Consider the following 288,358-nt stretch of genomic DNA (forward strand, 5'->3'; position numbering starts at 1 on the left):
TCACTGGGCATCCAGCACCCCTAGCTACCCCCTGGATTTCCTCTGAACCGCTTCCACATTCCACGTCTTGGATGAGCTGCTGGCCTTTGAGCTGGCAGTGCTCTCCCAGTACCAGACTCCTTAAACATACATGTGATGGAAGGCTCCCCACAGCTGTGCCCAGTGTTTCCAGCCATGGACCAGCGGTGCTGCTGCCAGACACCACCTGTCCAGGTGCTGGGGCCATGTGCCCATGGGTCCCAGCTCTGCCCCAGCACCAAGGCCTCCGTACTTAGTGCTACAGAGAGCTCTGCCCAGCTCCTGCCTCACCCACAGCCCCGCAGCACCTGTCCCGCCACATGCCCTCAACAGCACAGCCAGGCTGCTGCCTTCCTCTGCGGAGCGGCCAGTGCTTCCAGCGGTTGCGCTGGGTCAGGAAGGCACGGAGCTGCCGTCCCGCCTCCGACCTCCAGGCACCTGGCCAGCTCGGGGGTGCACAGACCCCGGCCCGCAGGCCCCCAGAAGGGCTGGGCGGTGGTGTGGGGAGTACCTGCGGAGCGGGAAGGGTTCTGCGGAGGGCAAGGTGCCCCCGGGCAGCGGGCACAGGCCCAGCCGGGGTCAGGAGCGGGGAGGCTGGTGCGGCGGGTGACCACGGCCAGGGCATGCCCCGGGAGGGGAGCCCGCCGGGCCCGGTCACGGAGCCGAACCTCAGCCGGGGCCGGTGTTCTGTCTCCCGCGCGCGGCCCCGGCCCCCTCCGAGGGCAGCGGGTGCACGAAGGGCCGGACCGAGGTCCGCCCTGGGCTCTCGCAGGGCCCGCCAGCCCCGCCACAGCCTGGGCCCCGCCGGGGCCGCCGCAGACCCTCCCGCGGCGCAGCGCAGCGCCCGGCCCCGCCGCCGCCCGGCCCCTCCTTCCCCCCTCCCTCCGTCGGAAAGAAACCACATCAGGAAAGTATTCGGGGTATTTTTAGCCGCTTTTAATGCAATTCCGCAGCTGGAAACGGGAGGGGCGTCCCCGCGCCGCCCGCCAGCGCGCGGCGGACCACCGCGAGCGCCCGGCCGCCGCCGCCGCCCCGCGCCCGCCGCTGCCCGAGCGGCGCCAGCAGGGGGCGCCCGCGCGCCGCGCCGGTGCGGCGGCCACGTCGGAGGGCGCGCGGGGTCGCCCCGCCGCGGAGCGCGAGGGGCCCGGGGCGCGAGGGGCCCGGCGCCGCCGGCCGCGCGGGGGGCGGCGGCGGGGCCCGGCTGGGGGGGCGGCGACTGCGCGGCTGCCGAAGCCATTAGCGCGGTAGTGCGGGCGAAGGCCGGGCTTGGAGCTCCCTCCCTCCCCCGCCCGAGCCCCGTCCCGGGGACGTCATGGGAGGGAGGTATAAAATTTCAGCGGCGGGGCCGAGGGAGCGGCAGTGTGCGCGGGAGGGGCGGCGCGGAGCGGTGCGGTGCCGGGCCGAGCGGTGCGCGGCCTGGGCACGGCGGTTAGCGGAGCCCGCGGGGGCAGCGGACGGCCCGGCGGCGCTGCTCCCAGCTGTGCGGGGAGCGCCGCGGTGCCGCGCTCCCGGGGGTCGGGCACCGGGCGATGTAGGGCGCGGGTCCCGGCGGGGGCATGAATGGTGCAGCGAGAGGGGCGGGCACCGCGCTCCCCCCGCAGCGGCGGGGCGGCGCGGGCCGCTGACACGTGCGGCGGCGCGGCGCGGCGGGGCGCCCCCGGCTCCGCGGGACGCGGGGCGGCGCATGGGGAAGGAGCCCGGCGCGGCGAGGCACGGCGCCTGCCGCTTCTCCTTGCGGAGCGCTGCCAGCTCTTCCTGGAAGTCCTGAGTCGCGCACGGCGCAGTGAGTTCATGCACCTCCTCGCCAACCCTCAGCCTGCGGGATCTGGGGAGGCTGCCGCCAGCACACCGCCTCGGCCCCCGCGCCCGCTCGCCGCCGCCCGGTGGTCTCTCTCGGAGGCCCCGTTCGCCGCCCCCTCGCACATGAAGATGTACGTGCAAAGGGCTCTGGTGCTGCTCTCCCTGCTGAGCTTCGCCACCGTGAGCCTCTCGCTGTCCTCCTGCACTACCTTGGACTTGGACCACATCAAGAAGAAGAGGGTGGAAGCCATCCGGGGGCAGATCCTGAGCAAGCTGCGGCTCACCAGCCCCCCCGAGACCGTGGGGCCGGCCCATGTGCCCTACCAGATCCTGGCCCTCTATAACAGCACCCGGGAGCTGCTGGAGGAGATGGAGGAGGAGAAGGAGGAGAGCTGCTCTCAGGACAACACCGAGTCCGAATACTATGCCAAAGAGATCCATAAATTTGACATGATCCAGGGCCTCCCCGAGCACAGTAAGTGCTGGGCTCCCCCCGCGCCGGCCGCGGTGCCGCGCCCGCGGGGCAGGCTGCCCGGGACCCCGGGCGCGGAGGAGGGTCGGCCAGCCGGGCCGAGGGGTGTCGGGCCCCGCGGAGGGGGGCGGGAGCGCGGAGGCACGAGGGGGCCGCTGCGGCGGGGGCTCGTCTCCGCCTGCCTGCGCGCTCGGGTGCGGGGAGCGCGGCGGTGGGGAGCGCGCCCCGCTGTGCCGGGACCGGGGCGGGGGAGACACGGAGTGGCGAGCGCTCGGAGCACCGACAGGACGGCGCGGGGCTTGGCGGGGAGCGGCCCCGCCGCAGGTGGAGGAGGTGGGCGCTGGCAGCGGCGGGTTGCGGGGTCCACGAGCAGCGACCCAAGCCCTGTCTAGAGCTCTGACATCTGGGGGAAGGCGGGGAGGGGAGGAGAAGAGGGAAAATGTGAGGGAGGAAGGCAGCAGGGGACCAGGCAGTTTGGGTATTGAGGCTAATGCTGCGCACCGGGCTAGGAGAAGGCACAGGTCTGGTGTTTGGATGAGAGCAGGTAGCTGGACTCCTCCCTGCTGAAGTGCCGCAGAGAGACAGGCAATCTGTTTTGTCTGTGCAGCACCTGCACTGGCTGTGCAGAAGGTGGAGAGGTGCTTGCTGGGGAGACTGGTGCCTGGAGGACACTGTCGAGGGTGTTACTTGGATAGTGTGAGGGTTCAGAGAGTGAGTACATGGTTACAGAGATGCTGAGCAGGTGCAAAGCAGACGGTGATGCAAAGGAGACCCCCAAGTGAACAGAGGCATTGAGAAAACATGACAGATGTTGAGCAGGTGTGGAGCAGATGATGAGCAGGCCCAGATGTGGACAATAAATGGATTCAGGTGCAGGAGCTGAGCAGATGCAGATGCAAAGACAGAGGCTGAGCAGATGAACCCCAAGCAGATTGCAGATGCTGAGCATATGTAGACACAAGCAATCCTTTCGGTCTGTGCTTAGGATGCCTTAGGACTGGAAGATGTTGGTGGACATGTAGTCATACCATTATCCAGGACGTCCTCCTGTGATGTAGTGCTGTCGTGGGGTTGCAATTTGAACACCAGCAGTTCTGGGGAGGAGCTGTGACTTGGTGCAGGCAGCCTCAGAATGCAGTTACTCTTCCAGGTTTATGTTAATCTTGACATATGATGAGCTGGAGTAAGAGCTACAATGTGGTAATGCAACAAATTTCACTTAATCTCTAGCAGACGGCACTCCATATGGCTATGTGATTAGCTCTTAGCTCCGGAGACACCAAGACTCGAGGAAAAGAAAGTGCACACGGTTTAGCAGCTTACCCATATTTCAACATTTTTGACCTACTGAAGTGTTGTTTACGAAATTATAAAAATACACGGGGAAACCAAGTGTCTGTGCAAAATTGTAGAGCCGTACTATGAACCAGTGTGTTTTGGGGAAGGAAACTGGGAAAGCCCAACAGGGAGAAATGAAGTCAGAGGAGTAGATTTGGATGAAGTAGAGGGGAAAGAGGAATGAAGATGTGGTGCACAAGAAGGAGCAGTGAGGAGGGACCGTGGTTGGGAACAATTCCTGTGGAAATGAATGAATGTGTCCCATGTCCCCATAGGACACTGGGGCAAGGTGCTGAGGTTTAAAAAAACAAGTGGTGGTGAGATTAAGTTCCTGGGAACGTGCGCTGTAGGTGCCACCACCCAGAGAAAGAGGGAACTTTGGAACTGGGTCACACAGGGGGAGACTAGCTCCAGACAGGCCATGGTGTCAAGAGATGCACTCCGTTTGAAACCGAGGGAGATTCATCACTTAGACCATGGCTGAATTTGGCCCCGTGTCTTCAGAAGTGGCTGATGTTCAACTTTCCCATGACTCTGTCACTGTGCCAGGTGGTGATCTCAGAACATGCTCTGAGCCAAAGCCAGTCTCCTCTAGGGGGGAAGGGGAGGACTGCTCCATTGGGGGAACTGCGAGGATGATACAGACAAGTCTGAAATGTGTGCATGCGCACACTCACATGCACATAAACTATTCTAGCCCCAAACTATTAGTCAAGCGGCTTGTTGGCTCAGAGAATTCATCCTTCTCAAAGACTTAAGGCCCAAAAGTGAGAAGAGCTGAGAAGCAAAAATAGCAGTGGGGAGAGCCCCATCCTTCTAGGAAGGAGGGATATTCAGGACCAGTTCCCCATCCTGACTCTGAGCTGTTCTTTCTGCTGTGCCTCTCAGGCACATTGCCTGAATTATAAGGGACTTTCTTTCAATGAATAACTTGCTCTTGACCAGCCTCTCACTTCAGGGATCTCCTAAAATACATAGGGGTTCATATGCTCTTAAGCACTGACTTGGTTAGACTCAACCTTAGAGCATCTGCAAAGGTCCTGCAAATTGCTTTGTTTACCTTCCTGAGGAAGAACATGCCATTTTCCAAGCCAGCTTGAGAGGCAAGGCAATTAAAGCCATGCATTGCTGGGGCCAAGTATGTCTTCCCTCCAAACCTGCTGCCTGCAGAGTTCCAGAAGGATTAATTTTTTCTCCAAAGTTATGCAGCTTTGGCATGAAACACCTTGAAGTATCAGTGGTATAATACGGAGTGAGGCAGTAGCTGCTCACAGCCAGCCTGCCCTTCCTTGACACCAAACATCACAGCCATCAGCCTTTTTGGGGCTTGACAGAAATAGCAGCTGTGTAGGGTCAGCAGCACATGGAGAACCTACACCTTGCTGAGAGCAGTGGTAGGAAGAGGGAAGCTCCCAAAAGAACTTGGTCCCCATATCACATTGTCCACACTAAGAGGCTGCTGGTCTCATCATTTGTACAGTCAACAGCTCAGGATCGCCTGGGCTCCGCAGTAACAGCAGGGGCCAATCATGAGGATCTGGCCTTTGGTGTCAGACGTAGCCTGGCATGGGTGTTCAGGGTGTCACAGGTTCCCTGTATTCAGGCTTGGTTACAGCCACTGAGTCTTGTAGACTGGAAGAGCTTGCAGGAATGTTGCCTCCAGGCTTTGTTCTGTGCTGGTAGATGGATGTGTCAAGATCCCAGTGTGATTAACACAGCTGAGCTGGGACTGGACCAAGTTGCCCAAAAAATCACCTTGCCTCCTTTGCCTATGACCTCTCGCAAAATGTGCTTTGCCCCAAAGCAGTCAGCATCCTGGGAGTGAGCTGTATCCTGGGCACCCTATGATAGGAAGCAGACTTTGGCCTCACAGGGAAACACAGCACACAGCTCCATCTCCCCATCACAGAGGGCTTGTTCCCAGGCTATGAAGGGGACATGAAACTTGTTCTCAGGGAAGGGAGCTATTACTATTTCTACCAGGAAGGTCCCCAACACACCAGCACCTTGCTAGTGAAGTAAGTAGGTAGAAGGCAATGTGTGGAGAGCAGGCAAAATACAATATGTATAGTCGTCTCTTACCACAATGGCTGCCTAAATTAGCCAAAAATCTTAAGGAGATGCTATACAATAAATTATTTTGTCTCTCCAGTGTGCTGTAGGACCAGATCTGCAGACTCAGATTGTCAGATAAAGCACTATGTTGGAAATAGATACTGGGCTAGGCTGCCTACTGGTCTGATCCAGAAGGGCATTTCTGATGACTACTGGGCCACCCCATGTGGACAGGCATTCGGGTTTGAAATGGAAGGGCAGGCTGTTAACAGTGCTATTAATAGGGCTAGGAGTGCAAAACAGCTTAAGGGGCTATTTAAACACAGTATCTGCGGAGGTCTAGGATGCAGAACAGTTATCAGCCTTAGACTTCTGCTAGGAGGATGCCTTCGGGCATTTAATGAGATCAGAGCTTGTTTTTTTCTGCTGTGCTTTTCTGTGGTTTAAAACCTAGAACTGGTCACAGTGGTGGAGTGCCCACAGTGGGTATCCTTGTGTGGCTTAGTGTACTCTTTGCAATGCAGGGTTGTTGGGCTGAGCGTATGAACTCATGGCTGCAACTGGGTCTTGTCTGCTGTGATCACTGAACATGCATCACTTCAATGGCAGACAGAGACTTTCCTGTATGGGAACGCTGTTCCATTCAGTGGTACAAATGAAAACAAACAAACAAACAAGAAAAGCCACCACCTCCAATTAAAAGCCCAATGTGATCATCTAGTCATTAGCTTATTGAGTAGAATGTTGGCACCCTAAGAACACATCCTTGTAAACTGCTAGGCTCCTGCTTGCTGAATCAGTGTAGCGCAAGAAGACCTTCATCTTCATGGAGATGACTCTGGAAGTGCATCAGTGTTGCTCAAAGCAGAATTTGTTATGGGAGGTGAACCTCTGCACTTGTGCTGTTTCACACTAGCCCATCTTCAGAAGCTGTTTCCCTGGGGAGATGGTGGTGTTGTGAAGAGAGGGTCTGGCTCCAGGAATCTAACTTGAAGGTTCCTTCAACTAGGGCTTCTAGCCTATTTAACACAGGCTGGAACTGTGGGTAGGAGCAGGTGATAGTTTTTCTTTCTGTTTTGTTTGTTTGGTTGGTTTCTTTTGTTTTTTAAAGCAACTTAAATATCAGGTGACATCAGAGTGCCTGTTGTTACAGTCAGAGGTCACGTGAGGGGCTCTGTAGGGCTCCAAACAAACCTGCATGTGGCTGTAGAGCAGGAGCTGCTGTGCCTTGTCCTAATGATGCTACCAGAGGTCAATAGGAGAGGAACATGAGTGACGACAAAGACTTTCCGTGGGACCAAAATGGTCCCAATGAAGAGAGGCTTGTTTTCTCTTGAGGACTTTGTTTTGGACCTCTTAGCTTTTACCTGCTCTCTTTTGGATCATCTTTGAAATGGATTTTTATGTTCAGCAAGCACACATCAAGGCAGAGAATTGCTGTGCTATTTCCTACACGTATGTCTGATCTCTGCAGACCTCTCAGTATTTCTGCTTTGTCTTTGAACTCTGTATTTAGAACTCTTCATGAATTCCTTCTCCACGTCATGAGTGAGAACTGATCTTAAAACCCATTTCTTTCAGTACACACTGAATAGTCACTGCCCCCAAAAGTCTTCACACCTCATGCTTCGTGGACACTTGGCTGGCTTTCATTTTAGGAGACAATGATGTCAAAGTTTGTAAAACTAAGTTTCAGCGGCAATGGGATCAGGTTCTTTGTGGCTTCATGTCTCCAGTGTAAGCAGAGTCACACCATCATCACTACTGGGAATAGGCCCCACTAGCTGCAAATGAGGTTGTCCTGTTGCCTTGGCTGGGGCTGTCATTTTGGATGCAGCAGATTCATGAGCGTTAGCAACATGTGATGAGCAGAATTAGAAGAGATAATATTAAAAATACTGTGGTTGATCTCTACTGATTCTCTGGCTTGTAGCGTTGAAATAATGGTAACAGTAGTGGGAAGATTTTGTAAAATGTTAGAATGTAGATCAAATTGGAGTGAATTAATCCTGTATTATATTTAGCTAAATAGCGATGCTTTACAGGTGGCAAGACGTTTGAATGACGGTCTTCTGCTGGAAAGCTCTTTTTCAAACAATTTTTATTTGAGATCCTGCCCCTCTGACCTGTGGTTCTCAGTCTTTCAATTTTTCTCCTAGATGAGTTGGGCACTTGTCCAAAAGGTGTCACCTCCAATGTGTTCCGCTTCAATGTGTCCTCAGCAGAGAAGAACAGCACCAACTTGTTCCGTGCCGAGTTTCGGGTGCTGCGTGTGCCCAACCCAAGCTCCAAACGCAGTGAGCAGCGCATTGAGCTCTTCCAGGTGAGTGTTCTTCTCACCTTCCCCTATGCCTGAGCCCAGAATAGCTTGGCTCTGTAATGGTTGTCTCAATTAATACATGCAAGGCCACAGAAGAGAGAGAGAAGAAATCCCATGCTGTACCCCAGGCTTCTTCCAGCATATGCAGTGACGCCATCACCTTTCCTTTTATAATGTGATGCTGTCCTTTCCCTCCTCACATAGGCTGGCTGCTCTGGCCACCGTGGCGTGGTGTCCACTGCAGTAATTTGCTGCACTGAGAAGGGAGCCCCTCCCCAGCGGAGCAGCCCTGACCCTTCTGTCACATCTGCGTGTCCACATTACTTGGCAGTTTTGTTCCTTTGACTGTCACAGTACAGTTGGTGCCAATCCAATGGGTGGAGCTCTCTGTCTTGTCACTGATTTACTGGAAAAATAATGCTTGCTTTCAATGTTGCCTTCAGCAGCAGCTCTTCAGGGGCACAATTCCTGGCACCATTAATTCAGTTACTTACCTGGAGTTTGGTTTGAACTCATGAACTCCTCTGTCAAGAATAATGTCTAGGTCAGGTTTGGAAGTGGTCTTAGGCTGGGCTGGACCATCCAGCTAATGGTGCAGTTTAGTATCCAGGGGGCACATTCCCACAGGCTGGTGTGTCTCCACTTTGCAGTAGAAGTGCATTTAAAATTGCCCTGTGGCTGGTAGCTCTTCAGGGCTTCCTGGAATTCAGCTTCAAAGGTCAGAGCAGCTCTCCAGATGACACAACTGACAAGGAAGCAATCTCAGAGCTTCTCCATAGGATCAGTGCTCTGTGGAGTGAACCTGGGGTCCTGCAAGAAGGAGACACCTTGCATAGGCTGTAGTTGTTTGTCTGGAAGGAGGAAGAGATGTCAGAGCAGGGGGAGAGGTCTCAAAACCTGATCAGCCCTGCTGTGTTTTGATAGAAGTTGAAGAGTGTAGGACACATGAAAACCCCACAGTCTAGGACTCAGTAGGCTTGCTGGGCACGGGACCTGTAGCAAGATGCTTTATTGCCCAGTGCTGGTTCTACTCTGAAATCCAGACCTACATCACACAGGTATATAAAGAAACAAAACCACCTATTAGATCAGTTGCTGTGTGCTGCTGCCTCTGGATATGTTCCTGAAATAAGGATGAATCGAGAGGTGTAGGCTGCTTAGGACAGAGAGATAAGCATTATGTAGAACTCTGGAGTTCAGGTTGGTTGTGAACATGTCCTTTTCACCTGTGACAGGGTAATCCTGGTGTCTCACTTGCCAGGACCAACCTTCTGAATTAGTTTTTGGCAAGCTGTGGAAGAAAAAGGAGGCAAGGCTATCCTTTCCTTATGCACAGCACTGGCTGATTCTCTCTACCTCTCCTTCTGACACAGATCCTTCGGCCGGATGAGCACATAGCAAAGCAGCGCTACCTCAGCGGCAGGAATGTGCAGACACGGGGCTCCCCTGAGTGGCTGTCCTTCGATGTCACTGAGACTGTGCGTGAGTGGCTCCTGCACAGAGGTAGGGATCTTAGCTGGACTGGGTATCAAGGCATCCACAGAAATGTGGATCACAGAATCACAGAATGTTAGGGATTAGAAGGGACCTCAAAAGATCATCTAGTCCAATCCCCCTGCTGGAGTAGGAACACTTAGATAAGGTTACACAGGAATGTGTCCAGGTGATTTTGAATGTCTCCAGAGTAGAAGACTCCAGAACCCCCCTGGGCAACCTGTTCCAGCGTTCTGTTACCCTTACTGAGAAGAAGTTTCTTCTCAAATTTAAGTGGAACCTCTTGTGTTCCAATTTGAATCCATTACCCCTTGTCCTACCATTGGTTGTCACCAAGAAGAGCCTGACTCCATCCTTGTGACACTCACCCTTTATGTATTTTAAACATTAATGAGGTCACCTCTCAGTCTCCTCCAAGCTAAAGAGACCCAGCTCCCTCAGCCTGTCATCAGTGTTGACAGGAGTATCTCTCTGCTCCCCTTTTTGCAGGAGCTTGGCTCACATAGAGGACAGCTTCCTTCAGTCTGAGAACAAGCCTTCCCCAAGAGAGCTACCTCAGTGCGTGGTGGTTGCTAGATTCCTGGCTCTGTCCTGGAGTCCCCACTGTGTGGCCCCATGGGCTGGGTCAGAATGAGGGTTCATCCTCTGGAGAAGGAAGTTGTTTTCACTGAGAGATGTTGGAACTTCTTTTAGTTCTTCAATTCTAAGCCCAGAGGGGACCCCTCTGCTTGTCTAAACTATAATTGGTAATACACAGAAAATGAGGATTGGTCTGGTTTAATTTTCATGTGGATTAGAGCAAATCTAGTAGGGAAAAAAACAGCAAGGATCCTGGTTTCTTCAGCTGTTTACAGCTTGGCAGGTATAAAGGTGAGGAAATACCAGAGGCTGACACACCTAGACAGATGGAGGCTTTAGCACTGCAGAGAACATACCTCTGCCACCACTGGGCAGCCCAACAGATAGTTATGGGGCAGCTCCCAGCAAGAACACTGACCCCATTCACAGCTGGAGCATAGGCACCGTGACTCACAGCTGGATTGGCCTCAGCGATACAAGTTAGGTGCCACTGAAAACTGGAATGCAGGTTCTGGCAAGCAGCCGCTCCCTGGAAGGGTAAGCTGTGCGCTTATAGGCTTCCTCCTTTTTCAGGCAATCTAAGCCGTGTCCTGATGGCTGGAGTTCAGGGCTGGAACTGCAGCAAGCTATGGGCAGGCACTCCAGCTGACAAGACATCACAGAGTACACAGTGCTTAGGAAAAAAGGTGCTAGGCACCTTGTCAATGCCCTGGGGAGCCAGATGTTTTAATTCATGACACAACATAAAAAAGGAACTTTCATAAGAGTCTTATGTTCCTCAGTCAGGCCCACACAGCATGACTGGTCCAGGAAGTTATTATGAAAATAGACTTGCCTCTGGAAAGTCTGTGTGACTTAGACTGCTAGCAGTTCAACAAAACAGGAGGTTGCAGCTGCTGAGAAAAATGCTTCCAGTGAAATTACTTGTCCATATCCAACTAGCTCATTTTCAGATCTCTCCTTCAGACACTAACCAGAAGCCAGATGGTAGACAGGTACTGAGGATGGCAAAACTGATTTAACACAGGCACCGCAAGATAGCTTTTCAAAATACTTGTTTTCCAGTGGAGGTCCTTGAAGCTTACAAATACTTCTAGATGCTGAATAGCCTAAAAAACACAACGGGGAGCACCCTTCTTACTTGCTGAGGAAGCTCCTTTTAGCAAGAGCAGGGCTTTTGGTATGGGTGAAGCTGCAATGTTCTGCAGCTCATTTTTGTTTCCAAGGCAGCTTCTGTTCCCCAGCTCTGATAGCATCCCTGACTCTTGAGACCAACCCACAGTATAGGAGTTATCAAGTCCATGTCCTCAGTGAAACTTCCCTGTGCTAGGAGCTGCCCCAGATGACGAAGACTGTTTCTCACAGAGTTGTCTTCTTTGCAGAGTCCAACCTTGGCCTGGAAATTAGCATACACTGTCCTTGCCATACCTTTCAGCCCAACGGAGACATCTTGGAGAATTTGCACGAGGTCTTGGAGATCAAGTTCAAAGGTGATAAGGAGCTGGGTTAGGGGAGGCTGTTAGGGAAGGGAAAGTTTGGACTATCTAAAAAAACCCGAGGTCTTGCTTTGCATATTTGAACATTTTACGTTGTGTAACATTTGTGTTAAGGCATACACATCTGGGTTTGCATGTTGATTATTTGGGCATGTCCACTTTGTACATACGTTTGAAATGGAAGAAAGTAAGTACAGGCTGGGTGGGTTTGTACAAGTGTCTGCAGAGAGGAATATTTTTGCATTTCAGTGTCTCTCTGGGAAGTTCAGCTTGATGCCTTCTCAGATTTCTGCAGAGGCTCTGCTTTCCAGTTAGGGTGACTGAAACACAAGGAAGTCAGGCATCCTGTGTGAGGTGGCCCAGAGAGTCAGTGGCTTGGCTGGCCTAAGAACTAGGAACCTCCTGGCTTGCAGCCCTGGGCTGCAGCCACTGGCCCCCACAGGCTCCATTTCTGAGGCTGTTCTGCAGAGTGCCAATGATCTGACATCTTCTTCAAACCATTCATCTTCCTGCTTGTCCTGGGACTGAAGCCAGTAGTGAGCGGGATGGATTAATGGCCCCACCAGCAGTTTGCAAATGGTAAAACAGGTGGCCCATAAGCCTCTATTTCAGGCCTGCTGCAGTCAGATTCACCAGGACTAAAGGAGTCCCTGTGAGGGAGGAAGTCCAAGAGTAAGTGGACACGGTGCCTGAATCCTTTTCACCCTGGTTCGAGGGCAGTCATGAGAGCGTTAAATGCACTGAAAAGTCTTGTTGCGTACTCCACTTCCATGCTCATTTGTGGATCCTGTTTTTCTCTGAAGGCATTGACAGTGAGGATGAGTATGGCCGTGGAGACTTGGGGCGCCTGAAGAAGCAGAAAGACTTGCATAATCCCCACCTCATCTTGATGATGTTACCCCCACATCGGCTGGACAGCCCAACACTGGGAGGCCAGAGAAAGAAACGGGCCCTGGATACCAACTACTGTTTCCGGTGAGAATCCTGCCTGGAGTGACCAGAGAAATAGCAAGGGGAGAAGACAGACTAAGGAGCAGGCAGACCATTGCTGAAGCAAGAAAAGCCAGAGGAAAATGCTGTGCTGCTGCCCACAGAAAAGGCAGCATGCCTGAGGTGGGCGAGCCTGGTGAGACTCCATGCCACCGGGACAGGCAGAGCCCTCAAAGTGGGTAGTGGGTCACCATGGTGCCACAACGGCCACATGATGAGCACGGCTCAGCCAGCTGCTCCTCGTGGTGTCCAAGACGGGGATGCTGGCCAGCTCAGCAGAGTCACTGTGTGCTTCTGGTTGAGCCACTGGCTAGAGGGAGAACTGTGGCAGCCCCCTGTGAACTCCAGGTGCCGGAGAGCACCAGGTGCTGCTGTGGGCAAGCAGGGTGCTGCCTCCCTGGGCCAGTGGCCAAGCTGTGGGCTGGCAGGCACCAGCAGCGCCAGGCTGTGGCCTGTGCTGGCCTGTGCTGCTCCTCTGCACTTGGCGCAGGCAAACACCACGTCCCGCTGGGCACTGCTGGTATTAGTCCTTCTGCTCAGGAAGCTGTATCACACCATCGCATATAAGGCCTCTCTTTAGACTGACTGTGTTTTGATACTCGTGTTTCAGGAACCTCGAGGAGAACTGCTGTGTCCGTCCTCTGTACATCGACTTCCGACAGGACCTTGGCTGGAAATGGGTCCACGAGCCCAAGGGCTACTTTGCTAACTTTTGTTCGGGCCCGTGTCCATACCTCCGCAGCGCAGACACCACTCACAGCACGGTACATCTAATAGATTATCCTGTCTGGGCTTGTGTCTGTGACTTCCCCTTCCTTCCTAAGTCTGATCATATCTAGTCTCTTCAGAGCAGCAAAAGCAGTTCAGATCAATCCTTGTAAAAAAACTATCCAAGGAAACCGCAGAAAAGGTGTTTCAGTAGAGAAGAAACACTTCCTTTGGAGTCAATACTGAATCCATGTTTCTAGCCAAATGGTGAGGAGCAGGACGCTGTATCTTGGGTAAGATGTGAAAAGCAGGACTGATGGCTTTAGGATACTTATTTGGTAATGGCCAGAGTATTAACTGAATTGTTCACATAAAACATCAACTTGGGTAATTATCTTCTGCCTAAATTTCTTGTGCAGTTTGCACTAGACAGATGATTTGCATCTGCCTTGTGCCCAGTTGTCACAAAAAACTTTTAGGCCATGGCACACAGCTGCCATCTGCCATCACAGGGGCAGCTGTAGTCTGAAAGCGAAGGGAAATCCACGTCCATCAGCGGACACAGCCATGCAGTAAGCTGTCCTTCCTGCACAGGCGTCCTTTCCACCTGACCTATTGCAGGGAGGAGCCTACTAGACACTGAGATTCATGAGTAAAAGCTGGCAGAAAGCAAATGTCTTCTGATAACTTAGACGTAACCTCTGTTTAATGTGAGTACACTAGGCAGTCTTTGGGAAGAACACCACCTGAGCAGTGGAAGAAAATAAAAACAACAGGAAAGCACAGACATGGGAGAAATAGCAAGGGGAGAAGACAGACTAAGGAGCAGGCAGACCATTGCTGAAGCAAGAAAAGCCAGAGGAAAATGCTGTGCTGCTGCCCACAGAAAAGGCAGCAAACTAGACAATGCAACAGCTCTCTAGCTAGTTACCAGAAAAAGCAGATTCAGCTGAAGAATAGATAATTAGGTAAAGATGATACTGCAGAAAAGAGCCTAATATTTTCTTTACAGCTTGAGAGTCTGCACAGCAGCAAGGCTCGCTGAAGCTCAAGAACTAATATCAGTGGGAATAGTCAATCTATGGGAATGAAGAAGTGAACAGATGCTAGACATTATGCACAAGAAAAAGCAAAGGGATGAACAGCTTTGAAAGGGTAATGGGTATGTAGCTTTACCATCTGGTTGTCCTGAGAAGCTCTCTAGTAGATACCTGGACTGAATCAGTGTGAGAGAAAAGAGATTTTTAGATTGGTTCCTAGTGTTCTTTTCTTGAGCAAGAAAGGAAACAATCAAGCATTAAGGTCAGCTGAGTGATCCAAGAAACCTTTAGAACAATATAGCTGCTGACAGCTTGCCAGCACCACCTAGGAAAAACATGGTGAAGGTTTCTCACCAGTCCATTTCACCTCCCAGATCACATGGTACCCTCACAGTATAGGCTGGTGAACTTTGCTCAGTATGCCAGAGAACTTCTACCAGAACAACTGTGATTACATGCATCTAGGTAATAAAACAGGATGTTTCCTTAGCACCTCGCATCCCCAAAGACTGTAAAGTAGTTAAAAGACAATGTGCCAGACCCTGTCATTCATACCAGATAAGCACTGAGACCATAGTAGTGCAGGTGAGATCATGTTTTGGCCCCACAACTCAAGAAGGAAGTTGCTTACCGCTGAGAAGTGGCCACCTCTGGCAAGAAACGTGGCAACTGTTCTGTAGCAGTTACATGGCTGAAGTGTATTGTCATTTGTGGGCTGGGGCCAGCTGGGAGGAGGAATCCAGTGGAGTCCCCACAGGACACTCTCCTGGCTCCAGCATTTTGATGTAATGACTTGCAGGATGGAGTGCAGGGAGAAAGCATCAGACACTTCAAAGCTGGGAGGGAATTGTGGATACTTGAGAGGATTGGCATCCATCCAGTGCTATCTAGAGATGTTGGTTGAAATAAGCAGCACTGATGTTCTTTCTTCTGATTTCTTTAAGGGAACCCAAGACAACATGGTGCCAGGCTGGTTACACCCAGCCTTGTTAAAAACAAAAATTTTGACACTATTCACCATACCAAATTAGAGATGAAAGGAGACAACTACTTGCACTTCTTCAGGCCTTAGGCATCAGCTGCAGAGTAAGGCTACTACAATTAAAAATTAAGAGTCAGGCCAGGGCAGGTGAGACCCCTTAGAAGCAGGCTATGGCCAGGAGGTGACGGGGGAGTATTACTTGCCTGAGGGAAATACCCTCTGATGAGCATAGTCCAAATGCTTAGAGTCCTGTTTGTTTTCCAGTCCCTTCCTGTCCTCAACTAACTTAAACATATTCCTGACTTTGTCACCACATTTACTTTGTTCCTGCAGGTGCTGGGCTTATACAACACGCTGAATCCTGAGGCATCTGCTTCGCCTTGCTGTGTCCCCCAGGACCTGGAGCCGCTCACTATCTTGTACTATGTCGGGAGGACCCCCAAAGTGGAGCAGCTCTCCAACATGGTGGTGAAATCCTGCAAGTGCAGCTGAAAGGCACCCTGGCCCACCCAAAGCCAAGAGAGAAACTGTCAGCACCCACTCTCCTGATCCCAGGCCAACACAAGAGGAACTGGGGGTCAGAGACTACACATGCCGAGGGCTGAGTGCCAAACCCTGTGGCTTAGGATCTGGCAGCCCTTGGGGATTTCTTCTGGAACATTTCTTGGTCTTGTTGGCAGTGTCATGTTCCTTCTGGGAGTTACTTTGGTGATGCGAAGACCACACTCTCCAAAATGGCTGGGCAGTTGGTACGGAAGATAAGGATAGGGTGGAGAAACTGTTGTGCATTTGAATGCTGGGTAGTTGAGCTGGGGAAAGCAAGGGAATGAGAAAGAGCAGGTGAAAGGGGGAATGGAAATGGAGAGATGTTTTTTCTATTCTAGCTTTAGCTGTCTTAGGACCTCAGCCCTCCCCACTGGCTTGAAGGTTTCCTCTGTAGGAAGAAACCCTGAAAGTTTCTTTGGAGAAAGAAAATGCACCAAGAAGGGAAGCTGCTGAGAGAAGAAATGCTCAGATACAGACTTTTGTTCCTCAGAGCTGCGATCCAGGAGTCCTACAACTAAAACTCTGTATCTGCCAAACCTGTAAGTTCAGTTGGCAGATCCTGGCTATTGGTTTCTAAATGCAAACTGCAAGGCTCCCAGCCAGCCTGCTACGGGTGGGCAAATACAAGGAAAGAGGGTGCTGAGTCCATTTTCAGAAGGACTGATGTCTCCATTCAGCTCTTTTCCCTTCCTGGAGTTTCTTGGAGATGGTTTCTGGGTCAGGGCAGGAGCAATATCTGTGGTACCTAAGTACTGGGCCCATTCATTTGTGATCTGATATACCCTGAGGACCTCTTGTCTGTTGTGGTTTGTGAGGTGCTTTGGGGTGTTCTGCACCTGTCCTGCACAACGGCCCAGGCCTCAACTGCCAAGACTTAAAAAATATTAATCTCAAAAACATCGTAAAAAAATAAATATTTGGGGGGGAGATGTTCTTTTTTTTCAGAAGCAAGTTGTTTGTTGGAGGGTTAGATGGTTTGCTGTTTTCAAATCCTACTGCTGTGGCATATTCAGTCAGTCTAAAATTTTTCCTCTTTCAAAAATGTCTCGTCAAAGGAACAAAGAGAACTTAGATGAGCCAGAGCTCCCCAGAATAGAAATTCCTTGGTACCCTCAAACTGTGCCTGGCGTATGTGTGCCCTGTCCCACCCTAGTCCTTCAGATGCACATCACCTCTGGCATATGCTTTTGATAGATTCATATAAAGCTCCCCTCAAATGTAAAACACTTAGAACAATACTGTTTAAATAATCAGGGCAGTGCCGTTGCCACAGCTGACAGAAGTCCTATGTCCATTTTAATATATATGGTCTGCCAATAGACACTTGTATACACAGGTAAATAACACATCGCTCCTCCCAATTTAGCATGAACATTGCTCATAAAAAATTCGTAGATGTTGCCCAGGCAAGAAATCAGTGTACTCTTTTAAAAGTATGGGCTTTTTCAGCCATAGATACTCCCAAAGGTAAAAATCTCTGGTACTTCCATGTCACACGAGATGTGGTGGCTGCCTTTCTGACTCTCCAAATCACAGCTACTTAGAAGTCATGTTCCAGAGACCACAGAGGTTCCTCCCTGTCCCCTCTCAGTTCCTGGTCCCTGACAACGAAGTGCAAAATGACACCTAGCTGGTTAATCGCTTGTGGCCAGGGCTCTCCGTGGTCAGCTCAGAATTCAGCTCCTCCATCAGGCCCTTCACAATTGTGGCTGCTTCCGTATACCTCACATGAGGCTGCCGTAACATGTAATCTCAAACATCTAAATAAACTGTAAACAACCCTTCCTGCACCATCACCAGCTGGCAAGAGGTTAGCAAGGGTGGGTCAGTGGAGGGAGCCTGCCAAGCGGTGTGACACCATGCTGGGGCACATGAGCTCTAGCAGAGGCATTCCCAGACACTTCAGCTTTATGCCTTTCATCTCTCTGGGGCTGCTTGACGTGTCATTGGTGTGATGATGGAAGATGCAGCTCCCATCAGTCCTGCAACACTACCCTACGACTGTGCCCTGTACAGCTGTCCATGCCCATGCTTCCCCCTAACCTGCCCAAGGAGCAAATAAATGCCTTACAACTACACTCCCATGCTGATAGGCCAGAAATTTAGTGGCTGTAATGTGGGGCTTGGGGGAAAATACAGATGCCAACTGGCATAGGAATTCTCTCTCATCTTTTAGCAGCAGCCCCTGGGGAGGTTTTGGTTTACAAAATGCAGTCTGGTCTTTGGTCATCATTCCTCCTGAGCTGTGGGCTGGCTTTGCTGCCCATCCAATTGAAGGGCTTCCTTGCTAGTAAAGGGGGGAAAAAAAAAATAACAAACCAAACCAACCAAGAAGAGAGAGCTGCAAAGAGCTGAGCTAGAACACTTACACAGCTCACAGTCCTACGTGGCACTTGGAGCACGTCAGAGCCACCCACAGATTAACCCTGGCAAGTCCCTTGAGGTGTGTCTGTTTTACTAGTCCTTGTTCACTGCTGCTCCTCAGTGGCAGCGAGGGGTGGCAGAAGGACTGAGCCTTTTGTCTCCTTGGAAAGCAAAATGGCAATAGAAAATCAGGGGAGAAGAGCCTTAGGGTGTCCAACCAGTAAGAACACAGGGAATCTCTGGGTACAGTAATCCTTGAAGTCAAACAGACATATTTCAATTACTGTTTCTCTCTCCAGCTTTCTGTTTCCCTAGCAACATTTGAGAATTAGATTTATAAAACAGGATCTGAATTAATTTTCTTGCTATTAAAATAGCTTTTCTAGGGGTGTTTTAGCTATAATTCAGCAACAAATTACACTGTCTCCATGGGGTTAATAACAGATTAAATAGATTCCTGGGCACAGACTTACAAACGCTTTTCAGAACACTTGCATGAGAAAGCAGAGGGCATTTCTCTATATGCTCTGTTACTAGCTGGCAAATTGAGGACAATGGGAAAGAGAAAGTGGGATCGTCACTGCCAGCACTGGATACAGCTCCCAACAGTTCCCTTTTGTTGTTTGCAGGAACAAACAAAAGCTGATTAAAACAATCCCAGCACACTTGCTGTCTCTCTAACAAAGATCAATAGTTAGAAAGAGTGAAAAACCCTATTCTGCACTACCATCAGGCAGATCCTGCACAGATGATGAAATGACCATCTGTGTAGTACCTGCTTCTCTGTGGCATATTCCAACAGAGCATGCAAGAGGCCTAGACCTGAACTTGAACACCTTGGTTTTCAGGCTGTAGTGCATTTTTGAGCTCTGCAAGGAACACTGTTTTCAGTAAGTAAAGGAACATACACTGTTATTTCAGCAAAGAATAGTCTTTGTGGACTAAATGAGTCTTTGTTCCCTGGTCTTTGGGTTAGATAGTCTCTAGCTATCTCACTGGACTCAAAAAGCAGTCGCACATCCCCGTTACCACTGGGTGAACTGGGATATACTGCTTTGTGTTTTACCCTTCCATAACCAACGGACATCAATACAGTAAACAAGATGGACCATGTCCAAAAGTAATAAAAGATACAAAGCACAAATATACCTATCCATTCCTCTGGCACCATCAGAGCTCTGTTCTGCTCTGTCCTGTGATGTCACACGCCTGTCACTGTAGCTACCAAATTTCCATTCTTTCAGTTCCCAGATCCTTTTCTTTCTACACTGTTCTGACGTTTTCCTTACCTATGACTAGAGTGTCCTCAGCAGACCAGAAATACAGGAGGTCTCCAGGCTCAGACAACTTTGGAAATGAAATCACCACAGTCATTCCATGGCAGAAGAGGATCCATTGCAATGTCTTATGCATTCTTATGATGTCTTCAGTATGGGCTGGGATTCAATGCAGGGCAAGTTCAGTACCACAAGGTGAGCAGGATGCAGCTCTAGGGACAGCGCCATTGTGCAGAAAAAGTTTCTTACCCACTGCAAGTGTTTCTAGTGGCATGCAAAACACCAACTCTGTAGTACTGGGTTGTCTTCTCTTAATAGGTGATTGAAAGGCAATGAAATCAATCAAGAAAATAGAGTTTTCAATATATATGGAGCCAACAGTGTGGTATCTACACACTTGCAAAACTACACTGATTTGTTGTATAGGCTGCCTATATCCTGCATTAATTGTGGTTTAGAGTAACAGCAGCAATTTGGATACAATGCAAAGAGGAAAACATGCCTTCTAATTCTCTAAAAATAACACCTTTTATCTTTTTTTTACATTCAAAGTCATTAGAATATATTGGTCAAAAGCTGTATAAAATTAATAACTAACATGCGTACTATGATGTTTAGTAAAACAACACCTGGACTTTCAGGTCTCTGCTTTACCAATATTTTCTTTTGTGGACAGGAAAGTCATTTAAGCCCTGGTTCATTTTTGATGCAGCTCAGGAAGTGACAAACAGAAGCAACTAAGCTCAGTGTCTTTTGTCATCTCTTAAAGAGAGGCTTCAGATGCTGTGTACAAATGCAAGATCCTTTATCATGCAACAAGTCAACACAGAAGAGATTAGACTGTTTTACACACTTGGAAATAGATTGTCTTAGAAATTGATTCAAATATATCAACAAGAAATAGAGCAAATGAAAACTGCTGATTAATGGTTGCCATTCTCTGAAAGTAATGCATTTGAGATGCCACTTATGTCCAAAATTTCAGAAAGAATATGGTGCAGTACTTTGAAATTAGTCTTTCCTGGAAACACACTGTGACATCCAAAGATTACAGACCTCAATTCCTCGCCTGCTTTTAGAACATCCTTATCTAGGGTTAAGTTGCATAGGGAAGGTGGCAGAGATGGTCTGAAGGCATTGAACCAAGCAGCTGGGCCTTTTCCAGTACTGGGCTGTGATTTCATGGAAAATACACTTAGGGATAAGGACCTTTACATCTACTACAGAAATAGGTTTCTCTACAGCTGTGGTTTGCAGCAAAAAACCAAAAAACCTGCACACATTATTGGTTTCCCACGTCCTGCAGATTTAGTGAACAGCTTTCAGGCAGAAACTCTGTCCCCTGTGGTATATGCTGGCACTGTTGAATTATACCAAGGAATTTCAAGCAGAATTATACCAGTCTTTCAATTGGTATCTTCTGAAGACAAAGATTTATTTCTCCCTCTTTCAGGATGGTGGTGATCTTTGTGCAGGGTGATATTCTTCATCTCTCATTCCATTTAGTTGGCTAGGAAAGATGATACCTCATTGCTGTCCACAGAGACCGATGCAAGAAATAATTACATGTAGGGGTTATGCATATTGCAGAAAGCAAAGGTGACTTCCTTTCTGGTCTGCCAACATTCAAAGCGTTTCTCACTAGCTCTTTACGGATATTCATTCATCACATAGAGAAATCAGCATGGGGCGTTATAATAATATATCATGGCCTGTGCATATACATCACTTCATGAAATAAGCCAATCGGGTCAGAACATACAAGAGATTTCCTGACATTCTTCAGGAAGGATTTTTTTTTTTTCTCCTGTAGTGATTATCCTTTTCAGGAAGCAGATAAGGCAATCCTGCATAGTAATTACTGGAAACAGTGGGGGAAATCCCTTGTCATTTTTCTTCCCCAATTTCAGAAAAAAAACCCCAAGAAATTTTATAGTAGAATTGAGGGAGTGATGACAGTCAAACATTGGGACTTGCCAGCAGCGGAACTTTTCAAAGATCCTTTCCTGACTATTGACATGATATTATTCAAGACACGGCAATTAGATCAGTAACCCCAAGTATTTTTTTGTGGAGATTTTATGAGTTTTGAACATAACTACACTGAGTACAGTAACTTGTCTCCTCTTAGTGTGAGGGAAGGAGGCTACACTTTACCGTTGCCGTAACTATGGTGAAATGAGATTTTCTGAAATATCCTTGTAGAGACACCAAATTAAACTGATGTTCTGGGGTTGTCTTCTGCTGCACATCCAAAACACCAATAGGCAAAAGACCAAATGCTGAAATAACAAATGCTGAGATAACAGCACATCTGAAATATGAAGACCAGATGCTGAAATAACCAAATGCTGAGATAACAGCACATCTTCTACCTACCCCAAACAAATGACAGAGACTCTGGTAATAAAATATACATTTTTAACAGCCCCAAATTCTCAACAATTGCATCAAGTTTGTTTTCTTAAGGCCAACTCACTTTTTTTCGTCTGATAGGTCAGATAGAGAAGCCGTGCCTTTTCAGAGAATATATGATTTCTCAAGTCCATTGTGTGTGCTGTAGGCATGGACTTGTAGAGAAGAGGCCCTGTTAAGTTTACTCTTTGTCCCAGGGAATCACCATGATTCAGTGAATAACACTGGCAAAGGCCTCACACCAGGGTCACCACAGTGATCAGTGTTTCTTTCCTTTAAATCTGAAACAGCAGTGAAAGCTCTTTTTCAATGAGGGCCAGTAAAATCCTTTTTTTTTGGTAAGGCAACAGACAGAGCAGACTCTTCAGGGCAGGTTTGGTGTCTTGTTTGTCACCTTTAGTTCATGGGAGTTTGTCCTCTGTGTTAAAACTGCACCGAGAGGCTGTATCAGAAACTCAGAATACAACAATTTTGGAGAAGATCAGCTTGCGTTTCCCAACTACTCATCTCTAAGGCAGATGGGAAACTTAATCTCATTCATTGGAAAAGGACAGTAGGGTTCTAAAGTGCGAAGAAAGCAGTTACCAGGTACTGTAGTTCTTGAAGATGTGCTGTGGTTGCACATTCACTCTTAAGGTGCTCTGTACTCAAGCACTTTGGAAAACAAAGATGGTGAGAAGTAAACGTGTACGAATAAGATAAGAGCTTCAGTTGGTGGTATTTTCTTTTCCACATTTAAGCAATTAACCCTTAACAAACGTCGTATTATGGATGAGTTCCATACAGCAGCCTACTTTCCCCCCAAATCACAACTGTTTAGATGTGGATCTTGGTGTCCTTTAATGCTCTTGTAAAAGCTTCATCATTCTGAAAGCCTCTGCAATATATAGTGCCCACGCAGGTGAGGGTGTGGACAAACTGCATGTTTTAGTATACTGTACTGCAACTGTCAAAATAAAACACTCATACAAACACCCATACGAAGTCAGACTGCAAGACCATCTAGGCCACTTCTTGTATCTGACAGTGGTCCACAGCATATGCCTGATATACAAGCTGAAAATTGGAAAATCCCATTGTGATACTTCCCTGTAACAGTCACTTGAAAAGTCTTAGAAACTTCCTGTTTGTTGTTGGTTTGTGGTGGGTTTTTTTTAAATTTTTTGTTTGGTTGGGGTTTTTTTGGTTGTTTCTTGGGTTTTTGTGTATTTTTTTGGTTTGTTTGTCTGGTTGGGTTTTTTTAAGATTTAATATGCCCTAACAGATTACTTTTTCATGGATTTGTCTACTTTTTTCAAACCACATACACTTCTTTGTATCCACATCATCTTGTGACAAGGAGTTCCATAGGTCAATTATATACTATGAAGAAAAATCAGTCCATCTTCCCCCTCTCTTTGCTTTGAATCTGATAACTGTTAAGGTTCATTTGATGCTCTTCTTCTAGTGGGAAACATGGTGAACAATTACTGCCTTACACTCCTCCTTGCCCACCTCTTCCAATTAACCACTTTCTGCATGAAGAGAACTACAAATGTTAATTTTTGTGCCCTTGGTATAACCCATCTCAAGGACTTCTTGACCTGATTCTGTAAAAATAAAATAAGGTCCTCCTCATGTTTGGCATAAACAAGGATGTCTTTGCTCTAGAAACATGAGGTTCTAGAAAGAAGCAAAAGAGGTAAAGTCCCAGGTTTAAGTAAAGCTCAGAAGCTTCCTTTGGAAGAAACTCATGACAGATCCATATGAATAATGTGTCCCGAAAGGAAATAGTACAAAGAGGATCAATCAGCCAGTTACTTAGTGCAACCAAAAAAATCCAACTATTTATATGCTAGCAAATAAGCCATCCAGATTCAAACAGGAATATTATGACCAGCAAATGTAGGACTGAGTGAGGAAGAAAAGTCCTTGGCCATTTGATCAAGTAAACCTTAAGAAAAATAAGTCAGGAGCCAGACTACTTCCGTTTCCAACAAATAATCCAAAATGACTGGAACTGTTGTATTAGTACAAGATACAGGCCTGAAAGAATGCAAGCTGAGAATCCAGTCTGTTCTGTAAACTTGTCTATAAGTCAACACTCTCTTTCACAGGCAAAGAGGAGGAATGGTCCAGCACTACCAGCCACTCAACTCCATGCACACAGAGACTATCCATATTCTGGTATGAGGAAGAAGCACAGCATTGAGATTCCTACTAGTAAACAAAGACTTTCTGCCACTTTACCAAAACTTTCTGCCACAGCAGGGAAACCGCTATCAGAGATATGTGTGTCAGCCTTCCAGACATCAAAATGAGAAGCATTTCCAACAAACCATGATTGTCCAAAAGCGCATCTAGTCTCAAGAATGTAAATCCGAGTATGTCTCGTTAGCATCCAAGACTAAGTGGTCTATCTAGTGTCACAACATGATCTCCTGCTGATGGCACTCACACAACTTGTGAGGCTGCTTTAAAGGCCAAGATGAGTGATGTAAAAGTGAATTTAATAACCTGTGTACTGAGTACAACTCAGCTGCTTCTGGAGAGGTGATAAGCTAATATTCCTCTCTGAATTTTTACGTTGTGGTATGTTCATTGTCTAAACAGAACACACAATGCTTGTATGAACTCTGCATAACCTCAGCCTCTAGGACTCTGATGTGTACCTTACTCCTTTCAAGACTAACAAGCCTGATTCTCTGTCATTGGAACAGGCTTCTTTACTTAGAAGTGATGCAAGCATTACAGAATGTGACAGAAGAGGAGGAACCCTTGGTTACATTATCCAGTCTCACCACTGCAGTAGATGCTGAATGATTGTTGGGGCTTTCTATTGGTAATTTTATTTTCTCACAGTAAATAAAGGCACTTCTGATGAAACTCATTGATGAATACAGGGAAGTAAATGTTGTAAGAGCAAAGACAAACTAATCCCCACTTGAGCAGCATATATGTAACAGTACTCCACTCATGCGCAAGTATTATAAATCCAAAATGGTTTGCTATACATCCCTTTCCTCCCTTGTACTAGAAGACACTTCCTGCAAAATGCCTTCTCTGCAAGAGGTGTGGGAAACTGCTCTGTGCCTTCCCACTGAACCTCTTAACTGAAGTGCTCTCTGAAAAGCTTTTGAAAAGGGACACACATGGAAGTAGGAGAGCTGCAAAGAGACAAAATACATATGTTATCCTTAAGTACACAGTATCCACCATGCACAAAGACATACATTGACTCCAGGCTGAGGACTACAGGGAGATGGAAAAAATAAGAGGCTGGATTCACAGGATTTGTTCCTCATTCTCTATTGCACATGCTAACAGGTAACAGCAGTCTTAGACTGCAACGTGCATCTCTCTGAATATATAAAAAATCAGACGATGTCTGATACACTCCTAGTAAGTCATCACAGTTACAGACGGGGTGTTGACTACATCTAACAGGCAATGCAAAGAAGTTCAGAAAATATTCTGGCTATAACTAAGTACAAATCACCCCCCCAAAATGAGTAGGTGGGAGACTGACAAAGTTGACAAAACAATTAATGTATGTTCATAATAAGCCAGTACTAACTGGTGATCTGCCAGACAAAGATGTAGGAATACTGCTTCTGCTGATGATGCTCTGAAGACAATCACCTTTCCTGGGACAACTGTGCATTTAAATCTCTGTTCTCCAAACCTCTCTATAGTTTTCAATGGTGGCTGTGACAACCTGAACAAAGAAACAAGAGAACAAAAACAGAGATGAGGGTTGTACAAGGATATATATCCTAGTGGTACTCTATCCTGCAAATGAAACCCAGTGGAATAAGGATAATTCAGTTCCCCTGGGAGAAAATAAACCTCCAACAGTTCTAGAGAGAAGCTGGAGGCTGTAGCCAATACCACACGTAGCAGAGTAGGTTATGAGAAGACAGGCCCAAGATCTTGAATCCCACAGCTACTGAGAATGTGCAGAAGATTGAAGTAACAACTTCTGCAACTTAATTTTCAGCAAGCATGATCCAACAACTTGATGCTCCAGTAGAAACATCTACCTCAGAGATCCATGGGTGGAATTAAGTGACTAAAGACAGAAGGGACATGATCTGAAAGTAACTTCACAAGATTTTACCAGTCTCTTGTTCACTGATATGTGATGGCGGCACAGGCAGCAGACAAATGCTGTGGAGTTCTTGAAGAACAGAGATGAAGAATACAGAGAAAATGAACAGGATCATGACTGTCTAGGAAATGAAAGATACACCAAGGAACTAAGAAAGGGAACAGCTACATCAGAGCATTTTGGACAAATGAAGTATTCAATGTCTGTTATATCTGTGAGTGGAATAGAAATAGAAAAATGCATGTTCTGTCCTATGAATTCATGCCTTGAACAAGTGATAGTAAAGCTAACGGGGTATGAACATAACTACTTCATCTTCTCACAATTTGTCTGGTCTTGAATGACAGAAAATATGCACAATCCAAGAGTAAACGTGAACACAATCATTTCAAGAGAAAACACATTCCTGCTCTGACACTGTTCCTTTTGTCAGCCATGTGGGTTGATCATTATCTACCTGACAACACATGAGAATGCTGCCTTAACACTGACTGTACAGGCTAGAAATGACAAGGGAGCTGTGCAATAAGATCAAACAGGTTGTTAGAATCCAGTCTCTGAGGGCTCTGATACAAACAACAGGAGATTTTGTACCCTTTGAGAATTACAGTCATACCACTTGCTGCTTGACAAGGCAGAAGTTGCAAAACACTGAGTTAACCTGGCACCAACAAAGAGCCAGAACTGAAGCTGCTTCCTGTGTATTTAAAGGATGGATGGATCATCTCTCCAACACATTTTCCAGCTGCTGATGTTATTTTCTAACACAAGCAAATTAATTTTCATAGCATTAGGCAAATTTTAAATGGAGTGCTTCACCAAGCCACCACTGCAACTGATAAGAGCCACCTGTGCCTTAGGGTTCAAGCCTGGGTCTGAAAACATCAGCCAATTTTAAAAGTTTACAAAGCTTAAACAAACAGAAATCAAAATACAAAAATAAGCCACACAGAACATAAGCATCCAGCAGTGAAACATAAAGACAGATTTTAAATCCTGTCCAATATAATGACAGCAAATATTTTGGTGGTGTGAATAACTGAAATTATAACCAAAACAAACAAATGAAATGACTTTATTCAAACCAATGATTTCTATGGCTCTGTGCCAAAATTCAAGATGGCAACCAACACGGATGTCTCCAGATGCATGTTCTAATGTTTTTCTCTGCTAATGGTTGCCATACGATGACAGCAGAGACTCTTGGCTCTTACCAGACTAGGACAAACTGAAATAGCTGAGCAAATGAGACTTTATGTTCAAGCTTAGACCTTAGGAAGAACAATACAGACAGCTGGAGGACCTCTGTCTTACAGAAAGATTTCACGGTTAGTGATCAAGAAGAGCTGTGAGGAAGAGACCCCAAGACTCAGCAGCAGAAGCTCTCAGAGGCAGCCATTCACCTCAGCTTGCAGGTGTATCACCAGCTTCTACAGATGTTCAAGCACTCTCCTCAGTGGATTCTCCCCTCACCAGGACCTCCTCTTCACTCTTTCCTGGGTGTTATGGGAGTGTGGTGGTATGAAGTCACTGCTGCCTTTGACCCATGCTTGAAGCAACATCCTGGATTCCTCACCTGGTGTTTAGTGTTAGTCCTTCTCTGCAAGCAGAGGCTGGAAAAAACACAAAGCAAAGATTTTGATGAATCATGAGGGACTTTTTTTGTGGAGAAAAACTGCTGCACTGCTCTGCAAATGTCAGCCATCATCAGAAATCTGAGTCTCCCCATCACACAACTTCTCTCTACAGGAACAGATGAGGTCAAAAATCAGTATGACAAAACCTAACTTAATAAGCTACTGTGTGAAAAAGTATTCTTGGTATTCTTCTCAAGCCCCAGAACACCCTCTTCACCTCTGACTCATTTCTTCACATGCTCCTCCAGTAGCTCTGAATTCTTCCCCCATATGCTTTGTCTCTTTCTTCGTGCCTTTTACCCATGGGAGTCTACTTCCCCACTCCAAAAGATGCTGAGAACCTTGATGCAGGGGAGATGGGGTTGTGAAAAGGTTGATCGTTAAAAGAAACAAAATGAGGATAAGGAAAACATTTTCTTCCCATTGTTATAGAGATAGACTTGAATTCTACATACTGAGACATTTTCCTACTTAGCCATGTTATGGGAAAAAGTCAATGTCATCTGTCCTTAGACAGTACTTTAAAAAGAAAAATCCAAAACACTTGGAAATGTACCAGGTTTATTTTGGACAGTTTGCATCTTACAGCTAACAGCTAATCTAGTAGGTAAAGCTTGTCCTATGTATTTAGCACATCAGCTTGCTCCTAAATGCAAGAGACATTTGTTGAGAGATGTTTATTAAAAATACTGCTATATTTTTAAAAATACACTCTCCTTGAAAGCCCAGCATAGAGCCAAACATCACACAGTACAGAGGATCTGGAAAGATGTTTAGAAAGCAGGTTTGCCAGCTGTGTCACTGCACACAAAGTTTGGAACCTGAATTAGGAACCAAACTGTCAACGATGTGTATTAAGATAGGATACCAGTCCAGAAAACCTATCCCTTGGCAATATGCTGAAATTAAGGAAACAAAGTGACAGGAAAGAGGCAGCCAACTTCAACCTCATCTTCCTGTTTTGAAGAGACTTTTGGGCCTTCCTTTTCCTACAGAAATGCACAATATAGTTTGCCTTTTCTCATAAATGGAATTAAAACCAGTTTGTGTGAGTTCCTCTTGTATGGCTACCTTGAGAACTCAACACAGAGAGGGGCATTCCTATGTCTACAAGCAAATATGTAGGTTCCTACCATGAATGCAGCTCATGGCTAATTTATTAACTTCATAAATACTTATGTATATAATTCTATGAAGTCTTATAATTTCAAAGCTACTGGTGAAGCATTCCACCTCCTTCTGGTTGAGTAGGGGAGACAGAAAAAACCCCACATTCCAGATAGCAGCCAACCTTAAGGGTTGATTCTCCCTAGTGATGAGAGTCATTGGAGTGAATCACCACATACAACAGAATGAATCTCCTTTATTCTCTGCCTGCCGGGAGGTGTAAAGTATCTGCCTGTATGTCTGCCTGCATGTTTACATACTACTATGTCATCGATGACTGCACCTCAACACTTTTGTACCTAGAACAGTTAAATAGTGGGAAGAAAAGAATTACATCCATTTAATGGGTATGATTCTGAGTCACAAGGAAATCACAGGAATTGTATAAAGTCATTTACGGGATACCTGCACACTAAAATTCAGTGTCATGTAGACTTTCCCAGCACAGATGTGCACAGCCTGGGTCAGACACCAGCACCTAAACTACTCTGCTTTCAAGCTGCAGAAATGAGACAGAGCAGAGCACTAGGTTAGATGACAGCACTGGGTCAAGGACCCATGCTAACATTTTTTAGAGCTAGTTTGGGCTGTTTCATCAGACCCACAGCAAGTCTGTGGCAGAACTGAGAAGCATGTTGAAGCCTCCCAAATCTAGTGCTGAAAACAGGAACTTCCATTCTCCCTGAGAAGCTCTGATAATCCTAGAAATTCAGATTTTTTTTATCCCAGAGCTGAGGGAATTTCTAATCCTAGAGTGATGCCCAGCATTCTCTTGATAATATATAGTGCAACTAAGAAAGGCACTAAATGGATAGGGTTTATTTATATCCATCTGTGACTGATCCTAGCAAGCCAGGACAGCTGACAACAGAAGGCCAGCGTGCCCTCCCCCATCTTTTGGGCACAATTTCAAGTTGGCTTGCTGGACTGGGCAGGCACGGGAAAGCAGCATGAAAGTTTACTTGAGGAGGGGGTGGTGACACAAACAGCACCCACAACTGTATTTGAGTGAAGTCTCCCCGCCTGATAAAAATGGTGAGCAGCCTCATTAGCAAGTGGAAAAATAGCAGTAGAAGCCAGCATGAGCCCTCCCACTCCCCATGTTGCAGAGAAGACACTGGGTGGGCTCCCCACCCTGACTGCTAATGCCTTTCTGTACTTGACAGCATTCACTCTGATTTCTCTTGCTCAGCTACCTACTCCCTGGTTTGTTGTGGCTCTCTCTTCTCTGGCTCTTGCCCACAATTCATTTCATAACTCCAGACACTCCTTTTACCCTATTCACACACATTTTGGCTTCTATTTTTAGTCTCAATAAAATAATGCCAGATTAAAACAAAATCCAATTTGGATGGGCAAAGTCATCCTCTCTATAGGTAGCTTAATGCCAAAGGGCCAGATGTGAGACAGAAGTAGCCAAGACATTATATAACCTCACCCCAGTCTTTGCACACCTGATCTTGAATGACATTTCCAACACAGCAATGAAATGCAGGCAGTTCGCCATCACCCAACTACTGAGAACAAGCAACACTCAGCCTCCAGGCAGACAAAAATGCCAACTGCCTGAAGTCATTACTTATCCTGCTTCAGAGTTTGCTTTGAGCCTGTCAGAAGTGAAGGCTCCTAAAATTCAAGCTGGGTTCTAGTTCTTAACCAGGGAAGCCAATTTCTAGAGACTGTCCTTTCTTTTATTCTCCTGCTTTCCCAGTGGTCCTGAGACTTGGAATGTCATTTCAGTGGCATGAGACCAGTAGCAACAAGAAAAAGCTCCTTCCTTTCATTATAGAAAGGCAAAAGTTTGACTAGAGGTGTGAGAGGGAGGCTGCTCACACGAGCTAAGGATTAATGTAATTTCTCATCATTAGAAGTGAGCACTGACCCTCAGCTCCAGCTGAGAGGCAATGGCTGAGTTAGACATTATCTTCTTAACATGAACTGAGCAGGGCCTGGAATGCTGCTTTTGGCAGAGCTCTACACTCTGCTGGGATTTAATGAGACTTACAGTTTTCTGGTAACTGGATAAACCTGAACAGAATCATGCCCTGTGGATCATTTGTATCTACTTAAAAGGTATTGGTTAGAGAAATCAATGTTTGCTCATTGCTAGTCATTAGGTAATGGCTCCCTGCTCCTTCAAAGGGCACTAAAAATGGGATAAGAAGGAGGTCTTTTGATGCAGGGCGTTGGGTATCACACTGCAGTTCCATTTCAGTGACCCACCCAGAGCTTCTCAGCCAGACAGGTGGTTCTGGAAGGATTTCTGTGGAAGAGCTCATCATTACTCCATTGCTGGACTAAGATAAGTACTGAGGTGACACCAAAAGTTGCTCTTTTGCATCATAAGATATCTTGTGCATATGTAGCCAAAGTAGTCTGAGGCAGGGGTTACTCGAGGTGCCCATTTGAAGGTCACCTTTCAAAGTCAACACCACTTGTGCAGTCAGTCACAGCAACAAGAGAGAACAGGAGGGTGGCAAATGAAGACTGGAATTAACAGGATTAGTGGGAGGGAAGAGGCGTACCAGCAATGTGCTGTGCAGAAACCTGAGTGACTTCTTTTCCCAGCTGCTCCTGATGAAGGATTTGGACAGTATGGTGAGACCAGCTGAAATCATAGCCAAGGCTCCTCTTGGGAATGTGGTAACAACATAAAAATAAATACACTGGTGTTCAACAATCTACTGCCGTCTGAGGCTGCTGGGGAGCCCGGCAGAAGCTGAAGAAGCCTGGACAAGGCTGGGCAGCTGGGAATTCCATCCTACTGTAGCAAGTGGCTGAGAGTTTGACACAGGCCATGCACAATGGCAACAGTACATATCCCATCCCATTCCACCCCATCCCCACTCTTCGTGCTCCAAGAGAGTTGAGAGACACTGGCTGATAAATCTCAGGCATTTTCTTTGTTTATATTTGGCAAACAATCTAATGTTATTGTATGTGTGTTGTTTAAATGTCTGCTGTGTTTACTTGTATTTTTCTTTTTTTTTCTTTTTTGCTGATGAAGGACAATTTTGAAGCTGTACTTTTGCACACCTGCTAAAAGAATTTCTTCTTTCCTTAAGCTTATATGAAGGAGGCTGCACTCCAGGAATAATGTTAATTCAAGCAGTGGATAGAAAACAGCCAGTCACAGCTTAGCACTTCCGACATTAACTCTAATTTCAGGTCTTCAATAACAAGACATACACGACCTTCTTATGAAGGACCATCCAATAATCTTGGATATAAAAAAACCTTCAGAAATACGCAGTCTACCTGTAGATCTCCTGTAAAATGAAAAAATCTGGAGTGTGCTAGATGCAGAGAAGAGTAAGCGTAAAAGTGCTCTGTACTATCACTAGTTTGCAAGCAAGCTACATTCATTGCTGTGTATCGGACCACATTGCTTGCACATTCACTTTATTTGGATGGTGTTCAGACACTGCTCTCCACCTTACCCTAAAGAAGGAAATCACTAGAAAACTAAGAACAGCAGCCTGCCTCCTACATAGATTAGATCTAAACCAGTTTATTAATCCACATATTCTTCAAGTAGTCTCTCGACAGTTCAGGATCCAGTTTTAAGCCCTTACAGATGATGATACACTTTATTTCAAAGAGTTGGATACCTTCAAGACTTGGCATTCATGCAGATATGGGGGCCAGGTGAATGTCCAAAATAAACAGACAGCTGTGCATCATCCTGCAACTAAGCTCAGATACAGACCTGGAAATCACAGGGAATAAAATCAAGCCTGTACCACCTGGCCCAAGAAATTTCCTCCCTGGCTTCTGAGTTTCAACATTCACCTTTTGTATGAAGTATTCTCAAGAGAACTAGAATACAAATAAATTAGTTCTGGATTCATGCTTTAAACCAGACTAGGTAAAGATCTGCAACTGCGTGAATTAGCAGTCTTTGCTGCTGTCAAACTCAGATAGCACATTACTAACATTTATCTTCCCTAATCAGTAAGTCTACTGCCTTTTCTCTTCTCCCACACACATAGTGGAAAAGCTGTGTGGACACTAGTAATATAAACATTAGCACAATAAAACTGCATCACTGTTAATCAGTCTGAGAATGTGAAAGTCCTGTGAAGTCTGGAGTCAGGCAATGGACTTGCCCAGTTTTAATCATGATTCATATTTATTTGTAATCATATAGGTTATTAGCACATTATATTTGTGCCATAGGAAAACAGAACCCCAGAGACATTCTGTCTTCTGAAGCTTTTAAAATAAAAATCTTACAAGCTCTCAAGAAGTTGGCAGCAAATGAAAGAGAAGCACAAAGACAGAAGACAGATTTCACTCAGTTGCTGTTACCTTTACAAATTAAACTAAATAAAATAAAATCAGCTGGGGTCATCACCTTGTGCATCCACTCCACAACTGCACTTTCAGATTGTTCTTGTCTCCAGGTTCTTGCAGAAAACAGTCCAGTTCAGAAATGTAGAAGCTACTATGCTGTTATATTTTCACAAAGTGCCCTTCATCTTCTGTTGTCCCTAAAACCTACTCTGTGTTAGCGAAAAAGGAAGAATAGTAAATACAGTAAATTTCTAACTATGAGGTCTTCCACTTAGCTACAGAATTTCCTTGATGTCTCTTGCCAGTTGTTCAAAAGCTAAATTCTGGTGGAAATATGACCCTTTTTAGCTAGAACTTCACTTTCTTGAGAAAAAGAATTAATGCACAATTCACCTAATGCCACTAGAGAGGAACAGAAATACCAGCAACATATGGCAAAATGTCACCATACATCTTACATTGTTAATATATACAGTAAAAAAAAAAGACTGGCCTGTAGATTCCTTTCTTCATCATCTGAACTCATCATATCAAACAAAACCTCATATAGACAACCTGGAACTGAACAACCTATCATATTACTTATCTTAGTGGTTACTCAGCAAGCTATATTCTGAAGAAGACTTGGAAAAGAGAATTGATTTCTTAGTTCCCAGTGACCCTATTTCACTAATACTAACTGAATTGCTAAATTCCATGAAGCAATCAGTGTAATGCTGAGGGACCCTCAAAGTAACATAAAATTTAAAAAGCAATTTTTTTCAGAATAACTGACAACCCACTAGCAGCTAGGTGTTCAGTTTCAGTGAAAATCATGTCAGAAGCACATTGAATGTTCCATAAAGGTAGTAATTCTTAGTATCTTCTCAGTGACAACCAACGATAGGACAAGGGACAATGGTTACAAACTGGAACACAGGAGGTTCCACTTAAATATGAGAAGAAACTTCTTCACAGAGCACTGGTGACAGAGCACTGGAACAGGCTGCCCAAGGGGGTTGTGGAGTCTCCTTCTCTGGAGACATTCAAAACCCACCTGGATGCCTTCCTGTGTAACCTCATCCAGGTGTTCCTGCTCTGGCAGGGGGATTGGACTAGATGATCTTTTGAGGTCCCTTCCAATCACTAACATTCAGTAACTCTGTGATTTCTTTAATAGAACAAAATCTGTTAAAACTTCCTGGAACTTTGATAGGAAACTGTCTGTTCAGACACTACAAATAATGCCCAAATGGTAGCTTGCAGATTTAGCTTCCTGTCTGTAAATACTCATGAGAATCTCTGCCTTCTCTCTCATTATGCCAGTGGCACTCAGCTCACACACCACTTCTGCCTCTCCATGAGATAAGGATGTGGTCACAGGGATGAGAGGCTGCCACACTTATTGTAGTGGTGGGTTGTTTCAGAACCCTGAGCTGCTTTGCAGAAATGCTGACTTTTATTCTCCCTTTTATTCCATCCCAAGGGGTCTGTCCTCAAGAGCTTGAACTCACTGCACAACAGTATCTACAACCAGTATTCTACAGTACTACTGGTGAACTGTTTTCTGAACAATCTGGTTAAAAGTTTCCATACTGCCTGACTTGCTCTTTGAGCATCATACCTACTTTTGGTTAGGTCATTTTTGACACATCTATGCTTCTTTTCTGCAGACCCCCATAAGTACCCTGAGGCTGTTAGAGAAGGCCTATTCAATCTTCTCAGACATTTTTCAACATTGGTACATTTATACATAAGTTCTGCCTGGTTCCTTTTTTTATCTCTATAACTTTTCACAGCCTTCTTTATTTAAATGCTAGCAGTTTATTCTGTAATCTGGTTTATGACTTATGTCTCCAACCCCTCTAGTTGGTATCTAGGGTACTAAATACCTGTGAAACAGTAACCACAAATAAGCTGCTGATGAGGGAAATCAGGGCCCTAGTGTAAGCAATCAATGGAGAGAGTGAAGAGGAAAACCAGCTGTTCCTGCAGGAAGGACCAGAGTAATTTCTGAGACACACAGACTGGGCACAGCAGCCTCTGATGCATACCAGTGACTTGGTGCAAAGGTGAAGAAAATATCCTTCCCAAGTTTCCAAGAACAAATGCTTTGCTCTAGTTAGTTGAATCACTGCAATATTTGGCACTGTTCTTGGAGCTATATACCTCTTTGAGCAACAAGGAAGCTTTGAGTGACCCACCCACCAAGGTTCTGCTGGCCTTACCCTAGCCAAACCAGGCTTCTGTCTAAGCCTTCACGCTCTTAGCTAAATGGCACAGTAAACCCTTTGCTTCAGCTTCAGAGAGGATACGTTTAGTACAGTGCTGCTCGCCTTGTCCTACAGAAGGGAACATGAGCTCAGGTTCTCAGTTCTCAGTCCTCCCAGAGAATGTGACTACCCTGAACTTTGTAGCAATTATCTAGCCTATATTCTTCCTGCAGCTCTGTCTGTTGCCTTCCATCATTCCTAGTATCAACAATCCTCGCACGTGGTTTGCATAAATATTCACAGAAACGGGGAAGGATAGAAAAATGCTACCTACAGGTATCACAGACATGTAACAACAAGAGTACCCATAGAAGATAGAGAGAAATCTCTTGCAAAGGTTTAAAATTACAGTGTGGCAACTCAGAGAGTGCTCTTAAAACCCTGAAAAAGGCAAAATTGAGCACACAAACATCTGCATCTAAGTCCACTCAGCAAACCAGTTTGGTCAATATATTGAGAACTCAATTTTTACATTTAATTGTAAATTTATGTGTAACCTTCCTTTATATACTGTACTTACTAAGAACTCAACTTGAACCATACAGTAGACCAGAACTTTTGCCTCAATTATACATATACTACCATGTTGACATAATTTTATTTATTTTGATAGTCCCATTATATTCCATTCCTACACCATCACATTCCAATGTACTGTAGAGTCGTTTTTTTGACTATGGCTATTCACCCTATAAAATTTCTGGTAGGATAACTGGAGTTTTTGGCAGATGGTAAAGCGTGGGAGGCAGTTTGGAACCGTACAATAAGTGCACTAGCTGAATGTTTGTACTAGAGGATCAGCAATAAAATCACTGACATTAATAATGGAAATGTCATCTTTAAGTTTCAGAGCTAAATATCCAAGAGATGAATTAGGTGGTTCACCCTTATGCAAGCTTTTCTTTCAGCCTGTGAAAACACAAAGGTCACTGCATTAGTGATACTGAAGTCATGTTTTCAGGGTTTTCACAGCAAAACAAAAGGTCAGAAACATAGTATTTTAAAGCATTCTAGTCCATAAATTCTATTACAGCACCATCACAAATTATTGTGGGCCATGGGTAATATGGTTTCATCAAGACTACACTCTACCTGCTAATAGTGCATTAATTTTGCATCAGTGCAAAATTAATTGGGTCCTCATTTACTAGGACCTTAACAGCAGATAAACTTGTTTGAATCAATTAACCACTAGGGAATGATGAAGATTTGCTTCTGTAAGTCTCAGTGATTTTCCTTTGGGAACTTTCACCTCTGCTGATTAACTTCACTATGCAGCTGATTCACAAGTCTCAACTATGCCTTTCTGAACTAAGGGGCTTTTCTGTAACACGGAAGAAAAATGTAAAGAATGTCCTGGCCCATTATTACAGGCCAAGCTTAAACAACAGAGCATCTTTGAGCCAAAGCCTAATGCAAAGAGGAGCCATTTTAGCCACGTTTGTTTTTTTTTTCCCCAGCTACATTTTTAGGGATCTTCCTCTTCCAACTCCATGAAATGCAGCCTTTGCTCCCTTCTGTTTAGTCTTTTTAATCCCAGGAGAAATAAATTCCCTGCACAGCTGAACTCAGACTGTTACCTAGAAACCACTACATGCAGTACAGGCAGCTGTGTTTCTTCTGCTTGCTGAGGAAGTATTTTTCCTGCCAGTTCTTGAGAAAGCATCCCAGCATACCCACCACTGCTTTCCTGATCTTCAGCACTAGCACTTACCTGTGGAATTTGTCCCTGGCTCATAGGATGCAGCACCGTGAAGGTTGTTCTGGAATTCGTTCAGCTGCTTTTCAGTGGAGGTCACCCTAACAGGTAAAAGCATCAAATCAGACAGAGATAAAAAGAGATATACTAAGGAAGAATAAAAGTCTTAAAGAAAAAATTGAGAATTCTAGTTTACAAAATCTCACTAGCATTGTATCTATGAAGCTGTGCCTGAACTTGGTACGAAAAAGGCAGAGTAAGACAGGTGAACACTCAAGCCACCAGCAAGACTCCAATGTGCCTAAAACATTTAATTGTCCCATGTCTTGGAAGCTGATTCTGCAGGATAAAGACAACAGTAAGTGGTATTGGACTACCAAAGCACAACTCAACTACTAATGCTGTGGTCACCTTATTCCAGTGATTTGAAGTAAAATGATTAAGTGACCTCAGAACAGAAATGCACATGCTGGCAAAACCATGCCACTTTCAAAAGATAAGTTCTTGCATCTTGTCTCAGCAGAGACAGCTCATTTAGGCAAGATTTCTCACTTGTCTTGGAAACTGAGACCCCCAGAATGCATTTCATCTCCCGCAGTGCAGTGCCAGTCCTCAGGCAGATACTTTATGCAAATCCTCCTGCATTTATCTCAACATTTGAGTTCCAGAAAAACTATATTCTGTGGAGTACAACTTCACTTCCTTTAACACTTATAAACTGACACCATGCTCTCCTACATAAAAAAAAAAATGGGTCTACTCACAAGGCAAAGTCACACTATACAGCTGCAATGATGTATTCTGTCCTTAAAATCTTTACAACTGATCCATCTGTTTCTGTTTTTTTTCTCTCCTCCCTTATCCTTTCTTGCCTTTCTTCCTTCCTGCCCAGCTCTATTCTGATCACTCCAGACTTCTGCATATTCGCTTCTGTCTCTCTGCCAGAGTCCTTCTCCTTCACTCATTCAGCCCTGCAGCGCCACACAGTTACTGTTGAGCTCTCCCCTAGAAAACCACCGTAATCTCCAATCCCCACGTGATGCCCTGATGACTAACAGACCCAGACACACGTGTGCAGTTTCTATAGTTTTGTCTTAAACCTTTTGCTTTCAGATTTCAAAGTTAGCAAGTTGCCAGTAATCCAGGTGCTCCTGGCAGCTAAAAGACCAGTGAGGGACTCCAGTATTTTATCGCAGTTGGATTTTAGTGAAATAAATTGGAGTCCATAGAGAAAAGGAGAGGGATACAGACACACTTGCAAATGCAAGCCCTTACTTCAGTCAGTCATAATCTGAAATGCTATTGTCAAATGAGGTGCCTGTTTCTATGTTTATTGTCTCTTGGAGAGAATTTTGAATCTGTACTTATGGGTTCTTTTGCTGCTGATACTGCATGGTCCTTCTGGGAGCTGAGAATCAAGATGGATCTTTATGCTTCTTGTGTAGAGATTCCATGCTCATAATCAGCCTGTCCACTTTGTTAATGCAGCACAACTGACAGCCAAATTCAGCTCACCCTTCTGTAGGTAGGATGCAAGGCTAGTGCCAGCAAATACAACAACAAAAACCCAAAACAGGGAATAGCCACACTTCTACCTTAAGTGTGGTTTATGTTTAGAAAATATCTTTCTACAGACTCGCCCTTCTCCTTTCCTTCCTACCCACAGTGTACCTTGATTCTTGCTTTTTCAACTGTCACCTCCACTCAGTTCATCCTCAGATCTGCTTCTGGGTCGTGGATCTCCCATCAGACTAAGCTGGCTCTTCAAGTTCTCTCTGCTCTCCTGATGGAAGCTCCAGTGCCAGAACATATTCGCTGCTTAAACTGAGTTAATCCCTTTCCACTTTCTTCCTTGGGCTGGCTGAAACCCTTTCTCAGGTTCCTGCTTTTAATGTCTGTGTTGTTTTTGCTTGTACTTCAGAACTGCAATCCATTATGTCCTCCATTTCTTCTTCTTCAATACTAAAAAGAACCCAAACAACTCTCACTCTGTCCCCTCCACTTAAGAATCTGCCATTGCCCTTTTCCTTCTATTATACAGCTAACCCCTCATTAAAACTGATACTGACTTCCTTCATTTAGGCATTAAACCAGCCCTAAACTGCCCAGCCTTGGACTGCAAAATTGGAGGATGCTCTTGTTCCACAGGTGACAAAGAAATCCTTTCTTGACTAAATTCTTGAACAGATGCTATGAATGCATCTAATGGTCCAGAGGGGGTAGAAATGATGCTAACAAATTCAAATCACAAAAAGCCCAGGTTTGACAAGAGGACAGGAACAGATGTGAAAACCCCAAAGCCAGGGAGGCTTGTTCCTCTTTGTTGCTCTTGGACAGGGTAGCTCCATGTGTGTATCTGCGTGTATGACCTAGGGCTAGCCAAAGGCTAAGAGCTACAGGCCTAGTGAGCCCAGCTGTGTCAGGGTGTTAAATCAAGGCATGTCTCTCAGATGCACTGCTTTTGCTGCCAAAAATGTCTAAGGGTCAGGCAGCTTGATTAACCCAGATGCTCAGGAGCTAAAAAAACAAGCGTGCTGCAGGACAGCAGTAGCAATAAAGTGAAAGGGGTTGCAGTAACTGTTACATGCTTGCTCTCCCGCTGCTCGTCCTCTTTTCAGCGGGCACTCAGTTTGTATGCGTGATGCACTCAGCTCACTTAGGATGCTTCACGCGTGCTTGTGAATAAGCACATATGGGCAAGACAGGATACAAACCAGAATGATAGTGTTTTATAGGGCTTGCTCTGTGAACCATCAATCTACTTTTGGCACATTTGTCAGGCTTGGCCAGCCTGTCCTACAACAGCTGGCTAGTGCCATATCCAACTGTAGTCAGGACTCCACCCCACCGTGGGATGGATTTCCTGAACCCTGGAGAAATGCATCACCTCTACCCTATTTCTGTACTGGTTACAATGAAGCAGAGCTTTGGCTCTTCTGCTGCTGGCACCATGCAACACAAATATACAAAAGAAGAACAAGGTAGAAACATTTTGTGCTGTGGTGCTAGGACTTGAGGGAAATACTTGTTTAAACAGACTTTCCCAAGTAGAGTTGTTGGGAACGACATTTACACATAAGTTCAGTACAAGAAATTATGCCATGTTGATCAACACCCCCAATAGTTTGTTATGTTCTAGTCTATTGCTGGTAAACTCAGTGATCCTCCTGGGTTCTCTCTCTCCCTGGTAACATTTTGAACTATATGCTCCTCTCTACCTGGCATTTCCTCTCTTTATAACCAGTGGTCTATTATTGACAGCTGAATTTTTCTGAGATCTTTTCTTTGACGGATAGTTCTGTTCACAGGCTGTTCAAGGCCTTACTTGATGCTGTCATAGTTAGAGAGCAGGTTTTGGTAAAGTTACTATAGGAATGATAGCGCAGAAATTTGTATTTATTGTGACTTAGTAATTCCTAAAGGCAGAAACATTTTCTGTCTACCACTTGTACCAGTTCACTCTGGGTTCTGACCGTGGAGCTAATGTATTTTTCTACTTTGCATGCTGTCATCTGTAACGTGAAGACTCAATACACCAAAAGCTGCTTCCAGGGACATCTGCTTCATTCCGCGGCTTATCAATACCTTACCAATTGCTCTCAGCTATCAGCAGTTTTGTTCATGGTTCACAGACCTGCCAATAGCAGCAGCAACATAAGCAGTAGCAAGGACCCAGTCTGACTCTCGGAAAGAAAGAGCTTGCTGGGCTACCTGTTCTTTCTACTTGTGATAAGAGCACAGTTACTTAAAAGTAGAGAGGCCCATAAGACCATTTGATGGTCAGTGTAGAGCTGCATATTAAACCATTTATCTCAGTTAGTCTTTTTCCAAACCTTAATATGGGCCCCAGTTTTCCGCTCTGTCAGCTTAAGCAAGGAGTCTGCCTTAGACACAATCCATTATAAAGTCAACCTACCACCTTTTACAAGTTGAGAAACTGAGAAAACAAGAGAGGCCAGGAACTGAAAAGACAAGACTGAATTGTCTGCTGCTCCATTACTTTTTTCCTTTGTGTTTTAACCAGGGAAGTGTCCAAGTTACTAGATAGTTTTTGAATTAGTCAGTACTGTCCATCTTTAGCACCTCATTTCTTTGTAGCTGCGTTTTCTACTTCTTCCTCTTCTGCAAGCCATGTGTGCCAGCTGGGAGAGAATTGATAAGGCATGCAAGGAAGAGACAGGTCAAAGAGACAAAGTTGATTTCAGTTTGTCTTCACAGTCCAATCTCTGGATAAATTCTACAAACAACTTTAAAAAGATGTTCCTTATTAAGATGTGAAACAAAAGCCACGTGGTGCAAGAGCAGACAGAGAAATAAGGTCCAGCTTACTGAAACATATGGAAAAAAAAAAACAACCAACAAAACACAGGAGCTTTAACAACAGAATGGAATTAGTTTCAGTGAGTCTTGAGGAAATAGTATGTAACACTGATATCTTTTTTTTGAGCAAAGAGGTCAGGAAAACAGCCAACAAGTATTAGGGAGTGAGAGTGGGCAGCAAATCAAAAGTGACCTGACTGAGAAATGAAGCGGCCCAAAGGTCAAATTTAGATCAGACATTATGGAGAGGGATATTTACCATGTCCTAACCTAAGGGTATGGTAGTCCCACACTGGAAGAGCACAGTTCTGAGTGCCACAAGGCAAGCACTCTGACAAACTGAAGAAAATACAGTAAATTGAAGACAATTAAGGACTTGGCAGGTGTAACTACTATCTGAGTTTAACAAAGCCTCAACAAGTCTAAGCAACATTAGGAAACCCCAAGAAGTAGAAGGATATTCAAAAGATGGAAAGTATTTGCAAGGAAAAGTGTTCAGGGTGGTTCAGGGAGGAGGAACAAGATACAACAGGATGAAACAAAGGAAAAATTCAGATAAACTTTCTGATAATAAGGTTGTCTAGATTCTTGAATAGTCTTGTATAGCAGTTGGTGGGGTTTCTGCCACTGGAGTTTTTTGAAAGCAGACTACACACAGTGTGAGAGAATACTTTGTACAGAATAACCAGGGACTGTAAAGAGCAGGCTGGAACATGCAAGACATCTTTTTCTTCTCTAATCTATATTCCTTTGACACAGAGGCTTCTCTCCATTCCCTCTCCTCTGTGGATGCATCTCTGGTCTTTTCCTGACAACAATGAATGGATTAAATCAGACTGAAACGCAGCAGTTTTAAAATTATCAGCTCCCAGTATGCTGGAAATATAGCTGGGCACTGCTGTTTTCCATGTAAGTGAAAAAATGTTACTGCAAGATCCCATGAATGGCAAGAATGGGTTTGGAGCCTTGTGCTGGAGACAACCTGGAAAGTATTTCCGGAGGCAACTTGGAGGCAACTGGAGGCAACTTGGAAAGTATTTCCGGAGTGGCTCCTTGCAGCCTTCAATACTTGGATTAGTTTTCTGAAATTCTGAAGGAATCTTTTGCTTTTTTTCCCCCTTCTGTGCATTTTTGGTGCTGAACTTTTTCCGGTTTTCCCACACTCCTGCCTGTCACAGAGCAGAAACCACAAAAATGCAGCAAAGTAAAGTCTGTCCAAGGAGCTGCAATTCCATCTCACAAGGATAAACATTTCCTCTGCCAAGAAGTGAGCACAGCACACCGGCATCTTCAAATACACATCCCTGCTGCCTGGCAGAGAAACCCACTGTCATAGCCTGTCACCTGTACTAACATGAGCTACCCAACATAAAAGAAATCAGACCGCAAACCCACCAGCATATACCTGCCAGACCTGATGCTCACATCTGCTTTTGCCGAGTTGACAAAGTCTACTACATCTTGTTTTCTTTTTAAATAGTTTTGGGAGATTAATTCAGTGTGCTACCTCTTAAGACAGTGAGAGTACAGGCAAGAAATACACAAGTTTCCCCAAAGCAGACCTGTCCAAGCTCCTCAAATAAGCCTTGCAGTTCCAGATTTGATCCACACACATTGACAGTGCCCTGGCATCTTCATAAGGTAATCTTTCATCAGTCATCTTTTACTAAAACTTCTCTCTTTAAACAGGAAGGGAACACAGAATCAGGAAACCTCACAGGAACCTGCTTTGAAAGCTTTACAACTCTTCTGGCTGTAGAGGAAGTATAAGGGAGGAAGTTATAAATGCAATTTTTGCCCTTCAGGGATGAAACAAGTCTGAGGATGTATGAGGAAAAGCCTGATGAAGGATTTAGTCTAAAGCAGTTCTGTTGTTTAAGAGGAGATAAATAGAGAGCTGAGGAAGCTATCAAGAAAGACAGAGGACAAAAAGAAAATCCAGGACTCTTGTTCACATTCTCTCATAACGCACAAAAGAGAAAACACCAAGAAATAGAAAGGAAGGAAATGAACAATCAGTAAGCAAAATCTCATGGTGATTTTTTTGGTAAAGATAACACATGCCAAATCCATATATGTTAGAATGGCAAGCATTATGTAAATAAAAGCTTAGTAAAAGTTAAAAGAAAGATTTATTCAGATAATGAGGAAAGCTATCGCTACATTAGGCACAATATAAACGCTTTAAGTGAAATAAACACTTGTGCTTGAAGGCTTAAGTCAATCATTGTGCGTTAAATTTATGGGAAAACTTGGAAACTTGGCTCAAGGGCAGATTAGCTTGTTAAGCATATTGTTGGGGTTTTTTTTGCTGTTTTGTTTGGTTTTGGCAGCCTCTTCTGACTCACCAGATTCTAGACCCCGTCAAAGTTTAAACACAGAGGGAGTGACTCAGGTGCTTAAGCACAGATGTCTAGTACCATACTTGGTACTCTTGGGTTATCTGAGACATCTGCATAGGACTGGCAGATAAAACACAAGATCTGCAGAAGACTTGTGCTCATCTGGAGCAGCAGCTAGAGGTCAGGTAGAATAGCCCTAGGAATCTAAAATGCCACTAGCAACCTGTATTTAGGTGACTGAATCTCACCCTGGATCAGATACTTCTCTTATTCAATTGAGCATTTCCTATGTCCTTACGTTTGTATGATGTTACAGTATTACCTACCTTACCATTGTGAAACGTGAAAATGCAACATAGCGCACATGTATTGCAGCACACACAGCTCAGGTTATTCTGAGATTTCTCTTGGACAGCAGAGTCAAAAAGATCTATGTCAGGGTCACACATATACAGGTTTTTCTCCAATATTCCCTCTTGGGGAGCCAGTGCCAACTCCCTGTTGTAGACAGGAAGAGATAAAACTTACTTGGAAATCCTCTGGGCTGCAGCCTTGCTGACCACTGTCTGCCTGCGGTTTGCAGGAGGCTTTGGAACCAGCTGAGGAGACATACTCTGGAATGGCATCACTTTGTGCACGCTGGCTCCCTTCTGGATACTAGAAATGGCACTTGATGTCTTGCAGGCATCAGAGCCAGCTGGCACAGATATATGGCTGGTGCTGGACTGTGAGTAGTTGGCAAAGAGAGCCTGGTAAAAACAACAACAAAAAAGAAAAAAATACCATAGTAGTTGCTAATTACCTCTCTGAATATTGCTGATGGAGCTGATGGAGGTAGGTGACATTTTTGTTAGGGATAATATATGCCTGGCTAAAGCAACTACAGGGCTCCAGGGATGGTCCCATGCATAGAAAGAAGTGTTAAGTGGTCAAGTCAATGAAGTAGTTTTTAGAGATTAATTTTATATCCTTGGAAGCTGGGACTAACTTCTAGGAAGGCAGACAAACTCATTACTGCCACAGAATGATACTATTCTGGACTAAAGAACAAGAGATCCTATCCTTAATCTAACCTTGCAGTGGGCTCCCACCCACAAAGAAATATATATTTTATTGCTTTGTCTTTCTGCATTTATCTTGCTAAATTACTCTTTGTGCAGGAGGTGAGATTGAGACAGTTCTAGGAAAGAAAAAGGTTATGGGGAAGATGTTACAATGCCAGTTCTTCAGTCTAACCCTGTAGGTGCTTGGAATAACAGAAAGGCTCTAGGGTACCATCTCTGAAAAAGGGACTTCAGGTCAGCAGCTGACAAAAAGGAAATCCCCAGTCATACCAGGGAACAGAAAATATTTCTATTCCTATAGCTGGTGGGAGAGTAAGTACACTGGAGATTTGTCAAATGGAACAAAATAATCTGCATGTTGTGAGACACTGCAGAACTGAGCTATGGGCTTGCAAAGCAAGAGAGTGGGGAACGGTTCCCTGTGGGAGCTCTGCAAACTGCTCTGCTCTTTCCAGAAAGGAGGGACCTGCTGGGAGTTCCACCTTGTCTTTCCTCAAAGTCAGTCAGATTCCCAGGGCAAAGAGGCAATACTGTAACCGTGTAGTGTGGCAGCTAGAGGTCAGCAATAGGAGATGAGGGGAATAGCTGAGCACTCGCCAGTCACCTCAGCGTGACCCTGGGAGCACTGCCCTTCACTGCGTTTGTCCTCAGTTTCTTCTCTGGTGAGAAGTACACAAAGCCACAGCAAGTGGGCTCTAGGCTCCAGAGAAAACCGCAGTCTGAGGGCTGGCTGTGCCTCAGCGCACCCACAGGAAAAGCCCCTCTCCCCCGCAATTCTCTGGCAAATGGTAGTGCTGTGTGGGAAGGCGCTTCTGAAAGGCAGAGCTCGAGGGAGAAAAGGAAGCACAGGAGCCAAAACAGGCCCATTTCCTAACTGGAGCTCACTGACAAGATGCCCTTGAGCTCCCAATCCTTCTTAACCTCTCCCTTCCCTGAAGCTCTGCCTTCATCACAGCTTTCAGATTTTGTATAAGTAGCTGATACAAGTGCAGAAGTCTTGCAAATAGCAGTCACACTCCACCTTCCCGCACCAAAACAAAATAAAATGGAACTTAGTTTAGTCTCTTGCATCTTAAGAGATTGACTGCACCCCCTTCTTATTCAGGGGTAACATTTCATCGTGCTCGGTTTGATATTCAGTATATTTCCTGTAAGTTCCTTTCCTTCATATTAAAATCACTGAGATCCTGTAGTCCATTAAGTGTACAGTCTCAATCCCTTCCCTGTGTTAACATGGCATTGGAAAGGAGGTCCATGACTCTGAAGAAAAAGCAAAACCTGCTTAAAGAGAGGTCATGGATATTTTTCTTGGGGGGTAATGGACTTCCAAAAAGGCCTTTGTCTCCATGCTGTGCTGATATTCTGGCTGCCTTCCAGGCAAGGATGGGGAGACTGGAAGCTGACATGGACCGTGGCTTCTGGATTCAGCTACAAAGCATACTGCCCTGCTGTGAACTCCATGGGGACAGGACAGGAAACCAGGAGAAGCTACTGTGCAAATAAAGAGGGCAGCTGGGGAGAGCAGAGCCTGACCACACAAAGGAAGAGTTCAGAAGAGATTTCAGCACACCCAAGAAGGAGGAGACAGACCTCATCACTCAGGATTTCGAAGGCTCAGGGTCTAGGGAGAGCAGCAGCCGAGACAAACCCTGATATAGGCAGTCTTGAAGCAGGTAGCAACCTACAACTATTGCTGCTGCACATAAAAAACTTGGAACCACACTTCACAGGATGGCAGGTTTAGCTTAATGTTGAGGAGACATTTGCTTCCCTGGCAAGATCTAAGGGCTACAAATCTGAAAAATACTTAAAACACTATGAGATTTTTTAAGCTAAAAATCATATAAAGCATTAGTGAGTGAATTCTCCTGCATAATTCTCTGGGGAGGTAGGACAACATTAATCCTGTCTTGCACATGAAGAATGTTAGTGCTGACAGAGAAAGTGATTCTCCCTATGCCAGAGGCTGAAGCAATATCAAAAGCCAGGTTGAGAGCTCAGAGAAGATCCTGACTCCCAACCCAATATCTGCCTCATTAGATCATGCCTCTCCTTGGTTCCACATCTACACATGATCAATGTACACAAAGTGTTACCAGTACAAAACCAGAAGTTTTTCATTAGAAAATCTCAAGATGTACAGCTTGTCAATAAGTATGATGCACATCTAAGAGTATCAGCCAGCAGTAGCTGAGCTTGAGGTGCTCATGATTAAAAGCAGGGAGGTATTGTAGTACTTTGAAAAAAAGCAGATACATTAATGATCTTCGAAAACAGAAAGAATGTTCCTGGCACTTACCATCCCTCTATTTAACACCCATCCTAGCACAGTAGCAGAACAAATGTTGCAAGCAAAAACATGTTCATTCTGTGACCAGAGGAGGTAATGAAGCTCATTTCCTGTGAATCTGTCTTGAGGCTGAGTCTTAAAGTATCTAACATAAAGTCTGCCCCAAATAATACCTCCCTCCATGGGTTTGGGGCATTCTTGTGTTGATTTTCTGCTGTCTAATCTGAAGTGGCCTCATGCTGCAGCCTTTGCCTTAATGGGAACAGTTGTTGGATATATACCCCTCTGTTTTCATGAAATATATATGAAACACAGCTTTGAAATTTCTATCTCATAGTCATTCAGTTTAAATTGGATCAGCAGGTCTGAAAACGCTGAAACTCAGCAGCATATGAGAACTGATAGACAGATGCACACACACGTGTACTGCATAAAGATCTGTGCAGCTAGTTCCAAATCACTAGTGCTGGAAACGGAAATGTTTACAAGCAGTAAACAGTTACAAGGATTTAAGTTATTATTTTTTTTTTAAAGGCAAACTCAACAAAGTAGAACCCACCACTTTTAGAAAAGCAACTGCATTTCACATAACACTGCAAAGATACAGAGAATTTTAAAGGGTTGGAAGACCTTTGGAGTCATATAAATTGTTTAGTTGAGATTCTTTTGAACACATATTAATGCATTCACTTAAACCAGTTTGGATGCAACTATCAGTTGAGTTGAAAATTCAAAAAGTGGTGATGAAGAACAGGCTCAAAATGTACTAATAACTGCCATGGAATTAAGCTGCAGTAAGAGGAGAATCTTGGGGTCATCAAGAAATTTAAAGAAGAGGAGCAAATTCATGGCATACACAGACTGTCCTGAAGCGTGTATTCCTTGGTAAATTCTTCAGAACGAGACTAAAATATATTAAAATAAGTTGACTTGGTGCCTTCTCCTTTGTCTCTCTTTTGGTACTGGGAACTCTCTAGGGCATGGATTGTGCCGTATCGTTGTATTGGAAAAATACTTAATATATCTGGGTGTTACCATAATTCTAATAATAGTGACAGGATCAAAAATATGGGGACAAAATCTCAGCTGGTATAAATCAGTGCAGACTCCTGGTTTCAGAACAGTCGTTCTGCTTTACTTAGACTGAGACTTTGACTCATCAGTATCACAAGACTCAAATAGGAAAAACGGCAGTTAGCACATTTAGCGGGAAAACAATCTGAGGGAGAAAGCTGCAAAACAAAACCAAACAAGAGACTTAAGGGGAAGAAAGACTGCAAATCTGACAGCAGATCAATATATAATAGTTTAGAAAACAGCTTAATGATGTTTAAAACTGCATTCTAAGAGGCTCTGTGTCCCGAGGCAGGAATAATGTAGTTCTAGGAATACTAGGAATATTATTCTGAATACCCAACATTCTCAGTCAGATCTAAATAAACTGTAGGGAATTCAGAAGAGAGTCAGAAACATTAAAAGAAAAAAAGTTTGCTGAACTTCATAAAATAAGGAATAGCTCAGAGAACATACCATTTTAAATGACTGAGAGGAGAATTATTTAAGATTAACTTAGCCCAACATTTTATAGCATAAAATCTACTTAAAGTTCTGGTTGAAAACATGATCATAACTGACCACACAACTCATTAATGTGATTTATGCCTTGTTTAACATGAGCTTTTTTGGTATAAGCAGCACTGATGGGGATCATTCCACTGTACAACTATACTTCTCTTGTTTTAAGTCAGCTTTTTCCCATGTGAAATGTTTGGCATAGAATTCCAAACCTAGTAGATGCTAGGCTAAGCAGACAGAACATAACCACACAGAGAAGGAGGAACCTCCCTAACAGCTGATGGCATCTTTCCAGTACAGGAAACAATTAGAGAATAAACAATGATGGTATACTAACTGCCTTGCCAACTGCAGCAGTGATACTAACATCTAGGTCATAAAGTGTCACATGAAAACTCCTTTAAACATTAAAAACACTGCCATAAGCCGGCTTTTCTTGTCTTTTGGTTTGATTTTTTAATTCTTGTTCCCTGGTTTTGTTGGTACCATATTTAAGCGTCTTGTCTCCACTTCCAAACTCTGTCCCTTTGTATTTTTTTTTTTTCTCAGGCTCTCTATTGTCTCTGTTCCTGGGCCCTATCCCTGCATCCATTTGTTTGTTATATTCTCATCCAGTCAGTTTGGTGTTTTTCTTTTGTCCAGGCAATGAAGTGCCTATTCTGGCATCAAAGATCTATTTTGACCATACTACACTGTGTGAACTAACTTCCACATACGAATGAAAAGTGTTGGTTGCAATTCTTCTTCCTCCACCTACACAGTGTTTGCTGCTCTGCAAATTGTTAAATGCCTGGAGGAGAAATCATGAATTATCATTCCTGAGTGTCTGGAAAGGGTTCAATCAAGAGTGGGCGCTGCCACAAGGAAGCGCACAATAAGCCTGCATGGTAAGATACATCCACTCTGTGGCAGATGGGGATTTTCCTATTACACAAATACATGACTAGGAACTTCCACGCTTTCCAACGCATCCATCTCATCTCCAACATGTCGAACTGGCCAATGTGCAGGCAGAAGCATTTGCCCATGTTATTAATCAAGGTGCTTCTGTTACTTGTTCGCATGCTATCCATATACATATGACTAGTCTATTTGTCACAAAGGAAAGACTGGCACCTAGTCACGTTGTACGATCATGCCATACTCAGAGTGTGCCTTGAGATATATCAAGAAATGCACTTCAGCTGGTGACAAATGGCTACCCTGCCTTCCAACCGTAACAAGAACTGGAATAATCAGATGAAACAGGCTTGGAGATATCCTGCATGCATTTCCCAAAGTAGAGAGATCATGACACTCTTTCAAGTGATAGGCCTTCAGCTTGTGGGGATATATTTCTTCTCTTGAGAAAAGGCTGAGGAACAGGACAAAGGATGGAGTAGATCTCAATATGTGGGGAGGAAGAGAAGAGAAAGAGCAGGCAATGGGAGATGGGTGGCTTAGATGACACTGAGTAGGAAATGCGGTAAAGCCATGCAGGTTAGGATAGGCTACATTGACTGTGGGGAAAAAGAGAGAACAAATAATGGCCAGAAGGAAAAGGTGGGATTGAAGTCAAACCAGTGTGAGTGGGAAAGAGATGTAGGGCAGGGATGGTACAAGCAGCAGAAAAGAGAAGGCAGTTCTTGGAAAGGTCAAGTCAAAGGACTGAAGTCTGAGAAGTTAACTAGCAGAAGGAAGAGGTCTGTGACAGGGAACTAGAGAGGGAGCAGGGGATAGACAGAGGAAGATGAGGGTAGTGCAGTGACCCGGAGGGGCACTGGAGGATCCAAGCAACTGTGACTGGAAGGGGAGGTCTGACTGGCTCCATACAATGTCTAGTGGGAGAGGAAGTGTCCAAGAGAAAATCATTTTATTAAGATGTGGTTTTCACTACAGAAAGTCTGAAAGCCCCGAAGTTCAGTAAATACCCTTCTTCATTAATGGCAACTTCAGTGCAGCCTGAGCCCTGCGGCATGGCAATGGCCTCAACACTGCAACTCCAAACTGCTTGGCTCAGAAGAAGGGGAGGGAGAGAAAGGAGGGAGACATTGTGGGGGTGAGAGGAGGTTTAACAAAGAATCACTTTAACAGAAACTCCTGAGTAATGGCTCTGCCTCAGGCCAAGAATAACATCAGCTCAATGTCAGCAATTAGAAGAAGGCTCAGCCAGGCCCCATGGCCAGCTCCAGCCTCCTCACAGGCACAAGTCAGCTTACAGCCCTTTCCTGAGCTCATAAGCAGCCATAGCTGCCCACCCAGAGCCCCTTGGATTGAGATGAACGGAAGATCTCCGGCTCAGAAGGGGAGCAAGAGAACTGTAGGTGAGGGAGTTTGGGAACGGAAACTGCAGAGCTAAGTGAGGGCCCTGAAAAAAGGAACGCAAAGAGCAAAGGCAGAAGGGCTTCCCCTTCAAGATGCTCCCAGAATAGGATGAAGGGAATTTGCCTATAACCTATTCTCAAGGACCCTGACTTGTGACTCATCTGCTTCACAGAAGGGAGAGTGGGTGTTCAGACCTTTGCATGTTAGCTCTGTTCATGGTTTTACTGGAGTTCAGTCCTGCCTGACTGCCCAGCAAACAGCTCCTTCTTAATGGAGACTAATCTCTTTCGAGTGAAGGTTTGTTCACCGGAATACTTCCTTCCTTTTAACAGTGAAGCCTTTTGGACATCAATCAGAAGAAAGAACACACCTCTCTCTCCATAATAACAAAGAAAGGTAACGAATGCATTAATGAACCCATTGTAACCTTGGAAGATTCCCCAGGCAGGATGGAAATGCTGTTCCAGACACAGTTGTCCGCCCTTGGCATCCAGGTGTTATCTAGAACATCAATAACACAAATCCATTTTCATATTTCTTCTAGCTCTTGGACACTTAGCCCATCTTTTCTCCTGTAATTGTAACGAAGGAGTCATGTATCCATCAGACAGTTATGTGCAAACCGGCGAAAGGAGATCTTAAATATAGTAGTAACAAAATGTGCAGTAGGCCTGGAGAAGATTTTCAGGATAGCAGAGAAAACTTGCATCTGGCATCAGGGTCAGTGGCCATGTCTCCTGCACACTGAAGGCTCTTAAAATAAGTTAATGCATTTCTTCAAAAGAATAAAGATTATCTTAAAAAATTTTTGAGTTCCCTTTATGTACTGCTCTTTTGCTAACTGCATCATATGACAAGGTATCCAGGAGGGAGAGAATTTAGTCAAAATGAAGATTTGATGTGGTCTGTTTGCCACAGAAGACACAGTTGCCAACACGATTTCAAGACCCTTTGTTTAGAAACACAGAAATACAACAGTGACCCAGCTTGAAGGTCTACCCAAGAAGCACTCAAGTCAAAGCAGAAACATAACATCAGTGACAAGATTAAATGATAAAGAACTCTGGAGAGTGTAGACAGTTCTAAGGCTGTCCGAGGTGCTATGAGGGGATGCCCTGAACTGGTCCAGAAAAGCAAGCAGCAGCATGCCAGTAGCCAACTCGAGGAGGATGCCAGTGTAGTGGAAGAAGCCACAGGGAACTACAGCATCAAAATGCTATCAAAATCACTGCAGGTAATAACAGCTTTGTTGCAACTCACTTAAAGAGCTATTTCCTTCACAAAATCTGTGCCATATGTACTGGCTCTGGGTTGGTTCTGCACATCCAAGACTCAGTAAGCACTGCTGCATCCCAGGCAGGATTTTTTCTTAGTTACCTGGTGCCGGGCTTGGCTTTGCTCCAACAGCTGTCGTGACTGAAGTTTCTGCTGCTGAAGTTGCTGCACAGCAAAATGGAGCTGATAGCTGGGTTGTGTCAGTGGACTCCGTGTCACCTTGTTGCAGACAGTGTTCTCCATCTCTCCTTCCCATGCGAAACGGTGGTTCTCTGGAGCCCTGAGAAAAGAAGAGCCATCATGCTTTCACCACTCTGTGTATAAGGACTCCTGCTTGTAAGGCAGTGATGCTTCCTAAAAATCCCTTAATACTTAGCCAGCTATGAATTCGCATTAAGTGGCTCCAGCAAGCATAACACCTGCTGGAAGTGCCATGTACCAAGTGCTGTCTTACTAAGGAGTTTCTTGAATTTCAAGCTGGGGCTATGTTACTAGCCATAACACCATGCTTGAGGAGAAGAAAGGAAAATATTAGAAAAACTCTGAACTGGAGCATGTCTGTGGCTGATTAGCATTGAAGAGAGGCAGAGTTGCAGCAGAAAAAGAGCTAAGGATTCCCTTCGCTAATGAGATAATTATTGATTTGGATTTGTAGATATTTTATTAATACACTAACACAAGGCTTAAACCAAGCACGCACATGCTACTGTAGGAGTAGAATAGAAGACAGACATGCAGTACAACATCCACAGAGAGGATAAAGGGCTCGCGGGACAAGGCTGCAACTAGGGCACATATTGACTCCATACAGACAAAATCCAAAAGACCTAAGGGATCTGATCCTAGGCTCATTTCTTCCATCATCAGAGTAATGCAAGCCTTTTCTAGAGGAGAAAAGGCCTCCTGCAAAGAGGCAGGAGCTCTTACCATCTAGGCTTATACAGTGGGAGTTCAGCTGTGGCCTGCAACATGGTAAGTACCAAGACAAGCTCACCGGCTTGCTTTGAAGTGTGTAAGTCTCAGTGAGAAGGCAGCACCAACACATTTCTACACAAGGCTGCGGGGCTTTGCAGGGAGCAGGTGGCAGACTGACAGGACCAGGTGTTCTGAAGGGCTACAGTGACCCAGCACCTCACATGTCCTGTGCTCACAAGACAGGATGCCCTGTGACCCACTGAATCCTGACACCCTGGATAATAAAACCTTCAAGGCTCAATGCCTGAGCTTCCCAAGTTCATGCTTATCTCTGTATGTTTCTCTCAGCCAGTCTTTCCAAATATTTCCTTTGGATTGCCAGGACAGACTTCCCTTGCATTTCCTGCACGTCATAAGTTACTGGGATGTAAAAGATACTTGGTGTCTTTTACATTTCATGCCATGATTTAGAGTCTAGGCCACGGTTTTGGCATGGGAGTTAACTGCAATCACCTTGCTTCAGGCTCCTATCAAAACTTAGAACGTAGGTTCTTCGAACATGTCACAGCTTCCCTTGAATGCGTTGCACCTTCCCCCACAAGCTTCTACATCACAGCAAACTTTTAAAATATTCAGAAAGACATTTCAAACAAGACCAGAAACAATAGCCAGCCCTATGTACATTCCCTCAAAAGTAACTTAATGTGTCCCTTTCAAAGCAAATTGAGGACAAGGACTCTAAACACTCTTCATACTCAGCTCCTCAGCAATAAAGGAGTAAGACAACCCAATGGAAAAGGAGTTCAACTGCCAACATCTCCACCCTGCATCCTCCTCCTGCTTGGAGCCCTGCTACCGCTTTTGCTCTTACAGGCCACTGGTTGTAGGCAGCCTTCTCTAGACTTCTCCGTTAAGGGATCACACTCATGCTTCCTCAGTCCTTTGCTTCCATTGTATCCCAGTGCGACACCAGATAAATGACTCTCATTCCCTGCTCCCTTTTGCTACAAGATTCTCAGCATTTCAGTCATTTTCATTTCACCAGCGCTCAGTGAAGTGACAACTGTAATGCTGCTGACAGCACTCAGGCCCTGAAACCCAAATTGTATGTCTCCAAATCTGGCTTTGTGGTTAATCTCAGGAGAGCTGCTTCCCTCTTCTGAACCTGCCTTCCCCCTTTTGCCCCAGTCTGCTACTGCGGTTGGACCTGCAGTTACTCAGCTCTGGATCCCTGGATGCATGTGTGCTGCTGGCCTCCCAGCACTGTTCCCTAATGGGCACAGTATGCCACAAAAAGCACAACTTCAAAGGAGGATACAACAAGACACAAGGAATCTCTGAAACAATCCCCAGCTGTCTCTTCTCCAATCCCACCAGCTCACCATGCAGGCTATCAGCAGGTTGCTGTCACCCGGACTCAACCCCCATCCCAAGGGTACTATCTGCTCCTCCCACTGCATAGATACAGACTCCACCATCCATTCTTATGTTCAAGCTCATGGGACTTTTCCCCCGTGTGAAGCAGCTGGAGTCCCTGCTACTCCCAGTAAAGTGAGGTCATGCTGACAGCTGATAAATACAAAGGACTGTGCTGGGACTCGGATGCACCCTTTGGGAGATAGCTGGGGGTTATGACAGACCAGCCCTTGAAACAAACATCAACTGCACCAGATACCAAGCTGAAGAGCATTCAGAAGCTACATCAAAGTCATGCTAGTGCTCAGTAAACCGCCTGATTAATCCCTCTTCAGTACTACTGAAAGATTATGATCTTCAATGCCTCTGTTTTGAAATGAACAACTGTATTTGTCCAGTTGCCTAGAGTAACTTTTTCAAAACAGCAATTTCTCACTTGAGAAAATTTGGTACATTCAGTCAAAATGCTCCTAAATAACGTAAGTCAACATATGATAAAGGTGTTACTTCTCATTGATTTCATAGCTAGTTAAACACAATGAACCAGAGCTAGAATATATGGACAGTTTCCACCACGAAAGGAGATTACCACTGGGGTCCCACAAGAATCTGTGCTACACTCTCTGCTGTTCAGAACATTTTTTGGGGGGGAAGTGAAGAGTGAAATAAAATTTAGAACAAACAAACAAACCAACCAACCACAACAAAAACCTTTGCTCCTTTGCTGCTGAAAAACTGAAAGTCACTAAGAAATGGGGGCGGGGGGGGGAAATAAAAGGTAGACAACATTCCTCCCTTCTCAAAAAGCACAGAGCAGAACTGGAAAAAGTACAAAGAAGTGCTGTAGAGATGATCAAAGGTATGAAACAGCTTATATATTGAGGAATAACTAACTAAATAAGAACTCTTCAGCTTGGAAAAAAGACAACTGGAAGGGAATATGAAAATATCTATAAAATCATGAGCTTCAGGGAGAAATAGAATAGGGAACAATTACCTCTCACAATACAAGACACAGGCAAAAACAAATGAAGTTATCAGGTGGGCAAGACAGAACAAACAAAAGGAGGTAGTTTTTCTCCTAACACATAAACTGTGGATGCTTTCTTACTATGGGAAGCTAAGGATGCAAAAAAATTACAGAGGTTCAAAAATGATTAGACAAACTCACAGAAGCAAGAGCCACTAACACTAGTTATACAAAAGATACCATCTCCTGGCTAGAAAATCACTGATTACCAAGTCCCAGAGCATACTGGAGAAGTATCACCATTCCATAACATCACCTAATGCTCTTCCCACAGAATCTTCCATAGGCTGCTGTCTGATCAGGACACTGAACTGGTCAGTCCATCTGGTCTACCAAAATGGAACCAGTATTTTTTATCTACCAGGGGTCTGAAACTAAGCCTGTCTTGGCCAGAAGTTAGAGAATTCAGTCAAGCACTCTTTAAGGTATTCATTCAAGTCCTATGATTAATTATAGGAAGCAATGTCTATTCCAATTTCTCTCACATCTACCTGCAGCTCAGAAACTGCAATGCATAAAATGTATCCTTTGATCTCAAAGAATGCTTGGGAAGTTAAAGATTAAGTGATTTGTTCTAAAACATAAAAGTCAAATTGAAATGGAGGAGGTAAAACTGATGTAAATGAAAACTCCACTAAAGTTGCACCTGCCGATAGCCGAGCTGGCTTTGTGCCTTATAGATGATGTCCAGTGACTGCAGTCTGTAGTGCTGTGAGGGCCACTAACTGAATGGCAAAACTTTAGTATCATTTGCTTGATCCTCATTTCTTTTGTTTGAGATATCTGGCAAAGGATTAACTATTATGGAAATATAAGTACTAAAGACTGATGGTCCGAATTTTAAAAATGCATTAGGATTGCCACCTTGCTCCAACTTTTGTCCACTTCAATGAACTCTCAAATGCTTTCATGTGGTTTCTAACCAGTTTTAATCCACTTTGTCTGTTTTTACCAATATATGATCTACAGCCTAAAATAAATTCTTTAGGCCCAGATAAGCCCAGTTTAAACTATACAGGAAAACACTGCTGAAACCATGTTATTAGATTCTTAGGAAGAACTAAATTTAAAAAACCCAACTAAACAAAAAACAAATGAACAAAAAACCCCACAAACAAATCAAACCAAACAAAAACCAAACTGCCACAAAAACTTTGGCTAACATTTTCTTGCAGCATAGATAGTCTTGTACACAACTCCATGCAGCTCCAATAACTTCCCTCCATACAATGCAGCACAACAGCACTCACTTTTTGAGATACTACATTGAAAATGCTGTTGCTTGCTTGAGTTAGCCTGCAGAATCCTTCTGGATTGAATATGCTTCTGTTAGCTTCCATGGGTGTTGCTTCTTTATAGATGGAAATCAATACAAATTTATTATACATAAATTCAGTCTTTTACAATATAAGCATTAAATACTACACAACAGAAATCCTGTATATTTGTAAGTCTTAGGATCATTTTTGTAGAGAGGTTTCATCTGCAGTTTTGGAAAGCCCCATGTAACATGTTATCAAGTTGCTGATACTCCATCTCAGGCAAAGCTTGCCCTGGTACAAGAGAACAGCGCTCAGGATCTGAGAGACAACCTTCTGAGGCCAGAGACGTGATCCAGCTCTCAGTCTATTTGCCACGTTCATAGGAACTTATCATGATACAGCTCCTGTTCTCAGTCTCTGCCTTTCAGATATTCATTGCAGCAGGACAGCACCTCCGCACCCTTTCTGAAGTTAAATCTTCTGTTAAAGGAATTCTACAACAGGCTCAGCACAGTAATGAAGGCTGGAAAATAGCTGTAAAGGACCTCACACCTGAATAGATACTATAGAGTTCACATGGTAGAGACACTATGTAAACACCCTAAACTGAAAGAAAAGCTTTTTCACAACTCACACTGTTTCAGGCAAGGCCAAAAATAACCAGAAAAACCCCCACACTCTCAATGGAAATGAGGATCATAGAGTCAGTACTCACAGACCTGCTTGTTTTCAATTCAGGATTATTGCTTGAATGCTAACGATTGACTGAATATTCATTTGCTCACAGGTATGGATGACAGATATAGGCATAAATGTACATACACACAAATGGGAAACAGAAATTCCTGCCTGTGCCACCAGAAGAGATTTGGTTTCATCCTGTCAGCCAGGCTGGTTGTGAGCAATCTTCTCACAGCTTGCTCAGGATTATTTATGAGTTGTTTGGTTTAGAGACCTGGCCAGGATTCAGGCCTTCACTGTGTAGATGAAATCTCAGCCTTGGCATTATGGCCCATCCTTTGTAAGCAAGATTCTGTCCTTCCAGCAGCTCTTAGGGCTACTCAGTATTTTTGGCAAGAAACCCACTGTGTTTCTTTCAACTGTAGCTTTCACAAAGCCTGGGCCAGAATTCCCTCTTTCTCTTCACTGACAGCGTAAGACCACTCTGCTGCAGCTTTCTGCATCACAACAGATACAGGTTTGCTTCTGAGACCAGTTTCAACAGATTTCCATGCTATTATGATTACAACCCAGCCTAAAAGTGCTAGAACAGAATGCACTCATCTGCAGGTTTTCTGTTTCAAACTCCCTTTCTGCCTTAGTTCTCTTTTCCAATTCCTCAGCTCTTTTCTGATGTGAGCAACCCTCAGGCAGTCAACTACCTACACCAGTACTAACGTATGCTAATGTTACTGTACTAAAATACTACATACTAATAAAATACTAATACAGTTGTTCATTCACTACAGAAAAAAAAAAAAGTCTCAGTGAAATCTGACCTCCATACAGAAGGGATGTGGTTATCAGCTCTTACAAGAAAGGAGAAGTGGCTTCTGTTCCCCCTTCCAACATATTTGAGGGGAACATTGAAGACTGAAGCTGTACATGAGACCAGGCCACAGAACACCACTCACTGAGAATGTCACTGTTATGAAGAACTATCTCACATACAGCAAGTTCCTACTAAAAGAATGACACTGGTAGCTACTAATGATAGCCCACACTTCCTCTGGCATCTGCCATTTCTAAGTAACTCATTTAAACATTTGACAAAGCAGTGTCTACTACAACACAACCACTGCTAGGATGAGTTATACTGAACGATAAAAGACAACAGCAGAGGATAAGGCAAAGAAAAATCTTTAGTAAAGTGAAACTAAAAGGAAATAATGAGGGGAGGGGTGGGCAATGCAGGAGTAGAAGGGATTCCAAATATAATTTCTTAGTGCACGATCTGGATAGAAATCGGGTTTAAAGTTTCCAGTGTTCAAAAAAAAAACATTGATGGATTTTTAGGTACCATAAATATTACACATAAGGCTTTCATTTATATTTCAGCTGAAGCCTTCCTCCAACAGCAGAGCTGGGCACTTGTTTGACACCGACTCCTGTGTGGTGGGGAACAATACCAATTCATGAGGTATGCTGGTGTTCCCCATTTGTCACTTACCAAGCAGGCACTTTTGAAACACTTGCAAAGTGCCTACATCCCATTGAAAGGCAATGCAAACTAGGCTCAAATTACTTGTGAAAATGAAGCTTCAGCATTCTTGAAGAATATTTCTCTATGTTTAACCCTGCTTAGTTTGTGAGAACTGATAGGATCACAGGAGGAGCCAGTATAGCTGGAGGTCTAACAAACTGAGAAAAGAATTATCCTCCTTTTAAGTGAGGAAACAAGTTAACAATGAAAGTATTTTGCATCCTTTCCTGTAAAGGCTTGAGCTAAGGATGAACAAGGGCAATGGCTGGCAATAAGGGAACCCAGTGCATTTATAAAATCAGTGTTCCCACCTTGCCATGGAATGTAAGACAATCTTGGGCAGCAGTTTCTTTCCCACAGGGCATTCAGGTGGTATGATGAGTCCAGGAAACTCTCAGTACAAAGCCTTGGTGGGCACCAGCTGCTAGAAAGTAGTTGGCCTAGTAACTAATGATTCTGTCTAGCGTGGCAGCTCCCAGCATCCTGCTGACTTATATTCAGGCACTCAGAAAAACACAGAACGTTTTCCTTGGCACACTACTTGCTTCTTCCATCCCTAACAATAGGCCCTAGATTGGAGCTGGCTATGGAGCAATGATAAACATAGTGGGACAAAGCCCAGGACACTGGAGGCCTGGCTGGGACGCAGGACTGTCAGGCCCCTCACAGAGCTGCTTGCCTCAAGGCCTCTCTTTGTCTTTTCTCTCTCTTTCCTTCCCCTCAGCTTCAAAAGCGGTAAATTAAAAATCGAAAAACAGGGCAACAAGTCTCTGAGAACAGTTTGCTCCTGGCTTCTGCTGTTATCAGAAGTGTCTACAAAAGAATGACTTTGGTCCAGTTTAGTCAGCAAGAGTCTGCATTTTAGCATGGTCTGTAGCTCCGATTGCTGGAACATGCAAGCCCCTAAAACACGCAGCAGCAGCTGTGTTGCAAAGGTAAAGAAAGGTAGCTTTCAAAAAACAAAAAAAAAAACAACACAAAAAACAGGTGCAAACAAAGCATTTTTAATATTCCTAAGAGAGGTCTGCCTGGGATGCCTGGGACTTTGCAGATTTTTCTGAGGTGCGGGGAGCTGCCCCAAAACCACCCCAGGGCAGGTACTTGGAGACAGAAAAAGGGCAAGAAGAAGCTGGTCTGTGTAGAAGGAGGATGCCATCACCTGGCCTGCAATCTTCTTTTGGGCTCTGCAAGCTTTTAAAGTTAATGAGCAGTGCGTCAAGACTGCATTGGCACAATATGTGGAACTGCATTTTGGGTTCAAATGCAGTTCAAAGCGACAACTACAATCTCCCATGGTGAAGGTGTTGCCGAGATGCAGGAGAGTTTCTGTCCCAGACCATCAAACTCTACCGTTTTAGCAATGAGAAACAGATGCAGGCATCTTGTAATAGTTTCAGCCTTAGTTTTTCAGCTCTCCACTTTCCCAGCAGCAAAAGCTACTTCTACCTACACAAGAGGCTCTTACCATTAGTATCTTTGTCCTGTGAGGTGACAGAAGATGTACAAGGTCTGGGTGAAAAGCCTTGGGACTGAGTTGGTTTAGGCAAAGAAGAAGAGTTCTGTGGATTTAAGTACCATTTCCAGATCCATTCACAGGTTAACTGTAATAGCTACCAGAGGCACAATTCAAGCATCCCAGGACACTTTAATGTGCATAATTACTAGCAAATGTCAGGAGTCCCCCTCTGCTATTCTCACAATTTGCCCTTTCAAGTGAGAGAGTTCATGTTGTTACAAGAATTTTATTCAAAAACAAAGATGTGAGCAAAAGCATCCAACTCATCTCCTTGTGGCACAGGATTAGCACATTTCAGTGGCTGGAGGAGTGTGTCACACTCTCAGCCGCACAGGCAGGTACACATTCAACGTCAAGAATTTTCCTTGAGATTCCAAAATGTAAGTTTAATACTTACATTCTTCTGTTTTATTGCATGACCTTCCTCTTAATTCAGGTCTAAACCTTCACTACTAGAGCTATGACTCCTTTGAGCTCAGTCAGCCTTGGCACACTTAACTCCCTCCCTCTTTTTCCTCAACTCAGTCCCTTCTGGCCTTTGATTGTATATTGCTTTTCTCTGAACTTTTTCCATTTTATCAGCATTTGGGGCTGGGCAAATGCTCAAAACTAAGCCATTATTCTAGATGTGCATGCATAACAGCTATATGGGGAAAGCCCACTGCCTTCTTGCTCCTTTATTCTACAAGTACTATCGAAGTTCATGGGCTTTCTTCTTTTCTGGTACATGCTGTTGTATAATTTATTTCTTGCTCCCTGGCTTCTGAAAATTATTCCTGCTATTTCCCTGCCATTGAGAAAACTGTTTTGGAGCAAAAAGATTTTCTTATAACAAAGACAATATAGTGTCCATTCAGTTCTGTTGCAGATCAGGAATTAAGTGCTTTTTAGGTCCTGGGTCTCCATACACAGGCAAGGTCATGAGTGTAGCAGATTAGAAGTGAGGTGCATCTAAACAGCCTTATGACAGCCTAGCAGGGCAAGGGCAGGGTGACATTATGGAGCACTGGAAAACCTCTGCAGGCAAGGCCTAATCTACCTCAGCTCTTCCTGAATGTAGCTGGCATTATCAACCTCTTACTTTCAGGAGCACTAAACATGCCAGTCTTAGCAAATGAAATGAAATATTTGCCCTTCAGTGGAGCCAATTTTTGTTTGGCTCCTAGTAGCATCCTTGGCTCCATGCCAGTTACAAAATACTGTCAGTCTCTCTGATCTGGGGAATACTTGGCAAGTAAATAACACTGTATTTTTTTCTTCTCTTTACACACAGTAGCTTTGAAATTCACCAGTAGAAAGGCTAAATCAAGAAGAAAACTAACAGCCAGCTGGCTGCAAAGTTCAATGCCTTCATCCTATTGTGGCTCATTGGGTCCCTGGAGAAGCAAGGAAGGCAACTGAGCTTACCTCCTCCATGTGATCTAACAAAATCACATAGCCTTTCTAACCCTCACTTAGTGTGAACATAGGGTGAGCTTTACTGAGTGGAAGGTGGTTTCTGTCTTCGTGTTTCCTGCACATCCTTCCACACCTGCAAACATAGCCAGAGCCTGCAAAAATATTTTAACAGCAAGACATACATACTGGATGACTAACACAGAAACCTGGTATCATTTTTCTCTTGTAAGGAAGTCTTGGGAAAAATTACTTGCTTAAATCTGACATGCAATTGCTTGAACTGTGTCCCCTCTATGATTTTTAAGTATTAATTCAGAGAGAGCAGGTGGACTCTGAGCAAAGTTACCTCACTGTACTGCCTAGCTCTGCTTTGATTAAAATAAGTTGTTCAGACTTAGACAAAGTGTCAAGTGCCACCTTAAATTTCATCACTTGTCTTAGTCCAGGCAGAGTTTCTGGAGTGAATATACACACTCCATAGATTCAAAGTATCAGAAACTTAGATGCAATGCTGTACCACTCATAGATATGGGAAAGGTATTCCTCACTGCAGAGGTTCCACTGTAAAATCCTAGCATGGATCAAGTGGATCAACATAAAATGTCTGTAATGACTTTTTTCTACTTTTTCTCTATTATTGTAGGCAAGGCTATTGAAAACCAAACCAGAAAAGACTGATGGGCTCTGTATTCCTAGCCATAAGTTACTCTAGTGCTTTATGCAAGCAGATCTTGCATTTTATGAGTGGATAGCAGCAGTAGCATATGAAGTTGAAAACACTAAACGGGCACTGCTATCTGTCTAGAATACGCTTGTGACTGGGCCTGTAATTAGTCACTAATGTCTCCTGGAAGTCCATATTCCCTACCTTTCTCCAGAGAGGCAAGGGTTAAGTCAGGACCAGTAAGTTAGCCCTGCACCCTGTAATGCCTCCTTTGAAAAGCTGGTCCCAGAGTTTACAGGGAAAGAGTGAGAGTGCAGCTGCTGTCCCAGCCAACATTTGGTTCCTATTACAGTGAATAAATCTCCCCCTCCTCCTTTTCTTTTTTTCGCCCTTTTTATATTAAAAGTCCATCAAACACATTTTTTTCTCCTTAATATTTTCCATGAAGTTTCCTCCTGCGTAGGCTTTCCCAGAGTGTGGTGCTCTTTGCTGTATGTGCTCAAGCAGCAGCTGCAAGATCCCACTGAATAAGAGGAATGAAGAAAGCAGCTCAGGCCCCCTGTTCAAGTCTCAAAAGGCAAGTAAAAAGTTACACTTGGGCTAAACTGGTGAAATCTAGAGCACTGGAGAAGAATAAACAAACAAACAAACAAAAGGCTGTTGAGTTTTGTAGGATTAGGATTCATGAGATGGGGAGAACACTCAAAGCACTCTTCCTGCACCCAGAGCTAGATGTCCCTGCCACCACCAGCCTCCACCAGACATAACACAAAACAACAAAACGCTACGGGGCCTTAAGGCTTCCTCCAGGGTTGTGCTGTCCATATGTCATACCCCTTGAGGCCCAAATGACTACTTTTAGTTGTGCCATATGACTATGGAGGAGAGACGCCATCTCCTCCTCACTTCAGGTGTTTTGCTGTCTAAATATTAAATATCAAGCACACAAAAACTCCTAAAGAACATGATGAGCCCCTAGATTCCACGAAATTTGCACTGAAGTTCATGAAAGCAATCAGCTTTGCTCAGTACGGGAAAGACATAGACCTGCTGGAGAGAGGCCAGAGGAGGCCACAAAAATGATCAGAAGAATGGAACACGCCTGCTGTGAGGAAAGGCCAGGAGAGTTTGGGTTGTTCAGCCTGGAGAAAAGAAGGCTCTAGGGAGACCTTATTGTGGCCTTTCAGTACTTAAAAGGAGCCTATAAAAAAGATGGGGACAGACTTTTTAGCAGGGCCTGTTATGATAGGACAAGGGGTAATGGTTTTAAACTAAAAGAGGGGAGATTCAGGCTAGACATGAGAAACAAATGTGTTTGGGATGAGAGTGGTAAAACACTGGAACAGGTTGCGCAGAGAGGTGGCAGATGCCCCATCCCTGAAGACATTCAAGGCCAGGCTGGATGTGGCTCTGAGCAACCTGATCTAGTTGATGTCCCTGTTCATTGCAGGGGGGTTGGACTAAATGACCTCTGAAGGTCCCTTCCAACCCAAACTATTCTATTATTCCATTCTATGGCATCCAGTATACCTATGAGCTTGTCATGTAGTAGATGAAGACCCTCTGGTGAGTGTCTCCTCTTCAGAGAAGACTAGAAGACTTGATAAATCTGACACCTTAGATGGTCTGTCTATGGGGATGATGCATGCTGAAGTATACAGTTCCCTGACATCATGCCTGTAAATTTCAAGGTCAAGAACTATAGCCAGCTATCAGAACTTCACAAAAGCAGCAGCACTTCTACGTTTATAATCTATATACATAAGGGGGAGGCCAGAATCTGTTCTGTTCTGCACTTTCAGAGCAAAGATGTACAAATTGACCTAATCAGGGATTATGGAAAGTGTCACCTAAAAGCTAGCAGGGCCACAGTCATATTAGAAGAAATGCTCCAGGACAAAGAGGCAGAGTAGCAGCATGGACCCAGCAAGATGCATCTGCTGCTACCATTCAGTAAGACAACTAAAGCTCTATAACGTCTAGCTGCTGAAATACAGTAAAATAAGAAAAAAAACCACAAACAAACAAACCCCACAAGAACCAAGGGTCACTTCTCTAGGTCCTTACTGTGAGGCTGTATGTTTGTGGTTAACACTCTCTTGGTTGTAGATAATTCCTCAAGCACCGATACCAGGGCAGAGTAAAGGTCCTCAGGAGACCTTTTCCATTAAACAACCAAAATTTCTCAACCTAGCTCCAGTGCAATGAAGCTAAAGGAGTCTCCCAATAAAATATTAAGATAGACTTATACAGTCCCCTAAGCATGATGGCACGCACATGCTGGCCAAAGAGGCATCTCTAGCATTCTTATCTTCCCCATGTTATAAACTTGATTCCGTATGTAGTTTCTGCTCTCCTTGTCCCTCAAGTGGACTGGCATAAGGTAACAAGGCACGACAAGAAATAGACTGGATTTGAGACTGATCTCCTACCTGTTAAATAGAACATTTTTCCTCCCCAGGTTCCTTTTGCAGTTCTATCATGCTGGAGTTACAGGAGAAAATTTTTTACCTCCACCTACTGTACAAAAATCAGCTCACCTGCTGTGGCTCCCTGAACATTTAACAACAGGTTAGAGAAAGAACAGGAAGAGGTAACTGTGTCAGCACAGACTTTCTGTAGTCTATAACAAAGTGATTACATAAAATAAAAACAGGCAGTGGTGATGGGCTACACTGAGACCCCCAAAAAGAGAATACTAGCATGAGTTATTATCTATTGCAGAAGCTGACCCAGTAACTGTATGTGCTGCATAGATGAGACCATCCTATCACAACCACTACAGAGAGGAAAAAAAAATAAGGCTACAGACACAGAGAGCACAGAGAGATACTACACACGAGCCATAGCATACAGAATTTCAGCCATCCTAGGAGCAGCATGGCACATTGGCACCACAGCAATCCCAGGGTCGTGGTGATAGCTGCTTTACAGCTAGTTTTTTTTGAATCCCTGCAAGCCTCATGGTGGCCACACAACGCTGTATTTGTACTGTAAAGATAAGCGCTATTTTCCCCTCACTCCCCTGGTCACCCAACTTCCTTAGAGATAACAGAAGATGCTTTCTGAAAGTGCTTATTGCAACACGGCAGCACAAATTCCTAGCAATGCTGTTCTCAAGCTAAAACTGACAAAAGTTTTCCAGGTTTGTAGTGTTCCTTCTACTACTTTTCAGAAGAGAATTCTGCCCTAAAAACCCACAAGGTATTTTTCAAACAAATTTGCTATGTTTTGTTGATAGCTAAAATGCAGCCTAAAAAATAACTTCAGAACACATGTTACCAATTGTTAATCTGGAAAGAGAAAATATTTTAGAAAAATCTATAGCCAGCATTGGAACAAAACAAAAAAAAAAAGCACTTCCTTCCCAAAACTTCCTATGCATCCGTCCCCCTCTATCGCCTCCAGAAACTGGTGATGACATACCAGGACTGGATTATAAAGAACTGCAAGGAAAGAGTGAAAAGACTTTTATTTTTGTAAAACCTCACCTGGAAAAGTAAGCTCTTCAAGAACTGCAGAGCAAGAATCTCCCCATTTTTTGGCACTTTGTCCTCCAAAGATTAATACCACAGAAATGTGTTGCCTTTCCAGAAGAGACTATTCCAGTTTATGACAATTTTGGCCTCCTCGTTTGCCTTTTGTTTTAAGCTATACAGAATACAGTTCCCATTCCACTCCTAATGTTTTTCCATAAATTCCTACCTCCTATGGGGATCAATCTACCTCTACGCCTGAAAACAGAGCTCAGCCTGCACCATTTCCAGTAACCCCATGTTTCAACAGGAAAAATCATGGAGTTCACATTATCATAAATAAGTTCCATATTCAGTGGAATAAATGGAGTTACAGCACCTTGTTTCTGGCAGAGAAGAGTTAAGCAAGCAAAGGGGAAGCTCCCAGCTCACTACCTCCAGCAGATACAGCAGTAAGTGGCGTCTGTTCCTGCTTTAACAGAGGCTTTATTTGAAGCCTTGGTTTAACCACCATGTTTCTCTGTCTCTTTCCCTATTGGAAAGATGATCTGGCCTCTCTAGTGTCAGCAAGGAGTTGTGGGGCATCATAGATGTAAATCTCTGCCTATTTTATGTGACCATTGCAGAAAAAAAGATTAAAATTACCGTGACTATTTTGGGAGGGTACATAAAGCGGAAGAGAAGGGAGGAAGCAGTAATTACAAAGGCAAAGAAAACCAAAGTAAAATAAATTTGTTAATCTAATAGGCCCAAGTAAGTGCAAGGTACTTCAATGACACATGGCACAAGGCACTATAACTCAAAGGGTAAAATATAATAAAGCAACACTATTGTTAATGCACACATTCTTGGTTTAATTAATTTTCTTTTATTTCTCTCTCTCCATCCTGGCACTGTAAAGAAGAATGCAAAACATGAAGGCTGGGGGCAGAAGTGCTGCACAGGGCTGAGGCACCATACCTGGCAACTGCTAAAACAGAACTTCAAAGTCTCAGCTCCCTTTGAAAAATCCATCAGGCGAGAACCACTCCTCCCCTTCAGCTTCTTTAGGAGCTGGTACACTTAACCACTTCAGCATGTTTGGCAGTTCTACAGTTACTTCCAAAGCAGGTGGTGGGGTGGAAAATTGTGGGAGATCCCCCGAATCACTCAGTTGTCTCCCTCTCTCCCCAGCAGGCAGTAATGCATGTGCTGACCAATTAAGCATGGAAAATAGGGAATTAGGGATTACACCTCTGAAACTACAGAAAAGGCCCAGGCTTACCTCAGTAAATCGGGTCAATAATACCTTTCTGCAGGAAACTGCTAAATCTGATGACAGACAAAGTCTGTCAGTAGGGGAAGATGAGTAAAAGGATATTCAGGTAATTATATTGCATTCTACAAAGAGCTGGCCCACTCCAAAGGCAGTTCTCAGACTTGTCTAGGATTTGTTGAAAGATCCCTTTCTGTCAGACCCTGTCTGCAAAAGATGCTGAATTGCACAAAACCTACCTAGATCAAGTAGAACTTGGAGTCTTTTACATGAGATTTCTACCTCTGCTTACAACTGCAACCTAGGAGGTAAAGACGGTAAGCCCTGGTTTTGTTTGCAGCACCTAGAAAAATGCTTTTTGATTCTGCTCATTTCAACAGGAACCCATGTTTGTCACATTTCCTCCTTCAGTGTAGACTGAAGAGTCTATTATGCAGTTGTGCCAGCTCTGCTGATCATCCCAAATGCATACTATATCCACCTTTTCCCCTTGGGATTTGAGAAGAAAAGGAATCTAGGGATGTTGCTGTTTCCCCCTCAGGATCATAGAATCACAGAATCATTTTGGTTGGAAGAGACCCTCAAGACCACTAAGTCCAATCATAACCTAGCTCTAGCACTAAAGTCCCTAAGAACCCCATCTAAACAGCTTTTAAACACCTCCAGGGATGGTGACTCCACCACTTCCCTGGCCAGCCTGTTCCAATGCTTCACAACCCTTTCCATGAAGAATTTTTTCCTAATATCCAATCTAAACCTCCCCTGGCAGAACATGGAGCCATTTCTTCTCATCCTATCACTTTCTACTTGGGAGAAGAGACCAACACCCTCCATGCTACAACCTCCTGTCAGGTAGTTGTAGACAGCGATAAGGTCTCCCCTCAGCCTCCTTTTCTCCAGGCTAAACAGCCCCAGTTCCCTCAGCTTCTCCTTATCAGACTTGTGCTCCAGGCCCCCCCACCAGCTTCATCACCCTTCTCTGACCTCTCTCTAGTATCTCAATGCCTTTCTTAAAATGAAGGGCCCATTCCTTGATACCTTAATGACTCTTTTTGGGTAGGCCTTTCAATTGCTACATCTTCTGGACTGTATATGGGTTGTGAATATTTGTAATGACTCTGGAAACCAAAAGCCAAGAGCAGGTATCTTCAGAGGAAGTGCAATAGCTTTCATAGGAATATGTGGTTAAAGATGAAAAAAAGTTATGCAATCCTATATTCCAGTCCAACTCAATCCCTTTTTCTAGAGCCAAAAATGGAATTGTTTCCTACAGTATACAGAGAAAGTTGTATAATTAGTCAGAAGCTCCCAGACTCAGGAACACAGATGGGAACCATGGAATCACTACCTCAGGAATTTCACCAAGTGATTGCATGTAATGCTAAGCATAAGCACATCAAAGATGCAGCTGCAGATACTAAACCCTTACGAGGACAGACTAAAATGTCACAGCCGCTTAGTGTAATGATGTCCTTTCAAGAGTCCCCTCCTAACATAGATAAGGCACATGAAGAGGGGGCAGTAACAACAGCATCCCACGTGTGATCAAGAAATCTGCATTACATGCCACTTCTTTATACTTGATGCCTTTCAAGATACTTCAGCAAATTTTCTAAAGAGTGGACTTTTCTCACATAAGCCTCAACTGGTACATTTCACAGAAAATGAGTCCATAGTAAAGACAAATCAGAGTCCAAACATGGCCTCCAGATGGCTTGAGCAGAACACAGTCACATTTGCAAAGCAGTGAACCTTCATGCTGTGTACTGTCCTGATGGCTCTCTGAAGAAAAACTGGAGTATAGGACAGTAAGCAAGCTCTCACATAAAAGGTGAATAACAGACATGAGGGAAAAAGCTGGAAGTGACAAGAGTAGTTGCTACCTAGTTTTGCTACAATATATACTATAAACACCAGAGTGAGATTTTGATAAACAAGATGCAAGCAACCACACATTCCAGAGCAAGAAGCAGAAAAATTCACAATCTATGAAGTTACATGATATCAGGAATTTAGATCATTTCAGAGCGAGACATGCAAACAACAAAATATCCAGCACCATGGTTCTCTTTGCTTTCTCAGAAAGGCTCCCCAGTAACACAGGGCTAATGTCCACACTCTCATATTCAGGTTCTGCAATGCTTTAGAAGTCACAATATGTTAACAAACAATTTTCTTCTGTTTAGAAAAATACCAATAAAGAAAACCACTGGACTACATGGAATCATATTCTGTTCTCTGTGCAGTTTTGAGGCACAACTTTTATTCTCTTTAGACCGATAGCAGAGGATACCTTAATATTTAAATCTTTTAGGTTAGCATCAGCAGCAGCAAAGTGGAATTTCAGAAACAAAAGAAAACATGTCTCTGACCTTCCAAAAAACCAGAATCAGTTATGCAAACAATGCCTAAATGACTAAAAATGGATTGAATCCACGTTTCCTGAAATATAGCAAAATAAGCCAATTATTAGGACTGGGCTTTCAAAATTATTTTACCGGTACCTATTAAGTGATTTTATTTAATAAATAATTTTAAAATGTATTTTATGCATTTATTTATAGAACTAAAAATATTTAAAATATTTGTGAACTTTAACAGATAACAGAGAAAGTTATTGTTCCTGTGGATTTTTAATGAAATTACTTTGACGTTAAAACACAGCTGCTTCTCAAGGGTTTTCAAATTTGAAGAAAGATTAGCAAGTTCTCAATATTCCAATCCAAACTCTATGAAAGGCAGCTGTTCCAAAAGTCTTAATAGGCAGCCTTTATTGGAACTGTTCATAAGGGATAAGCTCTAAACTTCCTTGATTTATTTATTTATTTTGTAAGACATTTTGAAAAGAGAAGGCTAGGGGATATTGCAGCCAGTAGGAATCAAAATCTCACTCTTTTGGAGAATATTCTGGAGATAGTACATGCCGTTCTTTATTACAAAGCGGTGTGTTTATCAATGCACCTCATCTTAAGAGCAGCAAAGCCTCTGAAGAATCACTTCTGGGGCTTTTTGTGAGATTTACAAAAGCCTGTGCATAGATCTTCCATGTACCCTGTTTTCCTTGCTGACTTCTTCACAAAAGAAGATATTGTGTTCTCTCTGCCGTGTTGACTGCCTGAATTGGCAGTCGGTTTTAACTGCTGTTCAAATTATCATCCACCACAAGACATTTACAGAGAAGCCAAAAATCTTTAGCATCATGAGACTGACAACAAATCTTAGACTCAAGTGTCTTCTAGTAGAGCTGAGATCAGAAATACATTGAACAGAACACACTAACAACCTATTTCAAGTTTTTTCTAACACCACAATTTGAGATATTTTAGGAAACAGTCATGAGAAGCAGAAGTCCCTACACTGTAAGCCAGTATGTTGTCTTTAATAAGTACAGTTCATCAGTGCCATGAAAGACCAACACAGGTATCAAACCTGAGCTTCTGACTACTATAAAGAGTATTATTCCACTTTTTCAGTGGCTTAAATCTCAGAAACAAACCTGAAAGTGCTGTATTAGTTGTAAAAATAGAAGTGGATCTGAAAGTTCAAACAGTTTCTAGGAATGCCAAGCCTCACTGGTATGACTGTTACCTCCTTATAAATCTACACTCAGTCACCAGCAGCAAGAAACAAATTCTTAAACTTACTCAATTTCATGTCTGTAGTTTTTCAAAACGCTAAGTGAAGAGAAGCTGACATCTCTTTACTCATCAGCATTTTTATCCCAATATCAAAAAAGAAACAGATGGTCCAGACTTGAGGTTTCCTCCTCCTCTTCACATAGCCTACCAAACCAGAAGTTTTCTGAGCTGAATTTTGAAGAAAACTCTATTTTCAACACTGAGGACATTCAGAGCCTAACTTGGCTATATTCTTCACAGAGAAGACTAATTTTTTTCCCCAGCAACAAGCAAATAAAGAATTCTTTATGCACACAAAAGGTTAAGACCACATAAGCCACAGCCTTTTTGCTCCAAAGGTTTACTCTTGCCCCGGCTAAGCATCCCTGACAGACAGCTGCCAAGTAGCACGTGCAGCACTGCCAGATAACAATCATCTTAGACTAACTTTTCAGTCAAGTCCCATGTGCCAGACAGCAGAAAGATAGAAAGGGCAGTGGAACACGTTTACTGAGCCAGATGCAATCTGAAATTCAAGCAAAGAAGTCATGCAACATCACCGATACCAGCAGCTGGAACATAAACCATGTCTTTGATAAGGCATTCTCACTTTGAAATTCCTTTTATTAAAGGTTGTTGTCTCAGGGCCAGTTTTCAGTAGATTTGGATCAGCCAGGCTGCCTTGGCCTCTCCCCACCTGGTTTGCTGCGGACAGTAATTGGATGAGAAATGTTAATAAAAGTTCAGTGAGTGCAACAGGAGAGTGGCTAGAAACTGTGGTATCTTTCAGCACTACCCAGCTTTTTTGCCCCCTTCCCCCTCCCCTCTTTTTTTTTTTTTTTTAAAAAAAAGAGGATATCCATATTTCAACTATTGTTACAGAATGAAACCCTAGAAATAACTGCTTGTGATAAAGGTCTCTGGATACATTGGTATTTCCATCCTGATATTGCAGAGCCAACCTTTAACAGTGCACTTAAAAAATCTTTGTAATTGCTACTAGTTCTGGACAATCAGCTTTCCTGAGCTACCAAAAATGCTTTCTTCCTCATTACCAACCAAGTTGGGCCATTTTGGTCAAAATACTTGCTGGCTGAGAGTATACAGTGTGGGGTAAAGACTAAGAAAGTACTACTAACCATGAATGTTACTCTTTTTAATTCACACTATTCCCTAAACAAAAAGCTGGTGTTCCACAGTGGAGTTCTGATTGCCCCATCTTCTTCAGATTACACAATACATGTACACGTCAAAAATATACAAGCTTGTGAACAGGATCACAAGGCAAAGCTGTTACCACATGCATAAGGAAGCTGAAATACTTCCTGACTTATTAATGCTTTTTTCTCCTCCTCCCCCTCCTTCAAAAGAGGTTTTTGTTAAATGCTAGAGCCCCACATGGCTCACAAACAGCTGCTGCTTGATACCTGCAGCCCAGAGAAGCCCTGGAGAATACCAGGCTGTCATGGAGTCAATATATTAATAGCATACAATTCATAAGCTCTTGTGTCAGCTACAAAATTCCCCCAGTCTGAAAGGTGGGGAAAATTAGATGACAAAGCAGGATCTTCAGAGGAAAGGCTGACTAACACTTTCAGGGATAGGAAAGGGGTTTCTCTGTGCTTTTGGCAGGGAATTCCCACTTATATCACAGGGTAAAACACCAAAAAGGGCACCCTGCTTATCCTGAGCAAGCCAAGCTAAAGCATGACCTCAGGCTGGATGGAAAATGTGAATGCATTGGTGGTGGAAACTTCACTGCACAATGAAAGGTAGCCCCAAAACAATCATAGAATCAAAGCCCAGAAGGAAGGAAAACCTTTTGGCTCCTTTTGCTACCTCCTGCTCTGGTGTTTATACTTGGTCACTGAAAGCCTGAACTCACCTGAGCCTGACCCCAGGCTCTCTGGCTGCTGACTTCAGAGAGTCGTCCAGGGACTGCCCCACACGAGGGCTGCCTTCTGGAAAGGCTTTCTACATGGATCTCAGGTCATATCCTGCTCCCAACATCTGACAGGCTTACTGACATAGTCAGATAATCCTAATTCAATTTATCTTTCTCAGCTGTACAACACAGTTGTTCAAGAGCTTTGCTCTCACAAGTAACCAAACTTCCTTTTAACACTACCCTCTATTACACATCCATTTTCTTGAAGTGAAAAGGTATAGAGTAGACCTGGAAATTTCCAAAATATTCACAGTGGGTTCAACTTCAGGACAGCCCTGGAGAGCATGAGGCAAATGAAGGAAAAGTTGCTAACCTATCCTGTCCTTCATAAGCCTGGCTTACAAAGGGGATTTCCATTTTTACAAAGCAGCATTCTGTGGTGTGTCTGGTAGGGAGGATACAGAACATGAAGCTTTGAGATTTCAAAGTGCCTCACTGTGGCCCACACGAATAGCACAGTTCAAAGATGGGCCCACTCAATCCCTGTGTTCTTAGGCCAGACGGACCTGCCCTAAGATCAATGCCAGAAAGGACGCTCTTCTGGGAAACTTCCCAATGCCCTTCTCAGCTGCACAACTGTGAACTAATTCCAACAGCTATGGCATGGTAGCACAACTTTCATTTCTACCTCACTACCTGCAAGACCAATCAATGGACAAAACTTGAGGTTCTTGTGTGGGGAAGAGCCAGGAATGGATAAAAATATTGCTTAAAAAAAAATAGGAAAGGGGAGAAACCAGACATTCGTGGGATTCCCTGACAGCTCTGTGCAGGAGGAAGGGCTGGGCTGGAAAAAACAGGGCCTCAGGTTCCTGCCAAGCTGTCTGAGGCCCGTCCTTTCCAAATAGCTCAAAGAAACAGCCAAGGCTCTCTTGTAACCCTTTCAGAGCTCCCGCTGAGAGAACGGCTGCTGTGGCCAGCGCTGCTCCCACAGACTACTCCGGTCCCTCACTCCCAGAAGGCTGTGAGCGATGCAGCCCATCGCCCCATGAGAGCTATGGCCACATTAACCCTCTGAATACCACTCTGGAAAGCAACTATTTTAATGGTGACTTGGAGGTTTAAATAACTGCAGAGGTAAGGGAGATTTGCTGGTCACTTTGCAAGATGAAATATCTAGAACCTACACAGGATATTTCAAAGAGATCTAATATCAGCCATGGCTGGGGGAAAATTATGAGTCAAGTAGCGCAAGATGCTAAAAGTTTTCAGCTTGTTTGATACTGAATCAGATGCTTGTGCAATTTGTTCTATATTGAATTAGATGCTTATTAGAAGAGAAAACAGCATGTGACTTCCCTACCAGCCAACAAAACCCACTGGTGGCAGCTGAGAGCAGGAAGAGGAGAGCTTAGTGGTGAGGAAGGTGGGGGGAAGCAGAAATAAGAATTGCATCAGCATGAACTGCCTATACCTGTTGCTCAGTTTTACGTTTACTGCAATAATCAAAGAAAAACAACTGCATATTAATAAAGAATCCAGTGTTTAATATGGTCAGAAGCCAGCAAGATATTAGTATATGGAAGTTATGAGTTAGAAAATAAAGATACAATAGTGTTAGTTACATAAAAACCAATGTTTTACTCCTACTTGATGTACTATTTTCATTTCTTGTCATCTCTATAAAGACAGCCAGACAATTATTAGAGGACTGGGAAGATTTCCATTTAGAACTTGAAAAGAATGGGACTGTTTAGTTTAGCACAGACAAATAAGAAAGGAGATGATAGAAACATAGAGAATAAATAGTGCATAAGATAAATCAAGCATTTCTGTTTGCCTTCATGTAACAAGGGTGCAGAGACTTTTGGCAAATTTGGAAAAAAAAAAAAAATAAAAAAAAAATAAAAAGGAAACTTTTAAAATTCACCTGTGGAACTCACTGCTACAGCTCAATGAGACTACACTTTTTCCAGAAAGTAAAAATATGTAATTAACAACAACATCCACACTAGACTTTGTAGAACATAAAGTATTGTGAAAACTACAAGCCAGTTGTTAACAGCCAGAGGATAAAAGCAAGGTTTGCCCCTAGACAGGGAATTTCACTGCTGCCCTTCAGAATGTTCTCTGTGCTTCTACCCAAGATGGTAGTGGTAGTTGCTCCAAAGCACAGGACAGGAGATCTAGACAGACTAGCAGCCCAGTCCGAGATGGCAAATCCCATGTTTTGATTAGGGTAAGGCCAGTCTGTGGAAGCAGCTGAAATGGGAAAACCCAGAACCATGCAGTATTGGTATGGAGGAAGCTATGAAACCCTCATCACTTCCCTCCACCTACCAGCATGGAATAATAGGAAAGGGCCTCAAATCTTCTCTGAAAGGAAGTCATGCAAAGAGAAACCTGCTTCCCTCAAATTACAAGGGCTATTCGCAAAACCCGTAATTGCCCAAGTCCAGCAGGCGTGGGGAGTGCAGGTGTTGTGCCCCCTGTGCTCAGCTAGATCCAGGCTGAGGGAGGCCCAGGCTCTGGCTCAGCCTCCCAGCAGCAGCGGAGTGGGGAGTCCGCCAGAGCCCCACTCTGCCCTGCCGTGAGCCCCAGCTCTCGCCTCCAGCTTGCAGCCCCAGCACTGGCTCCTACAGTCTCCCCGCATGCGGCCCAAACCCTCTTCGCCTCTGGAAATGGTCCTGCGATTAATCTCACTTATTACCTCGGAAAAGTAACAGCGCGGCGGCTGCCAGCCAAGTCCGACTCAACAGCGTCTGGGGAGCCGAGGCTGCGGGGCCAGGCCTCAGACTGTCTGGGCAAGTCACGAGCTTTCCGCCTTTCCTCTCCCGGAGGCTCCAGACAGGCAGAGCCAAGGCCGAGCTGTGGGAAGCAGGGATCCTTCAGGCCTCTGCCAACCTGTGGTGCTCGGGCTCAGGGCGATTTCCGAGCAGGATGGAGAGTAATTGGACCTGCCACCACAAGTTTCTCTAGTGTGACCAAAATATATATAGGAAAAAATACAAGGCAAGCCATGCATTCGTGAAGTTTAAGTCAGCCAATTCACTTCCACAGTTAACAAGTTGTCACCAGTGACCCTGGCAGATGTATAAAAAAAATACTTTTTAAAAATTAATAATTTTTTTAAAAGAAAAGGAAAAAAAAAATATAGGTAAGAGGTTGCAGGGGCAGAGGAAGGCTTGTTACAGGCACAAATATGCACGGGTGGAAGAAGAACGTGCTCAAACTAGAGACAGGATGAGTTGCAAGAAGGTACAGCTTCCCAGGCAGTACTTCAATTTTTCACCCACCCTTCTCAAACCTCCTCTGAGCAGAAGGTAAGAAGAGACCAAACCCCAAATTTGGGGCACTCAGAAATGCTGTTTCTGAAAGACTGCAGGCAGCATGACAGAGCTGCCAAGAAGATGCATGGGAAAACAAACAAACAAAATAAAAATCACTGTACCCACCCTCAATTACTCCTTCACCTCAAAGAAAAAAAATGAATTAATTTAGGCATTAAGGTAAAGAGAAGAGGACAAGCAGTATGAGGAGCAAGGCTATGCTAGCACATGGCTGGACTCTGTGCTGTTGGTCTGCTGCTGCTCTGGCACTTCTGTGCTGCTTAGCTAGGGAGGTGTTAAGGTCAACGCTGTTTGCTTATACCAAACTGAAGGCCTATTGTGTAGCCCTCAGTGCCTGCTGCTTTCTGCCTTCATTTCCTCCAGAGGCATCAGCGCAGCACCATCTCCAAGTTAGTTTGCACCTAGATGCTGTGCAAATATATAGGCTGTGACCACTTGGCAAGTGCGGCACAGGACAGCAGTCAGGCAGTCTCTACCTTGCAAGAGGTTGCAGGGAAGATTTGGAAGAGAATAAAGTTACTATCAACCCTTAAGATGCAAAAACACAAGGCAACACATATGTAACAGTAAAACAGATTTATTCTTATAAAAACTTGGCATTAGCTGCAAAGATCTCTGGGAATTCTCTCCTCTGTATTTCTAGCTGCGAGATCATGTATAGTTAGTTCTTTTCCACAGCCTCTGCTGCAACATCCATGCTGCTTCTACCACGCTAAGCCCACCCTGGCCTGGCTCATGGGTCTTCCAGAAAAGCAAAACTGTCCTGTCAACTGCTCACCCTCTGTCACAGTAGAATCACCTTGCACATTAGCATATCTCTTGGCCACTCCAGTATTGCTCTTCTCACAGCTCTTCAGAGCCTGTCTAGTCAGGGTTCAAGTCTGATTTCTTATTTTACATACTACATCTCCAAAATGTAAAACAAAAACTGAGGAATCAATGAAGCCACTTACACCTTTATGTCAAGTGCAGCAAACTGTCCCTTTGACACAAAGGACCAACACCAGTGAACCACAGTTAGCCTGTGATAGCTGTCTGGGGTCTTTCTGGCAAAACTCAGTTTCAGTGGAAATAGAGAAGCCACTTATACCAGCACAGAACAAACTCTGAAGAGAGACGAGTGTCTCTTCCACATCATCACGAGTCCAAAGGATATATATTTAGTATGTTCAGAGCAGAACATCTGAAACCTGGAACACGCAGTACATGTACCCCCAGCAGTAAATGAAACTGGCACAAAGCAGGCACCAGGCAGTGAAGTATGATATGAAGTACCCACTACCCAGTCAAGGCTCTGGAAAGCCAGTGATTAAAAAGAAGGTCCTGGTTTGGGAGACTGCAAAAGCAGTATAAGATTGTCAGGGCACATGGCACAAGGGTCTTAGTTTCTGATCTGGGGTGTGCAAGAGTGTAAAACCATTTTTCTGTGTAGAATTTTTAGATAAAAAACTCCCACATATTTGCTACTATAACAGGGACAGTAAGCTAATGTTTTAAGTGGTACTGGATTTACTCTACCCATACTGTTCAGCTGATTTGTACGTGAGCAGTAAATATACGGCAACGTGATCCAGAAGCACCTACTGTGTGAATACTCTAACTAGGTTGTGAATGGGCATGAAGTCTGATTCCCTCAAAAAGCTGCAGGCTTACTGCACATCAGATATTTCCACAATTTCCAAACAGGAGGCATACCATTTGGAGTTCCTGAGAGCCTGCGATGCCAAGTGTCTGGGTATCATCTTCTGGTTTCCCACCTCATTTGATACTTCCAGACAAGGAAAAATAAAATGAAAATACACAAAGTAAAGCCTGTTCAGGAACCTGGACATACGGCAGGTATGTGCACACAGTCCACGAAGCCCTGAGCAACTGCTGCTGTTACTACCACCGAGAATGACACCAGAGGAAATTAACCTTAGAAATCCTTAGATCAGAAAATTGAAAAAGAAGTCTGATTTTATACAATTTGACCCAGATTAGACAGCTTGCCAACAAAACATCATTTCTCAATTAATCTGAGCACCTTGGCTGAAATCATGAGCTAAGAAGTATTTCAGTTATGTCAAGCAATGAGAAGTGGAGAATCCCTCATTTCTGACTGCAGTGGCCCTCCCAGGCTGTCTGGTATAATTTATACTGCCATACTACCCCAAGGCTTGCTTGCCTGTCTCTCCTAACCAAGTCACATAATCTGTCAGGAGATCCAAGGAAAAAGATATACTGAGTACTTTAGAAGAGGCTAGGTTGGTCTTGTATTCAAGTTGAAAGAACAAGAAGCTAATGAAACAGAGGTCTGAGAGAACACTGAAAACACTGCAGCAGGCACAGACGGAAGCATAGGAGGTTACACATCCTCTGACCGAACTCTGGAAAAAAGTCTCAAAATGGACAGCTGTGCAGACTTAGGAAATAACATTTTAACATACCCAGAACTGTTCTCTGTGTCTTTATTACAAACTCAAGATACCTTTTGCCTTTTGGCGAGCAGACTACTGATTTCACACCTCATCTTATACAGCCAAAAAAATTCAAGAAAAGAAGGAAGAACTTCTTTTGAGAAACATTTAAATAAGTCAGTGCTGGGAGAACAGGAATTAAGGAGGAGGAAGAACTGTCAGTAAGAATAGCCTGAATCCTATAGATTGCAAGCATCAAAATAAAATTTTCAAACAAACCTCAGCAGCACTAAAATGGCTTAGATTTGCCACAGAATCATATGAAAACTGTAAGAACTGAGTTTCAGAAGCAGATGTTTGAACTGGAGCCAAGTGCAAGCCAGATAAGGGACCCATTTACAAAACATTTCCATCCTTGCTGAATTCTACAACTGATAGACCAGAACCTTAATGGAACAAAACAGGAAGCTTTTCTTCAAACAGTCATCCAGCACTGAGCACAGGCTGACACCCATCAGATGACTCTCTATGAACTGCCTACTCCAATGTAACAGATCAAGTAGCAAAAAAGGCATTTATAATACAAGATAACCATCTCTACATATCATGACTTCGATATTCCTTTCGCAATTCTCTCATTAAATAAAAAGTCACAGCCCAAGTAATCCAGCACTGCCTCAATAATCCCTTTTTTACACTTCCAGATTTACCTAAAACTTTTAACTCCTGGTATTTTGGACATTCAATACAAGCACCCACAAACATAAACTAATTTGATAAATAGTCCTTAAGAAATCTTTCTGTTTATTGCTCTGCGGACAGAAACAGGGAAACTGAAGTACTGAAAGACCAAATGGTTCATAAAAGGTCTGAAGATGGAATCTTATACCACCTGTGGCCAGACAATTCTGAAGTACTTTTGGATTGCTGTACAAAAGAAAACAGAATTTCTAAAGGCATTAAACTATGCATAAAATGCTAGATGAGGCACAACCCTGGAAATCATTCAGAGTGGAGTTCTGGGCATCAAATGATGGGTTCTCAGATCTACAGGCAACATATAACTGAAATGGTTTCAGAGCAATATAATTACAGTGACTTGTGCAGAGTTCTGCAACAGAAGATTCTGACCGTGAGTAATCCTTTTCCAGCTATGTCTGTGAGTCCATGCAGAGGTGCAAGCAGAGTTGAGAAAGGAACAGAAGCTCTAGGACAGCTGGCACACTGCTGCTCTCTCAAGCTATGTAGGAAAGGAAAGCACTTTACACCTGTTGGATAGGTTCTTTATTTGGATTAGGTAATAGCTCGCCTGGCTTGGCTCCAAGAACAGAATCACCTCCTCTCTCAATAACCCTAAACCCCAGAGGCAAACATCATGCTGGAACAGAAACAGGCCAGGAATTCATTTCTCACATTCCTCTTTAGGCAGGATAAAAAGCAGTGATTGATGAAATAAGAACAATTTTACATACTTCAGCTTTCCAAATCCCATTCCAATCTTCTTTTGATGGAACCATTTGGGAAAGGATGCCTTCTGCACTGTGTCTGCTTCTCTCACCTCCATTTTCCAGTAGCATTTAGGCACCAATGACAAGAAACACTATTTTCATGGATACAGTGCTTTCCAATTCTAAACTCGTGTGTTGGAAAAGCTCTGCCTCATTATTATATTTTAAAAGACAGAAATGAGTGCTTAGGCAAAGGAATAAGTAATATTTATTGAAGTGGAAAAGGAAGAACTCAAGTCTCCAGCAGTCCTGGGCCTGTATTTAGCCCACTATACTGCAGCAAGCCCAACTTGTTCCTACCTTCCAAGATCCAGAGTCCTCAGGGTAAATTTTGGTGCACTTTCAATTCCAGGAAGACTTAATTGTTTTACTGCAAAATCACAGTCCTCTGCCCTGAGTCCCATGAGTATATCAGCCATAAATATAAACTCCAATGTCCAAAATTAATAAAAAGCATAAAGAAACCATCTGAGAAAGAAAGTTTTATAAACACTGCAAAATGCTGTTCTACCTTTGAACAATCTGAACTTGATATTCAAGGAAAAAGAATGAGCACAAGGTCTTACTGGAGATTTCTGCAGAATCAGGTATAAGTTTGCATTCTGCATATGTCTCAACACCAGCAAACCTAAACTTACAGATGCAAGGAAGAGAAATGATCAAAGAGAAACAGACATTTCCCTTTCATTCTACATGTTCATCCATGGCCTTATTTCACCATGAACCTGCCAGCTCTGGCAACATGGCTCTTTTATCATAGGCATAGTTTCTACAGTAGTCCTGAGAAGAACCAGTAGTAGGCCCTTAGATGTTATCATCTGAGCAAGAAGCCAAACACAAATTATAAAGGAGCTCTTAAGTGCACTGCACTCTTCTTCAAAAAGCTGGAGCAGCAACTTCAACTTACCTGACTGCTGAAGAGACAGATCTTTTGTCAGCTACATGAGTGTCTGACTGAACAGTCAACAATGACCCTCTTTTGTTGAGCAGTGACTGGTAGCTCTGTGGGGCAGCAGCACTGCCCTTGCTTATAGCTCCACTTGCCAAGTTCAGGTTTGTTAACTAAAGAGGGGAAGAAAATAAAAAAAGACATCAGAAACAATTACAAGCCAAGAAAAACACAAAAGGTGTCACTAAGTAAACTGCATACAGCATGTACTGAGACAAGTAAGAGTGCTGGAGAAGGGAAGTCTTCGTATGCAGAAGAACTGCCAGTTGCATAAAGCAGTGGGAGAGATGACACCAACAGCCACCATGCTTGAGATGAATTCAAGCACCAGCATTAAAACTACAACCCTTCCATTCACAGATGAACAAAGGAGGAAAAGGACAAAGGGCATAAATCCCAAAGTCAGAAAGCAACATCACATTCCTGCCCTGTGAAAAATTAACTCTACATGCACTAATCAAATGCTAGCTCATATTACACTGAGCAGAGATCAGAGTGTCTGCCCAGTCATCACGTGCTGTGTCACTAAGTTAGCCACATGTATCTATCCCCTCTTCATGCATACGTATAGGCACAAGCTAACAGTCTATGTACCTTTAATATAAAATTCAAAAGCAAACTCTACCACACATGACAGAAACTTCTCACCCAGCCACTTCCAAATCATTCACACAAGTAAACACACCAGTAACAGATATACATAACAGGATTTTAGGCTATGTTTGTTATATAAAGCTCTAAAGAAATTATCCATGTGTTTTTAAGCATATAAAATGTGTACCATCGTTTCTTTCTCTGACCATTCTTCTTGCATTGCTTATCTTTTTCAAAGATCAAACTCTGCAAGCAGACTATCTGTTGTTTTATTGAGGAGAGCCTAAATACATAGTGTAATAGCATCTACTAGAGCAGCGTATTAGTTTACATTAAAAAAAACCCAACCAAAACAAAATGAAAACAAACAAAACAACCCACACAACATTGTATGACAGTTATTAATTACTATAAAGGTTGCAAAGCTATCATACCTAGTCAGATATTACCAGAATTAAGTTTATGACTGCCTTTAATTACATGGTCACATGCTGCTTTTTAGGAGCACAGAGCAGACCTGGTTCTGCACCAAGATTAAGGTCATATGGCAAGAAAGACTCATCTGTATTGCCCCCACTCACTTATGTGGCAACGGGAAGGCATATAACCAATGAGACACAGGTCACAGACAGAAAGAAGAGCCTAATAACTAGCCATGCATCTGCTCCAGATCTCAAAGGCAATGCTTATTAACTCACTTAAGTGTGACTTAAGCATAGCTTGTGAATTCCCATCTTTGAGATCTTAATGCTCTTTTACCAGAATTTGTGGTATGTACTTGTTTGAGAAATTGCACACCTACAATAGGCTTGTGCAGGACTGCAGACTTCACATCCTCTGACTGAACTCTGAAACATGAACTTATGTTACAGCTGGAAACACAGTGGGTTGCCACTTGTTCTGTTGCTCAGTAGCACAAGGCATCTAAGCATTTTGTAAATTCAGAAATCTTAACTCCTACTTCAAGTTCCATATAGGATTAAGTTATAGTGGTTATGTACTAGGTTTTTCCAAAAGCAACGGCTTTTGTCTCAGCCCTTCTCAGCTCTATCCCTTCCCATTCTTGCTCCTTGTCTGTGCGTCATTATTCTCACCTAGCCAGTCCCAGCTTTCACATTTCAGGAGTCACTCTCCCTATTCTGCTCAGTCCACTCTCATTCTTACAGACTTCAAGCCCTGGCGTCCCCACTACCTCTGACCCATGAACTACACTATTTCAGGCCTGGAACTTCCCATAAGAGTAGTTATTTGATCTGTCCTCCTGCACTTTCATTCTTAGTTCCTCTTCCAGGTGCTCACATGCCCTATATCCAGGTGACTCTTGTTTTATTCCCCTGCCCAGCCCGCTCTTTTTGCCAGCCTCTTTATTCACCCAGCCCCAGAGTGCAGGCTCCTCACTGGACCACATTTGCCACACTGCAATTCCTTCAATTTCTGTCCTTTCACCCAAATGCTTCTTAGTGTCCTCTCCCAAATTACATCCCAGTCTAAATTTCACAGCCTCCTTGTCCTAGCTGTTCTCCACACCTTGGCAGAATTCCCACTCATTCTGCACTTAAGTCAGACAGGCTACCAACCCATCATGCACAAGGTCACTGAGAACACAGGAGAACGGGGTCTCAAGCCTCAGTATTCCAGAGATGCAAATATGGAGAAATTCAGTTTAGCATCCTCAGTGTGGAGGGAACCTCCAGGAAGCCAAGAAGCTCTGGCAGGTGCTGCTGAGTATATTTCACCCAAAGCTTTTCAGTGTGCAATCAAGCTTGGGGAAAATTTTAAATTCCAAAATGCTATTCCAAATCCAGAGATTTAAAACAAATATTCTGTAGATATTAACATGCACAGATATACATATATATATATATATATATTTTTTTTATTTTTTTTTTTAAATCCAGCCTTGGTTTTGGCTGGAACACTTCACTTTGCCTGAAGTGTTCTGAAAACTGAACATTGAGCACAGAAAACACGAGTCCCACTGGATAAAGTTTCAGAACACTATAAGCAATTTAAAAAAAGATCTTACCGTGGGACACATTGGGCAAGCTTGATAACAGGCAGTGCTACCCATCTGATATGGAAAACAGCATTAGGTATAATTTTGGTGCCTTTACCTCACTCTTAAATGTTGTTGTCTTCTGTAGGATTTAATTAAAATGTAAAGCATTTTCATTGCAGTAACAGAAAGCTTCAAATTAGGTTTAGTTCTGATTGCGCCAGGCACTATACAAATACCTAACAATGACAGTTTCTGGCCACAAAGAGTTTATTGTCTGAAAAGAAGCAAGAATGGCAAATGAGGCAAATACAGATGCCAAGACAATAAATGAAATAGGATATATACAATTCTTAGCTTGTCAGCTTTGCTAACGCATCCAATGTGTGAAATGGAGATTACTTTGTCCAATTTTCCCTCCTCATCATCCTGATAGCAAGAACCATTTAGTCTGATGAATTACCACCTCACCCCTGCTCTATTAAAGTGATATGCTTTCCTCTCTAATACTGTACCATTGTTTATTTGAAAGCTATCTTTCTAAGCAAAGCAGGTGAGCAAATAGCTTAGCATGGGTAGTGAGGACATTTCACACATTCCAGAGAGACAGGTGTTTAAACTACAGCAGGATTAATTGAGTACAGGCAAGGGATTCAGAATGAGGGAGAGAACACCAGCAAAAGCAAAAGGTCGAGCTGCAGCCAGCCCACCCAGCTGGGTGCTCCTGCCTGTTCCTGCACCATGTGCCAAGACCTTTCAGCTGCTCCCCAGGATGTTGCTGTGCTGGGCTGCTGGGACACCCCAAACACATCTGTGCTTAGCAGAGCAGCTTCATTTTCCAGTCACTAGTCCTCCTGGGCACCTGATGAAACTGTATTCTTCCCTTTACAGAGGCAAATACTTAGCAGCAAATCAGTTGTTCCTTTGGCTTAAAAGGAGATAACGTACCTGAACCAAAGCAGATCCCAAAATCTCCACAAAGAATAGCTTGCAGTTTCAGCAACTGTGGGTAGTGGAATACAAAACAAAACAAAAAACACACACAAGAAGCCCTAAACAAACAAACCGTAAGAAAGGCAGGCTCGTGGGGCTCAAGAGGCAAGGTTATTATTGGTGTGGATCTACAATAATAAAGTTAGTTTTCACACTGAGTTGGATCAAGATAGATTAAAACTCTCTTGCTAATTAAGATTCCTGGTTTTTTACCAGCAGTGAGGGGCTTCAGAATATTTTTTCTGATACTGACAATATGCAGGAGACCTGTGTGTGCTGTTCTGCACGCTTCAAGCATCCTTGATTTCAAACATCTCTCTTTACATCAATATATGCTCTGTGGAGTCTGTAAAGGGTGAGATAATACACAGCTAATATCTCTCAGGATAGAATGAATCAAAGTTTTGCCACCATTTTTAAACTGTTCCGGACAGCAAAAAGGTCACAAACTGAAAGGAACTTGCTGAGTGAAGAATGCAATAGGGTAGTAAATCCCAAAAAGCTCTCATAAAAGGAGGAGAGCCCACTCAATGTACTTTTGCTTACTATCTAATATCAAGAAACAGGAGGGAAGAATATGTGGGTTGTCACAGCCATATCAATAAATAGAGCATTGCATTAGAAAACCTAACAGCACACATATGTACTATTATACTTACATCGATACAGTGCTAGTAAGTCAAAAGACAAATTATTGCATAATGCCAAAATACTTCTTTTTGCAAAAAAAAACCTGAAGTGTTACAAGGTAGTTACGACTGCAATACACTTGCTTTCTTGTCAGCAGAGACACAAACTTAAAGAACCAGTCTCCATGGTCTTGCTCTATTCAGAGAAATTTATTTCTGAATAAATTTAAGATTGAAAGCAAGTTCACAATACAGAATGGTACCCTAAAGTGCTGGATATAAGAGCTGAGGGTCTTGTTTGTGTTAATCTGCTTCATGATTTAAATAGGAAATACAAAATCTCCAAATACAGATAGAAACAAAGAAAATTCCAGGACAGAATGTGTTTCTAATGAATAGCATCCTACAGACAAAGACCCATTGTATAGTAGCTTTAAGAAATCACAAGCAAGAGTCAGAAGAGGAGCGTAATATCTTTCACATCTCTGATCTACATTATACTACTCTTTCAATAGTTTCCCATTATCATATTCAGTATTTTTTAATTATATTTCCCATAGCATATTCAGTATTCCATTATCAAATGAAGTATTTTCATCTTGATCTTGACTAATGTTTCAAATAAGCTAAAGCAACAAATGTTAACAGTGGCAAAAGAAAACAAACAAACCAACAAAAAAACCCACAATCACAACCAAACAGTGCTGCAGATCAGCCTCCACAGATTCACAAAAAGCCTCCTAAAAGCCTGAGTGTTTCTCCTGCTGGTTTGCAGGAGTCAAGCAGGGTGAACAGGGACACATCATCACTAGAAGTGGTTACCCTGCCCCTCTTGGCAGAGAGTGGAAAAGTGACTTATATTTTCAGTACCAATATCCTGAGTTTCACTGGTCAATGTGTTACAACACTGAGAAAGCAACACACCACAAAGAAGGGCTACTTCACACTCCCCAGCCAGCAGCTTTAGTATTTTTCTGCCAGAAGCCAGTCATGTCCTGTTGCCTATAAAGTGCTGGGGAATGGAGACTAGAAAGTCTATCGTTCAGTTATCTTACTCGGAGCCACACCTGCAACCTCTCCAGTTCACACATCACTTTTCCATTTGGATCTTTCTGACTGGTAAAGAGGAAAAGGAATTCAGCATTCAAGCCATATCTCAAATATCAAGACTAAGAGATATGCCAAAAGAAGACAGTCATTATAGGTCTACTTCATTTGCTCTTAAAAAAAAAAACAAAACCAACTTCAATATGATTTAAATGTTCACAGTCTGAAACAGGATGAGACCTAATGCCACAAAGTTTTTGGCACAATGTACCCTAACAACAAGTTTCAAAGCTGCATATATGAACATCAACACTTCACTGTGCAACTCTTCCTTTAAAGAAGGATGGGACAGGGATCATGGTAAGACATAGGTAAGATCACTGCTCCTCTACTTCATGACAAGACCAGTAGCTTTAGGTTTTGGTGCCTCAGACAGGACAAGATGACACAGTATCATAAGCTCAAAGGAGGAAGCATTCTACTAGAAAACTGAAAATGTACAAGATGTCTCATCATTTGCAATATCTTCTCCTTTGCCTTTTGATCTATTTTTTGCTGTGTGCTCAGCTTGACTCCTTCAAGACCACTCAGTCAATCCCTAATTTTCCATTTTATTACTTACATTCATCCAGCAATGCCATCTTTATCCAATAGCTTGTAAAAGAAATCTTTCATTTCTTCTGTTACCTGGCTTCTGTAGTCAGTGTATTTTCACCTGCCAAGCCTTCCTCAGATACACATACCCCTGAGGCTTTCAAGATCACTGAAATATTTATATTCCCAGGAACAGAGGGGAAGAGCTAACAACTTGCCATTAAAAAAAAAAACAAAAACCAAAAAACTTGCTGCATTCTTTTAGTTATATTTTTATTCTTTCAGCCTTCAGAGATGAATATGAATAGATGCTACAACAATATAAATATTCACTGTTAATCTGTCCTCTCCCCAGTCACTGTGTTGCAACTTCCTGGCCTCACCACAGAGCTCCCGTGTGCATGTGTGATCTAGCGCAGGCTGGCGTGACTCGGTCTAACAGAGCACCCAGGTCTTCCAGTACTCTTGGAAGCAGTCCGCCTGCCTAATGCATTGAGGTACCGGAATCCAACAAGTCATCTCAGGATGGGAAACCCTAGGGGATCCTAACCTGCCCCTCTTATTAAGAGGCAAAGGATACTCCAAACCACAAATCTCTAACATACACACTTTCACTATCTGAATAGTGGCACAAAATATACCTACTACAGATTCCTTGAAGAAACTCTGTAAACAGATTTTTTTCTAGGCCCAGCTCCTTGTTATCCAGGCCAGTTTGCTGACCACACTCCACACTGAAACACCTTAATTTTATGTACAAATTTGAATTTGCAGGAGCAACCAGCCAGAAGAAGGGAAGAACTGGGGCTAACAGGCTGGAAAGTGTGAAATCTGTGTGTGTACCACAGCTGATCTGGCCAAGGGCCTGTGACATTCCTTCTCTGCTCGTGGAGCTTACCAGCTTACAGGATATACATGTGCATACAGAGCACAAGTGTTCCAGTCTCCAGAAAATGTTCCAGACAAAGACCTGCCAGAGACATTCCTGGGAAACCTGACAAAATTGCAAATTCCTTTGTAGTGTCTCCAGCATATGCATCCATTTAACAAGGGAAAAAAAACCCCAAGTTACTGCTTCTGCTGTGAATGGCTGAACTCCCCTCTTCCTTCTCTTGAAAGTCAGGCTTCCATTTAGACACTCTTTGCCTGAAAACTTCCCAGTGGGAGTGATTTTGACAAGGCACGGTCCTGCCAAACATTTGATGATCAGGGTGTAATCTGTCCCATAACATGAGTTCTAGCTGCTCAGCTTGGCCCATGTGGTGACTCTCTGCAGATGTTGCTGCATCATAACAAAAGCCTCTGCTCCTGATTCCCTGTGGAGCCTCAGAGCAAAAGGGGTTCAGTTCGAGCACTGCAGAAACTATATCGACATTTTTGCATCCTGCAACCTCTACTGAGATCAGTTATTTAACTGCTGATGCTGAATATCAGTAGCATCAAAAGTAATTCCAGCTCCTATGTGAACAGCCTACAGATGAGGAGTAGATGGCAGCCTGTAACGGCACAGAGCTGCATGAAAGAGGAAAGAAAAACAGTCCTCGGACTTCATCTCCTGGCTTCTTGCTCATCTTCCTAGTAACAGTGAGATGCCTTTTTCCTTTATGCTTGCCTTCTTTTCCACCAATGGAAGGGTAAAAACCAACCAAATGATTACATCAGGAAAATAAATCTGAATAAGGCTCAGATAAAGTCAGTTGAGTCAAAGCAAGGGACAAACACTGAAGAAAAACATTTGGTGGAGAAAATAGGCCCACCAAATCATTGGAGAAATCTGCTGCATGTTTCATGGTACCCAGTTTCATGGTATTTTTGTAGTCACCATGTAGCAGTGCTCAGGTCTAGAACTGAAAGAGCTGATGTTCACTGGGACCTGTAGAGTGTGCTTTGGCATCCTGGCAGTTTGCTTTGTGGCACTTTTCCTCTGCTGAGGATAAGGCAGGCCAGGGTACCACACTGTGTAATTGAGACAGGCAACTGAGGACTGGTGTAGATTCAAATACTGTTGCAGCTGATGCTAAGCTGAAGCTTGCAATTTTGCTTGCAATTGAAGCTTGCAATTGCAATTGAAGCTTGCAATTTCCTGTGACATATTAGCCCCACAAGGTCACTCTAGGGCACTGTAAAGTGCCCATTCCAACTCTTCCTCACTCCCTCTCTCCTGCCCTAGGGTTTAATAAACTCATCTGTTTCTTGCTAATTTCCACCTTCTGTTCAAATGAAAAATGTAGAATGAGAAAAGTGCCCCATACTCCTGTGGACCTGTCCGCATGTTTGCAGGAATCCTGGCTGCTGGATCTTGGGCACTGACTGGCTGCACAAGACAGAGGGAGGCAGCTCATTATAGCCCTTGCCTGGGTGGTCTGATGTTATCCCTGTGATTAAGCATCCCGGCTAGAAGAATTGGAGCTATTCCTAATGATAGCTGGGTCCTGAAATCTCACACTCTCCCCCACGGAGAGGGGCAGAGCTCCCACCAGGCTTCCCCTCCTCCTTCTCTTCCTCCTCCTGGTGAAGCTGGCCAATTCAACACATTCTTCAGTTCACTAGCATTAATAACTACAAAGTACTACAGATATCAACTGCAGCCCCCCCCAGCAGTCAGTGATAGGGACCTCACATAGATCCAGCATTGCAGAAGAAAACCTTCTTTTCACCTTACCGCATATTTCAGAGAGAAGTAACACACTATTCACAAAGAAAAAACACATATATCCAAGATTCGGCCATCTGGTTCTGGATCTACATACATGCTGTGCATTTTAATGTCCTCTGCATAGAAAGTCTCACAATACAAGCACATTGAAATATTTTATGCTAAATACACATGAAATAAAGACTTTAGGATCAATGCGCCATAAGGAACACGGCAGAGGGAAAAGTCTGGATTATTTTGGTCACCGCCTTCATCCACCAAGAAAGGCCAATGGCTAACAGTAGCTACAGATGCAAAAACCCTCTTAGTTCAGTGGGACAGAAGCAACACAGTAGCCAGTGAGCTTCCTATATCACAAATCAAGGCAAGCAAGGCAATTAAGTCCCTACACAATGAGAAGGGCTTACTGAACTGTATCTCCAGGCTTCATTCCCCAACTCACCACCAACATATCTTCCTTGATTCTCCAACAGTACTGTTACTATCTTGGGATCATGCTAGGCAATGGGCAAACTGAACAAGAAAATCTCAGGACAAATAAAAAATTGAGTATCGTTAACATACTGACAACACTACACATGCTGACATTGTTACTCTGTAAAAACAACTAGCAATCATTTGCATGCCTTAACTAGGGAAATCACTAATTTCATATAATGATTTCCTAATGAGTGTCTCAGTAACCTGCTTATCATAAAGGAAATATTTAGTTTGATTACAGTAAAGCAATGTAGCAAATAAAAAGTCATAAATATGGAAGCAGCAGTAGCAAAGACAAAAGGTCAGTTCAGAACAATGGCCCAGCACACTCGCTATACTGCCTGGCATATTGTGGAAGATAGAAAAAATTTCCATGCATCTAACTGAAACATCTTATTGATAAGGAAAATTAATTTGTTATTTCTGTATGTTAAAATCTAGGGATCTATAATTTGCAAAATGATCAAAAATTTGCAAAATCTGTCTCAGGTAACTATGGCCTGTTAAGATTTCTGCCTTAATGATATTTTGTTGCAGGAAGTTTCAGAAGGTAAGTATATTCTGTGACAATAACTATTCACTTATTAGTTTTTACTCTGATGTCTTCCTACTAAACTGAATATCCCCTTCTTATTATGAGAAACATGAATAAAATGAACTTTATTTACCTTGGCATTCACTGGTCTGTTTAATTCCTTCATATGTATCTGCTCTCTAAACAAGTAAACTTAATATTTTCACTTTCTTATTAAAAATGCATTTTGCAGATAATTGTTGTAGTCAGTCATCTGCAAATCCCAGGTTTTTTTCCTGAATTCCCTTTAGAAATGGCAACCAGAACTGAAAGCAGTGTTTCAAGGGATGACGTCTAATCAATGCCTACACAATTACGTACTATTTCCTATCGTGTTCCTTAAACATGCTAATAATTTTTGGTTTTGCCTTTACTGCTTGACTTAGAACAGGTATTTCCACTAAACTTTCCAGAAAACATTCATTTTCTGATTAATTCAAAGCTTATTACTTTAAGTGGTGAAAATTACTGCTTGTCATGTAACCAATTATTTGTAAACACTGAACTTCATCTGCCAATGTCTTGCCCAATTAATGCAGTTGTTAAAGTTCTCTTAGCTTTTCTCATAATAATCAAGAGAATACAGATGTACTGACAAATTACCAGGAGACAGGCTCAAGTTTAAGTTTACAGCACACACGTAGCTTCACAGCAATTGAACATCTGGACACTTGTAGCCCACATTATACTGAAGGTAACAAGTTACCTCATGTGGTAAACATGAGCTGCACAAGCACATGTTCTACACGGATGAACACTACAGAGTAGTTAATCTACTGTAAATTCACACCCCCTATTACCTTGCAATAACCTGCTTTTATATCCATTCTTTAGGTAATAATATGCAGTCATTATCACAGAACCATGAACCTCTTCCTTTCGAATCTTTACCTTCACATTCCATCATGTGCATTCTGTATTCTACATTCTCAGTTACACTCTTGCTGTACTGCAACCTGGCTAGTAATTTTTTAATTTAATTTTATTTTTTTTCTCTGTCTGGTTTGTATCTACAACAAAACTTTACTTCTCACCCCGCAGATACCTGCCTTACTTAACAGTCCTTGCTGAAAGCTTGTCAAAAACTTTTTTTTAAGTTTGAACAAGAAGAACTAGTTCCACTCGATGCTATTTTTCTCAGTTCAAATAATTCTAATAGATCAAGACATGGATTGGGTGTTTTGTTTTGTTTTTTTGTCTGAATTATGTTTATCTGGGTGAATCAAAATTCCATTTTGATTTCAACTTAATATATATCTGCCAGTGGATCAAGACTCACTGCTTTAATCTACAGCAGGGGTGTCAAACTCATTTTCACCAGGGGCCACATCAGCCTTGCAGTTGCCTTCAAAGGGCTGAATGTAATTTTAGGACTGTATAAAGGTAGGAACAGGGAACTTTAGGGCCCTTATTACAGATAAGCACATTTGTTGCCTTTCTGTCCTCTATACCAGCTTTACCACTGACCACACCTTTCAGTAGGAACTTTGTCACTTCACTCTTGTGTTTCTGAACTCCTAAATGTATACCATCCAGCCATAGAAGTCTCACAAAACATTTTTTGCCTATTTTTTTCTCCTAGGAGCTCAACTTCATTACCTGGAAAGAAAATGTATCTCCTCTGTATCTACTGTAGTGAAAAATAATGCAAAGGAAAGACTTTATCTCCAATGAATTAATAAATTAATCTCTCAACAACATATTTAAGGAAATCTGATTTCCTGTGGCACCCCTGCATGTCCCTCTGGCCAATAACCACACCATTCACAAGTCTGCTCCCTGTGATATCATCAAGATCTCCCTTCTCTATGTCCCCCCAGCTTACATGCAAGAAGCAGCCCATGTTGCAGCTAGTTCCAGATTAGAAGCCTGTTCACTGCTATTTACTATACGCATTCTGACCAGCGAGGCAGCAGTCCAAACAGAACGGAAACACTGAACTCCACTTAAGCTCTCAACTGAAACAATCTCATGGGCCTTGCACTTCTATGCACTTAACATTTTTCAAGAAACAGATAAGAACCTACTATCTTCAAGACTAATTTAGTTGAAACTTGGGGAATTTGGACAGAGGCTCTCTCGTGTTTTCTTATGACCTTCTGAGCTCAGATACATCCATATTATCCTACTCAGCCATGAACTTATCAGTTTAAAGCTGAATCCTCAAAGGCACACATTTTCCATAGAGATCTCCATGTTGCTTGCTCCCAAACATATTAGGTAGCTAGTGGAACACCTTGTTATTTTTGGATACTGTGGAATATTTTAGTTAGATGGTGACTACTGCAAAAATCAGGCAGCATTTGAGAGAAATGTTATGGAGAGAAGTATTTAACTCTCACTGTTTGTCAAAACCTCAAAATCAGCTTTATTATTAGATTTTATATAATCACAAAAATATTGTAAATCTGTGTTTTTAAGTAAATAAAATGGACTAGAATTCCTGAGAAGGAAAAACTAACATTCATTGTTAACAGGTGTAATAAAAAAATAAAGATTTCTCTCAGCAGCTTCACTGTATTTATTGATGTGTAATGCTGAATATTTATCTTTCATAACCTGAGACTGTCATACTCCAATGTGTCCTTAAGGCAACATCTGTCCTGCACTTATCATTAAAGACAGTTACAGAAGTTATCCAAACAGCTGCTCCTTTTCTAGTCTAAGATAGAACAACGCTGCCCCTCTTTTCTCTCCATTAACCTCTCTCTCATTGCTGCAGCTGGGCAGTAAAGCATCACAGAGTGATGCAGGGGATTAAGTAATGATTCTTATGGGTTCTAGATCAATATTTCTACTGTATAGCCCTGTGAAGGCATCCTTGTTTTCTCCATCTTCCAAGCACGAAGATGCACTGATGAAATTTTATATGATATAGCAAAAAAAATTTTTCAAAAATACAAATTAACAAAAGGCAACATGTTCTCTCACACTTCATGATACAGTGTGTAAGGACTGAAAACTAACTGTACAAGGGAATGAAATCGCACATCAGTAAGGCTTTACATTGCTACCATCTCCACATTCCATATTATAAGAACTGCTCACTTTATGACTATCACTGTGAAGTTCCCATCTGGTGTTTCAGAAGTGAATGGAGAGGATTGGCAAGACAGAAAGCTGATGTAATCACAAAAATCTTGTTTTCTTAAGATGACAGATTTTAAATATCTTGTTCAAAGCTTGCCGTATACTTACACTTAAAATTTTCCCTTTGAACATTGGCATTCAGCAGCCAATTAGCCTTGATAAATCAGGCTGATTTAATACAGAGGGCAGAATACAAGAGTGTAAGGGAGAAAATGTGAAAGAGGTGCTTTGAACATGAGTACAAAACAGTGAAGAACAGCAGGGACTGGAGAGGGACAGAGGTGGACTCCCAACCAGAATGGCAACATCATTCCAAGCACAGCTGTTGAGGCTGCATTCCTGGGAACCCCGGAGACCCACACTAGTACACAGATACCAGAAGCAGTTCTCACAAGAATGGGAATGGAAAATAAGCTTCCCAGCTGCTCTTGGAAGGAGGTAATGTATTCAGAGTACCCCCGCCCTCAAGACACAGCTGGGCACAACACAAGGAAACAAGGCACAGACAAAGACATCCAACTCTCACGCAGAAGCTTGTGCCTTTGGAAAAGAAACACAGTCCACAGCAAGAGCAGTATTTTCTAAAGTCTCTCTTTCACACACCCCCTCCAAATCAGTAGTCCTAATCTTGCCATTAAACTTAATTAAATCCAAATATCAAGTCCCTTTCATAAGAGTCAGGTACTTTCCAACAAGGTAGGCTAACTCAGAGGTTCTGAGGCAGCTTTAAACAATTTTACTATTTGTATTACTTGGGTAAGTCATGTTCTCTTCCAAGGTTGTTTTCATGCAAATTTATTTTAGAATGCTTTTACTTTAAATGGACTTTTATGTTTTAAGTATCTTAAACAGAGGAGTGAAAAGGGGGAAAAGAACAATTCCGTTTCCTGTCTAGAAACGCACAGGAAAATAGTGCCCTGTTTAACTAAATCACACTCATACAAAGCCTTATCTCAAACCGTCTCTCAGTTTCCAGTTACTCACTTCTCCTTCCCAAAGGAGAGTCCCCAAACACTCCCATCTCAAGTCTTTCCTGCTTTCAACCCATATCAATTTTTTTTCACTTCTCACTTCTCTCCAGCTGTTTACTAAATCCTCTCCCACATTTTCATCTACCCTTCTGCACCCATCTTCCCCACTCCTGGCTCAGACCAAATCCTTGTCTGCCCAAATCTATAACCACACAGCACTCCCTAATACCTTCACTGATATCTACCCTTCTGCAAATCACTTTCCAAACTGCCAGCCTACTCCGTAATGCCTGAACTTCTCTTATTCATTACATCCCCCTGCTTCAAATCCACATCAATACCCAGTAGTTCAACAACAGGTGATTCCAGGTCCCTCAAAAATGAGCCCAACCCTTGCTTGGCTCCTCCAGTTTTGCCTACACAGGCACTTGCTGCCAGACTATTACTCCTTTATTCTATGCTGCCTGGTACCTCTTGTTACCCTTCATTGTCACAGCAGTCTTGTCTGCCCACAGAACTAAAATCCTTGATCTGTGTTGCAAGACAGGCTTTAAAAGCCATGGTGGATTAAATAATAATAATAATAATTATTATTATTAGAATTATTCTTAGATGACGGAAGAGCAGAATTTGTCCAAGGAAAAAAAAAAGGCACAAGTAGTAGCAGTATGCTTTAGCCATGTTCTTTTGGGCCTTAAATTTACATCTGAACCTTTCAAAACATCACCGTTTCAGGCATGATTAAAATAATAGTCTCAGCTGAGAAATTACCATATGCCATAAAATCAGTACTGAAGAATCAGATTGCCTTAAAAGAAAAGCTGTCCTCAACTAAACCATCCAAATTTTCATATTAAGCAAGCTTCATATTTCATCTCCAAAGGGATTATTGTAGAAATATGACCTCTAGAATCACAGTAGAGAGCAGATGTCTACAACTGAATGGACACAGGCTCACAAAAGAAATTCATTGTCAGAGCTCCGGTTCTAAACTTTTCATTGACTTGTGAATCCCTTTCCACATGGATCTTTTTCCTAATGACAGAAACCACTAAGACACAACCCAACCCGTGTTTCTATATTTCACTACAGAAGCAAAGCCTGTACATACACTGTGTAGCCGAATACAAAATATATCAAGGTCACTCAAAAAATCTACATTGCATGCCAGGAGCTGAAGTCTTTATTGTTTGCTTGTCAGAAAAAAGGGAATTGGCACCTTCATTCTCCTATACATTTCTCACCTCTTCTGTGGGGAAATATCTTGGGAGAACCCAGATGCAAAAAGCAATGCAGACATTTACCACAACCAGCACATTTCCAGAGTCACCACCGCACTTCATGGGCACTTTCAGACTGCAGCATACTTACACCAACTGACAGACAGGTGGCTAAACAGCTGTCAGACACCACCACACAATCACCAGTGTGCTCCTCTGTCCCCCTGCACAGCCACGCTCAGGAAGCTGCACAGCCCTTCCCATGTAGACCTTTGTGAATTCCCGTCTGCATTCCCTCTTCTGTACTTTCAAATTTAACTAGCAGAAAGTAGCTATGGTTGGAATACATAAGTTTTAAAATCATCTAATAGCTATATAAATGGCACCGAGAGGACAACTTGCATTATCTTGACAGACCTAAGAAACCACAGCAGTTGCAGCTGCGTGGGAAATTAAGTGAATTTAGGGAGAAAGTCTAAGAATTTATTTTTAAAAATTCTTTTCTGAAAAGACTAGAATGAAATAGATGCATTTCAATTTTCCCCCAACAGTTGTTTAGATACTAATTTTTATCCAGGGAGGCAGTTTCCATCCTACATTTAGCTTATAACTAATCAGCATTTCCTGAATGAAGATGTTTCACTAACACATTTTTTTTTTTAACAGTTTTACTGACAAAGTTTAGCTTCAAAAAGCTGAATTCTGATTTCAATAAGAAAACCAGACTGACAGCTCTGAATGTTACTGGACAAGCAAATAAGCTTCTCCTGATGTTCCCCAAACCATTTCAGGCTTTGAAAGATCGAATTATTTAAGTAGGGTCTGGCCTGACACAAGATCAGGCCTCAGCATCACAGGTGTATTCAGTGCTCACATTCTTTGCTGAGTCCATCAACAAGAAGGTGCTTTGTTTTTGTGACTTATCCTTTAAAGTTCATGACCTATCTGCAAAGATCAGAGTGCCTGTGTTAGTTCTGCAACTGCATCAAAACCCTGAACTGAATTTAGAAGGGTCCAAAATTGTATTCAGCTTCCTAGAGTTACAAATGCACCCCATCTTCTGAAAAAGACATATTGCCAATCACCTAACCAGATATTCAAAATCCAGACATAACAATAAAATTGAAAGAAGCAAAAAGAAGCAAATAGCAGCAGTTATTTCACCTATTAAGCATGCCTCAGAAAACTTAACAAAACACCACTTTTAAACCAGTAATTCCAGAATCAAAGTATCAGAGGGAAGATACTCAGACAGTTTGGCCCTAGCAAGGAGGGGAAAAACTAATTTCCAAGGCAAAGTGTCTATCCTGGAGAACCTCCAGTTGGCAGCTTCATTAACTGAGAAGTGTCCAGCTTGAACACCTTTGATGACCACAACTATAGTGTATTATAAAGAAGAAAAATTACTATCTGTGTAAACATTTAGGACATAACTCAAAAAGAAATACGAAACTAAGTGGAATTCCACCAGAAGCCAATGTAAATTTGATCTATACCACCATGTTTAGCAAAAGGATAATCATATCCCATAATAGTAAATACTTCAGTATGTCATTACAATGCTATCAGAATACAGAATTTACATCAGAACCTATTGTGACAACTTCCATTCCCAGCACTGTGATGGCACACTGGAGGAATGAGGAAGCAAGTCTCATGGAAGCACAAATCTGACAAGGCTTGGGTTTTATGTTTAATAAGACCATTTGGTGTTTCATAACATTTTCTAATCCTCTGCCCAGTCTTGCTTTCTTCTATAAAAGCACCTTAGCAATGTTCTTGTAATCTCATAAAAAATAAAAATTCTTGTTGCTGTAAACACTTGAAAACAGCAATATGACAAAAATAAATTTTTATGAGATTTCCAGCACACCTCATACCAGTCCAGTGCTGACACAGAAGCCTGTGACAGACTAATCTCTTGTCACAGGGTCTCTGGCTTTACTGCTTACATACCTGCCGTGTAAGGAGACTGATGTGGCTTGGTGGGGAATACTGACAAGCTGCGTGTTTTTCTGCCAGATGCTGCAGTTCTGCTGCTACCATACTGTGGCTGTAATGTTTGCCCTTGGAAGAAGTATCTTCTGCATCTTTGTGAGTCCTGGCTGAGCCCACACGCTGCCCACTTGGACTGCAGTGGCATGAACCTACCAAACAAACATTTGGATATGCTTAGTGAGCGGTACGCCAGACTCTCTCAGCCCGCTTATCACAGAGATATAAAGCAGGTATTATATTTTATGCAGATTCTAGGGAGAAGACAGCCTTCCGTTCTACATGGGTATTGCCTATGTGAGCTTTTGTCAATGCCAAACTCATATTCTCTTTATCATAATGTATGTAATGGCAAACAATTCTAGAGAATATTGGTTGCTGTTACCTACGTTAAATCTGTAATGTTTTTGCTTAAAAAAAAAAAAATCCCTTTGAATACACTACTCAGTTGGGAAGTCAGATTTCAATGCTAGAAAGGTTGTCTATATATATAAGGCAACTGTAGTATCAATATATATACAGCAACTGTAGTGAACATGTGCTGACCCTGACGTATAACCTAAAGCAAATGTATACCACCATTAACAAAAATATATATTTTATCAGGACCACAGCTCTTAGCCTGTGTGTGGTTCCCAAAACTTTCGTAATAGATTACAGTCTGCATTTATAAATTCCTACATTTTCATCTACCCTTCAGATTCCTTATACTCTGAAGTTGCATTGTTCAACTATGTTCTACTCTAGCATGGTAAATGAGAGGTCTTGTTTTTAAGATAGTCTTGGATATGGCAATGCTGAAAGGTTCTAGAGAACGAGATACAGTAATGATTCACTCAAATCTTTCTTTTTTTGGAGGTCTTAACACACCTTTAAGTATTTAACAAATATGAGGTTCCATTAAAGGAACAGAACAGTACAGAACTGAGAACAGCACACAAACTGAGACAGGTCCTCTGCTAACAAAAACTACTTTAAAAATCACTGAAGATAAACAAGAGATTAGTAATACAATCATATGAAAATATATAATACTTCATTTCCCAGCTCTTTTTGAACAAGTTCAAAGGCTGACTTCAAAGTTTGAGGCTAAGGGAGACCTTCTTGCTGTCTACAACTACCTGAAAGGAGGTTGTAGCATGGAAGGTGTTGGTCTCTTCTCCCAAGTAACAAGCAATAGGACAACAGGAAATGGCCTCAAGTTGCATCAGGAGAGGTTTAGATGGAATATTAGGAAAAATTTCTTCACCAAAAGGGTTGTCAGGCATTGGAGCAGGGTGCCCAGGGAAGTGGTTGAGTCACCATCTCTGGAGGTATTTAAAAGATATGTAGAGACAGTGCTTAGGGACATGGTTTAGTGGTGGACTTGGCAGTGGTTAACGGTTGGACTCAATGCATCTTAATGGTCTTTTCCAACCTAAATGATTCTATGATTCCCTGTTCAATAAAAGGGCATCTTTGTTAAACAAGGGCTGCTTCCTGTACTTATCCTTTCCATGAGAAATATAGCACCATTCAACAAGACTCATAATAACAGAAGTGTAAAATTTGTACCTAGTCCAGACCAGAAATTATACAATTCTATACCGAACTAACAGGTTATTATGCATCCCAGAACACTCACCTACTTTTGCAGAGGATGGTCTGGACAATCTTTGGCTGTAGACCTGAGCAGCTCTCTGAAAAGACGAGAATGGGCCAATGGTGTAGCTACCAGAATGACAACGATGTAACCCCGTAAAGCCAGAAGCCCCACTGGACACTGGGTTTGTGAAGGCCAAAGAGCTGTCAGGAGCTGTACTCTGCAAGGAGGGTGGCAGAGATTGGGACTGAATCAGCCTGGGACCAACTGGAGGAGCTGGCAAGGAATGGTGACCAGGCAACTGCGAATTTTCAGAAGCCGCAGGCTGAGCTGTTATCCAGGAACCGGTACTTCTCTGCAACGTGGCACCAGAAATAGAGGAAGAAGCACCAGGAGGGTCACAACGATGTAATTTCACTTCAGCATTTAAGGAGAAGGTGGGTCCTCCTGAAACTACACAAAGATAACGAGCACACTGAGAAAAAGGTGCTTTCAGGTCCCTCAGAAAATATCAGTACACCAAAGATGTCTCTACTCAGACACACTGAAGTCAAAATGACCTCATCTACCAGCAAAGACAAGAAGAGCCTCTACATGATGAATATCCTCTTTCAAGAGCTTCCCCCACAGAAGAGCAGCTAATTCTTTCATACTGCTCACTCAATAGTATCTTATCTTGGGTTTAAAAGAAAAACCTGTAGAACCTTTCCCAAAATTGGGCATTTGAATCCCTCAATTTGAATTCAAAGGTTACAACCTGTGTATAAACAGTATTAAAAACAGCGTATGCATTCAGTATTTTTTCTTTGTGATGATTTAAGCCAGTTCACTTACAGGTTGGTTTAACTTCTTTGGGTTTATAGCCTTTTAATGCTCCTTCTGCAGGCAGATCCACATCTGAACTTTTGGGCTGATCACCTTTTTTTTTCACCATCTCAAGTTGCTCTATAACCAAATCAAGGAGTTAGAAATTAGATCAATGTAAACTGTGACATCATTAGAACAGGACTGCAACATTTAAACTTTGTTACAATGCACTTTCTTGCTAATATTTACTGTAGACCATGCGACTCTATTGATCACAATTGTGCTGTCATGTACAGTAGCATGGACTACTAGATATGTATGGCTGGCATGGCACTTTCTTCCATGGAACACTTAATTAGGCTCAAGTATATGGAGTCTGCCCTCCAATGGGTATGCTCACTGTAGGCAGCACAATTTAATGGGCCTGGATTTCTCTCATCCCTTACTTTGATTTTGGGATTCTCTGTTCATTTCAAATCTCAGTGCCTTCAGTTTGCACACACTCATCTTTAGTCATGAGACACCTTATCTAGTTCCTTATGAATGCTACTCCAGATTGATACTATTTCACTTCAGGCAAGGGTAGCAGGAGTGCAGTTACACTAGTCTATATAAATATATTTAGTTAAATTTTATATATATATATATATATATATATATATATATATATATATATATATGAAACCTCAAGAAAACTGAATAACATTCTGGATTCTGGAGGGGGTTGTTCTCTTTCCATAGACTGAGGTTAAACTGGATTTGCCCCAGTATCATCATCTCAGAACTGCAACACTTACCCCCTTGAGGCTGTTTCTCTAACTGCTTACTGGTGTTGCTGGGTTTTGTGCTTGTGGAGTTTGTTCCTAGGAAGACACTTGCTGACTTATTTTTGCGTGTGTAACATGTCAGCACTTTCACCAGGTCATTTTCACTACAATAACAAAGAAGAATGGACATAAGTGAGGATTCTAAGCTTTTCTCAGTTCATGTAACAATCAAAGACAAGAAATGATAGAGAGACTGAAGGAAAAAAAGGTGGGGCCAGGCAAGCTAATGTTTTGCTCAGTTCTGTAGGGTAAGAACAGAAGGAAATAAACATGCCTTGGTTAAACCTGAGATTCCCACTGAAATGCCCTTTTTTTATGCAGTAGAAAGTTCAAGGCATTTAGGAGTCTTCCCAGGATAAATAAAGAGCAAGTGAAAAGTCCAAACATATTTCTGAGATCAGCTCAACAGAAGAGATTCAGTTCACAGCTACATTTGTGAATCTTCTCCGGGTATTCTCTAAAACAGGCAGCTATCTTGTTCATCAGAGAACTCAGCTCAGTCTGTGTTTGAGAGTCATCATCAATAGTTTCAATTCAGCAGTGGGAAGAGAAGAGGAAAGAGAAGGGAAGAGCTTGTTAATTAGCCAAAACTGCAGGACAAACAAACAGAACAGTCAATATTTTGTGAATCTCAAAATTTGAATACGTTTCACATTTTCTTTACAATAAGAGAGTTTAATTGCCCCAATGAGGATGTTGTCTACCTTGACTTCAGCAAGGCTTTTGACACCATCTCTCACAACATCCTCATAGGCAAGCTCAGGATGTGCAGGCTGGATAAACGCACAGTGAGATGGATCATGAACTGGCTGGATGGCAGAGCTCAGAAGGTTGTGATCAATAGTGAAGAGTCTGGTTGGAGGCCTGTAGTTAGTGAGGTTCCCCAGGGGTCAGTGTTAGGTGCAGTCTTGTTCAACCTGTTCATCAATGATGGAGCGCACCCACAGATAGTTTGCTGATGGTACCAAACTGGAAGGAAGGGTTGACACAGCAGAAAGCTGTGCTGCTGTTCAGTGAGACCTGGACAGGCTGGAGGACTGGGCAGAGAAGAACCTAATAAAGTTCAACAAGGGTAAGTGTAGGGTCCTGCATCTGGGGAGGAATAACCCAGGCACCAGGACAGGTTAGGAGTGGACCTTCTGGAAAACAGCATGGCAGAGAAGGACTTGGGAGTTCTCGCTGACAATAGGTTGAACATGAGTCCACAATGTGCCCTTGTGATCAAGAAAGGCAACGATATCCTGGGGTGCATTGGGAAAAGTGTGACCAGCAGGCCCAGGGAGGTTCTCCTCCCCCTCTACTCTGCCCTGGTGAGGCCACATCTGGAGTCCTGCATCCAGTTCTGGGCTCCCCAGTTGAAAAAGGACAAGGAATTGCTGGAAGGAGTGCAGCAGAGGACTATGATGGTGATTAGGGGCCTAGAACACCTTTCTTATATGGAGAGACAGAGAGCTGGGTCTGTTCAGCCTGGAGAAGAGAAGGCTGAGAGGGGATCTCATCAATGTTTATAAATATCTTAAGGGTGGGTGTCAAGAGGATGGGACCAGACTGCTTTCAGTGGTGCCAACGATAGGATGACGGGCAACAGGAACAGACTGAAGCATAGGAAGTTTCATCTGAGTATGAGGAGAAACTTCTTTACTTGAGGGTGCCAGAGCACTGGAACAAGCTGCCCAGAGAGGTTGTGGAGTCTCCTCCTCTGGAGACATTCAAGACCTGCCTGGACACATGCCTGTACAATCTAGGTGCACCTGCTTTAGCAGGTGGGTTGGACTAGATTATCTCCAGGGGTCCCTTCCAACCCCAACCATTCTGTGATTCTATGTCCTAATCATCTCATGGTCCCAAAACAGTATCAGTTACTTGGCCATTCATATTAGAGCTTGTGCAAGCTGTAATTCTAATTGTTTTGGTATCTGATAATCCCATATGCTTTCCTTTTGCATTTCAGTGTTGCCTCAGGATCAGTGAGTGGATATATGTCAGAGCAAACACCAAAAGTAAGAAGTATACTGTCAGTAACACTACAAGAAAACCTACTACACGAATATAAATTTGCATAGTCAAAGCAGTTATAGCCCTTCAAAATGTCCTTTACATATCAAACTTGTATTTGTCTTAGTTAGCCTGAGCTTTGGTAAAACCAATGTCTAAAGCTGATCCCATTGGAGCTTGCACCTTCAGGGCATGCTGCAAAGTTCACCTTTTCTCCCAAACCAATGAGAACAGAGGTGTAGAGAATGAAAAATTTTGGGTGAAAAGGTGCTTTAAGTAAATTTACCAGCATAAGTATATACTTTTACATTTCACTGAGGATGTTTAGGAGCAATGGCTGTAGGATGTGTTTAACTAAACACAAAGCCATCCATGCGACATCAGAGTCAATGAGACAATCCCAATTATTAAGTGGCAAAATTTGTTACTCATTTTCTCCAGTGCTGCATTCACTGTACTGCAGAACACACACTCAAAGTGGAAATCTATCTCCTTTGCTTGGCTCCAAATGACTAGCTCACTGATTTAAGCTTTAAGCACAGCACAAAGTAGTGTCAGATATCAGGGGTTTCAAACATAAGTGGTACTTCATAAGAAGCATAAAGATCACTAGAAATTGTCTGATCATTGGCAAACTGGCTTTTGCTGTTCTTTATCACTCCGGCAGGTGATCCAGCAAAAAAATCACCAGCCCCAGCCTAGACTATGCATCAGGCCAGGATGGCATGGTAGCCAATAACATGGAAATAGGAAAGTATGCAGTTCTGCCCCAAACAGACAGCTCTCAGCATTTCCAGCAAAAAGCAAAATGACCTGCCCAAGGAGGCAACAGTCATTTTACAGCCAGAGATGTCAGAGAACCACAAGCATGCTGTGGGCCCACGTAATTTGCATTTCTAGTGACAGCAGTAGATGCTAAGGTATCTGGCAGTCAGACATCTTATCATTCTTCTATAGAACTATCTGAAAAACAGTGAGATTTTTCTTGGAGCCTGTAAATCTGTTCCAGTATTGACTTAATCAATTATATTAGCAAATTGTAAAGGTCATTGTTTTCATGACAATGTAACATCAGAAGAGATTGTAAAGCCTCCTGAACTTAGTTAAGAAGCCTCAGCTATCACCTGCTTCTTGTCAGTCAATAAGAGTGTTATCAAAACAGAGAAAAAGAAAGAACAGTTTTGTAAATGATCATGAAAAATAAGCAGTGACTGTCAACCTTCCCAGAGAAGACAGAAGGGCATTACTAGTGAAGGTGACCTCTACCTGCTGAGTTACTGAAAGGGGTCCTTGCCCATATAGGCATGTCATATATGAGTCAAATATAGGCATCAAAAGGTATTTGGTTTTGTGCTCAAGAATCTAAGACTTTGAGGACAGAATTCCAGTATTCCAGTTCACTGAATAATTTCAGACCTCTCCATAGCCAGACAGCTATAATACCATTGTTTTCCACACAGTGCTACAGGCCATAAACACTACTTACCTATTTTCAAAATACATTTCCTACCAGACCGTTGTAAGTTTAAGGCAGAAAAATTTCAGAGCATGCACAGTTAGAAAATGCTGTCTTTTCATTCTGAAAGTAACTGCTTGCACTGAACTGCCTTAGAAAGCCAAATAAGCAGCTAGGATGAAGACAGGGCGTTAAACTCCCTCCTCATCTCAGGAAGTCCAAACCTGGGGAGTTCCTGAAGAGAGGCAGCAAGCATGAGAGGCAGCAAGCAAGACATTGGTTACTGGAGAGCAGAAACTTGAGAACCAGAGGCAAAACACCTGTTCAACCACAGCAGCTCAAGGCCATCTGAGCAGCAGCTCTAGTTTCATTCTCCTTCCAAAGTACTGCCACCTTGACTCTAGCATCCCAGGAAAGAAGACAATTCGTTCACCAGCACCAGTTTGAAATTTACACAAACCAGGGCAACCACTGCTGTACTTTGGAAACCTACACAATGGTCAGAACACCTACTGTATGTCCTTCTCTATGTGCCAGATGCATATGCTTCCAAGTGTTTGGCTGCTGGAAGGAAGAAATGAGAAAAGACAAGTTCTCTGTCACCCAGCAAGAGCAGCAGCTATGGTCAACAAAGGTATCAAGAGGCCTTTGGATCAATTAGATTATCTTTAGGACAATTCCATCACCTTTAGAGCTGGGAGATCCTTTAACAAAGGAAATAAGATCCATTCCTACCTTGCTCCAGTAATAAATTTCTGGAAACCTTCAGGATTCACTCCTTCCTCCTCCTCTTCCTGTTTCTTCTTTGATTGCTTCTGAACCATCTGCTCTGTTTCCTGTTAATAAGCAATATCAGGAAGTGTCTCTATGTAGTTACTTTCTGTTCCATGGCATAGCTACAACTCAGGGAACACAAAAAACAATTTCATGGGAGCTAAGAAAAAAGAATATCAACTCCAAAGAGTCAAATTGTAGATATTTCACTAAGTGCAATAGAGTGGATAAATATAGAGACCTCCAGAGACAGCATGCTAAGGATACACTGAACTCCTCATTCCTCCACCTGGCATAAAATTACTGTCACTGATTTGCTGAGAGGAGATTTAGTCTTTACAAATATGTGCTGCTCCTCCAAATATACTCTTTGCTGGGACAGAAAGAAGTAGGGAGGGGAGGAAAAAAAGTCTTTACAGATACTACTAGGTCCCATTTCTACTTTTGCTGTTTTTGTCAGAAATAGAGAATTCCTCAAAATAGCTTTTATTTAAGCATCTGTCCCAAAAGTAGCTATTCAGGAAGAAAGGTGGACAAAAATACAAAATTATCTTAAAGAAACTCAATCAACGAGGTCTGCCGAAGGCACCCACATTTCCTACTGTAAACTAGGAGCTCTACTCTTCAATTAATTTCTCTTGTCATGCAGTAAACTGCCAAGAGCTTATCTACATACCAAAATCATACTGCTTTAGCAAAAGCAAAGGAAGTAAAGCAATACAGTCTGTGGCAAATATGCATTTATATACTAAAATATACTGAACAAAAGACTGTAAGTCTTTGTGTGTGAGAATAGGAGCAAGCTCTCAGACATAAATTACTTATTTTGTATCAGTAGAACTTGGGGCTGTATTGATACAAACATTTTTGCTAATTAAAAAAACTCTGTAGGTGTGTCTGAAATACCAATACCAGCATACAAGCTTTACCTGACCAGACTTGACCTCCACTTCATTGCTTCCTACTGGTACTCCAAGCATTCCCATGATGAAAGGTTTAGATACGTCTTTTGAAAGACATTTCAACAGGAGGGAACAGCCACTCTGGAACACGTTTCTACCCTTCACTACTTAAGTAGAAGTCTGGACAACATGCCATATGTTTCACCTAACTTGCTGAAGGCAGTATTTTTTTCTTGTGTGTCATTACAGAAGATGATACATAACAGCTAGCATGAAGCCTCTACTAAATCTGAAGTTAAAAGTCAGTGAAAGAAGTCTGTATGTTGGAATCAGACACCAAAAAAACCTTATAGCCTAAGAGTCTCTCGATGGCTTAAACATGTACATCTTAAAATCTCAAGTGATCTGTTCTCACTTGTTTTAACTGAGAAAATATGTTTATGCACTGATTTATTACCAGTTACACAGCTTTATTTTGTGAATTTACTTGAGAGTTAGCAGAAAATCCTGATGGTTTGAATATAATTTGAGTGGAAATTATATCCAAAGCAGCTGCATTCTTCACTAACCACAGAGCCACCCGAGTGTTTTGTGGTTACTCCTAACACAGTAATTCAGTGAGCATTAGGCGTAGAAGGCACTCCCTGGAACAGATTTGGTTCAATACCAGCCCTCACTTTGACAGATCAAGTTACCAGATGTCAGTGCTGACAAGGTAGCAAAGGAGAACATCCTCTGCTAATGAGTAGGAGCTTGGAGGCCTCTGTGCACAGCCATCTCTGAAAGCAAAATTTAAACTGCTCCAGTTCTAACACTAAAGAAATGCCAGGGGGCAAAGGAAAGTGGAAACTGTTCTTACAAAATAAGCATTAGCATGAAACCACTATGCTAAGAGCAGTATCTTCTGCATCTAAAGAGGTGGAAATTATTTAAATTAGGACCTGCTTTTCCTTATCACTGAGGATGCAGAGTCCTATACTACAGAGAGGTAGCAGTGTCTCCCTGTACCATACAAATAGTAAAATATATATTTCATATGGTTCTATATAAAAAATAATCTCTAGAGAAGTGTCATAAAAATAGGGAGAAATGGGAAGAGGCATTACAAGGCACTAGACTCAAAGACAAGCCAAAGAGGAAGCAAACTGCCACTTAAATCCCACTTCATTTCAACACGTCTTTTAAAGTTAATGCACATGATTACTGGACTTTATGTATATGTAGTAATACTGTTGTCTGACAATTTGAGCAGACAAGCTACAATTACTGGACATGCAATTGTAAACAGACCATGCAAACTACAGAACAGACCCTTTAAAAAAACAGCCAGCAGGAGATACTTTAGAAGAAGCAAACAGAAATGAAAAGAGTTACCAGAAGAAGAACTGAGAAATGATTAGTCACCTTGTTATACCAGATTATGAACTCGCCCAGCTGCTGAGCCAGGATACGACGACGATCATTTAGTCCTAAATGACGGCTGGGGAGCAGCATCCTCAAAGACTGCTGAAAATTGCTAGCAGCTCGCTTCAGAAAGCGTACCACAAGCTCCTGCAAGCAAGAGAGATGGAGTTAACAATGGACCAACCCAACTGCGAGACGTGGGGAGAAGAGAACAGAGGTACTACAGCAGCTAATGGCTGGCAAGAACTAAACAGACTGTCCTGAGAAAACTAACAGATAACTGGCAAACAAAAGCATTCTGCTATGTGCATTTTAAATGTAGCCATACAAATCCAAGTTGGGGGGAGAAGAATGATGGTGAGCCTTTCCTGAGGTGGGTCAGAACTGGGAACACTTGAAGAGTGTTTGTCTGAAAAGCATGGCAGGTGAAGAAAAAAAAAAGGCAGCAAAAAGCAGCAACAACACAGAATAACCTGTCAAGTCCAATACTTTAGGAGAACATTTCCAAAAAACAACCTGTAATGTGTTAAAGAAGGCCTGTGATGAAGCATACTGGTGTAAAGCCTTCTCAACGCTATCACAGGGAAGGTGATCTTGGCCAGATATCTCCACTATGGTGACATAGTCCCATTTCATCACTTTTCATATATGGATAGTGTTGCCACAGCCTCTCCACAGCAACAGATGACTACATCTACAGCCATGTAATTCCAATCCCCCACCATGTCTGTTTGACTTCTGGTGGGGGAAACGTATGGCAAGGCAAATCCTAAGGCGAGCTGAATCCTGTGGGTGTTTTGAACCCTCTTCTGTCTCCCCTCTGATTTGCTTTTGGTTAGGAGCTCTGCTAATGCACAAATGAGCAGCCTCACAGCCAAACTATTGGATTTCACAGCTCGCCTCTCACTGCCATTACTCCAGGCTGGTTTGATCTGTTATTTTAAACATTGTTTTTCACAGTACAGCAGACAAAGTGACTCTCAAAAAGCCAGTTTTAATTTCTACTTGGAAAGAGCAAGGGTAACATTTTCCACTGAGTCGACTGATTATTCTTGACACACAATTTTATCTCTGAACTACACTGGCTGTTTCCCTGCAACATGCATTCAGCAAGAATACATTTGGATTTGCAGAAAGCTCAAGAGCCTACTGTACGAAGCTCTTTTAGGAAGGCTTGTGAGGGGATCTAGGCTTGCTGCACCCTTTAAAAATGTATATACATCAAACATAGGGACTTAAAATACTGCCTCGAAAAATTCATCACAAAAATTCAACACCTATGCTAGAAATTAATTTTCTCTCCTCAGTGGCTTTCACTTTTTTTCCCCCTATCTAGAATGCAAGGAAGATTCCTAAACCAGATGCCTGCAAGGAGTAAAACTGTACACAGGAGACAAAGCTTAACTGCGTACCTGCTCTATTTGAGTAGATAAATGCTTTGTTTAATGCAGCAGAAACTGGTTACGGCCAAGTAATCTTAAAGAATCTTAGGCATAAGAACTCAAAAGCAGGTAAGCTCAGAGATCAGTTAAGGAGAACCAGTGAAAGATCTGAGCAGCTTGAATGTCAACCACATTCTGGTCACGAAGATCTGTCTACTCTTATAGCAACTCAGATGTCAGCCAGCAGTCCATCCTTGTCTGTATATTAAAAATATAGCACTGGCATCTGGACAAAGATCACGGAATCATTTTTGTTGGAAGAGACCCTTAAGATCATCAAGTCCAACCAAAGACAGACAACTATCATCTCAGTTGGACTACAGTTCTTCCAAGGATGAGAACTGACCTCAAAATTACCAAGGTGGATGTCAGCATGGCTTCTCAGTCTGGCCAGCATAAAGCTTCTTACCATTTGCTCATCCTCTTTGGCAGCCCAGGCAGGATTCTGGATCTGGTCACCAGCCTCCTTCATCAGTCGTGACTGAACATGCTGTAGATAGGCAGAGAAAGCCCTGCGAGCTTGCACTTTGCTGTGGACCAAAAGAATCAGTCAGCTTTCTTCAGAATAGCAATGGGAAGAGTTACAGCAGCCAGGCACAGCTTACGGACAAAAGTACAGCCGGCAAGGACCTCCTAGATGCACAAATGTTGAAGCCCAAAGGAAGGAGGACCCCTTCACTCCACTAGTATTTTCAAGGAGACCTTCAATTTGCCAAGATGGGGTACATCTTGCAGAAGATACAAAAGGCAGCAGATGCTCTGTAAGATCATCTCTAAAAATGGAATGCTCTTCTTGCCTTTGCACAGACTTAGCTCCTCTCCTCCAAAAGACAATAACATGAACATCAGCAAAACTCTGTATTTTTAAACCAAATTCTAGGCTCTCTTGGGCCTCCATCTTCACAAGCATTTTGAACACCACAACAACAGACCATAAAATAAATAAAGGGCTTGGTACTAGCGCCAGAGTTATAACAAAGGCCCTGCAATTCCCATTGGAAATGAAATAATTTTATCTATGAAAGTGAGCTCTTCCTCTGCTGGCCTGAGGACATGCCAAATTTCACTAAGCAAGGCAGCACTTAAGAATGAAAGAACATCAGCAAAATCTGCTGTGCAACTGGCTGAATATGTTGGGAAGCTGTGAGCATGAACTGAGGAAAGGACTGGGAGGGACACATTGCCTCTTATTCCCTCACAATAGTAGTCACTTTAGCATGTGCATCTGCTGCGAGTGAAATTGCTGAAAGCTTTGCCTAATTCTGTTCATTGCAATCTCGGCCTAAACCTTATCCTCCAACATTCTGCTCTCCCAGTCTCCACTATTCCTCTTATTTTTTCCCCATAGTTGCTACAAGCTGTCCCTTGAATTACCAAGCATGATTTCGCCTTTTCATAAGGATGTAGAAGCAGATGGGCTTTAGTGTCAGTGACAGATTCCCCTTCCATCACAGGCATTGTCCTAATCTCTTCTATAAAACTATCAAGTTTCACCTTAAAACAAACTAGAGTTTTCAACCCATTACTCTCCAATGTTATTCCAGAACTTACTGCTCTAATAACTAGAAGAATTCTTTTTACTACCCAGCCTAGCTTGACTCATGAGCAGTTTATATTTGCTTTTTCTTTTCCCAACATCATCCTGTATGTTAAGTAATTTCATTCTTGATGGGTCTCCTACTTTCAATTTATTTATTAACAGCAATTACATCCTTTCATAGTTTTAATTCTACTAGGGTGAACTATCTACATCTTCCAGCGTCTTCTAACAAAGCAACCATACTGGTGACAGGATGAGACTAGCAGCTCATCTCCACCTGCTGCAGTCACAATTTAGCTTCCATGAACAGGAGTGACAGCAACTGTATACAATAATGCAATGATATCCCAGAAGTATCTCATGTGATAAACGCTAGACCACATTTGGCATTTTCATGCATGCATGAGCTAGAGCTTCACAAACCTCCTGTGATCAACAAGCATGCAAGATATTTTTCCTTATAATTAATTTCCAGTTGATGAACACCTGGCTAATAGAATTTCTGCTGTAAAGGATTAGTTCTTAAAAGAATGTACTTTGTGCTACTGAATTTCACCCTAGTTATATTATTCCTATCCTCAAGGTCATCCAGCTCTTCCCATGTTTACTATACTACTATTTTCTAATTTCAATAACTCTCAGGTCTTTTCCATCAGCAAATTTCATTAGTACATTTCTACATTTTGTGTCATTCTTGAATTGATTATTAAAACCAGCCTCCATGTACGAGTCCCTGAAAACTTATTAAAAAGTCAGTCCAGAAATTTAGTCTTCCAATTTTATATGTCTGTAGATTTCATGAACACTCTTATAGTGTACATAGTAGCACTCTCAGATCAATGCATCAATTTAGATACGAATTGAAGTTTATATTTAAATAAAATACACTAAAAGTATCCATGCATCTGCTTAATCATTAGCTTTTGATGCTTCTGGAAGACCATGACAGGCAAAGAGGGGCTAAGCAAATGCTGAGTTCACAGGAGTGTTGAACTAACATCCTCTGTGGATAGCTGTACCAATACTGCAGTGACTGAAACATGACAAAAACACCTGATTACAATTCCTGTCTTCCAGTGAACTCCAGAATGCACAGCAGGCCTTGGAACACCTCTGAGCTGTGGATGCTGCTAGTCACCACATCTACCTTCTCTTCCCATATCTGTGGAACATCAGGATAACACTCTGAATCCTGACTAAGAAATACTACTCAGGCCACCCAGCACAATCCTGGAGCATGAGGCCACCATCCATCAGAAAAGGCTTTCCCCTGAGGGCTCTCTAGGGCTGCAGGGTTTTTTTTAGCTGTAACTGAAACATCTCATGAACAGGAGTTCAAGGTTTGTGCTGGTAGGAACTAAGGATCCTCCATTATCAATATATCAGCACAGCAATACAATTATTTACCTGCACTTGGTACTTTTGTGATTTAAAAACGGGAAACTGAAGAAGGTCCTTGTATAACACTGCCTCTGCTCCGGTGTGTGGAATATTGAAACCTGAGGCCTTAAATGCAGGAACAAGTAGCTCCCTTTTTTACTTCCCTGGAAATGGTAGAGTTGGGGCAACATGTTTCATTCAACTGCCATCTCTTCACCAGCAACACCCAATGTGTGGAAGGCAGAGGATTGCCTCACCAGGCCAACAAAAGGAGACAGAGTAAAGTCCTGCCACTTACAAGAAGTGACTGTAACAAGTCTGCTTTCTTTTGGATGAAAATTTCATTACTTCAGCTCTTCTGCCTGTTGACCCCCACTAGCAAAGCTTTCATCAGACAGATCAGATGGGGCCAAGCCCAGCACAATCCTGGAGCGTGAGGTCACCACAAGCCTTACACACTTCTGTGGGGAATCCCAATGCTACTGGGTGCTGAGTAAGGTTCTGCCAGGAACACCACACAGAGCTTATGTTCTTGGAAGGAGTTAGTTCTATATATAAGTAGATGACAGCATTGCTATGTTCATCCTCAAAACAGGTTTCAGTATTTTCCTGTCATAACAGCAAATGTCCTTCCCACAAGAAGACTTTAGAACAATCCTCAAATCCATTCGAGAATTCATAAACCCTCTCAGAAACTAAACCAAGAAAGCAACAAGTAACAATTATTTTCTCTACCTTTGGACATTTTTCACAGCATAATGCTCCTTATCTAGAAGATGTAAGAACCTCCTACACAAATATACGTGGCCACGCTTCCTTTTTGCCCTTCCTGTCTGTCCATCTGCAAATAGACAGTTTTACTATGCACATTTAAGGGGAGGATCAAGCTTCTAAACACCTAGTAGGACCATGGTTGGTGTTATTTTATACAATCTCCTCCAGTACCTCTCCTTTTTTTTCAAGCAACAGAGCCTGCATCAGAACATACTCTGCTCCACACTGTCATACTCAACAGCAGTCGATGAGATGTTTCAATAACTTGTCATTCTCAAATGACTTCTTGTCTTGCTCAGGAGGTGATGATCTCGAGCAGAGATCAGTAGTAGAGGTAAAAATTCTAACACCAAAAATAAAAGTACAAAAATGAGAAAACTAATTTTATGAAGAAGCAGCACTGGGGTATTCCTGCTAACTTTTCTTGGATAGTTTAACATATATTTATACCCACCTATCTGAAAATGTGAAGAATGAAAAGATGAATTTTAGAATTCAATAGCAGGCATCCTGCATTAAGATAGAAAGGCATGTCAGAAGCCTGAGTAGACCAAAGAATGGCTTATATCACCAGATTAAAGAAGAGCAACTGAAACCATGGCTTATGCTTTGTACTGATACAACAGGTTGGGCATTCAGGTAAACTGTCAGTCTGTGCAATAATCTCCCTTCTGTGCCAACCAGTTGTTAAGGCAGCCACAATCAGACAAAAATCTAGGCCCCTTTCTCTAGGGTCCTCTTATTTCCTCATACTCATTCACAATGTGGCACTAAGTGTACATCCTCCGCATTTTAATCAATATTAGATGCTGTCAAAACTCAAGGCAATATGTAGAAATCTCTCACCTCAGGTTTCCATGCTCTTGAAGAATGTGCAGCAAGTTAAATGGAGATTCTGAGTCTGCTTTTTGAAGAAAAGATTCTCCTCCATCTCCAGTTTTCTTGTCAAGTTTTTTTGGCAACTTCTCCTTACAGGTAGTATTCACCAAGTCAGAGAGCTCTGGCTTGCTTTTCACCTGGGCATCCGAAGGAGTGCCAACGTTTCTATCTAGCTCTTCATCTTTATCTTCATCCACCCCCTCTTCCTCCTCGTCTTCTGTGCCTGACTTGACGGACAGCTTTGTTGGTTCTGATGTCCCTGCAGGAGAAGAGAAATCACCTATGCTGGTTACAAAAAAAGAAGTGGGGAAGACTGTCCTGCTATTGATACCTGTTGGTTAATTTCTAAACTCTTTTCTGCTAGAAGGATAGAACACCACCATTTTAGAATAGCATCTTAAGTACTGCTGCTCTTTATTATTCTTTCTGCTTGTGTATCAAAGAGTTGAGAAGCCCATTTTCCTCCAATATCAGAGAAGACAGACTAAGATCCTTATTTTGAGTTCACAAATGGGAAAAAAGGCATTCTCCTATATTTTATCCTAATTCTTATATATATATTGACATATATACACTCATACTTTACATATATACTCATTTTTTGTATTTTTGTGTGTCATAAAAATACAAAGATATGAAATGTAAATTACCGTATTTGCCAATACAGATCATATATCTTAACATAGCACCAAAAATCATTTTATAATGTACAGTATCTCCCATCACAGGCAGCATCATACAGCTACTAGAAAAAGTTTAGATAATGACTTCAGGAACAGCCACTTGTGAGGATCATTCACCTCTGTACCCTTTTAAGTTTTTCCCACATCAGCTTGGATAAGAAGGATTTCTCTCTTTCCACACTGCTGTGTACGAGAACCATTCTGGAAGGTCACGTTTCCATCTTTCTCTGTAAAGCTGGAGGACTATAAAGGCACAAATACTGCTGAATTCTTGTACCCAAAATGCAACCACTAGCTCATCTTCAAGAGAATATTGATCATCTTTAGTCATACACGTGGGGATGTGGAATGATAAGAATGAAATTCTAGACACTAAGAAGGCAGGAAGCTCAGAAGGGAAATGAAGTAAAAACTATTAACACTTGAAATTAAAACTATTAACTTTAACCTGTGAATCCCTTTAGGGACTACAAAGGCCAGAACAACCCCTTTCACACACATTTCAAATTAAAAAGTCCTTGCTCACTTTTTTGTGACTAGCTGCTCATCTAAGACCCTAGCCATGCATACCTGATGGTCTTGTCCGTGCTGCTCTGGCCTTGCCATGACATCGACGGCGCTTCCGTAACTCCAGCGAAACAAGTTTTCTCTCATAAAAGAGAACATGAGAATCTACAGCTTCTGGTCTCATCTCCAGCCTTTCATTAAAGCCTGCTCTGGGAAACATAATACAGAGATATCCTCAGTCTCTCTTTATGCTTCTCTCCTGATCATACAAGAGACTTAGTAGATTCAATTCCTTCAATAAACACTCTTTCTGACACAGGGAAGAAATATTTACGATCAGTCTAACTTTAGTCTATGAAAAGCCCCACAAAAGTTTGAAAGGAGTCTTGCAAGTACTTTACAGAACATCATATCTCAAAGCCCCAAGATGCACTTATCATGCTCATGACTGAGCAGCATCTGTCCATCATGCAGCAGCTCAAGGCACAATTAATAGGGAAAACTGAACTGCAAGAGTTCAAAACAATAGAGTTGAGTGGGAAGAGAGCACATGGACCTGATCCAGTCTTCTGAATATTTTATGTAGACAGCTTGTTCTTTATTGTTCAGTCAGAGATAAGAATTTCAACATAAGTGAAACATGACAACCCTTTTACAAGTTCTGCCTGAACCAAGGGAAAAGGAACCCTGTCAGATTCCTTAGGGAGACAAACAGAACAACTTTCTGCCAGTGCACATAGATCAGGCAAAGTACTCTTTATGATATAAGTGGGAACATGCACAGAAAACTCCCGTTGCTCCATTTATCTTTTAGATCTAGCAAAATGAATATATGGGCATACGAAGTCCAAAACCCTCATGCATTACAGGATCTTTTGAGATAGCTCAGTGAGATGAGGTTTATCAATATGGTAGGAAAGCCCAATAGAAGCAATTTTAAAGTCCAATCCAACAAAACTTAAGCCCTCCGCAGGCCATGATATTCTTTGCTTACTGTATTTTTCTAAAATTAGTTCAATGGATTTTGGCTAGAAAAGGTGTTGGCCCAGGACTTGGAAGATGAAGCTGTGGAAATCTAAGTTTAGAATAAATCCTACCAAAAAAAGCCATTTACCGGGATTTCTCAGTGATGAAGTCTCTTTTCATCTTGCCCCTAAAAAGGGAAAAATGGCAAATATTACCTTCCATTCTGAATCACTGATTGCATTAAAAAGCCTCTGAAGTCTTTCACATGTACAATGAAAAGGTCAATTTTACAAAATTCCTTGAGAGTTTTATCTTAAAGGAGAAAAAAAAAAAAAAGGCTTCAAAAGAAGAAATCTGAGCAGCTGTTTTACAACTGATGCTCCCATCTGTCTGGCTTAAATTGGAGCGGCATTTGGAGCTACCCTCTAGACACACCCATCAAAGTACACAGCAGAAAAAAAAATATCGTACAGTGCTGATGTAGGAAGAGCTTCTGTCACCTCAGTCATCAACCTTATCCTTACTCTGTAGTTACTTTATGGTGAATCTTACATTTGGATAAGAAAAACAGTTGAGAAGGGAGGGTGTTAAACACATAGTGAAAGACACTGCGCACAGCTCTCAATACAAGTTCAGCTAGTAGTACAAACTGATTTGCACACAAGCACAAACCAGAAAAAGAGGCATCAAATCATGATTGCACAGGCCAAGAGACAGGGATACTAAACCTCTGGAGTAAATATCAGTGTTTACTTTGCATGAGGACAAGCTCTAATGTGATTTAAAATCTGAAATAAAAGGTAAGCAAGGACCATCTATAATCCCTTCATAGAGAACCCTGGTGCTTGAAGGTTTTTCACGTCTATACTCATCTTTTTACTCTAATGATTCCCACGCCTTTTGTGTATTGTCCTTTTTGCCCTTGGATTCAGAAAGGCAACGTAAAAATCTGAGAAACCTCCACAATCACTGACACACTAGAGAAGAGACACAACTGTTGCCACCCCTGTAAATCAAAGACTGGTGTTTGTAACATTGGATAAGGGAGGAATCAATCCTTCTCATGCTCTTCACGCCCTTTGCCTCCCTCCCAAACAGAAAAGCTTTCTACCTGTCCTGAAACAGGCGTGTAGCCAGCATGTAGTTCATTGATGTCCTGTGCTCTAAAAAGGATCTAGAAAAACAAAATACAGGATATATCAACACAATGAAACACAGCATAGCGCAGAAATAAGTGTTCTATAAAAAACATCCCAGAAGTGGATTGAGACAATATGCTGTACCATAACAGAAAAGAGGAAAGGAGGAGAGCTATCACTTCTCAGCTGAAGTTCCTGGTGAGGCAAGAGACACAAAGAAACATTACAGACTGGAAAAAAAAGAAAAAGAAAAGCATAATATAGTATCACTCACAGGATGAGTTCTATATTGTGTTTATGGCCTAATGACAGCATATACAGTACACGTAGCTCTAGGATGTAAAAGCAGATAGCAGCAATGGACTCTCTGAAGCAAAGACATTTTTATACTGACAGAAAAGCACCAGAGACAATGCTTGATAGCCTTCCATGAGGTACAGCTAGGCAAAGAAGCAGTTAAAACCAGGGATGAGAAAAGAACATCCTCAGCACTAAAGTAAACTCTACCAAACCCCTCAATATGTATCTTTCTGATTGCTAAACTAGTTGATCTACGTATACTTAACACAGAATAGCCCTCAACACAGAGCATCAGCACAACACTGAGCCATCCTATTGGATATTTTTCTCACCCATAAAGGTCCCATGTTAATGGGGTAGGGAATATTCGGATGAAGCCTCCTCTCCGTTCATTCTCCTCTCGCACTCGACGAAGAACTTTAACCTTGGAATAAAAAGAAGAAAAAAAGAAATATAGCCAGCAAAATAGATACAATGAAAAACGAACCCTAGAAAAATCTCTGGGTTTCAGAGGACACCACAATTACTGCAGTCCTGGAAGCGGGCTGAGTACATACGATATCCCAAGCAATTTTATCTTGCGTTTAAATTCTGAAGGAGTCTATCACTGCTTGGAGCACATATGCACGTCTGGCATGACTGAGGGCAAGGCCAGTACCAGCAGCAAAATTCAGCAGTTCCATTTCAAAAATTATACTACTTCTGTCATGTTTTTCATATGCACGCATGTGCTCTTTGCTGAGCAAATAACCCCACATATTGCATGAAAGCCAAGGTAAATATAAGATATTTAATAACCTACTTACCTCCTCCATGGAGAGACCTAGCACAGAGCTCCCTTGCTTTCCTGCTGCTTTTTCCCTGCCTGAGGGCATCGGGTTTTTAATTTCAGCATCACTGGCAGACAGAGGACGGGTACGCTGTAGAGACAGTGTGAACCCAGATTTTTCTTTTTTCCTCTCTCAACTTACTTTTTAAATAAAAAAGTTACATTCAAATTCCAGGACCCCATTCCCAGTAGAATCTACACTCCAGAGTACTACAGCCAGAATTCACAATTCCACACTGCAGCTGCTGAAGAGTTCACACCACAGAGGGCACCAAGTGTGAGTATTCACATTCCCAGGTTTTAGCACAGCAAGACTCACAATTCAGGCACTGGTGCCAGTATTTACACCCCTGGTCCCTTCCGGAAAAACATGAGACATACCCAAAAGCACCAAAGGCAGAATTTCATACAGAGAAATCCTCACCTAAGCAGCACTAGAGCCAGCATTCACACTCATAGGTCCCAAATACACTTGGATTCACACCCTGGTGCTACCAGAACCATGATTCTCTCTTCCAGTTGTGTTGCTACACTGGAACAGAACTGTAATTCACCAATGAGGTAAAGTTGCAGGGAAAAAGTGAAAAATTAAGTTGACCAACTCTTACTCTTTTGTTACTATACTGCTGGAACTCAACTTGCTTCTCACACTTAACAGACAGCTCTTGTACATGTATGTAGATACATCATGCAAATTTGCATACATATGCAAATTCTAAAAATAAGAAAATAAATAATTTGCAGACAGTCTCATCTTCTCAAGTTCATTTTAGCTGGTCTTAGACCCAGTTCAGAAAAAATTATCTCTGTAAAAATAGTGTTAAGAGTCTAGAAGGTCTCATGCCTTTATACAAAATTCAGATTTTCTTTTAACACTATACTGAACAGAGAATGCACAGAGAGCCTTTTTAATCTAGGAAGAAAAATATAACAGAAACTGTCAGCTGGATAAGCCCGGGGAATATCCTGGACTGCTCAGATATAAGTAAAACTCATGGCAAGATCAGGTTGTATCTTAATTCGTAAAGACTATTGGAGTTTACTTCCATTCTCTCTATTTCATTAGAAATTGCAAGCAGCTATTCAGAATCTGCAGATAAAGCAAATGCAAAAGCAACAGGCACTGCACTACAATGGGTTACACTGCAGTGACTGGCACAGAAAGATCCAATGAGAAAACAGAAATAGCAGGTGCCAGCTGAAACATTTTATAAAGCCTAATGAAAACTCATTAAGTAAAACAAGATAAAATGAGGCAATCTGGATGAGAAGGTAGGAGACACAAGCACTTGAAGAAGAAATAAAAACAACAGTAGTCAAACAAGCTTGCTTGATGCTGTGGAAGGCATTAAGTTGAAAGGGTTTTAGTCTTTCTTCCTAAGCTTTCTGCCATTTCAAAAGCACAGCTCAACAACTTTGCTTCATCGCTTCCTCTAAAAATCTCCTGCTAGGTAACCACCTCTTAAAAACCATTTCCTGACACTGTCATAACAATCATCATGTGAGAACAGCTCCTCAAAGAGAATATTACAGAAATTTTCAACCTATCAGCTGGATCCTATCAGAAGGAAATAATCATCTCCATTATCACAGCACAATGGGGATTATTTCATTGATTACAAATAGAAAATATATGCCTATGTATTGGCAGCTCCGTCTCCTGAGAACAAACTACACTGCTGTCAACATGCTAGAGAAAAACTCTTAACTTCACTGAAATTCTTGCACAAACACTTTTTTTCAATGTTTCATTGAAGAATTCTCCCTGGCTGTAGCACAGAAATGTTTCCAGCTCCATTAAGATATTGTTTCCTCTTTGACCCAGCTTATCTTTAAAAGCATAGATAAATCCAGCCACTTTGTTTTATCTCCAAATTCTGCAAGCATCTCTGGTTCCCACATCATGATTCTGATTATATTAAGCACTGACAGCAGTTGGCACAAAGGTCCTTCCTATTCTCTATGAAACCTCATTATTCAATGAGTCTTTTCTCTTAGCCCCAGCTAAACTCACACAGAACAACATAAACGGCGGCACATAGAATGAATTAGGTTCTCAAGATGATTCCATCTGTCCTACCCTTCCTTCCTGCTGAGAAAATGAGAGTCATCGCTATTATATTCATGCAAGAAGCCCAGCAGCAAAATAATGCCTATGGTGTCCCCACAGAGCCAGGTGCTTAGAATTGTAAACTAACATTGATTTGTCCATATGGCTCGCAAGAAGAATGCCAAATATGACATTTAGAAAGGTGGATCACTCTGACTTATGATAACAATAGTTCTACATTTTTCTGTTATCTTTAAGAAATCCTTCTTATCTCTGTATCTATTTTGACCCAGTTTACTCTCAGGTTTTTGCAGATTCCTTGAGATGACTGTTGCACAGAAAATAATTACTTCTCTTACAGAGCCACTTGAATTTTTTTCATACAGATTCACCTGTGCTATTCTTTTCATTCAGACTTATTCCATCCCCTGTAGTACATAAGACAAAAATTCCTCTTCCTCCCTTCTGGTGTGACACTCCTATTTGCTGCTGCTTGCACTAGCTTTTCCTTTGTTTTGCACTTTTCCTTTTCAATGACCTACAAAATGCAGAACATTGTGCTGCCACTGTCTTCATCATTTGATGACCGGAATGACAGCTTTATCTTTAAACATCTATATGCAATTTCTTCAAAATGCAGTTCAGAAATACTTGTAGGCTTAAAAACTTCGAGGGATTTGACCCAACTGACCTTGACTCTCACCACACCTCACTTAATCTGTTTTTAGGTTGTCAGAACTGATATGGTTTTTTCAACCTTTGCTCTTGCCACATGGAAACATGTGCCAGTACCTACCCACCTCCTCTTTTCTTGTTGACCTCCCCCTGCCACCAGCCTACTTAGCTGCAAAATATATTTTGGAACCAATTCTGCCAAAAGTATTGTGCAAGGTAACATTTGAAATTGCATCCCTTGTATTGGTGAACGGAGTTGAAGGGTACTTACCAATCTGGTGTTTGCTGTTTGTAACTGCAGAGATCCAGGACGCTGCAAGAGACGCAAAAAGAAAATAAAAACCTTGTGTTCTCCAAGACAGCATCATCCCTGCCCAAGTTGCAGAGGAGTGGTGAGTACCCCAAAGCAAAAAGGTGTAACTGAAGTCCAGAGATATAGCTAACTGCTTCCATCATCTCAATTCAGATCTTCCTCACATCCTCCACAAATGCATCCTGTTCCTATTCCAAATGCAGCACTGATCCTAACCTCAGATGTGCTCAACTGGGCAGAATGCATCTGGACATACACATAGTTTTCAAAAGCACACAGAAAAGAGCTCTGCAGAATGGACGAATGAACTCAACTCTCATGACCAGAACTGATATTTTTGTAAGATAAGAGCTACCCAGAGGGAAATATTTAATAGCTATGTATTAAGGAGAAGCAGATGCTGTCAAGTAAAATTGTTCACACAACAGAGGGTATACTGTAAAAAAAAAGAACTAAATATCTGGACATTCCAGAAGCCATTTCATTTAAGTATCTCAACAAAATTCCAGTTCTTGTAGAGAAACAAGATGCTATTTAACATTCCAAAACAAGTATAGAAACATCAGCAGAATGTCAAAAAGTACCCTGGATTACTTATCTGGCATCTGGTCTACAAGCAAGACCAGTTTAATGACTGGGGTAGGTTCAAAAGAAAACTATTATCATAGGAGCTCAGATTTTTCTTGCCTTGGTTGGTATTCAGGCTGTCTCCCTCCTCTCCAATGCCAAAGAGGGCAAATGATGTAAGAAAGGATTCTCAGGAGACCTATTTATAATTTTTAGCCCTACTACTGCCAAGTTCTCTACAGTTGGTCTATAAAAATTAGGTTGAGGTCCCTTTATTGCCTACAATTATTTGAAAGAGCTCCAACCCAAATCAACAATACATTACAAAGGAAGGAGCTGAATTGTTCATTTCCCTAGAGGGAGAAATGCTCAGAGAGCCAAACGAAAGAAATTGCACAAGGAACTTGCAGTCCAGTCCGGTGAAACTCAGAAAACAGAGTCACTGTCTCATCAACAAGAATGCTAGTATCAGCATTTGTTTCCCAAGAAACAACTTTTACAATCATTAAAGACGACTTATGTGAACGATCAAAACTTAAGACATCATGAAGGAGTTAAGAAAAACAAGAGCGGTCCAAAGTACCCTTTGCAACTGTGAATGGGAACAGAAGTATCAGAAATCCAACAATCTGAGATAAAATGCATTCAGCAAAGAACAGGCCAAAACATTCCTGAACCATGGAAAGCTCTATACACCTATTCAGCTATGGGATTTCCATTTAGGTACTTAAGAAAACATGCTATAAAACTATATCATTGGAAAGATAATGTAATCCCACCTCATAACCACTGCTCTGTCCTTACACCTATTTTTTTAAGCATAATAAATCTATAAATTTAAAGCCTCTTTAAAATTCAATGCTTCTCCACAGGTCCATTTTCTGCAACTGTCTTGCACATTTTTTTTCAGATAAAGGACATCAAATCATCAGGATCCGATCGCATTACTTTACAAGAGAACGTTACTTTTTCTGGAACGGCTCCTAATTTATCTGACATATATTTTGTCTGCCACAAAGAACACCTTTAAGGTCAGAGGGATCTGTATGAAATCCTATCTATTAAATTTGCCTTAGAAGCTTTGGACTCGGCCATGCATTGTATAGATACTCAAATGTCACCTTAACAGCTATTCACCGCTCTCCCAGTGACACAAGATTCCCCAGTTTTACAAGATGCAAAATGTTGTAATTTCTGTGAGTCTTCACTGTACCAAAATGAACAGTGTACTGGTACTCTGTCACAAAACAAAAATGACTTTTCATTTCCTACTTGAACTTGAGCTACACGGCCATGCTGCATGTCCCTCACAGGTGCACATGCACCAGCTGCCGAGTGGCAGGATACACTGTTTGCCTGTTTGCCTGAGGAGAAATGCAGCTGAAATGACAAATGACACAGGGGACCTCCTGCCTTTTGTGAGTGCTCCACATCAACAGATATTTATGGACCATCTCACAGTCAAAAAGAGAGAGAGCAACTGCCCTTCAGCACTACAGTGCTAACAAAGCACTCTCTCAGCAGAAAAAGTAATGAACAGTCACAGCAAGCCATGTGAGGCCTCAATCCAAGGATCCACAGGAAAGGAAGTGAGAGATTCCATGACTGAATGGGAAAGAAGCCTTAAATTTCCAAAGCAAAATGCTCTTTCCACCTGGAAGGAGGTCTTAGAGACATTCATAATGCTCCAGGATTCTGGAAGCTTGTTACCCACAACAAATCAAAAGTGACTAAACAGCCCATAGCCCAGGTACATCCTCTGAGTCTCTTCTGTAGTTATTCTAGAAATCCAGACAACCTCACTCACTCACTGGATCTCTCACCTGTGAGCCAAACTAAATGAGAGTAACTTTCCTGCTATCCCCCTCAGCTTTGGCTTGTAGAAGTCACTTACCTGCAGCTTCTGGTACAGATTTCTCTTGACAGATTCAGATGAATGACAAATTGCCCGGCTTGATCGCTGGCCTGGATCCTGGCACACAAAGCCTATGGGCATCAGGAGCCACATAAGAACTTTAAGACAGACCTAGCATTCCTGTTAACGATCTCAGTCTATACATTACCTTGCTGTCCCTGTCCAAAGACCAAAAAGATGCTTTTCTTTTTTATGCCTTGCTTTGTTTAATCCAAACTGTACAGTGCATTACATTTTTTGAATAAAACTGCAACGTGCTTCAAAACCAAGTACTTAAATAAATAAGATGGGTTGCTGAACAGGAGCATAGAGATAGGCTTCATTTCTTAAACGGCTGAGAAGACTACCTAATGACAATTCCGCCTCTTTTAGTATTGGGGGTAAGTTGTGTCAAGTAACTGAACCCAGATGTACTAAGGATGCCTAAAAGGTGCTGGGCACTAGACAGTCATGCAGCTTTCACAATTGTCACTGTCCTTCTAACATAGCCTAACTAGAACCCACACATTCAACCTAAAACAAAACAAAACAAAACAAAACAAACAATGCACGAATACCGATTCTGAGGGCTAAGCAGAAGTCACCTGCTAAAGAGTGGCATCTCCAAATACAAACTAAGGACTTTCAATACCACCTGCGCATCACAAACAGCCAGACTATTCTGAAGCTGAGCTGCCCACATATAACTTCCCAGTGCTAAATATGGTCAGTCAGTCTCCTTAACCAGAGTTCTCCTCTATTATCATCATCTAATAACACCCAGCTCATAAATCTACCTTTGATTGGTTTTAAGTAAGTGAAAGACTAAAGAAGCTTTTTGTTACACTCACCTACAAGGGTGAACATATCTGAGAGCATGCTAGCTTTGATCTTCAGGTCCAAAGGAGCATCACTATCACCACATGCAACACAAGACAAGAGGCATTATTTTTCTGGCATTAAATGAGAGGAATGCTTCAATATCCAAGATATCTTCCAATATAGTTTCTTTGTATTGGTCCTTAACACAGACATAATCAACAAAGGAGGAAAAGTAGGTGTTTTTCACATACATAAGTAAAGATGAAATAGCAACAGATTATTCAGTTAGTTTACCCTTTTTCACAGCTTTAGTCTTCTAATGCAGCAACACACAGTCTTGTTTTAGCTCTGCTTGTCTAGAAACATTTTCTCTGAATAGATCTACGCTACATTTCATGGAGTAGACAATGGTTGCTGTCATGAGAATTATTCAAAACCACAGTTACCTATGCATCTTCCACATAAAATCATAAAATCAGATGGGTTAGTTCTAACGGATGGGAACAAATGATTAGGGAAGGTGATAGATATGAAGAGATCAAACAGTTGGGACAGATAAGAAGCATCCATCATTTTATACAGTGGGTAAAAAAAAAATCATCAATGAATACAGTTCAGATCAGACAGGCTCCTTGGGAGCAGAGAAATCAGCCACGTTCTGCAGCACAGTGATAGATGTCAACAGCTCGGCAAAGAAAATGCCAATCATAACAAAGCAGAGCAAAAGATGTAGATATTAGAGTTCTAAGTAGTAAAGGATGCAAATAATTCACTGTGTATTATTATGAGCACAAACCACCAAACAAGGAAATTAAATGTTGTGGAAACACTCTAGTTGCACCTGAAAACAAAATGGGTACTGTAGAAGCTAGGGTTATGGACAGTGTATTAAAACAATAATTCTATGCAGGATAAAGAAGCAGGCAAAAAAGAAAACCAAGAGGAAGGTCAGATGTGGTTATTCCAGGAACATACAACTTCAAACTTATTTATACCATCGTAACTGAAATATTACTCACAGTACTACAAAAGTGCATTGTCATCTGTGCTCCTGTAAAGTTAAACAGTAGTCCAGAAAACACACATAACTGGAGATGTACAAAAATAAATCCTGAAGTTTCATTAGAGTCTAAGGGTCAGCATAAGGACCAAAAGAACGCTCACTCTTTAGATTTTAGCTAAAGAGAGTACTAGACCAAAAGTTTGAGCCCAAGCATACATCTATGTACTCAAGTCAAGCAAAATGCTTGGACTCCAAAATCTTAAACTTTCTACTCAGCCAAGGGTATTGAAACCTCACACAAGAGTTTGGAGAGCACCAAAATTCATCTATAATGGGAGATTTTGAAGTGTTAGCAATGATGATGGACTGTGGAGGAGCAATAATTAAAAAGAAAATTGAATCCCAACTGTGTTATTTCAGAGCCTGCTGCAATAAGTTTGTTTATGCAAAAGAAAAAGCAAAGGACTATCCTCTCTGTCAATTAGCCATGGAACAAATACTCTGCAGACATCATGAAATCATGCTCTCCTAGGACCACACATTTCAAGGACAACCATCTCTAGCAACAGTCCAAGTCTCATATTAAACTGGGAATCACTTACCAGGCCAACGATGGGGATAGGTTTACTTCCAACAGCCAGGGCTTCAGAGTATCATCAATAAGGACATCAAAACCATACAGCTCTGAAAACACAGCAAACACTGTAAGTTCACCTTACTGCACCTTTAAATATTCAGGTAAGGTCCAACATTAGTCTCTATCATGTTGTTCCTATCCATATAATTTATTTTAAACCCAGTGAAATCTCTAGGGCTGAACAAATAATAACATTCCAAGAGTGAGAAATTTCACTTCCTCAGAATCAAGATTCAATATATTCTGTTTGTTGGGGAAAGAGGGAAACAGAAAATGAGTCTTAGAAAAGTACTCTGTGGAAAAATTAATTCTTTGCTATCCACAAACTGCAGTTCATGGAGAACTCTGTTACTTGTTTTCACATAGAACTGACACAAGCCCAGCAGGTCCCATCTATTTCTTCCATTGGATCCTGGACACAACAGAACTTCATTCTCCTTTTTATGGTTTAATCCCTATATTAATTTTTCCAGACAGCTACAGAAAATCTTGGTTTTTTTCAAGCATCATATTCTTTTCAATTATTCATGTATGGTTTTGTAGAAGATCCCCATGGGACTACAAGAGTCTTTACCTCAGCAGCTCCATCTACATGGACAACCTCTCATAACTATCTTATTGACAGCTTCCCACTTTGCAGCAAACCACTATAGAAATATTTTTTCCTTAGTTTCTCAAACATTCATAACATATTACATCTGCTAGATGTGTTCTGCTCTACACAGGTCAGACTGAAGCCAGCTTCCTATTCCAAGGCTGATTTTATTGTTTCATTTTATACACACATTCTCTCTAGTTTGGAAAGAGTCGCAAGAAGGATGCTACACAAAGAAGACTGCAAATCAGAAGTTGGCATTAAGGCAATTCCCTCTTCCAGCATCAAGAAGTACAGCTAATGATCATCAGAGTAACTTATGTCCATTTTTTTCAAAAGACCACAGAACAGGGTATTGGCAGAGAAGAAGGATTTCCATGGAATTAACCAGTTCCCTAGTGTCTGGAGTGAATGCAGGAGAGTTTCTTTGCCATGCTGCTTTCCTTGAATTCTGGCTTTGGCCTTTTGTCGCCTGCCTGACATTGATGCTGGCTCCAGAGAGCTGGACTGCTTGACAAGCTCTTCCTATGCAGACAGCTGTGTGAGAGCTCATGTAGCTTAGAACAGGAAGCTAATGAGCTGTGGGGGGGACTTGGAAAGGAAGGCAATGGCAGCAGAGTGAGTATTGCCTGCTTGCTTTTCTAGACTGTGTAGCCAGACATTGAGTGGGAAGCAAAACAGCAGAGAGTTAAGGAGTTGGTTCACTCCAAAGAAATGAGGCTGAATCTACATTTGGCTCTCTTACTACCCAGACAGAAAAGGCTGCAGCAGAGAGAAGAGGAGGAGGTGGGGATTATAAGTGTAAACATTAACAAAACTTTCTGATCAAAAGAAACTGCTGATGATTTTGATATATTCTTTCAAAATAAAATCTCAGGTTTGGTGAAGACCTGCAACTCTTAATGGTATAGCAAACTCCAGTGGCCAGACACTGATGCCCAAGGCAGAGAAGCGGTGAGTGGGCCTGTGGCAGCTGCTGGTCTGCAACCTCCCAGCCCCAGGCAGGAAGCAGAGCATTTTGTTTTGACTGGCTGCTGCTGCTCTTGCTGCTGGCCATTCTCTCCCTCTGCCCCTCAAAAGACCTTTGCTAGTATTTTGGCTCCTCTGACTTTTTCCTCCTCTCCCACAATTCCTCCCTTCCAAACCACTTGCTCTTTAAACCTCCCTCTTTCCCACCCAGATACCCACTTTTACAAATACATGTGAGTGACCTCTTGACCTTAGCTAGCCTTGACCACGCAGCTGGTGCTTTATTCTCCTTTCCCTTGTTATTAGGACAGAAAACTCTTTGGGATATCCCTGTTGACTCAATTCCATTGTTGACACATATCTAATGTGATCTGCAATGCATCCTAGGAAGACTCCACTACTGCTGCATAATGCCCCAAGTCTCACATATTGTAGGTCATATCTAGAACACCTTGAGAGATGTTTCTGCTACCTCAGGGCATGATCAGGAGATATGTAATATCCATGTTCTGGCAACAGAATCAAGCCTCACAGGTTCCCACATAGGACTTAGCACAAAGGGGTTCTCAAATCGGCCTATGGTACTAGGGCACAAACAGAACACAAATCGCCTGCGCTTTCAGCTATCCTAGAAATATCTCCTTGGCCCTCTTCCACATCTGGAAGATGTGCTACTTCGATTACATACAGAAGTATCCTTTCTACTATGAAACCCCACTATCATTTGTAAAAATAAATACATAGGCAGCACAAAGATGTACAGTCACACGAGCGTAGCAAGGTCAGAAGTAGATCCTCTGCAATTACCAACATAAGCAAGATTGTTATTTCCCTCTGTAGAGAGAGCAAAGAAAAAGAGAATGACTGAAAGAGAAACACATGCCTTACGCTGTGGCAATGGTAGGTTTATGACAACCCACCTTGCATCGTTATTGTTATTAAGGGAAGAATAGAAGAAACTAAGATAACAAATTTCCACAGTGCCTTCCCTTGATTCCCTGCTCTTGCTACTGTTACACAATCCACAGAAACATGTTTCACCCTTGCTGTTTGCTAAAGAGATTGGAATTACATCAGGAGGTACCAGCTGTTGCCAAGACTCAGCAGGAACAGCCTGGCTCTCCCGTCCGGCCCCCACAGAGAAGTCATTGCTGACAGAGCTTCCCATCCTCCCAAGAGAAGGGCCAGCTTCAGGCCAAAGTCTAACAGCAACACTTCTGCCAGAGATTTTTTTTTGCCAATGCCATTATTCAAGACTAAGAGGAAGGCTAGAGACATGGTTTCAAGCTTTTTGGTTCTGGTAAACTACCATGTATTCCAAACTTGGCTTATAGTCCTGTCAAAGACTTCACTGGCATCCCTTTTTAGAAAATATCCCTAAAGAATTTGCTATTCTCTGCAAGTCTAGAAACTAAGCCAGAAGTGATAGCCCGGTAGCGCAAACAATGTTTTCATGATTTTGCACAGAATGAATAAGCTCAATTCCTAGAGGGTCGCTGTAATTCTGGTCTTTGTTTTCAGCTTGTTCACCAGGGAAAAAGAAGCAGTTTTACTGCAAAGTACAGGTTCTGCAATTGAATGGAGGCAAAATGAGGTTATGAAGGACGCATATACACTGAAAAAAAATGTTGCATACCTAACTCATCTGCTTGTACAATAAAAAACAACCATCTCATTTTAAGCAGGAGCATATTTACAGATGTTCCTAATACAAGGAACTACACCTGTGCCACTGAAATGCGAGTATTTTTCCTTCCTACCTTTTTGGTGCTTTAACTAAAGGTATCCTGCAGACCATGCTTATAGACAACATACATCAAGGAGCTTCAGTTAGAAAAGTTAACTGTGCTACAATTTCACCCAAAGCAGCAACCAGACAGTGCAAGGGAGAAAAACTTCTAAGAGTATAGTGATGGATGTACTGCTTTGCTGAACACACTGCCGGCTTCAGAGACTACATAGTATTTTCTAAATTAACTCCATCACCTCTTCTAGTGATGGTACAGTACCTGCTCCAACTCTGGTAAAGCACACCTTAACAGCTATGGGGACTTGAACAAATCTGTATTTTCAAGGCTATCACAGTCAGGTCTCAAATCATTCCTGTTATTCTACAACAAGCTAGCATAACAGTTTAGGCTTAGATAAGCAAAAGGCCACACTGTGTCATATCAAGTAACAGAATAGAACCCTCTACTCTGGACACCAAAGGCTTTGGGGAAAGTATTGGTGATGCAGTCTTGTGGGGGAAGTTGTCTTGCACTCCAAATAATACAGCTTAACTCCCTTTTTTAGATAACTTTTACAGAGAAAGGCTTCATCTCTCAGTGTTATTACAGGAAAGGACCCAATAAGAGGGGGCATGATTATTGCACATGTTGACATTCTTGTCTGCTTCACAAGATGCAGCCTGCACCTGCCAGAGTTTGTTATACTAGCTTGGCCAAACGTGTAATCACGTTACTCAGAGGCACTTTCTCCACAATGGGTAACCAGAGAAAGTCCATCACTTATAAGGTGACTTCTCAACCTTTTTTCCTTCTACTGAAGCCTGAAGGACACTTAGTTGGACTAATTTCAGGTGCCTACATAGAATCACAGAATGTTAGGGATTGGAAGGGACATCGAAACATCATCTAGTCCAATCCCCCTGCCAGAGCAGGAACACCTAGAAGAGGTTACACAGGAACATGTCCAGGCAGGTTTTGAATGTCTCCAGAGAAGGAGACTCCACAGCCTCCCTGGGCAGCCTGTTCCAGTGCTCTGTCACCTGCACTGAGAAGTTTCTTCTCAAAGTTAAGTGGAACTTCAGAGAATCATAGAATACCTCGAGTTGGAAGGGAGCCATAAGGATCAACGAGTCCAACGCCATACTCCTCTAAGGACTAAATAAAACTAAATCATGAGACCAAGAGCATCATCCAGATACTCCCTGAACTCTGACAGGGTTGGTGCCGTGACCACTTCCTTGAGAAATCTGTTCTAGTAACCAACCACCCTCTCTGTAAAGAACCTTCTCTCCCCCTCCGCTGTCTCCTTTGAGGAAGCTGTAGACTACCATGAGGTCACCCCTCAGTCTTCACTTCTCCAAGCTGAACAAACCAAGTGACCTCAGCCAATCCTCATAAATGTTGCTCTCAAGACTCGCTTGCCTTTCTTCTACATAAATCACTGCTTTCTTTGGTGAAGATCAGAATCGGGCTCATCACCTATACCAAAATCAGACTCAGAATCATTCTTCTACTCTGAATTCAGAAAAGCTAATAAGGCCATCTTCAAGGCTAACATCAAAGAACAGGAGTCTTGGTGGAAATTAGGCTGGCTTTATGCCCTAGTTTTGGCTGGGATAGTTCATTTTCTTCCCAGAAGCTTGTATGGTACTGCATTTTGGATTTAGAATAATGCCGATAACACACTGATGTTTTAGTTGTTGCTAAGTAGTCAAGGACTTCTCAGCTTCTCACATGGTGCCAGATGCACAGGATGCTGGGAGGGGGCACAGCCAGGACAGCTGACCCCAACTGGACAAAGGGATATTACACCACACTCAGTATATATTTTGGGGGAAGCTGGCCAGGGGAAGGGCTGAGCACTGATCACCAGGTGGTGAGCAATTGTATTTTGCATCACTCATTTTATAATATGCTATTATTATGATTTTCCTTTCTGTCCTGTTAAACTCTGTATCTTAAAAACAAGAGGTCTACCTTTTTCTTTTTTCCAGTTCTCCCTCTCATCCCACTGAGTGGGGGGGCGCAGCTTAATTTTACATGAGGAATTTTACAAGAACAAAACAGAGGCTTGCGCTCACATTTTTAAAAACAAGGCATGAACAAGGCTGCAGCAAAACCACATAGTACTTACACTACTTTCTGTGATGCACTTCAGAGGTACAAAACTACTGAGCATCCCAAGTCCTCTGAGAACTGATTACTAGAATGCAGTAAACAGCTCACATGACACAGCCAAATGAGAACTCACTACAATCTTTCCACAAATTGTCATCAGCACTTGGCTTTGATATTAGAAAAAGAATCATCCTGACCTACCGCTCTCACTTTTTAGGCAAGCATGGGTAGCTGAAACCATACAGACTGTCTCACAAGTCTTACTTTAGAACATGGAGAAGCCATAAATGGAGCCTATTCCCTTAAACCTAGAAAATAAGTATATTACATTTAACAAACAAACCAACCAAACACACACAATAACATTTACTTGGGAAGTGAATGAAGGACCATAGCAGTGCTAAACTGTTAGAGAAAAAAAGTGGGCAACCTAACCTAGATAAATATGTACTTGTGATTTAATTTCTAGCAAGAAGGTGGCAACTGTAATGGAGTCCTATTTTTTAGAATAGCATTACAAAGGCTAGAGTAGAATACACATTTAGTAATATTTTCTAGAAGTTTTCCAAACCAGGCCTACCTCTGTATCTGAATCTCAGATATGGGTTTCTGAAGTCCAAGATACTTTTCAAATGATCAGTTTTTCTCAGGACACACAGGCAGTTTCATTGTTCAAGCCCAGAATGAAAACAAAGGCTCTTGGGAGCCTCTGCATGCTGCCTTGAAACAGTCATTCCCAGTTTTCTCCCTCATGGTAACAGCTATGAACTCAGCCATTCTGAACATTTCCAGCTAGAAAAACTGCCTTTTTTAATAATACAAAAGGGTTAAAAGAGCCACAACTGAAGAGTGTCAGAACAAGACACATGGATGAAGAATGAGCCATACAGCACAAACAGGGCAGTTCAGATCCTTCGGACAAGGACCACCACTTAATTGTGGGGGAAGGTGGCAGAAAGTACTGAGCTCTGGAAATGCCTCAGGCTCCCTAGGGAAGCAGTATGGCTCCTACTTAAGCTCTCTTTCCTGGGAAGCTCTTAATTCATGTTTACACTGAAATAAATGGAACAAAACAGTTTATTTGTCGGGGAGCATCTGAGAGGGTGGTTAGTCCAGCCCTGGGGAGGCAGCAGGAAGTGGAATAACCTCACAGGCAGGCCCAGCAGAAAATACATGAGGAACCTAAGTTTCCACATACACAGCTCAGAGGAATCCAGAGACAAAACTGAGTGAGGAAAACGGAGAAGAAAAAAAAAAGAGGCAGGTAAGTTTTTTTTCAGTCCAGTTGTTGACATTTCTGTACCTAATAAGCTGCTACTTCACTAAAACTATTACCTAACTCATAAATCCCACATGTATGTCAAGGTTCTCCAGCTTGAATAAAGGCATCATAGCCAGAGACGTAACTAGTTTGGCAGATAATTAAACAAAATATCAGCTACCGCTCCTCCTTGATCCTTCACTGTCTCATCACCCCCAAATATCCAAAGATGACAGCATTTACGCTGAACTGCTGAAAGCTGCAGACTTGTTAATATCCAAGTGTAATGCAAGGACCACACAAATGGATTTACCTGTCACAGCTAGTTTAAATATAAGTCCCACTACCTAAACACAGGATAGCTTAAGCCAAGCTTAATATCTGGTTTAAGCACTGACAAACTAATTCTAGACTCATTTCCCCAAGACTCCATCTTCATGCGTGTATCCACATGAGCAAAGGGCAGCTAACAGCAGGAGGAGGCCTCTTTCGGGAAGGTTGGGAAGCAGCCACTGGAAAGCGGGAGAAGGCACACTCTGGTACCAGCCGCTGCTTTCTGGACCTCATCCCAGCATCTGCAGCCAGCGAGTTCTCAAATCCATCTGCCAGCACATAGTTCTGCATCCAGCTTCTGCCAGAAATAGGTTTTCACGCCACCATGTGGTACTTTCACACAAGAACAAGCCCAGAAGCAATATCACCACCATCATTCCAGCCACTGCATTACACATTCCTCCCTAGTCCTCAGATGCACACAGGACAATTTTTCAGAACTACATCAGACTAGATGGATCAATGGAAAATATTAAATTCTCTAAAGGGATGTTTAATCATCCACAATTATCCTTTGCAAAGGCACTAGTGGGCCAGTACCTTCAACTTTCCAGCACTTCCCCAGTTTCCTTTCAAGTTCCTTTTCATCTTCCCATTTTATAGCATGAGAGTCTGATGAACGACACAGGGTCACTGTGATTCAACATCCCCTGCCCTCACAGAGGCCTATAGTGAGAATAAAACCAGTATCCAGCTTCCCAGCAATAGGGAATGCACGTTTCTCTGTAGCATCAGAAAGCTGGAAGTTTCAAACAGTAATCGTAGACTTAATCAAAAAAGATGCCCCCCCAGTGCCTTACCAAAGCAGCTGCCACGATGTGAAAGAAAAGTTTTACAGGCTGTTGCAATGGCCAGCTCAGCAGAAACTACAGTCTTGATAATCAGGTCTTCCACGCTGGCCATCAGTGCTGCAAGGAGGGGAGGAGGAAAAAAATCAAAAGTAGGGGAAAAAAAATTAGATTGTGAAATAGCACACAATATCTAGAAAAACGTGAGCAGAAGCATATGGAGAGATACCTTTGTGAATCAAAGCATGTGAGAGCCTATGGATGACAAAGCAATGATGTCTGGAAATCCATGCAAGCATAAGTATTTATATATACATGCGTAAGTATCCTCATGCAAAAATACTCACAAATGAGAATGATAAAAGTGAGTATATGTACAGTGCAAGCAAGCAGAAACATGTGGCCAGCACATCAGCACAAGTCGGCTGGAGTCCGATCACCACCCACTCAGAGTATTAGGAAGGATTAAACAAGAGTGGGTCAGCGAGATAAGACCCTAAACTACAGAGAATAAGTCATAGCTAGAGAGTTATAAAAATTTTTCTTGTGGATTTTTATGAGACAACTGTTGTGTGATGTTGCACCTTCCTCTAAAGCAGCTGTTCCCATACCACAATTCACAAATCATTTCAAAATGATAGGACTGGTGACAGCTTTCAGCCCTGTTGACCTATAGATAATCTGCAGTTTCACCAAGCTCTCTCCAGCTCTTGTATAAGCCTGTAAACAGAGCTCAGGAACAGGAATCTCAGCTGACAGAGGGAGAAAAAGACAAGAAAAGATACACATTAGATATAGGCCTGGATTCTACACCAGGCTTGAGATGAGTCACGCAACAGAAAGAACACCACACTTAGTTTCTGTTTTCAAGGACAAGCAACAGAGAAGTGAAAGGAGGAGGGAATGAACACTAGAGTCCTAGACTGAAAAGTTAGTAGGGTTGACAGGAGAGCCTTCTCCATCCCTCAAGGGGAGCACAAGTAAACACACAAGACCTCCAGCAAACCCGCACATTTGGTAACCCCTGTCCCAAAGAACATCTAGTACAAACCACTTGACTAGAGAGTCTGATTTAGGCCCACAAGTACTATTTCTCATGTTAAGATGATGACATGCAGGGACCTGAATAATTACAGAGGAGCATGTAAGCAAATTCAATGTGAACTTCTGTGCCAGAAGACAACTAAGTGGAAACAACGCAGCATGAGAATGTCTAAGTGCACATAAACATCCCAGAACACAAAAATCTTGCCAGCCCAGACAAGGTCAGCACTTTCCAGCCAGCATTCTGCCTCCTTATGGCCAGAACCAGATGCATTAGAGAAAGGTGCAAGAAGACTTGTAACAGATAGTTAGAGAAAGCCAGTTGCATTGCTCAGGAATTTACTTAATAATTAAAAGTACATGTTTTATATTTTAGGTTGGGGTGGAGAAATGTATCAATATAAACAACTATGCATACACAGCTTACTGAAAACATATGGTGCAAGTGACTGGACAGCCATGTATGCATATGACTGGGAAAAAGTCTACTTCCATCTGAAAGCCAGATTCAAACCTCTTCCTCCAACATTTAAGTGTTCCCTGGCAACATCTGCAATATGGGCATAGCTGCTATCAGTAGCATTACTGATGTCTCAGTATCACAGGTAATTTATCCCTTAAAGGATATACCTGGATTCTGCTCTGCAGATGCATTTACTCCCAGCAGACCTGGAAAAGGTGTGGAAGAGGGAGCTACTTTATATGAAACACAGACTGAAATGAAAACACCCAGCAAAAACCTGAGCCATGGAAAGATGACACCACATCCAAGAGTCATTCAAACTGGCACAGTTCTCCAGAGGCTGGTCACTCATCAGACTGAACAGGCCATGGGAGCAGTAGAGGGAGGGAAGCTTTTAGAAGGAAGGGAATGACCTTAAGAAACGGGAAATGTAAGTAAAATATTAAGAAACACGTCCTGAGAAAGTCCCAGAATAGTATTTGCAAAAGGGAAGGGGGAGGCCTCATCTCTGGGGATGACACTCATCTCTCGGGATAAAAAATAAATGTACAGCTCTACTGAGTAAGCTGTAAGGAACAATGCTTCCCTCCACCCTGCTATGGTGCTAAATGGGACTCACTCGGGCTCTTCCCTCACTTCTTCAGATTTGCACTAGTGAGATGATTAAGATCCAACAAAAGAATAAAGAACAAGATCTCTACTGACCTGCGGTGTCTCTCCCCTCTTGTTTTAAGTACCTCAGGATTGCACTCATGCTCCACTTGTTTCCATAATCCTCTACTTCAGGATCATCACAGCTAGAAATAAATGACAAGGCAGCTGACACCGCTGGCCTACCTCTAGGAACTTGCACCAGCTTTAAATCAATTTAGGTAAATTGGCTCAACCTCTAGAGTTCAAGTACCACTTTCTGGCCAAGTACCTGACATAATCTCCACTCTTCTTGTTGACACTGTAGTTGGTCAGATGCATGAACTGGTTTTTAATGTTCTTGGTTGTCTGGTCGTACCTCACTGTTGCAAATCTGTAAAGAGGGATAAAGATTGACAATACTTCTTGACCAAGTGACATGCTTGCTAAATGTGACCTACTACAACACAGACCACTCAACAACAGCAGCCAGGGAGAGAATGTATGTAATGAGACTTCATGAAAAACAACCTTCCCTCACAATAAATACAGTTATTCTGAAGGGCCACATCCAGGTACATTTAGTCACTTTTTCAGTGTCTTAGAGGAGGGAGCTTCATTTGCTCTTTTGGGAGTTTTCACAGTATAACAGTATATACACCATACTAGGCACATTTTTTCCTTCGCTGCTTAGATTTGTGGTCCTCAGGCTTTCTGCCCAAATAGGCCACTTTGCTTTAGACAGTAGGCATCACAGTTCCCTCAATTTTACAACAGGACCTACCATGAATATGTAAGATCCACTGGTCCTGGGAAATACGCATATTCATGGCCATCATAAGACATATGCACACTACAGTCAGTATTTCCTCAAGTCTCATAAGCACAGCTCAATTCTTCTGTACTCTAAGGATGCCTTAGGAAAAGCTGAGGGTGGGAACATGTTCCTACCACCACCAGCTACAGAGTCTAGAATTGTCAATCCTCTTTCTCAAGAAACATCCAGGAAACCAGGTACAACCTGCAGGCAGGACCAATTTGTCCAACAAGGCAGCACCTGCTCCAGGGTGCTGTCATTTTCAGGGACTACACAGCCCTCCCAGATTGAAAAGGTGTCACGTAACTGTACAAGGAAAGGAACTGCAGGGAAGATCACAATCAGGAGCAAGACACTGCTGCAAGTTACCTAATCTCTATATCAAGCCTGCTACAGCCAACATAATCACAGTTAAATCAGCCTGTTTATTATGGAAACAGTGGTAACCTCCAGGTCAAAAGGCATTACCCATACTGTAACCAAGTACTCCATCACCACTCCTTCAGTCATACACTACCATCACAGATGTTTGTGTTGAAACAAATCAAAGAATTGATCCAACTGAAAAATAGCCCAGGATTCTGGTTTATAATGTATTTGAGGGATTTTTGTTTGTCTTCTGTTGAAGGGGAGGCAGAGGGAACAGGATGTGACAGGGAAAAGGACGCCAAAAAACAAAGGTAGATCCCTGATTCAGCTACAAAGTTGTACCTTGACAAGCTTTTTTTTTTTCCACGCCTTCTCCAATGGCCACAGACTTAAGCTATCCATACTCTGTCCTCAGCTGTCCACCTTCATTTTACCTGCGCAATACTGGCACAAGAGTGCCTGTCCTGCACAGCAAGTCATCTGAAAATGGCCTTTTTTGCTAAGCTATTTATCAAATCAGATCAGTTCACTGCATGGATACAGAAATGCTTGCAGTGACACAATACAATGGACACTACAAGGCCCTGATTGAGCACAGCAATACAACATAAAATTGCACTGAAGCAATTTTAACAGTAATCTTATCAACAGCACACCTCTTTAAAAAGAGGTTGAACGAATGCTGAAACAATATAAGCTTCTGGGGAAGGGGAAGGAGCTTCCTGCAAACAACTGCTGGGACAGTTGCCCATCCTGCCCCTCCATTCCAGCTTGCACTGTGCAGCCAGAGAGGAACTGATCATATATCTGTGCAGGGAAGGAAAGGGTTAACGTGAGAATGGGAACAGCAGCCAGGAAGACTGCAGGACTGTTTCACTTGACAGCCACACCAATTCAAAGAGTTTAAGACTACATCTTGTGCAAAAGTTGCTTTCTAAAGGAGTAGTTGCACCATCAGCCTTTGTCAACGTAAGGAGGAGGCACTGCAGCTGAAAGCTCATCACCACACTCCAGCCACGCTGTTTGATCTGCTCCACAGATTGCACAGCTACAGGCAAGTCAGATCACAGGTCTGACTGAACAGCCACTTGACCAAATATTGAAAGATACCAATTAACTTTCAATCAGATGCAGTTGCACCCACTTTCAGGCATAACAAAGGAGAGTGTTAGGATGCAGAGTCAAGGCAGAAAGAGGGAAGTGCATCCATTTTAGGAGCAGGCCACAAAACAACTTTAAAACAAAGCAAGAAACCACTCTCAAAGATTAAGCAGAAGATAATACTGTATTTGGTGACACTTGTAAAATCCTACATCCAGACAAGGACATGCCATCAAGTTAAATACAATGTAACAGAATAGTTTCAGTCGGAAGGACCTACCTAATCCAACTGCAATCATCATCTTATTCTGCATGTAATCAATTCCTGTTTTAACATGCATTTTAGGCCTCAGACTTTGGAGAAAATAAATAAAACAAAAGATCAAGGGCAGAATCCAGGGCATCTGGTTGTCAGAATGACCAGTATGAGCCACTGCTAATCACCACAGCTCATCACAACAAGCATGTTTTAGTTAAAAAAAAAAAAAAGAAAAAAAGAAAAAAACCACCTTATTCAGTCTGATCATCCTCCTATATCACAATAGCTTAAGATGTCCATGTCCCAAAAGAGATAAAGGGGAGTAAGAAAGGGCAACAGGGAAGTCAGACCTATGCCTTCCTAAGAAGCCCTGGCAAGAGGGAAAAAGTACCAAGGAGGGCAGTTAGTTGCAAGAAAAGTAGATTTGGGTGAAGCCTCAAAGCAGGAAAAGGGCGGCAGTGCTCAAGAAAAATGGAAGAGTGAGACAGGGAGGAGAATTTGGAGCATCTGGCTGTGCAATGAAGTTAGTGTCCCGAAAAGAATGCACTCCCAATCTACCTTATTAATAGTCATCTTTCTTCATCCCTCCCCTACTATTTTCCACAGTTCAGAAGAAGCTGAACTATACAAGGACATCTAGCAAGCTAAACACACACAAAATCCTTCCTTTAGAAAGAACTGCCAAAAAAAAAAAAAAAAAACACAAACCAAAAACCACAAAAACACAGAGTACACCAATTTCTCAGTGAAAATGAAGCCACGACTGCCCTCACTTGGTAGCCATTTTGAGAAATCTCTCTCCACAAGAACTATACCAGCAAATCCATGAAGATGCTTATCAGATTAACTCTATCCTTAAATACACAGGTGGGAGCAGGAAAAAAAACCAACCAAACAAACAAAAAAAGCCAAACACCTCCCTGATGTAATTAACTCTAAGCAGCAAGATTAGAAAAAAGGTAAAAAAGAATTTGCACCATATTTTTCCGAGCTTTAACTACACATGAAGTCAGAGCAGCTGGCAACAGAAAAGAGTTTGGAAGTTTGGATCCCCTTTCCACATATTTCCACAGCTTAAAGTATTTGAATTTCTTTTCTGTTTAATTGTAAGTTTTGTGGATTTAGCACTTTTGCTTTGAAAATAGTGGCAACAGCCTTATATTTGTTCTTAATTATTATTTCATCATCTGCACCTTAACAATCATTTATTGGCAGCATACTGAAAGCATTTGTTGATAATATGCTTTCAGTCAGATCCTGGAAGTCGCTGAGCACAAGCAGCAAAATATTACACGAAGTCATGGCTCCCTCGATACTTTGAAGCAGAGGGCAATTAGGCTCACCATGCTTATCAGCTTATTTTTTAAATTTTGCACATAATCAGAAATATGAGGATACGAAGCCCTGGCAGACAGACAATCTTTCTAAACAACAGTATTTCTTTACCTTGCAAATGCTTGCATTAGCTTCCTTCTAGAGAGGTCATCCTTAATTATTAGGTGGTCTGAACTCCATGACCATAGAATTTACATTTCCATGGGAAATTATTATTCAGAAGGTATTTCAATGAGTTTTAGAGCTCTCAGTACACAAACTTTCTCTTCTACCAGGATGTTGTTATCTTAAGGGATATCATGGGCCAGTTCAGCAATGCATCAAAAAAAAAAACCCAAAAACATCACAAAACATTAAATAACTCAAGTTTTCTATCAAAAAAACCCAGGTTTTAAACAAAAGATTCAAATGCCAGATTAATACATTCTCGGAGAGCTGGTCTGACAGCCTTACTAGCCTCATGCTAAGTGCAAGTCTGCAAATGGAAAATCCAAGTAATTTCTAGAGTCTCTGTCAGTAGCCTCTGGATGTTAGATTGGTGACAGACCATAGGTACAATGCTGGCAATAGCCCACACCCCCCACTGTGTTTTGTACTTGCTTGGGATGTCAAAGTGTTACTACCACTGAAAGACCAGTTACGATTACCTTTGACACTCTGCAGTTTTACAGCTTTTCATACTGTACTTCTACTTTAGTAACAAAGCTACTCAGCCACCGCACTTGTTCTCTCCAGGAAAGACAGGAGCCTCGCATGCTACAGACTGTCTTCCTTCAACAGAAATTCACAGGTTATTTTCAGAGACATTAAGGTCATAGGAACAGGCCTTACAGTAAGAGTAGAAAGTAGGAAAACTTCAATGTTTGTAAAAATCTTCTAGGTGTTAACCTGAGGTTAGAATAAAATCTTGAGAAATCTGACAGTCTTTTAGAGGATTATTTCATTGTAATAGCCTGCTCTTTTCTGACTTCATTGCAGGCCCCCCTCTTTTCCAATTTCAGGCCTCTCTCCCAGTTTTGGGCCCCTTTGCCAATTTCAGGCTCCTTCGAAGAACTGAAAATTTGTCACCTAAAAGATAAGGGTCAAGATTCTAAAAGCAATTTAGAAATGATATGGTAAGGTGGCACAGAAAACAAAGGGCAAGTCTGATGCTTTCTCAGTAACACAACTTACCACAGGCACATGCTGCAAGATTCGGCACGGGCTATTAATATTTTCCTAAGCACTAAAGGCTTCATGCCCAGGTATCTCATATTGCTACTACTCAGCCAAAGAGTGATGAAGGCACAAATAACTGAGGCCAGGTCATCATCTGCCAGGACAGGACTGTTTCCTAGCCAAAGCATTACTCATGGATGCTGCTATGTGAGAGCCTGCAATCAGCCAGGAAGCCAGGAGTACTGCTCAACTGGAGGCTGGACTGTCCACATGAAGAGGTGCATCTTCAGCCAAAGGAGACTATTTTATCAAGTGAAACTCTTCAAAACACAATCTTTGGCTCACTAACATCACCTCTTTCTTGCTCTGCTTCAAGCAACTCTTATTCTCCCCCACTGTGATCTGACTCTGTCCAAGTTCTGGACTACTCCATAGGCTTTGTAATGTAGAGACTCAATACACTTAACACCACTGTGTATTGCTGGTAGTGAAGTTTGTGTGGTCTGAATGGTTCAACAGCTGGATCCACATTGCTTTGAATTCTTAGAAGATTTTTCCTGTAGGACTCGTCAAGTGAAAAAGAAATCAATCTAGCAACAGGTGAAATTTTCCACTATTAGTCACACAGGAAGGTTTCCTGCCACTTCAGTGCATTCCTCTGACCCCACCTCATCTAAACCAGCAGTCCTTCCTGTTAAAAATGTGAAATATTACAGAGGTCATCAAGAAAGGAATGGATGCCTGTTCTGTATCCACCATCTGAAGGATATCAACTCTGTTTTGGCCAGAATTCAGACCTGCTTTCTCCAAAACACAGGTTCTAAACACAAGTTTTCAAAGGTGGATTTCTCCTGTGTTGACTGAACTCTTTCACCTGCTGACGGACTAGGGGGGACAGAATGGAGGAGAGGACAGGCCCTTATCCCAGCATTAATCTGGGTCACCTCTGTGATACATGTTACTCAGAGATAATATAGCTCACAGCAGCAAGGACATGGAAAGCACCTTCCCTTGTTGTGATATCATATCCTGCCTGTGTTAACTGTCTAAATTGAACAAGTGATATCAACAATATTCACTTTCATTAGCTTGTTTCCCTGGCCTTACTGCACTCCATTCTCTCAAAGATCCTTCCCTTCTAATGAATCTTGTCCTTTTAAAATTCTGGAAAGTGATAAGGACACCTACTAATGTGATACACAAGCATTTAGATTCCAAAAGCCTCTAAACAGAAATACTGTGGGGAGCTTCTAACCCAAAACTACACTTGGAAATCAGAAAGGTTAAACTGAGGTTGATTGTGCACTGTTCAGTTTCCACAAAAACTGTTGCCAGCAACACAGCCTCCCAGGCAGAGGTATCAGCAACCATACTGTGAACAGCCCTGGCAGCCTCCCTCCCTTTCACTGCAGCTTCTCTTTCCTCAGCAGGACAGAGAAAGATGCCCTTGATTTCCAAATTCAAAACTTAGAACAGAGGAATGACACACACATAATCTGTTGTTCTGACACACTTGCCCATGTCTCAGCTGGTCACAGCCAAGTCACACAGGCACACACCAGCTCAAACAAAGGCAACCACCAGTTCTTTTTACCAGCAACCACACACTGCAACAGAGCTCACCTTCAACAACAGCACATTTACCACCCCTCTGGCTGCACCTTCTCTTGGATCAGAGAAGGGGAAAAAGCAATCAATAGCAAGGAGTAGGGTGGCAGTAGTGGCAGCAGGTGGCCTGGGTAGCAGGAACAGAAAAGTCAAGGGAGAAATCCTTACTAATTACTTCAGATTCCAGAAGTACTCTCAACCTCCAGACTAATAGCATAGCACAGAGGCATCCCAGACCTCTGCCTCCCTTTCATGCTTCAGGCTTCCCCTGTTAAAAATCAAGTTCAGCACTCAGATCCTGGCAGATTACTGCCTTCCCTCCCCATCTGGTAAAAGTTCACCGTAAGCCTAATAAGCAAGCTTAAGCTCCACCTTCAACAGGCCACCTACTCAACAAGTGACATACAGCACTTTTCCCTGTTGACCTAGCAGTCTACACAACATGTTACAGAGCCCACACTCGTCTCTAGAAATCCCCAAATCCATCACACTATGCCAAACTTTGACTGGCCCTTAACCCACACCCCCCTACACTGCCTTAACCCAAACAACTGACCCTTTTACTGTCACACATACAGGCAGGACACCACTCGAGGGGTTGTACACCACCCCTTGCCTTAGCCCCGGCCTTACTTCAGGAAATTAATTGACCACAAGGTAAAGTTTGCCATATGCAAGCCGTTTTGAAAATAAGTAAACTGGATCATTAAATATTTACAGAAGACGTTACATGGGTTTGCATGAAACTTGGCAGTTCCGGAATGCTTATTTGAGACATCTAGCCAGGGCCTGGGAAAGGAGGAGGAGAAGAGAGGAAACCCTGGAGCAGGAAGAAGAATAGTTAATCCTTTTTCCCTCAAACAAGTGCTACAGAAAAAGCCCAGTTATGATAGTCTTTTCCAGGACTGCAAATAGAGTTCCCACCGAGATGTCCTGGAAATAACCAGTGTGGTATTTCTATAAGCACACTCCTCACATTCTATGCTTGGAGTCGCTTCCTCAGTCCCTTCTCCCCTTCCTGTGTGTTGGACTTCGGCTTCCCTGTTAGTCAATTAGATGCCATTAGCTGTTTAGAGAACTAAGGACACATAGAAAGTTGTTTGCACCATTCCGTTTTCTTCATGGTTGCCATGAACTGCTTTTAAAATTGGGAAGAAACAAAAAGCCCTAAGGGAATTGGTCAACGGACTAGAACTGGTAGAGGAGAGCTACAGATATTTCCATTTTTAACACTATCAAGGTCCAGACTCCAAAATGCCACCTGGGACCCAGTTCTCTGGCAGTACAGGACAGACCAAAAATGAATATGCTAGTTAATATTTAGCTACCTTTCCTTCAGAATTTCCTAAAATTGCCATCAAGAAGACAGATTGCTGATGTTAGCAAGACATGCTTCTTTTTATTGGAGAATAGTGATATGCTTCATCAATATTCTAACTACATCACTACAAGAGATACAGATATTGCTCAAGGAGTCATTTTTCTCCTTTTTTTTTTTTTTTTTTTTTTTAACTCTTTCAATTAAAAGAGCAGTTTTGGTGAAGCTCAACAAAAGCAGGTTGTTCAAAACAAAACCCTTGTCCAAGGACCATAACTAAGGGCCATGTCCTATATCTCACACAACTGTCTAGCTACCTGCCATGGGAACCAGATTTAACAGAGGGCATCGCTAGGCCATGACTTAAATACATATAGTAAAAAAAATTACAAAAAATATTTATATTACATATATTAAAAAATATACACAGTAGGCTTCCTTGTAACTCTCACACAGTAGCAGCCTGAGGCCCAACTACTCCAAGGTAAAAAACACAGTCTCAAATCAGATAACTTGTTTCTGTATAGGCAGTAAATTTCTATTAAGAGCCATATATAGACAGACAGACAGATAGATCTTTCCCCTCAGTGACTCAAACCCTACTTACCTTAATTAAAAAGCCAAGAAGCAGCAGAAATTCTTCTGGCTTGAGGCACCATTCATTGGTCCAGTGGGGACATCTAGTGAAAAACTTGGCTCCACAGCTTTTGTGTGAGGCCACATCTACCAAAGTGGTTGTAGTCTGATCATAGGCGTTCATGCAGAAGTGAGTTAAGCTCTCTAAGAAACGGAGACCTGTCAGGCAGGGGTTACTGCAAGGGGGATGGGGCTGCTGTGCCGGCTCTAGCCAAAGAGCTGCCTGTGAAGTAATGTGAATTCCTTGGCTCTGAGCAAGCACCTGAATTCTTTGGAAACCACAGGAATCCAGCACAGAAAAGGTAAATATCCCAGCAGAGCCAGTGCTAATTAGGAAGCCGGGCTACCAAAGGAGGGGGTGTTGTGAGGCCATGGGGGTGAGCTCAGGCTCCAGGACAGCCACCTCTGTGAAGCCCGGCTGTCTGTCCTGCCTCTCATGTCCCTCTGAAGAGTCTCTTCCAGCTGCTGCTCCTTGGGCCCTTTGTAAGAACGTTTGGTTTTCAGCTCAGTTTTGCCTGTTTGGTTGTTTGTTGTTGTTGGGGTGGGGGTTGTTTGTTTGTTTTTTAATCTATTTTTCAAATTCAGTGTAAATCCAACTAAAAAGTGCCTGCTGGGCTAGGACCCTTCCAGTCATGCAGGTTCAGGAATAAGGCGGTCTAAACAGCAGTTTAGGAAAAAGAGTAGGCTATAGAGAAGTCTCCCCGAAATGAAGAGCCATTTCAGTATGAATTCACTACACTATGTGTCAAGACCCCATTATGTCTGCAGGCACCAAGCAAGACAGGACCACCAGGCTCCTTTCTGTCCAATAAGGAGGTACACAGAGGGAGGGAAAGTCAGACAGGAGAGAGGCATCCCTAGTCAGCAAAATGGGGAAGTCTCACAAAAACACAAGCTACTCCTGGCCCCATGTCCTCTTCAGGCTTGTTATTCTCTCCTGGCATGGATGCCTCTCAGAAAAACAGCATAATCCACCAATTCAACAGCTGGCTGTAAGAGCAGCCTTCAGACTGCCACATAACTGAACTTGGTGAGTCACCTTCAAAAGCAGGTCAACGTTTGTAATTAAGACTGTAGTTTATTAACAATGCACTTCTTCATACTAGGCTATAAAAGGTATGTCAAATATATTCCATCACGTATTTTGGAAGTCTTAGATAAATAAAACTACCTAGACTTTTAACATATGATCAGATGATTGAGTTACATTCTCAGGCAAACCTGGACCAAGCTTGCCAGGACCATCTCTTTCTCCAAACCTGTATCTTCAATGCAAAGGTGCCAGCTATAGTTCTGCAGGCTGTGAATCACAGATTGCCAATCTAAATGATAATTGCCCTTTTCAGCACCAAGTTACTAAATATCTGTGAATTTAACAGATGTACAGCAGTACACTTCGTCTACTTTTTAAAAAATTTGTACTATCAAAGAGTTCAACACCACATTTTTCAGTCCAACAGACAGGGATATTAAGTGACCTAGTGCTGCTTTATGCCTTAAGCACAGCTTCAAACTTGTTTCAGTCCTCAAGAAAGAGTGGAAAAAAAACAAGCCCACCTCCTCCAAACAGATCACTGAATACCCCCAGATGAATCTATTAGCAGCATTCCTTCTAGAGGTGGCCCAGGCCCAAAACATGCAAGAGCAGGTTTGATAGAGTTTTCAGGAGACAAGAACAGTAGTGTTGTAACAAGATGAAAACACAGAGCACATTCACTGATACCATTCTTAATAACTCTCCAGAAGCCTGACACTTGATTCTGCTCACCTAAGTTTCTGTCCCTACTAAATACAGCTTATTCCATGCTGGGTAGGGTAGAAATAGTTAAAAAAAAAAACTGCTTAACATCAGCACTTCCTAAGTTCTACTCAATATTCTTTCAGGGGATAATCAAAAAAAGCTTTGAGGTCAATATTTTCCTGAAAAATTACATTTAAAAAAAAGAAAGAAAAAGAAAAAAGATAGAGAACTTTGGCATGGGCAAGTCAGTTATTCAGTACTTCCAGCACACATCAAGCAACAATAGCTGAAGGCTTTGTTACATATCTCTGGGTATATACTCTTCACATCTCCTTCAAAATAAGCTTTTTCTTCACTCTTCCACATGGAAAGTGAAACACAAGTTACACATGCTGGATCCATAATCTCTTTTTTCTCCTTAGCACTGAAGCCTCAAATTCCACCCTAGATCATGTAATGACAAGTATAGTTGTACCAAGAGAAACGAGGCCTAAGAAAGTATCCAGTCAAACATCACAAATGCACATTATGCCAAGTCTGTCCCTTTTAAAGATCTTTACATCTTATGATTTCCTCATAGCACTCCTTTTCTGGTAGAGGTCACCAACTTCACTGGAACAGTCAGGTTCCTCTTCTACTTGAAATATGCAAAGCATAACACTGAAGGGGAACATTACATTTCAGACAGACAAAGGCAAAAAGAAATTCAAGAGAACAACCCAGAAGAAGTTATCCTGATTACACTTCAGAGACTACCTACCTTCAGAAAGCAAACTCAACACATGGAAGTCACCATAGCACAACACAAGTCCTAGCAGAGGTCCCAAAAACAGCTTCCTTTGTTGTGCTGGTAGGTTTCCCCTTAGATTACTTCAATACCACATTTGAATACAGGCCCTAATCTTACCTCCCAGTTCTCTGCTACAAATTGCTTCCGCTCTTAAGCAGTGCGGTTTTTTTCTTTAGTAAAGAATAAAAAACAGCTTCCACTCCCAAAGGTTAAAGCATTCCCCCTTCCCCACACAGCTCAAGTTTAGTCCCAGCTTTAAACCAAAGCATTACATTGAATGAGGCAATAAAAGGGTCTCTCCCAGCACTTAACTTGCACTGTTAAATGGAAGGCACAAAAGCTAAATAGGAAGCCAGAATCCAGTCGCCCCAGATTGTTTAACTCTCACCAACCGAATTTACAAATCCAGGGCACCGGAAAAGCCAAATCGCTAGCGCTAAAGACCACTAGTGCCATCTGGAGGCCACACAGAACAGCCTACCTAAAGTTTTCTGTCAACTTCTGCTCATACTTGAGTGCTGTCCTCTAGAGACAGGTTGCCAACAACTGCTGCATAGACACACAAACTTGTCAGTCATAGATGGGAAAAATTTCAGAGTAAAGATACTGTCTGCAATAAATTTATACCTACCATGTGAAAGCATTCAACTACAAGTGTTGCTGCGAGCCTTTAGCCATAGCTGACAACAGCTGAAACTGCTCAGGGCGTAGCTGAAGTTCTGTAACAGAACTAGAGTTACTCTCCAAAGTCAGGACTGTCCTTGGACCAGAGATAGCATCTCGTTATTTCCTCTACACCAGTCCTACAGTTGTACTGGTACAGGTGACAGTATCACAGAGCTGCATTGAGATACCTCATGTCACATTTAGTCTCCATATACGTGGTAACTCTCAGAGAGAGCTGTAATATGGGATGCAAGTTGAAGGAAAGGATAACTGCCATTATTAATACTGTGGTGTCCTGTACATATATGTTCCACTTGTCACGTATGCGGACACCATGTGTTCTAGATTTGATTATTGTTTAAACAAATGGAATCTAAACATGTATAGGACTGTTAAGGATTTTAGAACACTGAAAAGTGACTTGCAAGTACTGCTGCAACATGGGATCTTACCAACATGGAAAGTCCAGAATTGTTCAGATGGATGCTTCTGGATGAATACCCAGAAAGAATAATTAAGTTATTCACTCACAGTTGACCACAACAGTGTTTGAAGCTCTAGAGGTGGATATTCTGAATGTCAAAAGAACAAATAAATTCAGATAGCCAGCATCTAAGTTATCAAGTAGGGACACCAGCTCACAAACTCAGATAAATCAGATCATTGTTTCAAGAGACATTTTACCTAGGACAACCCAGGTCATCTACAGTCTTGCTACCAGTAGGAGCTCCTAGACTATCTTCCAGAGAGGTATTTCCAGGGACATGAAGGATAAAATTATTATCGGGAATAGCAAGCACAAATTTTCTGAGAGCAAATCACATCTAATGCCTCCCGATTGCCGTCTAGGATGACACGAATGGTTCTGGGGACAAAAGGAGAGAAGTGGGAGGCAGGGCTCAAGACTTGAACACTCAAATGGGTCCTGTAAAGCTGGACAAATGAGCTAACAGAACCCTCATGAACTTTACCAAGAGCAACTGCAAAAGTCTCATACCTGGGAGGAATAACCCTGTTCAATAGTGCAGGTTGGTGGACAGAAAGCAGGTCTGAAGAACAGACAAGCAGTCCTGGTGGACAACAAACCAAATACAAATTAGCAGTTTGCCTATGCAATAATGAAGGCTAACTACATGCTGGGTTGTATCAACAAGAATGCAGCCAGCAGGCTGAGGGAAGTGATTAGCATCTCTTACTCGTGAGTGCTTAGCAAGCACTGGACACACATCTGGAACATCCTGTCCACTTACAAGTCCCCCAGTACAAGTATTGACTAAATGGAGCAAGTCTGGCAGAGAGCTATTAAAATGGTCTGAAAAATGTGATGTACAAGGAGAAGCTGAGGAGAAAAGGATTGTTTAGTTTGCAGATGAGGAGGCTATGAATAGATCTAACAGCTGTATTCATCTCTTAATGCATGGCTAGAAAGACAGAGTCAGACTTTTCAGAAAGATGCATAGCAGAAGGACAATAGGCAGTCAAATTGCAACAAGGAAAATTCTGATTAGATATAAAACACACACATTCACAGTGAGAATAATCAAATATTGGAACAGGTCATCAGGAAAGACTATGGAATCTCCATTTTTGGAAGGTACTTGGAACTTTACGGTATAAGGCTGTACAGTACCTACCAAACTTTGAAGAAGGTCTTGTCTTGAGAGGAGGTTAGAACCTTCAAGCCTTCCCTTCCCACCTAAACAATTTGACAATTGTATCTTAAGTGATTCACTAGAAGTTTGACTAGGGTATTTCAGTCAAAATAATACACTTGCTTCCTTCCTCATTTCCTTTTCTGGACCTCCAATACAAATAGAATTGTTAAAAGAAAAAGTATACGCATGCCCATACACACTTCCCTCCCAAGCAAAACATGTTACTCTACTGTCAAAGAAAAAAGCTATCTATCATGGAACTGGTACACTTGCTCCCAAACATAGTAGAACACTCATCTCTTACACAGATCAATTTTTACAGAAGTAAACTCCCTTGTTACAACAAGGCCAGCAGAATTACCTTTAAGACATTAATGATGGTGCAGATAATATTTTGGAGGCCTACCGTGTATTGCCTATTTTCAGAATGTCCAAGCAATCTACTCATATATTCACAATCAATGATCTTGTTTCCCTCTTCACTTTCCAATAACATGCAATATTAGCAGCTAACAATTTAATTGCTGATTCCCAAGACAGAAGTCTTGCATACCAGGCCTGTTTAAGGCTCCTTTTCTAAAGTGAATATAGTTGTCGAGTTTTCCACTGACCAAGATGAGCTGCCTCATCCTGTCCTCCTTTAAGAAAACAATCTGTTCACATGATGTTTGCAGGGAGAGGCACATCACAACACACCTGAAGGGGATCTGTTAATCAATCTAAAGGAGGATATTTCTCATGGGAACATAATTAATATACCCTCTTGGATTCAGTATCTGCTTTGGATAGAGCTGGATTCAGTACCTGCCCAAGTCAGAGCATGCAAGCTTGAACCCTACATATATTCTTTCTGGCTGCATCAGGTGTACTTCTAACAGATTCAGCACTGCTCAAAACTATTGCAGAACAGTCCTATAATGCACTTTCTCAAACACCATTACAGTTAAGCGTCTGGTCTGTTGAAAATTCAGAGGGGTGATTATTTCAAGTTTATTAGTTACTATAGACAGGTATTTAGCTAGTCTCCTGTGATGAATAGCAACAGCTATTTTGGGTAGATAAGTGTTCCTCATGGGAATCTTAAGTATCTTTCATGGCTTACATGCAAAAGGATACTCACATCTTGCAGGGTAAGAACAGTGAACTAGTCTAAACTACACTGTAGAAAATACAAATAACAACCTAAAATTCAGAAAAGCAGTTGAAAGTATTAAAACAAAGGCAAATACAGCCAACAACAGGTCTCCAACTACTTTTTTCTTTAGAATTAAACAGAAATTGAGGGAGTTTAGATTCTCTTCACCTTGGAGGATGGAGAAGGGGCACAAAGGCACCAAGAGTCCCAAGAGGTTTCAAGAAGAACCCAACCTTGAGAATGGACATGCCTATGATGTCTCTGGCCATTCAACCCTTAAGAGTTGAAGTCCCTCAGTAAAGATTCTATATCCTACAGAAAAAAATTGACGGGACACAGCATGATGAAGTGTCATATATTAATATTTGAACTCTGCAGAAGTCCCTAACTGACACTCCCTTCATTTGCTATTGTGTCAGGAGTACAGAGACAAGCCAAGATATCTCTGAATCACCAAGTGCAGGTACATGGAGAAAGAAGAAACCTCCCCTACCTGGCCAGTCCTTCTTCGTAGAGATAGATGACAAGTGGATCATAGGATGTAACCAGAACATAGAGGCGCACATCGAATTTGAAATCTGAAACACAGTTGTCAGGAGTCAGTGACTGCTAATATCTTTCAGACATCATACCCAGTTGAAGAATTTCAACAGACCCTGACAGCAATAACCATTATCTGCTACTGACATAGGTGCCTGGAGCTTTCCTAGTTGGAAAGCTTACAGATTTTAAGGAATTTGCTAGCTACATTTTTCTAGTACTAGACAAAGACAGATCACTCAATTATTCAACTACATTCCTGCAAAGGTTGCAGAGATCCTCAGGTGTGGGGTTTGGGGAAGAGAGAACAGCAATTCCTAAGCACACTCACCATCTATGAGCAGGGGGTTGCTGATGTAACGAGACACCAATATGTTGTCTTCCAGGACAATCTGGTTCGGCTACAGAAGAATAGAGAATCCGAGAGTGAAAAAACAGGAGGCTTATTCCATAAGAAGATGACTAGATCAAACCCACCATTTTTTCCAGCCTTCTCCTCCTAAAGCCACTGTGTACCAACAACTATGTCTGGGGACAGAGGAAACAAAACCAAAATACACCACTGTCAGTCACAAGATACATGAGGTAAATAGATCCTAACCAGAAGTCCAGGAATGATCGCATTGCCAAAAACATCTGCCTGTTAAAACTTCCAGATGCATGCTCCTTAGAGTAGAATACAGATTTAACTGCCACATGACAATGATGCAGAATAGGCAGGAAAGAACCGCATCTAACAAGTGACTGTCATTCTGTTTGTTTCTCAAGTGTTTAAACAAACACATGGAGGCAGGGTTTAGAAGACACTGGAAGGAATATGCAGCTACAGTTGGCAAGGAAATCACAAAGGAAGAAAGTGACTCTTCAACTTGTGATCTTTAAAGCTAGATCCTGGGCTGGTATCCAGCTTTTTTGCCTACATAAGTAAATACCTTCTACTGAGGTTCAGTTCACAGCAGGGCCTACTGCACCAGGAAGATGCTGCCCTCATAGCTCAGAACAGAAAGCTCTCACACACAAATACACATCACAGAGTCATGGCAAGAGTTGGAAAAGCTTTTGCTTATTGAAGTGCCTCTTTTGTAACCAGTTTTAACTACTATTTCTTGCCTGCAGTTGCAAATGAGCCAAGAGAACCCTGTCATCCTGCCTTTATTCAATTTTGCATGTATTCAGCCACATCACCAGCATCATCAGCAGGAAGCCTAGGCATGTAGAGTGTACATATACAACATGAGGGAACAAGCTCAACTTCCCTCAGCACATCACACAAAAGTGACAGCTCATTTTATTTTGGATCAGAGAAATTCAAAGGTTTGTTGTTTTGTTGGGGTTTTGTTGTTGTTTTTAAATACTTTTGTGATGAGATTCCAGAAGACACTCCCTTAATGGCATCACACCAAAGGAAACTGAAGTCTTTGCGCCAAACTAGCTGAAGTGTTTCTGGAACAGATATACACAAAGGGAGATTGGTCCCAGAAGGGTCTTTTCCCCAGTTCATGGCCAACTGCCATATAAGCCTTAGCTCATTCCTCTCTTTCAAGCAAAGAAAAAGCTGAGTGCATCTCTGGAAATACTTAACTCATACACTTGGCAAATTGCTCCCTTATTTTATAGGAAATGATCCAAGTAGAGAACAAATGAGGCAGCATGACCCTTTCAGTGCAGGGGAGGCTAAGGGGTTTGAGTGAATGAAAACAAAATGACTCACCAGCCAGTTTTGCTGCTGAGACTATTTACTGGAATCCCGTCATGTGTTTGGCTCCTGCCCAGATGTATTTGTTACCTATGATAACCTAACTCCCTGCAAAGCCCCCAAAGGTCAAAAGACACTATAACCAGCACATTGAATTCAAAGAGCCATCCCTATTACAGGACACTGGCATTTAGATAACACAGCTCTAAGACTGATACACATCCTGCTGTGTCACATAGGGCTTCATTTTAAACAGACTTTTCCAGGGTGATGACGGAGAGAAGAGGACTGTTTGAGGACCATTTAGTTCACAGAGGGAAACAACCGAGGAGAGTTCTGGGAATCTTCCCAAGGCCCGCCTACTGTCAGCCACAAGGAGAGCATGAAGAAGCACAGCTGCCCAGACTGACTCAGGGAGCATGTACTTGCTCCTAATAAGCTAAGACTTGAAAGTAGGTTGCAAGATAAGCACAGCATACAAAGAAATAGCTTGCTTTTGGCTATGCAGCATAGGCCCAGGCAGGCTTGGCCAGCTGCTCAGGACTGTCAAATTGTTCACCAGTGCATGGCTGAAATCCAGAGCAGGGCCAGTGCCTGCCCCATCGCCTAGAAGCTGGTATAGCTTTGCAGACAACATTACTGAAGCACAGTCCTTTTGCTGAACACTTACATTGTTTATCAGGTAGACACCTCGACCCCTGGAAGACGCCACTGGCTTTACTATCCATGGGCCTCTGTCCTTAGAATAGGTATCTGGTTAAAAGAAAACAGCACAAGTAAAAAACCTTTCATTTTGCCTATTCACAGAGGATCAAGAATGAATAATTTTGCCTACAGTAAAAGCTTTAGAGAACTCCATAAGGAGATCAAAGTCAACTCTTCTGATGTTCCACTTTACCCCTTGGGACTCAATTATTGCAGCCCATCCCTGAAGCCCCTCCTGCTGCTCAGATAAATTCATTTCTCTGTTCTATGCCACTTTTTGGCACTTTTCTCTTCAGTACTCCCAGATAGTAGTCAGACATATAGTAAAGCTGATCATCAACAACAACATAGTGCATCAAAAAAAAAAATCAAAACCAACCAAACGAAAAAAACCCAAAACAACAAAAACTAAACAAACAAAACAAAAACAAACCCCCCAAAAAACACACCTCAAAATCTCTCAGTTCTGGAGCCTTAAGCCCACATCAGCTTCCTGAGGACTTACGCAGGTATGGAATAGACAGAGTAGAAATTACATTAAACAATCATGTGGGCCTTTTCCACTGTCTTTCCAGCTTCCTGTGATTTTGTTGCCTTAATCACTGGCATGATCAACAGGTTGGGATATTAAAAGTAATTCCCTTCCCACCACTCAGTTATTTTGCTTTAGGTCCGGGCATCATCAGCCATTTACTTACTGCAGAAGTCCTGGTACTCTGTAGGGAGGATAAAGGTCTGAGGTAAGATATGGAATGTCTTGAATCCATGGGCCAGCTGCATACGACTGACATTCTTGTATAGTCTGTCCTTTCGTGTCAGTTCATAGGACCTAAGTCCCAAAACACGAGACTGTATCTATTTTTCCCCACATTAAAAATACCCACATTACAGCAACCCTCTGTCCTAGTTACCAATGCATCTGTAGCTCTGCAGATGTCTAAAACCTAACCTGCAAGTACTCTTCAGGTTAGGTCTCTGCCCCATGGCCATATTAATATCCATCCTCATTTGTAACACCTCTTGCAATTCTCAAGACAGACTGAAGCCCAGTAAACTGTTATAATGGTGTTGGTAAACTTTAGCAGATGACATATGACTGTCTCTGTAACCAAGAACCCAAAGCTCCAATTACTTTATTTATACTACCAAATAAAGAAATAAGAAAATCTTGTTTGAGCTACAGACAAGCACTTCAACTCACATACAATCTCCTCAAAACCCAAAAGACCATATAGAATGAAGACAGCGTGTGGCACAAGCCCAGTACATTGGGAATTTGCAGTATGGTGCATACTTTTTTTTTTTTTTTTAGAGCTATGTATGTTCAGACTTTTGCAAGCCATCACAAAAATATTCAGCAAGACATGATATCAAGGCCTTACCTGGGGAAATGATTGACTTTTTGAATATCTGTAAGGGAACGCAGCAAGGAGGGCTTCAAGTGTGATCCTGTCCACATGAGATTATAATCGCTGCTATTAGGGTGCACCTAAAAAGCAACATAAAAACACTACACACATAAAAACATAGAAGTGATGAAAAGCACCACCACTTGTCCTACAGACTGTGACATCTATGAGACCAAAGTAATTCTAGTTTAAGACAATCTGCTCTACTCATCTCTAATATTAGTGCACTTTTAGCCAGACTCCTGTCCTAAGCTACTGTACAGTGGTGCTGGGAAATAACCCTGTTATATTTTCCTAAACAAACCTGTGCTTTTGTTCTTTGTATAGACTGTTTAAACCATTTGTAAAGTGTTCTAGATTTCTTCACAAAGTTTGCGAGACCAATTCCTCAACTTGGCATTATCCAGAAGAAAATGCACCTTGCACACACATCTCTCAAAGTGTCACTAGCTGCACATAGGACATCACTTAGAGCAAAATAGGTGCTAGAAGAGAAACATGAAACACTAAATCAATGCTTCTGTGAGCCTGCAAAGGCTGAGAGATTAAATCCTTCAGACCTTCCCAAGGGTGTGATATGACACTTTAAAAGCAAGAAGAGAAAAAACACAACTCAACATCAGCATCCCTTTTTCCCTAATTTTGCAGGCTAAAGGGTAATCCTGGGAGAGAACAAAATCACAATATATTTCCTGTCTGACAGGCAGAGCACGTTAAAATAAACAAACAAAAAACCACCACCAAACAAACAAAAAATCCTGAGGGGGCCACAGCAAGTTCCTGGTTCTAACCCTGCAGAGTAGGAAAATTTAAAAAAGATAATAATAAAAATTTAAAAAAAAAAAAAAAAAAAAATCAACCAACCAAACCATCAAAAACCCACCACCAACAACAAAAATATACACACAAAATGAAGAAAAAAAAAACATCACCATCATCACCACCACCTTCCAACCATCAGATCTCAAGTTTCTTGCACTCACCTCGTGGAATCCATGGGCAGTCAGAATGCTTCGAACTAGGCGGCTGTCTGTTCGCACAATCTTATAGGACAAGCGGTAGCGCTCTGTTAAGAGGACACGAGACAAAATATTTGAGTGTGCACTTAGAAGAATAAACCAAAGCTACCTATGCTACCAAAGAAGAGAGAAGAGCACCGTAGGACTTAGCACAGCTGCACTTAATCCCCACTGGAGCATCCACACAGTAGCAGCATGCAACAGGCAAAGGCTGATAGGAAATACCTGCCCATCTCTTGGGGCATTAACTCCAACAATGGCACTGAACTGACTCACATCACTCCTCAGGTATAATATTGCTGCCTCACTGAACCCTATCATATCAAAATAAATTACAGGACAACCTAGCAAATGCCCAGACTTTTTTTTTTTAAACAGCTCTTTATACAGATTGCTTTATAACACTCCAGACTTTATTTCAGTTCTTTCTTCTTTATTCAAAATCACTATTCCTACCTAAAAGTAATCATGCCATATGCCCCTCATTGACATGGCTAGCTTATATGATCAATTTTAGATATTGAAAACCCAAAATAAAACACTGAAATTTTGTTCACATCTCATCCATCTGTACTGATCTTCCAATAAATAACTACAAAAAAAAACCCAGTAGGAAATAAAGTAAATAGGACAAGAAAAAGAGAAAAATCACTATCCAAGTAGAAAGTCGTTAAAAAAAAAAAAAAGCAGTAAGCATCACTGGAGGTATAAGATAAACAGAAAGCAAGTAACAAGACTAGAAGCCAGTTGCCATACTAAAGGATGTGGCAATCCATAAAAGAGTTCAAAGAAAATAGAGGCAGAAATTGCAATGCTAGAATAAAGAATCATTTGGAAAAGGCACTTTACGAACTGGTTCAAGCTGAGAATATAAGGATGAAGGGTAGATTAAACCTCTACCAATAAGTCTAAAGAAAAGAGTAAGAGGTATCTTACTCCGGGACTGGACAAAGCTCAAGGAAATTTAACAGGTTGCACTATTCAGCAGTAGACTTGTTAAATCACAAAAAGCCTCTGCCTCCTGAGAAAAAGCAGGAGAGACACTACACTCCAGTTAGGATACAAGTTACAATTACCATCAGTTTCTGCCACTATTCAGGTATGTTTTTAACTCACATGAAAAGGATCAGGAGCTTCCACATACAAATCACTTTCTCCACCCCTTACCCCAATGAGCCAGAAGCATTTCTGCTTGGATAGGATATTAGAAATGAGAGCACCAATTACCTAAGAAAGGAAGAAGCAAGAGAAGAAGCGTCAGCATCTTCACAAAAAGAATCAGAGTAGATTTTAGCTTTTCTCCAACTCAGCACATCTAGAATGAGCTCCCAGCTGTACACACCCACAAGTACTAACTCTCATAATCCAGAGTGACTGTTTATAACAACTCTGCCTCTTATTTAGAGGCTCTCCCTTATTTGACACTAGAGAGGTTTGATCTCCTGACTCAAGTGCTGCCAGAGCAGCAATCATTTTCCTTATGGCCTTACTCCCAGTTGTGAGCCTGTAGACACAGAGATTTCTTACTACAGCTTACTACTGTTCTTACCACTGTGGGGCTAGCTGCTTTATTTCCCAGTGAACCCTCTCAAAACTCATTGCAACAATTGATTTTAAGTTCTTAGCTACATAGTAGTAAATTCATATTCTAGTTGTAAGCTTTAGCATGGCCTCCAGGTTAAATTTGCAAGCAGAAAATTACAACTCACAACACATCAGGACCCAATGGAGGGACAAATATAGACATTTGTCACAACCAAAAGACGTGATAAACATTCATCAACTGACCAAGCATTTCTGCACATCTCAGTGCTCAGAGACAAGAGATGATTGCAATTTCTTTCCTACCATGTCCTATTCCCCCTCACAAAGAAAAGGGAACATCCAGGTAAGAGACTTCCACATCACACCTTCAGGCCAAAAGCTGGAACATAGTTGCACCCACCTCCAATTAGGCGGAGGTAGCTATCGTTGGTCAGAATGGCTTCAGCATGAAACACCAAGACAGGGACCCGCCTGCAGCCGCCACCAGTCCACCTGATACATGGATGATCCCTGAAATGGCAAGATAGTAGAAGCAACTGCTGAGACTCAGACACACAGCGGTTACTTACAATGAAGACACATCAATTCTCCATACTTGCCCATGTTTGCCCACCTAGCCTGTGGTAGGACACGGGCAGATAACAAAAGATTGGCAAGGAGGATTATGAACATGCTCAAGTGACTTGGCAGCTGGGATGTAGAAAAATACATATATCATTCTAATTGTTGTCTATCCCTTTGTGTTTGACAAGTGGAACATCTGTGTTCAGATAACATAGGCCTCTGATAGACTTAGAGGCATCATATTGAACATGCCTGAGACTCCTACCCTGCTGAGGGAAAGATCAAAGCACAGGGGTAAACTATGTCTGCGTGAATCCCTGAAAAGCAGGCATGAACAGCAGGTTCAGCAATCCTCTGGCAAGGACTGAAATCCACGGTGTGCCCCTCTGACAGGGTGCTGCTTTGGGGATCGCCTGGTCGGCAAGGTAATGAAAATAAATTTACTCTCTGCATTTCAGCCCCGGTTTTGTGTTTGTTCCTGCACCCTGCCAGTGCTGACTCACACGCACATCCTAGGCACCCTTGGTGCTCAGCTACAAACGGAATCGTCCAGATCATCCTCTTTTCGGGTTTTTCTTGTCAATCTAAGTTGGAGTTCTGATTTATTTGTATTTATTTTACTGAGTGTAATTTTAAAGAAACCCCATGAACTTTCGCAGCTACAGTTGTCTGGATTTATAGCCTGAAAACAGGATCTATAATTCAGGATAAACTATAGTTGCTGGTATCCACATAACCAGACCTTACAATGCAGGTTCTGGTCTCCAACTTAAGAACTGCAAATCCTGGTTGCAATCCTGAACTATGAAGGGCACAAAAAGGCACTCGCACAGAGTTTGAGGAACTAGAATAGGCTTGGTTCAACACAACAGATAAACGTGTGCATTCTTGCTTTTTAATTCCTGCCAGATGCAGTGGAATGCAAACCCAGAATTCAGCAATGGTGCTTCCAACCAGCTACTCAAGCTACAGGTTCTGAGATACAGTGATTGGTTCTGTCCAAAACAACAACCCTGCATTGGGAACTACCATCTCCCCGGGGGAATTAAGAACACACACACAAAAAATTAATGTGTGTTATATGAAAATCTTGAGATCACAGAAAGAAAACCTGCCATCTCCCTAAGCAAATAAAACTCAGACTGCTTATTACTCACTGTGCAAGGAAAAGGAACCATAAAAAAGTTAACGGAAACAGAGACTGAGAGATTGAAGAGACACCTCTCTATCTGCGCAGACAAGAAGAAATATAAATATTAGTAGAGATACACAGAAGCATTAGTCTACAGAATGTGCAAGATCATGATCTGCCAAGGGTTTGGAAAACCACAAAAGACAGAACACTTCCTACACTTAAAACATAGGAACAGAAATAAAAGAGCAATTTTCTGATGCTAGGACAAGTACTCTCAAGTATAACCTTGGTTCTCGTCACCAAGTTACTACCACTATCATCCAGACAAATTAATTTCATAATACCACCATCTGCTTCCACCACCTCTAAAGAAAAAAAAAAATTTAAAAATGAGCTGCTGGGATGTAATTAGTTGTTCAGACTGGAAGGGACCTGAGAAGCTTCCAGAATTTACACTACAGGCCAGAGGCTTATATAAATGAAAAATGAGCTGAGGCAACAGGAGGGGAGTTTATGTTAAGCCTGTCCTGAGGATTTGCAGTAAGGCTCAATCCTCCAGGTGACAGTCATTCATTCCCAGCATGACCCTTGGTCACTTGATACAGACACACTATTACAATTATGTTCTAGTTGAAAGCAGTTCTGGACTTTCCCATCCATGAGGCTCTGGAAGCAACATTCCACTAAGTACCTTAAGTAACTGCAGCTTGCAACCAGGCACTTAGTGACAACATGAACCCAAAAGAAAACCAGCAGGACATATTACAGTAGGTCCAGCTGAAACAGGAAAGGGATTCCACTCTGGGAAAGAATAATGGAGTGACTCCTTCACAAGCAAAGATAAAAGAAGTTACTAAACAAAGATGGAACGGACACTAGTAAGTAATAAGAACTCTAGGAGTTGAGTTCTCACAAGATAGCTTTTAGAAACAGACATAAAGCATTGCCTATCAGTCTACCATACAGTGCACTCCCATTCTCTGTAGCAAAATAAAAACAAACAAAAAAGTAAAGAAAAAGAAAGGACATTAATTTCCTTCATTTTCCTAAACATCATCAAGGAAGTTTCCAGCTTAGGAACCTGACAGGAAGAGATCAAAGAAACTATGGACTTTAGAGTAGCCAAGGAAGAGTTGCACCTCCAACCCTGATGAATATGGTGGTCTTTTAGGCTACAAATGTAGGTAGGCCTGCCCACAAGCTTGAGGTTCAGACCAACCATCTTCCACTTTATTGGTAGGAGGAAGATAAAGAATGCAACTGTCTTTTCAGATTAGTACAAATCCTGCAGGAAGCACAGGGAGATAGAAACAGTTCAGAGGGTTTTTTCCTACTTACTCCAGCCCATCTACATCCTCCTCCTCTGAGGATGAGCCACTTTCCTCCAGATCTCGACCCATACCAACTGGCATTTCCTCTGGGAGTTTTCATACAGCCCAGCCTCTGAGATTCCTTCCTGAAGATTCAAGAGATCTTGCAAGAGCAGTTACCTGCAATAAGGATTAAAAGCACGCAGACATAACCGAGCAGGGCAGCAAGACAAATCAGGTAACACAACTCCCACCTCCTGTCAATACATCATCCTCACAGACCTATCAACAAGCCCGTTACAAACTGTAAATCACCTCCTTGCCAGGGGAGCGTAGGAAGCAGCATCGCCTTCCAGCAGATTATTCCCTGCCTCGCCGTGAGAGCCATTCGGGCGCTGAAGCGCGTCCCTGCCCGGCGCTGCCCGCGGCCGCAGCACCGCACCCGCCTGCCCAGGCCCGGCCCTGGGAAGCGCCTGCTCCTCCCCGGCGCCGAGACTACCCTGCCGCCCGGTCCCAGCCCGGGAACACCTCTCTGGCCCGGCCGCGCCCCGAGGGGCGGCTGGAGCCCGGTCTACGCCCCGGCGGCCTGCGGCGGCCCCAAGAGAAGCAGTAGCGGCGGAGAGGACCCGAGGGGCCGTGACTCCCGCCCCGGGGCCGCCGGACAACTGCCACTCGCCCTGAAACAGCAGCTCCCTCAGCCTTCTGCTCCCCGTACCTGCTCCCGCATTGCCCCGACAGAGCGGGCGAGCAGACACGGCGGCCCGGCAGCCGCGGCCCCTCCCGCCGCTTCCCCGTTACTACAACAACCGACGACCGACGGCCCCGCCCCGGCCCCAGTGCGCAGGTGCCCCGTGCCGGCCCCAGTGCACAGGCGCAACAGCCGGACCGCGCGCCGGACCTTCTCCCCGCCCACCGGCGCCGCTGCTCTCTCCTCCCGCATAGTAGGCGAGGCCAAGGAGAGGCGGGACCGGCTCCTGGTGGTGAGGGACTCGATTGGCGGTGGAGGCCTTACGTCAGCGTGGTGCGTAGATGGAGCGGCGCGTTCGCAGCCAATCGGAGCGTCAGGCGGTGGCGTGCGCCGCGGGAGCGGGTGGGGCCTCGGTGGGAGAGCGCGGCAGGTGAGGGGCTGCGCCGGGCGGTGTCCGCGGCGCGGTTGCTGCGGGCAGGTTTCGTGCCGCCGGGAGGATGAGCCGGTTCCTAAACGTGCTGCGCAGCTGGCTAGTGATGGTGTCGGTCATCGCCGCCGGGAACACCCTGCAGAGCTTCCGCGACCACAGCTTCCTCTCGGAGAAGCTGTACACCGCCAGCCCCGGCCTCGGTAAGGATCGCGCCGGCCGCCCCGAGGCCTGGAGTCGCCTCCTCAGCGGCTGCTGCCGCGCCCGGGAGCCGCCCGCCGCTCCGCGGCGCGTCTGCCCGGCGGGGATGGGGGGCGGCGAGCGGGGCTGCGTGTGTGTCCATGTGCTCCTCCCTTCTCTGCGCAGTGAACGGGCTCCAGGCTCGGACCTTTGGCGTCTGGACCCTGCTGTCATCAGTGATCCGCTGTCTCTGCGCCATCGACATCCGCAATAGGACGTACGTAAAGCAGCACCGGAGAACCGCCGCGGTTTGCTTGGCAGTCACAGCCCGAGCAGCCATGGCTTAGAGGGCAGCGCGGAGGAGGTGGGGAATCGAAAGCTGTCCCTGAGCTTCCCGTAGGGTTGAAAGTGTTTCCCCAAAAAAGCTTAAAGAGCAGTGCGGGATTTGGGTGTTAACTGCTGCTCCCTCCCTTCTGCCTCTGTGGGTAGAGCCTGCACATTTGCATTTCGTTTCTTAGCTCAGGCAGAAGTTCGTAGCTCTGAGAACTTCCTATGTCACACATTTCTGAGCTCCAGCTTGGAAAGCATCTTCTGACGGCATTGCTGATCTGCTGACATTAAGCAATTGCTAATGCTATGGTCTGGTGCTCAGTACCTCTTTTCCTATGACAGCTCAGTTAAGGGCTGTGGCAGGTTGAGAGGCCCCTTGCAGTGGTCTTTACCTGCTGCCTTCTTCCATGCAGTCTCATCTGCACCTGAAGGCACGGCCCAAGGTGCAGCCTGGTGCTGTGATGGGAGACAGGCCATTTCTCTCTGTGGTAACAGGAGTATCTCTGGGAGAGGTTTCCAAGTAGGGTGTTTCTGGGTCTGTGCTGGACAAAACTTGTGTTGGAGTTTGCTATAACTTTTGTCACTCTGTCCCCCTGCCCCGCAGCAGAATTCATTGTTCACCTGGTAGCATGTGCTTGGATTGCCCAGGCTTGTCTGTGGTAGAGAGATGCAGGGACTCTATTATCTTTTTTTAGGGGTGGTGGCAATGACAATTACCATGAAGTGAGTTGTTTCTTCGGATTTTTTATGTTGCATCTCTTGGACCTGTTCTCTTTCACAGCTGTGTCCCCTAGAGGGTGGCAGAGCACAGGTGGGAAGATGTGTTGGATGATGCAGCCTAGAGTCAGAGAAGTCCTGTTGCCCTAGTTCTCAGCTCATCCAGTTCTTGCTCTATTTCGGTCTGCACATGTGCTTCTGACTTCACTGGTGCCCTACCCTTGCTCTCCCCTCTTCACCTGCCTTCAGGCCAGATAATGGCTGTCATTTTCAATGTACCATTGAACATGCTGCCCCATTCTCCTCTCAGCTGTTGCCCAGGGAGCTTTTACACCTCAGTAGGCAAGAGGCCAAGTGCCCTCTGTGCTGCCACAGTGAGGACAGACTGGTCAGCATGCAGATTTGCCTCTTTTTCCATTCAGCCATGCTCATGCCCACCCTATGGGCTATATGATAACCTGGTTCTTTGTGCTCTCCAACAGCCTCTATTACATCACACTCTTCACCTTCTTTTTGGCTCTTGTTCACTTCCTCTCCGAGGTCTTCGTTTACCACACTGCAGTCTTGACGATTGGAGTTATGGCACCCCTCATGGTAGCAAGTAAGTAGAGCTCTGCATCCTCCCCCAACAAACTCTCCTTGGAGGTATGACCCCCAAAAAAACCTCTCCATAGGGCTATGAGCTAAAGACAGGGAGGGGATGGTGGGAGAAAATGTCTCATCTCCTGTCCAGCATTTTCCGTACAATTCATCCTATGTCTCCATCACAGGTTTCTCTATCTTGGGGATGTTGATTGGGCTGCAGTACCTGGAGGTAGAAGAACTGTCACAAAACAAGAAAAAAAACTGAAGCTGAGGGCCCTGTGTGGGTCAGCACTGTCTCCTGTCTTCACTGCCAAACTTCTACTAAAGCTCTGCTGAATCAATGTTGGACTCTGTCAATCATTCTTCATTACCAAGTGTTTTCACTTGTCCAGGAAACATTTTGACTGACTGATGCTGAAGACCAAGTCCCAGAGGAGTTTGGCTGAAAGCTTGCAGGGGGCAGCGGGTGGCTGCCACCCTGGAGGACAGCAAGGAATGTCCCAGGCATGCCTAGAGCATTAAGGACTTCTCTCCCAGTGTACCTGCAGGGAGGAGGTGTACAGCTACCCCGGATCCACTGAACACTTCAGACTGGAAAGAGAGAATGTGTGTTATCCCCACACCATTGTGTAACTTGCATGTATGTGTTCCTCAGGGGCCATTTCTAATAAATGATGGAAAACTGCAGGGCGCTACGTCTGTCTTTCTGCTATACAGCAGCAGGTAGAGGATTTGCAACCTCAGAGCCAACAGCAGTTTCTACTGTATGTTACAGGATAAATCATCTCTTTTCATAGAAAACCTACTTTTCCCTGACTCCTTCCCACAAAGTTCCAGGTTGGACTGCTCACATCTCACACGCACATGAACAGTTGTTGCAGCTCTCACTTCAGCAGCGTACTGGTGACAGCAAGCTGCACGCATCTGTGAGCAAGGACTGAGCTACCTTTGCAGTGAGCTATAACTACAGAAGATGGAGAAAACAGGAACAGGTTGCGTAGACCTCGATGAAATAATGGCCACAGCAGATGGGCAGTGCATGGAAGGTAGGAAGGAACCAGCAGGATCTCCTAGCTGGGAAGACAGTACATGTACGGAAAAAAGAGGAGAACACGGAAGGAAAAGAGCACAAAGTAGCACTGGGCAGAAAGACGATTTTTCCATTCTGCAAAATGTTTCATGCTATTAAAAGAGACAGTTGTAGACTGTTTCAACCATTTAATACAAATGTGTCAGGTTTCATTGTACACTTCTAATGTTTTTATTTTACATAAAAACATCTGTTGAAAAGCCATTTTAGATGCCCATCCTCAATCCCAAGCTATCAAAGATAGGACTAGAATTTTTTAATGTGTCAAAAGACTGTACAGTTTCACTCATTTTTTTTTTTTTGGTCAAAAATGGTTTGTCAGAGACGATTATTTTTATCCATTCCACCTGGGTGTGGTTTTTGTCCCCTCCTCCCCAAATGATCTAGGCATAACTGCATCATTTAAGAAGTGTAAGGACACTTGATGTCTCTGCCAGTGGAGGGATGCTGGAAAGGAAGATGGGCAATCAGGACCTACATTTGTGTTTAGAAAATGAGCAGCAGCATACAGAGGGCCAGTGCCTATGAGATACAGATGCTGGTAAGAGGGCTTGTTCTGTTCTCTGTTATGAAGTAGGAAGCTTCCACACGGGAGCGATTCTGGATTCCCATCATGCTCAAACCCCTCTCTGTGGCTATGAAGAGCATCACCGTCTTGGCTGGTTATATTGGCTTTTTATGTAGTGTTGAAACATGCAAAAGGCACTTTATCATTTAAGGAGGAAGACACAGTCCTCAGCCCAGGGACACTGTGGTTTGTCTCACTCCTGTTGCTGATGTAGTGATGAAGTGGGCTTAGGCTGTAGCTTCAACATAAGCTGCAGAACTGGTCCTTGCCTCTAGGCAGAGGAGGCATATTGGTATCTCTCAATTGTTCCTAATATATAGGAACATCAGAGCAACCTCAGCAAATTCTGAACAGAGGTTTATCCCCAGACTGAGTGCTTCATCTGGGATAGCCACAATAAAATCAGAGCCAGCAGTGGCAGATGCACTGCTTTGCACTCGCTGGTGGTGTGCTGAGGCCTCTACCCTCACCTGTGCAACACAGAGCATCAGGGGCACCGAGGCAGAGCCATCCCTCTTTCTGAGAGCCAGCTGAAAGCTCTTCCAGGTCTGCTCACAGAATAAGTGTGGTCCAGCTTCTGCATTCCATGTCGAGCTTGCCTGTGAGAAGAGACATGGTGACATGCAGGGTGCCACCCTCATATGCTTAGGGCTAGCCTGGAACTATGGCTTTTCTCAGTATGTGTGCTTTTTCAAGTATACATGGTGGGATAGGGCAGAAGCAGTGGGTTTTCCCAGCTTTTCCTCTCCAGCAGCAAAGTCTCCAAAACAGCAAGATACAGAGGTATAACTGAAGAGAGCAACTCCCTTCGTGTTTTGCTCTTTCATACTCTCTACAAGTGGGTCACCGAGCTCCTGTCCTGAGGCTGCCCTCCTCCACAGTGTACATGTAACAGGCAGATGGTGGAGGTAGCAAAGATGGGAATGAGGGGTTCTGCATCTCCCAGCTCTGCCATGCCTCCATTTTAGAACTTTGATTCCTCAAGGACTATGGGATCAGCGCAGGCTTCTGGCATCACTTTCTGCAAGTCAGACAGAGAAAAACAATATGGTTAGGATCCTGGGTGGCCAAACCAAGACTTCAGAGACCAGCTGGCTAATTCACAGGTCCCTGCTAGTATGCCAAAATCCCCAAAAAAAGAATCACCATCCTCAGAGAGTGCACCTGATTCCCTCCTTCTTCTCCAGACTCTTCTGCTGCCCAGACAAGGGGCAGAGCAAGGGTCCCACTTCTCTTAAGCTACTTGCTGTAGTCCTCATATCACAGTTAATTCACAGAAGCTATACAGGCCCAGGTATCAGCCCCATAGCCAGCTCACTGAAGACACTTCACCATGACACAAGATCAGCCTCAAAGCAGTGAAGCTGCAGGGGCAGTTCCCTGGACAAGGGAAGGAACCAGGAATTTCTCCTTCATGCCATGGGCAAGTGCAGTCTGTGCAAGGAACAGAGAGAACCTGCATTCTGTGCACCCTCGGAAGGCTCAACACAACAATGCGCTCCTCTCTGTCCTTACTCTGGCACATCTAAGGGCCTCTTCAACTTCCAGAGAGCTTGCTGGTTCCGCTCACCTTCAAGCCATTTCATCTCCACTGCCCCATTCAGGGCTGGCACCCCCTCTCCTGCTTCTTCCCTGTCCTCAGCTTGGGCTAATGGTTGGGATACTTCCACAGAGTGGTATAGATAAGGCCTTCTTCAAAGTTCATTATATCTTAAAGAGCCATAAGAAATAAGAGGCAAACATACACAAGGGGGGTTTTTTCTGCATAAAACCTATAGAAGAATTAGCCTGATTATTTGAACCCTCCTGCATTTTTGTCTTTTAAGATGGAGGGAGCTGTAGAGTCATTTCCTAGAGGAAAAGCAAGTTCAACCAAGACCACTGCTCAATTAACAACCCTATCCTGGGCCACATGAAACAGCCAAACTTTTGCAATTCCAATTCAGTCTTCCTGGGGGGAGCTTGATAAGCACCTCTGCTGAGCCCTTCTGGGGCAAGTAAGGACCAGACCCAACACTTCCCCTTCCCCCAGGGGATTTCAGATACCTCTTATCAAGTTCTGACCCCGCTTACAAAGAGACACCCCAGTCGTCACTGATTCAGAAGGCAACACGCAGACTTGCAAGGGTAAATGTGGACTGTCCCACAGCCCGGGCTCTGATTTAACTCACTGTGGGACAAGACTGACATCTGAGGCGGGAGCCTGAGGTGCATAGGAAAGAGGTTCACATCCCCAGTGCAGTTCAAGAGAAGTCCAGGCAGCATAGAAGCAAGATATACAAAACAGTTTCATTTTGAGTAGCCTCCTACACAAACTGCAGGTGAAAAGATTTTATAGAGGTGAGCAGCAATATGCCAAAGCAGAGGAGTGAGATCAAGAAAGCTTCAAAGAGATGTCCACAAGCAAAAGCCAGGAAGTGCAAAGAGAGAACTCCTGTAAGCAGGAGGGGTATGGAGGTGCATGAAGTAGTGCCAGAGGTAGGAGTGAGGGGAAATCTGCATTTAGGCTTAGGATGCCACACCAGAACACATCATGGAAGCATGGTGGCAACTCTTAACAGGCTCTCCAAACACCTCGGGGGTCTGAACACCACTCACCTGCTGTGGAGCTACAGGAACAGATGTTTAGGAGATCAGCCAGCCTGCAGGGCTCCAGCCTTGGGAAAGGAGGCTGCTCCCACAGCTGGGAGTCACAGCGCTGGAAAAAGGCATACAGATGGCCTGCCCATGACTTTGGGACAGGAGGAGAAGGCTGCTTGCCACACAGTAAGCACAGAAAGAGAGCAGGGAAGTTTAGAAAGCAGGGAATGGGATACACATTTGTGTGCCCTAAGCCAGCCTCTAAATCACATTGTCATTGGGAGGAAAAGATAATGTGCTTTTGGGTATTCCACTGAGATCCATCAGATGCATCTTTGTACCCAGGCAAACACACAACTAGCAAAAAATGGTACTTAGCTGCTTTCAAGTCCTGACTTATCCAGGACATGGTTGGAGGACACAGCAGAACTTCAGTCCTGTTTTAAACAAATCCCTTGCTGTGGTTGTAAATTTAGAGCAGGTTATTCGTCATCCAAAATCATCCACTCATCAGTGCTCAGCCCCACTGATAGCATAACACTCCAGACAAATGTTTTAAGTCTTATTACAAGTCAAAAACCAGGACAAAGTCTGAAACATTTTACTCCCTACTCTCTGCTATCAAAAACAGGGCCCTGACACACACAACAACAACAAAAACCAGTTTATCTCCCTCTGCTGGAAACCAGGAGCAGATGAGCACAGACTATGCACAACAGACATATGAATATAATGTGTATCAAATCAACTGACACTACTATGAAACCCTAAGGCAGAATGTTGAAATGGCTTCAGATGCATTTACAACAAAGGCAGCCCACAAAGAGACACATTATCATCTAAAACTGGTGTTTGATCCAAGTGTCTTGAGAAAGGTAACCCTGCTGGCACTCCAGGAACTGAGGCAGATAGAAGTTGGAGGATTGCTGGAACCACAATACAGCTTTATTAATTGAGGACAAGGTGTTCACAATGCCATTAGGCTAATTTAGTTCCCACTACTAATTCTGCTAATTGCAACATCTGTTTAATTATAACCAGATAGGACCTGAGGGAATGGCAAGAAGATGTGACAGAGGAGGTTTAGGTTGGACATTAGGAAAAATTTCTTCACCCTGAGGGTGGTGGAGCACTGGAACAGGCTCCCCAGGGAGGTGTCAGAGCCCCAAGCCTGACAGTGTTCAAGAAGAGACTGGACAACGCCCTCAGACACATGGTGTGAACTGTGGAGCTGTCATATACAGGGACAGAAGGTGGACTCGATGATCCTTGTGGGTCCCTTCCAACTCAGGACATTCTATAATAAACAAAGGCACTGATAGAAGACTGATCGAACACTGATAGAGTTGGGCGGGGAATAACCTAATGAAATTTAACAAGGAAAAGTCCTGCATCTGGGCAGGAACAACCCCAGGTTCCAGTATCGGTTGGGAAATGACATATTAGAGAGCAGTGTAGGGGAAAGGGACCTGGGGATCCTGGTGGACAACAGGATGACCATGAGCCAGCACTGTGCCCTTGTGGCCAGGAAGGCCAATGGCATCCTGGGATGTACTAGAAGGGGGGTGGTTAGTAGATCAAGAGAGGTCCTCCTTCCCCTCTACTCTGCCCTGGTGAGACCCCATCTGGAATATTGTGTCCAGTTCTGGGCCCCTCAGTTCAAGAAGGACAGGGAACTGCTGGAGAGGGTCCAGCGTAGGGCAACCAAGATGATTAAGGGAGTGGAGCACCTCCCTTATGAAGAAAGGCTGAGGGAGCTGGGTCTCTTTAGTTTGGAGAAGAGGAGACTGAGGGGTGACCTTATTAATGTTTATAAATATATAAAGGGTGAGTGCCATGAGGATGGAGCCAGGCTCTTCTCGTTGGCAAACAATGATAGGACAAGGGGCAATGGGATCAAGCTGGAACACAAGAGGTTCCACTTAAATTTGAGAAAAAACTTCTTCTCAGTAAGGGTGACAGACACTGGAACAGGCTGCCCAGGGGGGTTGTGGAGTCTCCTTCTCTGGAGACATTCAAGACCCACCTGGACATGTTCCTGTGCAACCTCACTTAGGCGTTCCTGCTCCAGCAGGGGGATTGGACTAGATGATCTTTTGAGGTCCCTTCCAATCCAGAACATACTGTGATACTGTGATACTGTGAAGACAAACTGCTTGTGAACAAAAGGCAGATCCTGCAGGAAGAGGGGAAAACATCCTGCAGTGTGGGCACAGTGGCCAAAAGCTCTGACAGGTGGCTGCTGAGAGGCTGCAATTCATGGGCAGAGTCAATGCTGATAAAGGCTGACTCTCATCACTGAAGCTATGGCTTCATACATTGCTCTTCTCCCTGTGTCCTGGTTTTGTTAAAAACCAAGTTTCTCTTTTAGTGAATTTGCCTGTCAGCTAAAGCCTTCATATTAGCTGCATTTTCCTGGAGAACCAGATACATGTTTTGGTAAACATAGCAATGGAATGCAAACTTATTGGTAAGCATGGATGGACATCTCGCAAGAGGGGCAACAAGAAACAGGTGACCAAGAAACTGACCAACAGTGTATAACATCCCATTCATGTGAATACTTCATATAAAAGTGGGAGATCACAAGGATCTCGTCCCTTTTTTTTTCTTCTTTTTCGTCCCTTTTTCCTTATGGCCGACATTAGGAGAGGACCTTGCTAGTCGTCCCTGCAAACTGAGGCCTAGTGACAGACTGAATCCAGCTCCGGTTGGCTGTAGAGTCCAATCCAGGACTCTGGGTGCTGGCTCTGCAGTTGCTGAGACTTTCAAGATTGGTTTTGTATATTTTGTATTATTTTCTCTATTCTTATTAGTAGCATTAGTAAAACGTTTTTAATTTTTCCAACTCTTCTCTCTCCGTCCTCCTTTCCCTCCCGATCACCTGTTCTTAGTGGTAAGGGGGCGAAAGGGAGGGACAAAAAGGGGGAAGAAGCGGGGAGAGGAGGTTAACAATACATCTGCCAGGGTTTTATTGTTACCCTGCAATCTAAACCCTTGACACCCTGCAAGGTCAAAAGCTCAGCCAGATTCTAGGCTTTCCATTTCATCACCAGAAGCCACCACTAACTGAAAATGGAAGATCACTCCCTGTGAGAACTAGCATATGTGGTTTTCCCTTGTGTGTTCCTTTAGACATTGGTAAATCAGGATGTTCCACAGTTCTACTCTGCACCAAAGCCACTCAACAGCTGAACATCCAGCTAAAGGTTTTGACAGCCTTCCATCAGATAATTTCTATTTCTGTATCAGGAAGAATCACACCTTGTTAGGACAACACTATGGATGATGGGTCCCCAGGGAAAATAACAAACCAGATGCCTACCTCCGCTGTGGGATTGCACCTCCATTGGGTAAAGACAGGGGAAAACCCACAGTCACACAAAAGGAATACACAGCCAAGGGTAGAGTGTTCCCATGGGAAGCGTGAGGCCTGCACAATGACAGCTCTGCATCCTTTGGAAGTTCACATCCAAGTGTCAGTCTTCTCCTTGCGACAGCCACAGAATCATAGCATTGTTTAGACTGGAAAAGACCTTTAAGATCATCAAGTCCAATGACTAACCTAACACTGCCAAGTCCACCACTAAACCATGTCCCTAAGCACCCAATCTGTATGTCCTTTAAACACCTCCAGGGGTGGTGACTCCACCACTTCCCTGGGCAGCCTCTTCCAATGCCTGACAACCCCTTCAGTGAAGAAGTTTTTCCTAATATCCAATCTGAACCTCCCCTGGAGCAACCTGAGGCCATTTCCTCTTGTCCTAACACTTGTTACTTGGTAGATGAGACCAACACCCTCCATGCTACAACCTCCTGTCAGGTAGCTGTAGACAGCAATAATGTCTCCCCTCAGCCTTCTTTTCTCCAGGCTAAACAGCCCCAGTTCCCTCAGCCACTCCTCATCAGACTTGTGCTCCAGACCCCTCACCAGCTTTGTCACCCTTCTCTGAACACTCTCCAGCACCTCAATGTCTTTCTTGTAGTGAGGGACACAAAACTGAACACAGGATTCGAGGTCCAGCCTCACTGGCACCAAGTTCAGGGGGACTATCACTTCCCTAGTCCTGCTGGCCACACTATATCTGATACAAGCCAGGATGCTGTTGGCCTTTTTGGCCACCTGGGCATGCTGCTGGCTCATATTCCACCCCCAGGTCATTTTCTGCCAGGCAGCTTTCCAGCCACTCTTCCGAGCCTGTAGTGCTGCCTGGGGTTGTTGTGACCCAAGTGCAGGACCCAGCACTTGGCCTTGTCAAACCTCATACAACTGGCCTCAGGCCAACAAGCCAGCTGGTCCAGATCCCTCTGTATGGCCATCCTACCCTCCAGCAGATCAACACTCCCACCCAATTTGGTGTCATCTGCAAACTTTTGAAGGTGCACTCAATCCCCTCATACAGATCATTGATAAAGAGATTAAACAGAACTGGCTGGAATACTGAGCCTGGGGAACACCACTCGTGACCAGCCACCAACTGGATTTGACTCAATTCACCACAGCCCAGCAGTCCAGCCAGTTCTTTACCCAGCCAAGAGTACACCCATCTAGGCCATGAGCTGCCAGCTCCTTCAGGAGAATGCTGTGGGAAACAGCAGGTCTTCTGTTCCCTCAGAAAGGAGTCTCCTACGACAATGACCAGTCTTTTTTCCTTTATGGATGCAGTTTTGACATGGGGTGCATGCAACAACAAGCCTGAGCCTCGCAGTGTCTATTTTGCAACTGTGATGTCAATTGTAACACCGGCAATTGTACCAAGCTAAGTCTGCTAACAAAAGATGATGACATAAACTTCAACCATCAAAAAAGTATCAGTATACTCCAAACAGGCTTGCCCAGCTCGTGCAGCTACAGCTTCTGAGCTACTTGATACTCAGCCAACGCCACATGTGTACCCTGCTAAAACTGCCATGATGGCAGCTTTAGAAGCCTCAGCCTGGAGTCAAATCTTTCCCTACGCTTGGGACTCTTCCTCATGCTTGCATCCAAGCATGGCAGCTGCCACGCTCACTGTACCACACACTCTAGCCTGGGCAAGATTAAGGCTGTTTTTCCCAATGGACTCACTTTGCTTTTGCCTGTTAGTCCTGCTGGCTGTGGCACCAAGTGATACACACACTCTATGAACACCTTGTAAAGCAAAGGATAGCGGGGTTAACTTGGCAGTGCGAAGCAGAGGACAGTGAGTAACAAAGCATTACACCTTGAGCAACAGCTAAGAAAATGGCAAGTGCCACTGAGACTCACAGATCAGCAAGCACAGAGCTTTACAATTTTCAGGCATTCTTATACCAAAAGGCACCAACCCAATGACTCTGTTATTGCTATACGTTTTTAAACTTCCTTCTTGAAGCTGGTCATATGCCCTGGCTGTGATCAAAGCTAACTCTTCTACAGGGCTTCTGGTATCACTTCCAGCCAAGAATCTGGACTGTAAAAGTCATGTCAGAGAAGAGTCTTCAAATGTCTGCACCTCCTCTCTGCAATAACTTCTTGACAAGTCAGTTCTCCATCTGCTCCAGCACCAGGCTTTGCTTGCTGCACCTTGTTGAATCCCTATGCCCTGGTGGGATCTCTGCACCATTCTTGAAAACTGTCTTGTCTTTCCTCTCAGGTCAAGGCGAGAAAGATTCTCAGTACTTTATGGCCATTGCTGTCAGCCCAGAAGTGCCATTGGCTTGGTGCCTGTGCTACCCGTGAGTGTTCAGAGAAGCAGATTAGTGCGATTCTCCTACCTTTGTGTATGAGCTAGTGAGCAGGAATGGGAATTGATGGGGTTAGGGTTACAAGCTATAGTCCCATAATCCATGATCTGAGCGCTGCCTTGGAGTCTCTGTAACAACAGCCACAAGTCACCATCCCAGAAAAGATGGAAGCAAGTAGGGAGGGAAATTAAAAAGATGAACAGGCAAAGGATGAAACCAGTAAAATAATTCTAACATGTCTAAGGCAGCTGTGCCATATAGAAAAGGTCCAGCTCCATCAGAGCTCTCCACAAAGGTGGCACCCAATGCCCAAGCCCAGCTGACTGCTCTCCTGACTGAGGCATCCATGCCAGTGCAGAACATCAGGTTCAGCACACCATCAGCTGGCATTGTTTATTAAGCTTGAGAAGTACCCAAGTGAACTCAGTCATGTAGAAGCCACATTTGGGGGTGTGGCAGGGTGTCCGTCATGACTTCCTCAAGGGAAAGGAGCTGCCGGTGAAGTTTTTGCTTGACTGAGACCTATTACCTCACAAACATCCCTCTGGTTCTTCCTGCAGTCAGTTCTGGAGGCTTTCAGGATTATAGAAATGACAGCTGTACCGCCTTTGTTCTGGTCTCAATGCCCCCCTCCTCCCCCCGCCCCCAGAGGCAAGATCTTACAATTGTATTTATACTAAAAAGATTTATACTAAAAATGGTTTAAGCAGAAGTGTACAACTTGTCTGGCGAGAGATGTGTCTGACAAAAGGAAAGGATCTTACTACTACTAGGCATCACGTTGATTGCCAAAAGGACCTTGATATTTCTTGGGCCTTCCACATATAGGTTATAAATTACATCACAGTGCCAGCAGCACCTCTCATTACAACCCTGCTGCCTCAGGGCTTGCAGGGCATGGTTTGGCCTTTCAATTCATTTTCTGCCTTTGACTTCAGCACTGTTAATCAAAGGAGATACGGAGTTTGGTGTATATCAAAACAGACGGGTCTTTAGCCGAGCTCAGCTTAGCTAAGTATGTTCCAGTTAGCCCCATTCATGCCAGGATTCTGGGAGAGCAGTTGTCTTCCAAGCTTTGTCCTGTAGACCATGATGCTCACCACTGCTAAAATCAGCCAAAGTTGTGAGTCTCAGAGCAGAAAAAAGTAGGAATTCTTTTTAAATTATTACCCAAACTACATACATTGTACAGCCCTTCCCCCCCTGCATCTAGTTTAGAATTATACGTGCAAGAACTACTCAAGGCAGCATCATTTCCCTTTACTTATACTACCCTCTGCCTTTGTGCTCCGATAGTTCCGTAAAAATAAGTGAAAAATGAAAAGCATATATTTTGTAATTGAAAATCCATCTTCCTGAGCAGCCGGTCAGAGCAGAGCTGCTTCTTGGACCTTCTGGTCTCTCTCCAGATCGGACTGGTTAGATTATCTGGAGGAAGGCAGCACTGCCTTCTGAAAAGAGTCGAGTCAAATCAGCAGAGAACTGAGTTCATGCACTTTGCTGTTCATGGTCACTGAGGACTTCATGAATGTTGAGTGGACATCTCTGCTAATGTCCTAGAAAAGGAGCCCTGAGCAATATGGAGAAGAGCCTCAACCACCCACCAGTCCCCTCCCTTTCCCTGCAGGGATTGCTTCTAAGAGTATCCACTGCAATCAGTTCAGTGAAGGCCCTCTCCCACAGGCAAACAGCTGCATTTATAGCACAGCATGCCCCTGGGACATCATACTCCAAGCTCTGGTGTGCACACATGAATTAGCAGCCTTGTCTGTGGCACTGCTCAAAGTGTGGGCAGCCAGGCTGCTCAAGTCCTCATTTGGGCTTTGCCACCTATCTCACTCCAGTCCCACACACTGAACCTCACTTGGCAGCTGAGGACAAGGAATAAGATGAATAACCTGGCTCCCTAGGGCCTGGAATAATAGTTACCCAGTTCTAAACAGGGGCAAAGCACTGGAGAGCTCAGTGCATTGTCGGGGGAGAGAAACAAGTGCAGTGCTGCCCCACATCTGTGCCTAGATGTGTGAAGCCCTGCAGACTCCCAGAGAACCAGAGCCTACAGATTGTGCGTGACATTAACAGTAAGCAAACAGGGGGCCCAGTGGCTGGCAGAGCTGGGATTACAGATATCTGTCTGAAAATGCCAACAAGGAGCTTCCCCACAGGCTGGGCAAGAAGTGGTGGGATAAGAGAAGAGAATCACAGCTGCAACTGTAGCTCAGAAAGGGCCAGCCCCAGTCCTAGAAAGGAGAAAGGCTGGGTGTTGCCCTGAGCTAATAGCAGGGGCACAGCAGGGACTGAAGCGGGGTTTACTCACCATCTGTTCATTATCCAAATTGGCCTGCTGTCTTCGGAGATCGGCCTTAATGAATGCTGGGACAGAGGGAGGAAGCGAGATGTAAAGACAGTTAAGTCATCAGGCAGCACCCACATCCATTTCCCCAGGACTCAAAAGGAGCAGCAGAGGCCCCAGAAAGGTCAGGAACACATTGCAGTGAGCAAGAGAAACCACTCTCCTGGATGAGGCAGAGAGCACTTCTGAACCAGGCAGGATGCAGGATGTACATCTTTGAGACCCCAGCCAGCAGCCAGGGCAAGAAGCCCTGGATCTTTGTAACACAGACCAGATGCTTAAAGCAGCACAGCAGCATTGCTATGGTACTGCTGCACAGGTCCTGCACTTTCCTGCAGGCACTACTACACACAAAAGTTCTTCAAGTCATTTGTCAAGCCCAAAGGGAAGAGTCATCGCAGAGGAACACTAAAAGAAATGTAATTACCTGTCATGATGGTCCCCAGGAACAGAAAAGAACAAAGAAAGAGATTTCCTGCCTTTGTCCCAAAGTGATACATGATTTGCCCTTGGCTGATGGTGAAGGCAATACCAAAAATCTACAAACAAACAAAGGCAGTGTCAAGCTGTACTGTTACTGTAAAGCAACCCAAAGAATTTCTCAGCTTTACCAAAGTATCAGAGCACACAGGCCAACCAAGCTGTTGGCCTAGCAAGGCTAAAGTTTGGTTATAAACACACCCAATGGCACCTCCCTGTAGCTGATGGGAAGACGGGTGACCTTTAAGGCTGGAATCCCATCTCTCACTGAAGTAGAGCCAGGTTCTAGGCTGCTAGGGACAATGTTGGAAGAGACAAGGATGACTGGCATCCTGATGCATTTTCCTAAGCAGAAACAAAATGGGTGCCACTAGAGAAATGCCATGGGGAACATCATTCAAAAAGCCAGGTCCCAGGGTGCTTACATCTGCAGTACTTTACAATAATCATGGACAAGAATAAGGAGTCAAGGCTGGGAACTACAATTTAATCTCTCTGCCTATAAAGCGGCAAGCAAAGGGAAAACAGCACACCTACCTGTGCTGAGACATTAAGGAGTCCTGATGATGTTCCTTCTGATTCTGGGTATGTCAACTCTGCAGCAAACTCAAAGCCCAGGGGAAGGTATCCTGTCATAAAAAACCTGTAAAGAAGCACACAGAAAGGAAGAGTCAAAAATTGACAGAAAGAAGACTGAAGAGGCATGGTGTAGCCCATATCCCCTTTGGGACGCTTCAGTGACTGCACAGGCTGTTTCCCCTGGCATTGCCACAGCCCAAGCAGCTGTCCGATTCCCTCACCATGGCACAAGTCTTCCTCCTACTCAGAAATATCTTTGCTCACAGCCTCAAGGCACAAAGCCAGGCCAGAATGGAGCTGCCAGTTGCTACAAGGATGAAGCATTAAAAGCAGCATCTCCCACAAGCAACTCTAAGGGGCACCATCTCCAGCACAGTCAAACGGCCACCCAGGCCCACATGCTTTTCATTCTTGTCCGCTGCTCATCTATGGGGCTGTGGTACCACTCACTTTCCAAATGCTTTCACTTGATTACCTGGAACATTTAATGCAGCAGCAGCTGAGCAGGGCCACACTGATGTCCCTGACTCTAGTGAAACACATACAAGAGAGAGATGGGAAGAACAGATCATTTTGTCCTTAAATCATGCACAAGTCACGCACAGGCTACGGCTCTTCCCAATTCCCCCTGCACCATGAGCTCTGCTCCCTGCTCATCCCCTACCAGCTCATGTGTAGAGAAAAGCAGCTTGCACATGAACTTACCCCAGCGCACCTGCAGTCACAAAGACCACCCAGAGGTGGCCCAGGCTCAGAGTGAAGGTGTAGACTATCATTCCCACCAGAGACATGATATAGACGACTAGTGTTGTCTGTCTGCAAGGAAAAGCAGAGTCAGGGTTTTATTTAATCCAGTCCTCCTGTTCTTTTTGCCCACAGATCTTGGTATAGTTTGCAGCACAGACTTAAAAAAAAAAAAAGTTGCACAGCTGTCTGACACCCTTACCCCAGGGCAGGGGAACTGGACTGACAGCACAGAATGGCCTGCACACACAGCAGGGCTGCGGGAGAAACAAGAACAGGAGCCTAGGAGTTGTCACATCCCCACTTCATGACCAGGGGCTTTGCTCCCTGTGGGGTGCCAGGGCATCACATCTACAAGGAGGCACCTATGAGGCAGCCAAGAAGCTCAGATCCTACTGTGGGCTGACAGGTCCCTGGTGATGTACTCTACATGCCTCTCCAGGGGAAGAACAAGAGTAAAATAAAGAAATGATTAATCTTCTTAAGCACCCTCTTTACTATTAATATAACCAGTTGGACATGCTTACTTATAAGCAGGACCTGAGTGGACTGATCATTCCCAAGCAGGAAAGCAAAGGGAAGAGGTGACAGCACTGCTACAGTGTTATGGGCCTGTATTTTTCAGTGCTATCCAAACCACTTTTCATTGCTGCTCCTTTCTGTGTTTAAACTGCCTACCTGTACCTGAAGAGGTGACGTGCAAGCCACGTTGCCCTTATAGCCTCACCCTCAAGCCATGGGAACTTTCAGCAGGGCTAGTGGCAGTTCCATGGCCAGCAGCGACTGAGCCACAAGTGCTCATCTCTGGGCAGAGCGGCCAAAGAGAGCCTGTGCCCAGGGAGCGCGCCAGGAGCTGGGAACAGCCAGACCTGCAGCCTGGCCATGCTGAGGAGCATCGGTGGGCTTGGTACTGCGAGACACGCAGCAGCCCAGGGCAGCTTTACCGCAACTGAGATGTTAGCAACTGTCATCCCTGAGTAGACAACAAGGAAACCCTTCCCACATCCAAAAAAAACAAGGCTCTCTCTAGTGCAGAAGGTAGCAAGTAGCTCTTCACAGTACATACTTTTGGGAAGAAAAGGAAGGGGAAAAGGGGGTGAAAGGGTAAATCCTTCAGCTGACTGAAATTCCACCAGGATCTTGAAAGCAGAAACAGTCACCAGAGTTGACAAAACTTTTTTGAGAATTGTCTTTTGGGAAGAAGTTAAATATATAAGCATGAGCTACTTGGGTGCTTTCTACCAAATTTTAGTCTTAATCCATTAAAGAATGTGTTTGATATCGGTTCCTGGAATTCTACTAAAGAAACTAAATCTTGAACTATTTTCACTATTTTTTTCCTTTTTAATACAAATGACCACTGTCAAAAATGCAACCCAAATAGGCAGCCAGTATTACATTGTATACCAAAATGTTTCCAGTGCACTGAATTACTACAGATAAAACCAGAATGTTCCAGCTAAGGTCCTGTCCTGCCTCAGTGCTGCAATGACTGAAGTCAGTGTGTCTCATGCTCCAAATACACGCTCATTATCCAAATACAAGCTTGAGAAGCTAATATCAGACTTCGACTATCGATCCATGCTTGCATAGGCTCAGACACATCTAATGTATTTAAAGGCTAAAGAACATGTTGCTGTGACAAGTGATTTGTTTTGTATCAAAGGAGTAGGTAAATCCCTTAACCTCCAATGCTGTGTCATTTATAGAATATGTTCTTTCCAGTGCTTTCATGGAGGTAAAATTTATCTGTGAAAGTAACAGAAAGGGGCTGCTTACTTCTGCTGTAAGCCACTACAGCTATGCTGTACAGCTGCTATGTGGCCAGTACATAGCCTGGAGGCTGCAGAAGAAGAGCTGAAAGACTGACAAAGGGCTTAGAAAGCTGCCCCAAAAAGAGCAAGAGAAGCAGGTAAAAGCCTTTTTCTGCTCCATACGGGTTCCTGAGGTATCTCCCATTAGTTCTTACACACCCCATCCCTTGACATGCAGTCACAGAGGAAAAGTGCTGACTAGGAAGCTGGAATTACAGCTCCCTGGGCTACACAGACCAAGTTTGAACTGAGTGCTGCTTCTATAAATATGAGTCTCCAAATTACACAGCATTCGGTGGTAAAATACAGTGCAAGGCTCCAAGAGGTGGCTGTGTCCCCTAGAAGCTTAGTCTCTGCCAGTAGGGACGCCTGGCACATCATAGTTGAATTTTTTCTCCCCACAGCCAGTTTTGGTCTCAGTGCAGAGCTCTAGTCCCACAAAATCTTACTTAGTTTCCTAGGCTTATGGTTCACGTATTCCAAGTAGTTTGTATCAGATTAACTCTGTCGTGACAGCTGCCAACAGCTGCACTTTTGCCCCTCATCTTCAGGCAAAGGTGATGAATGAGTTAGTGACCAGATGTGGTCAGGACTTTGTTGCTATGTCACTAGTCAAGCTGCAAGCAAGAAGTTCCCCGAACATGCAGCCCCTCACTGAGAGCTACAGCAGGCAGGCTCATAGAAGCAGGCAGCTCTTGAAGGTGTTCTCCTTTGGAATTGCAGATCATTGCAAGACAAAATGGAGAGAACTGTTTCATCTTGCCATGGGAACCTCATCCACTGCACATTAGCTGGCTGGCTGTAGGGGACTACAAGCTTTCCTTGCTGACCTCCCTGAATCATTAGGCTCCAGAAGGCCCTTGTGAAAGAACAAGACTGCAGGCTTGAGTGCTGTGGAAATCACACATCAGGAAGTGCCCCCAAGCCATGCACTGAGCAGCTGCCTGCTGGCCACAGTCCCTAACCGGGACCTAGACAGCCCTGGATGCATCTCCTGCTGCAGGGAACAGCCTCAAGCACACAGTCAGACTAAACCAGACTTTAGCAAGACCCTGCTCCCCTGAGCATACCACTGATGTACAAAAAAGATGTAGTGCCCAGCAGTCCAAGCAAGACCCAAAATTTCGAAAAGGATTTTACTGGGACACAGGGAGATACCAGTTAATAGGGAAACAAAGAAACCCCTGGGGCAAGACAACAAGGCAGGGCTGCTTCTCAGGAAGTGGCCTTTTGTCACCATGTTCTCTAGAGGACAAGAAGAACGCTCTGCGGTCCTAGGGGCACTGGGCATGGAAGAATGCACAGTTTTGCTTGATAAATAGCCATAAATATATTATGGGGGGAGATAAAAAGACAAAGGAGGAGAAGCAGATTCACAGAAGACATTTGCACAGCATCCTGGTGTTTTTAACAACCTGTTCCCATGATGGCCCTACAGGGACTGAAAACTATAATTGTGGAACAGGTACTGCCCATCTCCTTAACAGGCTGACTAGTGCAGTGCGTGTAGGCTGGAAGTTACACATCCTGCTACATCACCTTAGGACAGCTGGGGTTCACCTGCCTCCATGCTGTGGGGTGTGGGAAGGAAGCCCAGCGCACCACTGTGGACACAGTGCTACAAGGGCACCAGCTGCCAAGTCTCTACAGCAGAGCCAGAGGGAGATCTGTGAAGGAGTTGACAGGCTTGTCACTTAAGTGAACCTAAGCTGCCCTGACATTCATCTGCCCGCCCAGCCACATTCCTCATACCCTTCTGAAGAGGCAGATTAAAGAGGTCACACCAGGGACTGTGAGAAAAGAGACCTTGGGGGTAAAAGCCAGCCAGGGCCAGCACCAGCAGGGAACAGGACTGAAATGGAGAGCACAACTCCTGCTGTTCAGCCAATTCCAAAGGAAGACCTAGAGTAAGGAACGGGCACGGCGCAGCCCAGCCAAGCCATGTCTCACAAGGTCAGCTGGATGTAGAAAGGGACAGTACCAGGCTCACGGGGGGCTGGAGCTGCAAAAACTTTAGAGTCAAGCAACATCTGAACCAACAAATGAACAAGGGGCAGGCGGGGAGGCCACAGCCACAGCTTTAGCTGCTCAGTAGGATGTTGTATGCAGCTCCAGAGTGCTGTTCTGTATGGACGGGGGTGACAGATGGCCTCCACGGGCTCTGCCACGAGAACGGCACCTTCCAGGATGTGCAAGATTCTGAGCAAAGGTCTTGTCCTTATACTCCCAGAGGGATCTCACTGCTGAAGACACTGAGGTGTCCGATACTGGAAAAGGGAAGACTTGGAGAGCGTTGGTTTGGTTTTCACCTCTCCCTCATCCTTCATTACTCTGTTTTGTGCAACTTTCTTCCTGTATGAAGGTCACAAGAAAGGACAGCCTTGGTAAATTATTTATATAAGACATATGGCAGGAGAGGGTGAAGGCATATCCAGTACACAAGAACTAACCTGGAAAAGGGCTACAACAAGAAGACTCAAACAGCAGGCCGGGCTAGGTTGAGAGCACATTCACCTTTCAGTGGAAGAGCCTCAAGCAGCCCATTCTCCAATATCCTCTCTCCCCAAATTTTAATGCACATTGGGCCTATACAGGCCTAAATTTACAACACCACTTGTGGTTCTCTGCCTAGTCAATGGAGAGCAATGGATATTTCTGACATCTTGCCTTAGATGCAGAGATGACAGCAGATAGTGCTGCCGGCAACCAGCTGGACCTGAGGCCATGTGAACACTGCCCTTAAAAGCAAAGTGTGGCCAAAGAGACATGCTGATCAATCCAGTCCCCAAATCCCTGATTCTGAGCCAGACTCCCTGACAAACACTCAAACATACCCAGCAGTCTCCAGGTGTCACAACCCCATCTCTCCTCTGAGCCAAGAGCCTGAAGGATGTACATGGATCACCATCTAACGTGATGTCAAAGCGTGTTCTTGCGAAGAGAGATAGGCTGTTCTCAACAAGCCAACCCACCAGAGGCCGCCCCACGCGCTCGTCACAACATAATTCACGTATTTGTATGGGCCAAATCTGTGTCTGCTAATTCCAAAAATAAGAACAGTACAGGGGCTGCTGCAGGGACTTGCCTGCTAAATAAAAGCAAGAATTCAAGGCCATTCAGTGCCTGAGCATGACAGATGCAGAAAGCTTGACTTAGCACAGCTTCACCCTTTCAAGGAACTGCTGATGGGACAGTAAAGACCAAACATGCATGTAGAGCTCTGCAATTCCTTCTGTTATTAACCTCCCCCTGCTACCCTCAATCACAGCTGGATCCCATTCATTTGCTTCCCGCTCTATCCAAGCTGACTAAAAAAAGGACTTGACATCTTTCCTTCCTTATTTTCCTGTGCTTGCCATTTAGATCCTGACAGTAACTGAGCAGTGAAGGGAAGGAGGAGGGTACCTACCTAGAACACCTGGCATCTTGTAAGTTTTTTTTAAACAGACTTTTAAATGCAGCTATATAAAGAGACTGTAGCACTCAAAATTTTGCTAGTTACACAGAAATCCACTTTGTGGGCTGCAACGCAGAACGAATTCTTAGCAGCGTTTTTCCTCACCTAAGGCTAAATCTATCCCCAGATAGTTCCTGCGGTCTGTAGGATAAATTCCATGAATGACATAGCCCTATTTTTCTGCACTCTTGGCCAGCTCTGCAAATCTATGTGGTCCCTTCAACCAAGCAGGGGCCATGGAACAAATCCAGGATTTCCGCTTCCCCCCCCCCATTCCACCTAGTCCCAGCTCTGCCTTGTGAGCCATGAAGCTCTTCAGCCTACCTGCTGCAACCCAGATCTGCTCAGGGAGAGTGAGGAAGACCATCCACCCTAGCAGTGCCAGCTGAGGCTGCCTTACCACCAGTCCTGGGCTGGAAAGAGACAAGTTACATTGCACAATAAGCTGGAGCCGTTCCTACCATCTGTGTTTCTGTTGCCCAGGACTGACAAATGAGAACTACTCAGTGGCACACAATGACCTAGAAAAAGCAACAAGCAACCTGGCAGTCTCTGTATTAGTCATCTGCTCCTCTTTGCCAGCATGCCCAGGAATCCTCAGCTACCATTCTTTCTTGTTAGAGAAGACCATTTCTTCTCCATTTTTGATCCCTGTACTTGACAGTTAGGGCCAGAGGCCACTTGAGAAGCTGCAAGTCCACAGCTAGCCAGATTCATCTAAGCTGCCCACAAGGAGAATGTGCTTTTCTGGACCGAGATACAGGTAGGATAATGGCAGTGGGACTCCCACAGGTGAAAAGCTGCTGCAAGAAAAAGAACTCTGAAGTTGACTTCAGCTCATCAGCCATTAAGCCTCCTCTTACCCAGCCCATTCAGACAACAGGTTATAGCACACTTCTCAAAGCCAAAAAGAAACTGAAAAGCTGATTACACAGACCCAAACATATGACAGGAGAGGCATCCCATCCCCTGGGACACGCTACAGAGGTCTATCAGCAAGATCTGAGTTCCTGAGGACTGGGAACTGCAGGATACCCAGAGATTCTTAGCTGTCACTTTGCTGATGGCAGGGTACACGGGCCAGATCTGTCTTCCCAACCCACCACTCAGCAAACCCAGAATCATCCACCTGCAACTCCAGTGCCTGCCCTAAATACAGCAACACACCCTCACACAATGCCTCTGGGCACTGGACTGAACATGCCTTTCATTAACTCAGACAAAGATTCACAGAAGCTGGTTTGTAAAGGCTGAGAAATGGTCTGGTACAGTCTTGATTCTGCTTGTGCCAAGAACTTGCTCATCCCTAACAAAGCAGCCACTGAGCCGTCCCATCCTCACCCTCTGCCTCCCTAGGGACCACTAGAACCAGGCCTTGTATGGGCTCAGTGCTCACACAGCTCCAAACTTCACTTTAGACTAACTGGATTTTGAAGAACCATCTTTTTTTTCCTACAAACCCTCCCAATGATTCAGTCCCTGGACTGCCAAGCTGCAACTGCACAGGGTTGCTACTTGCACAGGATGGAGGAAGAGCACAGTCACTAGCCACACAGAAGCAAACAAGGGACTTACTTGTACGTTTTCGTTCTGTCCAACCAGATGCCGGAGATCAGAGCCCCAACCATCCCTGACAGTATAATGGTGAGTCCAATCCTGCCAGCATTCACCTCCTCCCCCTGTGGTGAGACATACACACACTCATACAAATGTAGGAACCAAGTCATAGCCAACAAGAAGCAAAAAGTGCAGAGAACCCAGAGATGAAGAGACACCAAAGTTAATGTCCATAACACATCTTCTGCTGGTAACACATCAACCAGAACTAACCTTTGCAAGAACACTTCTGGACCCACTATGAGCTAATGTAGTGTCCTATTCTGGACCATGAAGTGGTCTGGCACTTTTCGCTGAGTCAGCCCAGAGCAAAAGGTGAGCGCTGGCCAGCATGAACAGACATTCTCATAGGAGTCAGCCTAAACCCCGTGCAACTTGCTGCCTGGTGTTAGGATCTGGGCCAGATCAACCAGGAAATATTGGGACCCACTCTAAGGCAGCATGGAAAGGAGCGCTCTGGCATGCAGCCCCAACAGCAAGCTCCACAGTAGCTCAGCTGTGGAGACACCCCACCCGTCTGCCACCAGAGTACGAGTGTGGGCAGCCTCCTCGTACAGATGTCCCAGCAGAAATCATAGAATCATAGAATGTTGTGAGCTGGAAGGGACCCACAGGATCATCAACTCCAACTCCTGTCAGTAACAGGGTGGAGGCAATTGCTGGAAGAGCTTCTCAGAAGGAAATGCTGTCATTCGGGGTGTAAAGGAGCCAACTTTGCTAGCGCTCACCAGCTTTTGCATGGGGTGGTGTAAAGAACTGAAGGAACCAATGGTCTTCTGTCAGCCAGTCAGCTTGTGCCAGAGTCAGCCACAAGTGCTGTGGCATTGTATTTCTCACACTCTCCTTTGGCAGCCAGCGCTGGACAACAGCAAGCATGAGAGGGCCGTGAGGGTTGGATACACTTACTGGGTAGCGATCGATCACCATGCGGTTCAGCAGAGTGGACAGGGCATAGAAGCAACCCACATTCAGACCTGAGAGGGGGATAAAAATGCAGCACATTCAGAGCCTGATGGGTGGTGAAAGGGCAGAAATGCAGAGAGAGATCTTTGGGAGCAGAGGTCCACTACAAGGTTATTGAGTTTCAGGAGAGCCAGCCAAACTGGCTTCACATAGGTTACTGAAAGAAATGTAGACCAAGGACAGCCAGATCTCAGTATGCAGGAGGAAGCACTCTGCAGTTTCAGGATGGTTCTTAACCTTTACAACTAGAGGAAGGGCCACGCACACTTCTGGTACTGAAAGTTCTTGCAAGTCCTTCATAGGGTCTCAACCCTCTCTCACAGCCAGATTTATATTTAGCATTGGAGTTTTTTCATTCCCCCAGTCAAGGTAAAATACCAGAAAAGCACCTGCCTCAGCATCACACCTTTAACAAGGACCTGAGATTTATTAACACTAGTGCCACTGACCTGTGTGGTTTTCTCACAGAGGAGAGCCTGATAACAGTCTCCCTGACTAGAGACAGTAAAAAACATCCTCTCCAAGCTAAGAAACACCAGAAGGTAAGTAGGAGCAGAGCTAGTGGTGAAGCAGACAGCACTTCCCCTAGGCACCTGGTGTGTGTGTCTGCATGGGAAAAGCCTTGCATTTTAAAAGGCGCCACTGAAGCCTGAAAAAAAAAACAACTGTGAAAGTAATTGTCTTTCTGAAAGGGAAGTTCGATTAACTGTTACAGACATCAGCCACCTGGTGAAGGTTTCTCAGTATCACCCAAGGTGAGAATGGAAACCGTTGAGGGTGATACTGGTCAAGCCCTCTTCAGACACTCCGCTCCGGTTTACATGCAACTCAAGCTAAATGCCTTGCCAAAAGGTACAAAAACCAAGAACATCCACATGGGTGCTGGACTAGCAGTACCGCAACGGCTACACTCTCACCTTGGGCGATACTGAGAAACCTCCCCCAGGTGGATGAGGTCTGTAACAGCCAGCACAACTTTCTTCTCAGAAAGTCATTTACATTTGCAGTTAGCTTGTCTTCAAGGCTTGATCCTGATGGGGGGAGGGATGGGGACACAGATTTCACTGCTACAGCTCGCACATCTCTGGGCTCCATAAGGAGGCACGAGTTTGAAAACAGATGCCTGAAATCCTGACAGAACAGATACACGTCAAGTTCCCACTTCCTGCTTTTCCTCTTTCAGCCTCAGCTAAAAGCAGAAACATCGCACTACATGATACAGAAGTGCAGTCTAGCAGGTAGAGCTTTGACAAAGGGAACAAAACCCTGAGCTCCCCTAACCCTGAAGCCCTCAGCAATCCTGCACCTGGCCCACTCCTCCACTGGGACACTGGGCACCTGTTGCTGTACACAGATCATGAGCACTCTGAGGAGCCACAAGATAGGGAACTGGAGGGGACATGGCACTTCCCTCACACACCATCACTGATAACATTAAGCAAAGCTCACTCCACAGCTTCATGGCACAGAAAACAGATGAATAATCTTAGGCAAGTGATCCCAAATAAGAAAATTACCTGTGGCAACACTCCCTGCTCCAAAAGCCTGTGTCAGGAGGCTACAGGAGAGGCTTGTAAGCTGTGTGACATGCTCTTTAGTCAGGAAGAATCCATTCCATCCTTTTCAAAAGTTACTCAGAAATGCTGGAAACTCCAGCAGGGCCAGCAGCCAGAGAGGGGAGAAAACAGTTGGAGATCCCACAGCAAGGAGGCGCCTTCCAGCCTTGAAAACTGGCTCTTTGAAACACTTGTCTATGACAGAACAGCCCACAAGAGCTTAATTCAGCTTCATCCTCTCTTTACCTCTGGAGTACCCTACTCACTAGGAGACACCACAAACTGCAGTGCCAGGACATGGGAGTACCGCAGATCAGCACTGTCCTTTTCTCACCACTGCTTCATTTCAAAGCTCGGTGTAAACATGGACCAGTCATTTGTGTACCTCCACTTCTTGTCCAACCAAGAGGACAGCAGCGCTGTGGGGACAGCCAGACACTGCTCTGGGAGCTGATGCTGTCAGCATGCCAGCTTCACAGCAGCTCTGTGATGCATGCGATTTCCAAGAGAAGGGCCCTTGCTCCCAAGCTGGGCAGAAAGCAATGCAGAGCTGGCAGCAACACTTGGCACCAGAGTCAGGCAAAATATTCTAAGAATCAAGACAATGTGCCAAATTTGCATCTGTGAAGGCTGGCAAAAGTTGTAGGCATTTCACATGTCACAGTTGCTCAGTGAAGTTTCTTCATGAATTACAGCTGTTTGAATACCCCTACAACAGACAAGGGTTGTTTCCAGTGGGGCAGTGTCCATTTGGCCATGCAGATGAGGAAAAACAGAATTAGTAACTGGGAGCAAGACATCTAAAGGTCCAGCCCCACCTGATTCATTAGCTAGTTACCATGGTTTGCTTGTAATGTGCTGTAGAAAAACATTTTTGAGGCCTCACAGTGTCTCCTCTATTTTACAGAGGCCAGAAACAGCTAGTTTATTGCCTACAGCTTCAAAAGGAGCCCTTATTAAGCCTCAGAACCCAAGTCTTCTATAGTTAAGCAGCCTATTGCCTACATGCCAGACTATTGGTCTCCCTCTTCTTCACCCTTGTCATCTTCCAGGACAACGGTTCTTTATGCTGGTCTAACTGCCCTGCCTCCTCCTCACTGACACATCACCTTTCCAAAAGCTGTCTCATGACTCCCACTCTACCAGCCTTTCCCAGGCTTTCCCACCATTTTCCTGCCTACTGGCTCTCAGTGGCAACATGCTCTTCAGTGCAAAGCACAACCCAATAAGCTCAAGAGTTTCTTAATGCCCACCCCATGTCATGCCTCAGCTTTACAGAAGCAATGTCAGCAGGCTTTGAAGAAAGCCTGTCAGAGGGTTTTCCTGAATAGCAGTTCACTAGCACTAACATAGCCACAGTGCCACCATTGTTTCCAGCACTGCAAGTCTTATTGCAGGAAAGGAGTTGGCAGCTGCTGGTAATACCAAGACCTCAGAGGTCTGCAGACCTGTTCTGACCTGGCATCATGTAAGGGCCTCCATTCTTTCTATAGCCAGAGGAGATGAACAAGCAGTAGGTTTCCCCTTCTCTTCCCTGACATGCACTACCTTAATACAAAAGCAAAGATACAGATATCTTTGTGTTAGCTAGTGATGATGACTCACTTGCACCCATGTGGCTGCAGATGTCTTAAATCTTGGCCAACAAAACTTTTGACTTGAGTAGGAAAATCTGTCACCATTTTAAAACAAGACTAGTTTAAAAAAAAATAGTTTCACTGCATAGTTCCCTCTCTGAGTAACCGTCACAATCTCAAGTCAAGCTGGTGACTGACATGAGGCTGACAGAGAGGAACAGAACAAATGCACGACCAGCAGGAAGAGAGACTGAATTATGAGCCACTGCACAGCCTTTCCATGTTGTTTGTGACTGCCAGAGGCAAACTGCCCCAAGGAGGTCAGATTCTAAACATGCTCTTTGGACTGGGAGCCCTCCTCTCTCCTCTAGGACTTGTTTACACCTATGAGAAATGCTTTCCCTTTTCTTTTCCCTGAAGGGTAAGTGCAAACTGAGTAGATGACACAATCCAACTTTTACACACAGTCTGCCTGACAGTTTTTTTTTTCTATCTCCACTTTCTGAAAGGATATCATGTACTACTACTACCAAAAAAAAACCACAAACTAAAAAAACAAACCAGCAGCTGCAATGCAAACCAGCAGAGATTAAGGGCGATCTGAGAGGAGCTTTTCTAGAAGGCTACTGCACTGAGAAAGAAGAGATTTCAGCAGCTCCAAAGACCATTAGCACCCTCAGCAGGTACGAAGCCACCATCTCACTTTCTCCAACCTGGCTACTCATCCACCAGGTCGTTTAGGCACAAGTTCTGGCAGAACAGCAGAACTTCCAGCATTATTTAACTTTCCCCCTGAGGAGCTTCCACAGCAAGCTGGTAGGAAGCAAGGGCAGAACTCCCAGCAGACTAGCTGGCTACAGTCTATCCTATCATGCAGCCAGGCATCAACTGCAGCGGCCTTTCTGCTAAAGAGAAAAGTACTTTCCATATGACAATTCAGCATCAGGAGCAGATTCAACACACCACACTGCCCTCAGAGAAACAGACCAAGGCTGCTGAAGAGGAGCAAGTAGCAAACCCAGTGTGCAAAGACAGCTGGCAAAGGAAGATGTCCTCCAGTGCTTCCTTCCCTTTGCTTCATAGGAGCTGCCAAGGACACTGATGCAGTCTGCACATCTGCATGCTCCACATGACCTCCGCTGGGATGCCTGGCAGCCATACCCTTGCCTTGGGAAAGGACTTTCACTCAGTGCTGTGACACACACTCAGACACAGCTCCATTTATCTCTTAGGTAAGCATATGGATTAGTTCATTGCAAATAACTACCTGTCTAGAAAAAAACAAACAAACAAACAAACAAAACAACACCACACCACACACTCACACACAAAACAACAACAAGGAAATCCCCTGAACAGAAAACAGTCAAAGCCTGGGAGAACTGCAGTGGGGCATATTGCCCTCTGTGTGGTTGCCTTGCTTGGGTCCTTCCCTAGGCATTTGCTTGTAACCACTGCTGGAGATTTCTGGGCTTGAAGAACCCCTGGTCTGTGCCCTAAAACAAATCAGGCCATTTACTGCCCCAGCAGAGCATGGAGAGGGAGGGAGAAGCTAAGCATGTCTAGCAGTGACAACTGCACAGAAGAAAGGCCAAACCTTACCATAAGTGACCATAAGCAGCAAAAAGTTGGCATTGTGGAGCAGACGGCGGATTGATTGCACGTAGGAATACTCCTCTGTTGTTCTTGACTGGACCAAGGCCTGCGCTCGGCTCGGAGGGTGCAGGGGCTTCTCCTTGAACACTGAAACCAGACACAAAATGCACCTGTTTGTAACAGTGCAATCAGGGAGCCTGAGCACACACTATGGGTAGAGCCATTTGAGGAACAGCTGAGGGACTAGTAAAACCAAGTGTACAAAACACACCATTGTCCCTAAGCTTTCATCTCCATGCATGAACTTACCCATGAACAGGAAAGAACAGAGCCTCTCCAACAATAATTCCTGCCACTGCGTAAACACCTTGCCTTCAATTAGCTTTTTGCATAGCCAGTGTCTGGCAGCAACAAAAGAGTTCTCAGGACTGACAATGTCTGCGTCTCCAGACAGTGGCCAGCCAGCTGCAAAAGTGTTGTGTGGCATTACAAATGGAAAAATGGAATGGGAAAAGACAGTTGGCAAAGGTGGCCTGATGCCCTGCAGTGCCCAGTGCCTAGGGAGCAATGACCTATGCCAAGTTTTATTTCAGGCTGGGCACTTCTTAGGCTGGGCAAGCCATCTGCTGTTCCTAACTAGCATTAAAGTAGCAACCAGAAATCCAGGTCACAGGTGATACTGCTGTACGAGGTGCTAGACAGCCATTTTTGTACCTTGCCCATTCCCTGCCCCAGATTCTTTAAAGTCTACATCTGATTCAGCCAGCAGGCAACATGAACAAGCCAGCAAGAGGAGCCTATTAAAAAAAAAGTCATGGAGTTCAGCAAACAAGCTCTGCTCTCCTCTGAGAATATCAGTCTTTCATGCTAAAGATCTGGCTTCCACTTCACATGTTAAGCAGGGCAATTGCACCTCTGGTGTCCTGCTACTGCCCTTAATGCTTCCTTCTCTCCACTCTTAACTGGTTACCTCTTTTTCCCCTGGCAACAGCTTGTTCCTGTGATGCTATATGACCTGCCTCTTTCTCTCTACCCTTAAGAGATAGTCAGGTCCATCACATAACCCAAGGTCCAGCACTCTGTTTGCAGGCAAGATAACTGTGAACCTTGGAAGATTTCTGTTGGCTTTTAAAGGACTTACTCATGGCAGGGTTTTACTACACAGGCAAAGGAGGAAATTAACAATTAATCAAGCTCACTCACCACCTCTTGTACTCCCTTCTACATCTGTTCATCAAGGGCTTGAAGCAGCAAGGTAGGGTATTGCATGGCTCTGCCAGCTGCATGCTAGGACACATCCCCAGATGACCTCCCCAGCCCATTTCCGAGCACACAGGCCCCTCATGATCACAGGCTGATCTTCTCAGTCCCACCTGGTTTCATGTGCACACTCCCACCTCCTTACCTATGACAACCAGGATGAACAGGGCTGTTGCCACGCCTGCAGTCATGAAGAACATGATGCTGATGTGGTAGGCCAGCTTCTCCACATCTTCCAAATTGGGAACCAGAACTGGAGGGATCAGAAAGCCCAGAGCGATGCCAAGCTGAGCAGAAGAGAGAGGGGACACAAAGGTGTGACATGGAACCACAACACTGACACCACCTCACAGCTCAGTCCCCTGATGCCCAGTAAGAGCTCAACTGAACCTAATCCAGTTTCATAACCAAGGTGAAAATCTTCCTTACCATCCAACAATTAAGAGAGAAAAGCCAGTTACTCATTCCATTTAGGTCATAACAGGTTCCCCCACTGCACTCACAACTGTCAGGATATTCAAGACAAGCTTTTTACAATAGAATTGAGCAGAATGAATAGCTGCCTCCATCGAAGCAGAGGTCTTGCTTCCCCTGTCCACCCCCATGCATGTATGTTCCTGTCCACACATCCCACTCCTTATCTTGCACCCGCTTCGATGCTGGTCTGATCACCTGGTAATCCAACTTTGCTCATTAAAATCGGCAGAAAATAAGACTCAAAACCCACCACAATTCTTTGCAGAGTTAATGAGTTGAACCAATTTATTTTCCAGACAAGTGCAAGGGCCGAGACAAAAACCTACCCACTCCTAATGAGTGAGATCTTAATATGGTTCAGATGCTTTATGAAATGATTTCTTAATGAGCCTCCTCCCAAGAAAAGGCTCACCCTATGACCACCAGGAGAACTTAATAAAGCATCAAGGTTGCGAGCAAAGGAAGCACTGATGGCACATATCGTAAACATCGAGGTTGTGTGATGGGGTTTGGCAACTACCCCTGAATAAAATGCTTGGCTGTGAAGGGCTACACGAAGAAACCCCTGCAGCTCTGGCTTCTACTGTGCCAAAGTCCCACCTGTCCAGCTGAGGAGCTCCTGCAATGGCAGCACACACTTTGGTGAGGACCTTAGTGTGGCTTTTAACTTCACAGCTGTTTCTCCTGGACAGTAACAAGAAGCTGTAGTGGCACAGGCTTTGCCATGCTGATAAGTGGGGTGGACAGTGGCGCAGACCTTCAGTGCCACCCTCAAATGGGAGAGAGAAGAAACAGCTGCGTTGGTGCTTAGGAGCACACTCTTCATGAAGTGGGAGCCAAAGCACACTCAGCACATTCAGGAGTACTCTAAACACAAGAGGAGCCTACAAAAGCCACTTTTCCCCTACTTCATGTTTCACTGTTTGTGGCTGCATTTCAATCACCATTTGGTTCTCAAGCACTGTGTATTTACATGTTCCCTCAGCCCTTCCCAGCACTTGCAGCCCTCTCAGGCACAAGAAAAAGAGCTCAGCTCTTTGCTTGCTCTCAAGGATCTGCACACCCACCCTTCTTTGAGGCAAAAGCAACGTTTTGTTTAGCAACACCCTCATTTTTGCCATTTCCCGATTTAAGCCTATGTTTGCTGTTGTGGACAGTGACAAAGCACACATAAGAGCCTCCAGTAGATGGAAGGACTGAGAAAGCACCCAAGAGAGATGCTATGTGGCTATGCAGCCATTCGCATGCTTGCTTGAAAGAGAGATTTCCAATCTCTTTTTCAGGCTGTACGATTTGCCTAGAGACAGGATAGTGCTAATTTAATCAATACAGACTAGCAGCATGAAAAAAATTCCACCCACGGTGGTTATTCATGCTACACCAATACAGCCTCTGTAGAGCCACTGCTCTCATCACACTAAGAGAGGAGGTAGGAATATGCAAAACATGGAAATGAGGATATAGCCAAATTAAGCCCATTGCATTTACCATTTCCTTATACGAAACATTCAGATCGTTAGGAATCAGCTAGCAGCACCATGACCCATTGCTGCAGGATAATGGACTGGACAGGATAGTTTATGCCTTGCTGATGAGCGAACGGCAGCAAGGCAGCACCATGAGCCAACTGCTGCCCTACAGAAGGATTCTGCAGTGCTCAATGTCTGCACAGTCCCTGGAAAGGGTCTATCTACTCTACAGGTAAGGAAAGCAAGGACTAAGAAAGGTGAGGACTATGCTGCCCATAAAACACATTGAAGCATACAAAGCAGAACAAGCCAGGACCAAGCTTGGACGTGTCGTCTGGGCTGCCTTCTAGCAAAAATTCTTTGTGCTTTCTGCGTCCTTTCTCTGTCATATCTTGATGTTCCTGGCATGCCAATGGACTTGTTTTGGAAGACCCATGCACTGGCCAGGATCGAGATCACAGAACAACTACATTCCAGGTCCCAAATCGGTTAGTTGGGATAAAAACCAGCTTGTGCCGTCCAGCCCCAGAAAACTCTCCATAAACTCCCTCCTCTATCCAGCTGGTGGATTTTTGAGACAGGAATAATTCTTATGTTTCAAACAGAGCTATCTGCTAGACTCAGATACCCTATTTAGCTTACAAACAAGTAACATCCAACCACATCTGGCCAAACTTTTCCTGTGTCAAACAGCACCCTCCACTAGGACGTGGAATAGCCTCGGTCAGGATCACAGACATCTGTGCTGAGTTCATTCTTGGTGCTGGGATATCACAGGGAGACGATGAGGGTATAAGTTACACCAAGAGATGGCAGATGTGCCCTACTGGTTCAGGGCACTACCAAGAATGAGAACATTCAGGGGTTGTTTAAATGGACTGAAGACAAACACAAGTTGTGCTGTCCCAGATAGCAAGTCAAGGACTGAAAGAGCTTAGGAATAAACCTGGGAGACCATTAGGAAGGTTAAACCTTCCTAACACCCACACAGCACAGGCAGCCTCTGACACAGGACTAGACTTGACAGAACCCAGCTTTGCTCAGACATGGCTTATCTCCAGCCTCTCATCACAGGGAGGCAGGTCTGCTCTCCTCCCCGCTGCCCAGTGAGCCCGAGACCTCCTGACCACCAGCAAGCACAACCAGCAGCTGGCTTGGAGGCTTCAAGCTCTGATCTCCATTAAATTGCACACCTCCTCCTTCTCTGCACAAGGGAAACAAGTCTACAGCTGCACAGATAAGGCAACTGCACCAAACAGATGTCCACAGAGATCACTCCTAGAGGGCAGAAGCCTGTTTGTCTCTGCAGCATGTTTTTTTTGTCCTGCTTGTGGCCAAAGGGCAAGCCTGTGGCTCTGGTGTGGCTGCTAAGCCCAGGACACGGCCAGGCTGGGCTTCACTCCTATCTCCTTAGCTTCCCCAAACAAACGTTCAGGCTTCAAGTAGAAGACTCAACATTGCCCCTTTCCATTCAAGGGGAGAGTCCTACTAGCTCTTATATATCAGGTATCCCATGTGCCCCTTCAACCTTTACCAAATAAAGTCTATAAACACTTCCCTGGAAATTGCTCCTTTGCCTAACCACCGTTTCATTCTTGCAAGAACTGGGCTGGATTCCTGTGCCAGGTGCTTCTTGGTTTCCTGCTCTCTGCAATCACGTGTTAGTCCCATGAGCTGCTGTACCGTGGCAAAAGAAGAACAGGAGAGGAGGAGAGATCCATGCTTAACTCTGATCTCTGACTTAAGTTTCTCCAGGGCCACAGTCAAGATTCATTCCTTTCAGCTCTCCCTCTAGCTGCTTCTTCCTGAAAAATTATCTGACTATCTGGCAGAGAAGATATTGCGAATCTGGTTTGCAAATTTTTCAGAAATCCTTTACGGGGAAGTCCTGTTTTCATCGTTTACCCAAAGGGACACAGACTTCCTCAGCTTTCTCGGACACTGCTCTTGTCTTTTCAGAAGACATGAACAAATTTTCTAGCCATAAATTGATGTTTTGTCCACTCTCTTCCCTCCCCGAAAGAGAAACTACTTTTATCCATTATGAGTTTGTTAAGTCTTTGAGAAGGACTAAGTAGTAGAAAGGGAAAAAAAACCCTCAGCAATCACAGCAACAGGAGCTACGTTTTATATTTCAGAGCAACTGATGTTATTAATCCTATGAAGATGAGGCCCTTTGAGTTAACTAAAACTAAAAATTTCCTGGAGGATACTCACAGACCCTGGATTATCCATACCATTTTCAGCAAAAAAGACAAGCTCTTAACAACACAATGAGTATTATACAGCACATACTTCACCTTTCACAAGGAGATTTTTAGCCTGGTTCTCAGCAGGCCAGTGCCCACATCACCATCAGCTCAACAGACAACGCCATAGCCAGTTACCAAGAAAATTTAAAGATGCCTTAGCAAGGCGGGGAAAATAACTGTTCTCCCTTCTCCACAACTCTCACGTCAGGGCTGGGAAAATAAAGTGATGTAAAAGCAGGGTTGGTTCTGCAACAGCCTGTGCTACCCCTCTTACAGAGACCATCAGTCATTACAGTTCATAGAGCAGCCCCTCTCACCAGCAAACAAATTAGCATCTCCAACCTTTGTACAGGCAGAAAGGTCTCCAAGACTGGTATAGATAGCCTCAATATCCCAAAATTCAGCACGTCACTCAGCATGCCCACTCCCAAAACACACCACGCTGTCCTGATTGCCAAGAATCTCTCCTCAGGAACCAGGATGCTGGCACTTTATTTTGAGGCCCTGGGGTAATTTTTAAACAAAATACCAGGGAAGCCAACAACTGCAGCACAGTGCAGTGTTCAGATGACTTATTCTTTGAAGGCTAATAAAGGACAGAAGGATTGTATTTCCTACCTGAATTCTGTCAAGGACCAGTCCCAACAACAACATCATATTCAAGATTCAAGCATATACAAGAATAGGTAGCAAGACCAAAAGCAAGTGACTAATAAGGTGATATAAATGTACCTGAAGTCTTGAAATGGAAAATGGCATGTCTAATTTAATTTTAGCTGTTTGTATACTAAGAGTCTGTTGAAGGAAGATAATCAGTGTGGTATCAGCATAAAAATTGTAAATGAATGATCGATGGAGAGGTGGGTCTCCACCTTAAAGAAAACCAAGAGTCAGCAAGAGGAAAACAGAAGCTCTATAAAATTCCATAAGTAAGCACAAATATTGATAGAGTAGACCATCAAACCCAGAAGGTCAATTAAAGTGTTAAAAGACAGAAAGAGAGAGATGCTGCAAAGGCAATAAAAAGACAACAGTGAGAAATCCTGACAATGCCCTTGCAGGCTAAATAGGTGCCATGACAGGGATGATGCAGAGACTGCATTTTTGATTCCATAAATACTCTTTTCTGAAGAGAAGCTATAAGAGGCAGACCAATTTGTGATTTCTACCTAGAGCAGCACAGTGTGACCACAACGAATATTACAGAATAGTTCTGCACTGCACTCAAATTCAGCCTCCTTACAACAGCAACTAAAAAAACACCCTCCAAAGTACTATAGCAATATTTAACTCACAAGAGGGAGCTGCCTAAAAGAAGCTTGGTAAAAGAAAATTAAAAAGAAGGGAAAAGCCCAAGAAATTAAATGCTTGCAAGTGGCATTAAGACTGTGTAAAGACACTGCAGAGGCTCAGTGTAAGCCAAGAGAATATTTGCAAAATCTTTTAGAACCACAATTAAGTTAAAATTAAAAACAAACAACTACAAAACAAAACAACCACCACCACCTCCCAACTCAAAAACTGGACATTATACTACAAGCAAAGAAAAAAAGACAGCAAGTTGGACCAAGCTAAAGTAAAACCATAACTGTGCCAAAAAAGGCTGTGGAACAACTTACCGAACTAAATCAAAACTCTTCAAACACAAATCAAGAAGCCTGCCAGAAAGTCTGTAGGGCCAGAAGATGATCACTGTGGAAGCAGAACATTCAAGAAAGAGGAAGAACTAAGTGAAGTCTTGCATCAGCGTTCACAACGTGATACTTATGGGAGGTTTCCACATCGCATTGCAAAAATCTGAAGCATTAGCAGTGGAAGACGTTAATCAATTTGCTTCAACTGATTTCTTCTACGAGGCGGTATCCATCCAGGGGTTCAAAAGAACAAGTCAACAGAAGACCCACACTACTTGCACACAAACACACCAAAATGCTAATACACAAATCAGGAATGGAGGAAGGGAAAAGCGGTGTGAATTTTTGAGAAGTACAGCACGGGCAGGAGTCCCAGGAAACCCCAGGGCCAGCAGCCAGTTCGGCCAAATGGGCAGAAACTGCTGCAATCAAAAGATTGAGATTTCCGTGTTGATAAACACCAATACAACAGGCTTTTCAAACACTAGTTTCAACACAGTCTCAGCAAGTTCCCAAGCCAAGACTTTGGAGAGTTAGGAGGACACACACCCCTTTTTTACTGTCTTTCCCTTCGCCCTCATCACTGACTGGCCTGGGGCTGCCTGACAAATTTGACCTGACCTAGGCCAGATGCTCCTCTGTTCCAATGTACCATACGTTTCCAAAGGAAAGGCTTTTGGAAAAAAAAAAAATAAAATCAAGGGCTTCACCAACTCTCAAAGAGAGCTCATTGCATTTGTCAACACACCTCTGGAGCTACTCCACCTTTCCACTCCCAGAAGAGTGACCTTTAATATTTTGATCTGGGAATCAATCTTCCACACCCACCACCCATAGCACCACCACCCCAGATCAGCCTGAAGAAGAGAGACAGAAGAACCTAACTAACCACCGCAGGCTTCTCTTTGAGGGACATTTGTGAAACTGTCAAATTCAATGTTTTAAAGTGTGAACAAAACCAACACTTCATCTGTGCCAAAGACTTCCCCTTTGGCAGCCTTAGATGGAGACTCCCACAGTGCCACTGCCAGAAGCCTTCTGAGGGTCACACCAACCCCGTTCCCTCCAGGGTCACTCCTCCATTTCTAACAGAGCCTCCTCCACTGCCTCCAGAAGCCAGGGAGCAGGAAAGATTTGTGTAATTGCTGGGGACATGCAGTACTAGTCTTGAACCATTTACTTACAATGCTCAGCACTACCTCTAATCTTCAATATCCACATCAACCAAGGAACATGAAGATGAGGAATCCTCTAGAAAACCAGAGGGACTATCATGCTTTGGAAGAAAATTATTGATATTTCAGTTGTTTTAGTAAGTCAGTCCTGCCATATACACTGATTTACCTGTTTTCTGACAGATACGTTTAAGGCTTCACATTTTCAAGATGTTCCTCCAGACAAAACAGTAGACATCAGGTTGGGGGTTTTGTTTTGGTTTGCTTTTAATGATATTTGATTTTTATACAAGTTACTTCAGATACAGAGAGTTTAAAAACAAATCCTGTTACATTACCGAAATAAATGACGAAAACTGACCCGCCAACATTATCGCCAGGAAAGCCAAGGTTCTCAGTGAGAAGTCGACAAAGCAAGCCTGCACACTGCAACTGTTGTTCTTCCAGAAACCTCCCTCTCAGATAGCCACCTCAATAGGTTGTCTCTCCAAAAATCTTACAGACAAAATGCACGAGCCAAGTACAGCAACATCGCTGATGTTCAGTAACAGATGAAACTAGGTCAGGCTGTTCTGTAGCCCACGCTAGCTACCCTGTGGTGCAAACCAGTGCAAAGATGTAGAACATAACCAGCAGTGGGAAGAGGACCCACCTGACAGGCGGGAGGAGCGGGAAGTAGCAGTTTGCTGGATCTGAACAATGCGTCTCTTGTTGCAGCGGGGAAGCTCCAAGGGGAACAGAAGGGCTCTCCTCACTACGTTGCTTTTACACATGTGAGAGAGGGGAACGCTGAACCAAGGTCAGTACATATAGGACCCATGCCAGATGCCTCTCTGACAGTTCTGCCAGCATTTTTAAATGCATCAGACCTGGATCTCTGTTCACGCAGGGAATGCCTTTGAGGACGTACCTGTTCCAAAGCCTTGGGCAACACAGGCTCTTCCTCTACTCTTTGTCTGTGTGTCAAAGCTCTGCCTTGTGGTGCTCTCTCCTGTTCAAACTACAGGTGCCTCCCATGCTATAACTATGACATTTCACAGAAGCAGATGAACTTTTCTGGCCCTACAATTCACGTATCGCAATCTGCAGAGAGCAGACAGCCACCCGCTTCTCACACCCTGTTACTCCTACTGCACATCAGTTTCCCAATCCTTCGCGCAGGTCCCAGCTGCCTGTCTATACAAAAGGCTACAGTAGAACTGAAAATACCCAGCTGAAGAGCTGTGTAAATCAGAAGCTGCCAGTTCCTACCAGTATACTTTTGTATGAATTGTTGTCCAGAAGATGCTTCTTCCATACCATTCATAGCAAAACTAAGCCTGTAGAAATCCAGATAGTCAGGAAGTCAACATACTTAAATGTTTGCAAACCACAGGTCAGTCACCTTTCTTGCATAAAGTATCCAAGTTGTGAGAGGAAAAATTGTAATCCCGGCCTTGTGAAAAGATAAGATAGGGCTTAGGCTTTTTTACTCTCCCACTGATGTGTGAGATAATATATTTTTTCAAACTGCACTTGCACAACCAAAGCTCTTCTGAAAGCAAAACAAACTTCCTCATCACACTTCTGCTTCTGTGCCATCATCTCCTCATACTGCTTAATATGATGCAATGCCATATGACAAAGACTCCTTCTCTATGCAAGTTATTCAGGGCCTCAGCCTTGAATGCACCTTCCCCCAGTTTACTGGGAAAGAAATGCAACACAGCAAAACAGCAGTAGATAGAAAATAAAGCAGAAGAGGGGTTTCAGCTCTGACAGCTACCTCAGTGGCTGCTAGAATTCTCAGACAGGACATAATACCTTGGTCAAGGACCTACTACAGTCACCTAACATAGGCAGACCAAGGGGATAATGCAGAGAAAGTGCTGAGGGTGCCAGAGGGCAGCCCCTCCCAGCAAAAACATTGCAGTCATTCATTTAACTACCAGGCAACTGCCACAGAACAATAAGCCAAAAGCCAACTGCTTCTGTGAGGGAGAAGGTGGAGATGCCTTTGGTGGGTGGCTGGGAAGGGAGCACCAGATGAAATGGGTAGAAAAAGGTCATTTCAGGCTCCAGTGTCCATTTACAGAAACCTAGGCATTCCTGGGAAAGCCACGTTGCTATTTGGCCAGCACGCCTTCCCACGCTGAGCCACGTCCAGGATCTCGGAGAGCTGGCCACAGAGCATTCCTTGCGGTCCCTGCCCTTTTTTACAGGGGCAGAAAGGGCTGGAGAATGTCAACCATTAACTACTGCCAATACCAACTCCTCTTGGTTCCCCACTGAAATCTTCTCTATTCTAACAGCTAAAATCCCAGGAGATAGAGAGCCAGGCTACAGAGGGATGTGAGAAAGACCACCACCTGACCCTGTTTATAACAGGGATCAAATATCAGCTGAAGAGATGAGGACCCTCCAGCAGGAACAGAACAGCCACAAAGATCTAGAAGTCTGTTTGAAGACAAGAATCCCACAGGATGCACTCCATTTCCACAACACTTCTTAGACTTTCAGATGCTGCCTCACCTGAAGGGCAAAAGGTACAGAACAGAGTTAGCAGTGAGGCATCAAACAGCAGTACATGCTCAGCACAAAGGGCACCACCAGCTCACCAGCACAAAAGCAATGGCCATTCAGATGTTGCAGACCTGATTATTCAGGAATGGTCACCCCAACCCCTGCCCCATGCAGACTCTTTCCCCCAGTTCAGAACAAGAGGAAAGTACCTGCCAGGAGAAAGAGAGCATTTCCCTGAATTTCATTCATGACCTATCATCCAGTTTGTCCACTTCAAAAGCCATCACCTAGTCACTGCTGGACTGGCACTCCCAGCAGTACACAGATAGCACCTACAAGCTCTGCCTCAGGCAGTTTCTGTTATGGAAGCCCTAAATCTCTGACATCACATCCCAGCTGCATCAGAACAAAGACAGACCCCACCTGAAGATCAGTAAGGTGCTGCATCATTTTTCCCCAAATGCAGAGAGGAACATGAAGCTGAAGTTTTACTTCCAGTCCACGTCAACACCTTTTATCAATGCCTGCTAAAAAATGAAGAGGCAAAATTACAGCAGAAGAGTTGTCTAGCACCCTCAGATCTTTAGTCCCAAGCTCACAAGCTGCTTGTTTCTCTTTTTCAGAATAGCAAGAAGCAGGAACAAGGTCTATTTAAAATAAAAAAAATAATAATGAAAAAAGTAACAATACTGATGGCAAATCAATGCAAAGTCACAAACACAAATGCACAGATGTTCTTTCATTGTCCTGTGCAACACAGTTATACACTTCTCTTTGTGCTGCCGATGTCCCTTGCCCACCAGGTGACAACAGGGAGATGCAGCACCAAGAGATGCTCCTAAAACCAATGTGCCTGAAGAAGTGTGGCCCAAGCACAGCAGTCCAGCATGCACCATGGCAGCTGATGCAGAGAACTGGTATCTGGCCACCAGGATCCAACTTATGAATCTCAAAAGGCCACAAATATTGCACTCATTACCTAAACATTCCCACCACCATGTTAGTTCTGTAACGCCACAGCACCGTGTTTTCTCATCCCAAAAGACAGCAGAACAAGTATGTTAAAGGGCAAGGCCTGCTGCTCCAGCAAGGACACGCTCCTGCAAATGCTTGTATCTCAGGAATGTTTCTATGTGCTGTGGTCCTGTCACCACAGAGTGAGGGGACAGTCTGCCTCTGACATAGATATCAGAAGCCCATTTGCTGCAACCTGTCAGGTCTGAATCACCATTCCAAACAGGGAACCAGCTGATGAATCAATACACTGAAATGGTCCTAACGCAAACCACTCCCTCCTGCCCACCTCATGTGCACAGGACTTACGTAGATATCCAGCACTGAGCTCCTCCACAAGCAACACTGTTGGTGACATAGCAGGCATGCTGCTACTCATGGCTGTGTTTCTCAAACACGTCAGAAAAATTATTTCCAAAGTTCAGACACATCTGAAGGACTTCAGTGAACTCTCCAAACACTGGTCTTCCTTATCCCATAATTTCAGCCTGAGGAAAAGTCCCCACATAGGTTTTTCCTAGTCTTCTAAGCATGAAGATGCTAGTAATATTTTAATAGTATTAATATTTTAATGTTAAAGCACCCAACATGCAAGTAAACCCTAGTCCACACCAACCCATACATGCACTTGCAGAGACAAGGAAAAATAGTGGAAAAATCTATGCATCTCCCAGTTAAAATGGAGAAAAGTAAAATGCAGTGAAAGCCAACACCGGGGAACCAAGAGAATGTGATCGCCGCCTCAGCAGTGTCCACACTCTTTTCTTCTAGAAGCTCTCCAGCATCAGTTTAGGACTTCTCAATCTAACCCTCTTTGCACTTCAGACAGTAGAGCCATCACATGACCAGAAACAAGAGAATCAGACAATCTGCTAGGGTTGGTTTGTTTTTTAAAAGATATTTAACACCTAGTCTGACTGATTCAATGATTTACTGTTCAGGGCTAACTTTGAACCTGAAGGTTTCCATCACTCAGGCAGTGGCAGCAGTGGGGGGGTTCTGAGCAGACGTCACCCAGGCAGACCCCGAGGAACCAGCAGGCAGGGCTCCCTCAGGACAGTGCTGCCCAAGTGCTGCCTACGGCCCACAGGGCAGGACCATCAAACAAAGGAGCAGTGACATGGCCCTGCTCCTCCACATAGCTGATTGCAATTCCTGATGCAGACAAACATGACTACTTGGCATTCAATAATAATACTGGCCACAATAATTTGTGACAGTTTTCCACCTTGAGGAACTATAAATAAGTGATGTGCAAGGAAAGGAAAACCATACAGCTGTTAAAGAATGAGAGTAGGGAATAATTTGCCATACTGGCACACTGCAATTACAAACCCGCTGTATCATACCCTTTGCTAACACTCCCCAAAACACAGTCTTTAATTGGAGAGTCAGGAAAAAAAGGATGCCTCTGTTTCTTCCCCATGCTCAACCTCACTGCTAAACAAAATAGCTACTTTTCATTCACTGTGATTATGTGCCTCAGGACCCTTGACTAAGAGAATGAAATTAAGGGAATGAATACATCCTTCCTATGGAGCATGCCCTGCCTTCAGTCATTGCGATTTCTGATTTCTCTGCTTCTCTACAAGAGAAGTCTGGGCTTAGAAAGTAAAGGCCATATACTGAACTGAGGCCTTACTGTCATGTCAGTTCAACCCCCAGAGCAGTGTAGAGCACCAAAAGTGTAGCCAAAGTTTGCTTTTCACAACCATTAGACTAGTCTGCTCCTTTTAGGGCAATGAGGATACCACACACGCATACAGCACAGACTGAAGACCTCGTTGTTTGGATTTCTTACGCACACTGTTGAGTAACTCCATCCGAATAATTTGAAAAAAAAAAAAAAAAAAGTCTGACAGCAAAATGTTCTGTTACTTATTTACTCCTAAATCAGCAGACTGCTCACGCCACGTTAAATGCCTTTCACTCTAAAGATTCATTTAAAACACATAAAAAACAGCCCACTAGCCTGGGTGATAAGAGCAAAGAGCAAAGCTTAGAAAGATAAGTAATTTTTTCTCTTTCCAAAAGATGTAAGCCAGCGGCTCCTTAATTTCCTAGTGCTGTTCCAAAAACTTCAGTTCCTCAAATACCATCTCAAAGCATTCACCTCTTTTTGCCTCAGCAGTACAGAAACCCAGGAATGTGGGGAAAGGACACCTCAAACCCTCTGCACACAAAGTTATCTGTGAGTAAAACTGTGCTTTAGAAACTATCTGAACTGCAAACCCTTCAAATCTGAATAGCACCCACAGGCTGAGCTAAACACAGACCAGAGTTGTGCGCAGTCATCGGTAGGGGTCTCATGGTAAAGGGTACAGGTCCAGTGTGGCAGCTTATGCCAGGTTCTTCTTCCCTCTTCTTCACGTCAACATTATAAAGCCAGACTAATTTCACTTACATCATGTTGCATCAGTATTGGTCTATCTGCTTCATTCAACAGGGAAGAATTGGTATTCGGGTGCAAGGGTCAAGAAGCTACTTCCGCAATCCTTTCAAAGCTGTGGAAAAATTTATCTCCTCTGAACGCTACCTGGCTACAAGACCGTCACAGCTTGAGCAAGTGTGGGTCGCTGGCCTCCCTGACCTGCCTCAATACAAGAGTACTGAGGGACCTGACCTCACCCTCACCTGATGGAAGGTTTGCTGCTTCTCAAAGCAACTCCTGGTGGAAACTCTGTACTTACTTTTAAGAGGCATGAAAGTGCTAAAGTCCTTTTCCTCCAGGATCCAGTGAAAAGTACTCTTTCCAGGAGACAGTTAATCTCCCTTGTCCCATCTCATTGTCAGCATAAGGAGGATATTGCAGTGTCAGGTCCAGACGCAGGTGCAGGTCTGAGGTTTGCAAGACACTCTGACTAAAGCACGTTTCCCAGCATAGTGCATCCCCCTCCAGTCCATCTGTGGTGCTACTTAATCATAACCCTGGACTGGAGATTCACAGACACAGGAGCCGGAGGGCACTGGGGAAGACCCTGTGTCCAAACACCGCTCAAAGCCAAAATCATACCCACACCTGATGCTTCCCCCAACTTTGTAAACAGGTCCCACTTGCCTCTGCTGCCACCCTCACCCACAGCCTAACCCAAGCTGCAGCCCTCCAGATACCAGCTGCATTTCCCAGAGAGAATTTTGTGCAGGTGACTCTTACCCCTGCTCCTGCCCTCCAGGTCCTGTGCATCTCTTCCACCTCCCTGGTTTGCTGCTCTCCCCTCTTAGTGCTCCTGGTCTTTGGCCAAGGGCCACCTGGTCTCTGGTGAAGGCCTGTCCCACGTGCCCAGCCACCCAGGGGACAGCCACCCCTTACCTGGTTCCCAAAGACAGCGATGGAGCAGGCAGTGGAGACCTCGTGGGAGCTGAACCAGACGGAGGCGATGCGTGAGGGAATGCCCAGGATGAAGACCTGGGCAATGGAGCAGATGACCTGCCCCAGGACAGTGACGGGGAACAGCTGCGGCTTCAGGCTGCCCAGCTTCACCCAGGCGCCCAGGGCGTTGAGGGCCGAGCCGGCCAGGGCGATGAGGCGCAGGCCCCTCTTGTCCAGCAGCCAGGCGACGGGGAAGAGCAGGGGGATGTAAGTGACCATGTAGCACATGGAGAGCCAGTCAATGGCGAAGGTGCTCACACCGTAGAAGCGCTTGAAGATGTTGTTGATGCTGCCGTACTGGATCCACTGGAAGGCATTGCACAGGGAGTAGCTGCTGAACAGCAGCACCACGGCCCAGCGACGCCAGGACAGCTGCACCTCGACGGCGGTGCCAGCAGCGGCCTCTCCCTCCGCCAGCCCCGGCGCTCCGGCCGGCTCCTGCTGCACCATGCCGGCAGCGCTGGCAGGCTGGCAGGCAGGCAGGCAGGCAGGCAGGCTGGCAGGCTGGCAGGCCACCCGTCCAGCTCCGCTACCCGCCAGGAGGCGGGTAGCTACCTAGACCCAGGCTAGGGAAAGCCACCTGCCCGTGAAACCCCACCCGGCCGAGCTGACTGGGTGCACCGTGCGGGGAAGCGCCGCCGCCACCGCCCCCTGGCCCGGCCCGGCCCGGCCCTCCCCGCCCCCCGCCCCGCCCCGCCCCGCCCCGCCGCGGGGGTGGGAGAGCCGTCCGTCTGCCCGGTGGGGCCAGGGGCGGGAGACGGGGATCCTGCGGAGGGGCAGCTGCGGTGTGGGCCCTGCGGAAGCGCTGCCCGTGTGGTGGCAGAGGGGCCGCGACCCCTCCCCACGGCCGCCGCCATTCCCAGGCCCCGCCGAGCGGCCGCCCCGGCGGAGGGAATGGCCGGTGGAGGAGAGACTTCAGTCGCCGGTGCATAGAAGTGGTGAACAGGACATGGACCGACCCAGAACTGTGTCCGGGGGGCTGTGTGCGTGTGGGCAGTGCCCGACCCAGCCAGAGGTGCCGGGGTGGGTGCCTGGAGGATGAACTGGTTTGAGGTTTCATGTGGGTTGACTTCTGATGTTTTTTTCATGGCATAGCTCACTATAAAGTGAAAACACCCAGTGATGTCAAAATTAAAACATCTCAATGTGACTGAAGCAGAAGAGCCAAAAGCCGTGTTTGCGTTCATCCTCATGAGGAACTTCCAGTTAATGAGTCAGCTCCTGTTTTCCCATCACTTGAGCAACACACCACTCTGACATGATTGTCTGGAGGTCGCTTGCGATCTACGGTTCATTTAATTGACATTGTGTTATCTGTATCGTGCAAACATTACTGAGTGCAAGCTTTAGATTGCAGGCTTGGTTGCGTGCGGGTGTTGTTCAGCTCTTCCAGCTTTAAACACACAGCTCAAAGTTCATTTGCAAAGATGGAGTAATGATCTGTCTTTATGATGTTGCATTCCTGAAGCAAAGACGTGGGTCAGAGAATGAAAAAGTGAAGTTTCTCTGGCCTGTATTTACTTTGTGGAACACTGTCAGAGGTTACTGGCGCTGTCCTCTGAGTTACCCATCTGACTGCTGCCAGGAGCAAAGGGAGACTCTCAGCTTGGGTGCCTTTATACTCTTATTTCCCATGCAAGAAAAAACAACAACAACAGCAACAATGAACAAAACAAAACAAGAATATGACCACACCTTTGGACAAATTATTCCAAGGAGAGCAAATATCACGTTAAGTGGTTCTTGCTGTGTGTCCTCACAGAGCTCACTTCTTGTCACCTGCTTGGCTTTCCTACTCCCAGCAGACTGGTCAGGAGCACAGGTGGAGACCAGTAAAACCAGTGCAGCCTTCTCTATGTGCTCTTCTGAAAGCATCCCAGGACAGAGCTGCAAATGCTCCTGCTCTCCCCTCCTCAGCCTGCAGCTCTGCCAGTGAACCTCCAGCCTTACCTGGCACGTTCACTACGATGGTACAACATAATCATAATGTAGCCCTTTTACATAATAAACAAGAAAGGCGAATTCAGAAGCAAGAGCCAGAAGAGAGGTTTTCAATCTAATTTATCATTAGGTTAGGCATCTGAAGTTGCTCCAAGCTCTGTACTGAGAAAACAGAAATAATAGAGGAATTTGTTCTAATAAATTTGAAATGTAGATGTACCAGGAATGCAGTAAGTGGTCTGAGAGCGCAGAGGTGAAATGAAGCAGGAAAAGGACTGTCATGGTCCAGCACCTGCTTAGTCTGAAAACTCTGAGGATGTAACATTAAAATAGTACAGAAAAAAAACTTTCAGGTTCATCAGATATGAAAGGTCTTTACAAAATTCTCCACAATGTTATAAAGAAATCAATGTTACCCAGAGGTAATCACTGTTATTGATTAAAGAGTAGTCAAAAAGCAAAGATCAAGAAAAGATACAAAAAGGCAATTTTTAGCAAGGCAAACTGGGTTTGATTAGAGGAGCATCATTCATTAACAATCCCGAAAGCAGAGCAAAGAGCAAAATCTGTAGATGGCGAAACATTATTAAGTCAAGTATTTGGGTCTGCGTGAGTTTAGGACTGTAGCTTCAGGTATCTGTAACTGAAAGTGTTATCACAGTCCATGACATCTTTAATTTGTAAATTCAGATAAATGCAGGATAATGGAGTCATCAGGTACTGTACAGCAGGCTGTTGTAGTCAAAGGTCTCTGGGCAGCAAAGAAGATATCAGTGACTAATAGGGACTGAATGTGGTTTACAGGCTTAGGTCACAGCAAAAGAAAAAACAGAAAGAGTATAAAGAAAAAATAAGGAGTTGAGAAATACTGTCACATATTAGGAAAAGTTCTGGGAATGGTTAGATTTCTTTACATGTGACTGAGAAACAAACAAACAAAAAAAAGAGTACACACATTAGAAAAATCTTTAGATATGTAGGAGAGAAATAAGAAACACACGTCAGGTCCTTTTCTTCCCATCAGCCCTGCTCCAAACTGGAGCAAGAAACAGTCTGTTGTCCTGAGTTGTGTTTTAGTCTCACCTTCAGCTCTTAAATTGCTCTCGAAAATCATCAGTTTCACCCATCACCAACAAAAAGTTCATAGCAAGCCAGAGCCTACCAAGCAAAGAGCCATTTGCTCACAATAAACCGATGTCTTAGTCCAACCAGAAAAATCAAATAGCAAATCAAGAATGACTGAAACACAGAGCCTACTGAAAATAACAGCTGGAAGCGGATGGATGAGAGTAGCACCCGGCCTCTGGTGGCTGCGGCCTGGCGAGTGACCATGAGCCGCGCAGGGAGGCAACCTTGGCTCCGTCAATGCCGATTTGGGCAATTATTTTTCACGCTTATAGGCTCACACTTCCCAGAAACCCTCTCCCCTGATTTTAGGGCTGTTTTGTTTCATTTTTGGCTCTGTGAACTGTTCAATCACCCCTTTATATAATTTGCCAATTTCTGGACCAAAATAAAACCCCTGTGCTTTGCATTTCTTCCTCTCTCCATTGCTGCATCTGTTCCTACTCAGATTAGCCTCTTTCCCTTCTTGAAGCAACACAGCAGCTGCTTTTGGATTTCCCTCATCAAGGCATCTTTATGTAAAAACTTCTTAGCTATGAAAAATTATTTATATTTCAGGACAACCCCTTGATGTGGATTTTAAAGCTAGAGGGAAATCTTCTTTATGTGGAGATTGATACAAGTGCTAAAAAGGTTACAGGATCCTATAGCCAGAAGTATCTGTGAAGACTGGAAGGCGCTAAACCAGAAGCAGGGCCCAAATTGAATGTGATGGCACAGGTCACCAGATAGAGCCTAACATCTCTGGCTTCCCTATGGATCTCAATAAATCCAACTTCAGACACTCTTGGAATATATTCTGCATTTATGACCAATGAGTACGTGTGATTCCTTTAAGTTCTGTAAGGACTGAAGAACATTCCCTGGAACAAGCTTGGCTTGTTTCAAAGCCCACCCAATAAACCTAACTGCTAGGCATGATACTGGCAATGATAATCCACCTTTCTGATTTCTAGTGGATGGCAACAGGCCACAATGACAAGCAAGGCCATAATGAATGGGTGGTGGAAATCGGCTTGGAAGATGTGCAGAAGGCACATTAGATAATTATTGTGAAAATAATAATTCCTTGATGCCTTTTCTCTCCTGCACTGGATTGGAGGTTCAAGGAGTAGGCAGACAAAAGGTGAAGTTTGCCAGGGAAAATAGGGTACTCAGAGATCTGCTGGATCTTCCAGCCATTCAGTTCCTGCAGAGATTTCAGAGGATGCCTAGGCTCCCTTTAAATGGGAAGTATCTAAGCTCACAGGACCACAGAATGTCCCTTGCTCTCAAACTCACAGCACTGTGATTTGTGCCCCTAAATCTGATCATTGCAGTTAGAAGGCATAGCTAGTGCAGCTCTTCGATTGCTCTGTCACTTTTTGACTGATAGGATTAAGATCTAGAAGAGATGTCAGAAGATCTCCCAGTCTACCCTGCACAACCTTTCACAACAGACATTGCAAGGAAGATTTCAAGATCTTTGTTGATGGAGGGAGAATGTTTTATATCGGGTTCAACACCCAAACTGCTTTAGTGACGGTCTTCAAGAGTCAGACAGATGTATCATTAGACCAAAGAGTAAGGCTCATGTAACTGGCAGAACCACTCACTTCTTCTGGGCCACAGCTGGATGCAGTGCACAGCTGGAGACACCCTGTGCAGAGTGGGCTGGCAAGGGCTGTGGCGCTGGACCAAGGCAGCACTCGTCCCCTATGGAGCAGGGAAGGCTGCCAGCCCTCTGCTGGCACCTGTAGCTTTCTACATCTCAGGAGCCACCAGGAAGCAGGACCCAGTGTACAGCTTATAAAGGCAGTGGATTAGTATATTATGTAAGTTAGATACACAATTATTTTGATACGCTAAACTATTATGAATCTTTCCTATTACATTTATTGTGTAAGGATCTGGAGACACATACAGTGATGGCCAATTACTTTTATAATAGTGCAGTATGCGGGCTCTGCAACATTCAAAATTTTGCAAACTTACCTTCCTCTACACAAAATATGCTGTCTTAGTTGCACGATCTAAAATCTCATATAGAAAAAACTACAGACCTCAGAACCATCAGCATTGTGCAGGGAATAACTTTGAGCACCAAACCTGTCCTCTTCAAATTTTAATGCCTTTTAAAAGCATAACTCATGGAAGGGAAATAATGGTTTGCTCCCTTTCAGCACATGTCATCTGTTGCTCTCAGACAACTTCTAGGGATGCATCGCCTACATCTATTTTACAAGGGAAACCTTTGTCAGTGGCCCTGCCAGGGGCAGGGCTGCAGTTCCTGCCTGCCAGCCAGCACTTTCCAACCTTGCCTGCAAGGGCTTGCCCAACCGGAGCTTGAGTAACCACCTCTTTACAGACTAATCTCCCTGTCCAAAATCTGGCTTTAACACAGAAATGGCTGTAATTTAACCCTGTCCAGTTCAGGTGTGACGTTTGTATGGGTGAATCATATAGGTCTGAACTTGCAAAGGGCATGTGGGAGGGCATGGCTGAGGTGCTGTTATTCACAGCTGCCTTCTTGCAGCAAGGGCATAAAAGGCATGTGCAGCATGGAAGAGCACTTGCACCCATGGCACTTCAGCCATGTGGGTTGTTAGTTAGTGCACACCCCTCGAGACACAGGGTGGTTACTTTACCTCTCCATGGCCTTCTGCAAACAGATTTAACTTGCTCTGCCCCATGCTCTGATCTGGCCGGAAGAGAACCCTCTCTAATCCAAAAGCTGTGTAACTGTGGTTAGCCTGCTGTACTGCTCGAGCATCTAAGCCCAGCTCTCAACCTTTGCTTGTGAAAAGTTGTGGAGATATAAGTAGTTGTGAAGAGAGCCGTGCACAGGCTCTGTTTGCTCTGTCATTGAAGCAAACCCACCTCACACCTTTGTCGTGCACCAAGCACACACGTGGGACATGAAGATCTCTTTGCTCCGCTCAGAATAAAAGAAGTGAAAAAAGAGCCAGCTAGACTCAAAACTCAGCCACAGACTAGATTTACATCCCCAGACCAGATCAGGGTCACAGATTAACCCCAAATACGAAAAACTTGAAGTATATAAGCCCTTCTTACTCAGCATCCTCCAACCTCCATCTCAGTGAGTCATACCAGTTCATGTCAACGACACAAAAAAGGTTTTCATCTCCTACTGCTTGCAGCTGGTGTTAATTAACAATTAAAGAGTGCTGGAAATGTGTATGGCTCATTGCTGAACTCAGGCACATTCCTCTTCTTTCTCCCACTCTCACTGCAGCAAAAAAGACAAACCTGGGACAAGACCTGAGGACCAAGGCCACCAAACCGTCACTGTTGTGAGGGGAGGAAAGTTATTGCATCTTAGGAAGGAGTACAGCACTGGAGCCGGAGCTGGAAGGAACTTGTGCTTTCTGCATGGATGTCTCTGAAGCAGTAGGACTCTCAGCAGCTGGTGTCTGCAACCTCAGCTGCAAGATAAATTATGGTCTTATATAGTAACCTTAACACACTGGTTTTAACCCTGCCTCGGCAAGAAACGAATATACATTCACTATTGTTTAGTTGAGTAGATTTTTTATTTACCTAAAAAACTTTATGTGTGCACATGTTGCTGCCTCATTGCTCAAGTCCCCTGCAGATCATTAATTAATAAGGTGGCAGCAACACGGCAGAAGAACCCAGGCAAAGCAAACACAGTGCTTTTAGCTAGGAGAAAGTGTCACCATTTCATGCCATGCTTTTGATTCATAAAAATACTTGGTTTCTTTGCAGTGATTCCTGATCTTCTTTGATCTCTGTGTGCTGAAATATTAGCATCCAGAAAGCATTCTTGCATGACACTCTCTGCTTTGAACACTATGATCATTGTAAGAGGCAGAGAGAAGGTCTCTTTTGTGGGCTGCTGCTTTGGTTCAGTATGCAGGAGATTATCCTCTTGCTGATGCAGGCTGGCAGCACTAACAGAAGTGACTTCTGAGATGAGATTTGCAAAACAAGTGCATAAATACTTTGGAGCCGCAGCAAAACAGGTGACAGAGCTGCATAGTCTGTCCTTTGCCAAACTGAAGACATGCCTCTGTTTCTCTTCTGTCTCCATGCATACTGTGCTTGGGTATTACCCCTTCTGTCCTCCAAGAGAGAAAATCCACATGTGAATCAATGTAGATGGCATCACAGTGATGAGAGCTGGGATCTTAACAGCCCCGTAGAGCAGGATGAAAGCACCTTCCCCTGGACTGGCTGTCTCTGTAGCTCCCCACCTTGGCACCTGGCTCATTGGGAGCCTGCGGCTGAGCTGGGGAGGATGAAGCAGGAAGGGAATACCAGGCATGAAAAACTTCCCTGGGTTTCCCATCTGGGGAGACACGTGAAGCTTAAGTCAGCACCAAATGTCATATCTTTATTTATCTTACCATAGAAGAAGCCCTGAAATGCTGATACTGAGCACTTGTAAAGTGCTGAGCCTGTGCTTTTAGGGGGATGGAGAGGGAGAAAATTACTGCACCCTCCATGTTTTGTGACTTACTGTCCTTTTGCACAGAGTTGCCAGTATGGCTAGATCCATAGAAGGTACTGAGATTTGGTGAAGGTCATAAAGGAAAATATCAACTCTCATGTCCCCCAGCTCCGATCTCCACCTTCCGATAGTATCAACAGATGTTTGCCACACACCTTTGTTTTGTCTGCAGAGAAGACACCAGCCAGCAAGCAAATGTGGATGCAACAGTTACTGAGGCTTGAAAAGCACCCACAGCAGCGGCCTCCAGTGCCACCTTCCACCTGCACTCACTGCTCTCCCAGCCACAAGCCATTGGGTTTTTGGCTGGCTTTACCCAGTGTGTGTCCACAGCAGAGCCCCCAGGACAAGGCTGCTGAGCAGAAATTCAGACCAAGTGCTTCTACAAAATCTTTCCTGTATCAAAACACTGAAATCTACCATTCTCATCTCAGGTCTGGGTGAAGGTGATTATAATTCATGAGGGCTGCAGCCGTGTCTATTTTTATTTAAACAAGTAGCTGTTACTCCTCCACATGTGATGCTTCCCTAGTGTTCAGTCCCCACATCCAGCCCAGCACAGAACAGAAACATGGTGGGACCACAAAGCAAAACTGACCCCTGACCCAAGATGCAGGATCCTTGGCCAAGGAAAACCACTTGGACCTGGACATCACCCACTAAGGAACCTTACTCAACCCTTGTCTTCATACACATTAACCCTGAGCCTCCCCAGCTCTTTCCCCAATTTCTGGCAATAGCCAGACTAACCTTCAAGCCAGCTCTGCCATAGGGAGAGAGGAAAGATGAGGTCGCCAAGTTTTGTTGCAGGCTGGTGGAGCTCAGCCTTTGCCCAGCAGAGGCCAGCACAAACACAGGATTTCAGCAGGCTGTGCTTGCAGGGAAGAGCCGTCTCCCTGCCTGGCCTTTCCCAGCTTGAAAGGAGTCGCTCGACCTCCCGTGAGCCCGCGTCTTTACTGCTTTGAGACACCTTTTCAGTGAGGGACTATGTAGTGCAGTGGAAGGGCACTGATATTCTGGTTGGGTAGGGACGAGCTGCCACAGGCCCAACCATCACCCAATTTCTCCACTTGTGTGCAGCAAGCAGGACTGTGTTCCCAGAGAATGGGCATGGCCAGATAACACTCAACACTTTAGAAATGCCAGATGCCATGGAAATGAAGTGCAAAAGTGCATTGCCAGCAGGAGCAGACAAGTGCATTCCACTCAGGGATTATAGCCCTGGCCACCACTCTACCCTTTGCTCCTCATTTGAGCTCATTAACAGTTCATTTGCTCACAACAGTGAGGGCCACACCAGAGGACAGGCACTTGGCTGCTTAAAAACCAAAACTATTTGCCTGAGGAACTTTTTGTAGAGGCCAGGACCCTGGGAAAGAGAAACAGGAGGCAGCACCTGCACAGAAGTGAAGGAATCTCCTCGCATAGCCTGAACAAGCAGTTCGTGCAGTTCTGCAAATAGTCTCAGGAAAAGACCTTTTCTCTGCAACTGGTTGAAAGGTCTGGTGGCCCTGAAAGGATATGTTGTCCCTTGTTGCTTAGGTGCTGAGGATGGTCTCCCAGGAGAATGATTCTTTATAACGAAGAGAGACTGGATCTGAGACACCTAACAATCCCCAGAAGAAACTGAGGTCAAAACCCATTTGAACCATGCAGATCATCTTCTATGCTCAGGTTTTTGAGGGCAAGACTGGGGCAAAGAGAAGTCAGATTGGAAGATGCATCTCTTAGCACCAACATACACCCAGTGTTTGTCCAAAATGACTGAGAACAAGGCTGCTTGGAGGCCTTCCAGCTCACAGACAGCCATGCAGAGGAAAGGCACCTCAACTGGTGATGCCAAGACTATTGTTTAGGTTCTGGAGAGGATGTTGTTGCAAACCCGTCTCCCGGTCTCACCACTTACCACTTAATTTCGTTCTGAGTCGTAGTAATAAGTCTGAGACGTTACCAGTGAGTAGTCTAGCAATTCTGTGGGCATTACGTAGAACCCCACCCAGCCTGCAGTATCTCAGACTTCAACAGCTCTGCAGCAAAAATATTGGCTTTGTGTCTGTGTGAGCATAGGTGATACATATACATCAGGGTAAGACCTTCTCCGTCTGCAGCTACAACCAAGTTTAGCATTTTATAGCCATGAGAAAACACAAAGGCTCACAGAAAGGATGGGGATTTCTCATTATTGCAGGCAATAATGTGTTTTAAGTCAGTGCAGGCTTTGCTGGGGCTTTGTTGCATCCCCCAGTGAGGAGCAAGAGCCTACAGTGCCCTGCACAGCAAACACCAAGCAAGGTAGCAGGAGCTTTTTTCTCTGATTCTGTGCACCCCAGCATTGATTCCTAAGGAACAGCAAGTGAAAAATCCAGAAGCAAACCCACCATAAGCTGAAGGAGCAGAAGTAGAGCCTGTAGAAACAAGCTCATCAAGAGCTGCAGCCAGTTGTCTCTCCTGGGATTAAAGAACCAAATCCCAGAGAAATGCAGTTTGGGAAGGGCCTTCAAGCCTGGCTGGCTCAAAGCATGGCCTGTGTGTGGGATCAGCAGCTCTGGTTGTTGTACCAGTGGATGGACTGAAGCCTGCTGGTGTGAGATCTAACAGATAGGGGTGGTGTAAGAAATACCAAAATTGCTCCTGCTGCTTTTTTGTGAATGTGGTTAGAATCTTTTTTTGCTGCCCGTAGGTGTCTTCTGCATGTCCTGTATGCAGAAACTCACCTGCCTGGCTGGAATAACCACCATCCTCCCCTATATCTGAGCATCCCCCTTGGGGAGGGGTCCGAGCTGCACAGGCAAGGGCCAGTGCAATCGCCCCTTGCCTCAGCACTGCTTCTGTAGGGTGGTGACACCCAGGCCAATGTGTGGTGCTTCCCATGCTGGCAGAGAAGCTGGAGGCAGGAGGTTCACAAGCCTCTTAACAGGCCGTGGCAGGAGAAATTGTTGTGCTACCTGCGCCTCTCCTGAGGACATCTTGCTGAGGCATGGCAGTGTTTGGTTAACATCCCACTAGCATGAACCAGAGAAAGAAAATGGGCACAGCACAGCACATTGCAGACTTTTCCCAACTGCTCTTGGGCTATGATGATGAGTCAAAATCCATCTGGAAATATGCTGCTTCTCTGTGCCTGAAAGAAGGGTATCTATAAATTAGGTCCATTTAGCTCAATTAAAGGCCTGTGTCAGAAACATTGCTTGTGGTCCCCTATGCTAAAAAAATTGCAGCTAATGATCCTTGGAGATGGTAGCAGCACTGAGCCAGCACTAGCAACAGGACCTGCGCTAGCAGGTGGGCTTCAGCCTTGTGTATAGAGTGGGGCTGATAGGCAGACTGCTGGCTAGGGGGTGTTAAGGTGCAGAGACTGTGTGTATGGACCAGCTTGTGTTTCCACTAGATCAAACCCAGCAGAACTAATCAGCTATTCACTGACCTTCCAGGTTTTTTCTGCTTCAATGCATGAGGTGGTACAGCAACCGTTCGTGGAGTTGTGACTGGTAGGGAAAACAGCGCTGGCTGCAGATACATGCTTTATAGCGGGGTGCCTAAGGACCAGGGTCCTGCTTCCCTTGCGCACTCCAGCACAGCACCACCAACTCCCTCCATGCTGTGATGCTCCATCTCAACCACACTGCTGGTCAAGCTGAAGGCCCCACCAGCCCACCAGCACCCGCATGGGAGGTGACACGATATGGCAGCACACCTCCACACCTGCAACGGGAGCACATGAAGATCTAGCCATTAGCAGCAGGGAGCTGAGGGAGTCAGCAGGGAAGAGACCTGTGAAGCTATGTGGCACATCAGATCATTAGCCAGGTCCAGCCCTGCAGCAAAGAGGGACCCATGTCCCCCAGGGACCTTATCACCTCATAAACCATTGCTTCCTAGACTGCCCGACCCATGCATATGGCCTCCCCTTCTAAATGTGGGGCTCCAGCTGCTGACCCTGGATTAGACACCAGCACATGCAGGGCTGTTCCCTGGACACCAAGCTCTCCCCTCCCACTGTCTGTGTCATCTTGCACCTTAGGAGTGGCTCAGGTCCTATTTTGGAAACGGAGAGTTAAGCATTTTCAATCTTTATTTTACAAAAATAAACCACTTTCACTCTGGTACTCTGTGGCCCCCAATCTTCCCCTCTGCCCCTGCACCTCTCCCTGGAGCTCTGGCTGTTGCGTGCCACAGCCAGCCGCTCACGGAGGCTGCTGGTGCTGCACACTCCTGCAAGCATCCCCAGCCAAGCACCAGGAAAGTGGGTTGGTGCCCTTTTGTGGATGTCTTCTCTTCCCAGGATGCAAGCTGGCAACTGCCTAAAGATGCCTCCTGGTGGCTCTGCCATTTCTGCACAGGGAGCAAGTTTTAGGCAAGTCACTCAGAGTACACACTTTGAGAAGGGGTGTCCATCTGTTTGTCTCTTTCCCTTGGATGGAAAAGCAAGCCCCACAAAGTTGCTTCTTGCCATCAGCAGAGCCGGCAGGCTGCCATCCCGCTGACTGGCTCAGTGCTGGAAGCGTGGGGAGCTGATATGGGGCTGGTGGAATGAGTGTGTGGCATAAAGCACTTCTGGAGGTGGTGGAGGGGATGTCAGGATGGAGCAGAGTGGTTCGTGGGAGCTCAGCATCGAGGCAAAGTGCTTCATCTCCTCCGTCAGCTGCTTGATCTCCCGGCGCAGGGCAGCATTCTGCCTCTCCAGGTCTTCACTCTCCTGAGAAGACAAAACCACAGGGGCTTCCTCAGCTCAGTAGCCACAGGGATGAGCTGGGGACATGGAGGTCGCAGTCCCGCGCTTCTCTGCCCCGCAGAGTTTCCAGAATTACATATTTCCGGTAAATTCGGCACAGAACCACGCCTGGGCAAACCCCCTCGCCAGGCCGTGTGCAGGCGCGATGCTGGTGGCCCCAGCTTACGAGAAGTGATGATGGCGATGGCACGCTCCCGCCCAGGCTTTCTCACTCCCTCTCACACACACACGCCGCCGGCCGCTTCCCGGGCTGCCTGGCCGGCTGGGGGAGGGCGCACTGAATAACCGCCGTCTTTAACCAGAAAACCACCTGCCACAGGAAACCTGTCATTGCCCTGGAAAGAAAAGACTCACTGCTTCCTGCTAGCAGCCGGGGAAACCAGCGGCACGGTGGGGAGGAGGGGGAGACGCTTGAGTCAGAAGAAAAGAGAAACCGAGGCCTCAGAAGAGCTGAATTAATACTGTTATTAATGAGAATAACAACAAACGTCTTAATAATGATGCTCAGCATTGTCTCAACGATCCCAAGAGCATTGCAGCCTTTGCTACCTCTACTGCTGCCAAAGTGCAGCCAGCTCCAGGCTGGAGCATCCCAGGCACCAAACAACAATGGATCCAGCAGCCTTGGCAGGACCGGAGCAGGGAGAGAGGATGTGGTAGCAGGCTCTGCAAACTCAATTGAGACAGCTAAAGTGAGACCCAGCACTCTGAGGTCCTGGAAAGCTGCACCACCACCTCAGCAAAGCAAACCTGTCACCCCTCTGCTGCCACACTGACTGCTGACAGTGCCCGCTCTCCGCGCACAGGTTGAAACGCACTCGGCAGTTACAGAGGCTGTCACAGGAGCAGCTCGCACAGCAAACGAACATCTCTCAGACGTGACTAAATGCTTTGGAAATCTTGACTGACGTCGAGCTCAGGAGCTGACGGGAATCACCCAGGGGCTGGGAGCCCCAGCCTCCCCGTGACTCATTCCCCTCAGAACAACAGCTACAAAGCTCTGGGGTAGATGGAGCTGCCGGCTCCTTTCATACTACCATAGCTCGAGCTGAGACATACTCTTCTGGGCAGAACCACGTCAGAGAAGCAAAGTCCCTAACGCAGAGCCAACCAAACAGCACCCAGGAAATGAACCCAGGAGCAGGAGGAGATCACTGTCCACCACAAATTGTAAAAACATTAACAAAAATTCACATCCATCCTCTGCTTGCCTCCCTGGATTTCTCTAGCTGTCTGCCAGGATACTTTGTCTGAACCAAACTGGGCCCCCCCGCTCCTGTCCCCATGGGAAGGCAAGGAGTTTGTGTTTATCAGTGCTAGCTGAGCAGTAGTAATCTCGGAAGCAAGTGGTTTGTCATCTGCCCTAAGAGCACATTCTTCTTAGTGCACAGCTAGGCAGTATTTTCCTGGAAAAGGATCAAAGCTCATATCCACCTCTAGGATTACCTTGGAGAGTGCACTGACCCCAAGGAAAGGGTTTCTCTTCAACTCCTCAGGCACGTTGCCCAAAGTCACTGCTGCTGACATACATAATGCAGTCAGCCTAGAGCTATATCAGGTCTAGAAAGATCACCAGCTACTGAGAAAAGAGTGACATTACTATCTTAAACCCAGCTCCAACCATGGACTGAGTGGACTATGTAAGGAGGAAGGTTCAGGACCAGCTTCTCAAGAATTCTTTCCAAAAATTAGGATCCAGGGGCATATGAAGACCTCTAAGTAAAGGATTTTTTTTTTAACATGAGCCCAACTACCACTTTTCAAAGGGCAGCCAAGCCCAGCACAGGGATAAAAATGGTCTCTGCCCACTGCAGGCTGTGTGCTCTGCACCCTGACCGCCAGTGGCCCAAAACACATGGGTCTGCGCTTAGCAACATGCAAAATGCAGAGGAGCCCAGTGCCTGGGCTTGAACACTGACCACACGCTCCTGTCCAAACACACACAGCCAGAAGTGACTGTCCCTCCTGAAAAGCAGACGCCTGGATCTTCACACTGGGAAGAGCCACAGAGGTGCCCGCAGTGCCACAGAAGGAGAGTGGGAGAGCAGCGTGAAACCAAAGGAGGGAAAATCTGTGCTAAATAACAGGAAAAGCCTCCAGGTACTCTTCAGTGTCCAGATGTAGAAAGGGATACAGTAGCTATGATAGAGACATTTAAAAATATTAGAAATGTTTTAATATTTATTTATCTACACTGTGTAGTGTCTCAGGGAACAGACCAGAGGAGATGGCACATCTGGCTCCACATTGCACCATCATCCATACCAATTAATACAAAGTGCTACATCTCAGAAAAGCCTTGTACGCTGTTGCACTGCTGTGTAAGTGATGGCATGAAGCACAAGCCCAGGGAATGCCAGTGCAGGTGAGCCTGAGCTTTCAAAGAGCTTCTGACTGAGCTAGTCATAAGAGGTTAGGAAAGGAAATCAGTACTGTCAGAGTGAGAGATAAAAGTGGACTCAAAACTAGCTGCAAAACTAAGTGCTTCAGTGGCAGTCATCCTGGGCTGTGTGCTCTCGCTGCAAGCGCTGACTCCTATCTCCTGCCCTGTCCTCACTTTTCCTGTCCTGCCCCAACTGAGCACCTCTGCTCTGAGTACCCAGGGTAAAAGCATGTTGTCCCTTATGTGAGCCCTCAGCACCAGAGATAGGAAGGGTGGGAGTGCTCACCAAGTGCAACGTGTCTGCTTTCTGCGTCTGCCTCAGGCGGCTCTTCTGGGCAGCAATGCGATTCTTCTCCCTCCTCTGGACTTTCCTCATGTCATCAGAAGAGTCCTAGGGAAACACAAGACGTGGGAATGACTGGGGCATCCCTTCCATTGCCCTGGTCCTGCCAAACAGGAGATGGGGAAGGGAGACACAGCGAATAATATCACTGAAACAGAACATGGGACACCACACACCCTCAGCATCAGGATAAAGCCCTGCCCCAGGGATGTGTAATGATGTTGGTATCTCAGTTGCCAGGGGGGGCAAGTTTGATACCCCTGGACATCTCATTTCCCGGCACAGCCAAATAAAGACCACGCTCCCTTCACCAAGACACAGGCCTGAGATGTAGCTTGAGGGACCAGGATAAGGACCTCTCTCCCAAAGAGAGACAATTTGAATTTGTTGTACAGTAAACCTTTCCCTTCCCTGTCTCTCCATGGGGATATGGCACTGAAGTCATTCCAGGTCCTTGGCTAAACCATCCTTCCAGAGATTCATCCTGTGCTTCCCTGTAGGTCCCACTCCCTCTCCATCACCATTCTCCATAAGGCTTTATTTGTTGCAGATCAATGTGGTTCCTGCTTTGTTTAACTAGAGACACTCAGAGCTTTTGTTTTGGTTTGTTTTTTTTTTCCCAAATCTCATTTGCTCCAGCACCCTGGTCTCTGTGCTTGCTCTTTTCTGGAGTCCCTTGGCAGCAATGCCTGACTGCAGCACTCCCAAGCTCCTTGGGCAGGCGAGAGCACAGGGCTCCAGGCTCCAGGTCACCAGCTTCATGCAGCAGCCGTTCTCTGCTGAGATCTGGTCTGCTGCTGCCTTCTGACAGTTGAAACCGTCACACAGACTCTTTCATCTTCTATTTTCATATTGCACTGCCTCTTTGTGGACTCGCTAACATTCACACCGCTGCTTCTCCACAGGACTACAAGACTCAGCCACAAATGTTATCTTGCCAGCCCATCAGTCTGTCCACATCCTCTCCCTCCTCCACTCCACCCAAGATCTTTTCTTTTCTTTGAACTTAACTGTTTTATCATTGCCTTCAATACCCTACACCTATCTTAGATACAGCAGTTCCTATGTCCTGCAGCAAGTCCAGTTCCTGTCCCTTGGCAACCCCTGTGCTTTATCCCATTCCCTATCAGGATGTCTCCCAAAGCCCAAAATCATGTGCTGCAATCATCCCCAAGGTTTCTGAGCAAAGTTTCTGTTACTTGCCTTTGTTGCCAGCCCTAGAGAAATTACAAATGACAGATATAATAAAGCTTAGCCAGAAAAGGCAGTGGAAATACCTTGGACTTGTATCAGTATCTTCTAGCAAAAGACCTACCATTAAGCTACTCTGTAACAAAACAAAATCCCTCTGTCAAGCATTACTGTGATGAAAAACCTCTGAGGCTGGACAGAAAACAAAGCAGATCTGAAATGTCAGGACTTTTTTGGGAGCCAAGTGCTGTCTCGGCAGCAGGAAGCCCGGCACCGGGCTGCCCCAGCCGCGCCGGTCCATGGCGCGGAGGTGAACGCTCGGGCTCCTCACCAGAGCATCGACTCTCACACCGAAGCTCCTGCCTGCTGCCCGCCCAGCGTGTATCGCAGGGCCCACCGTGCCCAGGGGTCCCGGCCCCCCAGTTGCCCCTGGCACAGCCCTAGGGAACCGGCCCCCCTCTCTCCACCTGTACCCAGCTTGGTGGCTGGGGCTCCTGCCAGGGCTCCCGGCTCAGCGCCACATCTCTCTCCTCATAGCAGTTCCTAGAAAGCCCCGCCACAGCGCGCCGTGAAAACAGCAGCGGTGGGTGCCAGCCTTCCTCCTGCCCACCCATGGCCCACCCCAAAGGGCTCTCCAGTGGGGGAGAGCTGGGGAAGGGTCCCTGCTTTACCTGCTTGCTGGGAGGGGGAGACTGGCTGAAGCTGCTGGAGTCGCTGCTGTCAGAGCTGTGGGGCATGGCTCCCGTCTCTGGCTCCCAGGGCCTCTTCAGCTTCCTTCGTGCTCTTGGCGTGCCGGCCTTCTGCCTCGCTTCCCTGTCTCCTGCCCTCCTCCGGCCCCGCTGAGGTGGCGCTTGGCTTCCCGGCTCTCGCCCGTCCCGGAGGCGCGCTGTCCTCCTGCCACTTTCTCTGCCTCTCCTCTCCGAGCCTCTGCACCTTCCCTTTAGGTCTCGGCCTCCTGTGGTTTCTCAGAACCTCGGGGATGTAAGCTGAAAGTCACATGGCCGGAAACTTTAAGGCGAAGAAGAAAAGTTACAGAAGAAGAAAAAAAAAAAAAAAAGAAAAGAAAAGAAAAAAAAGCACATCTGGGAAAAATGAGCTTCAAAATAGCCTGAAAAACCCCCAAAAAACACCTTCAGGCAGTTGAAAAACAGTGAGTTGGGTTTTCTCTGAGACAAACAGCAGAGATGGAAAGGAAGAAAAGCCCCGTCCCTGGCTGTGAAACCTGGACCCTCAAAGGAGGGCAGTGCGGAGGAGGTGCTGCTGGGACACCCAGAAATTCCAGGGGCACCGCATGCTGTGACAGCCCCGCACAAGCAGGACATTGGTCCAGCCCTGGGCAGCCTCTGCCACCCCAGCCCAGCCAGGGAAATTCCCAGGCAGCCACCCACCTCCCCACAACCCACACACCCCCTCCTGCTGCCCCGACACTGCTGACGCGGGTCCCAGGGAGGGGACGGGTCCCCTCAGCAGGTGTCACGTAAATGCTGTTTGTGCAGATGGGTCGCATGTTTACAATGAAGCATGAGTCCCACCTAGGAAGAAAGGCTTGGGATCATAGCACACTTGGACTGCGTTTGGTAGGACTGGTATTTTCTATAAGGCAAAAGCTTTCTAGCACTTTAAAACATTCACTAGCACCTCACCACTGGCCTGTAAGGGGAATATCAACACTGGCACACAAATTAAAGTGCTGTAAACATAACAATCTGTGGATCCAGAATCTAAACCTGAGACTAATTCTCATTTCGAGCCGTGGTATGCGCTTGACTACAGCCCAGGGGACATGGGACCGTCATGCAGGGTCCTGACTCGCTGCCTGCTCCCTGCTCACCCCCTCTCACCACAGCTGGCAGTAGACTGTGTGGGACAGGACTATAGGGAGAATGGAGTGTTATGGCACATTGGAAGTTGTTTCCTTGCTCTTCCCTCTCTGCCAGCACCCAGCTTGGACCTGTCCCATGCAGAGAGCAGCAAAGTTGCTTTGCATCCCCTTATTTGTCCCCTGATCTGTGCTGTGTGCGACTAATAGCATCCCTAGTGTGAGCCTCAGTAGACTGAAGATGTGCGAGCAGCCCCTGGGACAGCAGTGCTTCAGGACTGTCTGTAGGGTACCCCATGCTAGCAGCTCTGGAGGTGACAGTGCAAGGGCAGGGAGTGCCAAAGCAGGAGCCATATGCTTTTTGATCTGCTCATGTCACCAGAACCAGTGGGATGAACCAGGGCCACATACCAACAGGCTCTCCATCCGCAGACAGGAGCACGTGTCTTCAGAGCGGCTGAGTTCTCGCATGTGCCATGAGGAGCAGATACAGAAGCAGGCATGAACGCATCCATAGTAACCCACTACTGTGCAAAGCAGTGATTCCCAGTTCCCACTTACTGGTTTTCACTGCATATTGGTGTTTTGGTTGAGTTTCTCCTGCCTCAAACAGGAGCAGTGAGCAAGTCTCAGCAGCAGGGCAGCAGCAAGGGCACTTGAGATGTGGCTGTCATTAGGGCAAAAGTATGGGCATCTTTGAGTTTGCAGCCTTATCACAGCACAAAAAGCACATGCACAGAGCAGTGCATGCTTGGACCACAGTGCAGGCTTGTGTGGGCATTGCTGGCATTTCTTCCCAGCCTTGCCACTCAAGAACACACAAGGAAAAATATCCTTGCTGCATTATCGGGCAAATAAGCAGAATTATCTCATTTTGTATCCTCGTGCTCAAGCTGCCTATGATGTTAATGAATTTCTGTCACTTACAAGCCACGAAATAGCATTCTGTAAATGAGACTGTTCCAGCAGGAAGGCGGGTAGAACCTTCACAGCACTCCCCCGGGCTGGGCAGGACCTGTGTTGCCCCGTGCTGTTCCTCCTGAGACAGCTGAAATCCCCTGGTCCAGAGCAGCAGAAACCACCAGCGTGGCCCCACCAGCATCTGCTCCCAGCTCTCCTAGTCCTGCCCTTGCACCTCCTGCATGCACAACATGGGGAGCTGGTATCCTGCTGTCCCTCCTCAGGCTCTCCCCCTCTTCTGCTCTCAAGGAAGCCTCAGGAGCCAGCCTCCCGGTCTCTGTGCTTGATTTAGGTGACTAAATTTGCACTGTGAATAACATCCCCTGACTTTCTCTCTGGGATCACTTAGGTTTCTTGATCTTAATCACAGTAGCTGTGAAATCGCTGTCCGTGGCACTGGATGAACTCACAAGTGTTAGGTTACTGCTATATTGGCAGTTTGATGGGGCAGGGATAATTCCAGATGTTTTTAGGGGAAGGATGGGGCCATCCAGTTCTGTGTTTGTCCCCTCTGAATAACAGCAGGTGCTGCTGAAGGAAGCCCTGTTCTCTCCAGGACAGCACACCTGCAGGAACTCTGGAGGCCGGGCTTACCGTGATCTTGACTGCCAGAGAAATGGTTTGAAAGCAGCAAGATGCAGCTCAGCAAGAACAAATGCAAATGCAAAGCAAAGTGTGATGTAGGTAGAAGAGCTGGGGAATAACCGACCGGGCAGCAGAATGTCAGGGAAAAATCTGGGGGCTGCAGAGCATCGTAAACAGCAGCTTTGTAGCAGTGTGGAGGTGTCACAGAGGGCCAGGTATTGGCCTGGGGTGCTGAGTACAAGTCAGAGGAGGTGACTGCCCCGGGCTGCCTGTGCAGGGCCAGACACATTCAAAGTCCCAGGTCTGGAAGTGGAAAGGCCCAGAAGAAAACAATACAAAGGACAAACACACAGAAATGTTGCGCTAAGAAAAAGGAGTAAAGAAGTTTGGTCCATTTAGCCTAGAAAAGAGAAGTCTTGGGGGCGGGAAGTGGGTGGGGAGGAAGGAGCAGTCTTTGATATGCTGTAATGGAAAGGCTGGTCAGCTGTCTACTGTGCCACCACCGCAGGGTAAAAAGCACCAGGCTTCAACTGCAGCAGGTAAAGTTTGGGTCTGAAGTTCAAAGCAAGATGAGGTTAGGAAGACCTTGGGATGTGTAGTTCAGGAAAGTTATTCAAGCCCCTTCATATAAAGCGGCTTGGAACAAACCTCTGTTGGAAGGGATCCAGGCTGAATCCTGCCTCTGTAAGATGGGTTTGGGTTATGTTCCCAGGTTTTAAAAAAGGATTTCTTTTTTTTTTTAAAGCTACTAAGATGTGCGCCTCAGAGCCCAGAGAGCACATGGGGCATTTCTCAAGCTTAACTACAGCCATTCCCTTTGCCTCCAGAGCCCAGAAATGTCCCTAAATCCCACCTATGCTACTAATAGCAGCTTCCTCAGCACTGGTGCTTGCTAGAGTTTCCTTATGAACCTGCTGCTCCAGCCCTCTTACTTGCTGCAGGCTTACAGCAGCAACGTTCAAAATGCATCTTACCCCATCCATCACACACATCTCGTTTGCATGACCATTCAGTGCATAATGCTATTTAAAAATCCAGCCAAGAGCAGCTACCAACTTCAGCCTCCTGTAAACCACTGAGGCTGTTTCTGCTTCACATGTAGCATTTTATGCAAATAATTTCTTACAATATTTGCACACTTGCAACAATTTTCTTTTCATTCCCCGTGTGAGTTTGAAGACTTGTGTGGGATTAGGTGCTGATAAGAGATGTTAAGCAAATGGTGGTGTTGAACAAACTCCTTGCACTCTACCAGACAAGTTTCTGCCTTGCCCCACTCTGTCAGCACGTGTTGGTCCTGACTGCGATGTGGGCAGCTTTCCCAGCTGTGGGATGGCTTATCTCCACCAGCAGGGCTATTTCATCTCAGCTGAGCTGAGTGTGAGAGTGAGGTTGTGTCAGGAGAGCTCAAGTGTAGTCCTACCAAATTCATCCCACTTAGCAGAGAGCCAATGCCTATCACAGGAATACTTCCAGTCCTTGCTTGTCACAACCTGCCAATGTGCAGGAAACAGGGACTTTACACCCCAAATGTCTGATAAATGACAAGGGCTGTACATCAAGTACACGGAAGTATGGAAATCCCAGAATTAGCTCCCTTAAGCATGCTGCATTTACACACTCATGCCATGTAACATGCTGTGCTCTATAACTGTGTGATGCACAGAGGGTTCTTCCCTGGGATGGCTGCATTACCTTCATTGTCGTCCTGTGCTCAAAGCTTGCTCAACATCCTGCTTTTCCTTTTCTTTCTAGTGCTCATCACTTCAGCACTGAGTGCTTCAGGGCTATTAATGAAGCTGTTTTCTCAGCCCCCTTTTCAGGTGTGAGGGTGGAGTTATCCCTATTTAACGTTTGCAAAACAAGAGACAAAGACAGATTTAGGTTATAAATACTGATTTGTTTTGGACATACAGTTTGAACGAACTAGGATTTGATTTTTCAGTGTTTTGGCTCTATATAGCACTTTAACCAAACTCCAACTCCTAATGTCTGTGACCGAAGCTGCAAACTTTAAGCACTTCTGTAAATCAGCCCCGGCAAATGAGGAAGATGCAGCTGGTCCTGTGAAAGCTCTTGCTCGTGTGGCTCATGGACACACAGAGTAACTCTGAGGCAGGAGCAGACACAGACCCAGCTCTCCAGAGAGGCACCAAGTGTTTACCCAGCAGGTCCTTCTTTCTTTCTGCAGGAGTTTCCCTGCACTGCTAAGAGAGGAGGCAGCCTGGCTGACCAGCTCATCATTCCTCTGGCCAAGGTCCAGCAGAAGAGGTGGCAATCCAGGGCAAAATGCAGGAGGTGATGATATGCACAAGGCAGCTGAAGCTATGCTGCCCAGGCAAACCCATATCTAGCAATTTCTAGTTTTTAGGTAATTGACTTTGCCACTTTTATGGGGTCTTTTTGAATGTCATTTGTAATGCTTTTTATGTCTCTTTTAAAAGAAGGAAACAGTAGAAAGGAAATGGCAAATGTGCTGCCTTCCAGATATGGACATAGAGCTCCGGATAGTTGGGGTCCATCTGACCCTGCTGGAGGGGGAGAGCAAGCCTGGCCAGAGCCTCCCAGCTGAAGGGTTGGCAGGAGGTTGTCAGGGTCTCACCCTCAACACATACGGGAGTTTGACAGATAATTTTAGCTCACCCCAGGCTACTGAAGAGGTGAACGTCTTGTTCTCCTGTGCTGTACATATTGACTAGTTGGGTAATTAGTTGAGCAACCTCTGATCTGTTCCTGGCAAGGATTTAGCAGCTCATGAGCAAGTACTCAGATGTGCACTTACATGACTCTCCAGGTCAGCAGATCCCGAATCCTGGAAGAGTATATCCATTTAAGGCCAAATTTTCACTTCTGACTTCACAGGCCTTGTCTAGCTTCCGGGATCTGGTCAGAAATGGACCAGACCACCCAGACGTGCTGGATACATACGTGCTTGGGGCACCAAAAAGGCTCAGCTGCCAGACACCCTCCCCCCCACCCCGTCAACCAGGGCTCCTTTGCTTCCGCCGCCTGGGGCCGAGCCCACTGGCTGAACTATCCAAGCGCATGGACGGGGCGCGCAGAGGTGCAGATGTTGTCTGACGGTTTGACTCATCTCGGTGGGAGTCTCATTCGGTGGTGATGGGGAAGGCCCAAAGAGGAAGGGCAGTGACCCGTTTAACCAGAAGGGCTGATCCACCCAGGGGTAGACTTACCAGTGCTGCTAAGGGCCCAAAGCCCCAGCTTCCATCATGCTGCCCAGCGCGTGCATTTCCAGGTTACACAAGAGAGGAGAGACGCGTGGCTGTCCAGCCCTGCGCGGTGGCAGCAGGACCCAACCTTGGGCCTCTGCTAGTGCTGCAGCGAATCCAACCACAGCAACCAAGCAGCAAAATCTGTGCTCCCAGGGGATGACCACAGCCTGAGCGGCATTTGATGTTCACTGGGCATTGGTTGCAAACATGCCACATGGCATGGGGGTGGAGGGTGAACACATTGCTTGTCTCTTAAATTAATATATGATTCTTGAACATATTATATGGCTGCTCCATGACTCCATTCAGAGGTAAATGTTCTTCAACACCATCCATCACCATAAGACATGTTCTTCAACACCATCCATCACCATAAGACATGTTCAAGCCTCCCAAGGATTGAGTCCAGTTTAATAAGGGCATGTTCTTGCAGCTAGACTCTGAGACACACATCTCAGCAGGAGATGACTGTGCTGTGAACAGCACTGATGCTTAGTTCTGTACTCCCACCCCAATGGGATCTGCTTCACTTTTGGCTTAGGGTGGGGTGTATACACTGGTTCACTCTTCCTCCCACCCCGTTTGGTGGGCACAAGTGCTTCTCAAACCCTTCCGTGCACACAGTGTGGTTGGAGGAGGTGTTCAACACAAGTAGCTGTGTTGATGGGTGCACGTGCAGTGAGCTTGTGCTCAGGATGCGCGTGGTGCTCGTACAAGCGGTGCTGGAGCACAGCGCGTTGGAGGCAGCATGGGAGAGGACAAGCAGCATGGAGCAGAGCAGCTGTGAAGGAGAGGGCAGGGGAGCTGTGCAGAAGGAACACTGGCTCCTGTACAAGTAGCCTGGACCAGCAGTACTGCACTGGCAGAGCTATCAAAACACACACAAATGGATGTAAGCCACATCTGTCCAGGCACTGCATTGGCACCGGCTGGCACAGCCGCCAGTGGACACGCACAGCTCTCACCTGTGGCAGCAATCGGGAAAGAGCCCATCCCAGAGCGGGCTGCCAGGGGAGGCAATGGCAAAGCTGAGCCCCTGCCCCACGCCTGGTCTGTCCCGCAGAGCTCCTGGTCGCCTCAGAGCTCCTCAAGGCCTTTTTGAGAGAAAGATGAGGAGGGAGGCTCATGGTCCACCACCTGGACACAGGGGAGGACATGCTTAGTGCTGGCTATTTCAGAGGCCTTTTGAACCCCCACGAATTTCCCAGGGAGCTGAGAGCAGCAGGCAGAGGGAGGGAGTGGGGCAGTTTCAGATGACCACCAACCCTGTGCTTTCTGCCTTTGTATTTCGCTGGCCCAGTGTGACAGAGGTGCCCCTTAACCAGACTCCCAGGGAATGGCTGTGTTTCCTATGGCTTTGGCAGTGGCTGCCAGCACCAGTGCCTGTACACAGCTGACCTGCAGGCTCTCAGTGTTACATCATCCTCAACAGTGCTTTGCAGGTGGGACAAGGGAGACGTGCTGCACCCTAAGCTGTGCCAGCAGTGATGCTGCAAGGCCCTGGCTTGAAGAGCCAGTCCTCCTGCCGTCACTAACAATTGCCAACACTGGCTTCAAAGAGGGGATGGAAAAAAGACAGAAACTCCTTCCTGCCCTTCTTTACCTGAACACCAAGGCAGGTGCCTGAGACCTGTGCCATCTTCTATCTTTTCTAGGCCGAACTTTTTTTATTTGGGTTTTAGGTATCCTTGTTTTTCATATTAATGTCTGATCCCTTGTGAGCCCTTTGAAACTGTTGGCCAACAGGGCATCTTGTCCACCTGCACAAACCAGTTTGCTGGCTCTGTGAGAAGTGTGTCAATTTACCAGTTTGAAATGAGTTGTCTTTCCATTTCTTTGAACATATTGTGAGGGGGTGAGCAGAGGAACAGACTTATCTCTAAGCCAGGCATTGCTCTGCACATCTCTGTCATGCGGCATTTCACTAGTTTCCGCTCTAAGCTAGCGGGACTTTTAGTCTCCACATAGGGAAATTTTCCTGCTGCCCTGATTTAGGTCAGCACCCATCTTTGGATGTCTCCTGTTTTCACAGTGAGGCAACTAGGAGCAAACACAGCACCCCAGGAAAGCTGCCCCACAGCCGTCTATGATTCCATCACAGTTATAAAGGATGGATGTACTCTTCTCCAGCCCATTCCTCATGCAGCCTTCCTCCTTTCCCCACTGCTGCACAGTGAGCAGCACCCATCGGGTAGCTCTACAATGAATCTGGAGCACAGTCTTGAAACCATTGGCACTCTCATCTAAACTGACTAGATGCCAGCTGGTGTATATGGCGGGGAGAAATGCTGAGGTGCTGCTACCCCAGCATACGAACCCCGCCACCAAGCAGCCCCAGCCCTTGCAGCCCCAGAGGTGAAGAAGAGTGCCCCAAAGCCCTGCCAGAATGAGACTCCATGTCATACATGAGGCAGCCTGGTGAGGTACACTGGCAGCTTGCATTGCTCCTATAACTTGCGCACGAGACAGAGACCCGCAGGTGTCCGAGAGCAGTGGAGCGCGTGCCTGCAGCCACATGTAAGTAAGCTCTGCACCTCTCCCTCGCAGACATAGCGAAGACCTCGCGCCTGCACCCAGGGGAGTTTGTTTGAACCAGTGAGTTTGGTTTTGCTGGCAGCATGGAGTGCCATTGTTCTGGCCCATCACACAGCGCTGCCACCATCCTGCCTCCTCAAATGGCAGTGCCAGTGTGCACCAGCACCTTGACTAGCTTAACCACTCATCTGTTGGCTGGAGATGCGGAATGAATCAGGTCACTTTGCTTACAGGGAAGGTCTGCACAGCAGAAAAGGGCTGCCTTACTCGGCAAACCTCTGCGTAATGCAGCAGTGACTCTGCCTGGCACCCACGGAGTTTGCCTCTGTCAGAGAAGCTGGTAACCCACGTACTAAGAGGCACTTGCCAATACACACACGTTAGCTCTCACAGAAACCGCCTGGTGCCAACTGCCCAGTCACCAGGTGTTCAGCATTACCTTGCTGTCAGTAGCCATTTTATCCTTAACCAGAAACTACATGTTAGACAGCCTAAAGGCTCCACTGGATTCAGGAGCCCACAGGCCTGTGGCAAAGCCTGGCTGCGCGCTTCCTCTGGATGAGCCCTGGCCGTTTCAGCACAAGCAGGTGTCCAGAAAATCCAACCAGCCTGGAGGATGCTGCTGGAATTGGGGCCATGGCAAAGCAGCTGCAGGAACTGCAGTGTCAGGAGTCAGGACTTCCCCTGACGGTGCTGCAGATGACAACTCAGCAAGTTCATTCTGCAGAAACCAGATAACATCAGCACAAGGTGGTGGTTACTGGCAAAGGATCCTGTTCCTGAAGCTTCATCTGAGACATGACAGGCTGCAGTGAAACTGCGCTGTTACACAGACCCAAACTCTACTCTTGCTAAGACCCACGTGGGCTTCTGGAAGTAACTTCTTGCTGGTATTTCCTAGGAGCTCCAGCTCACAGTGCTGAGAGCCAGACCTGGAAAAGCTCATCAGCTTGATAAAACAGGGCCTTTTTTGTCTAGCAGAGTCCCTTGACCTGGACAGGGATGTGAAGCTGCCAGTCCTACCCACAATGACCTACCTCCTGCCTTGAATTATGAGTTTTTCTTCCTCTCCAGGAGCTAACCTTTCCCAAAACCCCATGGCACCTTGCTCACACTCTGTGCATGGACAGCGGGACACAGGGCTGGAGAGAGTAAAGCCATTCCTTTGCTGATGGGGCACTGAGAGCCTCTCTGCACAGAAACATTCAGAATGGCTAACCTATATTAAGCTTGGAAGCAACTGAAGTGCAACAAAGCCCTCGACAGATGCTCTTATTCAGAATTAAAGTGGTCTTGGTACAACTGGGCTCACTCTCTCCCCCTTAAGCAGGCTTTGCCCACAAACTGTGTATCACCGTGGGCACTCATACCCACTGCCTGCTCTGCTAATTGAACCCTCTGGGCTGGAGTGCACTTGAGTCAGTCACTCTGCTTAAAAAAGCCAAAGTAAACCCACTTTAACACAGCAGCAGGGCATTTGGTGAAGGGTTTTGCACCACCACATTATCCCACTGCTTTAACTAATTCAGATTAACTTCTTGCACACCCTGACAAACAAACCCAAAGTCTCAGTGACACAAAGCTCTCTCATCCCACAATGACACACTGCATCTGCAGCCAGGCTCTGACCCAAACTCAGCCCCAGGTAATTCCCAAGCTGCAGAACCCGGGTTTGGCCTGTGCAAGCTGCTCTTTGCCTCCCTGCCAGGGCAGCTCCAGCCCCAGCTCCCCTTTGCTTTCTCCCCAGTGTGTGCGGTGAGGAGCTGAAATGTGCCTGCGCTGGGCAGGACACCCAGCTGCGTGCAGGCAGAGCCACCAAGGCTGCCGTGGGTGACAAGGCTCAGGGAGGCATTGCAGGCACTGGCTGTACCTGGAATTAAAACCCAGTCGCAGCGGGGGACACAGCCCAAGCCGGTAGCTGCTCCCAGGCCTCTGCTCCAGGGGTTCAGCCCCAGAGACAAGGCAAACCCCAGCTACACTGTCACGGGTACCAGCCCTTCCCAGTGGCTCTGCCCAGTGGGAGTCAGTGAGACCTCCCAGCAGCAGGAAAGGGCTTTTCCTGGTACAGAAAGGGCCGGTGGCAGAGCCACTGACAATGAGTTCCCTGCTGATGGGGCTGGCAGAACCTCTAACAGCACCCACCCTGCCTGCACCCACGTCTCAGCTGGGAAATGCCCCTGGCCACCCCATCAGCCACACAGTGCGATGAGGCTCATGCCCTTAACCAGGGACAGGTGACTCCCCCCAGCTCTGCCCTTCAGGGCAGTTTCCCCAACCCAGTGGCAGCACGGTGCCTCCAGAGGGGCAGGGCATGCCCACGATCCCATTCCCACAGCTGGTGCCTGCCTCCCACTGGCTCACCCTCACGCTTCAATTGCCAGCAACCAGTCATCACAAATAAGCAAAAAAATGCACAAAAACATGGGGGGCTAGGTGATATTTTCAGGCTCGGGGAAGTGGTGGTTGTTTTTTTCTTACTCCTCTGTGACCATCCTGGCAGTGTAGGAGTTTTCCCTGGCTCCAGTCCTGCTGCCCAGCCACGGGCTATGCCAATGCCAGCACCGCAGTCTGGTACCCATGGTGATCAAAGCAGTTTCCGTGTCTCTTGGTAAATATCAAGGCTGGGGATTTCTGGGGCTTGTTTTCCAGCAAGTTGAGTAGAAGAACCAATAAGGACAAAGATAAATTAATACCTGCTGCCCTTGGCTCAAAATGAAACAAGAGAGGCAGGTCACTGGCAAAGGTTAGTTAACACCGCTTACCACAGTGTCATGGAGTCGCCCTCGGGCCCTGCTGAAAAGGGCCCAGGAGGCAGTTTTTCAAGCACAAAGTGAGAATGATACTATGAAAAACTGCAAAGTAATGGCCTCCAAACATCCTTTGGCTGTGGCCAGCTATGGGCTGGGGGAAGCTGGATGCCCTTGGCAGCACAAATGGGCTGGCACTTGCAGGAGGGCAGGTGCAGCAGGTGAGGAGAAGGTGAGGAAAGGAAGGGAGCTATGACCAATCTTTGGGTAGCATGATGGGCTGCTCAGCCATACCGGGATGACCTGGTTGCAAGAGAGAAAGGTGAGGAGATGGCAATAGTGGGTGGGGAAACTGGGTTCCTACAGCCCACAGACCCTGCAACTTGCCAGGAGCCCAGTGAGAAGAAGAGAGTCAGACACGCAGTGTGGAGCACAAACACCAACCTACAGTAGCTGGACCCCCAGCCTATCACCCCAGTGCTGTCTCAGGCCTGGTGCTTTGGGGCAAAGCGGCACCTACCTTTCCCTGGGGGAGAAGCAGTGAGAATGGCTTTGTAGAGGGAACTGGGGGTAGTATGCGAAGGACACGAGGGAGCTGGGACAGGCATCTAAGTAATGTAAATGTGATGAGGCTCATCTGCTTGGGCTTCAGGAAAAATGTGGTATCGTGCCCTGGGGAAAGCTCCTGCCTGAATTTGTGAGTACAGGAAGGAGCACAAGGGTTATGACCTGAAAGTGGGTCTCAAAACAGGAGATGGGCGTGTGCTGGAAGGGAGCTGCTGGCAACCTTGGTATTACTGCTGGTGGTCCTGGTTGTCGAGCCACCTCAGGCATCTTGCAAGCAGAGGGACCTGTGGGTGAAATGGCCATGAAGCACCAGCAACGCTGAGCAAGCTCATGTCTCTGACAAGAACCATCTACACTGTGGAACAGCACAACGAACCAAAGAATCAGAAAAGTTTGGGTTGGGTGGGACTCCCCAGCCATTGGCAGAGCCATCTCCCACTAGATGGGGTTGCTCAAAGCCCCATCCATCCACACTTTGAACACCTCCAGGGACAGGGCATCCACAACTTCTCTGCACAGCCTGTTCCGGTGTTTTATGACCCTCATCCTAAAAGGTTTCTTCCTTACAACCAATCTAAACCTACCCTCTTTCAGTTTAAAACTGTTGCCCTTCATCCTGTCACTACAGGTCCTCGTAGAAGTTTCCTTCCTGTCTTTCTCATAAGCTCCCTTCAGATATTGCAAGGCTACAATAAAGTCTGCTCAGAGCCTTCTCCAGGCTGAACAACTCCAGCTCTCCCAGCCTTTCTTCATAGGAGAGGTGTTCCAGCCTGCTGTCCATTCTCGTGCATCTCCTCCAGACCCACTGGAACAGGTCCACGTCCTGTGCTGGGACCCCCGGAGTGGGAGCAGAGCTCCAGGAGGGCTCTCACAGCGCAGCGGTTACACAAAGCCGACGCTCCGGGACAGGCACCCGGACTCGCTGGCGGCAGAAGCCGCAGAAGGGCCGGGAGGCAGCCTGGCTGCTGCCCGGCACCGAGGAGCACCGGGCAGGTCCTGCCGCGGCGCCCCGGCCCCACCGCTCCCGCGGCCGCGCAGCTCCTCCTGCCGGCGGGCCGGGCTCCCGCACCGGCGCGGCTCCCGCCTGCCGCCGCCTCCTCCTGCCCCGGGGGAGCGCACGGGCTGCCCTGCCGGGGCCCGGAGGGAGGAACAGGGCCGGGGGCGGGCAGCACCGACCGTGGGGCGGTTTAAAGGGTTCCACGCAAGCAGAGAATGAGGAGAGTACGGTGGGCACGGGAGAGCAGAGGGAAGAGGGAGGACGGAGCTCGGCCGCAGGTTGGTGCTCCTTGCGCTCCTCTGGTCCCCAGTACGTGAGCACTGCAGCCACCCAGCCACGGTGTCACGAAAACCTAGTTCCAGCCACCTCATGTGCAGCTTTCTGTGAGCACAACCGAGCCTCGGGCTGGACCAGCCAGCGAGTAAGATGAGGTTTCCGTGCCAGTAGTTGCAGTAGGGCTGTGGTCCTCCAGGCTCCTGTGCCAGCTGCCAGCAACTGCGGAAATCACCTAAAACCAGCTACGAGAGGATCCACAGGGTGGATGGTGGGCGAGTGTGTCCACCCATTGGGGCTAGGGATTCAGCCTGACGACTGGCTGGACTGAGGGACATGGGCTGGTAGCAGCCTCATGTCCATGAGGCCATCAGCTCCAGCACTGCTGGCACCAAGCCATGTTCCAGAAGAACATGATACCATCAGCTCTGTTCTTGCACCCAGCACAGGATGTGTGGGTGTGGGATGACCAGGAGGTGGCTCCCTGACTTTTGAGAAGTGTCCCTTGTGTTTTCCAAGCAAATCCACAGTCCCCTTGCACAAAGGGGACTCAGGTGGGAGGACATTGCCACAGGTACAACCATTACTCTTTGGGTTTGGGAGAACTGTTCTGGCATGGACCAACATGGGCTGTGCCTGGCATGTGCCCACTGCTCCTGCCCATGCCCAGGAGATACCACTGTAATGCACCACCCTGAGAGGCGTCCAGCAAAACCGTCTGTCCTGCAGCAATATTCGTACCTCTGCTAAGGAGTGGCTGGAGAGGACACGCGGTACCAGAGTCAAGAACATCAAATAGCCCATCTCCTACAGGGACCAGGAGGGGTTTTCAACCCCAGGCTGTGCAGAGATGAAGTCTTTTCCATTCAATACTCACAAGCTGTGGCTTACAGGGCAGAGGCCCAAACCCTCTGCTTTAATTTAACTGGGTCACAGCCTAAGCAAGTACCCCAAACAGAAATGCCCTAAACTGAGTCGTAAACCGCTTGGTACTGACTAGAATGGAGCAAAAGGCTGGTCAAAGGATATACAGGAGACCGGGCAAAACCTTTCTGAGCACTGCCACAGCTCAGGGAGCTCCTGCCTGAGCCTTGGCCAGAGTAGCTGAGCATTAAATCAATGTAGATCCATCACTCCACTGCTGCTGCCTTTGCTAGCTGCTTCCAGCTGAATTAGATTGAAAAGGCAACTTATATTTCTCTTTCAAGTCAACTGTTTCCATACCAGGAAGTTTTACTGGAGTGTGGCCACTTGCCAGAGAGGGGCCATCACGTCCACCCATTGGCCCCACCAGTGCTGCTCGAAGGTGCATGGCAGGCGCCTGAGAGTCCTCCCTTGTGGACGTGAGTGCACAGGTTCTCCATGTGAGCAAACCCTGTGGCTGGACCATCTGATGTCTCACAGGGAGCTCCTGCTGACCACCAAAGAGGAAACTGATACTTGCAGGAGCCTGGAAATTCATTACCATGTATTCCCTGCAGAGGGAAATAAAGTCCTGAAGAGAGAAGCAGGCCCAGAAAAGGCTCTGTGTCCTTTGAGAAGAGCTGGATGAGAGGCATGGAGCTTCTCAGAAGTATGAAGATTGGCTTCTGACAGCAACTGAGAAATGAGTCAGGTCTGAGCCACTGCTGCAGGGTCTGGGCAGAAGGAAGCACAGAGGGACAGCTGCCCAGCTTCAAGGCCTGCATGGCAGGTGGTGGCAGCCTGGCCAGGCAACGCTTTTCTCCACCAGTTTTGTTTCAGATCCCGTTTTTGCACATCCCTCTAGAGCATCTCAGTCAACAAATCCTCCCAAGACAAAACCTTTGCCTGTAGCAGATCCAACATGCTTCAAACTAAATAAGGCAGGTAGCAGAACTTTGGGAGGTCCCAAAGACAGAAGTTATGGAAAGAGAAGGGAAATCCAGGAAGAAAGTATGAGACAGGGAAAGGACTAATGACAGATGTCCCTGGAGCTGTTGTTACTTTTAGGTCAAGTTCATCCTCTCCTCAACATCCTCTCCTCAACACTGCTTCAGTGCTCCTGGCTGGAGTGTGCATTTGTACCAGATGCTGAAAGCTTCCTTCACTTGCAGTTTGCATCAAAATAGCCTCACCCACACTGGTAGTGGGTAGGACACCGACTGGGAGAAGACTGGGTGCACCACTGCTCCTCTGAGACAACCCTCAGTGGTGCCCATGTGTGAGATGGGGTCTGCCCCCGTCCAGACCAAGGCACCTTCACACTGCCTTCATGTCTAAGAGCCACAAACACAGCAATCATGTCAGGGCTTGGTTATTCATAAGAGGATGCTAACTCTTTCCGCCCTAGGATCTGAAGCACACCCGACTGATTATCTCCCCAACCTCCATACCCCTGTCCTCAGCACTGGCCGAAGCCCAGGGCAAGCTTTAGGAGACTTCCCTGCATGCCAGTTAGAGGAAAGGCTAGGACCCAGGAGAGACCCAAAGGAACTGTTCCCCACCTTCTTCCATGAAAGAATCACCTCCACAAGGACATTGTGCCAGCTCCCACATCTCTTTCTCATCCCTGAAATGAGTTCAAGAACTTGTATTCAGGTCTGAAACAAGAAGGATCAGCTAAGGATGAGATGGTCTCCCTCTCTCACACCTCTGCCTTTCCACCCAGCAAGCCCTGCCCTGCTGCCCTCTCCAGTGCTGCACTGAGCTACTTCTTGCTTGACAATGATCAGAGCTGCCTCCGAGGTTTCCAGCTTCTGCAGCGTGAATTCCGCTGGACCATTACTGCTCACACAGAGAATCACTAAAAACAGGTCTGGGATCAGCTCCACTGTCCCACTCAGCCAGGAACACACCTGGCACAGTCAGACCTAGCACATGCTGCCACAGTGCTGAGCTCCGGCCAGAGCCCACAATGGCCTGGCCTGGACAGAGCACAGGAGGACCGTGTACGTAAAGGTAACATTTACTAGGAGATACAGAACTGAGTATTATGAAGGACATACATGGATGAAGAGGGTAGCAACACCACTGCAGAGGGCAGCTTGGACCCCCTTCCTAGCCTCCCAGGGAAGGAGCCGGACACTACCAGACAAGTAACACAATGGAGATAACTGTGGCATATGCATTTGTAACAAACAGACCATCATAACATACATTTCTATGGGATCACATCTAGTGATTATATAAATCCATATATAGATCGCTGTATAAAAACTTTGTAAAAAATACTTTTAAAAAAGTGTAAAAATGTGCATTCAAAAGCACGGCCGACATGGACAGCTGGGCTGTAAACATTATACTGAGAGTGTGCTTGTGGGGGGCGCCTGCGCCACCGAGCCCCGACAGGCCTGCCCACCAGACAGGGCTGCATCAAGTGTTTGCGGTTCTTGGGTTCGGGTTTCCCTCGGGAGCGTGTGCCAGGAGCGGTGGCAGCCTCTGGGCAGGGTGACAGCAGGGACCGCACGGCCACTGCTCCCCTGCCTGCAGCCCCTGCTCCCCAGGGGGCGCGTGGTCCTTGCGGGACGTGCTGCAGTGTCCTGGGTCCCCGGGGCCGCGAGCAGGCTGAAGGGCCGTGGTGAGGTATCACAGGGAGGTTGCCCTCACCGGTGCCACTAGCCCTGCTCCCGGGTTCAGCCTCAGAGTATATGGTTGACAGGTTCCTGATCTTCTCTGTTCCCATATTTGCTTGGTCCATAGTTCCCAAGGAAGACCACTGGGTCCTGGTTGCACCAGGCCTGGGTGCACAGTTCTTCATATAGTACATACATTAAAGACCCTGGAAGACCCTGCACCACCACTGTCTGTCTCCTCCTCCTGGCCCCAGTGCCACCTTCACTTCTTCTCTAGCTGCTCCAGCAGCGGGTTGGCTTCGCTCTCAGGCGTCTTGACACTGTCTGTCCGCACAATGCAGGTGGGACGGTGCCGGTTCAGCATCAGGATCAGCTGCTGCCTCTCCTGTTTCAGCTCTTCTATCTGGGCCTTCAGCTCAGCATTCATGAGCTCCAGACGCTCAGACTCCTAGCAGGACAGAAACACAACTGCATGTGACTTTACTCCAGCAGGACAAGATACAAGAAGAAACAATTTGGCCAACGAGCTACCTCTGCTCGGTGTTGCCCCTTGGCTCCTGCAGCACAGGAACAGCCTGAAGACCTGCCAAGGCACCAGGTTCCTCCAGGCAGTTCATCCCCAGCCCCACTGGCATTACCTAGTGCCAGTGCAAGGAAATACACAGCCATGTCCTAGGACAGGCCTCTGTTGTGCCACAGGAATAACCCTGCCTGGCTCCTTCCCATGGTCTGGAAGGGTGTTTGGAAACAAACCTGTATTTAAGTTTTTATCCCCTATCTGCAAGTATCTGCCCTTGTGAAATGGCTCCTTGTCCCCTGCTGTGTGATTTGCCCATGTCCCACTACGCCTTGTAGAAAAGCAGCAAGGTGCTATCAGAGTTTTTTCTGCCTTGGAGTCAGGTGTGAAAAGGCATCTGGCCTCTGAATGGGGAAACCTTCAGGAATTTGGGCAAGGGGCCAGCACACTGTTGGCCCCTGTCCTGTGCCACATTCCCATGAGTGCTCCTGCCCCAGCACTGGGCAGGGACACTGTGAGCCCTCTCTCCCTTAAGCCCAGAGCCCACCTCCAGCCCTCTCCATCCTCAGTACCACGAGCACAGGGATGCCCATGAGCTCTGCCGGTGCATGCATATGGCCACCACCTTCACAGCCTCGTGAAAAAGAGGGTCAACAGGCCCATATTTTCCCAGATAAGGTCACAGGAGCAAGCGGAGCCAGAGGGGCAGTTCAGGAGGGAGTGTTGCCCGCAGCTGGGGCACCTTTCTAGAGAGGTGCCCCGCCAAGGTTCCTGCTGTGCCCTGGGACAGGCCAAGGGCACCCACCCGCTGCAGGAACTCCGTCCTCTCCTTCTTCTTGTTACGACATCGTGCTGCTGCTACTTTGTTTTTCTCCCGGCGCCTTTTCCTCCTCTCCTCTTCCTCATCCAGCTGAAACGAGATGGAGAAGCCCAGGTCAGAGCCAGCAGGTGTGGGGCAGGGCAGGAGGTAGGGGTGAGCACCCGGCAGCCTCATCCATGGCAGGGCAAGGAGCGGGGTGGCAGCCACTCGTGAAGGTGGTCACCAGTGATGTGGTCTAATCCTCACCAGAAACCAGGAGTGCTGCTGCCACAGCCTCTAACTCCACCCTGTAGGGACACAGGGAGACAGACCAGTGCAGTACCCACAGCTGGGGATCCAGCTGGCAGGGGACAGACAACTCTTTGCAGGGCTGCTCCCTCCCTGAGAGACAGCAGAGACAAGGGGAACAGAGCCCTGTCCTGCAAAGACGGGCACAGTTTGCCACCCAGACATCTACAGGGATTGCTCTGTGAGCACAGTCATCCAAAGCATCAAACACACAGCCAAGGGCAAGAGGCACAAAACCTGAAAGATGCCCCAGCTATGCCAGGCTGTTCCCCATCTTCCGGTATGTGGGACTGAATGCTGCAGCTCCAGGGCTGGCTGAGACACAGGGCCACCACAGTGGGGCACGGATGGGTCCTGCATCCCCTGTAAAGAAGCAGGACACGGCAGTGCCTGCGCTGTTCACCATAACTCAGTTGTTCTGTGCTAACTCAAACCACACAGGCCAGGCCAATAAGCCCTATGGGTTGGAAACCCATAATCAAAGTATTTAGGGATATTTACTACAAAGCCTGTGTAAATGGCCTATGGCATGCTTATATTCGAGAATCCAAACCAGCTCCTTCAAGGAAAATCTGAGTGCTAGAAAGCCCTGCGAAGTCAGCATCCAGGTTACACTTTGTAGCATGGCAAGAGAAGAAAAAGGTCCCTGGTGCCTTCATCCACATTTGGTCTGGGACTGCAAAATTCGAGATGTCAGACTCAACTGCCTCGTTCCTATCAGCTGATAGCACACACCTTTTCAAATGCAGTGGCAGCAACATTTGCCTTACAAGCACTTCCACAGCCTATTTGCACTTTCTGTAAGGGCAGCTCCAGCCTGAGAAGGCAGCCACATTCTTCCCTTCCCCAAGTCAATGTGGTTCAGGGGTGCATCTCCCAGAAGAGCCTCTTGCAGCACACACCACCTGAACAACCTTGTTGCTCTTGCACCTGGGCTTAGTCACCGCAAAAGGAAAGTCAGACATTCTCAATGTTGAGGCCACAAATCGTGGCAGGAGTGGGGGGCCACCAGATCACCCCACACATAGGTACACTGGTGGTGCCTGCAGGAAACGAAAGCTGCAGATGCCACCATCCACAGCAAACTGTGCACGCCGCTAACATTCTTGGGGTCCAAAGCCCACTAATCAAAACATCTCAATGTGATGTGCAAAGACGGCATGAAACACTGACTCAGCAGAATGAAGGGGTACCTTAAATAAGCTGTATGTGCAATATGCAGCACACAGCATGTTTTAGAAGACAACGTCCAAGTTTTGTAGCACTAATGGCTTTTACATCTTCTCTACATTACTTCCCAAGCATTATACCAAAGCTACTATTTTAGATGGGGCTACAAACATTAAGCAAAGTCAGCACAAGCTATGCACAGACTTCCATAATGCTGGGCTACCACCATTCCTTTGCCAAATCAGTGACATGGGGCATCATGCACCACATTTGGGAGAACCAGGATGGGAACTGCACTGATGCCCCCAAGTCCCATTAGAAATGGCCAGCTCTCACTACACCCATGCAACTCAGGGGTGGCAAGAATTAGCAAAAGTGACCAAGAAGGCTCTCACTCCGTGCTCTGCTGCCTCTTCCTCCCAGCAGGACCGGAATACCCCACAGAAAGGCACAAGCATCTCTTACAAAATTTTCACGCAGATTTTTAAATGAGGTGGGCATCAGGGTAGCCACCATTTCCCTCCGCACATCTACCAACCACACATTTATCCTTAGATAGCCTCTCAGCCTTTTAGTTCAAGGATTATTAGGAGGGTGTAGAGAGGGGATGTGCTCACAGCTCCAAAGCTCAAGAAACACCCCCCAAACTTTCCTGCAAAGTACATCTTGGGTTGTAACAGGAACTGGAAGAGCAAACAGTGACCACACAAGCCTCACAGTTTCCCTGGGAACTGCCCAAAATATTTTTATGCCCTGTTGCTCCACTCAGTGAGGATCAAAGAATAAGTGACCTTTCCCTGTCCCCTGAAGCTTCCCCTCCACGCCACAAAAGGCCCAGCAAAGGGCCACGTTCTTTAGATGGGGTACAGATGCTCAAGGACGGTGGCTTAGCAGAGATAGTGGCAGCTTGAACTCTTGACTCTGCTTTTTGACCGCAGCTCCTGTGACTTCAGGAAAGAAGGTTTCCCCCTCTCCACTTCTGCTTGATTTCAATTCAAAAAGGTGATGTGGCCCTGGTGCTGCAGTTTAAGACTCTGCTCAGAGGCATAAGGTACAGCAATGGTGTATCAACCCAGAGCATGATTCAGCAGTAGATCTCCAGGAGAGCCCTGTGGGTCGAAGGTTTGGGGATGCCTCCTGAATTGCTTCAGTCAGCAGCATCAGGGACAGAGGTGATCATCAGCCTGAGGGGCAGGGCTCTGTCCCAGAGGGGGCACCCTAGGCATCTCTTCATGGCGTAGGAGCCCAGCAGCACCTGTCTCCAGCTGCCCCAAGAGAAGGCAGCCTGCCCAGCGGGGCTGTCCACCACTCTGCGGGGAAGCCAGCACCCACTAGGTGGGATTTGTGCACACATCCAGGGACAAAAACGCCAGTGCCAGGAGATGCTGGTGCCCCCAGCACAGCAGAGAAAGCTCGCGTGGAGCAGACTACCTTCACGGGCACCACGCGGAGCATGGTATGTTGGTACCCAGTGTCCCCATGCTCTGGCTCCCCAAGAGAGGACAGCAGCTGCAGGATGAATTGCAAAATTATGCGTGGGCAGCTTCTTGGCTACTCATGGGATAAGCAGCTACTGCTTCAGCTCCCCCAGGCTTTCACTGCAAAGCCTGTGCCAAGGGGAGCTCCATTTGCTGTCCTCAACTCCTCAGCTTCACAGGTCACGCAGGGGAGGACTGGCTGCAGGGAAAGGGGCCATGTGGGGGCTGCCAGTGGATTTCCCCTTATCTTTCCTCCACATGGAGTCTCATCAACTGGCCCAGAGGACACCCAGCACTTCCAGTACCCGCTGCACGGCACAGCTGCCCTGTCCCTGTTACACAGATGCTGGCGAGACCACATCCCCACACCCACCGAGCAAAAGCAGCTGTTGCAGGGACAGCTCAGAGGTGACTGAGACACCCCAGGAAAGGAGTCATGCCCAGGGAGACAGCACAGCCACAGACTCCCCCTTTCTTCCCCAACCCGTGAAGTAAGGCGGGTATTGCACCCTGTTTGCTGCATGATACCCAGGCCAAGAGCTTGGGACAGCATTTGGCTTCAGCTGGCCAACCCCACAATTGCTTTTCCCATAGAGGGACCAAATCCATTAGCATCCACCAGGCCATTCTGATGGCATCCCACAGCATCCTGGCCTCAGCTCCTGCCGTTGCGGAGCCGCCCAGTCCTTCCCCAGGTGAGCTCCATGGGATGCTGCACAAGCTGACCAGACACTCTCTTGGGCACAGGGCTCTTGTGCAAGGTGATCAGACAGACTCCACAGTACCAGTTCTCCCCACAGGAGTCCACCACAAGGGGCTGGGGGGAAGGAACAAGCACCCTCTGTGCAGGCGGGCCTGGATGACACTGAACTTTTGCTATTAGAGTTGGGCCAAACCAAGTGTCAGCATCATTTGGAGAGTGGGCTGCTCCCTGGAACTGATGTTTTACCCCCTTCGGCTCACAGCTCATCACAGGCAGCTTTTCACCTCATCTAGCACCTCCTCGCCAGCACCTCCAGAGAATGCACATCACCCCATCTTCACACAGCATCATCTGAGCTATCCTCACACAGGAGCAAATGCACTGTTCAGAAGGGTTGTTTATCAAACCTTCTGACAGCAGCCTCACCAATGCGGGGCCTCCATACTCAATGGGTTCCCAGCTCTGTCTGCAGGCAGTGGGAGGTGAAACACTCACCACCAGTACAGCAAGGCTTAAGGAGTCCAAGACTGGACAACCAACAAGCGAGACAATGACACAAGGAAAATGCTGTGCATTGCCCATGTCCCTGCAGCCTGGTTCTGACATGCCAGCATGTGGTACTGAGCAGAAGCTGCCCATCTTCCCTGTCTCAGGAGCCCTGAGGTGAAGCCAGGCCCCCAGAGCAGCAGGGCAGGGGCAGCCCCAGCCAGCAGTGCCTGCAGCACAAGCGGAGTCACCGCTGTGGCTCAGCACCACTCACCCACTCTCCCTGTCCCTGTGGGAAGGCAATGCCAATGCCAGCAGCACCAAGGGCTGACTGGCACTGGAGATGGGATGAAAGCATTGTGTAAGGCCTCTGATGGGCTGTGTGGGTTCTCCTTTGGGTGCATGCACCAACCCAGGGACACGCTGGCTGTGTGAAACCCTGCTCCAGAGGCAGAGTCTGAGTTCAGCCAGCTGTCAAGAGCTGCATAGGACCAGTCAGGTATGGGACACCAAGGCCACCACTCCCAGCCCATGCCACAGAGACTGAAATTCAGGCATGGGGAAGAGTCAGCCGGTGGAGCAGCTTCCAACACACATGCACATCACCAAACGGGCAGCATGACATGCTTATAAAACACGTTGCTGGCCACCCTGGCAGGAAACCCAAGCACAGGCAGGAGAGAAGCCCAGGCAGGTGCAAGCAGCAGCCCTGCGGGGCCATCTGCAGCCAGCAGCCCCCGAGACTCACCTCACTTTTCACAGGCTGGGGTCTCTTCCCAAGCTTGACCTCCAGGAAGTGGAGCGGTGAGATCATGGCCCCAATGTTGCGGATGTCAGCGTACTTGAGCTCCTCAGCGGTCAGGGCTGTGCCAGGCAGTCCCGTCAAGGGGCCGAGCCCAGGCAGCGCGCCAGCCGTCAGGGACGGGTCGGGGATCTGCCCGGGCATCATAGCAAGGGAAACAGCTTTGTAGGCTGGAGGGAAAGTGAGACACAGCCCATTACAACCCAGCTACATGGCCTCACAACACAGCACAAACCGAATTTATGGTACAGTCCCATCACCTAAGAGGGTGTGAACCAGGAAAAGCGGACGCTCTTCACCAGGGATGGAAAAGGGAAGGACTAAGCAGAACCTGGGTGACAGAAATCAAAATATATGAATCCTGCTAGGAAGGATATGCTACTGGTGTGAAGATCAGGAAGGGAAGAGGCAAAGCACCAGCAGAACAGGAGCTGGCTGCAATGACAGTGATGTGGTGGTGGTACTCATTTTAGTACACCTCTCTCTGGAGTGCAGAAGATCAAGGTTTGCTCTTCATAATGTATAGGTTATTAGGACAAGAAGAAAATGGCACAAAGAGGACCAGTTTTCTTCTGGGCAGGCTCTACATGAGCTGGGATGTGGTACATGGGGACCAGGGATAAAACCACAACAGAAAAAACTGCCACTGAGTAAGCATCTCCCAGCACAGACATGAGGAAGTGAAGGCTGGAGTGGATGGGAAATGGAGCAAGGTGCAAAAGGCTTCTCCTCTTAGGAAGGAAAAAACGTTGCAGCACAAGTAAGAATAGGATTCTGACAAGCTTTGGCAAGTCACTTGTAGGCAGAAGAAAGTGAGTTACCAGGAAACATGAAGAAGTTGTTAAGAGATAAAGAAATAAAATTACACCTAAAATGGAAAGACCATAGAGCTGGAGCTGTTATATCAGCCAAAAAGCAAAGGGAGCGGGTGGTTGTTGGCTACAGCACAAGTACATCCCTGCTTGTGTAACTGGCCAGGGACACTCACAAGTGACCCAGTTACAACATGCAGAGTCAACTTCTGTCCACACAGCAACCATTCTTCCACCCCCTCAACTCACCCACGTGTCCCAGTGTCATGCACTGCTCTCTCTGCTCTGCTCAGCTGGACTGGTCCCAGCGCACTCCGGGAGCCCCAGACATCCATCCCACCCAGCCCCCGCACCAGGAGGCACCCACGCGGTGGTGAAAGGGACCAGCGATGTCAGGAGAGAGCAATAGGCTAAAGCAGTGGACCCAAAATCTCACTGAGCAGCTTCCCACAACCACTAGAGCCAGTCACAAGGCAGGATTCCGTGCACAACTGAGCAAACTCATGGAAGACAGATCCACAAAGGACCATCAGTCACATTAGTCTGCTGGAAGCTCTGACAGCATCGACTGCCAGAGCAAGGAAGTGCATTAAGAGAGGGATAACGTGCACTTGCGCTGTTCTTTCCAAAGCATCCACTCTCAGCTGCTGAGAGACCAGGTAACGGGCAGTGCAGACTTCTGGTCCAGGCAGTGCGTGCTAAGCAGAGGCACGCACACATTGTCAAGCCAGCTGACACAGTTACTCAGCCCTCGCCTGGGGTGACAAATCTATGTCAGCACCAGGCTGAAAACTTGAGTAGAGCTGCATGTGAGATAGGACTGCTGGATCACAGTCACAGAACAGTTGAGGTGAGGTGGGACCTCTGGAGATCATTTGGTCCAACCCCCTGCTCAAGCAGGGTCAGCAGGAACAGATTAAACAGGGTTAATCATGACAAACAGAGAAGTTAAGGATTTATTTGCACTGGCACATCTCTTTACCCAGGAGATTATCTGGTGTATTTGTTAATGTGAAGGAACGGGAGATGAGCAGCAGAAGGGAAGGAAAGCCAATCATACAGGTTAGTCAAGGGTAGAGAGGCTAATGCAATCTCCACAGCTCCCAGCACAGGTTCTGTACAAGCTATACCAGCACGACAGACAAGAGGATTTGCATCAGAGAGCGCCCCTAAGTATGCAGTATGCTGTGAGCTGTCATATGCTCTAATCTGCTGCTGAAGAGGTCCAAGTGTCAGCATGAGATGTACCCTGGCAGAGTTCGCTCAGCAGCGGTGACCAACGGGACTTAAGACGCAAAAATAGGAGAGAAAAGTAACTTCTGAAGCTAAGTGATACTACCTGATGAAATAGATTCCAGCCCATTTGGTGACAATAGAGAAAGAGAAAATACTTCGTAATGACACTTGACTTCAGAAAAGACGCACTTCAACTCCTTGAGACTGCAAGGACCTAAACTGATTCAAAGTATTAATTCTTCCATAGTCATCTCTAAACCAGACAGCTATAATTCCACGTCTGCAGTGCCTTGTACAGTGTCAGGAGATGCCCCCTCACAGGGTGACAGCAAGCACAGGTTGGAGTGAAGGAGCTGGCCCAGTACCTAACATGCTCTAAAAAACTTATCCTGGATCCAGCAACTGCACTGCCAAAGCCCACATCACACCTGTATCAGTGTAAATTAAATCTAAAGCTGTTCAAACCAAAGCATCAGGAGTCACCTGGAAGAACATGAGCTTGCACATTAACATGAGCTGAGAACTAGGTGGGAAGGGGGAAAGTGACTTCTACAAGCAAGATCTTGCTCAAGGGGCAGGAAGATCAGGAGCACACTGAGAACTGCCAAGAGTCAAGCTGTGTTAGACCTTGGAGAGGAATGCAAAACCATTCCCAGCAGGGCTATAACCATGGAAATAAGAAAGGAACACTGAGAGATGCTGTCCATCTCTGCAGAGCAAGGGTGCAGTGACAGAGCACCCCACCCAGCCCTTGCTGCCCCTCAGCCCCAGGCACTGTCACTCCCTGCTGATCAGAGGAAACCCCCTTGTTCTACTCCTTCTGCCTCTTCCTCCCGTAAGAGAGGCTTTCCCTTCATCACAAGTCCCAGATACTGTCACCTTCTTTTCTAGTTAATGCTAGAGGTAAGAAGTTGTACTCTGATCATGTCAAAAAAACAAGGCATGTAATTCTGTTTAATAGTTTGGTCTTCTTCCCAAGACTGTTACCCTGAAAGACACTGAGATGCCTGCTTATAGCTCCAGCATATTCCTACCATGGATGGAGCAGAAATAATATTGAAGGTCAAGATCTGAGTTTGACCTTCAAGTTGCAATTTTTCAACAGCCACATCTTGCTCGATGGGATGAATATGGCTGGTGCCTTGCCAGTTCCTAATTCCTTTCTGGATATTCCCTTGCAGCGTTTGTTATTTCTAAGGCAAATCAACCAACTCATTTCTGTATTCCTTTCCTTTCTAACACAGTGCTTCAGCTGGGATACTTACTAGTTTTTTTTTCTTTTCATAACTGATTATTAACATGGTCTTTTTTCCTCGGTGCCAGGAAGTCTTTCAATGTCTTCTTACACGAGCTGAGAAACGTCGTGTCTTCCATAAAATCTAGCTTTCTGGTGTCCTGTGGCTGAACCACACAATTCCTGCATTGTATCAACTATGTTTTTTCACATAATGAAGCCAACAGCAAAGCAAGGAGGGGAAGATAATGTGCAGTTTTACATCTGACACTGGGATCTGCATGACGCCAGCTGCTCAAGTTTACATTCGCCGTAGCTGTGCCTTCTGTTCTGATGCTATTAATCATTTCATGCCACAACATCAAGATGCTCCAAAGTGAATTAGGAGGCAGAGAAGGCTTTCTTAAAACTTCAGTTCAGCGATGAGCAGCTTGTGTCATTCAATGCTCTCTTCAGCAACTATCCTTACAGCAAAAAAATGGTCAATATGCCACTTCATGGGTCAAAATTCAGTTTGTATTTCCTTAGCTTTGCCTCTACACTCCCATTGTTCTGGTTAAAATTCTGTAACAGAAGACTCGACCTCTTGCCGAAATGTCTGCGAACCCTCCTAATTATTGCTGTCACTTTTGCGTCTTTGCTTTGACACTGTTCTTCTTGTGGTCTCAGTCAAGCTCAGTTATTTAATCAGCAGTCTCATCCTCAAGAAGCTGACAACAGTAAAGCTGCCGTTGCTCACCTTGGTTTTGCTGCATCGTTCCTATCGGTGATGAGTGTTTCTGTGCTTCGTTCCCCAGATATGTCCTCATGGTCACCATTCTGTGACACTGGTTTATTTCATATTTCTTAAATGCAGTGCCTGTTTCTCCTGTTGCTGGGGTCTGTTATCTTCTGGAGCACACAACCAAGCAAGAAGAAGCTTTACCAAGTTGTTACTGTCACATACAATTGCTCAGCTTCCTTGGTGACACTGTCCCTGCATACCTGCCTGTTCTTTCTCCTGCAGTTCTAATCTTCCTTTGCCTGCATTTGTGTTTTGTTTTTTGGTTTGTTCTTTGTTTGTTTGTTTTTTCCTCCCCATTCTGATTTTGCTGCTGCTTTTTCTGAGGACTCTTTTTGTTTGCTTGTTTTTTAAAGAGCTGAAGTTTGCACAGCAGTTACGGCATAAATCTGACATGCGTAGGCATAATCCACGTAACCCAGTATCCCTGGGGGCCTGTACTCCATTTACCAGCCTGTATTCACACCCCTCCTGCCACCTCTTCAGTGCTATTCTTACCCACAGACTAAAATGGGCACAGGAATGCCTACCTGCGTTGAAATCATACATTTATTTCCCTGTGCACAACCTGCCTTAGTTTGTATCCACTGTTCCCCCAGGACCATTCTATGCATTCTTGATTATCCAGAGGTGCTGTTTGCTTCTTTATAAAGCAAATGCAGTTGCTACTGCTGTGTCAACAGCATCATTGGGCAGAGAGGACCACAACATCCCAAAGTAGGCTCTGACAGTCACACTTCAATTTAAATTGCCATTACTGCCTTATCTCTGATGTCAGTTTCCTTGGCAAGAGTGAGGGCTGTTTGCAACTTTATTTTCCATATTGCTGTCTCCTAAATCACAGTTTCTTCCAATATAAGCGATTTTACATGCTCTGACATCTGGAATGGTTGATCCAAGTACCCTTCTGATGCTCAGAGAGCCAGTCTAGCACCTAATATTGCCAGCCAGCAGATTGTGACACTGTACATATCAGCATGTTTTACTTTTGCCCATGTTAAGTGCTGCACTAAGGCAAAGTCTGTCCTACCAGCCCTTCTCCATGCTGCCTGCAGAACCAAGGCCAGGCTTGCCTGTTGTTCTCTCACTCCAGGCTCGACCTGGGTGCCTGCCATTACTCGTCAGCTGCCATGAATCAGAGCACTGCCAAAGCCTGCAAGCCACCACACAAGCAATCTTCGATCTCTTCATGTGTGTAAGCACTTAGCATACTATCGCCATTTGTATGTACTGTGTTGGGGTACCTAAGTCACAGCAACTGGCCTTTCATCTGCTCCTGGCTCACAGGTAATACTTCTGCTGTGGAAATCGCAAGTAGCGCTACCATCCATGAGGAACAACTTCTGGTTCCTTAGATTTTACTATGGCTTGTCATTTTTTAAACTTTTTTTTAGCTCCTGGCTATCAAGTTTGCTCAGCCTGTATGTCATACATTACATCTTTCTAGTTCCTCTGTTGCCAGAAGGATGATTTATATAAAAACCTTTTCCTGACATGCCCAACTTCTCATGCCCCAAGAATGTCACTTCTAAACAAAGGCAGGGCAATTGGCTATCACTCCTTCTCTGAAGCACAGAGCCGCTTGCTAGTTTTGAGTAGTGCCTTACAGCAGGTCACCCCATCTTCTGTCTAGCTTCTGCTGGTCTGCATTGCTAAAAGCAGTTAATGTGCAGTGTCAGTGCCAAAGGCCACACTGATCAGTATCAAAGTTATTTGCCCAACCATCAGAACACAGAGGCAGCCAAGCCCTTCGGTTGTAAACAGTCTTTTCAGGTACCCATGTAGTAGTGCTGGCAAACATGGACTTGAACAACAGCCACTCTGCATCCATTCATTCATCTGCTGAACCTGTTGATGTCAAGGAACCCACCACCTAGACTGTGCTGAAGAACTGCAGTGACACACACTGGGATAAAACTGTGCATGCCCTAACATTATTTAGCATTTTATGGCATCAGGGAGATTCCCCTTTATTTAAAGGCCAGTTTAAGGCACGATCACAGCACGGCTTACCAGGTGCACTGAGCTGCAGCATGCCACCTCTGTATGCTAGACACCATAGTGCCTCACCACCTCCACACTCCATCCCAAGAGGGAGAGACAGCTCTTACAACCAGGTCCTGGGTCTGCAGAAAGAAGCATCTGTGCCCTTCACATAGACACCTCCAGCTGCTGCCCTTCCTCTTCCCTCTTCCCAAAGACAACCCCACATAGCGGGAGAAGAACTGCAGGGTTTGCGAACACATGTAATGTCCCACATCCCAAACTCCCAAGCTCCAGGGAGTGGACTGCAGGGCCACAATGCCAAAGAGAGGAAGGAGCTGTGCAGGACAGTTCCTCAGGAGATGAAAGTCTAAATCCATTTCCTGAGCGGGAATGGTATGGGCTCAGTCCTGCACATCTAGTTTCACAGAGATGGCAGAGGAACGTCTGAGTCGTTCACAGACAGAAGGCTACGGAAAGCTTTCTGAAAACAGGAATGCAGAGAGCCTTGCTGCCTCTCTTGCACACAACTCCCTATGCTGTACCCATGGGGCAGCCCAGAGCACACAGCCTCTCCTCGGCAGAAGTGCAATTTTGCAGCCCCCGCCCAACTGAGTCCCACCATCAAGCCCCCACACCTTCCTGTCTGATGCTTTGACTCCTTATCCCCATTATGAGGAGGGGGAATAGTGGTCCTCCAGTCCTCAGCTGTGTAAATAACCTCCCCTCTGTCATTAGCAAAGCAGTCAGCTCACAGTCTTTCTCCTTCCCTGAGCATTTCTCTTCATACCTTCACAGGGTAGTAAAGAGTTCTAGTTTGGCATTACACTGCCCCCACTACTGCAATGCAGCGATTGACTTGGAAGCAACCTGTGACAGTGGGGTTTTGTCCAGCACCTAGCACAGCAAGACTCCTTTATTGCAATAATTAATTGCAATAACTGAAAAAAATACAATTAATTATCACAGTTTTATATTAGAGATTGCAATTAATTAGTTGTGGCAGACATTCAACAATGCTGCACCACCCACTGGACGGCAGTACAGAGCAGAAAGGTGAAACCTATTCTATCTCTGCCTGAAGCAGCTCAAAGGGATTGGAATATCTTGGTCTGAGCTAGGCTGCAGTTCAGACGGTGAGGTTGACATCTGACTTGTTGAAATCCCCCAGGACCTTGAATGACCACATGTGGTGAGGGCTGGAATCTTCAAGAAGACAACCCTACTCCACACAGGGCTCTGCCCTCAGGAGCCAAGGATGGCCTCAGAGATGAGAGCCCCCCCCCCAGAAATTCCTCAAAATTATGCCCTGAATGCCAGGGTCATGCACAAGGCCTTTAATCCACATAAAGACCAGCTCTGTCTGGCTAGTTTGAGACAGCCCTACTCAGATGAGAGGCCCATATGGACCTTCAGCACCCTGGCTGCATGTTAAAATAGCTTGCAATGTTTGGATTGATACTTTGGACAGTCCAAGCAACTGAGAGATCTATGCAAGCAGCCAAAGACAGATAGCATCAGGTTTGCTATGCTCCCCTCCTTGCTGCACTAGACACATGCAGGCTGGCAAAGGGTCCATGCCACACACCATGGCTCTGCCTCCCTTGCTCTTGGGGCCAGGGCCACCAGGAACAATCTACCGCAGTGAAGAGAGCCTCTCAACAACTTCACACTCAGGACGCTGCGTGCTGCCGAGCACCTGGCCCAGGCAATGCAGCTGAAGTTGTAAACGCTAGCCCAGGGAAGGAGCCCACAGAGCAGATGCTCAGCACTGCCCTGTGCTTGAGCAGCCTAGTTGGACACAACACTCAGATGGAGGAGGCAGGAGGAGGGAAGAGGTGTGAGGAAGTATCTACTCTTCCTTAGAAATGACTGCAGCACAGAGACCTTTGCATCCTGTAAGGAGGGAAACACTCAACACTCAGCCATAAAGAGGAGGGAAAAGCATCCACAGATGTCTCAGTGAGGAGACAGAGGCAGCAACATGCATGTTAACGTTCAGCAGAACTTCTTAATCCCTCAGACCCCAGGAACCTGGGACAACCAATCGCTGCTTAACACAGGGATGGTTTGGACAGCAGCTCCTGCACCCACTCAGTCATCCCCAAGATGTGCAGGTTTTTGCTTTTTAAAAATCAGTAGGAGTCATACTAACAATCTGAACTCCAATGACTGGCATTCCCAGATGTCCCCACACAAGCACTCAACAACAAATTCCCAGCGCAGGCTCTGGCAACAGCCTCCACATAGAGTTTTCATGCAAGTTTTCTCAAAACTAGCTAAAAAGCCCTGGTCGGAGCTGCAGAAGCATTTGTTTCTGCTGAGCTCTCAGAGTCCAAACACACACACGCACACACACACAGTTTGGCAGTGGTTGTGTTCCAGGGCTGGTAATACAAGCCATGGAGCTGGCTGCCAAGACAAGCAAGAGAATGAGCCAGGCCCCATTTCATTGGCCACCATACACTGCATATGGCCCTGGAACCAGCCAGCGCAGTGTTCTCACCCTCCTTGAAGGCATAGGAGACCCTGTGTTTTCAAATACACCTCCACAGGGCCTTCATTAAAGGAAAATGGAAACATAATGTGGCTCTTGCTCTCTTGGTATTTCTCCCTTTCCCCCAATTTGCTCTCAAACCTATTTCCCTTCCATGGAAAAAGAAAAGTGCCTCCTGGAGCAGACCGTGCAAAAGAATGCAACTTCCATTCAACTCCATGCCTGACTGCTAAAGTGGACTTGGGACCGAGTAGTGGGGGAACGTCCGGGGCCCCTTTCCTTGCCGGGCCCCGCGGGCTGGAAGCACGGCTCACCGCAACGCCAGCCCTCCCCGCGGCACACACACGGCGGCCACAGGGAGTCCGGACCCCTCACCTGCGCGCCTGGTGACAGGTGAAGTGGAGGCAAGGAGGGCACCCAAAAGCGGGGAGAAGCCGCTCCCCACCACCCCTGAATCAGATCAGTGCGGGGGTAGCATCCCAGTGCCGGGCACCCCCGAAAGGCAGCCCTAGCCCCCGCGCAGAGCTGGGTGCGGGGGCAGAAGCCCTGCTCGGAGCCGCCTGTGCGGTTCTGGCCGCCACCCCCGGAATGTCTCCCCACACCTCCGCGCTGCGCCCGACCGCTGGCAGCCGGACCCCTGCCGCCCGGAGCGCTGCACCCTGCCCGCCGCCGCGGGGTGCCGCGATGGTCCTCCGAGCGTCCCCCCCACGCAGCCCCCGCCACCCCTTGCGGCAATCCCGGCCTGCCCGGTGCTCCCCCCGCCCGCGCCCGCACCCACCGTGCAGGGGGACCGGGCTGCCGGGGTGCCCGCGGGGCCCGGCCGCGGGCTGCAGGCTCAGCCCCGCCGCCTCCGCCGCCCGGCGCTGCCCCGACCCCCGGGCCCCGCCGGGTGCCGATGTCGGTGCCGATGTCGGTGCCGGCCGCCACCGGGGCGCCTTGGCCCTCCGCCCCCCGCCGCCCCGCTGCGCGCCTCCCGCAGGCTGTGGCGGGCGGCGGGGTGGGTTGCATCAGCCCCGGTTATATAGCGGCCCCGGGCTGCGGGGAGGGGTCGGGAATGCGGAACCGGTCGGGCTGCCAGCGCCACACGTCAGGGAGGGCGGGGGAGCGGGGCTGCGGGGCGGGGAGTGCCGCGCAGGGGTGGGACCAGCCAGGCACCGGCACCCCGACATCCCGCGCACCGGCATCCCGCGCTCCACAGCCCAGCATCCCTGCAACCTGCACCCCGGGACGCCGCACCAGCCACCCCTTGACACCCCTTGACACCCCTGCGCCCTCGCAGCCGGCAGCCCCGGCACCCCCCGATCCCTCTGCACCACAGCGCACCGGCACCTCGCACCCCCTCGACCGGGCGCAGGCTCCATCCGCGCTCCTATTTGCGCCACCCCGCCCCCCCAGCTCTCCGCTCCGCGCCCCCCGCACACGACAAGATCCGGTGGCGGGCAACCCCGGCGACCCGGCCCGGTGCCGCAGTAGCCCTGCCTGGGCCAGACCGCAGCGGCGGACTCTGTGCGGAGCCCCCGGTCTTCAGTCCTGCGCCTGGGAATAAGGAGACAAAGGACCAGAGAGAGTCGCCAGGGCTCCCCAGCACCAATTCCACCTCACCCAGGGCAGCAAAGCCACAGGGGCAGGGAGGGCTGTAGGGCAATCCCCCCCACCCCATGAGAAGCGAGCTACTTCTCATCCCACCTCAGCCTGGCCTGCTCACACCTCACATGATGATGTCTCTCCGCCATACGTGGGTCAAGGGCTGTCAGTCCCAGCTACACTAGCCCTTTGACATGGATGGAGAAGAGCCAGGAGGAAGCAGAGGGGCTCAAGGTTCCTCTGCCCAACTGCTTTGGTCTCCTTCCCTTCACATTACTGCAATGTCCCAGGAGGGACGTTGCCAAAAGCACAGGCAGCATCATGTCAGGTGGAGAAGGGGGAGCAAGTGGTGAACTGGGACCTTCCTGATAACTTATTTGCATGGATTTGAATTGCATGCTTCCTCTTTCTAACATCGGCCTCTTCCCACCTGTATTTGTCAAACTGATCTGGGAAGCAAAGCTCTGCACAGCCGCAAGGCCACACTGGACCTGCCACAGGTACTGGCTGCTGCAGGGCTGTTTCTCCTCAAGCATTTTGGGAGAGAAACACTCCTTTATTCTTTGGAAAAGCAAACAAAAAAAGATACTAGAGCGGTTAAGAAAACTGCTGGGCTGACAGGTACTGCCCAGCTCCCTCTGCCTGAGCCTATGCCCAAAGTAAATGGAGAAAGACACGAGACATGTCACCCAAAGAAGACTCACAGCCAGCAAATTCTTCTGAGACCGCTTTTGTGTCCCTGGGCCCTGTGGGCAGGTCATTGCAGGCAAGAAGAGTCTGTCATGGAGCTGAGTTATGCTGCCATCTCTTTGCCCTATCCTTCCAACCCACCCAGCTGCACAGAGGGACACCATCCACCCTACCTTGTTTTCCTTCTCCGTGGGTTGTCAGTCACTGTTTCTTTTCAGCATTCACCAGTTTCATTTATTTTCACCACTGACAATTCATGGTGTTCATCATCCACAAGGTCTCACTGCCAGCACTTCCAGCTTTGCCCTCTCCATCTGTGTCTCAGCAACAAAGAGAATTCAGTTGGGGAGCTGGGAGTGATCAGGAACAGGGGACCAGAAACAGTGTCCAGTATAGGATATACTCTGCCCAAGTTGTCCCATACAGAAATAGGTAACAGCCTGGCTTGGCAGGACATTGCACACATATCCTCATTCCCACTCTGCTCATGCTGTTGTTCTTTTATCTTCTTATTTTCAGACAGCAAAATACTTTCTATATACCTTTGCATACAAGCCCAGTATTTCTTTAATCTTAGCACCTCCTCTTGGGGGGAAGGGAGGAGCACGAGCTGAGATATGTTTTTCCCATAAGCGTTCCTTCACCTTTCTATATCAGATAGGACAGATTTTTCTAGTGCCTTAAGCTGGAGGGATCTCAATGTGGCTGACAAACAACATGTCTCTCTAGCAATTCACACAAGTTGCCCTCAGGGCATGGCAGCTCCATCACATCTGTTGCTTCCAGAGGGAAGGGAGAGGGAAAAGCAAGAGGATTTCAGAGGAGGCTGATGACCTAGCTAAGCAAGGTCCAGCTGAGCACAGTGGTTCCTCCTGCAGCACTTCCATGCCATAGGGAAGGTGGGAAAGTGCCATTTCCCCTTCTCTGCTGGATACTGGAAGAGACCTCTTCCTGCTCTGTCTTCCACTATTTTTCCCTTTTTCATTTCCCTTTCTGGGACATGTTATTGCAACATAGACATCTACAGCCCCAGCCTCCAGTATTGACCTCTTCATGGGTGCTCTTCCCCCCACCAGCCAGCCCCATGGGAGAGGAGCAGGGACCCCACACCTACCAGTCTGTGCATGGCTGGCACTCGCAGCATGTTTGCAGTGCGCTGATTTCAAAGCTGTGTACCTAACACTGTGCTGACTAAGGTCGGGAAGAAGGGAGGAGAGAGTATAGCCGAATCTAGCCGAATCTCTCCCTTCAGCCTACCATGTCTTTCCTTCCCTGCTCCACTTTGCAGGTCCTGGGGCAGCTGAGCCTCCCTTATTATGATAATCCAAGTTAGTCCTATCTGGGACTTGTTTAACTTAACCGTTGAAGAGCTAATTCCAGGGAAGTATCCTTGTTTGGGACAGTGCTTACGCACATGCTTAAAGGGACAAACTTGCATCATTCTTTCTTGACTTGAGAACTCTTGTCTCACAGGGGAATTTTCCTCATTCTTGCAGCCGCCTGTGCCTAAACTGTTCTTTTCCCAAGCTGGGTTTTGCCTCATGTAAACACCAAACATGTTTACTTTTCAGATAGTTTCATTTGGGCTAGAAAAGGCATAAGAATTCATTGAGAATTTGTGGCTTCAGTGGGTGAAAGTTAGCAGAAAAGTCACCAACAACAGGCTGCTCGCTGAAGGATGTGGAGTGGTTGGGTAAACACGCTGGCCCTTCCAGGGCCGGTCAGTCTTGCCACTGCTGTGGAAACATGTGTAGACAGAGACAAATTAACAAAGTGGGAAAGGCAGCATCTACAATGGAGACAGGAGTGGCTGAGAAATAAGCAATAGTTCCACTGCACAGAATATGAAAAACTGTTGGTACCTCGCCACTTGAAGATGGCTTTCTCTCCAGACAAAAGGGATGATTTGCATATTTTTGTCCAAAATAAAGTGTGTGGAAGTTGAAGGCTCATGGATGTGGAAATAGAGCCCCTGCAACACAACACAGGGACAGAAAGTTATCAGGAACAGAGCAAACTCTAGAGCAAAACAGAGCTGCTCCAGCACAGAAGTTTGACTGCAAAGGAGTTTTTCTCAGTCCTTGGGAAAAAGTCTTTGCTTTTTGCTTGCCAGCACTCATTTCTCTGCCTTCCCCATGTGGGTGAATTGTGTGGCTCGTCAGCCAGATGCAGGCCCAGGCCAGGATGCCATGTGACAGCACTGCAGCCATCCTTGTCCTTCTCACCCGTCCCTTCTGGATTGCCTGGTGGCCCTCTCATAGCAGCAGTAGATGCTGCCTGGGGCAGGCCCGTGTCCACTGAAGATGGGCAGGGGAGGCTGAGTCAGTACTGGTCCATCTTGCCAGGTTTCTCAGCATTACTCTTGATGTTACAGCCCATCCGTCACACAGCGATGAGAGACAGAGAGCTGACAAGGCTCCTGAGAGTCCCCGACATTTAATTTGCCATGTCCTCCGAGCGCACTGAAAGCATGTTTAAGACCCCAGCAATGACAGCCCTTTGCTTGCCTTCTGCACCCTCCTGATGCCACCATCAGTAGAGATTAACTCACAGTAATTTCCCTGGACATTCTTGGCCAAGAAATACAATAATACACTAGACCTAAATATCTCTGTTGCATGTCCAAGCACAGTTCTTGATATTAATTAATATTCTAGGTCTAATCAGGTTGTGAGCCACTCCAGTTCATCTCCTTTCTGTAACCTCATCAGGACTGACTAGCACAAAAACATGCATGTGGGACATGCCTGGCAGACATAAAGCCACATTGACCTCCTACATGTAAAATTCCATCCCGCACTGCCTCTCCATGCAGGCTGACAGGGTTGATGATTCCCCTTCCACCCCCTGAGGCTCAGAGCTGTGCTGTGTTTCTGCTTAACTGGGATTCCTCATACCAGCTCCTTGCTCCCACACTTTCCATCTAATATTTGCTACATGAAACAGTGCTTTTCATGTCACCCGTCCACCTAAATCACGCAGATCCTTATGAATCTGCTTCCCTTTCTTCTGATCTTTGCCTTCAGTATTAGGATTATCTGCAATCCTGATGGTCAGTACTGACAATCATCCACTGAAGGACGCAACCTAGGACTTACACATTCAAACTCCTGCAAATCAGAGTACAGCACCTATCTGCAGCAAGAAAGAGCTTCAGCCTGCAGGAGAGGGTGGCAGTGATGCAAGTCAAGACATAGCTGCCCTTCGGCTTCCTCTGGCTGCATGTCATATGGTCCCCACTAACCACTGATTTAGCTGTTCCCTTCAAGACACTCTACCTCATTTCTAGTCTGAGTTTTCTTTAAAGAAAGTGATTTTGCAGAATTGGCCCGGGGAGCAAAGATAGAAATCACAGAAGCAGTAGGAGTGAGAGGATGGTAAATTGCCACTAGGTCACTGGGGAAAAGTAGCTGGGTCCGGGCTGGTGGCAGTGCTCAGACTGCCACAGCAGTCAGACAGCGCCCTAATGGGCACAAGCCAATGGGCTGATCGATCCCCAGGCTGCTTGTTTATAAAAATGAGACTGATTAGACACTGGGGCTGTGCAAACGCTGTGCAAGAGCTTGTCTTGGACACTGCTGGATCCTTAAGTTAAATAATCTTTGTGTTGGACAGTTGTGGAATCACCCCTGCAAAGAGGATTTCCCTTCTTATTTCATATTTCTTTTTTCTTATTTCCTTATTTTCCTTTCTTATTTCCTAGGATTGGCTTAGGCTTTGAAATATATAGTCTTTCCTAAAAAAAATTTATAGTCTTATCTAATTCATATTCCTTTCCCATTTATCTTCTCTGTAAACTGACACGTTGTGTTCCTTGCAATCCCTGCTCACGTGGAAGGGGCTTCATCCTTTCAGCAACTTTCTTTATCTGTCTGTGTCTTCCCTATTTTCCCCAGCAAGGGTGGTGAGAAGCACACAGAGGATTCCAGCTGAAGGTCTATCCCACACTCACTCAGTGGCATTACAATGTTCTCTGGGTTAGTTTCCATCCTACTATAAGGCCACCCTTGCATGGCTGCCAGAGATTAAATGCTCTGAACCTTCAGGGCCTTTGATTTTCTACTTCTTTGCAGTATTTCAGCAGTGCCAGCACAAATCACCTCGTGGACACTTGGCATCATCAAGAAGTTCCTGTGAAAGACACTGTTCCCAGTCTTTTGAAAATCCGCGTTCTGCTGTTATTTCATACAGCAGGGAACGCTCCATAACTTCTGGAAGTTCCAGGAGCATGATTTTCCTTTGCAGAGGAAAGTGAGCTACAGATTTTTTGCTGCAATGTGGCAGATCAGGTGGGTATGCAGAGAGGACCTGCAGATCCTTAATGAGCATCCCAGTAATTTTCCTGGGATCGAAATAAGACCCATGTCTGCAGTTCCTTGGCTCTCTGTGCTCTCCTCTATTTCTGCACACAGCTGCTGGTCTCTAGCACTCTGCTCCTCAGGTGCGGGTGCCCAGTCCTGGGGACTGTTGTTTTCTAAGACACCAGCCTTTGTGTTTAGTAGTTCTCACTGCCTGAGGGTGCCTTGTTTGTAGCAGCTGAGCTGCACTATTGGGGTGGTTACGTTTTTCTTTTAGGTATAGGAATTACACGGCTTCTCCGCAGTAGCCCTAAGCTTCCTTAGCTGCTCTGCTTTCTTCCCTGTTCCCAGAAAATCTGTGAGCCCTCTCCCAGGCTTCCTACTTCCAATAGACTGAAAGAACATCCTATTTTTTTTTTTTTTCTGGGTCTTTGTGCTTCACATTCTCTCCTTACCCACCAAATTCCCATCTGACATTTTCCCTGCTGCAGCCTGTGCTCCTACTGGCTGCTCTAGGCTTGGATGTTCATTTTCTGAAGGATCTATTTGCCTTGAATAACCTCTCATGCCTTGTGTCCTAGGCACATGGTGGGGGAGGGGGTATGGTTCCTTGTCTTCCTCTGAATATTGCTGTCTGCTGCAATAGTGTTATTATTAAAAGAGCCAATGAAAAATCTCTCCATATTTATCCAAAACTCTTTCTCTTCACAACGCCCTTTATCCTCCTTCCCCATTTCATTCCTTCGCCGTCTCTTCCTTACCCCTCTCCCCTGCACACTTTGCTTTCTCACTTTCCTGACTTTCTTCATCCCTCCCCTTGTACTCCCTCCTTCTTTCTCTGCCTCCCTTCTTCCCTCCCTCTCCTTGGCTCAGTATTCAAAATCCCTGCCCATAGCGACGAAAGGAAAAACAACAACACAACACTCCAGCCTGAGGAGGCCAGAGCACGGGATTCCTTCCGAGAAAACTCAGAAACCAGGGAAAAGAGGGAAAGCAAACAGTGAGACCAGGAAGAAGTCAGAAGAGAGCAAGGATATTTCAAGGGGGAGGGATGAGCTGGTATCTCAGGGAAACTTGGTGGGGTCTGAGACAAACACAGAGACACAATCACAGGTCCAACCCAAATGCAGCAGAGCAAGTTCTGCTTTCTGGAGGAAGGAGCTGGGTCAGGAAGCCTGCTTCTCACAGAAAGAGCCCCAGTGCAGAGTTATGCAAAGGATGGAGGTAACTGTACATATGGAGAGGAAAGAGAAAGCAGTGACTTGCTCTAGGGAGTATATGGGCCACTGACCTGAGCCACAAACAGCAGAAATCCCTGCACCAGAGGGAGAAGGGCTGATTTTCCCAGGGAAATTCTCCGTGTCAAAAGGAGACTGTGGGCCCAGGGCTGAAGGGTTAATACCCCACAGGAGGGCCCTGGGGAATCCACTGTAAATAGGTGTGGTTTTCTCTGCAAATCCAAGAAACATTTTCTCTCTGTACCAGTCTGGACAGGTGAGAAATCGGAAGAAGTTGGAGCCTGTGCTTCCCACTAACACAAAGCAGGGCTGTTAGTACAGGTCTCAATGTTTGTTTGCACACTCTGCCCTGGCTGCTTAACTCTGTAGTACCCGGTGCCAGGAATCTCTGGCAGTCAGCATGGTGGTCCCCCGGGTACAAGCACCTGCCTGTTAATGGAAAGCCACAGATTAATGGTGCAGCACAAGGAGCCTTAGTCAAGTTACTCATTGCAGAAAGGATAAATACAGTGATAAGCAAAGGAGCCAGATACAGTGTGCGCAGCAAAGGCAACTCTCTCCCTTTCTCCTCCTCCCATATCTCATGGACCCGCAATCCTTACCCCAATACTGCACTTGTCCCTCCTTTCTTGCCCCATCACTCATGATCACCTTCCCTAGGGCTCTGCCTTACCCTCCCCAGGCCACATTTCCACACCGAACTACGGGAATTCTGTTTCTTTCCACAAGCCAACCTCCTCACTTGCCCTGGCCCTGCAGCCTGTCTGCTGCTAGACAAGGATAACTAAGAACCAAAATTTTCAGTCATCGCCTCCACTCCATTTTCCATTTTAGTTCAGAACATTTGAACCTTGAGGATAATTTTCCATTCTTCAAATGAATGTTAAACAGAGCTGGCTCCCAGAAAGGTAGAAGTGGAAGAGACACTATCACTAAATCCAGCCACAAGCTCTGACAGCATCACTTATATAATTTCCTTCATCAACTAATCAGGCTGAATCTTGAAACCATTGGGGTTTTGCTCTCCCTGTTCCCACTAGAAAGCTGCTCAAGGATCCTACTGCTATGAAAGGAAGAAACATTCTGTTAATCTCCAGCGTAAATGTACTCATTCCCATTTCCCTTGGCAATGAAAGACAGCACCAAAGTAGCAAAGTGCTGGGTAAAACATAAGCCTCAGAACAGAATTCAAACAAATCAGATTGAATCACAAAGAATAACACCGAGGAATGAAAGCAGAACTGTTTGCAAAGCAATTAATCCCCGGCTTGGAAGTGCCGATTCTCCTAGCCATTTCAGATCCCAAAGGCTCCTCAGCCCTATTGAGTCCCCATATCTCTTAGATTCCCCAAGTGCATATTAGAGCCATGACCCCACTGTGCCCCTGTACCAACAGCTCTTCTGAAAACTGCATCCAGGAAAAGACATTTGCATGAAGACCTACCCCCCACCCAGCCCCCCAGTCCTACCTAGTGCAGCTGCTGCCAAACTGCAACTGAGCTTCAGCTCAGGAGAGCTGCAGAAAGGAGAATACCAGTGTCTGCAGAGAGCACAAGGCACATATTGTTCAAAGTTCAACATATAAAACAATAAAATGAGCTTACAGAGGGCTGAAAGCTTAAGGAGAGATACTACAAAGGCCTGGGAAGCAGCAACTGCAGGTGTTGAACCTTCCTTCTGCTGACCACTCATAGACACCATTTAAGTCAGTGAGAAATTGTTTATTTTAGGCTTTTGGTCAAATTCCATTTGCAGGAAGCCAAAAAGGTGATGCTAGACACAAAGGCATGTCATATTCCAGCAGAAAAATGGCTCACCAGCTTATATGGGTAGATAAAGCCGGGCCACAGATACTTGTGCTGAATCACAGATTCCTGTCATCCAAATGGGGACAAGGATAATACAACAGAAGAGATGGGGGAAACCATCTGCTTCTCTCGCTCGATTGCGCTGTGAAACCGTAGGCTCTGTTTGGGATAAAACAGCACTTATTTCCAAGGCAACAAATTGCAGTATCATAAACAACTGAGGACCAGGAGATGCCTGCAGGTTAGAAGCTGAGAGAAAGAACATCCTTCGTGGAGGCACAGGCAGATGGAATGAAGATGAGGCAGAACTGAGGTCTTGCCCAGGGCACTGGTTTTGCCAGTGTCACCATTCGAGACCTCTTCCCTGCTCCTCCCAAGCACAAGGCACCCTTGTGGGAGGGCCCCCACCAGTGACCCCATAGACTAGCTGGCTGTTGTCACTGCCACAGAAGGGCTAAGTTGCCTTCCTGCCTTGTGGGTGTATTCATATACAACCTGACTGAAGAACAGCCATAAAAATCATAGATCCAGAGCGTTCCTTTGGTGCCTAGTGCCTAGAGCTACAAGTGGTTGTAGCCAAGTCAGAGCAGAGAAGTTGCTGGGACAAAACTCATGTATTCTGCTGTATTTCCATGTGACAAGTGCTCAAATCCAAGCAGGGGATGATAAAGCTGGCTCTGACAGCTTGACATGAAGAAGACAGAGCTGGACAACTACAGGCTAAGACCCAGAGAAGCATAAGATAAGCACAAGCAGAACACATTATATTGGTGTGACTTCCCGCCACCAGTACGGTGACCCTTCTGGAGTGTAGCTCCCGGGCTGGCACAGAAGACAAAGTGTAGCTAGACCGGGGGGAGACCAAGATGGATATAAGCTGGAGGAATAAAACTGCAGCAGAAAGAGAAGCCTTCTTTAGCAAAGGAATGAGGCTGAGCAGGAGGAACAGGAGTGATAGGCATAAGTGACACTGATTTCGGTAAGCCAGTGAGTGCTGAAGAGATAACACCCTGCAGAAGAGCACAAACAGTTTAGGAGAAAACCAGAAAAAGAAGGAAAGCTGGGCTATTTACTGGGCCTGAAGTATGTTCTCTGTGAGTTCAATTCATGGGGCTAAAATGTGGGGTGCAATGAAGAGAGGGGAAGTTAGTGGGTGAAGAGTGGGAAGCCGAAGCAAGAAAATTAAATAGAAGTGGGAGTCCAATAACAGCCAGTAGAAGCTGTAATCACAAAAGATATGAGCTGCAAGGATTTTGACAGCTTATGTATCTTGTTTAAAATGCAGACTTGGGATCCAAAAGACCTGAGTAAATCAGTCTCTGTACATCTGGCTGCAGAACGAGGATGTCTAAAATGCCAGGGAGCTTGAGGACTGGTGTGTATCTTTCTCACAGCACCACTGCTGCAGTTCCTGAGATGCTCACCTTGTGTCCTCCCAGCACTCCTGGGACTCCCATCCTGAACATACAGCAAATGCACTCTCACAGAGGGGCCAGGTGAGCTCTGCTCCTGCATGGCGGACAGCAGAGTACAGAGCCAAGGGAAGCCACTCTGTGCAGAGGGCAGGAAGAGAAGGGACAGCGGGGTGGAGAAGCTGCCCTGGAAGCATGCTGAAGTCCTGCAGGTGAGAAGAGGGTCATGTATAGGAATGGACATGGGAGGAAGCCCATCAGAGTGCAATGGAGGAGGGTAATGGACAGAGGTGCCAGAGCTGATCTGCTGAGGCTGTGAAAGCAAACAGAAGAAACGTGCAGGCCTTGTAACTGCCCACAGAGAGGGGAAGACAGGCGGTCAGGGAGAAGGTGCAATTGCTCACAAGCAACTTTACCGAAGGCTCCTCTGAAAAAGTCATTAGGGTCTCAAAGTGAGAACAGTTCATGAGTTACAGGAGAGATCCCAAAGCAGAACCAGGATGGGGCACGCAAAAGATCCCATTGTGCAAGTTTCCAGTGGGGCAAACTACAACTCCTTGATGAGTTTGAGAGTGGAACAAGGGGCCGAGGAGAGAAGCAGAACGCCATCCCTTGAGCCGCTTCAGCAATCTGCATGCTCCGGAGTTACTGGGCTGCTGGTCGGGCCTGCATGAGCCAATGCTGTTGGACAAGCTGGACTGGACTTTCTGGGAACTGAGGAAAACCACAAACTGCCTTCATGACATGGATGAAGCGTGTGTGGAGCAAACAAATGTCTTAGCTCATTCCAGTTGATTGCCATCAATCAGTTGCCCCGAAAGCTGCAGCAGATATATCCCATGTGAGACTGGATTCTCCACTGCCACCAATACATAGGAATCATGAAACCAATTTTAGCCCATGGCATCAAGAAGGACTCACTGGCTCCTTGGGGTTTTTCCCCTGAGAAGTGCAGTCCCTCCATTTTAGAGCGGGAAAAGCTTCTGCCCTTCCCTTCTCTGCTCAGTTCTTCCATACAAACAGCTTCCTCTGTACACTCTGTAACTCCATCGGAGCTTCCTATTAACAGACACTGCAAAAAAAAAGGAAGTCTTCCTTTTGTGCGTGCACAGTCAGATCTGTGTCACTGCTGGTTGGATTTGTGTTCCTGAAGAAATACAGCCTGGGATGTGGCTGGATGCTTCACAGTCAGATAACACAGCACACAGAGCCAATACACAGCTTGCCCTTGCCTCAGGTATGTGAGGGGTTAAGTCCACCAAGAAAACAGTTGTGCTGCTTAAACCTAGATGACTCTTTTTTGTTTCTTGTTTCATTGGTTGGTTGGTTTTGGTTTTTTCAGTGTTGTTGAGGAGTTCATGAAAAGGGAAAAAAAAAAGCTGCTATTTGTTTTGCCCCTGTTGAAGCCATGAAAGGAGCTCCGCAGAGTGGACAGTGCAGTCACTGTGGTATCGCAGTAGTGAGGGAGCTGAACCGGGAGCTGCAAGGTGAAGGTCCCTGTTTAACAGCTTTCCGTTTGTTTACCAAAAAAATATTGCTCCATCATAAAAATTCCCAAAATAGTTCACGTCTTGACAGACTGACTGGCAGCTGCCCAGCTCTGCAGGATCCTGCTAAATGAAAGGAAATAAAAAGAGCTAATCTGGTGCCTACAGCCCACTGCTTGCAGCTCGGGAATCTGCAGGGTCCTGGGGCTCAGCTGCTCCAGTAGGTGCAGGGTGGGGTAGAGAGTCCTTGGTCAAGGAGCTGGGTTTACCAATAGCAACAGCTTTTCCATGGGTGCTGGGCAGGCTGGTGAGGAAGGCAGCACTCGCCTTGCAATTAATTATCAGCTTCTGCTTTATTTTTATACTGAGTGGTTTTTTTCCCTTTCCACCCAGCTCTGTAAAGCTTTACCTTGACAAGACGGGCTGCCTCACACTGATGGCTGTATCTCTCTGAGATCTTCAATTCCTAGGAGCTGTCAACGGCTCCTCTGAGGAAATTTTTATACAGGTATCATTCTGGACCAGCGTGACTCCTGGCCAGCTGATGTATGGCTTGTTGCTGAGAAGATCTTAGGATGACAACCTACTGCTGCTGCTGCAGATCCCAGCGATCTTATTACACATAAATGGGAAGTGTCAAACAGCACATGGCAGCCAAGTCAAAGAGAGTCATCCTCTCTAGGAAGAGCAGAAGGCCACTATGAAGTCCTGCAGCCTGTCACAGTGACCAAAGGACCGTGTGCACCATGACTCATAGCACAGAGAAGCAGCAAAGCCAGATTAAGTCATGCAGAATTAGCAGCCTCTGTGGAAAGAACCTATCCTCGCCAAATTGCAGATGTCTCCCCAGCTGCAGAGTTAACTTCTCCGCGGCCCTCATAGCACTCAGGGCAGGTCTGCTTTAGGGAGGGACAGAGGGAAATTTGTACTCCAGATCAGTCCCAGCATTGACCTCATGGGACTCTCCATTCATTCCTTAGATATTTTAGTACCTGGCCTCCCAACTAGGCCAGGCTTTAGCAATGGAAGGCTGGAGGGATGACACTTCCCCGAGTGCTTGCCCCCATTAGTGGTCTGTAAAGCCGGGCTGGCTGGTACTGTAGGAAGAGCCAGGGTGTGCAGGCCATGCTGCCTGTGGTGGTTCCTCTTCCTGCGGCAAGATCAGTTTGGCCTCCTGCTGTGGGACATTTCTGAGGAGCATCACACCAGCTCAGCAGTCAGATGCAGGAGCCACTTCAGCACAGGTGAGCTCACGGCTACCCATATTTGCTTGGTTTAGATACCCCCGTCACAACAGAGAGGTGGAGATGGTGGGAATGGTCAGCAATCAGCCAGGCCATCCACAAGCCAGACAAAAGTGACAGATGACATTGCTAATGGGTTTCACATGACTGAGGTTCTTTTCATACTGCATATGGTGTGCATGCTGCCAGTTGAGGCTCCCTTCACCTATCCATAGCACATGGGAGAAAAGCTGACCACCAGTTTCCCACCAGAGGTACACTGCCATTGCAAGCTGGGTCTGTCCCACATTGTCCCACTCTTCTTGGCACTTGTGCTGACCTTGCTCTGGGTGAACCATGTGGGTTCTTAGGATGGAGAATGGATCCAAGGGCGTTGGGTATTACTTCTGTCCTTCTGCCTCAAAGATACAGGGAACTGAACCCTTCACAGGACAAAGAAGATGATGACAGCTTTTAGCTGAGGCAGGGCCATGGGGGAAGAGGAGGTATGGTTTGCACCATACCAAGATGGAAGCATCCTTGGAAGCCTCTATAAGCAACACACAGTTTGAAATCATCCCACATGCACCAGGGCCAGGCTGCACTGAGTTGAGCCTAGAGGAACAGGCAGCCTCCATGAGCTTACAGCTGGATCTTCAAGCAAGCATGCTGTGCTCCTCTTGCCCAGGCTGGCCATGCCATCCAACCCAGCACCCACTGTTCACCCTCTGCACTCAGCTCCCGCAAGCTCTGCATGGAAATTCAACAAGTTCCTGGCAGGAGCATGCTAGGAGACTGGTTACTGGGTAAAGGCAGCAGGACTGGGGGAGAGGAAGTGTCTCTGATATCACGCAGCCTCTTTTGGGATAACTGTGGACAACAACCTTGCTGATCTGGCTGTTGAAGTGCCTGATTCTTATAGTTTATTTTCCCTTTGTGCTTGTTTCCCCGTAGACTATGAGAAGACTGTGCAGATACGGCTGTGCTCCAACAAACCTGCTCCAGGATAAAAAGCAAATTCAATCACCAGCCCCTTTCTTGTCTTTCTTCCGCACGTTTGCCTGTGGCTCATATTCATGTGGCCAAGTGGCCTCTGGTCTGACACTTCCTTGAGGTGTTGTTGCTGTACGGCCAGGCTGCAAACTCCTCTCCTTCATCACTCACAAAGCTCGTTGGGGGACAGAGGCAGACCCCCACGGACAGCATTCAGCCACTCTCAGCCGGGACCCTGTGAGGCAGCTGCCACCTCCCTCCTGCCCCCGATGTCCCCCCAGGTCCTGAGTCACCCATTTCCTCTTCCACTGGTGGGACTGGTGCACTTCTCCAAGCACCCTTTCGGTCATATTTTCCCTTTTATCATCTGACTACCACTTAGGAGAAAATCACCAAAGACCAAGTGGGCAAGGGCATAAGCAAAGGGTGTTCCCTTTTCACATTTTAACCCTACAGGGCTGGCACTACAGCCCATGCTAAAGAAAACCAAGGCTTCAAGTTTGCAAACAAGACAAAATGCTGCCATCTTGCTCCAGGTTTACCAAAGCAAATCAAGGACTCATCATTCACCAAAACAAAAATCCCCAAAACACTAAAGATCCCTGGCCTTAACTCCGTCTTTTTGAGTGGTGTATAAAAAGGAGATTGTTTCTGGTCTCTTTCCAAGAAACCAGCTGCAGAAGAACCTGGAGGCTTGGCCCTATGATATGGGTGTCTGGGCCTCACTTGGGCACACAGACCGAGTTGTTCCTCTCATCTACAGCTCTGCCTGCTCTGTAGGCAGGGCTCCCTTTGGCCAGGGTAGTTAGGGTCTTTGTCACATCTCAGAGGAGATGCTTCTCACATACTCCTGGATATGACTGTCCATTTAAGACCCCACTCCAGTCCAATCTGTGGCTCATATCACAGAACAACTCCCATCTAAAGCATGCATACATTTGCCTTTCTGCATGATTTGCTGGGAGATCCTTCCGCTTCAAACAGCATGGAAGTGAAATAAAGCTGGGAAGGTCTCTAGGATCCCACTGCCAGCAAATAAAGCACAAACTGATCATTGTTGTACCAGACTCCTTCTCCTTCAAATGAAAAACATCAGAGAAGGAGCCACAGAACCGAACTTACATCTGCTCCCAAGTACTGAGTGAGCAAAAGCCAAAATACAGGCTTTATGGCTCAAGGATGTCAGCAGAACTCCCAGGCATGCCCTGCCGGCATCTGTAACCCTCCAAGTCCCACCTTGCTCACCCTCTGGCTTGCGCATTTGGTTGTTATCAGAGAACTCTAGCTCTTTATCAAGACTCATTTTACATTATTTGTTATCATTGCATGGCAAGTAATCAGACTCGTTATTACTTACTGCTGTTCTCATCTTTCCAGATATGGGACTCCCACCCCCTCCCTGGGGAAACACAGTTCACTTCTAGGAAGTACTTTACTGATGCTCAGTCTAAATTTTCTCCTTTGTTGACACAGTCCCCATCTCCTCACAGATGTTTGGAGACAACAATGCTTCCCCTACCTTAGTCATCTTTTGGCTAAACTGGCTAGCACTATGCTCAATCCATCTCCCCAGCCTCTCAACAGTTCCAGTATCCCCAATTCAGATCACAATGTTTGGAGAACTGTTCAGAGAACGATTCTCACTCCCCTCCTTAGAGAAGAAAATCACACTGACCTTTTCTGAAGCCATAATGCAACACAGACCCCCTGCCTGACTTGCTCCTCACTGCTGTCCTTTGGGCTGTACTCCAGAAATCAGTGAAAGTTACTGGAAAGTCAATCCCACCTGTTATCTTTCTGTTTTCACAAGGGCAGGGCCACACTTACCACCAAGCTAATGTTCACAACCATAAACAAATGTCAGCCAGTCTGCGGACAAGTGTCCATGCTGGAACAGGTGACTCCAGGACATGAGGTTTCATGAAAGCCATAGAGAAGGGTTGTTACCTGCCTTGCCCCTTCCTCGAATTGTCCACAACATTGGCGCTTTTGCAAGCAGCAGGGTGAGAGCTCCATGCTGATCTCATCCATCACAGATGGTGGGAGGAAAATCAGCTCATGCTCCTGAGCAGTGGGGAAGGGGAAATGCAAGACTTTGTGCATTGGCAGGGAGCAACCAGCTAAAATAGAAAGCTCCCCCTATCAAAGCAGCTTAACAGGCCCCGCTTTCACTTGCTCTCAGTAGGACATACCAGCCCTGTCAGGTTGCAGGTCTTGCCACGTGAAGCTCTAGGGGAAAATATTTCACCCACGTTCTCCACATTTTGGTTTGAGAAAAATCACAAAGATAATTGCCTAATTCATGCTGTCACTGGTTGACATAATTCTTCATGTTCCTTGTGCTGTGCAGGGTATTGCTCACTTAATTCACACTAACTGATTCCAGCTTTGGGCTTCTCCTTCCCACCCTTCCAAGGATCCTGTGACAGTGGGTGGATCAAATTAAAAAAGCAGAGCTGAGAGCAACTAAGCAATCTATGCACGGTCTTGCTCCCTACCTCCAGAGAAATGATGCTTTCTTAAGCAGAGGGGCTGTGCTGTGCTGGCAACAGCCACAATGAACAGGGAGGGTCTTGCAGCCAAGCAGGGCTGCAGTGCAGGACTTGGAAGGGGCTCGGGTGGGGGCTGGCAGTTGTGCAGGGCAGGCGGGGGGTACAGAGAGCTGCAGAGAGTGAGCAGCCACAAAGGAGATGGAGCATGGGAGAGCTCCTGCAGAACTTAATCTCTTTTTGCATGTTCTGTGGCTGCACTGAAAGCAACGTTGCCTGCTTATCTCTTCTGTAAGTGGATTAAGCAAAGCTGCAGGATGGTATGCAGAGTTCAGTGTCCTGGCAGGGAGCTCATGCAGAAGAGCCTCTGCTCCCACACTTTCTGCCCTCAGCACTCTCAGCTACATGTGGTAGATGGCAGCAGCAAGGAGACAAAAGAGCATTTTGATGCCTGGTGGTGAACGAAAGCCATTTCTAAGCAGAGTGGTGGGGATGGGAAGAGGGAGCATTAATTCCTCTCCTTTACAGATTTGGAAAGGACTTGTGAACATTTCCCTTCCTGCACTCTGCCGTTAACAGTTCTGCAGGGTGATATCATCGGGGCCTTTTCCAAACTCAGACCGTCTCAGACATTACAACACCAGGTTTTGGCTGCATATACGTATCACCAGCTACACCCACTCCAGCCCCCTCCCTGTATCACCCCCAGAGGGATCAGCGAACCTCCCACTGCTGGACTCACCAGAGGTCTGCTCAGCATCTCAGCAGTCACAGGCACCCAAGAACTCATCCCCGGACACTGTACCTACACCTACTCAACTGCTCCTGAAAGCAGCTCAGCCAAAACTAGACCCTAATTGCTCCAAAGAGTCTAACATGGAGCCTCACTGTCATGAGAGCAAGCAGCTCATTACACCAGGCACCAAGATGCTGATGGGTTGGTTTGGAAGTGGAGAGAAAAAGGAGGAGAGCAGGTGCCTCTGAAGACCATCTCCAAACAGGCCGTGGTCAATGCAAAGGTCTGTTTCTCTTGTGCTGCAGAGCACATACTCCAGGAATCAACAGCCCCTAGCTGAAAACCTGCTCTTGGCAAAGGTGAGCTGCTCTCTCTAGTCCCCAGCAGCCATGTGCTCACTTTCTGTGTTCCAGCAAGTTCACCTCTGTTCCACAGATCTTGCTAGCCACAGCAGGGGAGCGTTGCAGCTCTCCTCTATGTATGGTGGGGGCTCACATCCAAACTAGCTTTGCGCCAGCGTAAAGAGGAAACATCTCCACTGACATTAATGAAATTACTCCAGAGTGTCAAGTTAGGCCAAGTGAGAGCAGAATCAGGATACGTCAATATGTTGATTTATAACCACAGAGCAGCCTACCAGCACAACAGACAAAAACAGTGTGTCAGGAAAGAGGTTTTAGTTTCAATTTGTCCAAGAATTATACAAAAGCATCAGTTATTTAAAAAATGCCTCAGCTGGGTTCCTCAAAATAGTGGGAGTTTCGTTTAGTGCTTACCCCGAGCAGTGTGTTCGCAACGCACTCAGGCCTTCTGTAAACTGCAAAAGCGCCAAAGGCAGAAGAAAAATAAACAAAGCAAATGCCTGGGCTGTTCCACCAGCCAGCCCAGATGTCAGATTTGCTGTTAATAATGCTGATGATTTGACCTGCTTCCCCACATGCAGTCATGTACAGGAAGGTGTGAGGAGCCCCTGGAGATGCAGACAGCATGTGCTCAAAGTGTGAGATGGTCCCCCAATGGGTTTGCACGACAGCCTGGCAGCCCTCCTCTACAGATGTGCTATGTCAGTACAAACCTCCCAGGGCTGTCAGCCTGCTCCCCGCAGCCTCATCCACTCCCCCGTATGCTTAAGGATCACAGAACTGCAAGGTTTTCTTCTGTTTACTGTAAGGAGATGTTGCCTGGATCCTTTTTGGATGGAAACTCTCCGCTACTTTGCTCTCTAGCAACCTTGGTCAAGGTTCCCCAGAGCTTTTTCCAGCCCACCGGACAGTTTAGTTGCTCCAAAACAGGACTGGTTTGGTTCAAATCCAATATTTGATCCAATGGCTCAGCTACATTCCTGCTAGGATATTGCCCTCAGTATCACCACTCAGGCTGTTTAGCAAGCAGTCCACGGATGAGAAAGACAAGTACATGCCAGCAGTTACTGGGTTCACCAAAGCAAACTAATCACTGGCAGCCTGCAGTCAGGAAGATATTTGCTCCTAAAGCTCTGCTCTGCCATGGCTCTGGCAGCTTTCTGCTGGCATTGTTTCCTCTCTCTCTCTTCAGAGATTTATTTTGGTACTGACAGGGACACTGCCAGGACCTTTCTTTAGTTTCTCCCTTCTAAAGCACTTACTTTTCTCTCCCATCCTCTGTGTAGACGAGAGAGCCTATTTCCCTGCAGTGATTAATTGCTTTTGGACCTTACAACACAGAAAAGGTCTTCTGTTACTGCTGGTTTTGTCCCTCTCTTATTCAACATGCACCTTGCATCACATAAAATGGCTACAAGCACTTCCCTTTGGGAACATGGGTTAAATCCAGCCTGAGTCCTCACAGTAGACAGAGAAGGACATGGTGGGTAGGGTAAAGGAAGGTATGCAACACCAGTGTACAGCACTGGCAAAAGCATTACTTCCCTGCTTTAAAAAGGACGTTGACCACTGGTGGACAGAGAGGGGAGAGAGACTCCAATGGCTGAACTCTGCACTTTTTGCCCCATAGTAAGCTCAGCCTGTTCAGCCTCTCAGAAGAGCCTTTATCCCACTGTAATCCCAGGGAGTAAACATGGGGCACTCAAAAAGTCTTTAATCTCCTGAAGAAAGGAAGAATGGGAACCACAGCCGGATGCCATAACCAGGCAATTTCTGATTAGAAATAAAACACTGTTTTGCAGAGTGTGTCTGATCAGCCCGTGAACATGGTAGATTCTCTGTCTCCATTTGACTCTGCACTGAGGCTGGTTAACTTCCTAAAAGCGCTGCTGGCAACCACGTATTATTGGGTGTGGGATGGGGGTAACTACATGAAATGAAGGGGCCAGTCTTATACAAGAGGTGTGCCTGGATGATTGCCTGTCAAACCTGGGGAGCCTGTGAACTACCAGAGCTCTCGTTATGCCTGTGGCATTTCTGTAAACCTGCCACTGGTGCTGGTTCAGTGCTGGCACATGTCCTGAAAGCACACCTTCTCCGAGCTGTTCCTTGTTCCAGGTCTGCTGGAGACTGAACTTGCTCCCTCTCCTCTGCCAAGAAAGTTTCAGCTTTCCTTGTATAACCTTGCAGAAGCAGGGGGCATGGTGAGCAGAGGCAGCTGGCTGCAACCTTAAGTCACAGATAAGAGGCCGTGTGCTCCCTATTCAAACTGAGGGGAGGGTGGCTGACCAAGGTGACCCCAGAGTCACAGAGCACATGGACTACCACGCAACTCAGGCCAGATGAGAAGTGCTGCAGTGTGGCACAGATGAAGGAGGAACCCCCAAGGTGTGCAGTTAATCACAAGGATCCGCTGGCATCAGCCATGCAGCAGGAGACCGTCTAGCAAAACAGCTACAGCCCTTCCAGTGTAATGTGGTAAGATACACCATAAGGTAAAAACTATGAGTCCTGCTAGGACATGAGGTTGTTTAAGAAAAATAACAACAGAAAAATAAACAACTCATGAGGCTGTGGACCCATGAACTTTCTGCATAGGCAGTACTTCACCTGCCATGCAGCACCTCCCTAAGTTTCTGTTGTCCCATACAGCCTGAGGGAAGGGGACAGCATTTATAGACCAGGCAGCAAGGACTTCCCAAGAAAAGAAACCATGCCACCTTGGAAACTTGCCAAGAGCTGATGGGCTGCACCTATATTCCCCCAAAGTCCCTCAGGATGGAGGCACCACTTTCAAGCTTCAAATCTCATTAAAGAGGAGCTTAGGATGCAATCAAGTGAGTCTCACACTCAGTGTGTGAAGCTACAGATACATCTAAATCTTCACTCATGAGCACAGACTGTCTAGACTTCTTTCCAGAATTAAGAGGCACAAGGCAGTCTGGATAAAGATCCTGGAACAGAAGAAAACAGCTGGTGAGCCAATTTCCACATTGGTGTCCTTTTCCTTTGTACACCTCTCCCACAGTGCATTAATCTTGGCTTTCTCTTCATACCTCTTCCGATCCCCTGCTCTGGCTACTCCTGATGTACACACGTGCAGGCTCTCGTACCAACATGTGCACCCTGAGTACATGGGTCACAGCTTCCAGACCAGGGTCCGTACCAGCTGCACGCTCCATGCCTCTCCTGTGGCTGGTGCTGAGTTGGGCCTGATATTCTTTTGTCCACCTGCAGAGCATCACAAAACCTGTAGAAATTTAACAAGCTTGGAAATTTCTACTCTTCTCTCAAATTTGATTGAAACTGTCTAGCACATTCAAAAGTTGCCAGAAGGGCCCCATGGTAAACAGCATGATTACACAGGCTTTGTCACCTTAGGAACCCAGCCAGAAACAGCTGAGAGGCCCATACACTATGTCCACAGCCCTACAGGTATCGTGCTGCAAGAGGACGTGGCGAGGAGGTGCCCTGTGTGCAGAGAGCACAGGCAGCTGCCTGCCAGCAGCACTTTGCTGACTTTCCAGCTTGCCTGCACATTGTAACTTTGATGTGAAATAAACTGCTTATTAAGCAGCGAGTCCCAGGTTTGTCTAGTTTTGTTGATGGTGGCTGTCGATCCTCACTGAGATGATTCATGACTTGATACTATTTTCTGTGCTCCCCTTCTGTCTCCATCCAAAGTGCCCAATATCCTTGGCTCCCAGCCAGGGTGCAGCATGAGTGTCTCTCACTTGTTTATAGCAGGGCTGGAGGATGTTTAAACGAGGGTGATGATGGGAATCTTGGGAATTTCACAGCAGACTTAACTGCAGCTACAATCTTCCCTGTAGCCAACAAGCTCCATTCAGGGCAGAGTGTAGAAAATTCTTATCTAAAGGCAAATCCATTGACCAGCTACTTCTGGAAATGAAGGCACTCTCAGGGATCGTACTAGTTGCAAAGCAAATTTAAAAACCATAATCATTCACGGCCTGATCTCTAAAAGGCAGGAGTCCAAAGCAACATGAAAAACTGTGCATGCAGCTGCTTGCTTAGTTGACACATGCAGCTACCATTATTGTCTGCACAAAGAAACACTTTGATAGGAGAGAGGGGAAGATTCTGGCCCAGCCTCTGTGGCAAAAGCCCGTTGGAAAAGCAGGTCCATGCTGAACCGTGCAGACTTGGCACTGATGGTGTGCGACCCCGGTTTTAAAATAAAAAAATTCTCCAGCCATTCATTTAGTAAGGAAGCACTGCAGATTATTAGTAAAGCTGAAATAATTTGTTTAGATCCCTGCTGTGTTTCACTGCGAATGTTTATTTTCTTTCAGCACTTAATTCAGCTTAGACAATGACACCAAGCTAATTAGTATCACATTTGTCCATACTTTTAAGACCTCCTTTGCAGGATTTCATGGCTGCAATAACAAGGTTATAAACATGATGAACAAAGCCACATTTGGGTTTTTGGAGAAAATCTTCTCTTGGTCGTTATTTTTTATCATCCAGTGATTTCAAGTTTGCTGCTACCTAAAGTTTACACTGGAGGGACAAAGCTGACCTGATCATGTTTCCTTCCAACGAAAAATTACAACTGATGCCTAGCTCAGGAAACTGAAAAGCTTGGAAAAAGAAAAGCTCTTGCAATTAGAGGAAGAGAAATCAGCTCTGACATGTTACAAAATAATTTTTAATGCTTTACTACTCGCAGGCCAGCAGTATACTTGATGCTTGGAAGGGCACTAAACGCCACGACCCAGCAACATCACTCCTATCTATGTTTCCTGTTCAAGATAGCACACTCAGGGTCTCTGAAGGATGGTCTGTTAATGATCCTTTTCAAAAAAAGTATTTGGATTCCTTACAGGACACTCTCAAACACAGAAGTTTGGGGACAGCCTGGACAAAAAATGCCCTGGAGGAGTACCTGAAGCTCCTTTCTGCATGGGCAGATCTGTCTGAAATTGCAGCTAAGCACTGGTTCAGTGCCAGACTGCTGGTTTTCTGGGGATGCAGCAGCAAGCACAGGAGGCCCAGATCCATCACGGGCTACAAGTGCTTCTCTCAGTACCACTTAAGACAGAACCTGAGCAGCAGAAGGAGCTGGGTAGCAGCACGCTCGAACTCAGCTGTGTGTGTTGCCTGTACTGGCATCACCACCGCCACTGGCAGAGGCAGTGGCACAGCAGCCTGGGTGCTGAGCCCTGCGTCACTTTGCAGGGTTTTGGGTTCACCCTGACAGGGACCTATCACTGCTGGGGGACTTCTGGAGCAGAGATGCGCTTCAGCTACCACATTGCACCCTCAAAGTGCCAACGTGGATCAGGCTTAGCCCAAGTAATTCCACAAGACAATGATGTTCTCAGCTGCCTGCTCCTCCCTGGACCCACACCAAGGGGATGTAATCCCCATAAAAGCCAACATCACACCTTCCTGCCCTCCTGCAATTACTCTGTACCAATTTTATTTTCTCCCACATTCTGCCCCAGCTTCCATGTCTCATCTTCAGTAATTACTACTGATGAACAGTCCTGTTACCCACCAACATGAACCTTTTGAAGAGTAAAAGCTCCATATAGCTGGATCACAACCAACCAGAGATCTTACATTGCATACTTGCAAAATCCAGGGACCCATCAATTGCTGCTCTCACTACACACATCACAAGAGCTGATCCATGCACTGGCAACAGCTACCTGCCTGTATACCAGCATGCTGGGGCTGCCATTGCTATTGCTTCACCATGTTCCCTGGTGCCACAGCTCTGGCCAAATCACACAGCTGAGCAGGTTACTTACAACAGCAGTTGGGTTGGCAGGTCTCACCCACTGGTAGCGCAGCCTCAGGGTGATGGGCTGCATGGGCAGACGAGTCCAGGTACATTTGTAACAGCTGAGACTGGGGATAAGTTGGAAACAAAGCCTAACCTGAATGTCACAGCGGTGATAATCTGCTGAAACTCTAGAGAAAAGGGTCCTGCTGCCTTGCCTGAAATCCCCTAAATCTTCCTCCTCTGCTGAAGGCTAAAATAAAGAAGAACAAGAAAGTGGGTTCCCTATAGTAGAGGGTAAGAGACAAAATTCCCCAAAGAAAAAGTGCAGTATTTTCCACACTGGTGGCTGTCTCATCACGGAAAGACATCTGAGACACTTCATTAGTCACTGCCTGCAGCTGGCCTCCTCGAACATGTCCCCAAAGCAGTAGAGTCCAAAAATACAATGAGAAAAGAGGAATCTCTGTATCTCCTCAAAAATGTAGAAATAACTGGAGTAGCAGTCTAGATGCCAGACAAATAATTTTCTTTTTATATTTTACAGGCCAAACTCCAGTGACCTCTTCTCCAGTGCTATTTTCGTCTGTCAATAACTCATCCAGAACAGGGGCCAGGTCCAGACCTGCACTACTAAAAAAGCTCAGAAGTCATTTTTTCAAGCAGGTGTCTTTACTAGTAACTCCAAATCCTGCAAATAATTTAAAGCTGTTGGTTCTCACTGGAGCTTCTCTCACAAGCTTGGAGATGCACTGGTAAAGCAGCCCATATGCTGAAAGCTAGGCTGGATGTGCATACTCAAAGCCCTGCCAAGTGTCCCCATAACGCGGGCTGCATATCTTCACTGGCAGGGTAAACAGAGACCACTGGGAGAAGCCAGAAAGATGGAAAAAGCAGGAGAGATGGAAACAGCTACTGCAGTGCCTAAACTATTTTTTGCAACTCTAACTTGTCTTTTATTAAAATGTTAAGAAACACTAAGGTACAGGACAGATATCCCCCTTTCAAATCTGCCGCAAAATGGCTCAGTATCTTTTCTGAACTCTGAAAAAGGGCAAAATCATGATGCTAGAGTCTCCTAAGCTTCCTGGCATTCTGTGGTTCTTATCTGTCATGCACTCATAAGTCCAAAATCAATCAATAAAGCTGGACTTGGCCAGCTCAGGCAAAGACTGCATGTGAGAGTTCTGCCCTGGGAATCACAGAATCATTTAGGTTTCAAAAAACCTAAAAAAAGATCATCAAATCCAACCATAAACCAAACACTGCTAAGTCCACCACTAAACCCTGTCCCTAAGGGCCACATCTACACATCTTCTAAAGGCCGACAGAGATCATGACTCAACCACCTCCCTGGGCAGCCTGTTCCAGTGCTTAACAACCCTTTCTGTGAAGTTTTTCCTAATATCCAATCTAAGCCTCCCATGGAGCAACTTGAGGCCATTTCCTCTTGTCCTATTACTTGTTACTTGGGAGAAGAGACCAACACCCTCCATGCTACAACCTCCTGTCAGGTAGTTGTAGACAGCGATAAGGTCTTCCCTCAGCCTTCTTTTCTCCAGGCTAAACAGCCCCAGTTCCCTCAGCCGCTCCTCACAACTTTTTCTCTAGACCCTTCTCCGGCTTTGTTGCCCTTCTCTGAACTCTCTCCAGCACCTCAGTGTCTTTCTTGCAGTGAGGGGCCCAAAACTGAACACAGGATTCGATGCTCGGCCTCACCAGTGCTGAGTACAGGGGGGTGATCCCTTCCCTAGTCCTGCTGGCCACACTATGTCTGATACAAGCCAGGATGCTGTTGGCCTTTCTGGCCACCTGGGCACACTGCTGGCTCATATTCAGCTGCCATTGACCAACACCCCAGGTCCTTTTCTGAGAGGCAGTTTTCCAGCCACTCTTCCGAGCCTGTAGTGCTGCCTGGGGTTGTTGTGATCCAAGTGCAGGATCCAGCACTTGGCCTTGTCAAACCTCATACAACTGGCCTGAGCCCAACAAGCCAGCTGGTCCAGATCCCTCTGGAGGACCTTCCTACCCTCCAGCAGATCAACACTCCCACCCAACTTGGTGTCGTCTGCAAACTTACTGAGGGAAGGAGTCTCCAGAGCCAGCCAGACCTATCAGAGCAGCCAGATGACTTTGCAAGGGGGAAGCAAGACCCTGTTTTCTACAGCAGGTGAATTCACCTTTCCTAGCAGTCAATCCACAGTCAGCTCTTGTGCGACTGTTCCACCCTGTGACTGGTATAAGGACAATTTCTGTAGAGCCAAGCCAAGCTGCAGAGCACACTGACAGAGCTGACAGGAGGCAGCTGCCAGCCCTTGTGTTTCTCCCAGGTATGGCAAAGTGCAGTGAGAGGGCTTGCTGGCTCTGTCCATCCCAGGAGCTGCAGGCCCGTGCCCTGGCAATGCTGGGCAGCTCTGGCTCCAGAAGCGCTAACACACTCCAGGAGCCCAGGCCACACCGTCAGCCCGAGTCCCCCTGAGCAGCTCGGCAAGGCCGAGTTGGCCCAGCCCCGCACCAGCCGCCAGCTACGGCGGGGCAGCCCGGCTGAAGAGGGTCCGCGACGCTGCCCGGCTCCCCCGCCGCCTGCCCGCTGCCGGGAGCGGGTCTGACCGGCTGCCCCCTCTACCGGCCGCAGCTCGCAGGCGCCGCCGTCACCACCGCGTGCCGGGACTCCGTGACGCCACTTCTAACGCTAAAATGGGCTGAAAGAGGATGCGGGGTGTCTCGTTTCAGACCGCAGCGGTGCAGCCACGGCCTGGGCACGGCGCTGTAGAGAGCTGCTAACACCGGCACCTCCAGCCACGCCTCCCTGCCTCACCCCGGTCCCACCCACGCCAGGAGTGCTCCTGCAGGCAAGAGATTTGCCTTCTGCCTGGTTTCCCCCTCCGGAAGGGCAACCCTCCGCAGCCTCAGCTGTATCAGACCAAAGACACTGCTTTTGTTCTCACAATCACTGCAGGCTCTTAGCTTTTGTCAACAAATCTTCATGGCAGAGTACTCATCAAGCACAAAAGCAGCGTGACTTGCTAAAAAAAAAAAAGGCCTGGAGTTGGCCTAAAGAGCAGACATCCTGCCATTGGACCAAGTGTATTCATTTTGGTAGGACAGCCTTCACCAGCACAAACACTAAACCTCCACTTAGGTACCTATAATGCCCCCAGTGCTTTGCAGCTGCAAAATAGGATTCAAGGAGCTACCAAAAAGGAAACAGGGCAACAAATATTTCAGAGAAGGCAAGGGAAACAGTGATGAATCTTTTTCCTGGTGAGCTAACAACCATTACTTGATCAGCTCCAACTTTCTGCAGTGGTGGGGCCCCATACAGGTGTACAGCACTCCCTGCAGCTTGCAAGCCATGGTCACTGCAGGACAACATGGCTGTGAAACACGCGTTATCAGCCTCAACACAAAAAGATTTGCCTTTTTCCTCACCCCCTTCTCCCACAGTAACTTCCAGATGCAGTTAATGGTAGAGTCAGTTATCTGGAAATGACTCGTTGCGGTTTCAGGCTATGATAGATGGGACTCACTGGTAGTCGTTCCCTCCCTCTCTCCATTAGTACTCCTCCCTCCAGTTACCAGAAAATGCAGCAGTGCTCCCTTTTGCCCGCCCCTCTCTCCTCCCTCCAGGCTACTCCTTTGGAGAATTGGCTCCACAGCTGGATTGTAAAATAATCCAGCTGTTCCTATGACAACGTGCTGGCAGTGGGCAGCGATGACGCCAGCACAGCATTGGCCCATTCACTACCAACACCCAACTCTGTTTGTTTTGGTTTGGGATGCATTTGTTTTTCTATGCGGGCAGCTCTGCTGAGTACATTTCTGAAGGCCGGAGGGGCAGGAGGAGCCACAATCCCAGAGACGCCAAGAAAGTTGCTGGCTCTGTGATTTACAAATTTATTTTTTTTTCTCCAGCTCCATCTGATGTCACGATAAAAACCCCTCCAGCAGTCTTGCAGCTGCACACAGTCTTTGCAAGACCTGATCCAGAGCCTGAGTTGAAAGGCACAGTGCAAGAAGGCTTTCATAAAAAGAAAAATAAATAAAAGTAAAAATAATAAAAATAAAAATGCATATTGGGTAGAATCAATAGGGGCCATGCAAACTTTATTTTAACGTCTTGACTGTCAGCAGAAGGATTACAGTGCAGAGCGAAGCAAAGGAAAAACCTGTTCCTTGTGAAGCATTAGCCAAACATGTGGCAGGACTCATCCTGCCTCTCCTTTGGTAGGTGCTAGCTCATGTACCAAGGGATTTGGGCAGAGCAGGAGCAGAAGGACCGTACAACAGGTTTAGCAAAAGGAGAAGGCTCCTCAGGTACTGCAGCTATGTGATCTCCTCAGCAAAGCCCACTCCTTCTGCATCTTTGACATCATTCTGCAGACACCATTTACAGCTCTGCAACTCCAATGGCAGTGCTCCCAAAGGGAAGGGCAGAATGTGCTTGACAGTCCACAGGAGAGGAAGACAACTTCCCTGGGACAAATACCCTTCACAAGGAAACTCAGCACAGCAAAATGCCCCTGCTCCCAGCATCAACAAAATGAGAGACAGCATTTGTTACTGCCCGTACAGTTCACTATGTCCCCATTTTTATTCTGAAGGTCTTGAGAACAAAGCAGGGCATGTAAGACGGGCAGGACTCTGTAGCTGTGTAACTACTAACATACTGTTTCCTTTCAAACCCAGGTAATTAACCATCATTACAAGCACAACAGTGGCCATTTCTATTGTACAGCTGACTGCAATGACCAGGGCTCCCACTGTTCTGCTTCCAACATGCTGAATGTTAGCAGATAGAGGTGAAGAAAGATGGTCCTCAGTGAGAAGAGAAAATAAGTACATCTATTATGTTGTTTTTGAAGAGAGACTTCCATTGGCCACTCTGGACAGGACATAAATGGAAAATTAACCCAAGCAAGTGCAACAAAGTGAATGTATCTCAAACTACACAGGATTGATTCTCTGATGTGGCATGGTGAGCAGCTGGACACAGCAAACTCTCAGGTACAAGGGAAGCCAAAAGATCAGATTAACTTAAACCTATAGGTGCTTCTTTGACGAGAGCAAGGAAATAAAAACAACTAGGAGCATGACTTTCTGGAAGTGCCTTAGAAATTGCAAAGCCAACAAAGCGCTGCAGTACCTATCACATAGTGGTCAGATGGCTTTGGAGAGACCTTTACAGGCTCAGGAAGATACCCTTTCTAATGCTGTCCCTGGCATGTCTCTTACACTGCTGCTCCAGGGTGCCTCCCCTCCACATCTCCCCACAGCCATTTCCAACTTGCCCTTAACATCTGTCCCCTGCCTACTCTTCAACCATGTAAAAGTCCCATCCAACAGAGACAGCAGCAGCAACAGGTCAGTGCTGGGTTCAGAAGCCTTTGACTTGCCTTCCCTCTGCCACTGTGCAAGGGGTGAAGACAAGCTAACTTTTGAGAAACAGCTGCAGTGCTGATGCTCACAGAGCTGAAGGCTCTACTGTACACTTTACCCAAACTCTTATCCAACTCTTAACTCTCAACTCTTAACTTCCCTCGCCACACAGAGATTTCTATTCTGGGTTTAAAAGATCACAAATAAATGTCATGAGTCATATGTGGCACGAGCCATATGTGGACAGGGCTTTTTTTCTTGCTATCCATTTCTGGAGCAAGGACTTAAGTAATTTAATAGCAGTGAAGAAAATTTTGAGGTACCTTCTACCACGGCTGTATTTTCCTACCTTTTCATTTACTTTAGAGACCAGCCCAAACATATACACACAGCACAACATTTGAATCCAGCAAGCTCTATGTTCTCTTCTGGATCCAAAAAGCCCTTCAGCACCAGTGGCAACTGAACGTCCTCTTGCCAGCACAGTAATTACAGCAAGACACTCCAAAGATCTGGTCTCTGTCAGTTTTTCAGTATTGGGCTCTCTCTCACCCAAGATAGGCTCAGCTCAAGATCTCCCTAAATCCTTCCTGCAGAACACAGCTCAAAGAGTCAAAAAACAGACTTTGCAAAATAAACAAAAGCAAAACTCTTCCCCTGACTAGGATAGCCTGTGGGAGTCCAAGCTCCTTGTGTGCTGTGCTTTAGTCTTCAGTACTTTTCAGAAGTGCCAGAACCCAGCCCAACAGTCTCTGCCAGATCCCAAACCCACAATCTCTCTCAGACTTTTTACTAATTCCTCGGGCAAAATCTGATAAGAGGTTGCTGGGGCCCCTGCTCTCCATGGTGTTTACAGGAACAGACCACTCTTTCCAAAGCTTCATGAGGTAAACTAGACTCAAGATCAGCACATAGACATATTTGAGAGGATTAAGAATAAGATTTCATCAGAAGCTATTCCAATTATCAGACTGCACAGCAGGTACACAGCAAGGCAAAGGACTCTGACAGCAAGTCTGGCCATGTATCAACAACCATGAAAAGTCTACCTGCCTACCTGGTCCTGCCCCAGGAAGCACCCTTGTGAGGCTGGGCAATTGTTGGAAAGCAGATGGGCAAGAGCAAGGAGGGCACCCTGAGAGTGTCAGTGCAGATGGGATCAGGTGAGTGACTGAGGTGGAGGTTCGGTGGAGGGGACTGGAAGGTCTGTCCGGGGCAGCTGGCAAAACAGGCACTGGGGCTGGAGCATCAGCGCTTTGGTTGTGGCTGAGACAGTAATTTAGATTTACTTTAGTGGGGCTCTCAATGCCATCTCCCCTAGTGTTTGTATTATCAAATTAGTGAGATAGTCACTGGGTACATGAATAATGAGGTTTATTGAAAACTGGCTGGACCACCGAGCTCAAAGCTGATGAGCAGTTACAAAGTCCAAGTGACAACCAGGAGAGTTGAGCAGCATCTCTCAAGGGTCAATACCAGGGCAAATGCTCTGTAATGCCTTTATCAAAACCCTGAATGATGTGACAAAGCATATGGCCACCAAATCAGGGGTAGTGGCTGATATACACAAAGAGTAAGGCTGCTACTTAGAGGAATCCCAATAGGCTGGATAAATGGCTGATAGGAACGTCTTGAAGTTTAAAAAAAAAATCAAATACAAAGCCCCTCACCTGGAAGGGAATAACTCCATGCAACAGTACAGGATGCTACCTGGCTGAGGATCCACTTTGCTGAAAAAGTACTTGGAATTTATCAAAAGTTTACAAATGCAGTGGGGGTACTCTTCCAAGAATGTCTCAAAGATTCTGATTTTTTACTATGAGGGTGGTCAAACACTGGACTGAGTTTCCCAGAAAAGCTGTGGAACCTTTCTTCCCAGCGACATTCAAAACCCAACTGGACAATGCAGTGAGCAACACACTCTTGTTCGACGTGCTCTGTCTGAGCCGGGGGCTGGAGTAATGACCTCCATGGTCAGAGCACCCTCAATCCTCCTCAACTAGAACTAGTCACTTCTGCTTCTCTCCACCAGTGCTCAGCTTCCCGCTGACCAGCAGGGAGCAGTGGAAGGCGAGGAATGAAGACCTGCCCACCGGACCAGCAGCATTCCTCCACGGCTGCAAAAACATGCCGGGACTGCCCAGGGCTGCAGTGACGAGTGCCGAGCACCGGAAAGCGGGGCAGGAGCCTGGCCAGCAGAGCGCACTGCGGGATGCTCTTACCGGGACGGGAGAGCCCCGGCGGGGAGCCGGTGACAGTGGCGGCTGTCACGGGGGAGCCGCGGCGACACGACGAGAGGCTGAGCAGCCGCCGGGGAGCGCGGGTCTCCGGAGGGGACTTGCACGGGAACCTGACCGAGCCACAGAGAGGCTGGGGGCGTTTTGTTCAGCCGGGGAGTCATGTGGAGGGGGCTGCCCGGCCGGCTGCCTCCGCGGGTGCCATCCCACCAGCCACATCCCCAGTAACTCCCAAGATTGGCTCGATATTGCTGTGGTAAGCACTGAACATTGCTTGTTGCTTCAAGCGTCTGGAGATACAGGGTTCATATTGCCCAACTCTCCTCCTTGATGTCAAGATCTAAACACATGCTTAACAAAAAACAAAATTTAAATTCTTACATAACCACATGACTCCAGGCACTGGGATGATGAAATCCCAAGTAGCACCAAGATTCTTCCACTGATACAGGACCTGGAAGGGGGACTGCCAAAACTCAGCAGACGTGAGCAGCCGTGTGCCACTTTACCAGATAGCTTTGCTACAGCTCAGGGTCATGTTCACATTCATCACACCACTGAGCATCGAAGCCACAAATACATTTTCATGCTTCTGTTAGATCCAGTAAGAACTATAGCATGTTCGTTTAAACTATGGCACTTTATCCACAGATGACAACTATGGAAAATCAGACACGTGGGAAAGAAATGGATGGATGTTGTGGGAACCCAAAGACCTGGGTTTAGAGGTGGCTAAGCCTAAAAGCACTGCCTCAGGGGTCTGACTCCTCTGTTGATGCAACTGGCAGAGGTGGTTTCAGGCATTCCCATGCCAGTCTCTCCACCTGCTCTCCTGGACTGCGTTAACACATCCATTCCAAGGGAGGCAGAAAGGAATGTGAACTTCAGCCTTTGTCACTAGGTATTGGGGAGCTCTGCACAAGCCCGTTTCCTCAGTCGCTTGGTTAGCTAACAGCACTGAGGATGGGGAGGGTACACACAGGCTCTCTTTCTGTCACCTGGGAGAGCCAACAACCCATGACAGACAGCAAAGATGGTATTTTAAACTGCTAGTTAGATCTGTCAGAGCATGTCATCCAGATCATACATATGCAGAGAGATGTTTCATACATCTAGAGTAGGTCCTTCACACAAACGCTGTGTGTTACCACTCAGCTGCTTTCACACACACCACCAGTGCGTTACTCTACTTTCCCTGACCAAACTGACACTGCCAATCACCGACTCCATGTACCACATAGGATGGAAGGGGTCACCTAACCCAACCCTGCTCAAGCATGGCCACTTAGAGCAGGCTGCTCAGGGTCTCAGACAGTCAAGTTCTAGTAACCTCTAGGCTGAAGGTTCCACAACCTCTCTGGACAACCTGCTCCAGCGTTTGATCACCTTCACAGTAAAATGTTAGGATTTTAGCACACATTTTGAAGAGTCGCCACTCCAAACTGACTTTAGGCAAATCACTTATGCCCTCAATATGCTGTTCCACAGGAGTTTATACACTTCTGTCAGCTACAGGGTGTGCTTCTTCCATTGCTCTGGTATTAACTTTTGACTGATCCTGCAGTAACTTCAGTCATGGACTCAGACCAGCTGGAACTCAACCCTCCCACATAAAAATGTTTGTTGTGCCAATGTAACTTCCTGAACCATTTCATTGAGATGTCAGACAAGTAACTGTGTAGAAGACAGGAAGGAAACAGAATCACATGGATGGGAGCAGAGAAGATAGCAGGACCACACATGTAGATGGATTTAAGCTGTCCTGAAACTGTCGTTTCAGTGCCTCAATTCACCTGGCTATTAAAATGGAATCATACTCTTCACCTGCTTGACGTGGTTCTGTGGGACAGTTAAGTCAGTGAAAAGCTCAGGTTGCCACCTTCAAGGCACTCAGTGACCTGGCACCAGCACATTAAAAAAGTCACCTGAAACACCAAGATAGACTGTAGACAACAAATCTGACCCTCTAGCACAAGTAGATTCTGCAATAATGCAATGCTTGCCTGTGTAGGAGACCCCATTTTCCAAAGATCTGTCGAAATGTGGAGAATGAGCTCCCTAGGGACTAATGACCTTTCAGTACCTGCCTGTCTATACTGCAAGCTGTGCTGCTTTCACAGGTAATGCAAACACACTGCAACAAAAAATCCACTGGGGAGAGAAGAGGGGAACAGACCACACACTTGCATATTAGTCACATTTGAGGTTACTGGGAAAGTACTTAAGTGCTGCTCTGAACAGTTCAGGGTAAGCTGCAGAATAAAACAGAACACTTCAATCATTAGTACCCATAAGGAGCTCTGAGATCCTCAGGTGGAAATCATATCATAAAGACTCTGTCCTCATAAACACAGGTCATTATTTCAGTGCATGATGTATCTTAGAAGGAAATACAAACCTTTGCTTAAGAGTCAGAGCTGGTCGTTACCACATTCTGTGCCTGATCACCTGCAGGGCACAACCTGTCATGCAGTATCCAGTAATTAAGCTATATTTATGACAAGATTGGAAGCTGTGAGGTCATTCCCCATGCAACTACATGTGCTTTAAATCTGCTATGATAATAATTTTCAAGGCACACAACAGTTCAGGCCTTCGGCAGCAGCCAATGTGTGATGTTACAACAGCAAGTGACAATGTACCACAGAGAGGAAAAATTTTGCAGACTTTGATTGTAAAATGGTTTGGAAAAAATGAGATTTTGCTCGGGTCTGGCTGCATGGAGTTATACTCAATTCCACATATGCAGCAAATTGAACTGGTTGGCACTTTTATCACAAACACACAAGCATCGCCAATTCCAGAACTGTCTTATTAATAACTACTCTCTAGAAGGAATAGGCAAATAAGCTGCATTTATTTTTGGCATGAAAATACTTGCACATTAAGATGTTTCCCACATTATAGGTTCTAGAAATTATGAAAAAAATATTCAATTTTGAAGTGTTAAAGACCTCTTGGCAAAAATTACTTATGTTTACATTATATGACAGGTTTATTGAGAAGCCACGTGATCCCACTCTAATGTAACATTTGAGAGTTTTGCACTCCTGTAGTACCTTTCTGCAACAAAGACTAAAGCGACAACAAAAGACATTTCATTAGGAGGGTGATTACAAGTTCACGTCTTGACTAAATGTGCTGGCACTAAGAGCCAGAAGCTATACCAAATGAAGCATTTGC

General features: G+C 45.6%; 6 protein-coding genes across 6 annotated transcripts; 2 read left to right on the forward strand and 4 right to left on the reverse strand.

Annotated features, from left to right (window-relative positions):
* Window positions 1–1,578: 1,578 nt before the first annotated feature.
* On the forward strand, window positions 1,579–15,784 carry TGFB3 (transforming growth factor beta 3; the record flags this gene model as incomplete). The annotated part of the gene is made up of 7 exons (XM_080345494.1): window positions 1,579–2,293; window positions 7,843–8,006; window positions 9,377–9,506; window positions 11,459–11,566; window positions 12,376–12,547; window positions 13,173–13,326; window positions 15,626–15,784. The coding sequence occupies 7 exons, from the start codon at window positions 1,579–1,581 to the stop codon at window positions 15,782–15,784; spliced, it is 1,602 nt and encodes a 533-aa protein (XP_080201620.1).
* Window positions 15,785–27,556: 11,772 nt separating this feature from the next.
* On the reverse strand, window positions 27,557–160,581 carry TTLL5 (tubulin tyrosine ligase like 5; the record flags this gene model as incomplete). Its single annotated transcript, XM_080346263.1, has 33 exons — window positions 27,557–27,597; window positions 37,051–37,136; window positions 44,226–44,446; window positions 52,308–52,485; window positions 81,010–81,164; window positions 97,852–98,042; window positions 99,515–99,925; window positions 100,307–100,417; window positions 101,077–101,210; window positions 105,293–105,393; window positions 107,638–107,784; window positions 109,489–109,609; window positions 113,620–113,911; window positions 114,906–115,051; window positions 115,957–115,995; window positions 116,920–116,982; window positions 117,580–117,671; window positions 118,054–118,167; window positions 121,073–121,114; window positions 123,576–123,667; window positions 124,427–124,488; window positions 126,003–126,084; window positions 133,844–133,951; window positions 136,044–136,135; window positions 136,261–136,362; window positions 151,050–151,134; window positions 151,428–151,497; window positions 153,463–153,545; window positions 154,196–154,326; window positions 154,880–154,986; window positions 155,890–155,972; window positions 157,871–157,980; window positions 160,508–160,581. The coding sequence occupies 33 exons, from the start codon at window positions 160,579–160,581 to the stop codon at window positions 27,557–27,559; spliced, it is 3,966 nt and encodes a 1,321-aa protein (XP_080202389.1).
* Window positions 160,582–161,447: 866 nt separating this feature from the next.
* Window positions 161,448–164,259, forward strand: ERG28 (ergosterol biosynthesis 28 homolog). The gene is made up of 4 exons (XM_080345902.1): window positions 161,448–161,797; window positions 161,961–162,051; window positions 163,304–163,422; window positions 163,592–164,259. Exons 1-4 carry the CDS (start codon window positions 161,665–161,667, stop codon window positions 163,669–163,671), a joined length of 423 nt encoding a protein of 140 aa, XP_080202028.1. The 5' UTR covers window positions 161,448–161,664; the 3' UTR covers window positions 163,672–164,259.
* Window positions 164,260–166,078: 1,819 nt separating this feature from the next.
* FLVCR2 (FLVCR choline and putative heme transporter 2) lies at window positions 166,079–205,689 on the reverse strand (the record flags this gene model as incomplete). Its single annotated transcript, XM_080345575.1, has 11 exons — window positions 166,079–166,085; window positions 173,381–173,478; window positions 175,668–175,723; window positions 176,131–176,242; window positions 176,721–176,826; window positions 177,468–177,578; window positions 184,353–184,456; window positions 185,301–185,368; window positions 190,093–190,233; window positions 191,492–191,633; window positions 205,180–205,689. The coding sequence occupies 11 exons, from the start codon at window positions 205,687–205,689 to the stop codon at window positions 166,079–166,081; spliced, it is 1,455 nt and encodes a 484-aa protein (XP_080201701.1).
* An 11,579-nt stretch (window positions 205,690–217,268) lies between these two features.
* On the reverse strand, window positions 217,269–222,681 carry BATF (basic leucine zipper ATF-like transcription factor; the record flags this gene model as incomplete). The annotated part of the gene is made up of 3 exons (XM_080345834.1): window positions 222,100–222,681; window positions 220,181–220,285; window positions 217,269–217,475 (listed from the first exon to the last, which is right to left on the reverse strand). The coding sequence occupies exons 1-3, from the start codon at window positions 222,163–222,165 to the stop codon at window positions 217,269–217,271; spliced, it is 378 nt and encodes a 125-aa protein (XP_080201960.1). The 5' UTR covers window positions 222,166–222,681.
* Window positions 222,682–238,939: 16,258 nt separating this feature from the next.
* JDP2 (Jun dimerization protein 2) lies at window positions 238,940–245,097 on the reverse strand (the record flags this gene model as incomplete). Its single annotated transcript, XM_080346037.1, has 3 exons — window positions 244,888–245,097; window positions 240,000–240,104; window positions 238,940–239,125 (listed from the first exon to the last, which is right to left on the reverse strand). The coding sequence occupies exons 1-3, from the start codon at window positions 245,086–245,088 to the stop codon at window positions 238,940–238,942; spliced, it is 492 nt and encodes a 163-aa protein (XP_080202163.1). The 5' UTR covers window positions 245,089–245,097.
* Between the last annotated feature and the right edge of the window lie 43,261 nt (window positions 245,098–288,358).

This window comes from Nesoenas mayeri (assembly GCF_963082525.1).
Source record: "Nesoenas mayeri genome assembly, chromosome: 5".
NCBI classification, from domain to species: domain Eukaryota; kingdom Metazoa; phylum Chordata; class Aves; order Columbiformes; family Columbidae; genus Nesoenas; species Nesoenas mayeri.

Coding starts and splice junctions, on each gene's coding strand:
- ERG28 (XM_080345902.1), top strand. CDS start 161,665: ATGAGCCGGTTCCTAAACGTGCTGCGCAGCTGGCTAGTGATGGTGTCG. Junction 162,052..163,303: donor ATCGACATCCGCAATAGGAC/GTACGTAAAGCA, acceptor GCTCTCCAACAG/CCTCTATTACATCACACTCT. Junction 163,423..163,591: donor GGCACCCCTCATGGTAGCAA/GTAAGTAGAGCT, acceptor TCTCCATCACAG/GTTTCTCTATCTTGGGGATG.